This window comes from Balaenoptera musculus, chromosome 12 (assembly GCF_009873245.2).
Source record: "Balaenoptera musculus isolate JJ_BM4_2016_0621 chromosome 12, mBalMus1.pri.v3, whole genome shotgun sequence".
NCBI lineage: Eukaryota > Metazoa > Chordata > Mammalia > Artiodactyla > Balaenopteridae > Balaenoptera > Balaenoptera musculus.
In genome coordinates this window covers 37451400-37739757 of record NC_045796.1, presented here as the reverse complement: position 1 = coordinate 37739757, position 288358 = coordinate 37451400, and the positions used below count along the sequence as shown (strand labels likewise).

The 288358-nt window shown below is 38.3% G+C and overlaps 3 protein-coding genes and 1 long non-coding RNA gene across 9 annotated transcripts in view; 3 read left to right on the top strand and 1 right to left on the bottom strand.

The window, feature by feature from the left end:
- The window catches only part of RNF217 (ring finger protein 217), a 124837-nt gene extending 24404 nt beyond the window's left edge, over positions 1-100433 (top strand). The window contains exons 2-6 of one of the 2 annotated variants that reach the window (XM_036871608.1): positions 56883-57116; positions 69021-69185; positions 87048-87249; positions 91902-91973; positions 93368-94223. In XM_036871608.1, the coding sequence (XP_036727503.1) occupies positions 56883-57116; positions 69021-69185; positions 87048-87249; positions 91902-91973; positions 93368-93441 (747 nt within the window). In that variant the 3' untranslated portion in view covers positions 93442-94223. Of the gene's footprint in view, positions 1-56882; positions 57117-69020; positions 69186-87047; positions 87250-91901; positions 91974-93367 lie in introns of both variants that reach the window. The other variant, XM_036871609.1, reaches the window with a different exon arrangement.
- A 26542-nt stretch (positions 100434-126975) lies between these two features.
- TPD52L1 (TPD52 like 1) lies at positions 126976-225175 on the top strand. 5 transcript variants are annotated; one of them, XM_036872016.1, is made up of 8 exons: positions 126976-127188; positions 187807-187922; positions 197754-197902; positions 211277-211378; positions 215081-215095; positions 216710-216748; positions 219816-219876; positions 224539-225175. In XM_036872016.1, exons 1-8 carry the CDS (start codon positions 127170-127172, stop codon positions 224665-224667), a joined length of 630 nt encoding a protein of 209 aa, XP_036727911.1. In that variant the 5' UTR covers positions 126976-127169; the 3' UTR covers positions 224668-225175. The 5 variants fall into 5 exon arrangements, with proteins under 5 accessions (XP_036727911.1, XP_036727912.1, XP_036727915.1 ...); XM_036872017.1 differs by lacking the exons at positions 215081-215095; positions 216710-216748; XM_036872020.1 differs by lacking the exons at positions 215081-215095; positions 216710-216748; positions 219816-219876.
- A 4842-nt stretch (positions 225176-230017) lies between these two features.
- HDDC2 (HD domain containing 2) lies at positions 230018-247651 on the bottom strand. The gene is made up of 6 exons (XM_036872200.1): positions 247523-247651; positions 246157-246278; positions 244198-244300; positions 237677-237745; positions 233581-233719; positions 230018-230365 (listed from the first exon to the last, which is right to left on the bottom strand). The coding sequence occupies exons 1-6, from the start codon at positions 247592-247594 to the stop codon at positions 230268-230270; spliced, it is 603 nt and encodes a 200-aa protein (XP_036728095.1). The 5' UTR covers positions 247595-247651; the 3' UTR covers positions 230018-230267.
- A 104-nt stretch (positions 247652-247755) lies between these two features.
- LOC118905351 lies at positions 247756-255659 on the top strand. The gene is made up of 4 exons (XR_005022207.1): positions 247756-247853; positions 250949-251001; positions 255109-255184; positions 255307-255659. It is a non-coding gene; the product is annotated as an uncharacterized LOC118905351 (long non-coding RNA).
- Positions 255660-288358: the final 32699 nt, after the last annotated feature.

Here is a 288358-nt window from a genome sequence, read left to right as displayed (position 1 = left end):
ACTTCTATAAATACCTCACCTTCTTTTGTGACCTTGTTTCTGGGTGTTGCCATGTTGGCATATTTTTTTCACATTTAGAAAGATACAGTTTTGTGGTTAGCAGAAAAGGGGGACAACCATCAGACCACAAACTTTCTTTGATATTATTTTCAACTACTGATCTCAAATATCCTTCGAATTTTACAAAGATATTGTATGCATGGCTTCCACCATTGATTTCTTCCCCCAGTTGTCTTTGACCTTTGCTGTAATCTGTTTTGATTATTGTAAGTCCTACCTTCATGCTAGGTCATTGTATCTAATCATTTCAAATAGATTTTTTTAAAGGCTGAATTAAATCTCTCCAGTGGTGCAAGAACTTCCCTTTTTTGCTTTCTTAAAACGATTTTCCAACATCTATATCTTCTTTCTTCTATATCATTAGTTGACAAATATTTTCAGTAAAGGGCTACATAGTAAATATTTTAGGTTTTGCAGGCCAAGAGACAAATTCAAGAATATTATGTAAGAACTTCTAAGAGAATAAAACAAATTTCCACATAGTTTTATTGACAAAAATAAAAATAATAGAGGATTTTTTATATGTAATACAGATCTACTAATAAGAATAGAATTTTTCTTTTGGGATAACATTTTGCTTAATTGGGGTTCAAAGTTAGTGTCCCCTATCATCAGTATTAATTGCAAATAAGTCTTCTGTCCATGTTGATCTGTCATGAGATTTTACATATTTCATCTTTAAAATGTCTTTTCACACAGATAGGCATTGTCAAACACTGGTATCAACCTACTGGCCTGTATGTATATTCATATTTATCTTTGGAAGTCCTTTATAGGATTTAGTAGATTTTTCTCTTTATTATTTGCATTTGGAATGTCATTATGTTGCAGATTGATGACTTCCAATTGAAAGTTATGTGGAAGCTCCTTGATGCACAATTAAATGGATTTTTAAAAACATTTTTATTGAAATGTACTTCACATATCATACAGTTCACCTATTTAAAGTGTATAATTAAACGTTATTTAGTATATTCACAGGGTTGTAAAACCATTACTACTATCTAATTTTAGAACATTTTAGTTCTCTCTTAAAGAGATCCCATACCCATTAGCAGTCACTCCCTGCCCCCTCAACATCCCTCCCAGTTCTAAGAAATCATTAATCTACTTTCTGCCTGTATAGATTTGCTTATTCGGGACATTTCATGTAAATAGAATCATACAATATGTGGTCCTTTGTGACTGACTGAATTTTGAAATATGAAATTTCTATTGCATTGCAATCAGGGTCCCAAAAAAATGCTGACTGAATTGTAGTTTGAGCTCAGAAAGAATATCAGCTGCAAATTTATGTGGGAATGGATATTTTACTTCTAGTTTTAATTTTTAACAGTACAAGAAATTTATAGAGCAGCTTGACATTACTTGTGATTCAAATGGTAGTTGTCAAAATGATTTTACTATAGTATAACTCTTGAATACAAGTGCTGTCTTGTCTGTGATTTTAGGTTGAATTCATTAATAAGCATAAGGTTTTCAGCAAAATCTAATTTCCAAAGGAGGTTGTCATTCAGAAAAATTTCAAACTGATCTGAGCTAAAAAAATTGCAATTAAATTTTACCACTACTAGCCCATCACACTACTGTGTACTGTGTGGTGAGGTAAGTCAGTATATTCAGCTTCTATTCCTGACAAAATGCACAGAGGTAATCATAATTCACTTCATGAAAGCAAATTAATTCCACTGTTAACACTATTTGTTCAATAACATGATAGATTTGAATATTTTTCGTAAAGTACCTGTTAATGAATAAAACAGTTAGTAATCCTAGCCTTTAAACACATTAAATTTTCACTAGCTTTGTTAATTTGACAAACTAAACCTTTTTCTATTCTACGTATATTTTTACCACAAATCCATTGTAATATATCTTAGCAGATTCCACTTCAGGTTATACTGAATTTATGTTTTCTCAACGTCTTTAAAAATATTCTTGCCTGTAGTTTATTTCATGCAGACTATTCATACGAGGCTAATTTTCCTATCACTTCAAAAAACATTGACTCCTCAAAAAAATAACAACAATTAATTAGTATCTGTACATCTATTGACACGTAAAGAGCTAAGGAAAATGACTTGAAATCATTTGCCTTGTTTTTAAATTAATTGACTGTTGATGTTGCTTCCAATTTCTTCAACTCTTTGGAGCAGTGTTCTTACCAAAAGGCTTAGTCTTAAATAAGTTTATTCCCTCTAGAAACATATCTTTGGCAACTGCAGTGTAATATAATTTAATTAATATGCAATTGGTAAACAGCTTTCTTTGCTTGTCTAACAAATATGCCATTTGCAAAATTAACTTTGTTGCAGCCTCATTTTACTTTTTACATTTGTGAAGAAATTCTGCTGGTAATGGGATATTCTGTTTTAAATCTTCTAATTTTCCTGCCTATTGCTTTCCTATGAGTTGGGAGTATTGTGATGAGTGCGTAGGCTGGTAATGTTGGCATATACTGTATTCTTTTAGCATGGCTATCATGTTACTACATAACAAAATGCTTTGCCATCTAATTCAATAACAAAATAATCCACACTGCACTGTGCCGTCAAAGCATGACATTCCAAGTCCATTTTATCTCCTTTTGCATTCGTAATAAGAAAATACAGTGCACGGTATGGCGATATATATGACACTTGAAATACTGTTAAGTTATAACAGTAACTATCATTGTGATTCATAGAGCTCTGTGCAACAGTGGGAATCAATGAAAATGTCACATATAATCCCTTATCACAACAACTCAACTCAGCCATAATGAGCAAAAGCACTCATACACAATGCGTAAAGGATGAGCATGGCTGTGTTCCAATAAAGCTTTATTTGTAGACAATGAAATTTGAATTTGAAGTGATTTTCTTATTTCATGAAATATTATTCTTCTTTTGATTTTTCTTTTCAAACATTTAGAAATGTAGAAATCACTCAGCTCATGGGCTGTAAAAATAGTCAATGGGCCAGATTTGGCCCATGTGTCAAATAGTTTGCTGAACTCTGTCCCACATCATTGATTTTTCCCTTTCCTGGGTCTTTCTCATCAGCATACAAACTCTCTGTTATTGCTCTTTTCTTTAAAAACAACAACAACAACAAAATAAAGACAAAAACCCTCATATGGCCCCATTTTCCATTGTAGCTAGCATTCCTTTCCTCCACTCTCCTTACAGTCCAGTTCTTTGCAAAAGTTGTCTTTATTCCCCATTTCTTATTTCCTTTCATTTCATTGTCTCTTGAACACACTTCAATCAAGCTTTCCCTCTACCTCTTCATTATAACTGCTCTTGTAAAGGTCACCATTGGCCTTGATATTGCTTAATCTAATGGTAATTTTTTCACTCTCACATTACTTAATTTCTTAACAGTATTTGACATAATCGATCACTCCCTTTTGAAACACTTTCTTCACTTTACTTAAAGGACACCATAGTCTCTTGATTTTTTTCCTTTCTACTCTGGATATTTCTTGTATGATTCTTTCTTAATTCCTCCTTTCTTGAGTTACTTCTTAACTTTTGTTTTAACTCTCAACGGCCTTGGTCCTCTTCTCTTCTCTGTTTATGTTCACTGCTCTTGTCATCTTATTCAATTTCTAGCAAATATTCTCCACATACCATGGATTCTCTAATTTATATCACCTGCTCTGGCTGTTCCATTGAAATCCAGACTGGTTTATCCTTCTGCGTAATACTTCTCTACTTGGATGTATAATAGCCATGTCAAATACTCCACCCTTTATATTTCCCTCTAAATGTGTTCCACCCATAGTTTTTCCCATCTCAGTTGATGGCCATTCCATTTTTCCAGTTGTTTAGACAAAAACTTTGGAAACAACTTTGACTCTTCTCTTTCTCTCATACTACATTCTTAATTTTCATGCACTATTGTTAGTTCTAACTTTAAAATATATCCAGAATCCAGCCATTTCTCACCATTTCTCCTGCTACCGCTGTGAACCAAGCCACTATCATTTCTGACCAGGAATCCAGCAATAGGAGTCTAACTATTCCTCCTGCTTCTGCCCTGGAGCCTTTGTGGAATGATCTCAAGAGTGGAGCCAGAGAGATCGTTTTAAAAATTGTGATCTGACACATTACTCTTTTATAGTGGCTCCTCAGAATAAAAGTTAAAAGACTTATAGTGGCCTGAAGCCCCTGCATGACCCATGACCCTCTCCTCCCTGCTGTTCCCTCTCTGATCCATCTCCCATTACTCCTGCCATGGCTCACTCAGGTCCAGCTTCCGGAGACTCTTTACTGTTTCTCATTCACATCAGCCCCTTACTCACATTGTGACCTTTGCAGTAGCTTTTTTTTTTTTTTTTTTTTAATTTATTTATTTTTGGCTGCGTTGGGTCTTCATTGCTGCGCGCGGGCTTTCTCTAGTTGTGGCGAGCGGGGGCTACTCTTCGTTGTGGTGCGCGGGCTTCTCCTTGCAGTAGCTTTTTACTCTCTCTGGGTGCATTCTTCCTCCTGATATTTACATGTTTAACTCCTATCTGCTTCCAGGCTGTGCTCCAATGTCAGCTTCTCCTGGTGGCCTCTTCTCTGCCAGCACCTCATATAAAATGCTACCAGCCCTCATCCCTGCACCACCATTCTTCATCCTTTCTTTTCTCCTCTATTTCCCATAGCCTTATTATCTTCTAATCATGTTACATTTTATTTATTGTATTTATTTTATTGTCTTTCTCTCCCTGCAAGGTTGTAAGCCATGAGGACAAGGATTTTGTTCCATTTGTTCATTAATGAAGCCTGAGTGCTTGACACATCGTAGGAACTCAACAGATATTTGTTTTAAATACAGTCCTGAATATGATTTTGTAAATCATTTTTCTGGATCTAGTTTGTAAGAAGTTAGAGCTGGATGGGATTTTATACTATCGGTACTTTCTAGATTTGTACTAATAGCCACATGGCACTATTTAAATATAAATTGAAAATTAAATAAAATTGAAGATTCAGTTTTTCAGTCTCAATAGCAACATTTCAAGTGCTCGTGTGACCAGTGCCTACTGTGTTTGACGGCCCAGGGATAGAACATTTCCATCATCACAGAAAGTTCACAGAAAGTTCTATTAGACAGCACTGCTCAGAGTCAGGTAAATTCCTCCAAGGTCACACAGGTTGTTAATCCAGAATTGAGATGGAACTCAGGGGACTCAAATGATTTATGAAAACTATAAAACAATGCTTCCAAGGCCCAGGGCATCTTGTTAACATTGCAGATTCTGATTCAGTAGGTCTGGGTTGGGGCTCAAGTTCTGCATTTCTACCAAACTCCAAGGGAACGGCAGTGCTGCTGGTCTGGGACATCACATATTGAGTAGTAAGGCTAGAGAGTACTCTCTACATGTGAAGAAATACTTCCTTTTAATATTATTTTAGTAGGACACTTATTCATTATTATCACAAAGGTGTACTTTTGTAATTAGGATGTTTCCTAAATAAAACGAGCTGGTATCTTAAATACTGGTCTCACAGACAGCTACATATATTAAAATGTATTCCCTATTCTCAGATGAAAGCTTCATAAATAATATAGTCAAGCAGGAACAAGCAAGAAACCTAGAAGCTGCAGAATATTCATTTTAAGAATGTACTTGACATAGGATGCTTTGTGACGCTTTATATTTCTAATGGTGTGTAGATGTAAAGTAATGGCCAGTTTGCTGATTCCTAGAGCAAAATAATGAAAGTTTAGAATAGTGGGAGGAGAGAAGAATTTTCTTGTTGAAATTGGCGTGTTTTTTTTGTTCAGAATTTGTATTTGGTTTTAGGAAGTTGGAAATTAACTTTTTTTTTTTTTATTTTATTTACTTATTTATTTATTTATGGCTGTGCTGGGTCTTCGTTTCTGTGCGAGGGCTTTCTCCGGTTGCGGCAAGCGGGGGCCACTCTCTTCATCGCGGTGCGCAGGCCTCTCACTGTCGCGGCCTCTCCTGTTGCGGAGCACAGGCTCCAGACGCGCAGGCTCAGTAGTTGTGGCTCACGGGCCCAGTTGCTCCGCGGCATGTGGGATCTTCCCAGACCAGGGCTCGAACCCGTGTCCCCTGCATTGGCAGGCAGATTCTCAACCACTGCGCCACCAGGGAAGCCCGGAAATTAACTTTTGAATGATAAAACACTGGGGATTTCTATTCCAAGTCTTTGTAAATTATTCAGCAGGATATTATTCTTTGTTATAATATAATTTGTTGTCAAATTCTAACTTTAAAGTAATTGGAAGTTTATTAATCTTATCCTTACTTGCTAAACGACCAGCCATCGCTTACCTAAAACAATTTGTTTCCTTGATGATGTCATAATTAGAGATCAGAAAAAGACATTGCTGTGAAGCCTCTTAAATTCTCCAATTTAACAGAATATTTGTCCATTTTACAGGCTGAGAAACTAATGTCATTGACTCTGCCTACACTAGGATTATTCACAAGTTTATAGAATATCATGGAATAATAAATATTATGTAACAGTGAACTTCAAAATGAAAAATGTGCATGCTATCATATGAACTTTCTTTGGCTCTGTACTGCTAGGCCAGTTATTCCTAAAGCTGACTTAACATCAGAAATGTATGAGGCACCTTTTCAAAATAGATTCCTGAGTCCAGCCCTAAGAAATTCTGATTCAGTAATTCTGGGATGGTCCCAGGAATCCGTATTTTTAACAAGAGGTTTGGGTTTTCTGGTTAAATGAATTAATATAAATAGAATGCTTGGAACAATAACTGGCAGGTAGTAAGCACTAATACATATTAGCTCTTCTTCTCTCCCACCTTTCTATTGTTATTATTAAAAGTATTATCCTTAGCCCATCCTGACCACCATTTGCTTAGCTCTCCTTTTTTTTTGATGAAAAGGCTAAGGAAATATGAGAGAATAAGATTATTCCCTAATTGCACAAATATTCACTGAGTGCTTTCTAGATACTACACGTACTATTCCAGGTCCTGGGGATGCAAAGCAAACATACCATGTTTTTAAGTCAAGGAATTACAGACTAGACAGATAGGCCTATAAGTAAAAGCCCTTGTCTTGCAGTGTAGTAGTTGCTACATTAGAGGTGGGTGCAGGTGCTGGGACAGCACACAGGAGGGATAGGTCGGCTATTTGTTAGGAACCCAGTCAGGCTTCAGGTGAGATCTGAGGGTAAGAAGGAATTAGCCAGATGTGGAAGGGGCTACTGAAGAGTTTCCAGGCCTGAGGGAACCACGACTGCAAAAACATAGCTCTTCCATTGAATGGAAGTGACTTTAGTAGAAGCAGGAGACACAGTTGATCAGTGAGGAGGACTCAGTCACAAAGAGCTGCATCTGTAATCAAGGGCAGGGAATTTGGGCCTTTATCCTGCAGGCAGTGAGGAGTCGTTAAAGCAACAATGTTTTACATTTTAGAAAATGAATTGCTCTCCTTGAGTGTAAAGGTTGGAAAAGGGGAGGGGCTCATGATGGGAGAAGGAGGAAAAAGTGAGGCTAGAAGAAATGGTAATTTTTAAGCGTTAGCCTAGAGAAAAAAGTATGTAAGCGTTATGTGTGTGTTATAAATATGTGTATGCATCTTTTTATTATGGAAAAATTCAAACATAAAAAAATGGACAGAGTAGTGTAATCCCCTCATGCCCATCACCGAGCTACAATAGTCAGTGACCCGTGACCAATTTTGTTCCATCTTTATTCTCACTAATTTCCCCTCTCTTTATTATTTTGAAGCAAATTCCTGACATAATTTCATCTTCAAATACCTCAGTATGTATCTCTATAAAGACTTTCTTTTAAATATAACCAGAATATATTATTGCACCTAAACAATTAACAATAATTTCTTAATATCATCATATATCTAGTCAGTGTTAAAATTTCCAGTTGCCTCATAAGTGCCATAGTTCACAAGCTTGTAAGTGAAATAACCAAGATTGCCCAGACTTCTGACTCCAAACCTCCCTCAGTTGCAATTGCTGCTTCAGATTTGGAGAAAGAAGATAGTTACTAGCATGACTTTAAGTAGGTAACAAAAATTTCTACAACCAACTTTTGAATGTATTTTGAAACTAATGTATCCTGAGCTGCCCTGTGTTTTCTTCAGTGCCCACAGTGCTACAGTAGGCAGTTTTGTGGCATTATATTTCTAACTATGCTTTCATCTTTTTAGGAGTAAGAATTATACTTGAAAATTTACACCTGCTACTTGACTCTGAATTTTATAGCTCTGTGGCTGACTGTTGACAGCCTCAGGGATTTGGAGCTCACTGTCTGAAAGAGAGAGCATTGAGATAGTCAAGGATATAGTACAAGAATTTCTGATGGTATAGGTGTATAAAATATCATTTGTAAATCCAGGCTGCTAGCATTATGCAAAACCATGATGCTAGGTACACAAATATTACCTGAGGAAAACTTATATATCCATTAAGAAAGAATTGAAACAAGATTACTGCTAATTCTTGATGGTATTTAGAACCCTGAATAGGGAGATGTTTGGGACTTGTTATTTATACCTTTATCTTCTTGACACAATGTTTTAAGTTAATATTGTCTTATTGCCTCGTGATACCCATCCAAAACATTCTGTGCTCTTTCCTTGAGAGATAATTAATATCCCAGATTTTATTGAATCATTTATTAATATATTTTCACCACAAATATATGTATCCCTAAACAGTATTGATTATTTTTGCCTAATTTCACCTTTATATAAATGAAAACATACGTTGTATATTCTTTTATGCCACGCTTTTTAAACTCAACGTTAAATTCCTGAGATTCATCCATATTGAAGTGCATGACAGCAATTTGCTCATTCTCATTGCTGTTTTGTAGTTCATTGTATGAATAAACCCCAGTTTACTCAGGCATTATACTATTGATAAACATTTGAATTGTTTCTGATGTTGTTGTTTACTGTTTCTATTACAACACACATGTCCTAGAATTTCTCCAGGGTTTATATCCAGGAAGGTATCGATGCTTCATAAGAATGTGCATCTTTAGCTTGGCTTGGTATTGCCAAATTGTTTTCCAAAGTCATTGTGCCAGTTTATACTTGCTCTCACAACTGATGAAAGTCCTTGTTGCTCCATAACCTCAACAGCACTTTGTAGTACTTTAAGTGTTTGACTAATCTGGTGGGTATGAAAAAAAATCTCGTAATTTAATGTGTGCATGAGGCTGAACATTTTTTTTTTTTTTTACATTATGCTTCCTTCGTGTTTTCTTTGAAGTGACTTTTCAGGTCTAGCACATTTTTTCTCTTTGTCTCTTGGGTTACTTGTCTCTTCCTTATTGATTCATGGGAGTTGTATTTTTATACTCACAGTACTAATCCTTTGTTAGTTATGAGCGTTGCCAATATCTTTCCCCAGTTTATGGTTTTCCTTTTGTTATTTTTATGATGTTCTTTTTATGAAGAGTTTTAAATCTCTTTAATCCATTGCAGTCTGAGTTCTGCCCCCACCATTCTACTGATACAGCTGTCTTGAGAGTAAGATCTGTAATCAGGAGTAGACCTAGGTTTTTGGACTCTGAAGCTTATGCCATGTGGGTGTAGTCTTTAAGACAAAGAACCGTAAATTGTGAATATAAAATTAGGTGCAAAAGAAAATGGTTAGAAAAATCAAAACAAATTACAAATTTAGAAAGCTGAAAAATACTACAAAGTCACACAATTTTAAAATATAATATGGTATTAACTGCTTCATACATCTGTAATATGTTTTTAGTATTGATAGTTGGGATGCGTGAAACATGTCTCTCCTCATACAAACTTGCCTGTAGTACTCCTACAAATTTGTGTCCTATAGACAAAGGCATGCTGATAAATTCTATGTCATATTTCTATAAAAAAGAAAAAGTATGATGTGTTTTTAATTGTTAAACTGATTGAAGAGAACTTCCGTTTTGACCTAAGCATAGCGAATAAAATCCCTGTTTAAATGCTTTCTGTTTGATGATGAGGAGTTTTCCACAGATAAATGTCTGCCTCCCTACGTTTCAAACCTCTTCTCTCTTGCACGGCATGTGTATCTCCCACCCTGAGCTCTGTAGGCCATGACGGTGTGTGATACAATCCTTGTACCTTACGTCATGATCCAGGTGAGTCATTACAGGAGGAAGTAAGACATTCCTGGAAGTTGTTCCTACCCTGGGGCCTACCAATTAGTTAACTATACTCAAAAGTGACAGCAGATCACATAGACATATCCCCCCAAACACACACTTCTTATATCACCAACTCAAATTCTCAGATCTGAAAAACGTTCACTCATAGCTGCAATAACAACAGCTGACCCAGTGATGGGGAGAGGTCAGAGTGGAAGGCGAAAGTGGTGTTAACCAGTTGCAGTTGAAATCTTATTTCTGCAAAAACGTGACCCTTTGAGTACATTCCTAGGACCTTGAAGGGAGCCAGTGCGCATGAGAAACGCTGACATTGGTTTCAGGGTAATGCTCTGCCTTCTATCTGTTCACCCTCTACAGCCCTGAACACTGCTGTCTCTGCTGTCTTTCCATTCTCTCTACCTTTAGCTTTATTGCTGTCTCGCCCTTGATGGCGTCTCTGGACCCTGTCTTCTCAGTTAGTGTATTTCTCCATGATCTGCCTACAGACTTTTGTTTTCCACCCTGTACGTACTCCTTTGACCTCATTGTTCCCATCCCTTCAGCTGCCCTTTTGCAGGAGTGACTCCAGAATTTCTGTGTTTAGCCCTGATCTCTGTTGCAGGCTCCAGAGTCCCTTTTCTGATTGTGAGCTGGGGGCATCTCCTAAGAGACATTGCTTCTGACATACCTCAAATTAAATATGTCCAAAAAGAACGTTTTTATGTTTTCTCCAGAACATTCACCACTTCATCCTCCTATGTTCCTTTCTCAGTTACTGTCATCTCTATCCTCCTAGTCGCTTAGCCTCAAATCTTAGTCATCTCTGACTATTACCTCATTTTTTCGCACGTCACTTTCCCCTTTGCACCTTTGTTATCCCACTCTGTGGATGACACCTTATGTGTCACTTACATCTGCCTTTTTTCCTCAGTCTGAAACAGGGGAAAGGAGCTGAGGAAAAAAACTGCCATGGGGTATAGACAAGGGGGAGTGAAGACTCATTTGACTGGAGGTTTCCTAAATGCTAATGTAAATCCATAAGCTTACCTAAATCTTCAGTTTGCCCAACATCTCAAAATTCTAAATTCTCTAAATACCATTTTCCATACATATTATGTTTATATTGGTCATAGCCCTTATCAAATTTATAGCAATTATTTGTCAACATAAGATTATAAGCGCCTATGAGATTATAAACTTGTAGTTGACAAGGAATCTATATTCTCATTTTGGTGAAGAACAATGCCTTGCATATAGTAGGCACTAAATAAGTACATGTTGAATTGAGTCCTTCAAAAGTGCTTTTTGCTGCCACTTTTGGTTTTCAAGTGTAAACATGTCTTCTTACACCTTTACCTATGGTCTAGAACCTGCAGTTGATGTATAGCAGAATTTGACATCAAACACACCTTCCTGTTTCAGGGTGACTTGGATCCTCTGATGAATGAACAAGGAAAAACACAGCGCATAGGACAATGAGGGCAAGCAGGGCCTGCTGGCTCCTCTTACCTCTGGTTCTGAGTCTCCTAGTCGAGTCCTGAGAGTGGTTGGTCTTGGGATATTTTATTTTAAATTTCCTCTTGTAGAAACGCCATTCCATTTTTAGCCTGCTCGTGATATCAGTGGCTAACCGCAGGTGCACAGGGAAGTCGGTGCTTGGAGCTGGCAGGGATTCATTGCTTCCTCAGCTGACAGGCCCAGCAGAGCTCTTCTTCGGTTTCACTGGATGCTTTCTGCCTTGTGAATACCTATAAGTGTATCTCTTCTTTCATCTCTCCCACTTCTCTTAGAAAAATAGCAAATACAAATGGAATCTTTTTTTTTCTCCCAAGGTTTAAAATTGTAGTTCAAACTCACTGATATGTTTGTGGTATTATGGAAAAAGCACTGTACTTAGCCAGAGCCGAAAGTATAACTGCAGGCAGGACAGGTAAGCCGACTGTGCCACATTTGCCTAATCTTGAAAATGTCGAGATAAGCCCTGCAGGGCTGCTCTGAGGATCAGATGAAGACTGCTTAGGAAAGTATGCAGCAGTATTTCTTAAAATTGAGAAATACTCAGACCACCTTTAACGGAGAAAATTGTCATGGACTCCCTGCTGTTGACTTAACATTATAATATACATAAACATGCAGTTATACTTTCCACATACTTTATACTTATTCCCCTCATGCAGTTCTACAGCTATAAAACAGAAACAAATTTTAACATAGGTCCCAACACAGTTATACAACCAGTAACTTAACTACAAATTTACAAGATCAGTTTAATGCAATGAATATTTTTTTTTCCTGAAACTAAATCAGTGTAGATGAATGTTATCCTTATTAGTCTGCCATTGGTCATGTGATGACTCAATTCTCTCAAGCCTTTCTCCATTCAGACTACTGAGAAACCCTGGTTATATAATGGGGTTTCATCATTTAATATTTACTTTCTGCATTAACATCTGGGTTCCTTTCCCTTTAGCCCTTGGCAATTGGTAGTACAAAACCTTGCCATGTTGTACCATTATCTTGATCTTAAAGCAGTGTTTTAATTTATTTAAGAATCTAGAAGCTAGACATATTCTATTAAATGGTGTAAGACATGGATAATCACTCAAAAAGGAGTTTTGTCTTTAAAACCGGTTTTTAAACAAACTCCGTGAGTATAGTGATGATCACTGTATATTGGATTCCAGTTTCAGAAACACTAACACATAATGTTATAATATATGAGGTGTTATATATAACACATAATGTATAAATGCAAGGGGTGGGTATTAGAGGTATCAGACAACAGTTACAATTCGTTCGCTGTCATTTTATATGAATGTAGTAAAGAAAACTTTTTCTTATTTTTTGAAAAACACAACTATTGATTCTTTTACCTTTAAATATTATTCTTTCTTGATTTCCTAAGGAAATTTTGGTCCTCATGTTAATCACATATTCTAGGAAAACCTGGTGCATTTCAGATTTGTATTCATTAGAGAAATAGACACTCTAGAATATATTTTATCTAAATATATTGACTGAAGTATGGGAGCATCTGCATGTTTTAAAGGGAATGGAAATAATTTTGTGACCCAGTACATTTTGAGGAAGTTTTTCATATTCTAGTTTGAATCAGGCTTTGTAGTCCGGCAGCATGCTCCACTAATGGGAAGAGAGAGTCCTGAACAGATTACTATGTAAAACGATTTTTTAAAAAGAGGGTAAACTTAAACGGTAACATGCTTTTACTAAGCATTTTTTGTTCTTCCTTTTACTTTTAATGTTATAAGGCGTTTCATATGTATAAAAGTATAATGTATGAGAACTATACTTCAGTTACACCTAATTTAAAAATTCCAAAAAGACCTTGGAATATAGAGTCTCAAATGTTCAATCATCAACTCAGAGATTACCTTTTACTTATTGATTTGGCATTTTACAGAATATTAATTTTTAAATTGTCCTTTGATTTCCTTATTAATTAATATGGACCTACTGCTTATTTATGAGATTTTTCTCATGAGGAAAATAAAAGAAGGCAAAAGTATTCTGAAGATTAGAGTTCTGTTGGGGAATGCTGAGTCTAGTATTGATGTGAAATTTTAAATAAATTTTCTAGTATTCTCACTGTGTTTTTTTTCTTGTTATTGGTCTTCCTGTGTGTTTATTCTTCTACTATACTCCATTCTTGCTACCATTTATTTTTAGAGGCTATGCCTTTGAGGTCAGCAATAAATAGAACTGTGCTTTTAAGCTTGTTGGACTTAATTTAAGAACTATAGAATGAAGGCTCTAGTGCCGGCTGAGGTACACAGAATCCCATATTAATGTTACCACCTGTTAGTATCTTATGATAAAGATGTACTAATACATTTTCAGCTAGTAATTAAATATGACAATAAAAGTAAATTGAAATAAGTTAGTTTCTTCGTAATTATAAATACGCTTTTTTAGTGTTAAAATGTGAAGTTAAAAATTGAATCACAAGTCGTTAAATTTAGGGATTATTTACTTACTAGTCCAGAATTCACACACTTGTCTTGGTTTTCTCCTTTAATTTTACAGTGTTGAAAGAAGTATAGGATTTCTTCCTCGTGTGATAGGAATACATTGTAACGGAATCCTCCGTGCATCGCTGCATGGATTCCTTATTATTTGTGCTGAGAGAGGGAAACGAAGTGATTATCTTTTAATCCTCAGTGGTGTGATTCAAAGCAACGATAAGTGAAAAAATGCACAGCAGCTGAAGAACAAATGTTACTGCCATCAATTATCTCTGACAGATGAGGGAGTATTCCGAAGCCGACCTCTAGAATTCCTGTGTTTCCAGCTAGGCAGGGCATACTAAAATAATTTGTGCAGGTATATTTTAAGTGCTTTTGTATTCTAAATATGAAATAGGATCTTTAATGACAGAAGTTTTTGTAAACTCCAATCTTCTAAGGGTTGGTATACATTGAATTATTTTGGTATTGTCAGAGAGTAAAATACTGAAAAGAATAACAATCCTTACGGTGGCCTGCTTTGATTATCCCAACTGGAACATCTTTGTCTAGCTGTTAGCTTCTAAATGAAGTGTCTTTCTATCTGGTCCGCCGCTCTTGAGTGTGAGGAAGCTTGCTTGGCTGCTGAGGAATTTAGCTGCCACTTTCCAGGCACAGCAACAATGTGCTCATTTGTGGATTATTAAGTCATCGATGACCTTAAGTCTTCTAATCCTCCTCATCACTGGAGGTGGTGAGGTTTCTAACTGGCCCAGGTCGCTTTGAATGACTGTCCTACGTTTGCCTCCATCTCAATATTTAAATGCTCTCCTGGCCACTTCTCACCTCCCTATGGGACTTAGAAGAATTGCTTGCTTCTCTGTGCTTTGTTTCGGTTGCATTTCCTCATTTACTTCCAATCTGGATCCCTTCCCTGACTTTTCATCTGGAAAGTTATTATTTCTTTTGACCCTATTATTGACGCCTACCTACCGCTGCCCCCTATTTTCCTTTGCTGCTTTCTGTTGGCCCTACCCTTTCCTGTTGGCAGTCTCCCTCCCCTTCTCTACTTTCTGCCAGTGTCCACGTGACTTTTGTGTTGGCTTATGAAGCTTCATATCCCTCATTATAGTAGACTCTTCCCTATTATGTTACTTTGTAACCAAGTACTTTGATGTATATTGTAGAATCTGTTTTGTTCTATTGTATGTAGAGGAGTTTTGAGGACTCTTGTTAGTCAGAGGAGGCTACTCGTTATATTGTTATAGTTCTGGAGTCATGGTATAAGGCAGATTTGTCAGATGAATAAGAGCAACCAGCACGCCATGGAGTCTGGGAACCTTACCGTAGGATAAGGAGAAAGTGAACAAATTTGGTCATATATTGGAAAGATTGATCTAGTAGTGAGCTTCCTGTCATTTTATACACACACACACGTGCACATGTGTTTAGACAGGTAAAGGTGGCTAAGAATCACATATTTGGGTATCGTAGGGGATGTTTAAAGTCTTGACTTGCAGTGTTGAGATCATATGATTTAGCGATTAGCATTGGCGTTTAGTCTAGAATGAATTGATTGGAATGAAACAGATTTTTCATTTTTCATCATTTCCTCTCATTTTAATATTTTTCTGTATTTGTTACCAAAATGTGGCATACATAGCTGTGATTGGCAATCCAGGATTTATTCTTTTAAAATCAAACTAAAATACATTGTTACATATGATAGGTTTATTCAAGGTGGGGTCAGTAAGAAGCAGAATGGAGAGGCCACATGTTTCTTCAACAACTGTTAAGAAGAGGGAGTAAGCATCGTAGTGGCAAACAGGACTGGCTCTGGGGTAAGGCAGATATGGAGTAAACGCCCAGCATTGCTGCTTGTGGACTTGTGACCTTGGAAAAGGTATTTAACTTCCCCAAGTCTCCGGGTCCTCATGTTATAATGGAGATACAGTAGATAGTACATGATGAACGCTCGAGGATTGGTAGACAGCAATGTCATCATCATCATGATGAAAGGTAATTGTAGTAAAGGAAAAGCTAAATGTTTACTGAGTGTTTGTGAGTAGCTGTTGTCAGATCTCACACTGTGCCCCTTCACTTATGCTGTCCTTTTTAGTCCTGAAATCTCCTTGTGAGGTAAATGGTTTGGGAGGAAGAAATTGAGGTTCAGAGAAGTTAGGGAAGGCCTGTGATGGGAACTTAGAACTAATTGATCCCAACATCTATGTTTAGTTTCATTGTCCAGCAGCCAAATGACATCAAGCTCTGCAAAACTCTGCACTTGAAATACATGTTTTAAAATTGCTTCTGATCTTTTTTCTTTAATGGTGAGCTAAAATTTTTTTCTTTAAAATTCAGCAATCAAATAAGGTTACCTTTCTCAGAGGTAGTTTTGGAAAAAATCCAGTAGGAAAGTTTTAGAGAAATGTATAAATAAGATCTAAAACCAATTATTAAAAGAAACAATATATACCACTGATAGTATTTCTCTTTTGACTTACGGTCTACATCCTATCTTAACCCTGTTACTAAGGTCCAGTTGTGTGCCTAAGAGTGGGAGGCGGCTGGTGTAGGAATGGCTGTCATCACACTGCAGTTCTAGCCTGCGTCCTAGCCTTTTCCTCTGCCTTCACCCTCAAACCACACCCACCAGCATCCAGATAGGATAGTTTTCCTGTGGCTGGTGAATCACAGGCAAGAGGTATGGGGGTGGAAGTTGAGGGGAGATAAGCAGTGCAGTCAAACCCTAGCCCTAGGGAGAATAAATGCCTGGCAGGTTCAAGATAATGAGAGTGATTTTCTTGCCTGGCTAGGAAATTGTCCCCAAAGGCAGGTACAGAAGTGTTCTGAGCCATGATAGCATCGGTAGAAGAAGAACAAAGCTCTTAGTGAGGTTCTGTGAGGGTCTGAATCTTTTTTAATGATCCTCTGTTGTGTTCATTACAAGCCTTTTGTGTAAAGGGAAAGGTAAAATTATAAATGCAAAATATATACACAAAGGACAAGAGCCACACTCATTTTGAAATGTTAATTCTGACTTGTTCCTTTGAAAGTTAGTCTCTTATTTTTTATTTTTTTAAATAAGCTTTTATTTTAGGACAGTTGTAGATTTACAGAATTATTACAAAGATAGTACAGTTTCTGTATAACCCATACCCAGTACCCCCTATTATTCACATCTTACATTAGTATGGTGCATTTGTCACATGAACCGATATTGATACATTGTTATTTACCAAAGTACATACCTTATTCAGATTTCCTCAGTTTTTCCCTAATGTCCTTTTTCTCTTCCAGGATCCCATCCAGGTTACCACCTTACATTTAGTCATCATGTCTCTCCGTAGGCTTCTCTTGGCTGTGACAGTTTTTCAGACTTTCCCTGTTTGTTTGTTTTTTTAAATAAAATTTTGTTATGATTATGTGTACAGTATTATATTTTGACTTCTGTATATACTACAGTGATCTCACTACTCTATAGTCACATGAATATTCAGGTTTTTTTCAGTAGTTGACAAAAGGAAGAAAAATAAAAGGTATTTTCTAAGGGCTTGTATGTAGGATTTATAGCCGCAATGGAAAGGATTGATTTTGTAAACTCAGCCTCAGACCTGGTGCCTCAGGTCATTCAGGGAAGTATCTGAAGCTTTTTGACATTGAAATATCAGCATATTGAGACATCAAAGGATAAAAAATTCCATGCAAGAATGTTGACTCTGCAATTTAAAGACAGATAGATCTTGCATAACATAAGGGTATAAGGTGAAACTTCTTAAAGATGATGAGAAAGCAGAAAGACTTTCTGTTTTGCAGGCAACAGAATGAGAAACTTGATCTTTGCAGGAAAATCTTTCTTGATAAAAGCAGATATCTGGATAGGATTTTCAGTCATCAAGCGGTCATTGCCTAAGCTTCCAATAACAGATCTTCAAAGCTTCCTTTGAAAATCTTTTGAAAGAATTTTTTTCTTAAATCCAAATCTTTGCAATCTTGAAGAGACATTTAATCTTTAAGAATTTTTAGGATGTAATGCTAGAAATTCATGTATCATGTTATATTCTAAAAATATGAATTTGTGCTATTCTCCTTGAACTGTATGCAGTAGAAAGCTTTCATGTATAGATTGCTAATTAATTAAATATGGTTTTCTCTAGAGCATAAGGCATTGGAGCATAATTAGGAATTATGGGAAGTTGTTATTTACGTAGCAAATTCAGGCTTGATTTATATCACACTTTCTAAGAGCAATATTTAAACTGCAGGTAAAGAAGATTTATACTCTGTCCTACAGCCTTGAAAAATCAGTAAGAAAATGTGTCCATTTCTAAGGACTCAATAATGGTCTATTGATTCAACAGATATTTTTTGAGGCACTCTGCCAGGCCCAGGAAAGAGCTGTCAAAGTCTGCATCATCTCTGGCAGTTCCTGCAAAGGACCAGAGGTCTGAGCACACTTCCCAGAGAGCTCCTGCTTCTTTATAGAGGGCTTTTTCCCATAACAGCATCATTTAAAGTGTGAATGAAGAATGGGGCATAGAAGTAAAGTACGCCTTTTGTTGGAGATGTTAAGTCGTATTTAATGAAGAGAAAAGAGGCCTGAACTTTTTTCCCTAGATTCCAAACTTTACATTATAACTGTGATGTTGGGAGTTGAGAAATTTTAGTTAGAGGACTTATCTAATACAGGTGATTAGTAATACTCAACTCCTAACTACAGGGCTATAGAAGAGATTAAAGTATATAACCTCACTTCCCTAGCACAGTCACTAGTACGATGTTGTTTTGCTATATATATTTCTATATATGTTATATACTCATAATTATTGCATAGAAATTACTATCCTTTCTTTCACTTAGATTTCTTTTATATGGATTTACCAATTTGCTCCACAGACTTTGTAATTAATTTTAAAGAAAGCATGCTATTCCACTAAATGGATTTATAACAACTTCACAGTCTTATCAGTGTATGTTACAATTATTTTGGGGTTTTGATTTTTATTATTGAAATTGAATTCAATGATGAACATCTTTGTATAATATATATAGCTTTATCAATATTTTGGATATGTTTGATAAATAATTATTGAATATATACATATATTTAATATATGTATATATTCAACATACATATAAAATTAAATTCTAGATAATTTTCTGAGATCTATCATCTAATTCTTTAATTTTGTCTTCAACTCTGTTGAGCCTAGAAATCAACTTGTTAGTTGAGTTATTTCAATGACTGTGCTTTTCATCTAGAATTTCTATGTACTTCATTTTGACCTCTTTTACTTTTTTTTTCCTGCGGCAACCTTATCCTTGCCTAATAGTTTCTACTCTTCCCTTACTCAATTTGAAGGTTTTAAACCTACTTACCTTAAAGTCTTTTTTCATTTATTCAGCTGTGTCCATTGCTTGGGCTGCAAAAATCCCATTTGTGGTGACTGTTGCTTCGTGCATGTGTGTTTCCTCGTTCTTAACCTTGCACTTTCTTATGGTTACATGCATCGTTACTGGGATTGTGTTCCACAAACATCCCTTGTGCTCCAGGTTAGAGAGCGATACTTACAAAGAAGTTAAGCATTACCTAATCCCAGACCAGTCATCATATCCAGTTTTTGCTCGGGGTCCACGAATCACAGAGTGCTATGAGTCTGGACATCCCAGTCCTGAGCACAGTTTAAGCCTTGGTTTCCAACTTTTTGGAATGATTCTCTTTCTACCATCCAGCAAGGCTGATGGCTTCCCCTCTTGCCTTTGGTGGGGTATTGCAAATGGAGCAGCCCTCTGTGGCCTTGTACATTTAGCTCAGATCAAGATCTCCTTGTGATTGGATCCTTTCCCCTCCCTTGATTGCCCTCAGCTATAGCCTGTATCTGGCCCCTTCCTTGGAGACCCCTCTTTCTTCTGGATCCTGGTGATTTCCCTCTCTTGGTTTCAAGCTTAATTAGATAGCAAAAATGTTTCATTTTATTCAGTATTTTTATGTGTTTGTGTATGATAAATTTTTCATATCAGCTGAGTTCATCATATTGAACTGAAGTCACTAAATTATTTGCAAAAAAGGTTTATAATTTACTATGCTACGAGCAATACATGAGACTATTAGTTTCTTCATGCTGATATTAACATTCACTGCTATCAATTAAAATGTTTTTACTTGATTTAATGGTTGAAAATGATACTTTATTAATATGTATTTTTATACCACATTGCATGTAATTTTATATAATTAGTTCACAAAGAACAAAAAAGTAGGTAGAGTGGGCTTCCCTGAGCAGAGGTGTCTGAAATGTACATATAAGAGTATATGTTCTTTGACCTGGAACCATTTTTTTTCTCTATTTGTATTCATGGGTCTGTTGCTAGAACTTGGATAAAGGCGTAGGATGAAAATCAAGGCTCTTGTATAACTAGTTTTTTTTCTCTTCTCATCCACCCTCACAAGCCAGTTCAAGAAAGGGATAAAGGTAGGTTATGTAGACAAAGGGCGCATTTAATTGTGCTGCAAGAGCCCTTGTGATTTCTTCAAAACACTTCCTGTCAAGCCCTCTCGCAGACATGGCACCTGGACAGTAAATTTTTTTCACTTTCTTAGAAGCAGAGGTGATTGTCTTTCAAATGATGCCATGTCTTTCTAGAAAGAATAAGAAGGAGGCAAGAGACAGAGAGAGAGAGAGAGAGGGAGGGAAGTAGAGAAAGAGAGAGAGAATGAATATGAATATATGCCATGGAGAGCTATATCCATGTAATAATGCATCATGATGCCACAGGACTTTGGTTCATGGCAGCTGACTCTTCTCCTGGCATTATAATTTGATATTGACTGCCTTTCTCTCTCTTTTCTTACTCTCTCTTTTATTTCTCCTCTCTCTCTCTTCCTCCTTCCTTACTTTCTACCATCCCTCCCTTCCTCCCTCCTTCCCTCCTTCCCTTTTTTTCTATCATTTCTATTGTGTTATTCCCCTGAAAGATATAGACAAATATAAAAACCTTTGTTTTCCTAACTAGTAGACATAAACTGCTACAAGCTGCAGTCTCTCCATGCATATTCATTGGGAGAAATTTCTGAAAAAACTGTTTATACCCTTGCAATTTTATTTCCAGTTGATCTTATCCTTGTTATAGAATCTTTAAAAATGGTCAGATTTCTCTATTGCTCCAGTTATTTTAGACTAGTTTCAGTAAATAGTTTTCTTGGTTCATGCTTGTCTTCCTCCACCTCTGTTTGCTGATGCAAAAACAGCTTAGCAATTTTTTTTTTTTTTTACGCAATCTAAGGGTCAGACAGGTTTTCAGACGCATAGGTGTGGCTTTCACAGAGAAAAGAAGAAAGGACAGCAGTTGCCCTCTGGGTGTACTGTCTTCTTTGCATCTCATACATTTCACATAATTGAAATGAACAGCATTTTCTTAAATTATTATTCTTGAGTGTTTGCTCTAAATGAATGAGGATGGTGTTTAAGTAACAGACACAAAGCTACTAGTATGACTAGAAATTATTTTCTCTTAAGATAGGAACTGCCAGAACATAATGATTTACCAAGTTTTGTTTATATTATTCTTGGTTTATTAGTAATCGTATATGTTTAACTTTAGTGTCAGTTGAGCTTCCTTGTTGGAGTGTGCTAATGAAGTCTAATGTATGAACCGATTTGATATTTAATATTTAATTAAATATCTACATTACTATTACTGCCTTCTAAATAAGCCGTTCACAAAGTAGCTCAAGAGAGAATTGCATTTTGCAGATTTGAATGCCTGTACCAATTTCTATTCTTCTGACACAAACTATTTCACATTGAATCTCTAGGAAATGTTCAAAAATGCTTCAACTGAGGGTTTTTTTTAACTCAATAAAAAGTTTGCTATGTAAAAAATAGTGTACCTTTTAGAATTTAAGGAAAAAAGCAACTGCTTTTGTTTAAATATATACTGGCTCTTAGACCCAACTATTTAATATCTTAGGCAAAATTTACAGAAAGAGTGCATTTTGCTTCTTTGCTCCTAGCCACCCCATGACATCCCAGTTCAGCCAGAGACTCTGGGGTCCAAGTGCCTTTAGTAGTCTCCCTAGCCTGCTATGTTTGGGTGCAGCAGAAAAGAGGTCTGAGAAATGATCTGAGATCTGCCAGCTCCCAAGTCTGCCCCTCCCTGGTCTGCCATGGAACCTAAAATTTTGCTGTTAGATTCATGATTTCAATTAAGATGTGTCTCCAAAAAGACAAGGGGTGATTCAGTAAAAACCTGGGAAGGTTAACACACTAAGCTACTGGCATCTCAGACACATTAGTACAGGCTCTTTAGACTTAAATCACTCTGGAAAGCAGTAACTTTGAAGGTATACTTATGGTGGTGATAAAAGGGAACCAAGAATTCAAGAAATGACAAGGGGAAGATAAAAGGGAAGGAGGCAGAACACATAAGACAAAGTTTTCTTCTTTTAAAGTTTGCCTAGGTTTTGCTCCACAAAAACTTTAATCTTCAGGGACAGTAGACAGCTAAAGACTAAAAGCAAATCCTGAGTGTTAAATGGGCTGTCACCTTCAATGATACAGGTAATAATAATAGCCACTGTTTATTGAGTATCTACTGTGTGTCAGTCAGATGCCATTGTCTATGCTTTTCCGTTTCTTGATCTGATTATCTTAGCCTTGTGAACAATTTTCTTCATGTAATTACTCAAAAATCACTTGGTTAGGTAATGTCTTAAAGCATCTGCCAACATTCATTAGTGTGGATGCGTCTTGCATTGAATTAGATCCAAAAGTTTTACATGAGAGAACAAGGAAATGTTAGGTTCTGAAAAAGTCACTTTTAATTTAAAAATGAGCGTTTAATCGGAACGAATATTATTTCTTTCATGGTATTTTCCACTTAGTTCTCTATCTGTCATTGCGTTTTGTTTTTTCTTTACTCCTCCTCCTCTGTATCTCCTTCCTCAACTCTGGTATTTAAAGAAATTCTTCCTGGTAGGGTATTAACTGCCAGCCCTAGTTTTTGCTACTGAGTTCTTGTCTTTTTCCTTTGTCTTCATATGCATTTTAGTGGGAGCTAAAAGGGTCACATCAGGAGGTGCTGGCCAGATGTCAATTTTAAATCAAGCCACTTTCTCCTTTTAAAAGGACACTTATTGAACAAATAGATATTGAATTTGATTAAAGGCCTTGATTAAACAAAAGAGATAATCAAAGGTAGTTTGGCATCCAGTTCTTTAAAGCATCCTTAAAAAGAAGCAATAAGAAATTTCCAAAGAATAGAGAGGAATTAGGCATTCTAGATGTTTCTAAGTATTTAAAATATATTTAAATATATATAATACTAAAATAGAAAGCATTATAAAGACCTATCCTGGTAAACAGAACAGATTGAGGACTTCTAAGTTTGAATAGCTCACCTGACAGAATTTGGGAAATTTTTGTAAATTAACATTCACTGATAAATATAAGGTATCTATAATGAATATAACATTTTAAATGTACTCCATCATCTCTGCAGTGTGTTTTCATATATTAATTGTATTAACACTGCATATATCCATTTTGCCTAGTGGTTCACAATTGTATATACTGCTTTTGGGCTTCTATTTAAAATATATTTTGATAATTACTGTAATTTAACATGAGCTTTATTGATAAAGGTAGATTTATAACTCAAGTATTTTATATTCTTAGAAAGCATTAGTTTTGTGTTTTACAGAAATTTTTTCTATTTGAAATTTTCCAAGAATTTGTCCCGTGTTTTCCTTTGGTGTTCCTTGGCAAAATTATGGTAGCAGACAGCCTGTGGGATTTCAAGTTATATTTTACTTCTGTAATGTGCTTGTGTCATTAATATTTGAATAAATTAGAAATAATGATTTAGTTTAATTTGATTTTTGGCTTTATTGACTAATCTCTGATCATTGAATTTCTTATTCAATGTTCATTATATTTTGATGACTGTATTCCATGTCCTTTTTAAATGCCTATTTCATACCTCAAGTTGAAAGTATCTTTTCAGAGCTTTGAGTAAAATATCTTTGAACAACACATTCATTTGTCATGGTGGTTTTTCAGATATAGAATATTAAATGTTTGTTTCCTGAAAGTTACCATTTCTTAAAAATTATTCTTAAAAGCCCATTGGGGAAAAAAAGATAGAAAAATATTTGAAATAACTGATATTTAATTTTGATGTTTTCACTGATTCAGCATTATATTACTGAGCACCTACTATATATAACATAGACTGGTCATGGTTCTAGGGATACAGCAGTTTTTGGAGCTTACATTCTCATAGGAAGAAACAGATAATAAATAAATATACATAGCAGGACAGTGGTGATAATGGTTATTGCCAGAAGAACAGAACCAAGGTAAGAGGAAAGGTAGATAGGTAGATGTAGGTAATGTAGGGGTGTGTGTGTGTGTGTGTATGTGTGTGTGTGTGTGTGTGTGTGTGTGCGCATGCACACGAGCTCATGTGCTGTTTTTGGAAGGCTTTGTGCATGATGGGATTGTTCAGAAGAGCCCTGAGTGAAGCAGGGGAATGAGGCATGTGAACACCCAGAGGAGGAGACTTCCAGGGAGAAGGGTGAGCAGGCACAAAAGTGCTGAGGCCAGAGTATATTTGTGCTAAAAAAAAAAAAGTCTAAAAGCTTTGGCTATGTTTAATGCCAATTTATTCATTGCAGACTTCTTATTCATCTACCATATCTAATTCATATTAAATAATATAGTAAAAGAGAAGTATGTGGATTCTGAAAGAAAGGACATAACAAGAATACTCCATGTATACTTATTGTATTTTAATAATTCAGTGTGTCATCTCACTGAGTGGCAACAGGAAAAGAGCACAATATTTTTCACCTAGCAGATCAAGGTTCAAATCACCACTTGGCTGTTATTTACCTACTGGATAATGTTTATAAGATAAATGACATAAAAGAGCACCAAGAAGTAAAAGCAGTTATTATTTGTTGCTGTAAGATAGAAAATTACTTTGTGAAATGTTAGTATAAATCCTAGAAATATAATGCCCTCCAAGCTACATATGCAAGTTATACTAAGTCAGCCAGCCCTTTTTACTCATCATCTTGTTATTTTCTAAATAGGAACTGTCTCTGGACCAAATTCAAGGCTAATATGTTACACAACTCCAGAGGGTGCTGTTTAGGTAGACAGCCCCAGGTAGTACATTTATAACATATTCCCTGGCTTTGGGCAAAATGGATGGCCCTCACTAAACTAGGTGATCCCAGAATACATTGGAATCTCTTCTGTGCTTTTAACAAAATACCACTGTAGAGTAGATAGGAAAATATTTTGAATAATGATGATAATCACTAACACTTAATTGAGTTTATACTGCATTCCAGGCTCTACTCTAAATGCCTTGCATGGATTAGCTCACAAAATCCTTGGAAAAACTCTGTGAGCTATGTACAGATGATGAAACTAAGGAACAGATAGAAAAATAAAATTATAATTGTTACAAAGCTCTGCTTTCCACTAGTTAATATTAGGATTAAATTATTTGATATAGCTATTAATTGAACAGTATCCTTTCTGATGATGGAACTAGGATATGAATTCTTCTCTACACAGATTCCATCATCCAACTATAGGTAGAATAATTAACCTTGAAAGGTAACTCAATCTTTCAGTCAATTATTGTCAGAAACAGTTCAAAAATCAAACACACCAAAACTAAGCTTTTCGTGTTGGTTAGATGCTTGGCATTCTGATGGACAGTAACAAAGGCTTCCTTCCTCCAATGAATCTTTCATTTACCTAGGGTACAGTTTTCTGAAGAATCCATTTTTGTAATGAAGGGAAATTACTTTTTACTTAAAAACTAATACTATTTCAGGTTAAGGTCATCTCTTGACATATGTTATAGTACGGTATTGATGGGAACTTAGTCATTTGCTTGATTGAACTTTTGAGCAAATCCAAAGCTGCTTCCTGATGAATCATATTGACCCTGCTCATGATATTGTTTAGGCCACCTGTGTCCTGAGATGAACTGGCCCTGCAACTATATACGTTCATTAGTAGTGTGTTTTTATTCTCACAGAAAGCCACCAAAATTACCATTTAAATCCTAGTGTCCGAATTTACACACTTTCACCTAACACTTAGCGGCCACATAGCAGTTTTCTTGATATCAATGTGTATGCTAGCTAGTTATTAGAAGGTCAACAAAATATGTTGATACTCCAGAAAAGGAAGCAAAGGGACACATTAAGTGTCCTGTCTGAAGTCACATCTTCAGAAAGCTACAAACCTGAACTGCATTACTTTATGTCCTTGTAAAAAAATCTCTTCATAGAATTAGTGTTGATTTTTTAAATAGCCATATATTAGATGTATGAGATGTTTTACAAAATTCATACTTTGTAAAAAAATTTTTAAATTTTATTTTATTTATTTTTTTATACAGCAGGTCCTTATTAGTCATCAATTTTATACACATCAGTGTATACATGTCAATCCCAATCTCCCAATTCATCACACCACCACCACCACCCCCGGCTGCTTTCCCCCCTTGGTGTCCATATGTTTGTTCTCTACATCTGTGTCTCAATTTCTGCCCTGCAAACCTGTTAATCTGTACTATTTTTCTAGTTTCCACATATATGCATTAATATATGATATTTGTTTTTCTCTTTCTGACTTACTTCACTCTGTATGACAGTCTCTAGGTTCATCCACATCTCTACAAATGACCCAATTTCGTTCCTTTTTTTATGGCTGAGTAATATTCCACTGTGTATATGTACCACATCTTCTTTATCCATTCATCTGTCGATGGTCTTTTAGGTTGCTTCCTGGCTATTGTAAATAGTGCTGCAGTGAACATTGGGGTGCATGTGTTTTTTTGAATTATGGTTTTCTCTGGGTATATGCCCAGTAGTGGGATTGCTGGGTCATATGGTAATTCTATTTTTAGATTTTTAAGGAACATCCATACTGTTCTCCATAGTGGCTGTATCAATTTACATTCCCACCAACATTGCAAGAGGGTTCCCTTTTCTCCACACCCTCTCCAGCATTTGTTGTTTGTAGATTTTCTGATGATACCTATTCTAACTGGTGTGAGGTGATACCTCATTGTAGTTTTGATTAGCATTTCTCTAATAATTAGTGATGTTGAGCAGCTTTTCATGTGCTTCTTGGCCAACTGTATGTCTTCTTGGGAGAAATGTCTATTTAGGTCTTCTGCCCATTTTTGGATTGGGTTGTTTGTTTTTTTAATATTGAGCTGCATGAGCTATTTATATATTTTGGAGATTAATCCTTTGTCCGTTGATTCATTTGCAAATATTTTCTCCCATTCTGAGGGTTGTCTTTTCATCTTGTTTGTGGTTTCCTTTGCTGTGCAAAAGCTTTGAAGTTTCATTAGGTCCCATTTGTTTATTTTTGTTTTTATTTCCATTACTCTAGGAGGTGGATCAAAAAAGGTCTTGCTGTGATTTATGTCAAAGAGTGTTCTTCCTATGTTTTCCTCTAAGAGTTTTATGGTGTCCGGTCTTACATTTAGGTCTCGAATCCATTTTGAGTTTATTTTTGTGTATGGTGTTAGGGAGTGTTCTAATTTCATTCTTTTACACGTCGCTGTCCAGTTTTCCCAGCACCACTTATTGAAGACACTGTCTTTTCTCCATTGTATATCCTTGCCTCCTTTGTCATAGATTAGTTGACCATAGGTGTGTGGGTTTATCTCTGGGCTTTCTATCTTGTTCCATTGATCTATGTTTCTGTTTTTGTTCCAGTACCATATTGTCCTGATTACTGTAGCTTTGTAGTATAGTCTGAAGTCAGGGAGTCTGATTCCTCCAGCTCCGTTTTTTTCCCTCAAGATTGCTTTGGCTATTCGGGGTCTTTTGTGTCTCCATACAGTTTTCAAGATTTTTTGTTCTAGTTCCGTAAAAAATGCCATTGGTAATTTGATAGGGATTGCATTGAATCTGTAGATTGCTTTGGGTAGTATAGTCATTTTCACAATATTGATTCTTCCAATCCAAGAACATAGTATATCTCTCCATCTGTTGGTATCATCTTTAATTTCTTTCATCAGTGTCTTATAGTTTTCTGCATACAGGTCTTTTGTCTCCCTAGGTAGGTTTATTCCTAGCTATTTTATTCTTTTTGTTACAGTGGTAACTGGGAGTGTTCCCTTAATTTCTCTTTCAGATTTTTCATCATTAGTGTATAGGAATGCAAGAGATTTCTGTGCATTAATTTTGTATCCTGCAACTTTACCAAATTCATTGATTAGCTCTAGTCGTTTTCTGGTGGCATCATTAGGATTCTCTATGTATAGTATCATGTCATCTGCAAACAGTGACAGTTTTATGTCTTCTTTTACAATTTGTATTCCTTTTATTTCTTTTTCTTCTCTGATTGCCATGGCTAGGACTTCCAAAACTATGTTGAATAATAGTGGTGAGAGTGGACATCCTTATCTTGTTCCTGATCTTAGAGGAAATGCTTTCAGTTTTTCACCATTGAGAATGATGTTTGCTGTGGGTTGGTCGTATATGGCCTTTATTATGTTGAGGTAGGTTCCCTCTATGCCCACTTTCTGGAGAGTTTTTATCATAAATGGGTGTTGAATTTTGTCAAAAGCTTTTTCTGCATCTATTGAGATGATCATATGGTTTTTATTCTTCAGTTTTAAATATGCTTTATCACATTGATTGATTTACGTATATTGAAGAATCCTTGCATCCCTGGGATAAATCCCACTTGATCATGGTGTATGATCCTTTTAATGTGTTGTTGGATTCTGTTTGCTAGCATTTTGTTGAGAATTTTTGCATCTATATTTATCAGTGATACTGGTCTGTAATTTTCTTTTTTTGTAATATATTTGTCTGGTTTTGGTATCAGGGTGATGGTGGCCTCATAGAATGAGTTTAGGAGTGTTCCTTCCTCTGCAATTTTTTGGAAGAGTTTGAGAAGGATGGGTGTTAGCTCTTCTCTAAATGTTTGATAGAATTCACCTGTGAAGCCATGTGGTCCTGGACTTTTGTTTGTTGGAAGATTTTTAATCACAGTTTCAATTTCATTCCTTGTGATTGATCTGTTCATATTTTCTATTTCTTCCTGGTTCAGTCTTGGAAAGTTATACCTTTCTAAGAATTTGTCCATTTCTTCCAGGTTGTCCATTTTATTGGTATAGAGTTGCTTGTAGTAGTCTCTTAGGATGCTTTGTATTTCTGCGGTGTCTGTTGTAACTTCTCCTTTTTCATTTCTAATTTTATTGATTTGAGTTCTCTCCCTCTTTTTCTTGATGAATCTGGCTAATGGTTTATCAATTTTGTTTATCTTCTCAAAGAAGCAGCTTTTAGTTTTATTGACCTTTGCTATTGTTTTGTTTCTATTTCATTTATTTCTGCTCTGACCTTTATGATTTCCTTCCTTCTGCTAACTTTGGGTTTTGTTTGTTCTTCTTTCTCTAGTTCCTTTAGGTGTAAGGTTAGATTATTTATGTGAGATTTCTCTTGTTTCTTGAGGTAGGCTTGTATAGGTATAAACTTCCCTCTTAGAACTGCTTTTGCTGCATCCCATAGGTTTTGGATCGTCGTGTTTTCATTGTCATTTGTCTCTAGGCATTTTTTGATTTCCTCTTTGATTTCTTCAATGATCTCTTGGTCATTTACTAATGTATTGTTAACCCTCATGTGTTTGTATTTTTTACTTTTTTTTCCCTGTAATTCATTTCTACTCTCATAGCGTTGTGGTCAAAAAAGATGCTTGATATGATTTCAATTTTCTTAAATTTACTGAGGCTTGATTTGTTACCCAAGATGTGATCTATCCTGGAGAATATTCCATGCGCACTTGAGAAGAAAGTGTAATCTGCTGTTTTGGGATGGAATGTCCTATAAATATCAATTAAATCTATCTGGTCTATTGTGTCATTTAAAGCTTCTGTTTCCTTATTTATTTTCATTTTGGATGATCTGTCCATTGGTGTAAGTGAGGTGTTAAAGTCCCCTACTATTATTGCGTTACTGTCGATTTCCTCTTTTATAGCTGTTAGCAGTTGCCTTATGTATTGAAGTGCTCCTATGTTGGGTGCATATATATTTATAATTGTTATATCTTCTTCTTGGATTGATCCCTTGATCATTAGTAGTGTCCTTCCTTGTCTCTTGTAACATTCTTTATTTTAAAGTCTATTTTATCTGATATGAGTATTGCTACTCCAGCTTTCTTTTGACTTCCATTTGCATGGAATATCTTTTTCCATCCCCTCACTTTCAGTCTGTATGTGTCCCTAGGTCTGAAGTGGGTCTCTTGTAGACAGCACGTATATGGGTCTTGTTTTTGTATCCATTCAGCAAGCCTGTGTCTTTTGGTTGGAGCATTTAATCCATTCACGTTTAAGGTAATTATCGATATGTATGTTCCTATGACCATTTTCTTAATTGTTTTGGGTTTGTTTTTGTAGGTCCTTTTCTTTTCTTGTGTTTCCCACTTAGAGAAGTTTCTTTAGCATTTGTTGTAGAGCTGGTTTGGTGGTGCTGAATTCTCTTAGCTTCTGCTTGTCTGTAAAGCTTTTGATTTCTCCATGAAATCTGAATGAGATCCTTGCTGGGTAGAGTAATCTTGGTTGTAGGTTCTTCCCTTTCATCACTTTAAGTATATCATGTCACTCCCTTCTGGCTTGTAAAGTTTCTGCTGAGAAATCAGCTGTTAACCTTATGGGAGTTCCCTTTTATGTTATTTGTCATTTTTCCCTTGCTGCTTTGAATAATTTTTCTTTGTCTTTAACTTTTGCCAGTTTGATTACTGTGTGTCCCGGCATGTTTCTTTATGGGTTTATCCTGTATGGGACTCTCTGTGCTTCCTGGACTTGGGTGGCTATTTCCTTTCCCATGTTAGGGAAGTTTTCGACTCTAATCTCTTCAAATATTTTCCCTGGTCCTTTCTCTCTCTCTTCTCCTTCTGGGGGCCTTATAATGTGAATGTTGTTGTGTTTAATGTTGTCCCAGAGGTCTCTTAGGCTGTCTTCATTTCTTTTCTTTCTTATTTCTTTATGCTGTTCCTCAGCAGTGAATTCCACCATTCTGTCTTCCAGGTCACTTATCCGTTCTTCTGCCTCAGTTATTCTGCTATTGATTCCTTCTAGTGTAGTTTTCACTTCAGTTATTGTGTTGTTCATCTCTGTTTGTTTGTTCTTTAATTCTTCTAGGTCTTTGTTAAACATTTCTTGCATTTTCTCGATCTTTGCCTCCATTCTTTTTCCGAGGTCCTGGATCATCTTCACTATCATTATTCTGAATTCTTTTTCTGGAAAGTTGCCTACCTCCACTTCATTTAGTTGTTTTTCCTGGGTTTTATCTTGTTCCTTCATCTGGTACATAGCCCTCTGCCTTTTCATCTTGTCTATCTTTCCGTGAATGTGGTTTTTGTTCCACAGGCTGCAGGATTGTAGTTCTTCTTGCTTCTGCTGTCTGCCCTCTTGTGGATGAGACTATCTAAGAGGCTTGTGCAAGTTTCCTGATGGGAGGGACTGGTGGTGGGTAGAGCTGACTGTTGCTCTGGTGGGCAGAGCTCAGTAAAACTTTAATCCACTTGACTGCTGATGGGTGGGGCTGGGTTCCCTCCCTGTTGGTTGTTTGGCCTGCGGCAACCCAACACTGGAATCTACCTGGGCTCTTTGGTGGGGCTAATGGCGGACTCTGGGTGGGCTCACGCCAAGGAATACTTCCCACAACTTCTGCTGCCAGTGTCCTTGTCCCTATGGTGAGCCACAGCCACCGCCAGCCTCTGCAGGAGACCCTCCAACACTAACAGGTAGGTCTGGTTCAGTCTCCCCTGGGGTCACTGCTCCTTCCTCTGGGTCCCGGTGCGCACACTACTTTGTGTGTGCCCTCCAAGAGTGGAGTCTCTGTTTCCCCCAGTCCTGTTGAAGTCCTGCAATCAAATCCCACTAGCCTTCAAAGTCTGATACTCTAGGAATTCCTCCTCCCGTTTCCAGACCCCCAGGTTGGGAACCTGACGTGGGGCTCAGAACCTTCACTCCAGTGGGTGGAGTTCTGTGGTATAAGTGTTCTCCAGTCTATGAGTCACCCACCCAGCAGTTATGGGATTTGATTTTGCTGTGATTGCACCCCTCGTACTGTCTCATTGTGGCTTCTCCTTTGTCTTTGGTTGTGGGGTGTCTTTTTTGGTGAGTTCCAGTGTCTTCCTGTTGATGATTGTCCAGCAGCTAGATGTGATTCTGGTGTTCTCGCAAGAGGGAGTGAGAGCACATCCTTCTACTCCGCCATCTTGGTTCCAGGACCTCAAAATTCATACTTTTAAAGTTAGGAATTTTATGATTTTTTGTAAGAAAATAATCAGAAATGCACACACACACAAATACTTATCACTAGGATATTCATCAATATATTATATAATAGAGAAAGCGAGGAAAACTCTAAATGCTGAATGGTAGATGTTGGTTAAATAAATAATGGGACTCCCATATATGCAGACACTTTAAAATATTTTAGGAAATATGATTATGATATAATAAGTATAAATGCAAGTCATAATAGTGTATATAGTATGATCTGTATTTTATTTAAAATATATATGCATATAATCATATAGAGTTATAAATATGGATACTATAAAATTATAGTTACTACTATATATCATTTTTTTGTATTTTCCATGTTTTCACATTATCTTAAAAAAAAATAATAATGTAAGAAGAGACGTAGTTCCCCTAAGACCCAAGAATTTTAATTCTGAAGATACTCATTCACACATATATTAACATGTACAGGCATTTTCATTGCTATACTATTTCTAAGAACTAACTTTGGAAACAACCTTGAGTCTGCTAAAAACATATTGGATTAATAAAATATGACATATCATATGATAAAACATTATATATAGCATTTCAGCCAAAAAATTAAATCTTCATCTACCAACATAAGTAGGTCTCAAAAAATGCTGAGTTAAAAAAGGCACAATATAGAACAATACATGTTGACTATACAGGCAAATAATACACTTTTACCTAAAAGTATAAAGAGAACTAGAAGGAGGCCTGCCAATCTAATGACTGTTGATGCTACTGGGAGAAGAAATAAGAAAATGGGGCTAGTTAAAGGCGACTTCAGTATATGTACTATTTTATTTCTTTAAATAAATAAATAGATAACTAAATAAATCATATACACACACATAAATGAAAGTCTAATGAAATATAACATCTTAATAGTTATTATTACTAGATGACAGGAATATGTTTCATTCATTATTCTTTTACTTTTCTAGATTTAAAAAATTTTACAGTGAAAGAAAGCAAAGAAAAAAATCGTAAGGTTTCGGGGAATGTGGTGTCAAGAAAGGGATTTTTTGTTTGTTTCTTTGTTTAAGATGGGAAATATTAAAACTGCATTTTCAAACTGGCATGACTCATTAATAGGTTGTAGGTCAGTTTCGTGGGTCATTAGTGCATCATTTTCATGGAATCTGTGCAGAAAGGAGTTAACATAGCAGGCTTGAGCCCACCATCCTTAGAAAGTCCGACTTGCAAGTTGGACCCTTGGCTGACATATGGGAACTTGAGTGGGAAACATTTTCCTACACTGAAGTAAAACCTTCCCCAAATGGTAAGGGTGGGTCACTGTCCCTAAACTGTGCACAGAATACAGTTTATCCTGAAAACCTGCCTATCTTCTGGGAGTCTGGAATTTGGGTTTGCGCTAGGCAGAGGGAGCTAACATGAGCAGTCCCCAGTAAAACCTTGGGCCCTGAATCTCTAACGGAGTATGAGGCTTCGCATGCATTGTCTGTTGCTGGCAGAATTACTTGCCCTCTGTGTGACTCCACTGCGAGAGCACTCTTGGAAACTTGCACCTGGTTTCCTCTGGACTTCACTCCATGTGCCTTTTCCCTTTGTTTATTTTCCCTTTTGCTGAAATAAGTCTTAGCTGTGAATACAACTAAAGAGAAAAAAAGACATGGCCACGTGAAAACATCTTTCAAAAAATATTTTTGGTGACTCTGCCTTTCATGGTATTCAGTGTTTTATATGAAGAGTCATACAGATTTTCTTAGAATTTCATGTAGAAAAAAATTTAGTGAGTTGGTATGCTTTTCTTTACTGAACACTAACAGACGTTCACCCCACTGCTTTTCACATTTGTCTTTGCACTGGGAAACACGGAGTTAAATTTGGGGATTAATTGGCGTCGTCCTGAGCAAGATTAGTCAGGGGTTCTTTTGCCTTTATTTTGCAGCTTAATTTTATTTGTATGTCTTACCATAAGCTGTAAGTTAGGTATAGAAAACATGTACATGGAGGCATAAAATGATAAAAATAACCTACATGGAGTAAAAAGATTTCTGGGTAAGTAATGTTGTTTTAGGGAGTGTACACATTTCTCTCCACTTGGTACTAGGATCATGTGTTTTGTAGGTCTTTAAGCTCAAGTGTATATAATCCTGTGATTAAAATAGGGATTAAATTCTTTCCTTAGTTATGTATATATAAATGTCATTGACTTTTTGGGAAGTTATTATTAAATTTTAACTGAGTGTATATTTTTACAGTGTGAGCACCAATCACATTAATCTTTCTATTCAAATTGTATTCAGTGGTTATTTTGGCACAAGCAAAGCATTATAAATAGATTAACACATTCAGTGGTTAAAGGTTAAGGTAAAACATATAGAATTACAAAGTCAGTGATACAGAGAAGCATTTATTCACTTTTCAAAAGAGGTTACCACATATTTCTTTTAATCAGATTTTCTGATGCATTTAAACATATGTTTACACTCAAACTTCTAATAGTACCCAGTAGAATTAGAGTTTTTATAAGTATAACCACTAGTCATTTCTAATGCTGACTATTCAAGAGTTTGTGATAGAGTAACTTGTAAGTATTAAAGAAAAGCTTTATATTCTTTTTTTTTTTTTTTAATGCTTCGGAACTTTTTATTATTTATTTATTTATTTATTTATTTATTTATTTGGCTGCGTTAGGTCTTTGTTTCTGTGCGAGGGCTTTCTCTAGTTGCGGTGAGCGGGGGCCACTCTTCATCGCGATGCGTGGGCCTCTCACTGTCGCGGCCTCTCTTGTTGCGGAGCACAAGCTCCAGACGTGCAGCAGGCTCAGTAGTTGTGGCTCACGGGCCCAGTTGCTCCACGGCATGTGGGATCTTCCCAGACTAGGGATCGAACCCGTGTCTCCTGCATTGGCAGGCAGATTCTCAACCACTGCGCCACCAGGAAAGCCCAAGCTTTATATTCTTTATAGAAGCATGGTAAATTGGCTCCTTTCTTTGGCATTAGCATCAGTTAATGAAGAACAGAACCAAAAAATGCTACTGCATTATATCTGTATTTTGTACAGCATTTTTAATAATTTCTTAGTCAAGCCTTCCATTTTACATTTGAGGAAAGTTACAATTATCTTTATTTTCATAAGATCAAGTGACTTGCTGGAAATGCAGGGGTCACTGGTATTGTGTTAAAAATTAGAATTATTTACCCTTTTTTTCCAAAACTTGGTCTAATTCATACCTCATTTTGATACAACAGAATGAGCTCATTGTATTATTTCAAGGACAAATCTCCTTGAGTAGAATAATTTTCATTGAAAACATAACATCTTGTTTGTTTTAGTTGAAGTCTTTCCAAACACATTAGCATTCACAAAACTTGGATTTCAACTCAGAAGGACAATGAGAACTAGGGAGAAGACCACAGTGGACCAGAAATCCAGACCCATTTTTAGAAGGAGAAAATGGATGGAGGGATAACGGACTTAGAGCTAGTTGAAACTTGGATGACTAAAAAAAGGAAAGAGGTTAGTCTGCACCAATGAATCGCAGAAAGTCTTTGGACCAGGAAGCCTCAGAATATTTTTAAGATGGTTGTGTATTGTAGGGCTGAAGGTAGCAGGATTAGTTGAAAATCTGAATAAACTGTAGGAACTCCACCCCCCTCACCTTTCTGAACCTTACACAGCAAGGTGATTGCCCCTCTCCCAGAGTAATCAGATTTCTAGCAGGGATGCTGCAGGCCCAGTATGATGAGATAGAGGCTCTGCACTGACAGTACAGATCTGTGGACAAGTCCACACAAAGGGCAACAAATCCGCCATACCCGGTTTGGCCACATGCTCTGGCACTGGCTGTTGGACATATGCTTCCAGGCATAAAGCCAGAGGATTCTTCCCTGGAGAATGTGTATAGCTCCAGGGAAAATACCTAAGGTTACTGGTACTTGGTGGTTTCCCAACAAAAAGGCCAGCTTGCCACCTGATTTTAACAGTGCAGTCAGCCAGTGAGGCTGGCTCACAGATGTCCCCATCAGCTCCTTACTCTCTCACTCTGAAATGTGGATTGCATGACTCCTCCATGGAGATGTTCTTCAGCAAAACAGGAGAAATGAAGCAAGATAGTGGTTAACATGAACTCCAGGAAGCTATGGACTCCAACAAAAGGCAAAAGTATTAGGCTTAGCAACAGTCCATATTGGAGCAGGACAGAGGGCTCCAGAAAGTGTGCTCTGAGAAAGAAGAAGTGGAATTTGATAAACTGGTTCATCTGATTATGTGCAAAATAATCTTCAAGAGAAGTTTGTAATGCAGTTGCAGAGTTTTAAGAAATATTAGTAATAGGGATATAAAAAGCTAAAAAATAAAAATAAATAAAAATTATAAGCCCTAGAAATGTAAGAGTTATGTGAGAAATGAAATGACATTGTACTATAATATTAGGCTCACTAGTAAATAGTAAATATCACTTACATCGTCACAATATTTTAAAATGAATTTTTAATTAACAAAAACGTGTGTTATAACTACAGAGAGGATGGAAATATGTAAAATGATGAGAAAAGTAGGGGTTCTAAATTCTAATCTTCGAATATTAGGAGCATAAGCATATCCTCTAGAAACAAAAAGGTAACAAAAGAAACAGTTACGTTAAAAACTGTTTCCCTCTCAGAATAGGGGTTAGAGTTGGATGTCTGTTTTTATTACCTACCTTGTAAGAATCATTTGAGTTTTTAAAATAACAGGCAAGTATGCTATTGATAAAAATAGAGTGAACAATCACATACAGGTGACTTACCTAACTCTAATTTTTCAGTTGCATAGACAGTATTGTATCGCTCTGTGACCCTGGGAAAGCTACTTAACTTTTGAGAAGCCTTAGTTTCCTCATTTGCAAAATGGAGATGATGACGATGATTATAACAATAAAAATAACCTCATATGAATGTTATAAAGAGAGAACAGAATGCTGCATACAAGGCATTTGGTATAGTGCTTGGTACCTATTGTCCATGTTGGGTATTATTAATACTACTTTAATACAGATGTATTTGCCTCTCTAATCCATTAAGTTTTTGATAAGCTATGGGAAAGCAGATTACATCTGAATAGCACTTAACTGAATAGTTACTTAATTAACCTTTAAAACCAGAAATGATCATGTCTGGATATTGAATCAATTTCTAGCCAAAGGTCATATCACTAATAAAGTTTTTACTTCTAAGGCCAGTTAGAGTTATTTATGAGAACTCTTTAAGTTTGCTGTTTTAAAGTGAAGAATTAGCTAGTGTATTCTATTTTGAAATAGAAAAAATAAAAAGCTTTTAGCGTATATCGACTTCTATCGCTAAATGTTTAAAAATTCTAAGGTGGACTTTCATGATTTCCACTGTCTTTTGTATAATGATAACTATTCCTTCTTGTCATGTACATGACAGATTGTGAATGCTCATTTGATGGTGAAGAATAAGTGCAAATAATGACTACAACTTGCTTTAGCTAATTTTGAAAATGTTATTCTTACTGTATTATGTGTTCGGCAATGCAAAGCTCTGGATGTTTATAGCTTTTTTAATCCTGTGCATGAATAAACAGATTATTAAAATCTGTCCCTGAATACCTCTTAGAGATGTACTAAAGAAAACCTCCAGAGCATTTAGTACTAGTGCATGTATTTTCTGGACTATTTTGTCACTAATATTCTGCCTTGTATTCTTTAGTTAACTTTTTACGTGGGAATGCTTCAACTAGACTGAAAACACTTTAGGGCAAAATACAAAAAAAATGTGAATATATGAATATATCTGCCTATTTTTGCAAAAAGAAGCATAGGAGGGATACACAAGACAGTGAAATGGTTACCTGTAGAGGCAGGTGGGAATGGGGTGGAAGGTAGAGGAGTAGGAGTAAAAATACTCTGCATATGCCTTTCCATGTAGTTTTGACTTTTGAACCATGTTAATGTTCTACTTATCAAAAATAAAATTCAATCAAAAAGAACTTTAGAAAAAATTTCTTAAAGAAGTAAACCTGAAGATAGAGTATGAACAGAAGCAAAGGGGATAACTATTTATCACATTGCATAGACACAAAAGAATGAGTTCAGGCAACTTTAAACACAGTACTCTGAGTGTATGCTCAGTAGAATATATTATGAGCAGAAAGAGAATTTCAGACAAATCTTTATCTTTCTGTAGTGGTTTGTTGTTGCTAATTTGTTGATAAGGTAATTAGGAAATTCTTATTTATGTACTGGAAGGTAAAGCAAATAAATAAATATGTTGATATCAGTTTTCTAAACATGGCAGAAGAGAGTTATAAGTACGGAATGAGGGAAAGTGAGAAAGAACCCTTGTAGCATTGGGTTATAAGTGGAAGCATCAGTATGAAATGCTGATTTAAAATAAAAAAAATTAATAATATATGTATTTAAAATATATTAAATTTATAATATATACATGTATAAAATTATATATATATTTAATAACTCTGATGACTGAAAGGGCCTAGAGACAATGATGCTTAGTGGTTTTTGATACCCAGTGGTAAAACTACTGAGTAAAGTGTTTTGGGGGAATAAAATATAGTCCCATAGTCAAGTATCAATCAGATTATTGATTAATTACAAGGGAAAAGTACTTTTAAAATAGAGAGAGCTGGCACAGGCATCACCATAACCAAGTGATCAAAACTGTCACCACCAACAATGGAGAAAACTGAAAGTACATGCTTCTTGATCTGACACCATGGGAAGTACACATCACCCAAAATGTTTAAGTCAGATTTGTTTATGGGGAAATAGCAAACAATTCCAGATTGTGAGACATTCCACAAAACAACTCGCCTGAATTTCTTAAAATGTTAGTAACAAATTATGTTATTTAAAAAACTGAAAGATTAAAACAGATGAAAGAGAAATGACAACAAAATGTACTATATGATCCTTGACTGGATCCTGAATGATTTTTAAAAATCAACTATGAAGAACATTTTGGGGACAATTAGGGAAATATGAATATAGAATGTGTATTGGGTAGGAATATTTTCTCTATGCTGTTTCCTGATGAGATGATTATATTATGATTAAGTAAAATAATACCCCTATTCTCTTAAGTGGTTAAGCAAAAAAGAAGAAAAAAGTAAGAGGCGTGTGTGTGTGTGTGTGTGTGTGTGTGTGTGTGTGTGTGAGAGAGAGAGACAGAGACAGAGACAGAGACTTGAAATGTTTCATTAATTGAAAGCTGGAAGGAAATAATTTGAGGGACAGATTATGCCATGCATTCTTTTTTTAAAAAGTGCTTTAGTAAATTCTTTGCCAGAACAGATTTAGTGAAGATTTTAATATTGCAAAAGAAACGATGTGGATTGGAGTCAATTAGCATGTTTCCTAAAATGTGGGATAGATGTTAGTTAAATGTTTTGAAAATATTCGATCAAATAATACTGAGAAATTTAAATGAAAATCTCTCTAAGTTGGTAATTCAGGTGGGCAATCCTCGCTTTCCCTTTGAGAATTGCCTGTCACCATCTGCTTTTCGGGAAAATGAATAATCCTTAGCTAAAATAATGTATATTAAAATAATAGTATATTGCCATTTTGCACATGAAATTGAAGTCACTGTTTGCCACCTAGCTCAGTCAGCTTTGTGAAGAACCACACAGCAAACCTGGGCAAGCACCATACGTGCTGTGAAGGCGCTCCACCTGCCTCAGAAGCCAAGGGCTGGTCTGTCTTTACATTGCTTTTCACTGCAGCACTGCTGTGCTTTCCTGTGCCGGACTTCCCACCATCAGCGGGGCTTTAGACAGAGCTGTTTATCGTAATGGTAAACAACTACCAGTGCAATTAAGAGACACCCTCTGGCTTGGGGTCAGACATCTGCCAAGGCTTTGATTATTCTATTTCAATTTATTTCAACAAACAAATACAAAGTGCTTACTGTATGCAGGGCAGGGTCCTGGTGCTCTGTAGGATACCAAGATTAATCAAATGTGGTATGTGCCTAAGAGAAGTATATAATCCAGGGAAAGAGGGCTTGAGACAGTTACGTCAATATCCGTTATTAAAAGGTAGGGAATGAGAAGTGATTTAAGAGGCAACAAACAATATCCTATGAGCATTTGGTATTCAGAGGTCCCTTGTCTTTAGGACTATCGTTCAGGTCTTTCTCAAAATGGAGGATTGGAGCCCAGTCATCCAGATGGTTTGGGACATTTACAGAACCATGATTCATAGATGTGAGATCTGGTTGTATTTTTTTTTAATTGCCCTGCTTTCTGATGTTAATTATTGCAGCTAGGCTGCCAAGCAAACATCTGTTCAGGGTTGGATTCTGGATACAGGCTTGTTGCTTTGGCTCATCTTGCTGGAAACTATTCTTACTTCACATGGAGTATTATATAATCTTCCTGAATACTGAATAGTATGTATAGGTCATCAAACTCTTTCAGGTCAGCACATAGCTAGAAGATTCACAGGAAAGGAGAAAACAACAAATAAATATACTGACGTATATATTAAAGCCTACAATTAGTAAAAATAAATGTTTAAACGACACATGTAAAAAGAAAAGTATTGCCATTTTTGCTTATCACATTAAAGGCAAAAGTATCGGAGGTTTTCTTTTGTTGTTTTACTTTGCATGCTTGTTTTTTTAATGATGGTACTAATCAGAGCAAGTTGTGGTGAAATGGTTAGTATCATGGACTGTAAATAAATACGGCTTTTGGAGAGCAGTTTGGCAATATGTGTCAGGAGTCTTATAATAATCATGTTCTTTGACCCAATAATTTCAATTCTGGGAATCTATCCTAAGGAAATAATCTGAAATACAGAAGAAGCTTCATGCATGAAGTTATTCATCACCACATTATTTATAATAGCATAAAATTGGAAGGAGTCTCCACAGGTTAACTGTGGGTCCTCTACTTTCTGAAATATTATACAACATTCTGAAACGATGATTATAAGTGGTAATAACATGGAAAATGCTCATTTTGTGTTATGTGGAAAGGCAGGATACCAAATTGAATTTAGTGTGCGTGTAGAATAAATACAGTATATTCTAGAAGGATATATATGAAGGTGTTAATATTGTTCACATTTGGATGATAAGACAAAACCTAATTTTTCCCCTTTTTCTGTTTTCCACATTTCCTTTATAAAATCATTTATGCACAAACACAAGAGACCCCAAGACTATTATCAAACACTTCCCTACACTCCAGGGGCCCAGTATGATTGATATCTGATTTCCAGTTAGTTCTAGCAAGTGAGAAATAGGTCTGCCAGACCTATTTCGTTTAGGGAGAAAAAATATGCTTCTATTCTTCCTCAAAATGATGAGATTATTCAACAGTTAACAAAACTTACATAGTTCCATTATATATAGTAAGGATCTAGTGAAATTTTGGTCAGCCAGTAACACTTTTGGCAGCTAGTGCATTAAAACACAAACAAAAGCAAAAAAAAAAAAATCAATGCCCCTTAATCGGAGCAGCCTAGGGACACTTTAGAGGAGTTGGACTAGGAAGGATGGGCTGACCAATAGAGAGGCCCAGAAGTGTTTCCTTTCCTACATCCCAGCCTTTTTTCTTTCCATTAACATGTTGGGTACAATAGCTGAGCCTGTGGCCAGTCAAGGATGTGTCTGTTCCCCTTAAGGAAGGCTGGGCTTCCAGCCCATGTGAGTTCTCTGCCCTGGTAGTTATAACTGATCTTTTTATCTTCTTAGAACTATTGATCAAGGCTAATTTGACTGTCACCCCCCTCCCTCCCAGAACCCCTTAGAATGATCCAGAACAGGACATTAATTATTCTTCCTACAAGGCTACATTATACACAAGACAAAACAAATAAAATCACATTTCCTCCCCTATAATTAATGCTGCACTTGGGCTAGTGGCCCCGTGCTCCCCTTTATCATCTCTATCTATGCTCCCTGCTTGACCCTTAGCCTTCTGTGGCTGGAGATCCATTACCTGAAAACTACGTGGAAAACCAACACTAGTTATATTAACCTCTTTTTGAATTTCAGCAAATATTCATTAAGCACCTACCCTGTGCCAGGTAGTGAGTGAGGTATATGAAATGCAAGAATAAACAAGGCAGAGTTCCTGCCCTCAAAAAAATTTATAGGATAATGGAAAATACAAGCAATCAGTCTGTAATGGGATAAATAAAATGACAGGAATGAGCACAGGCTGCTACAGATTTGACATCTAAGCTAAGACCTGCAGAATTTAGGCAAGACGCATGTGCATGAATCATGTCCGAGGTAGAAGGAACAGCAGGTCCTAGAGGCAAACTAGTGTATGACTGGGGCATAGCTTGCGATGGGGCAATGGCAATAGGGAATCCAGAAAAGCCATCAAATCATTAATTGGATCTTTATTTCATATACAAAGGGGTTTTCACTTAATCCTGAAGCACAAAGTTATCATCATTGAAATTTTAATTAGTGGAGTATCATGACCAGATCTGTGTTTTAGAAAGAGTACTCCAGAGCCTGGGCTAACTTAGTGGCAGTGGAAATCAAAAGATATAAGTGGTTCTTTGAAGTATGAATAAAATGGAATTTTGTTGATTGATTGGTTGAGGGAGGGATGAGGCAAAGAAAAGTCAGGAGAGAGAATACCTTGTTTTCTGGTTTCTGTGCCACTCACAGGAATAAGGAACATGAAGGACAGTGGGCTGTCAGGGAGAGATGGGGAGGTGATGAGTTTGGTTTTAGGCTGAGTTTGAGGTATGTGACTGAAGACATCAAGTAAGGAATTGCATGTAGATATCAGAAGCTCAGTAGAGAGATCTGGGCTGGAGGTTTACGTGGGGAAACCTTCAGCATATGTGTGGACTTGAAACCATAGGGGTGAAGGAATAACTCTCAGAGAACAATCTGTAATAAACAGAGCCTTGGAAACCCAGGAAGTTTTAAGAGATAGACATAGGAAGAATTCACAAAAGGGACAGTAAGAAGTACTGAGAACCAAGAGAATGTGATGTCCTAGGGGTCAAGAAAGAAGCAGAGGTCAGCAGGGTCAGTGCTGCAGAGGAGGCGAGTAAGATAAGGATTCATGAGGGCAGTTAGGAAGAAGGTCATTGGTAATTTTGTAGAGAGTGACTTAAAGTGGAGGGGTGAGACAGATTGTAGAGGGTTTTTAAATGTGGACACAGAGACAAGAACATCAGATAATCTTTCAGTTAGCTTGGCTGAAAAATGGAGGGAGACTAAGATGTAGAGACTAAGGCATATAGGGGTCCTAATGAGTTTTTATTTCATTTTGCTTCTATGATGGGAGAAACTTGAGCACATCATATGCTTGATCGTCTGAAGTTACCAGAGAGAATTGAGATTCCTGACAAGGCAGGTAGAAATATTCATCTTGGGAAGCTTGGAAGGTCTTGCTTTCTACCAAAGAGGAAGGAAGGGTGGAAGAGAACGTATGGGGAACAGAAGGTTGAAGGGGTTCTCCACTGAACACATTATATTTTACCGTGTCAAGTGGGAGTGAGGTTGTTGATTGCGTGTGTATCAGTCACCTGAAAGGAAAGGTTGGGGTGAGGACTTGAGGAGGAGGTGGAAATTGGAAATGTTTCATAGGTAAGGAAGGAGTGACCTAGAGGGACCCAGAGAAGGGCTGCTGCTCAATGATGACGGCCCGGATGCGCTTGGGACCATCTGCTTGTCTACAGACTGCTTATGTTCATCCAAGTATCATGTTCATAAAGGCATGTACTGCTTTTCATTAGGCATTTAAGAATCCTGGGTGGCCTCTGGCAACATGGCATTATTATTCCAAGTGACTAATTTTGCCAAGTCTGGAGAGGCATCTGCAGGGGCTTGACAATGTGTCCAGGCTCTGGCAGTGACTGGGTTTGGATTAAAGCTTCAATAAATATTAGCTGTTGCTGTCATCATCACCATCACTCAGTTCACTGTGACAATACCAGAAGTTTCAGGAAGGTTTACAATTTAAGCCTTCACTATAGAGCACAAACATGTCATCAGAGCTCCACTTTTCTGTGCTAGAAAGAATGACAAAAGGCACTGGGCATTCCTGTTTTGAGAGGACAAAACTAAAACAAATATTAAAGACCTTTCTCAAAAAAAAAAAAGAATCAAAGTTAGATGTTTATCAGTTGAGTCTTTTTAGTAGGCAGGTTTCCATATGCAATCCCTAAACTCTCTAAGAATCGCATTGCTTTCCTGGATGACCCTTGATTTCATGGAAGAGCAGGTGGGTATGTAAATGATTTAACTGCCCAAATCTGTCTCCCTTACTGGATGAAAAAAATTAAAACAAATACAAAGGAACCACAATGTACTCATAGTACAGTAGCATTTTTTTCACATTCAAAGAGTAATAGTAAAGTAATAGTAATAGTAAAAGATAATTTCAGGATCCCATGTTAGGATCCCCTGATATATATATATATATATATATATATATATATATATATATATACACACATACACATACACTCTGAGTAGTTCTAAGAGGATTTAATTTCTGGAATATAATGGCAAAATTTATTGTAATTCAATATAAAAATGAGGTAAGAACATATAATAAAACTGGAAATAGTACTAATACAAAACAGTATTAGTATATATATAAAGTATTTTTATATAGTATTCATAAGTGCTTTATAAAAAACTTTTAAATTATGTTGTTATTCTCCATTTACACTTTTTCCTATGTTTGGCTTAGAAGAGAAAAGTATAAGGGTTTTTAAAAACAACTTGAGTTTCATTTTTACTTATGATTATTTTCTCTGTTAGAATATGGTGATGTGTTCTACTCTTTCCATAGAGCTCACAGTCTTCTGTTGTGGTCTCTGTTTTACCATCTTCCTCTATACTTTATCTTAGCTAATTTTCTTAAGTGATTTGTTATTTCAATCAAAACAATCTCATTTGAGCTGTCTCAGTTCTAATGCAAGAGCAGTATTTACCTCGTTGGCCAGCAGCAAAGTCAAGAGGTTTTCATCGTTGTATTGTGGTCTCCTAAGGAAAGGAAGCTCAGTTGAAGCAGGATGGGATTTTCTCAAGTGCATGTGCAGTAAATCAAGACATTTAACACTGTGGGTATACCAGGCATTCCAACTCTTTTTCACTCTAACCACAAAACTTTTCATTCACCAGGCTAGCCTTTTGTGGATACCTCTCTAGCTTAATCATATTTTTAAAAGAGATTTCTATACTCCTAGGCAAAGATTTCTCCCTACTTTGGAGGTATTAAAATTCAAACATCAAAAGAGAAGACACTTAAAAAAAAACATATATTTTTCTCTTTTCATATTCATATACATTTTAACTTTATTCCTGGGAGATAGAAAGGAAAATTTGGTCACTCTACACTAAACAGTATTTTGTATCTGCAAATAATGAATAGAAGCCAGGAATGGAATTATATTTTTCTTTCTCGAATCTAAAAACTCCAGGTAATGAACAGACTATTCCTAGAACTGGGTGCATGGTGCACAAAGACACTTTGTTTTTGGCATGAAAAGGCTCTGTTGAAATTGCTCTTTTTAAGTTAAAAAACGATGTTAACTTGGTTTAAAGTCTAGGAAAGCACTGATGCTTGCCAGTATTGAAAGACCAAAACCTGTAGGGGAAAAAAAACCCCACCAAATATTGAAATGGCTGTGAATAAAAATACAGAACATGTATTTTTAAAGTTTGTCAAACTTGGACTACCTCCAGGTTTACAAGTAGTATCGTAAGGAGTGATTTTGTTGTTCTATTTGTTAAACAAGTTTCAAGAAGAAAGGTTTCTGGATATTATAAAAAAAAAAAAAAAACAAAACTATTTTGACATGAGCTCCGTGAAAGGAATGTTGCTTTCTGTGAAGTAGCTGTGATGATGGCAGGGCTGTGTGGGATGAGATTCCCACAGCGTTTAGTTGACTTACGAAATGTCTGCTTTCTCCACTGCACCCTGCAGAGGGTTAGGACAGAGCCCAGAATCCATCAGTGCAATGGTAGAGGCTATAAACTTAGACCACCAAGTGTGTTCAGAAACAAACTTAAATAATGTTCATAATTTAGTTTTGATAAGTAAAATCCTGGACCCATAATTCTCAGTATTCTCTCTTGTTTTCAAGACCAATGCAAAGTTTTGGTTTACTGGTGTCGCTATCCATTCTGTATCTGTCATCTATTAAAAGTCAGAAAACACTGATGCAAAAAATATTTACTGAATGATAAAAATTGTAACAAAAATACTAGAACATTAAATAAGAAAAAAACTAATTCCACAACCTGAAAAATAGTTTTAGTAATTCTTTCTTCTTCCCTCTCAGTTTATATGTTTTTTCACATATGCTTTTACATATTTATAATATACAAATACAATGTTTATTATGTTTTCTGACCTAACATTATCAGATATGTATTTCATATTATTTTTCTTTTTTTTTTTCTATTTAAGAAATAAGACATAGTCAAATCTACTCATTGTGATCCTTTTCATTCTTCATAGTTTAACTAAAATACCTTCTTTTCCATGAGCAGTCAAACCCAGTTCTCCTTTGTGCTTCTCTGCCTGAACCGTGGTTATTTATGCCCAAGTCTCTCTCCCCTAATAAACTGAAAATTGTTTGAAGGTAGTTTATTCATTTTTAAATTCTCCCCAGTAGCTAGTAGAGTGCCTTGTCCATGGTAGGCACTGAATAAATATTTGAGTATTTAATTAATCCATAGAATCATTTCCAGCAAAGTGATTTAAAATGAAGTTGAGGTGAGAAGAAATGAGCAGAGCCATAGGAGGAAAATGACAATAAAAAGAGGAAGTGGTAGTATTAACTTCTGATGAGGTTGAGGTAGAATTTAAATGTAAAAACACCAGATAGAGAGAAGACTGTTTATGAAGATATGTCACAAGCCTGTATGCACAAGAAACACTGCAGTCAAATATATAAACCAAAAATATAAAAACTAGAAGTGCAAAGATAATTTGAAAAAAATTATAGTAAGCAATTTCAATATTCCTCTTTCAGAATCAGATTGAGTAGATAAATAATTAATGAGCCCATAGAGAAGTTGACTTAAATCATCAAAGCTGTGATTTAATAGAAATCTATATAGAATCTTACTTCTCGTGATTAAATATTTTTAATATCCAAAAAACATTTTAAAAGATTATGTAATTGGCTAGAAAAGAACCTTAATACATCAAAATTAAGATTTTTTTACAGTCTACTTACTCTATTCATAATCAAGTAGAGTTGAAAATAAATTTTAGAAAAAAAGTTACCAAAAAAAGTTTTAACTGCATAGAAATTAAGAAACAGTTAAATAGGAAGTAAAAACAGACTATAGACTACCTAGAAAGTAATGAAGAGAGAACATTTCATACCAAAATTTTTGGAACGTAGCAAAAACTGTATTCAATTACTAAAGAGTAAAAGCAAAAAACAAAGTGATCATAAGAAACTAGAAAAAGAATAACAAAATGAGACAAATAAAAGCAGGGAGAGCATAATACTAAATGTAAAAATCAAAAGAAAGGAAAACTAAAAAAGAAAAAAGCAGTATAAAGGATAAGCAAGCCCAAAGCTAATTATTTTAAGAAACAAAAGATTAATTGTTTGGGGAGCCTGATTTAGGGACCAAAGTAAAAGTAATAAAAATGAGAAAGAGACAAGATGAGAAAAGAAATAAAAACCACAGAGAGAAAGAGAATATTATTTTTCATCAAGAATATTCTCAGTGAGAGAATATTCAATTGCAACAAAGGTGAAAATCTAGGAAATAGATGGCCTTCCTAGAAGAAGACATACCCTCATGTCTTCTATTATAATTGGCCTGTTCACGTTTTCTACTTCTTCTTGGGTTAATTTTGGTAACTTATAATTCCTGAGGACTTTTTTCTTTTCATTTTCCTTTCTTTCAGTTTACTGTGGTTGAGGATAATCCTGTTTCCCCAGTAGCCAGACCACACCTGCATGATGGCTTTGGTTTCTGGGTATCACACTTTTACAAACCAACAACGTAGGAAGAAGGAAAGTCTTCAAACAATAGGTGAGGAATAGTTAAAGAAGTGGGATGTTTTCCTGAGAAAAAAGACTGAAGGGACATGACAGCTATCTTCAAGTATTTAACAATCCCTTACCAAGAAGAGTGGGTAAACATGCTACAAGACCCAAGAGAGAATGAAAATTACCTTGGTGTGTACAGGGAAAAAAACTGGAGGAGCTACTACATTACCCATGTCTGGGCTGACATGTCTGTTTTGCAATAATTTTCCTTGAATCCAGTACCTTAAATATACCCACACTTGAGTCAATGGCTCTAACTGGGCACTAATACTCGTAAATCCTCAAAATCACCTGTATCTGCAAAATTTTGCTTTCTTATGTCACTTTTCAGACTTGTTAAATGAATTTAATATGATTTGTGGAAGGGCAAAATACTTTTCCATAACTAAACCACCAATGGCTTTTGCTTTTGTTTGCTTTTGGCATTTTTAGGATATTTAAGCATAGTTTGAAAGCCAAGGGAAAGACACCAATGAAGATGGGGAGAGAGAAGTTATAAAAGGTCTCTTGTGAGCTTCGTAATATTTTTTTTTAAAGCTTCCAAAGTTGTTTCTAGTCTCTGAAATTTTCACTTGCCCCCTTTAAATGAAATTAAACCTCTGAGTAAAACAAAATTTAAGGCTTCCCTCTCCCATTAGAGTAATACTGATTATTAATCTGTGGTACTGGATTGACTAAAATATTTCCAAAGCGATTTTATGTCTATTAATGTGAACTATATATGTACCTTTCCATAATTATGCATCTGTATTTCCATTCTTGGTTAAGTTTATTTTAAAAATGGGGACACTTTTGATGTAATGTATATGATTTGTTTTTCTTTTGTATCTCAGCATTTACTTCTACAGTATATTCATGTAATTTGTACTTTTAGTTATCTTCCTTTACATGTATGCTTTTGGAGGAAGAACACTGAATTATGAATGAGAGTACTGAATTATGAATTATGGATGATTACAGAATTTAAAATGTTCTCCTTGTATAAGAAATAAGCATAAAAGAGTTTCTCATTTCTGAAATTAATTTTGTGAAATACTGCTTTCTGAATATCAACAAAGGTAAATATTAACAAACTTTTATCGAGTATCCCTATCAGGTACTGTTCCAGGTATTTTATGTAAATCAACTCATACAGTCCTCTAAACAACCAAATTCGATTGGTAAATTCCGATTTTTACAGATACAGATGCTGGGCAAGAGAAAGATTTAGCAACTAGTAGTAAGGAGCAGAGCCAATTTGAGTCTGGAATCTACTCTTTTAACTATTAACCTCTACAGCTTTTTAAGCTAGAGCTAAAGCTTTAGAGCTTACATACACTTTTGGTCTTTTTGTAAGTTAGAGCATATATTATAATTATACCATTTTAGTGCCAGCAGGGAATCCTAAAGGTGAATCAGTCCATCTCTAAGAGATTTGGTTTTGTGTGTCCCTGGAACTCAAGGACATGCAGCCACATAAATATCAATAACACCAGAATCCTATATCTGATTTCCATTCCAGGGTTCTTTTCATAAATTACCTGTGTAGTGTCTTTATTTTCTGATTGTAATAAATTGGAATATCTGATTTAGATGAGTGTACTGATGAAAAAAAGAGTGGATAACATTTAAACAAAGTAAGCTCAAATTTTTTTCTTTTAGAAATATTTCCCTCTCTAAAGTGTATCCAAATATCTAGGCTGTTCTAAAATTTCTACCTTTCAAAAGGTAAAATTGATTATAGTTAATTGAATATATACTCGTTCTGTTTATCTGAGCACACTATGCATTTCTCTCTCAGTCTAAATACTTACTCAGTGATTTGCATTGAAAAAGCCCTCCATATTAATATTCTTTGAGGATGGATTCGAATTTGGGTGTTATCTTCTTAGAGAATCAAGATAAGCTATAGAATCCTAAAAAATTTTTGCTTACAACCTAATAATATATCTCAGTGTGCTTTTCAAGGAGAAAAATTGGATTAAGTTTATAATTCTTTCCACATATTAAGAAACATTTTTTACTGCTTGAGTTCCCAAATCTGAATGTGCAATTCACCTATTGGATCAAATTTTACTTAAGTGGATAAGGGAGCATGAAAGTTTGGGTAGTGAGGAAAGAAGAAAGAAGTTTAAGTAACATAAAGGAGGACTGTATATAGAAAAATACGTTTGGCATGATTGAATAGAAAATTAATACTGCACTAATTGTATAGTTATTGTTTTAACTATTTAAACATTATTTTGCTGAATCTTTGAGAGTTATGAGAGCTCAATTAATTAATTCCTTCAAAATTACATGTCATTTTGGTTTTAATGTTCATTTCCCTGACAACTCATGAAGTTAAACATATTTTCATATGTTTATTGGTCACTTGAACATCCTCTTGACCATTTATCTGTTGGGTTGGTTGTCTGCCTTTTTTTTACTGATTTGGAAGGGCTCTTTATGTATTCTGGATAAGCAAAACCTTATTCTTTACATATTGCAAATATCTTTTCCAATTCTCATTTGCATTTTCATTCTCTTAACAGTATCTATTGATGAACAGAAGTTTTAAATTTTACTTAGTCAAATTTATCACTTTTTTTAAATGGTGAGTTTTTTTAGTGTCATGTGTAAGCAATCTTTCCCTTCCCTAAGGACATGAAGATATTCTTCTTTATCATCTTTAGAAGTTTTATTGTTTCACCTTTTATAATTATAGCTACAGTCTACCTGGTTTGGGGTAGGAATCAAACAGATTTTTTTAATAGATATTTAAGTGACCCAGCACACTTTATTGAAGAATAACATTGTCCCCACTGCTCTATAATTTTGAAACTTCTAGTGTTCGTATGTAAGTGGTTCTGTTCTGTACTCTTTTTCTGTTCTATTTTTCTGATATCTATCCTTATCTATCCTTGTGCCAGTGTCACACTATTGTAATTACTATAGTTTTAGAATCATCTTCTAATTTTGAATTAGAAGATGATTCCCCTCAAAAAAGAGAGAGAGAGAGCAAGAGGGAGAGTGAGAAAGAGAGAGAGAAAATTGCTGGAAATTTTATTAAAATGGCCTGGAATCTGTAGGTCAATATGGACCATATTTACATCTTTAATGAGTCTTCCAGTTCAAGAACTTGATATATTTCTCCATTAATTTGCTTCTTTCCATTTTCCCAAAAATATTTCAGCTATTTCTATACAGGGGTATTGAACATTGTTTGTTGCAGTTATTCATATTTGATGGTTTTAATATGTTATAAGTGATACTATTTCTTAAATATTATTTTGAAATTGCTTGTTACTAGTGTATAGAAGTAAGTTTGATTTTTGTGTATTGACCTATTCAGCAAATTTTCTAAATTCACTTATTTATCCTAATAGTTTATCTGTAGATTATGTTGGATTTTCTGCATATACAATATGCAATCTGCAAAAAATGGGGGATTTTATATCTTCATTTCTAATTATTTTATTTTCATTTTTCTTTTTCTCTTCTTGCATTGGCTAGCTCTAGTCAATGTTTAGTAATGGTGGCAGTGCATACTTACCCAATTTCCAGTCTTAAGAAAAAAGCTTTCAATATTCCACCATTGAGTGTTAGGTTTACTGTAGATTTTCTTATATATACTCTTTATTAGATTAAGGAATTTTCATCCTAGTTTGCTAAGATTTTAACATGAATGAATGTTGAATTTATCAAATAACCTTTCCTCTTTCTATAGAGATAATCATATGAGGTTTCTCCTTTATTTTATTAATGTATGAGTTATAGCAATTGATTTTTGAATGTTAAACCAATCTTGCATTCTTAGAATAAGCCCACTTTGATTATGATGTATTATCTTTTTCATGTATTGTCTAGATTGGTTTGCCAATGTTTTGTTTAGGATTTTTGCATCTGTGTTTACAAAAAGATTAGTCAGTTGTTTTCCTTTCTTGAAATGTCCTTATCAGGTTTTGGTATCATGATTATGCTGACCTCATAAAACAACCTGAATAGTGATCCCCGCCTTTTTATCACTATTCGCTAAGAGTAGTTTTGTAATATCAGTGTTATTTCATCCTTAAATTCTCGGTAGAATTTACCAGCAAGGGACCTGGGGCTGAAGTGTTCTATGTGGGAATGTCTTTTTCCTCTGTTGCTTTTAAGATACTTTCTTTGTATTTGGTACTTGGCACTTTTACTTGATGTGCCTTAGTGGATTTTCTTTATATTTTTCTTGCTTGGGGTTGAGAGAACTTCTGGGATATTTGACTTGATGGTTTTCATTAGTTTTTTTAAAAAATCAAAGGCATCTAGCACAATGCTCTGTAATACCTGCTGAGTAAATAAAGAAGCATATTTATCAGTAAAGCAGCCTTATGGAGAAATGCAGAACCTAAAAATGACTCTGCTCTATGGTATTCCACAAAGTAATTAATGCACAGAAAGTGCTTCTAACAGTGCCTGGCACGGAGGAGGTGCTGCATACATTTCATGACTATTGTTAGTGCTTTTGTTGTGGTATTCTCTTCTCCTCTGCCGTATTAATATGTTTCTTTTTAATGATAGAGGAAATCTGAAATCCCTTGGTATTAAGTGAACAAAAGGCCAAGGCACACTGTAAACTATCATGATCAACACTTAAAACCAAGATCAAATTCATAAACCATGCATTTGATAAACTGAGCTTCGAATCCAAGGTGTATATTTTCTCTCTTTTTTTGTTTTTTGGAAGAGTTAATTAATCTGTCACTTTTCCAGTGGTTTCCTTCACCTGTGGCATTAAATTACTTTTGAGTTCTCCCAAGTGACAAATTAGCCATCTAGCTTGAGGTAGTGGATAATTATCTAGTGGATAATTGTGTCTCTTACTAACACCCTTGGAGATTGTTTTAGAATTAAGTAATTTTGTCTTACAAGAATGGACATGTTTTTGTTCAGAACTGGAGAGCATATTTTTCAGTGATGTAAATAGTAGTATTAACATTGAACACAACAGAAATTTAGACCTTTGTTTTAAGGATATTAAGTACATAAAATCCTATAAATAGAAGTTAGATGATGTTATTGAAACTGTTAAATTGATATTAAAGAATTATTGTCATTTTGGAAAATATTTAGTATCATGATTATGTTTTTTAAAGATTTCTTATTTTCTTTAGACCCATACTGAAATATTTATGAATTGATGAAATATGTACCTTGTTGAATAAGTAAATGAATGCACTTTGCTTAATCATGATTATTGGTTTTTAGTGATCTTTTGAGGAAATTATTCAGAAATTGAGGAAATTATTCGGAAAAGATAGACATGTAGAGGCCAAGAGATTGCATAGGTCATGAGTAGCATTTTATTATGAAAAAGGGGATATTGTTAGTATGAAGAAGTATGAGTAATTCAAAGGATTGTATGAGTAATTGTTCCAAACTGCCAAATATTAGCTTACCAGCAATAATTCAAATTGTATAAGCCATAGGTGGGCCAGGAAATTTGAATTCTCAACAAACACTTCAAGAGACTCATGCAGTTGTCCTGGAAGTAGATTCAGGCCTTATGCTGTAAAAGGAGGGAAGCCAGAAATAAACTAGGGGGTTGGGATTAACATATACACACTACTATATACAAAATAAATAATCAACAAGGACCTACTGTATAGCACAGGGAACTCCACTCAATACTCTGTAATAACCTATATGGGTAAAGATTCTGAAAAAGAATAGATATATGTAGATGTATAACTAAATCACTTTGCTGTACACCTGAAACTAACACAATATTGTAAATCAACTATACTCCAATATAAAATAAAAATTAAAAACAAACAATGAAAGAAAAACATAAAAGCTAAAAAAAAGGGAAGACTTGGGACTTCTCTGGTGGTCCAGTGGCTAAGACTCCACGCTCCTAATACAGGGGCCTGGGTTCGATCCCTGGTCAGGGAACTAAATTCCACATGCTGCAGCTAAGAGTTCACATGCTGCAACTAAAGATCCCTCAGGCCGCAACGAAGATCCCGAGTGCTGCCACCAAGACCTGAAGCAGCCAAATAAATAAATAAATATATTTTTTTAAATAACTGTAAAAAAATCTGATGAAGAGAATAGATCAAGCTGCATGATCCTTAAAAAAAATAACAGGGAAGAATACAAAAAAAGGAAGGAAGACAGAAAAGATGGAGACAGACATAGATTGGGAGAGTTTGTAGTGGGAAGATAAAGGAACGTGATCATATTGCTTCTGTCTGTTTAATAAAATATGAGATCATTTGGCTCAGTGTAGTGTAGGGATTTTGGAGCTTTCAGAGAGAAGAGCAGGTATGGAATACGCAAAATGCAGAGTGTGTGAAGCATAAGGAAATTGTGTGTGCTATGGAAATAGAATAGACTTACAGGCAGATTTGAGAGACACTGCAGGAGAAGATAAGGCGCTTGGTTGGACGTTGGATGGTAGGTGTCCCAGTGCGGTGTGGTAATGAACACCCACTGCGGGAAGAGTGACCAGATTACTCTCTCCCTTGAGCTGCCTTGGTTGGTTCTGGTCCCTATACCACATTCCATTTCTATACGACCTGACTCTCTGGGTGGTTGTGAAATTACTGCTTCCATTGTTATTATTTATATACTTAAAATAAATAAACTTAGAGGCAAGGGAGGCCAGGTTAAAACATTGACCTGGGAGTAAAACATTCCAGCTCTTACTCCCAAAAGTGTGCAGCTCTTCAATAAATGAGAGTCCCTTGAGATTATCCAAGTGGACTCCTTCTATGTGGGATGAAAGGAAATTGTCTTTCACATGCTGCAAACTGAAGTCTCTTTTCATAGGCGTCTGCCTCAGACTCCTAACATGGCTTCATGCTCTGCCCTCCTGCTCTGATCCCAGGTCATCTGGACAGCCTCTGCCTTCAGCTGTAACTGAAAATAATTCATTACAAAACATAATTTGGGTTATAATAACTCTGTAACATATAAAAATAAAATCTGATTGTAACTATAAGCAGACTCATCAAAAAAAGTAGAAAAAATTGCTTTGGGCTAATATTTGAAAGACCTCTCTGGACTATGTTTTGTACAATTGTAGCATAAGATGATAGAGCAACTTACATTTCAACAGGTCAGTACTAGTAAGATGGTTTACCCAAAGCCAGATTTTTTCATTTCATTATCAGCCGGGTTCATGTCCTTTACTAGCATTAAATATCTTGTTCCCAGGCATCCTTCAGCCTGTAGCTTCTTAACTGCCTTTCCTCAAGTCTGTGCCAGATAAACAGCAAAGTTAAAAGAAAAGTTACTATGAATTTAGGGGTTTTGTTAATTGCTCACTGCAGAGATTTTCTTTCCCTGGATCATGTGGCTTTTCCTCATTCCTTCCTCCATTTTCATAGTGTGCTTTTCTCATTCAGGTCAATGTGTTTTGCCTTCTCAGAATGTCAGGTTCACCCAAGTGAAAAAGAAATGGTTTAGTGTTGATTGCCTTTTGGAGCTTTTACTACCTCCCTCTGCTACCCTAAGATGAGCAAAAAGAGATTATGATGCCATGAATATAAAGAGTTCTTGCTCTACTTGTGGAAAACAATTCCAGGTCCTCCTTATTTCAAAGTAGCTTATTTTCTTCATCTTTTAAGATTTAATTGTGCCCACACTTTGTACTTGAACCTTACACTGTAATTTTTAATGCTAACCATTTCTAGAATCCCCTACCAAATAAATGTAACATTCCAGTATATTCCTTCTCCTCTCTCCTAATCTAACTCTGTAGTTCTTTGAAGAAATTCATTTTATAAATTACCTCAGTAGTAGCCAGATCTCATAGGGATTATTTTACAACATTATGATTGGTTTAATTTTCTTACTTGTTCCTATGATTCTGATGACATGGGAACAGTTATATGTTCTCTGCCTGGAAGAGTCAGGGAAAATAGAGGGTTTTTCTAGCAATGATTTTTAAACTACTAGATGTAGTATATATAAGTACTTTCAAAATCCTCTTTTTTTGTCTTTTTAACGTAGTTAAATGTGCCCTAAGTTTACTGCTGAGTAAGGTTGTAGTAAGGAAACTTTGTAGTAAGGTTGAAAAATCTGAAACACATTTTCATCCTAGCTATTCCTTTAGTTGGCTCTTGTCTGAATGCTGTCTCATCCTGCAGTTTCCAGAGGATGGAATGAGAATTTGCTTCCTAGGTGAGCCTGTGGCTTAGGCCCATTTAAGTTCTCATATTTGATTAGCATTATATTTAATGATAGAGAATGCTTAAAGATGCTATCAATCATTTTGGAAACATTATATAGTAATTAATTATTTGGTACTGCCTGATATAGGTACCAAAGTGATTATCATTTATTATGTTAGGAATCATGAAAAATGACAGATAATCCTTTACAGTAATCATGAAATAAGCAGTACTGTATGAAAAAAGAAAAAGAAAAAAGAAGAGAAGCTTAATAACTGGTGCCTTTTTTCTCTCCCATTTGCTCTTTCACACAGGTACAACTTGGCCAAGTGGAAATCAAATGCCCTATCACAGAATGTTTTGAATTCTTGGAAGAAACAACGGTTATCTATAACTTAACGCATGAAGACTCCATCAAATACAAGTACTTCTTGGAACTTGGCCGTATTGATTCCAGCACCAAGCCATGTCCTCAGTGCAAGCACTTTACAACCTTCAAGAAAAAAGGACATATTCCCACCCCTTCCAGATCAGAAAGCAAATACAAAGTAAGCATGTTCACCAGAGTTGTGGGTTAGATGGCACATGTTGGGAGCAGCCAAATTAGGCCAACTTGTGGTAGGCATTAAGTGGGCTTCCTTCCCTTATCGGAGTCCGAGGTGAGTATACAATGGCTATGATTCTGAAAATGTATGGTTTGGGGATGCTATGATTATCATCATTAGAGCACTATTGAGGATTTAATTAAACTTCTTTGGCTTTAACCTGTTTAAAATTCACTAATTTGAAGACTAATCTTTAAAGTAATTATCATTGCTATTACTAAATATTAAATAAATACTAAGATAAGACTTTTAAAAAATTTTAGTACAAACTTAAATTTTTCAGTGAACCCAACTTGAGTCTCCTCCAGTTCTGTCTATAATAAGTGAAAATAGTATAATATGCTATTTATTCATTTATTCAGCAAATACAAAATGCCTGTATATGCTAGGCAGTGTGCTAAGTTTTGGGTATACAGTGGCAAATGTGACACAGTCCTTGCTCATAAAAATGTCTAATGAAGGTGAGAGAGACATATGTTCTAAAATGACAGTTCAATATGAGTAGTCAAAAAACAAAAACATGAAACCCAATACACTTGTACTTTGAGAACACTGACCGAGGAGGGGGGCTAGCGTGTCAGGAAAGGCTTCATGGAGAAGATGCAGTTCTCCAGGCAGATAAACAGTGGAGAGCATTTCAGAGCAAGGGATGAGTAAGCGTCAGGCCTGGAGGCTGAGGCAGGCGTGTTGGAAATGAGTGCTTGATAGAGCTAGGGAGAGAGAGTAGCGGGGAGGCAGCTGGTCAGGTATTTAAGAGCAGATCATGTTGAGTCTTTTACACTGTGCTCAGGCTTGAATTTAATTCTGTGGGCATTGCAGTAAGATCATTCTGGCAGCACATAGAGGATGTCAGAGGAGGGCAAGACTGAAGGCATGGAAACCATGACAACAACTGTGGGAGCAAATCCTTGATTCACAGCCCTAACTGTACATTAGAATCACCTGGTGAGCTTTTAGACACACCAGTGCCTGGTCTCCAGCCCACAACCCTCTCGCCCCAGAACAACTGTCTTGCAAATATTTGGACCTCACCAGGTGACTCTAATATGTAGCAGAATTGGGAACCTTTGCAGTAAATGAAGCAGAAATCAATACAAACTAGATGTTGTTGATCATGAAGCAATTAAAATCGTTGGTAACAGGTGAGGGATGAAAAATCTCAAACTAAAGTGAAACTATTAAGCAGATCTCAAGAAAAATAAAGCTACTGCAGAATTTGGGGATGATTATTGTTGTTACTCTTATTTACTCTTACAGAAAAGATGATCTATAACAGAAGAGGTAAATTATCCATCCTCCTGTTCTATATTCTACATAGTTCTACACAATTCCTGAAGCAATGATTTTTACTATTTAGTACAATGTTTATATAGCATTTTCATCATTAAACTCCAAGTTCTCACATTGGTATTAACTACCTGATTCACATGCCCATACCTGTCTGGATATTATGAGTAAAGGGAGCACAGGCATGGATACTCCAGCAAAGCCACTGTGATATTCATGATTACAGTATAGCACCCTAAACTGAGACTAATATCATCATTCTTTGTGGCTAACCAATGGATATTTTTTAGGTTTGCTGTATTTTTTAAAAATTAGTTTTCCCAATAACAGAACCCACTTCCAAATTGGTATAGTTTGTCATAACTTTCAGAGCAGTGAATTCAAGTACTTGAATAAAATAAATTGAGTCAGAAGGCAACAGAAATAGAAAATAAGTTTACTACTAATGTCTAACATGTCTGAGCAATTTAAACTCTCTTCATAATATTGCTTAGAGCCTAAATTGTGTTTTGTATCTATTAATAAAACCCTTGTAATGTATATTTCAATATTATTCTTTGTGAGTCAAGTTATAATGTCCTGATCCAAGATGTCATTCTTTGAGCATTTATTATGGTTTCTGCTGTCAATTCAGAAGCACTTAACATACAAGGTTAAAATTGCTTGAAAATATTATAGCTATTTTATAGCAGGAGATACCTTTGAGTATATCAGATATGAAATTTGAGATATAAAATATCATGTTTGGGTACTTCATTTGAATAGGTTTTTGTAAATTTTTTGTACACTGCAGGTGGAAAAGGGATCAACAGAATATATCAACAAGCAGTAACAAGAACTTTTAGGTGCCAGTTTAACCTTCTAAGATAAACTCATCCCTCACTCAACATCTTCTGGCAAAAATTTAGTAAATAGAGCTTTTCATTATGTTCTGAACGCAATAAAACTCTTACTATATGAAAGAGTACAAGCATATTCCTGAATTGAGAAATTTACATTGAGACAACCTTGCCTTTGGTCAAATCCAGTCTTTCTCATTCATAACATTTGCCTTCTCATCCCTGCAACTCATGAAGCCAAAAAGTTTTACCACTCCATTTCTACAAGATTGATTTCAGTTTCCATTTAGAAATCTAATTTCTAACCTAAACAGTTCCTATAATTTATTACTGCAGCTCCAAATGAATGTTAATACAGAGAACAAGTTAGCATCGAGAAAATAAAAATGTTGAAGTTATGGCTATAATGGTTCTCAGGTGATGCCTGGAGACAGACACATCAGCAGCACCTGAAGGTTTTCTCCATAGCAATTATCAGCTAAGATTTTATGCTGCATTCGTGTGGTTATTTGCTTAAAGTCTCTCCCACTGGTCTCTAGGAGACCAGGTCCAGACTTGCTTACTGCTGACAACCTGTGTCAAGCACTTTGGTAGAGTATTCTCTCAAAATATATGTCTTGAGGGAACTAATAAATGGGCCAATGCATAATAAATGTGGGTGGAATATGCTGAGAGCACAGGAGAAGAAAAGACAGGAGAGATTGGGAAGGCTTCAGTAAAGGGCAAACACATGAAACTAAGCCTTGAAATGTTGAATTTGCTATGCTAGAAAAGGTGGGTCAGAGCACAACGCTGGGTTATTAGGGAAGGGACTAAGGAGTCAAAAAGAATAGAGGTGGAATAAAAGATTGGGTGACTGATGGATGGTCAGAGTAAAGAGGGAATGACATAGACTATGTCTTGAGGAAGAGGAGCAGGTTTGAGGAGTAGAAAACTAATTCATTTGAAATGTGGGATAAAGTTAAGTTTGAAGACCCTTTGGGGCATCAAAGAGATATCCAAGAAGCATGGATCTAACGCTAGGAGTGGATGGAAAGCATTAATATTTGAGGAGGGGAGGAGGTCCCTGAATTCACAGAAATTAAAAATATATGTTTTGGGACGTGGGAAAAGTTACAGTTTCTCATGGGAGAGAGGAGAGGATTGCAGATACTAAATGTACTTATTTTACTCCTAGGAGTTTTACTGAGGTAGGGGCAGTTCTGGGTTTCCTTCTTATTTCCAAGTGTAGACCAAGAAACGATCCCCCTTTTCATATTGATTTGGAGTAAGTTGAAGGGCATGCATAAATCAACACAGGGAACATGTTGGAGATAATCCTCTTTATGGTTTCCTTGAGGCAAAACTAATATAATCCCCACTCTTCTCCCACAAATATTGAGCAGAACCTTGATAATTCACAAAACAGGGCTTTGACTCATCATAAGGTGAAAAAAGCCAATAATATGTCCTGAGGAAACTCCCTCTATGTTCTTACCTTGTATCTTATGCATTACTTTTTCTCTCTTGTAATCATAAATTTTCTGGGTTGAAATCACAGTTTATATTATAAAACTGCACAAATACATTATTTCCTCATGTGGAAAAGAACTTTTCTAAGGTCTTTAAGAATATAATCAAGTCGATGGGTTTGTTGTTCCTAATTGGTATACTTTAAAATATGCTTAAGTGAAAGGCTGGAATTCTAGTAATACCCTGTTTACCCTCTTCCTTTGTCAGTTTTTCAAACCTCGATGACCTGTCCTAAACTCCAGAAAGATACCTCTTTGGACTGCTTCTCCCGACTCCCTTACCATCTCAATCTCTATTTGGGTTCAACCAAGGGTTAGCATTGGCAGGAAATGGGAGGATGGAAAGGAGAATAGTTGCTGCATTACTTCCTTACTCCCTTCCTAATTCAGTGCAAAGCTCTGGCAGTAGCTATGTCCCTCCATGACTGTGGCTTCCCCCTAGGTAGTCCCTCCCCCATGTTTCTAATTCTCACTAGGCTCCAGAAAATTCTTTCTTCCCTTGTCTCTTTGGCCCTAGGGGTGGCAATGATTTCCCATTATTTCTGCTTCTGGGGGCCTGCCTGTCCTTTGTTTATTCAAATCCCAGCTGTACCTCTTCAGTTGTACTTCCAATGAACAATTTTCATTTATATAGAAATAGATAAAAAATAAATGAATAAAATGTGCTTAAACTTCCTTCTTGTAAACATGATTTGAGAAATTTTTTCCATCTATAAAAACGTTTAAAGCTTTCACATGAAAGTGTAGTTAGCATGCTGCTCTGCTCTTCAGTTTTCCCTCGACACCATCACTTTAAGTTGACAGTGTTTACAAATCGGGAGTCAGATTGTGCATCAGCCTGGCAAGATCAGTTTAGCTTACGACACACACTGAATTCTCTTGGCAGTAATGCATCATTGATGTCAGGAGCTGATAGAAAACAAGTGTAGTTTCTTAAGTGATTGTTGCTAGCATAGATTTGTGAGGGAGATAAAGATAAAAGTCCTCTAGCCCAGTTTAAAGAAGCCATCTTGTGGGGGAGGGATAAATTAGGAGGTTGGGATTAACATACACACACTACTGTATATACAGTAGATAATCAACAAGGACCTACCATATAGCACAGGGAGCTCTACTCAATATTCTGTAATAACCTAAGTGGGAAAAGAATCTGAAAAAGAATAGATATATGTATATGTATAACTAAATCACTTTGCTGTACACCTGAAACTAACACAACATTGTAAATCAACTATACTCCAATATAAAATAAAAATTAAAAAAAAATAAAGAAACCATCTTAAACAAAGGGTGTATTATATATGTTTCCACTAAAAAAATGTATAGCACTCAGCTATGATGCAAGCCTACTAAATTTTATTAGGATGCATTTCTCCCTCTAGTTACTAATGAGATGCTTTGCTAAAGTTGTTCTTTGTTTCCTGTCTTGATGCATAAGTTAGCCGTAGTATTTTATAGAGTCTTTACTTGTACTTGGAACTTCTAACAACAAAAGCCAAATATTGGAATTCATTTGAAATTTTAGCCTTCATCTGACCTTAAAAAAGAAAAAACTACAATAATTGTAATAATAGAGGCTCATGGCTACCATAAATTGACCAGCCATGGGATGGAGAACTGTTTGTTTTTTTCACTTCATCACATCATCCCTTGTATCTTCAGCACAAGAGACAAGTGAAGAATCATTTCTCTTTGACGACCTGCTGAATAGTGGGTAAAAGTAAGCCAAGCCTTGTGCCCATTATAAAATGATCTGGAAGATGTTAGGACTGTGCATTTCTCACCTACTTTACTCTGTATTTCTACTTTTCCATATTTGCCATCTCAGAACTGTAAGGGAACCCCATGCATTAGTCTAAATGCCTACCAAGTGGCCATTCAGACACTGAACACTTCCATTGTTAGGGAACTTGCTACTTATAGAATCATTCCCTTCCATTTTGAAAGATTCATTGTTACCTTCAGGCTTAGATCTCTTTCTCCTGGTTCACCTATTGGCTACAGAGAATACTCCCATTTTCTCATGCACACTCTGTACTTAGCCCTCTTGCTTCTTTCCGTGGATATCTCTGTGAGATGTTAGCCTTTTGTGTTGTGTTCAGAATAGGGTGTCCTTTTGAAAACAGGATGATGCCGTCCTGCTCTGGCTAGTGAATTTGGGTTATACAAATCAGCAGAATCTTCCAGTACACTTTAGATTCATCTATGAAGAGGTGGAAGAAATAGACTCAGATATTCCTCTGGGCCTTGCTCTCTAGGTTTAGAGGAAGAGTCTATAAATGCTTAAAGATGATTCCTGGCAATACAAGCAAGATGGATTAGTATGGAACAGTGATTCTCAAATTAGGGAGAGAGGAAGGACTCTTTTCAAAGAACAAAACCCCCATTCCCAAGTTCAGATAGACTGCCCTAGAAAAGCATGCCTCTCCGTTGAAAATAAAAGCTAGTATTGAAGTGAATGTATTGTGCAATAAATAGTGTGTTGCACATGTAAAAGGAGCCTGGAAACCATAAGAGGGATGTCGGTAAGGTTATTTATATGAATAAACACTCTATCTCCATTTAGGTTATCTTGTCATGAGTTACTGTGCATTCTTGTCCTTATTTGGTCCCCAACCTTTAGGAAAGTTTCCCTTTCATTTTCCAGTTTAGTTTAAGCTATGCTGTGAGAAATTAAGGGAAGGCTCACTTGACCACGTTTGGAGTATGTTCAGGGAGCAGTGTCTCATGAAGCCCATGTGTTATTGGCACTACATTCAGGGAGAGGTTCCCAAGTCGGAGGTAAAATATTAGGGAATAAAATCAAGGCAAGAAGTCAAGTCATCTTTCCCACTGGGGGAACCTTCCCCCACTGCCACTCTTGCTCTAGGATTTGATCTTATAAGGGAGCAGATCGTGCTTCCTTGAAAGTATTTGAAGTCACGCATAAGAGACTTCTTTTCTCCTCTCTGTAATACCCAGCACTTCCTCACAATCTTCTTCTCTTCAAGGAAACCTCCTTAAGTTGTTACAAAACTTTTTATAACTACAAGATGTCGTGATTATTTACATGTATATTGATCAGTTTCTTTAGGACATACTAGTCAGACAGCCATAAGTTCTATATGGTTCATATAAGAAGTTTCTGGACCACAGTGTATTTTGAAAGACACATCAGAGTATAGGAACCTTAATGTAAGACTAATTGGACCCTGTTTTGGGGCACGTCTACAAGGCTCAGGGTTGACCCAGCTGAAGTGACACCTCTGTTCGGGCCCCACTGGAGCACTTACTATTTCCCCAATGCACCATGTGCTCTCAGGCCTCGATGGTGGCTCAGGCTGGACTCTGCCTGAAGTGTTATCCCGTCACTTGTCCCAGTGACATCCCACTTATCTTCCAAGGCCGTATTCTCTCTGACTTCTACTCTTTAGCCTTCCCTGAGGCACATTTCTCACGGCACCCCCTTGTCCAAGCGTCTACTCTAGCAGTTGTTACATGGTTTTATAGCTCTTGGGGTTTATTATATCTGTCTGCCTTCAGTAATTTTTTTGAGGACTGAAGTATTTTCATTCTTTTTGATCTGCCTAAAATCAGTACACTCAGTATCTGTTACTTGAAGGTGCTCAATAAATATCTGTTGAATGGGCAAATGAATTGATGAATGTTTCATTCTTGAGTATTTGTCTTAATCTGAATTTCTGATAAAGCAGATTCTTCTTGGAAAATCGAGTTAATTCATATTGGCAATGCTACATTTATACATGGATGTTGTCTAATATTTTGAGTTTGATAAGTAATGATTTTGTGATTTATTTGAAATAATTATGTATATAGGAGTGTATAGTATTTAGGCAAGAAAAGACATTTCGGGTGCTCTTTGGTTTTGAATTCTGTTTTTGTTTTGTGGGTTATTTCTTTATTGGCATGATGAACTGTCAAGAGAATATACCATTTGCTTCGGGCAAGTGGGTTGGTTTAATTTGTCATCTGAGTGTCACTGTAGCCCAGAATTCTAGAAAAACTAAGGGAATTCAAAAGTTAAAAAAATGTAATATAAGGTTCTTTTATCGTTCATGGATTATAGAACAAGTTAATCAAGATTCCTAACTCTGATAACTTTATTTTTGAAACACTTGTAGCCTTTTCTCTTGCAGAAGAGTTTGCACATTAATCATGATGTTCAGTAAAATGTTATGTGGATAAAATATTTAGTAAACATCATTTGGTAATCTAAGAAGCAATGATACCATTTCAGCCACCGGTCATAAATTAGACATGTTGGGTTTTCTTGGAATTCATGTAATGTTAGCCAATATGTAGTACTTGCTCTGTGCAAAATAATTCATTTTACAAAGAACTTACTGAGTGCCTACCATGTGCCACAAGTTCTGTGTTACTTGACTCAGGAAACACAGAGTGAATGAGAAGCAGCCTTTGCCCTCAGTGAACCTGTAGGCTGTTAGGGAGATCAGACAGCTACATGTAATGTAGCTGTAATGTAAGTTCTGCAAGATGCTGAATCTGGTTGGGAGAAATAGGGAAGACATCTTGGAGCAAGTAGCATTTCATCTGGTTAAGATTTCAGTAGACAGATTGTGTTCATTGGACCTTCTCCAATTACAAGAAGCAGAGCTTTGCTGTCTTTCAAGCCCCCTCACTTAACGCGTTTTACTCTAAGGTTGCACTGGAAGTAGTAGGAAGGGCAAGGAAGCAGTCTCAGCTGCCACCCAGGCGGGCCTCGTGGAGAACCAGACACTAGCTCTGAGGGCATGAGAGCCCCTCTGTTGTGTTACTAGAAGTGAAAATGACTGCTGTTCCCTTCTCCAGTGATCTGCACTGTGTTCACTTAGCTTTTCTCTGTCTTCGCCTCTGCAGCCAAGGTAGAATGCATGTGTGTCCCTTTTTCATTCCTCAAGAGAGAAAATCTGTCTTGGCTAATCACTGTTCAACAAGGAACATGCTCTGCCCAAAGCTCCTGCCAGCCACCTCGTAGGCTTCTTGCCCACAAGTAGATCCCTGCTTTTAGCCTGGGGACTCATCCCTGGTGTAATCAGTTGTGGCCAGTGCTATGGGGTCACATACTTTAACGTGGGGACGCAAATGCAGGCTCTGGCTCAGTAGGTCGGGGGTGTGACATGAATTCTTTGTCTCCAACGAGCTCCCAGGTGTGGGTGAAGCTGCCGCTCCCCCAGCTGCCCTTTGAGTAGCCAGGGTAGAGTGTGGTGACCTCCGTGTGAACATAATGACTCAGGAGGCAGGCACTCTGTGCGGGAGGGCTGTGGCTGTGAGATGGCATTTCGTGTGGCGGAAGATGCAGTGTTCGTGTCTACAGTTTTGAATATGGTTACGGTTGGAATGAATAAGGCATCTTCAAACCAAAAAGTCAGTATTTAAACAATTCAGGTGCAGTCTTTGAATAACAAGGTGGTTGGGATTGGTGATTAGCCCTTGTATTATTTTAATCCAAAGCAAGGCAGTAGTTATTTTAATGTTTTCAGTGAGACAGTAAGCAGGCCAGTCTGAATTTAACTTATTTATCTTCACTTGAGAGCTTGCCGCAAAACTCCTTTCATAGTTTGCAACCAAGTCAGTGTTGTCTGTGAGGACTGGCAGTGAAACTTAGTTGTTTATTATGTGAAGTTGGAAGCCAGAGTCCCTGGGAAGGACACCGAGTATTAGATTCCTTATCATTCTTAGGAGAACCTACATTTCTAATTGTCTTCATTAGAGATCCATAGATATGATAGTTCAGCACTTGGTCACAGAGATCCTTGAACCATTATAATGTCTGACATCCTTTGAGTTAATCCCAGTTTCAAAGCACCCATCACAGTCATTCTTCTACTATTCATTTCATAAGTATAATCTAAGACTGACTGATTAAAAACCAAAGAGGTTTGTTTTTTTTTAATTCAACAATGCTAGAGTTCAGTAATTTAGAATTATGTATAATGTCTGATAGAAGAGAGCTGAATTAAATATTCCAGCCCTTCTGATGCAGTGGCAGAAGCAGGAGGAAAAGTGAGTCTTTTCGACTTCCCCATTTCATTCATTACATTCAAAAATTACATTCACATAGGCCCCCATGTGATATTCACATGTATTCTTCATTGTTTTAAGTGATCTTTTTACATTGTTTTATTATCTGGAGTTTACCCACTTCGACTCATTCTTCTTATTCTTCTTACTCTAAAAATAACTTATTTTAACTTTAATGATCAGAAAAGGCAAAAATGGTTATTTTAAATGACTAAATAGTCATCCTTTTATTAGGGGTCTCCTAATTTATGAGAGTAAAATCTTGAAAGGTATTTTCAAAATTCACCTTATGTTGATAGTCATATAGAATTTTGATTTACTGAATAGATTAACCACATGACCTTCTTTGAGTTTTACACTTTGGTTTTCAGTCATCAAAGCAAGAATGCTGTTTAGTATGAGGAATTGTTTTGGCACAATGAAAAGAATGCTGGCCTTGAAGTCAGACAACTTTACTTGCTATGTTTCTTTGGGCAAGTTATTTAATCTCTGTGAGCATTAGTTTCCTCATCTGTAAACTTATGATGTTCATATCGACTTTACAGCATTATTTTGTTGATGAAAATAAATTATGCATGTAATGCAGCAGTATAAACATTACCATATAACAGCATTTTAATAAATAAACATGAAGATTTTTAGAATTTTATGACAAAATACTATTTTTTTTTTTTTTTTTTTTTAATAAATTTATTTATTTATTTATTTTTGGCTGCGTTGGGTCTTCGTTGCTGCGCATGGGCTTTCCTCTAGTTGCAGTGAGCTGGGGGCTACTCTTCGTTGCGGTGCGCGGTCTTATCGAGGTGGCTTCTCTTGTTGCAGAGCACCGGCTCTAGGCACGTGGGCTCAGTAGTTGTGGCGCAGGCTCTAGAGCACAGGCTCAGTAGTTGTGGCGCTCGGGCTTAGTTGTTCTGCAGCATGTGGGATCTTCCCGGACCAGGGCTTGAACCCGTGAACCCTGCATTGGCAGGCGGATACTTAACCACTGTGCCACTGGGGGAGCCCAACTATTTTGTTTTGATATAAAGTAAAAGAGAAAGTATTTTTGTTACTCATATTTGCATAGGAATAACATTATCTATTCTTGACATAGATGAATTCTGCCGTGCTTTGAGGTATAAACAGAAGAGCTGATTGTAATTGCCACTCAGTTAATCTATAGATTGGAACCACCATTGTCAAAAAAGTGGTTTTCCAAAAAAGAAAGTAGTGATATTGTATACAGTTTACCAAAAGAAATTCTAACTAATCTTCAAAGTGTAGTCAGTAAATTCAATCATGCTCAGTGAAGTAATTTGCAGGAGCACAGAGAATAGTCAGTTGTTTACAGTGAGACATTTTATTATTTCACTTTAATCAAACAGAACTGGGAAAGTCAAGTTATGCTCATATGTTTTTAGATAGTGAGGACCAGAAATATGGTGAGAGAATGGGATGCTGCACTGTTATTCAAAATACAGGAAGTCAGATAAAGTGTCTTTCATGTCAAGTGGAAGACAGATATTTTCAAAACATACACATGCATTTTCACATACACCTCCACATAGTGAACATACAAAGACATCTTCTGATGGTTTCCTAGGTACAGGCCACAGGACCACCAACATATATATTTCTAATAAGATCCTTTATATTATTTTTATAATTAACCTCCCTTAGATTAATAGCAAACCATGGATATCCATTATCATAGCAAATGCTGGTATAGTAGTTTATTTGCCAGTGCATTTTTCATTTGATGACGCATCTGTGGAGCTTTGATTTTATAAAAGTGAATGAAGCCATTGCTAAGAAGAGCAATGGAAATGCCTGGAAAATTGGTTCAAGGGACAGGCGAGTTCAAGGGCAGAAGCCTGAGTGTGGGTCTGGGGCATTGTGAGCCTTCAGATTTTACTCTGTGCTTCAATCTAGGGGGTTTTCTTAAGGCCAAATTGATTTCCAGAATATCCAAAGGGTTTAATTCTAGTGTGGTCTACAAACAGTCAAATCACCCATGCCAAAGCAATTCTTTCCTCCTTTAATAACAGAACAGTCATATCTTATTCTAGTTTCAGTTTTGTATAGGGGGAGGTATTTTAAATTTGGACCAATTATAGCGTTTTAGCTAATTACCCTAAGCATCACCATTCTTATCTTTTTAGACAATTTAATATATCTACTAGTACTTAATATTACTTTTCCTTATGCAGATCCAGTGCCCCACTTGCCAATTCGTCTGGTGTTTTAAGTGCCACTCTCCTTGGCATGAAGGTGTTAACTGCAAGGAGTACAAAAAAGGAGACAAATTATTGCGTCACTGGGCCAGCGAAATTGAGCATGGGCAGAGGAATGCCCAGAAGTGTCCAAAGTGCAAGGTGAGACAACCTTTAGGAGGAAAGGAAAGAAACATGTGCATCTGGGTATCACTGAACAATACTATTTACAATATTGAAGTGAATTCTATGTATAACTTTCTTAATGCAGACGTGGAGAAAAAGAATATTTGCTGTTTCATTTTAGAAGAGTAATTATATTACATAACTAAAATGAAGATTTTTATATATAAACAATGTATATTCTTATTCACATTACATTTCAAAATTTAAGGAGGCTACATATAAATATGGATCTTAAACTTCAGAATTCTAATTTTCCATTTAAAAATGGAGATGTGTGTACAGGAAAAAGCTCATATGAAAATGATATAAAGTATTATTTCTAGTTTGCCAACATGTACTATAATCACTTCTCAATTAGGTAGGCTCTGAATCCTTGTAATCCTTTGGTTTTTTTCCCCTCTGCCATTGCTTATCACTTTAGGATTACATTAAACTGGTCATTTCCCTTTTTGTAAATCTGGTGAGGTAGAAACTAAGAGCTAAAATCAGGACTTTATGAATCCCATTTTTCAATTTTCTCTTGATGATCATGCAAGTAATCAAGAGTTAGCAGGCATTTGAGCAGAGACCTAGATGTTGAAAGTCAACCATGCAGACAGCCAGGGAACGATCTCCTACAGACAAATCAGCACGTAAATCCAGCCAGAAAACTTTGGATTTGACTCTTACAGGATAGGGATCTGTTGAAGTTTGAAGTTTGTTTGTTTTTTTTTAAAGCTCACTTTAGAAAATTATGTGTATGTATATGCATATGTACACTCCACCATGTGTGGTTTCCATTTTTTGCCAAATTTATTTTTGATAATCATGTCTAAACTGGGCCTAATTTTCTTTCAAGAATAATTTTGCAATTCCTTCCAGGAGACTTAGCACCAAGACAAATGAAATTTGAATTATCAGGAAAATTTTTAAAATTAATCATGTGAATGCAGCTTGAAGTAGTAAAAGTATATTCTGAAGCCTATAAATGAGAATAAATATAATGCACAGATTCACTACACCAAATTCACATACTAGTTTATATGTATAGTAAGTAAAGCATTGCCTGAAATAACATGTTATGTTCTTAGCAATTGGAAGAAATTTTTGAAATAGTTTGGATGGCCTGGCTCTCTTAAAAGTGATGTCTACAAATGTTTGAGTTAAAGCTTTCTTTGTTTTCCCTGTAGAAGGCAAATTCATCTACAATTATCCCTTTGATTTTTTTTTTAACATCTTTATTGGAGTATAATTGCTTGACAATGGTGTGTTAGTAAGGCTGCTTCAGATCACTGCATCAATTGCTCAGTAGATTTTTATTTTTTACCCATTGAAGAACAACGGGAAGATGAGGCCTTTCCCCCTTTCTGTTGCCTTTCCAATTTATTCAGAGGTACTGCTCAGTTTCAAACTAAATAAAGGCCAGTAGGAATTCAGGAGCGCTGTTTAAGTCATTCTGCTTGACACTTTGTTCATACGTATACTTTATATCTGTCTGGAAAGCTGTGAAACAATTACCAGTTGGCCTGGCTCTAAGAATGAGCGCTAAATGAGGACTACTGCAGCATTATATGTTAGGGATTTTCTGAATGAGTTGAGGTAATACATAAAAACATACATTTGTTACTGTAATCCCTCAATCTAACATTAAATGGACTCTTAATGTATTGAAAGAAAAAGCACCCAGCTGTAAGGAATTTACTGAATGCACTAACAGCTCCCACAGTTTTTACAAATATAGATAAACAGCTAAGAGGACGCATACATGCTGGTTCTCTTTTGAAATAATAGCTAAAAGGTTGGGGTTTGAAAATGAACTACCTTTAAAATAGCTGAAGGGAAAGGAGCCAAAGAACCCTGGAATGAGTTTACATGACTACCTTGTAGTGGAGAATCTACTTGCTGGTGAGATCCAGGTTCCATAAAATTTATGTCAGTTTAAGTCGTATTTTATGACTCGTTTTGAATACAGATAGTTTCAGGGCTTTTATAAGCGTATGACTTTAAGGTTTTGCATTTTCTTAATTGTGATTTTTTGTCATTGTTGTTGGACCATAAAATTATATTTTTGCCCATGAAGCCTCTCTAATACTAGAAATCCACAAGGAGATATTATTCAGTGTATTAATATTTTATATTCCAAGGCTTTATTTTTATAAATAATCTTTTAAAATTTATAAATATGAAAAAGGAAGATGCTAGGAGTTTATGAAAAAAATTTCACACAGTGCTTCCAGGTGAACAAAACAATTATCATATATTTTCATATGAATATGTTTTCAATAATGATCAAATGTGTTTAAAATTTTGTTGTGACCAAAGTATATTTATGTACCCTGCACAGGTATATTTGCTTAGATTGATTCATAATTTTAATAATTATTTTGATTTTTAAATGATTGTTTTGTTCATAAAGGTCATATAACATATGATAGAAATTTGGAAAAGAGAAGGAAAGAATTCACCAGAGTCCTGCCACTCCAGTATACTCACTGTTAACATATTAGTGTCTCCTCGGTCTCTCCCCTATTTAAGTAACTTTAAAAAAAAAAAAGAATCGTAGTATGGGGATAATTTGACATGCTTTGTTTTTCCATTTAACATGTCAAACCTTTCTTATGTTACTAAATAGTTTTCGTAACATTTATTAACTAAGTAATATTTGCTTAAATATCCTTCTGCTATTAGTTACCAAACCTGGCTTTGTTTGGGTTCGGGGTTTTTTAAAAAATATCTATATATTATAAATAATGTATTGATATTCATCTTGAATATGTATTTTTCCATATTTTGGACCTTTAAAAGCATGTAGTCCTGAAGACAGAATTACTAGGTTAAAGGATATCAGTGTTTTCAGTATTTGGTACATAGTGCCAATTTGCTTTCGAAAAAGACTGAAACAATTTATAATTCCACCAGAAAAATCTGAGAACCTATTTCTGTATGATCATTTCTTATTAGCATTTCAAGTATTTTTAAATGCATATTTAATACTTTAAAAATATTTTTTTCTTGTATTTTGAATTGTCTTGTTTGCTTTTAGATTGAGTACAAATTCATGTATTTTTGAGTTTGAAATGCCCCTTTTTGAATTATCTGTTCATATCCTTTGCCCACTTGTTTGGGTCAATTTGGGGATATTTTTTATTATCAGATTATATGAGCTATCTATTTTCTATTTGAAAATATTAATTCCTCTTCTGACATATTTTCTCCTATCTTTTATTACTTTCTTTTATATCAGTGATAATTTTTTTTTAAACTTAATTGGTTTATGTGTGTGCATTATTTTAATTTTTAAAAATTTGTGTTTGACCAAATATATCATTCTTTTTATTTTTGGAAAGAAAGAACACACACACATAAACACACACATATATGATATGTGCATATATTTATATTTATATATCTTTTATAAATATTTTACTCCTAAGCCTAAAAAGTTATCTATCATCCAGAAGCTTGATAAATGGTCTATTTTCTTTCTTTCATTTTAGTATATAATTTATAAATATTTTAACTCTTTGATCTACCCATTACTTATTTTGATGTTTATTATGCATTGGATACATACACTAATTTTTTCCAAATTAATAGCGTCTAATCTAAATGTGTCCCCCTACCCATTGATTTGTAATTTTTCTCTAAACATATGTTAAATTAATATATATAAGAGCTCTTTTCTGAGCTCCCTAATCTTGTAGCTGCTAATTTTTTTAAAAAATTCTGTGCTTGTACTGGTGAGTGTTAAATGATTATGCTTTTGTAAAATTTTCCCATCCATACAAGGTTTGATAATCAATTCATTATTTCAATTAGTATTCTAAATAAACCAACTTTTCTTTCATTAGCTTATAATTATTATTTATCCTGTAATAAGTTTTTATCTTTATCTCAAGTGGAAAGATCAGTTTAATATATGGTATAGTATTATGAAGAGATTTGACTTATGATGAGAAATCAAAATTATTATTTACAATTGAATTTTGGCAGATAATCAGAATGAGTATTAAAACATTTTTTTCTCCCATATACAATCAAGATACTTATTCATAAGTGTGGGTTTTTTTAATACTAGGGTAAAAATATACAAGCATTTATAGAAGTCATTTATTTATAGGACATTTTTATGAAAAATTAATAGTAGCATAGTAAGATCAACTTTCCTTAGCCATTTTTTTTGAGTCTCATTGCTTCCTTAATTCATAGTATTTTTCAGTCACTTGTGAGACACCAATTTTTATCTTAAAAATGTGTCTTCTATTTTGTATAAATTCTTAACCTACCAGAAATATATGCTAATTTAAAAATGTCTGTCTGGAAAATAGTTACCACAAGACTAAATCTAGTTCATGATAACTTTAAATTTAAATTAAATTTAAAGCAAATAGCAGATTTAAATTTTGTTGTAGGTATTAGAATATTTGTTCAGTTTTATGCAAAAATTCATTTGAGACTTGTGTCTTATAGCACAGATTAGATACTAAACTTTGAGTTAATAAGAAAAAAAACTGTTAAGTCAAAGAAAATGAAAAGTGAGATGCACACCTAAAAATTAACAAACATGAGATTATACAATACAAAACAAATAAGTAAGCAGTTGTAAGCAACTTCACTTGTATACTTTAGATTTAAATTGTTCATGAAAATTTTTGGAAACAGTATTAGGTGCAAATTTTTTTTTAATATATATTATCATTTGAAAGCCTGAAATACTTAAACTATTCCGAAGTATACACTGATAGTTCTTTAAATGGTAGAGTAATACCCCACTAACTAAATTAAAAGCAAAAAACAAAGAAATTATTTTATCATTTCCTTTTTTCCAGAAAATGGCAACCACCTATAATTTTATTGTTCAACACATACTTTATAAAAAGTCTTTTTTCTTTTTGGCAGCACCGTGCAGCTTGCAGGATCTCATTTCCCCAATCAGGGATTGAACCTTGGCCACAGCAGTGAAAGCCCAGAATCCTAACCACTAGGCCACCAGGGAACTCCCCGAAAGTCTTTTTATTATTTATTTTAGTTTATTAATAAATGTGTGTTAGGTCATAGCAAACCCCAGCTGGATGATTCTAAAGGCCTGAACAATTTTAGATTTTAGAAGAATTAGAAATCTCTAATATTATTGTTTAATATTATAATAAGCATCATTAAAGATAAAAACAATCATGAACCTTCAAGAATGTGAATGAGAACTCTGTAAGAATGGTTAATGATCCAATCTTCTGATTGTTCCTCAAAAGTTTTAATACTAGTCAATTAGTGTTAATTAACCAGGTTTTATCTTTTAGCTATATCATGTTTTTCTATTTAAAATGTTTTTTAAAATGGGGTTTTAACATTCAAAACTCGACAAAGGCCAGATTTCTGCCCTCTGAGTATATTTTTTTAACATACGTACTTTCAAAAGAGAGCTGGACACACCTTCAGGCCCTTTTACCCAATAATTTGAGGCAAGCCAGTTTAAAGCCAGCAGGAAGTTAAAGTTAAGAAACAATTTTATAAAAAAGGCAGTATATAAAGAAAGTTTTATCTCTTCAAAAATATTTCTGAAAGAAATATTGTAATATGTTAACATTATTAAAAATCGGTGGTAAATCCATGCATGTCTGTTACACTATCATCTTTAAATTTTAAATGTTGGAAATAGTTCATGAGTAAAAATAAATAAAACCTAACAAGAGAACAGAAGGACTCTAACATCACAGCTTTCTGGAGCTGCTTACACATCTCTATTTGCCTATGCAACCGCTAAGGATTTGGCTAGTACATTTTCTTTTTCCTTCCTCAGGTAAAAGTTAAATGTTTCTAAGAATACTGGGCTTACTAAAGCAAAGTTGGGGTTAATATTTCTCAAAATGGTTAGCTTTTTATAATTTGGAAAATTAAAGGGGAATTCCTCAAACATCCCTACCCCAAATTACCTTCTTCCTTAACGTCAGATAAGAGAAATACTTACGTAAACATTTATATAATGTGGTACAAATACAGTCATAGCCAACTGGATGACATGCAGCTGACCACTTTAATTTTTCTCTTATATAAATAATAACATATCTCTAGTTAGGACATTTTACAAAACATTGAATAGGGATAATTAATTAGGAAGTTATACATTTTCATAGGCTAATATATAAGTAATGTGATTTATGAATTAAGGGTAATTAAGTCATTTATTTTATTCCAAGGTCAACATATATCCTATTTTTAGGAGGCAGGACAGTCACTTTTTTTTTTTTTTTAAAGAAATGCCAAGATATCAACAGGGAGTGCTGAGTTCTAATATGCCAGCTTTATTTTATTCATAAAAATGCCTTTGTACAACGCTCTGTCTTTCTTTGTAGTGTTAGCACAGTAATAATAATGGCAATACTATCTACATGTATTGATATTTACTACATATTACTCTCCATTGCAGTTTTACACTCATATTATCTCATCAGATCCTCAGATGTGATACTAAGATGCTAAGTTCCAATGTGCCATCCAAATCTTAATTATTAAATGCCTTTTGATAAAACTTTAAGGTGTTTCACAGTAATAATAAAATGATAGGTTCAATAGTATGTGAGTTACATTTGTTGTCTCATTTAAATCTCAAAAAGTTGTAAGAAAGGGGTAATTACCACCACTTCAAGGTATAGAAACAGTTTCAGAGAGGTTAAGTAACTGAACCAAGAGGCAGGCAGGGGAAAGTACATTATATTCATCCATAATTTACTGAGAATTTGGAATTAAAGGAATTTGCTTGTCAAGATATTTCCTTTCAGATATTGTATTCTCTTAAATCCTGTAATAGGATGCTTTTGGCAAAAATGTATTGATTCAGAGAAAAGATTAATTTGCTTCTGTTCACATCAAATTAGCACAAACCCTGTCTGTGGGCTCTTATATCTGAGCTATAGCTACATAGCCTATGGTTGCTGAGGAAAGAACTTAGGGTATTAATGTTGGATTTTATAGATAATCCTGCAATTCTCTAGCACTTCACACATCGCTGTAAAAGTATGTTCAGCAGCTGGTGACTGCTTTTAAATAGTGCCCGTTGTAGAAAATAAAACAGCTTCTCCTTGACCACTAATTACCCACTTTAACTCTCCAGATTGCTTGAAATCACTAAATTTGAAGAAGTGGTTATCACTGCTACTGTTTTCTTGAAGTGCCAAAGCCTAGACCTTAGTTGTGAGAAGAGCCTGATTGTTTGGTGACAAATATTTTCTAGGATATAAACTGTATTTCATCCAATGCCCTATTTTTATGACTAATAACTTCAATATTTGTTTACTGTCTGAGATTAAATGCATAATGTGAGTACATGTAACATTTCATTAAAAATCAATATATTGTCCTCGTAATATAGAATAAAAATAAGTGAAAATATAATGAAATAATATGTATTTCAACATGTAAATGCTCAGGTACCATGACATTAAAAGACAAAAAATAGCAGTCAGAATTTTGAACCCATTTAAAATGCATAAATTTGGATTTAAGAAACCATGAAGTAAAGCTTAAATATTATCAATAGCTATCCTTTTTATCTGACATTTTAAAATGAGGACAAAATTAGTGTATATGTATATATATATGCATGCTTATATATGTATGCATATGTACATATGAATGTATACAATTATATTGCTAGAAAATTCAAGATACATTAAAATCATACATACCTCTTTGGGGCTTATATATAAAATGAAGTTAGATTCTAAACACAATCACTCTTTCTCAGTTTACACCATAGTTATACAGTAACTAAAAAATTATCTAGTAAAACCATACAAACATTATTTTGCGTTTATATATAAAATGAAGTTAGGTAACATGTTCAGATATTTATAAACAGATTTTCACCTATATGAATGTCTAGTGTGTCTGAAAATTGTATGGGTGGAACCTAATTCTCTTCTGTGTGGGATGTCCCAAACATTGAAGAACAGCCCGACATGCCAGCATCAGCCACCTTTGTGACAACCAGACATTCCCCTACCAAAGAAATTCTGAAGCATCTCCAGGGGCCTGAGAGCCCCTGTGGAGAGCCTCTGTTAGAGATGAGGGCTTCTGAGAGGAATGAAGTCCAATGAGCTGTGTATACAGGGAAGAATTGAGTAAAAATCTGCCCATTTTCCATTTGGATACCTATGGGGCCAGTTTTGCTAAAGGATCTAAAGCTTTCTAAGATGGTTCATTTATTTTTCTTTTCATTTGATTTCATGCTTTAAGAATTGCTTTTTCTTTCTGCAGCAAACTCAACTTAGAATTCCAAACAGGATACAAGTTTCGCTGGTAGCAGCGATCAGTAGGCAGATCAACAAAGTTTGGAGAACTATGAGAAAAGGTCTATATCCAAATTCCTAAGCAATGTCTTCACTTGCCTTAGTGAGCTTCTCCAGCACAGGGCACTCTCCCGTCCCCAGGATGGGCCTTCTCATAGCTTCTCCATCTCAGTAAATGGCAACTGCAACCTTCTAGCTGCTCAAGTCAAGAATCTGACCGCTTTCTCTCACACCCACACATACTGTCAGTCATTAACTTTTGTAGATTGTACCATCGAAATATATGTGGAATTTGACAACATCTCAGCACGCTTGCTGTCACTAATCTGGTACAGGACATCATCATCTTTCTCCCTCCAAGATTTTTGCAATAGCCTCCTGACTGGATTCTTACTCTTCACAATGTTCCTAACCCAGCAGCCCAGCAGCCAGAACGAGACTACTAAACATAAGGCAGATTACGTACCCCTCTGCTCAAAATCCTCCATGGCTCCCATCTCACACAAAGCAAAAGCTAGTCCTTACGGTGGCCATGTGCCCCATCACACTCTGCTCGCGCCCGCACCCCGTTATTCCTCTGACCTCATCTTCTACTTCCTTCACCCTCCTCCAGCCACACTGCCCTCCTGGCTGTGCTTCAAAAACATGAGCCATGTTTCCTTCTCAGGGTGTCCATGCCTGCTCTTCCCTTTGAAATATTCTTTCCCCAGATATCTACACACCCAGCTCTCTCCCTTCATGTCTTTGAGCAAAATTCAGCTTCTCAGTAATCACTTTCCCCTACCTCAATAGGTAATATGCTCCTTATAGGCTCTATTTTTTTCCATAGCACCATATTGCTTATCACTGTTTAAAATAGTGGATATATTTTGCATCATGAGAGCAGGGATTTTGATCTGTTTTGATCCTTGAGGTACCTTGTGCATTTAGAGCAGTTCTGGGCACTGTTTAGCACTAAATAGAAAATGGTTGAATGAATGAATGTCATTTTTCTTCCCTCCTTATATGTACTTTTCGTGAGAATCCATTATGTGCTCTGTACAACATGGTCCTTTTTCTCTTGAAACCCACAGAAGGGGAGACGCAGTGGTTACACGGAAGATGATAAAACACTGTTGCACTTCAGCAGGGCTTTGCGTAGAGTATTATAAGAGAGTTCATGGTAAAGGGGACATCTCCGTTCATCTCGGGGAAAGCAGGGAGAGCTAGGTTGTTGAGGATTATTGGGTGGATTTTGGCATGATGAAAGGTATCCAGGAGTGGGAGTATTACACTTAAAGGACAGGGCACAGAGGCAGGAAATGAGTGCTGTGTACCAGAGCCACAAGCGCTTTGTGGTTCCCTTAGAGTAGGGTTCACAGAAGGAAGTGGTGAAAGGTGGGGCTGTAGAAACAAACAGAAGCCTGGGCTTTCATGCAATGTTAAGAAACTTGGATTTCATCCTCCAGACTGAAAAGTTATAAACAAGGGAATGGTGGTAACCAATTTATATTTTAGGTTGGTTGCTGTTGATTATATGAAGGTAGTTTTAGACATCTAGAAGGAAATGATGATTGTATGAGCTAAGGTAATGGTCAAAGGCTGGAGAAGAGGAGAAGTATTCAATAAATATCTTGGGGCTAAAACTGTCTGATTTTGTTCAATAGCTGGATGTGAGTAGTGAGAAGAGGATAACAACAGGATATTTAGCTTGAGTATCTAAATGGATGGTGATACCATAAACTGTGATAAAATCATGGAGATGGACTTAGTTTTGTTGTTGTTGGGCTAGGGAGCCTTGGAATGGTTATGAGTTTGGTTTTGCTTATTTGACTTTGAAATGGCTGTAAGGCATACGGGTGCATATGACCCCCAAACAATTGCTACATGACTCTGCAGCTCAGGAGCCAGGTCTGCAGTGGAAATTAGGAAATGAGATCCAGTGGAGGGAAGTTGAAGCCATTTGAGTATGGAAGAGATCACCCAAAGAGTATGTGCAAAGTGGTGATTCATGGATGGAATTAAGAGATAAGTGAAGAAACGAAATTGAGTTATTTGTAGTGAGGTGGACGGACCTAGAGTCTGTCATACAGAGTGAAGTAAGTCAGAAAGAGAAAAACAAATACCGTATGCTAACACATATATATGGAATTTTTAAAAGAATGGTTCTGAAGAACCTAGGGGCAGGACAGGAATAAAGATGCAGATGTAGAGAATGGACTTGAGGACACGGGGAGGGGGAGGGTAAGCTGGGACGAAGTGAGAGAGTCGCATGGACATACATACACTACCAAATGTAAAATAGATAGCTAGTGGGAAGCAGCCGCATAGCACAGGGAGATCAGCTCGGTGCTTTGTGACCACCTAGAGGGCTGGGGTAGAGAGGGTGGGAGGGAGACGCAAGGGGGAGGAGATATGGGGATATATGCATATATATAGCAGATTCACTTTGTTATAAAGCAGAAACTAACACACCATTGTAAAGCAATTATATTCCAATAAAGATGTTAAAAAAAAGGGAGGTAAGTGAAGAAATAGGAACCTAAGAGAGGTAAGAGGAGCACCTGGAAAAAAGGTGTCACTGAAGCAAGAGTTTATCAAAGGTCAGAGGGAAGTAGTGATCAACTGATTAAATGACACTGAGAGATACAAGAAGATAAGAATTAAAAACATGTTCATTGGATTTGGCAATTAGAGGGTCATGGATAATACTCATTTGTTCTTTTAATATTTATTGAGAACATGCTATGTGACAGGATCAGTGCAACTCCCTTTAATAAAATAACAAACAAGATGTACATGATCTGGGCCCTTTCAGATCTTATTGACTGGGAGAGAGTTTGAGCAGAGACATATAATTAAAGAGTTTTAAAATAGAGAGTGAGAAATACTCACTCAAGCTAGTACAGCTTGCTTCTCATTTCATGGATACAGTGCCTTGAATACTGCTGTGCTGGGAATGGTCTCCCTACCTCCAAGTCTTCTTAACTGGTAAACTTAACTTGTTCGTCATTTCTCAGATCAACTGACACTTCCTTAGAGGAGCCTCTTCTGACCCTTAGACCAGATCAAATTTCTTAAGTATTCTCTTCATACCTTATCCTTTTCCTTCATAGCATTTTTCATAGCTTATGAGTGTCTATTTATTTGCAGAATTGATTATGTCTATCTACAGCTTAGACTAAAAGCTCCTTAATGGCAGAAGGCATGTCAGATTTTATCAATGAACAAATAAATATTTATTGTGTGAATGAATGAATGTTTCCTGGAGAAAGACAGTTGATCTGGATGTTTCAGTAACATGGGGTTGTCGGGATATAGCTCAGCGGTAGAACATTTGACTGTAGTAACATGGGGTTGCTGTCAACTGAGGAAGAATTGAGAGGTGAGTAAGAAAAGCAGTGAAAATATTCTTTTAAGAAGCTTGGTTAAAATGGAAGGGTGGGGGTAATCATTGGCTGAAGGTCATGTGGAATTAAAGGAAGGATTTATTAGGATGGGGGGGACACCTGAGCTATTAGCAGGCTAAGTGGTGCACAGTCACAGAGGGGAAGGGGTAAAGATGAACGGGAAGGAGGGGAAAACTGACATCTGGAGATTTCTGAGAACATGGGGTGTGGGGCTAAGGGAAGTACGGTAAAGAGGAAGGAAGAAAATTGGGGGCTAATTTGTAGTACACTCTACCTTGAGGAATGAGAATCGGACAGTATTCTACACTCTTCTTCAAAGAATTTGTCATCATAAATCAATTATAAGACTGAAATATGTACGAAATTTCCTATACCTAAGAAAACCAGGACATTGGAGGACAATTAAGAGTATTGGCTTTAAAAAGCTAACATAGCAGGAAACACCAAATGATTCTGAAATCATCTTATATATTTTTTGCAATATAGTTTACCATTACAGAGGCCACCATGTTTGACATGACAGACGAGGATTCATTCTGCTTATCTATCCCTTCCCTTTCTTCTCCTTCTAATTTTTGATAATTATTATTTTAGTTCTTCTTTTGATTATCTTTTACCTTTAAATAATATACTGTAACCTTGGTTCAACAGTCTAACAATTTTAGGTGATATATGAGGATCTAGCCCTCCTACAATTCTTTCCACCTCTCTATTTCCCATTTTCTGTAAGCTGTAACTTTGTTTTTATATCGTCAAATTTAATAACATTCACATTCTATTCTAATATAATATTTAATACTTCTGTTATTTCTAAAGGATAATTCTAACATGGGAAAACCAATCGGGTATTTACATAATCAAGAACATATAATTATGGAGCAAAGATTACATTTCCTTTTCCATGAGATCACAACTTCTAGGAAAAATGCCTTTTGCATCTTTGCTTACTGTCAATTACTTAATCATGCTGTAGTTTGTTACGCCTCATATTTGGAACTTACATGCCTTTCATTTTGTTTTGTTTTTCCTGAAAGTCCTTACTGTTTTTCTTTCTTCCTTATTGGGAATAGAAATACCACTTTATTTATCATGTTATTTAATATTTAGCTCCTCAGGAATTTTATTGCTTGGTGTATATTCCATTGTTATTTTTTGAAGATGTTCTTGAAACCAGCTGACTTCCTGTTCTAAATTGGACTGATTGCTTTGCAGCTCTTCCGCTGAGATTTCTTACACCTTTTTTGGTATGTGGTAACACTGTCTTTTCTTGACTTGTGCATTCACTTAATGAAGTGCTTCCTTAAGTCATGGCACCAGAAAAGGAACAGAGGAGTCTTAGCATCTCTGCAATTGTTTCATTTTTACCCCCATATATTATTTATTTTGTAATTGGACAAGAATTCTAGGTTCATATTTTTAATGAGGTCTTTGAAGACTGCGTAGATGTTTGCTTTTTAAAAATCCCTGTGTTGAAGAACCTAGGGGCAAGACAGGGATAAAGACGAAGACGTAGAGAATCCGACTTGAGGACACAGGGAGGGGGAAGGGTAAACTGGGATGAAGTGAGAGAGTAGCATGGACATATATACACTACCAAACGTAAAATAGATAGCTAGTGGGAAGCAGCCACATAGCACAGGGAGATCAGCTCGGTGCTTTGTGACCACCTAGAGGGGTGGGGTAGGGAGGGTGAGAGGGAGACGCAAGAGGGAGGAATAGGGGGATATATGTATACGTATAGCTGATTCACTTTGTTATACAGCAGAAAGTAACACACATTGTAAAGCAATTATACTGCAATAAAGATGTTAAAAAAAAAAATCCGTGTTATGGAGAATTGGTATAGTGAGATAAGTAAGGAACTGAGAGTTACTCGTGGGATTTTTTAAAACTTTCCTCATAATTATTGCTTCTAATTAATTCCTCCCATATCAAAGCCATTGAGGCAAATACATGTATTAAAATAATTTTATACATAGAGTAAATTATTTGTTGGGAACAATAATACATAACAGTTAATTTAGTTATAATTTCCTGCTTAAAGAATAAAATAAGCCTTCAATTCTTGGTGAAAGTGGAGATAAATACTTGTGGGCAGATGTGTACTGATTTAGTTATAAAATGGGTTGGATATTTAGCAGTTCATTTATTGCTATTCTCCTACCTTATAATTAAGTAGAATCTGTATGAAAATAAAAAGCTGAATTCTAGTTCTATTTTTCAAGATAATTTGTGGGCATTTTATTAAACTAAATGTAAACAACCTGAAGAGGGCAGGTACATATATTGATTACTCTTTTATTACAGGTGTTATGTACTATAATGAATGTCATAGACTCAAAAATGATCCGTGCTGTCATTTCTGTCTACTACTATGTGGACTTAATATCAAACTCATATTAAAGAAATATCTGGCATATCCTGAACATTTTATCTCATGGCTTGTAAATGTAGAGCTATATAAGCAACATTTAGTGCTTAAATATTCAACTCCTTACGTATCAGCCATCCTTATTTGGTATAGATGGAGAGAAGAAACCCTGTTAGTGATAACAAATCAAATGATGTTTGTGACTTATGGGTAGTCAGTTTAATCTAATGGGTTAGAAATATCTCATCTGTCTTACTCTGTCTCCATCCCTTAAGTAAGAACAGAATTTTGATGCTGAATTACAGCCACTTGGGTGATTGGTATGTTTTTTAGCAGAGCTAAACTGATGAATGTTTTGAAGCTATAATAAAACAAACTTTTAAAGTTTCACTGAAAAATAAAATGGACTTTACATAAATGTAATTTAAACCTACTTTTTAAGGCTCTATGTTTTAAAAACAAAAATGGCATTGTCAAAGTGTGACCTTTAAAGATATATTCAGGGAAGTCGTTTATCATATGAAATTTATTAGCCTCTGGGTGTTAGGAGTTCAAAATTACAACTTGCTTCTTAGCAAATGTGAAAAGTAATGTCTTCTGTTACAAGTTAACTTGCATTATGTCAGTTCATTTCTCTTAGCATGAAGTTATAAAATATTCATATATAATCAAGATATATTTGCAATAGTATTAAAGGAAGCACTGTGTACTTGACGGTTGGAAATTATGAAACCATTTTAATGATTAAATCATTGCCATTATATGAGTAAAATACGCAAATTAATCTATAGAACTATATAATCCTGCAACGTACAAGGTTCCTGTAGAGTATTGTCAGAACTTAGAATTTTATCACTTCCTGTGCAGAAATATTTTTGGACTAACAGTATTTTAGTTGCCTGCTGTGTTTCAAATATTATTTTAGAAATGAGGAAAGACTGTTAAAAGAGGCTAAAAATTGCAGTCTTCACTATTTAAATGAAATAATAAGTATACCACATAAAGATTTTAGAACACAATGAAACAATATTACAAGCAGATATAAAACGACAGTAAAAATTGTATGTGAAATTTTGAGGCAAATGAACTGTCAGTGACAAGTTTAACTTATTAGAGCAAGTTTCTTGTCAGAAAAATTTTTGACATTATTTTAAAGGAAGAACGTGAACTGGCCCAGAGAGCAGCTAAAACAAGCAGAAAGACTCGAACATGCCTTGTACAGGAGGGCAGACATGACTACTCTGTCAGCAAAGAACACAATTGACCCTCTGGTTTTATCTTTAAGTTTATAATAAGAGGCTGCTTAGCATAATAAAGAAACAGACAAGAATCAAAATACTTTCTCCATTCATTCAAGCAGATTACGTTTCTGAGCTCTGGTTATGAATAAGCATGCCAGTCTCATGGTGTGGTCATGAGGCTTAAAGGCGCTAATCTAGGTACAGTGCTTGGCATTTAGTAGGCTCTAAACAAATATTAGTCCTTTTCCCTTTACAGGTCACATACAACACTATGCTATGCGGCCAGGAAATCTGTTAAGCTTTAATTACCTCCATATTAAGAGCAATTACAATATACAGTCGAAAAGTTGAGCATATGATGAAGTAACCTTTATTTTGGGTGCTCAGCTGTTGTCTCTGAACACGTTTTCTCCTAGTGCTCAGGTAGTTTAAAGGATGAGAAATAGTTCAAAGGTTCAGTAGGGCCTTAGCCTACCTCATTCCTTAATGCCATCTGCTGTGCTAAATGGATGTGGTCATAGGAATTGTTCTTCAGAATCATTCATAGAAACAGGTGCAATGGGGAGACTAAGGGAGAAATTACCAGGAAGCTAAAGAGCTCAAGCTGCAGAGACCCTCACCTGCACAGGTCTCTTCTTAGGCCTTGTATCTAATTTGCATTTGTAATTTACATGCTTCTCCTTTAAGAGGACCCCCCAGTTAGATAACCTTCAGGCCCCACAAAACCTGGGTCCACGTCACTGGAGTGTCAGGTAAAAGAAAAAGAATTCAATGTAATTGAAAAAGATGAGGTGGCCAATAGCAGAAAAAGCAAATTTTGCTTCTATTCACCAAATATTGATTGGTAGTTACCCTTGACCACAGATGCTTATATGCCCTTAACCACAAGCTAGCCCTCACCTATCCAGGAAGGTACTCTAGGCTAGCATCAGCCTAAGAATCAGCCAATTGAAGAAGTGAGAAAGGAGATCACCTGGCCATCAGGGAGTGTCAGTTGCATTGCCCTGGTATTTGGTTTCTCACATTTTTAGGTGGGTGAAGGGGAAGGGATAGATGGAACCAATATTATACTGATCTGACTCAATATGTGCCCCCCAAATGTTTTAGTCACTGTATGTATATTATCACATTTTTATTCTCATGTAAGTAATATCATCTAAATTGTAGCTTGGGAGATAAGAAGTAACCTCCGTACTTTCCTGTAACTTGCCAGCAACAACAGAGGGAGGTGCTTAGTTGCACAGGTAGCATTGTATACACAGTCCTGTACAAGCATTTGCAAATGAAATTAGAGCTGGAAACTAAAATGGTACTGCAAATACACTTACACCTGCTCTCATTTCCTTCCACAACAGGATTTCTTTTCCTTGACATTTATTTACAAAAAGTTTTTCATAATCCTTTCTTTTAAGGAATCCTCTTCGTCTCTTCTTATTCCCCAAGCCACCTCGTTCTTGCTGATCATAGCATCAACAAAACATACCTTCACAGCATTTTTTTTTAATTTGAATTTTATTTATTTTTTATACAGCAGGTTCTTATTAGTTATCTATTTTATACATATTAGTGTATATATGTCCATCCCAATCTCCCAATTCATGCGACCACTACCACCAACCCCCCCCAACCCGGCTTTCCTCCCTTGGTGTCCATACGTTTGTTCTCTACATCTGTGTCTCTATTTCTGCCTTGCAAACCGGTTCACCTGTACCATTTTTCTAGATTCCACATATATGCATTAATATATGATATTTGTTTTCCTCTTTCTGACTTACTTCACTCTGTATGACAGTCTCTAGGTCCATCCACGTCTCTACAAATGACCCAATTTCGTTCCTTTTTTTATGGCTGAGTAATATTCCATTGTGTATATGCACCACATCTTCTTTATCCATTCATCTGTCGATGGTCTTTTAGGTTGCTTCCTGGCTATTGTAAATTGTGCTGCAGTGAACATTGGGGTGCATGTGTCTTTTTGAATTATGGTTTTCTCTGGGTATATGCCCAGTAGTGGGATTGCTGGGTCATACGGTAATTCTATTTTTAGTTTTTTAAGGAACCTCCATACTGTTCTCCATAGTGGCTGTATCAATTTACATTCCCACCAACAGTGCAAGAGGGTTCCCTTTTCTCCACACCCTCTCCAGAATTTGTTGTTTGTAGATTTTCTGATGATGCCCATTCTAACTGGTGTGAGGTGATACCTCATTGTAGTTTTGATTTGCATTTCTCACCTTCACAGCATTTTAAATTGCCTCCTAATCATTGAGTTCGATGCATGTCTGGAAAGATAAGTGAGTTTTCTTTGGGATGTGTTTGTTTATATCTGTATTATTCAAAAGAAGCCAACAGCTTGAGCACCTGAAATGTTATTGAGCTTTACACATGTTTAAAGTGCTTGATACAAAGGTGGCCTGGGAGAGCGTGATAATAAGCAAACTTATGGCCTCAGGAATGCTTTGTAAGGCTTTTATTTTGGTGAAACTAGTAACTGTTATTCCATACATTTGCCAGATTCTACTTTATAAAAAATTTAATAACCTTTTTTATCTTTCCCTCTTTCGCTGGTACAGATCCATATCCAGAGAACGGAAGGGTGTGACCATATGACCTGTTCACAATGTAACACTAATTTTTGTTATCGATGTGGGGAGAGATACCGCCAGCTCCGTTTCTTTGGAGACCACACATCAAACCTCAGTATATTTGGATGCAAATACCGCTACCTCCCAGAGAGACCTCATCTAAGGAGACTAGTGCGAGGGTCAGTCTGTGGTGAGTGTCTGACGTGACTTATACAGTCTTCCCCAGGAAGGAAGCAGTGATGATGACAGAACTTAGGAATGTAATAGAATAGCCGTGACAGATCTCAGCACCTGCCAGGTATTCTAGTAGAGCCTTTAGCTCAAAATAGGAGGAAGATGTTTTCTCTCCCTTTGAGTTTAAAATAAAAAACTTGTTTGTTAGCAGGGCACTGCTTACATGAGCAAGCAGATTTTGTTCGAAAAACAAATAATTTATTACACTGCAGAAATATGAAGTCATTAGTCTTCTGAAAGCCTTGTAAGCCACTTGATGAAAGGGGACGATGTCACATTTCTTTTGTAGTGAGAGTACCTAGCAGTGGGTCTTAGGCATATCCTCTATTCATCCATGGAAGACAAACAGTGCAATTTTAAAAATCCCTATGCTTCAGAGTCTTGTAATGGAGTTCCATTGTACCTATATAGTTGATAAGCCATTGTATATATTTGTATGTATTTTCTGTTGTATTAGTAGTTAATATTAATAGCTAACAGTTAATGAAATGAGCATCAATTGCCCTCATTGCATATAAACCCAAGTTTAAATATCCAAGTGCAATGCTTTTATGGATTGACTTTTTTACCCTTTTCTTCGTCCTCAACAACGCACAGTCTCATATACAAATATGCAAAGATAAACACAGATTCCTGCTCTGGCCTAATGTCACCACCTTTGAGTGATGCAGTGTTCTTCTGGCCTAATAGTTCTTCCAATGTCTCCCTGCTCCTCTGGAATATACCTACTGTGAGATTTCTTTCTTTTTCATCATGCAGAACTCCATTATTTCTTTCTCTGGCAGTCTTTCTCATGTATACACAATACTTTTTAACATTGTCTACGTTTCTTCCTTTCTACTTACTTGTGCCTAGTTACTTCGTGAGACTATCTCTATATCACTCTTTAGCCCTCCATCACTTCATTGCTGTTGTAAAGCTCTCCTCGCTAGAATCATGTGAGGCTAATCAGAACAAAGCTGATGGTAATAATTTACTTCTGTCAGGTAAACAATAGAACATATATTTTAAATTTCATTTTATCATGTGGAAACCAGTGCCATCATTTTCTAAAATCTTATATGATATCTATAAAAACACCCTTACTGAGCTTTAATTAAACATAATTTCCCACAACCAACAGCATTCAATATAGTCAAGATTGGTTTTAATGATTTTCAGTGCTTTTCTGTTTAGTTGCTTATAATGGTATATATAATAATTATATAACCAATATATACTTACTAGTTAAACAGACTTTAGAGGGATAGCTAGGGAATCTAACCACTATTTATAACAATATTACCATGAGAAAACTAACTGCAAAATTAAGTTTTGAGCTGTAACCTATTTGTAAGTCTGTACATACAGAAAACAACCTAAAAACCAAAATCCTTATATCTCCTGCACTGTTAGTCCTTTTCTTTCCTACTTCAATGCCATTTTGTGGCAAAGTGTTTCCTTCCATTTTTGTTTTAAATAATCTTTGATTTGACCATGCTTTTTTTTTTTTTCCTTTTCGTTTTTCTGTTTAGTCATTCTTAAATAAGGAAAGTCATTTCCTGCCCTATTTGTTCAATAATATTTTGGGTGCATTCTCTTTGAGTCCTTTCACCATTTGCCTAGATGCCACTAGAATTCTCTTTCCAGGTCATAAAATAGAGTCAAGATATTTAACAGCCTGTAGAATGGGCAGCACATAAACATTGTCAGCAGGGAAATATTTTCTTTGCACAGTCTTCTCTGTTTTTATTTTTAATTTTATGGTCAGCTTTCTATAAATGGTTTTCTTTTTGGCCCATTTTCTTTTCTGTGTATGTGTGTGTACTCGTGTGTGTCAGGATGAACCTGACAAAGGAGGGAGCAGCTGGCCTTATGATAAGCTCTCCCTCCTACACATATTTTTGCACCTCCAGCACAGCTGCCTCGAACTGCTGTTGGACCATCACTCCAAGTATAGCAGGGAAATGTGGACTTTTTTCCTGTGGACAAACAAGGAAAAAATACAATAATTCATGTTACCCATTACATTTTACAGAATCAGACAGAATGATTTTATAAGCAATGTTTTTAAATAAAAAGAGCAGTTTAATTTCAAACATCTCATCCCTACAAAAGGCAGGAAAAGGAGTTACTCTGTAAGTCCCAAGCTTACCTTCTCCCTGCCATGGAAGAGAGTAGATGGATGACAGCAAAGCCCTCCTGCCCTCCATCCTTGCATGATGGAACCCAGTTTGCTCCTCAGTTTGGGACCACAGCCTGCAGATGTCCTTGGACAGAGACAGAGAAAGGGCCTGCCCTCCTCTCACAGCTGGAGGTTGGAAAACAAGGATGGTCACGTGACCATCTGCCCAGCTACAGATCAGAGGTTCTGCCTCTAGAGAATAAGGGAGAACAGCGATTTGAGGATAATTAGCAGCCTCTGACATGCAGGTATCTCCCTGGTAGGGAGTAGGTAGGTTATTCAGTGAATGGTGTTGGGAATAAAAGTGACAGAAAGAATGCTTTGTTCTCATATAATTCCATACAAATATTGAAAATATTACATTAAAACATATAATAGTAAAGAACATACAGGTCCTTAACTGATTTCTAGTTGGCAAATAATTTATATGAACAAAAGCAATGGAGCACCCCTTCCGAAAATAAATATCACATTTTTCAAAAAGAAAAGAAGTCTGGAACCAGAATTGAAGAAATACAGATAGTCAATAAACATGTTTTAAAAGATTCAGTGTTATTAGTAGTCAGAAAAATGTAAAAAAACGAAATTTTTTTCTGGATATTGATTAGCAAATATTTTGTCAAGTTAATACTCTATGCTGGACATCTATACTCTACTGAATGAACTGGGAATTTTGTGCATTTCTTTTACAAAGAAATTTGATAGTAATGTGAAGGATATTTTAAAACATGATAAAAAATCTAGGTTGACAGTGGTTTATTTGCAAATATAATTTAAAATAGCAGAAAAGGGAACAAAAAATAAGTACTAAAATATTTAAATAAGCTAGAATATATGGATATAATAGAATACTATTTCAGCTATTGAGAATGGTATTTTAAAAGAATTATTATTGATCTAGGAATAAGAGAATCTGTGCTTAACTGTCCTCAAGACAGTTTCAAAGGTAGACTTAACATGTATTGAACATTGATTGCATATTGTAATAAGTTTATTACTTCCCAAAGAGAGAGAGCACATATCTGGTTCTTTGAGTTCTGTGATATTTGAGAAAAAAAAAAATAGTGCTGTTACTTTGCAGTCATGTTTCATCACTATTATGAAAATATATTGATAATTACTTAAAAAGGAAACATGAATGAGCACACTGAGCTACATGTGTAGGAAAAAAACCAGATTCTTTTACAATATGCAAATCAATGTACTATAAACTCAAGTGTAGCTTTAAGAATGTACAAAGTGTAATTGTTCAATGCGATTTAGTATTACTTGATTGATTCTGTCATTGGTGAAAAATGTAAGTAAACCCCATGGTTAGACATTGTGTCAGTTGAATGGCAGTTTTTTCAAAATTAGATATTAAAATCTGTATTTTTTATCTATGTTTTTTCTGTGGTTCCAAAGCGCCTTTCTTAAGAATAAAGAAGTTAATATTTTTCTGACAAATTTCCAACAAATGGCTGCATTATGTTTCTGTTTTTCAATGTAATTGGTTATTCCAAATTACTGTCCTTATTTATAGAATGGTGTTGCTGCTTTATTTTCAACAGCTAAGGGAGTCTACTGCAAAGTCCCTCCATTCCTTCCTCTTCTCTTGCTGTGTTTGGGGTGTACAGCTATTGCTGTGTCACGTGCCTTAAGATCAAGATTACTATGTAATGACAAGATATTAACTACTAGCCTCTATTTTTGTGCTAGTGCCTTTTAACGCTAGTAGGATTCCAGTTGTGAACTCTGTGATATAACTAGAGTTTATTGTAATCACTGCCTAGTTATTCATTTAGAAAAAAAGTGCTGGTTGATGCCATTTGGCATCCTTATAAGTGCTTCCTTTCTAAGTTTGTTAAAATGATTCATTTGAAAAACCTTCAATATATTGTATGTTTATTGGTAATTTTCTCTAACAATGGTATTGAAACATCCCATTTGTAATTCAGTGTATTAGGTGTTCATATAGTTAGTTTATTTTGGACCCAGGAAATAAATAAATCACATTTTCAGATGTGGACTTGGGCACAGCCCTCTGTAGCACCTACTAGCTCTCCATTTTGTGAGCTAATTAGATTTTCTCCTGCCAGCTCAGAATGTGTCACTCCTTTCTTAATCTCTCAGAATTTTAAAAATTTAAAATGGAAGAGATCTAAAGGAAAAACATAAAGATGAATGGTCCTGGTGGACTAAAGTGAACCAGTAGCTTTGGAATTTTCTTGGTTGTTAAGGATGATTTATGCGACGTATGACACGTGTGCCCAGGACTTGAGTGAAGTTACTGAACTTACATATGTGTATTTGTTCTACACCTGATACATTTCCTTAGAGAAATATTGCCTTAATTTTAATGACTCCTTAAAAAATAACATACATTGCGATATTAAAAAGCATTGCTGAAATTGTTTTTAGTTTTAGTTTAAGACTCTCTAAATGGTTTGCCTTTTGTTTTCCAGCTGGAAAATTATTCATTGCACCTCTAATTCTGGTCTTGGGATTAGCACTAGGGGCCATAGCAGTTGTAATCGGTAAGAAATACTTAATGTATCTGAGATGAGAATTCTCTGAGTGCCACAGAGAGAATATGAGTGTAAATGTAATAGTGAGTCAGTATTAAGTATAGATGGTACGTGTTCCATGCTTGCTCTAGATAAGCAATCAGCACATGATTTATAGATTCAGAGGAGCGTATTTCGTACAGGGTGTATTTGTGTGACACTTTTTCAGTCCATGAACACTTTGATTCATGTTTCTTATAAAGCATTATTAATCCCCTTTTAATACAAAAGTTAATGTAACTAGTATTTTAGCAAAAGATTCCAGTAGACGAGAACCCAGATTTTCCAATTCTGAGTTCAGGTTGGAACATCAAAGGAAAGAGGCTCTGGGAGCCTTTGAGTCTTCAGTGAGTTCTAGTAAAAGGGTCCCCTGGGTCAAAAAGATACTTTTGATGTGTATAGGAACACGTACCCAACATATACTTGAGCACTAACAAATAGAAAATGTATCAGTGATAAATATAGTTTTATTCATACAAGTATATTAAAATATGTATTTTCGAGCAATGGTTCTCAGACTCTAGAGTGCTTTATAAGAACCTTGAGGGCTGGTTAAAAAACAGCTTCCTGGTTCCTACTCACAGTTTCTGATTCAGTGTAGGGGCCTAGTTCTAAAAAGTTAGGTGATGCTGATGCGGACGGTCCAAGGATCACACTTTGAGAACCATTGCTGTAGAGGATTTAAAATTAAACACTATAGCTAAAGGCTGCTTTGATGATTGTTCCACATAGTAGATGGGATTTCTCTTTTTTCCTAAATAAATTGATTTTTATATGTAAAGTTCTGTTTAGCAAGTAATTTGCATGTGCAGGACAGATAGAATTATAAGGTAACTCACATTTAAGTTCTTACAATGAATGAGGCTTTATGAAGTAGATACTATTATTATCTGCATTTTACAGTTGAGGATATTAAGGCTTTACTAGGACCTCACACGTGGTAGAACTGGGAATCAAAGCTGACATTTGCTCCACCGCCCACGTTCTTAAGTAACATGCTATATGGCCTGAAACCGAAGCATGAATATAAGTGTGCAAGTGATATGACTAGGGATAATAAAGAAGACTTAAACCTAAGTTTTGATATTTTGATAAAAAACATTCATGTCCAAACTGGTGTCACAGACTTTGTTAAAAGGGGGAGAGGGAGCTGAAGAAAAATAATAAAGAATGAAATCTTGAAGAACTAAGTACATTTCATAGCATAGGTATCTTCCCTCTTTTCATTTTCATGTATTACTAAATAATGATTATTTATAAATAGCTTGCAAAATAAAAATTTGAAAATAGAAAATTTTCAGATCTATGATACTAAAAGCCTGTCCTCTTAATTAGCTTTAATCTTTTTTTTTTTTAATCCCCAGGTTTATTTGTATTTCCTATCTATTGCCTTTGTAAAAAACAGAGAAAACGATCACGGACAGGAATGCACTGGTAAATGCAGGTGATTTCATCTGACTACGCTGGTCCGGGTAGGAGCTACACAGAATTATACACCTGTCTGAGGGTCACTTCTTGAAAACTGCCAGGAGGACCCTTTTGCCATCTCTTCTCCCGTGTTCTCTGCAGGCCACAATGCCTCTAGCTCCGGTGCATTCCCAACATGGTATCCTGTCCTTTCCTTATACAGATTGCTGCTTTTACAAAATGGTCACTTTCATAGACTATAAACATCTATATCATAACTCTGATCTTCTTAATGGTTCTTGGAAGAAAGTATTTTAATTAGAACCAGTTATCCTCAGAACTGTCTGAGCATGCATCTCCTGAGCATTGCTTGGACTGTCTTTGTACCTGAATCTCCCTCCATGCCCTCTTCTGAGACTTGGTGTGAATAACTGAAGGTCCCACCTGTACCAACAAGCAAGGCCACTTTTCAGAAGATGAAGGCTCACCATATGCACCAATTTTCATCCGTGACCCAAGCAGTACAATTCCTTCATCCTTCAGATGCTATAATTGTTAAAAATCTCAACGCCCAAAAGGGAACTAATGAAACTAAACTAATGAGAAGAATCATAGTTACTGAAGTGTATACGTGTAGGGGTGTGAATGTGTGTGTATATACATATCTGTATTAAAACTAGGTCCAATACCTTGTACTTGTCAAGTTCTATGCCTACACTATTTTTCCACATTTTCATAGACATATTTAAAAATGATTGTTCCTTTGTGGGCATAATTTGGTAATGTACTGAATTAAAGTCAACGTACACAACAGGCTATTTTGATGTTGACCCTTTCTATTTCTTGCTCTCTTTCTCTCTCTCTCTCTGTCCCACACACACACACACACAGAAATTTGTGCAGTGTCACCTCAAGGATTATCAAACTTTATAAACTGATAAAACTAATAGGCTGCTTCTAGGAAATTCTCAAGACCTAAACGTTCTGTCTTCTTTTTCAGATTTCTTATATGTTGGCATACTTGCTTCACTCTATAATTAATTTAAATAAGTGTGCTGTAGAGAGAACTGCTGAGGCCTTTAAACATATCCCTATTCTGCTAATTTTTAACCAACTTGTGATTATAATAATTATGCTTTATGTTAAACATATGATATTGTTTAAAACCCCACCCTCTCACCTCTCCTTTCCCTCTCTCTCTTTTACTTCTCAAGTTTTTCATAAAAACAAATACTGCTTTTGAAAGATTTTTCTTATGTTTATTGCTCAAATGCATAATAATGTGTTGGTATCTTCTTATGGAGGGGTGATTTAAAACAAAACTTTTTGTGTTCATGGGTTTATCTAAAATATAAACTGCTTTTGGAGAAGGAAACAAAAAAAAATGAAAAAAATATTTTCAGGATGTTTTACCAAGCTGAGAAATCTTTAAAAATAAGAAAAGGACAAGTAACTAAACTGTGTTTTTTTTTTTGTTTTCATCACGAATGTTCATCAGCAGAAGGGAATTAAAGACCTCTAAGAAGCTTAAAGTTTCCACTTGTCTCCAGATCCTTAACATTAGCTATTGGCGTAGATGTAGCATTTATTTTTCAACAACCTTTTCTGAATTGAAATAGATTATGTGATAAAACATGCATTAACATGGATAGTTTGTCTTGTTGGGCTCCAGAGTATAAGAACATTTATCATTTTTATTTGATCTGGAAAGTCCGTAATAGTGAAGTTTGCTTTCATGGATAACAAGCCAGCACTTCCATTCTTTCTGAGTAACGCTCAGAAAAGCTATACTGCTGGACTAGTCTATTTCCAGTTAGAGGAGGGTGTGCCATTTATGGCCTGGAATAGCATATTTCTAAAGCATAACATGATACAAGAAGAATCTAGTTTCACAAATTCATCTTTCCATTCATCCAACCATCTGTCCATCCAACAAATATTTATTGAGTGCCTATTCTACTTGCTCTAGTATTAAAACTGAGAGAATGGGAATTTCTAGCCCTAAATCCTTGTAATTCTGTTATAAAAGTGCTTAATTTTTGTAAATTGGACTTTCCTAGACTTGGGTGTTAGTTTGACGATGTGTGAATATGATGAATTCTAAATCTAGTGGATCTGTTTATGTATGATATGTGTATGTATATATACTTAGACATATACATAGCTGTATATGAATACATATATACCATCTAGCTAAATAATATACTCTCTGGTCCTGGATAATCTATTTTCTTAGGTTATTGTATCTGTTGTCTTTGGCCTACTCAGGGATTTTTATTCCTTTCTTTGAATAATTTATCTTTTGGAGATATTTTTATATTATTTGGAAATGTTCCAATTTTCCACTTACAGAGCGGCGTTTGTTATCAGTGAAGGCTCTTTCATCAGCACTCGCAATAGTGTGCACAGTACTGCACAGGATTTTCATTTTTCTATTGCATAGATTTAAAAAAATTAACATATGCATTTTTTGCTTTCAAAGTTGGTATATATCAGGCCTTTCCCTGCTAGTGACTTAAAGTAGTTATTTGTGAATTTTTTTGCTAAGTATCATTAAGATCTTAAAAAGGGAGAAGAAAAATAAAAGATTATTTATATGTTAGTGCTAACTTGAAGGTAAAACAATCGCACCTTTTGGGGTAAATTCTAAAAACGACTTTAACAAAAGCAGCATGCATGTAAGATGAATATCTTTTTATCCAAGGCTTGTCATTTTTTAATATGTTTTCATTGTAAATTTAATATATGCTCCTTTTAAAAAAATCAAACTATATTGAATTATAAAATACAACTTCCTCTGCTTTTCCCCACCCCTTATTTTCTAGGGGTAACCACTGTTAATAGTTTGGTATGTGTCTTTCCAGATACTATCTATAAATATACAAATAAGTATGCGTGTGTGTGTGTGTATCTGTGTGTGTATTCATTTTGTATAAATAGAATAATATGCTTACTGTCCTGTGACTATTTTTCATTTTACTATGAATTGGTAGACATCTTTCCATAAGAGTTTAAATAGATTTACCTCATTCTTTTGTAAATTACTACATATTCCATTGTGGGGCTATACTTTATTTAATCAGTCTCCTATTGAGTGAACATCAAGATTGTTTTCACTTCCCTATTACAAAGCATTAGTGAAGATCCTTTACATATAGTTTTGTCACTGTGTGAACATTTTCATAAGTTTTTAAATTCGGTTTTTATATTAGTAATAAAATTTTAATGCATTTTCAATGAATGAGATCATAGAGATAATATATTTAAGGCCCTTTTCTTGGAGAAAGACTTGTGTAAAAGTGCATAATTTTTAAAGAAAAGCATCTTTTGCAGGATAATGTCCCCCCCCCATGCTTGATTAGCCAAATAAATATCTTGCCAACACTTACAAAAGAAAATTCATCTTATTCCAATAAAAATAAAATGCAATGAGATGTCTATAAGATAATGTGAGAAAGATGCATTGATGTTTGGATTGCCTAGTTTTAAAACTTGAGGGATTTAAATGAAATAGCCAAAGTGATCATGTTTGTCACGTTTTTTAAAACACTATGCATGTTCATGCATGTTGCTCCACAAGGAACTTAATTATGCCATTGTGAAAAGTAGGAAGCAACATGTTGGTAATTATGAATGACCACATTCTCCATAGAAAAATAATTTTGACTGTATGTGAGGTTTGGTGGTTTGTTGGGATGCTCATAAACTTGGAATAACGTGAAACCTTTATTTTACAATGAATCCCAGCATTTCCCTAAGAACTTCTGTATGTGAAGTTAAGAAAAGAGGGGTCAAACCTTTTGGCACAAACAACATTGTGTTGCCACCACCTTGATTTTCTGATAAGTGCTATTGTATCCTAAAGGTAGAACAGACTGGAAAACAATCAAAGATAAATTAAACACTGGTCGGGTTACAACCTGGTATCTTTAATTGTACTTTCCTTGCTGTGATATCAGGATTCAGTGGTGCCTGTCAGGAAATTCCCTGTCTTGTGTCACCCACCATCTCTTGAGTCCCAAGGCCACAGGTAGTCTTTATCTTTCAATCCTATCACCCAAATACATGGCCCATGGATCCCCTAAAGGACCTTCAAAATACTCTTCCAGTCCCAAAACAATCCAACCTCATTTTTCTACACTCCTTTGAGATTCTAACCAGCTCCTCTACACTAGAAAAGAGGAGGAGAGAAAGGAGTGGGTTAAAAACTCACTCAGGCACGTGCACAGCGCTAGCATTCCTTCCAGACCTTTGTCAAATTGAGTACACGTGCCACCAAATGGATCTGGTTTCTCTCTTGTTAAACATTGCAGTTGTTCTTAACACTAGACTTTTATGAGCTCTATTAAATTCAGAATCATAAAAAGTTAGTGGCCTAAATAATATCCATTGGTATACTTCATTAAGTACCAAAATAAAAATTCATGGCAAATGCCATTTTATATTTGAATTTTATATGCAGGCTGCATATATGCCTTAATGTGAGTCTTCCCATTGGATTGTATGCTTAACCTTTCATATTTGTGGCTGAAATCTATCCCAACTATTGAAAGTAATCTTTCCTGTGGTCAACTTTATTGCTTTGTGTTAATGCTTAGTATAAATATAGCCTTAAGATCCAATAATGCACTTTAAAATACTTGTGCCATTTAAGCAATTTGACAGAGTTGAAGAAACTAATTGCAATATTTTGATGGAGACAGTAGAATAACAGTATTAGCACATATATGTCACCTCTTTAAATTTGGCAGGGGGGCAGGGAGGGGGCGGGTGGAATCAGAAGCTGAAAATTTAAAACAAGTAAAACATACCTGGAAAAGATGTAGCCAAGTTTCTGAAATTATAGTAATCCTAGAAATTGGTATTAGGAGCTCAAACGTAGCAAGTAATTAATACATGTTACCTAATAACCTAGTTGGAATGTTTGTTTAAAATATTAAGTTAGTTTCTACTGAAAGTTTTAGCTGCATTATTATTTTTCATGAAATCTATAAAAGAAATTCCACTGATTAGTAACATAGTAAATCAAAACTACCATCAACAGCCAGTTTAAGCATATTTTGTTTTTCAAATCATTGTGTTTTAATTATGACATTTTCCTCCTCTGGAAAATAAGTTGCAAGTCCCATTTTAATATGAATATCTATAATTATTACTTTAATAAAACTGAAATAATTTTATAGAGGCATTAAACTATGGTCTGAACAAAATCAGAGTTCCAAATTTGGGGAGTATTCCAGATTGTGAAATGCTACCTTTTCAATGCAAACCTCTTTATAAGAGAAAGGCACTCCTTCGTAACTCTGGTTTAGAGGGTAGAACTAATACTCATTTCATAGCCAACTGTTGTGTGGGGCTTTTATTGTACATCACTGTTCTGAGGCTGGACTGTAGTCACTTTATCAAAATCCAAGAAGCAGAGAGTCACAGAAGTGTGAGACTTGTAATTGTCTATTTGGGGCATTAGCTGAAGTCTTCATATATCACATACCTTACATTTTCTCATACGTAGTGCCAATTGTAGCAGCATGTAATTATGCATATTATAAACTATATTCTTTTTTGACTAAAGAAGTGACTATTTTGAGAATAACAATATGGACTTAAAAGGCAATAAATTTAAAAGAAAACATAAAAAATTACTACTGCCTTTTATTTTGGCCACTGCCTTTTAGCTTATAAAAGAAATTTCATTAGGTGTATTTACTTACTGCATTACTTAGATTACACAGACTTATTAGCATAGAAAAATTTTTTTTGTTTTTCAGGTCTATCCCACATTTTTGTCACACTGTTCCATCGTATTAAATGACTTTCTTCCCTGTTATCAAGTGATACTCACATACTTCAACATCAAGTTTCTGTTTTCTTTTTAGATTTCCTAGTTATCTTGCTTTTTCCCTCTGCAGTCCCCTTCCCATCTTGACGAAGTATGGGATAAACTCTGTCACCATTAACTTTTTTGACTCTAATGAAATTCAAACTGAAAGGACTCCAGAATTTGGCCCTGGTAGTAAACATAATATACCTTGGCTTCTTTTATCTGTAAGTTAAAACATCTCAGGAATACTTGGAACATGTCCCTCTTCCTGATAGGAGTTGGAGAACCCTGCCCAGCCCTCTGACAAGAAGTAAAATGAATGAGACGTTATTTGAATCAGAGAGCCTCGAAATAGTCTGAAACCAAGCTTCAGAAATTGTTTCATGATTATTATAAGGTCAATATTGTTTGCCTATTAGTTGGACAGAAAGCACGTGTGGACATTCATCCAGTCTGACCCCAGATCATCCTTGATTCATCCAAAATGACCAAATGTGTGGTTTGGGGGTCTTTGTTTCAGCAAAAAGTACCACAGCTTGGACTTAGGGCTGGATTCATAATATTGTCGCATTTGTACTTGACTGTGGATTCTTAATTCTGGGAATGTTATTAGACTTCCTGATAATCTAAAGTGGATGGTATTGCATGTAACTAATATCAGCCCTATTCTAGAGAAACCACGCATCATTTGCAAACGTTCAACTTTTTCATTGATATGATTTAGATATAAGCCACACTCAAGATATATTTAGCATAGGTTTATTACATGATATGAAAAAATTCAAGGGATAGTCAAACTTGGGTGTTAAGAATCCCCTCAAATTGCTGAGATGATGTTACTTCGGATTTTTCCTTGTAGCTGGCAAACTACATCGGTCATCAGTTCCCTGTAAAGTTAGGTGTTCACCTCATGCCCCAGCTGGAGAAATCATGTCAATAATCCAGTCAAGTTCTTAAAAATAATATTTTTTCATTAATATATTACTTCCTCTATGTCCAAATATAACTTTATTGTTTCCCTTGAGTAAATACTGTCTAAATATTTGATACAAATATCTGAATTTTTTTCAGTTTAAACAAAATTAGCATGCTTTATGTTCCTTTATAAAGAAAATTCTAGATAAAGTATGACTTTATCAGCTGATTACAAACCCTTTCTCTAAGACCTATTTTTTTTTTAACATCTTTATTGGAGTATAATTGCTTTACAATGGTGTGTTAGTTTTTGCTTTATAACAAAGTGAATCAGCTATACATATACATATATCCCCATATCCCCTCCCTCTTGCATCTCCCTCCCACCCTCCCTATCCCACCCCTCTAGGTGGACACAAAGCACCGAGCTGATCTCCCTGTGCTATGTGGCTGCTTCCCACTAGCTATCTATTTTACATTTGGTAGTGTATGTATGTCCATGCCACTTTCTCACTCCGTCCTAGCTTACCCTTCCCCCTCCCCGTGTCCTCATGTCCATTCTCTACGTCTGCGTAAGACCTATTTTTTTAATTCCACGTGGCAACAGCTTTATTTTGTTATTTGATCATTTTCATCATAATTAAAATTCTGTAGATGGTCTTGAAAAAAGTAAACCAACCTTATATTTTGTATGAAACTTAGAACACTAATTGGTATATATATATATGATATATATATGTTGCTTATGAAAGAAATTATTAATTTAATAAGTAGTAAATTCCAAGAGAACATAGAAATAGTTCTGTGTAGGAGGAACACAAAAACAGTGGCATAAAAATGTTATGTTAACACATTTTAACATAACAACATTATTTATTAAGAAGCCACAACAGTTAGTTGTTTTGTTTCTATTGTAAACAAAATTGATTATAAGATATATTCATGAAACAAATTTATTTATATGTATATATATATTGCAAAATTGTGGGCCTGTTAAATTACTGTATTCACATTCTCCTTTTTCTCAAAGAATGTAAAATGCTAAAAAGAAAAACATTTGGGTGTTTACGCTGTCATTACTGTATATTTAGAAATTGCAGTTCTAAAGAATAATTGTTACCTCCTGTTTGAATTACCAGAATATATCCCATTTTATCAATAATTACATCCTCACAAACAATAGCAAATGAGAAGAATTTCTTAATTTTAAGATGAATGACTTTCACTAGGAGTTTGTACTAGATCTTGTCCATAGTTTCATTACATTACACGTTTTTCATTTTCTGTAAAACTTGTAGCCATTTTCCAAATAATGTCATAATATTTTTCATATTTATATATGAGCCTGGTTGAAAAGAGATTTTCTTTACCTTTTCAATGATACTGAAAGTATTTATATAATTTTACTTTTTAACTTTGTCTACATTTCATTAGTCATACTGTTAACTTTGGTATTCATAAAACTATGTGGAGGAAACCATTATGAATATATTTTAAGAAAGAGGCATGTAGAAATAAAATAAGAAAATAGAAAATATTAATACTCTTTTGTAGAAATTCCTAAAAGAAAACTGGAAAGGAAACAAATTCTTTTGCGATGAAAATGTTGAAAATTCAGGAGTATTTAAGACCTTAATTTCTTACATTTTTAGAGCAATCTGCTTCTTATCTCCAAATGATTATTTCATGCTGTTGTTTCCATGAATTGTGCTTTTAGCATAATATATAATTTCCCCCCACCATTTTAGTGTTTATACATTAATCACTTATAAGAAAAGAAGAAATTAGTGAATAAAAGTCAGGGAAACTGGGTTTATTACCATTTTCCAATAGCACTAATGTATAGTCCCTTTAACCCTCCATACGGTGCTTTGTGTGATGAGAATATAAAACATTTATATATGTTCTTAGTGCCTTATTTTTTTCACTTGACTTTATTTCCTATCTAAAGAGCCATATATTTTTTGTGAGTGTTCTTTTGTCCTTCTATTTAAAGTGCTGATGAGACAGTGTATCTCTAGGAATATATATATATAGGCTGCATTTGCTACTTTCATTCACTGTATTATCTCTAGAACAGCAGGTTAGCCAATATATTTTTCTTAAATTCATTGTTCATTTTTAAGCTAAAGTATTTTAAAAAGGATCTTAAACACCATAAATTGAAGCCATTATAATTGAAATGTATTTTTAAACCACCAAAAAGAATGCTGATTATTAAAGTTTAAAACAGGAGTTGGAATGGTTATCAGTCTTTATCTATAGCTCCAATTAGGGTAAAATTACTTTACAAAAAGCATTAAAAATAAAAGTAATTATATGGTACTTCAGGAATTCGACCAGTTCACTACCACTTGTCTTTGGTAATATTTCGTCTGTAATCTACTTCCACACAGATGCTGAAGAATGATGGTGTTTGCTATTTACATAGATTTATTAACTCACAGTGGGCTTTATCGACATCGAGACATTTTGTACAATATATTATCTTGCTCTTCTCGGTCTTTGCCTTTTGTGTGATACCAAAAGCTGGTTTTGTTGTATTCTTTATGTACTATAGTATGTAATTCAACTTTTCCTGATGAATGTATAGTGAATAATTAAAATAAATCATGTGCTTAGAAAAGACAAAGACACAGGTTGTATATGCAAATATGTGTAAATATTTGACAAAGAAAAAAAGAGGAAAAGAATCTTCCTGCCAACAGATATGTCCTGCTGGACAGGATGTGGAAATTAACAGTTTTGTTTTTTTTTTTTTTAAGCAATGAGATTTAAAAATCTATTACCTCAAGAATTTTCAGCGGATATATATCAGTGTAATGATCCTTCGTAAATACAATCTTACTTGCTGCTGGCGGTAAAAGCAACCCAAGTGTCAGATCACACAAATTTTAGGGGCTACCCTAAAATTTAGGGGCTAGTCTTTCAAAAGATTGATACTTTGTGAAATTTTGGAGTCCAATTTTGGACTTTCAGTAACATCCCTATGGCTTTTTGTTGTGGTTGGGCTTCTATTTTTTTTTTTATTGTTTTTGGTTGATTGTTTTAGAATGGAAGGGTAATCTAAATTGAGATCAGATCTCATGGACGGGTGTAACGACATTCACTCTACTTGGATGCAAACTATAATGGGAATCAACTACTTTGATTGTCACTGTATGAACTGTTGTATGGATTCCTGTGGAGTGCTGTTTACTCGCATGATGTGTGCAAGACATCATGCAGCGTCATCTAGCAATGCCTAATAAAAGTTTTTAAAAGAGAAGACTCTTGGGGTTTTTTTCCAATAGATTTGGAATTTAAAGAAATTAAAAGATAAAATTTGGCAGTGCCAAAATTACACGTACATAAGTAAATTTGGAAAGTTATCGAAGTCACTTCTGCACTAGATTCTAAGAATGGAGAAGCAGGAATGCATAGAAATTCATGAGTGTGTGTTTTGGGAGGTGGATTGTGTTGTGTCGCTGTGGCATGTTTTGAGGAAAGCGCACAGAACAGTGACGATCATTCTGCATGGGGTGTGATAAAGAAGCAAATAGTGTGAAATTAAGAATTTGGCTTAGGGTGGTGATTGCTCTTTAGACAAAAGAGGCTGGACTGGAGTGGGGAAAGTAGAAACCAGTAAACCATTAGAACTAAATATATATGCCTTCTCTTTAACCTAGCAAGTCTTTCCCTAGATCTATACTTAGGGAAACAAGGGCATTTGTTGACCAAAGGACACGTATAAGGATTCCCATCAACAGTAAAGTGGATAAGTATACTGGGGTAGATTTGTACCATGGAATACTACAGAGCAATAACAATGAAAAAATAATAATTTCTTAAAAATCTACAGAGCAATGCACAAAAATATGGTTGAATCTCACAGACCTGTTGAGCAAATGAAGCCAGACACAAAAGGGGATATATTTATATGATGGTAAAACTAATCGATGATGACAGAAGTCACAACACTAGTTACTTTAGGGGTGCAGGTTATTGACTTGGAAGGGATGATAAAAATATTGTATCACTTCATATGAGTGTTAGACAAGGTACTATTAGGAACTTAATATAAAATAACTAGATTATTAGAAATGAAACTTACAATAGGCCAGGTTTTAATCCTCAGATCGCAATTGAGGTAGGTTTGCAAAGAGGTTAAGAGCGCAGCTGGGTGGCTAGGCTGCTGTATTCAAACCCCAGCTCTGCCTCTTGCAGGGCGTGTAACCTTGGCCAAGTCACTTAACCTCTCTGTGGCTCAGTTTTCTCTTCTGTAATGGGGAGGGCAGCACATGCCTCCAAGTGAGCTGTGAGGGTTAACTGGGTTTTAAAAACACATAAAGCACTTAAAATAGTGCCTTGCTCTTAACAAGCTTTCAATAAACGTTAGCTCTTATTATTGTTAGTGACCGTTTCACTATGGACACATTGGCCCATGCAATATGATTCATTGATATCAGTCACAAGTACTGGAATATGCTAGCTTGGTATCATTCCTAGACATCGCGTTTTGCCAAAAGACAAATTATTTTAATGGATAATGCTTGACATGAACCTGCTATGTGTTCATACAGGATCTCTGTTCATCTAGTATGTTCACATGTATTCTTATATAATCCTTACAGCCACCCTGTGGTGTTATATTATCCCCATTTTATAAGTTTTACAAATGAAACAAAACTAAAAATACCAAAAGTTCAGTGATCTGTTTGAAGTCATGCAGCAAAGGCTTCATTCAAACTCCAGGCTGCTGCCTGCAAGTAGGTAGTTCCTTCCCCTGGGAAAATTCTGATATCTTTTGGGAAGAAAGAAGGAAAGGAAGAAAGGGAAGAAGGGAGGGATAGAGAAGAAAAGGAAAGAGAAAAGAAAAGAGAGGGCAGGAAGGAAGGGAAGGACGAAAGGGGAAGGGAAGGGAAGGGAGAGGGAAATACCATTTCACAGTTTCAACATCCTTCTCCCCAATCCCCAACAAAAACAAACTGGGGTTGCCTTTGTCCAAAGCAGAGAGGGCGTCTCCGGACAGGCGCTCACACTCAGAGACCCGCTCCGCGCATCCTCTCCCAGCGCAGGCCGGGACCAGGCACACCCGGTCCAGTGCGAGGCGCCCCGAGGACCACTACAGTCCTGGGATCCAGGGGTTGCAAAAGCCTTCCTTCGGGGGAGGCGGAGCCGGTGCCACGAGCATCTTGGTCCCCAGCAACCCCCGCACGAGGCCGCCGGCTGCCCTGAGCGAGGCAGTCGGACGGGCTGCGGGCGGTGACCGCCTTGCCTCCGGGCGTCTGCCGGGGACAGGGGTGGGGCGCTTGCGGCCCGGGTGCTGCTCGCCGCCTCCCTCCCCCCGCCCACCCCAGCTGTTGCCCGCTCCTCTGGACAGGGGTTCTGGGAGAAGCGGGTCCCCTCCGCGAGCACAAGGGGAGGGACAGCGAGGCTGCAACGTCTGTGAGCCAGCAACACATCCCATTCCTGCATGTTTAAAGGAAGAAGGTTGTTTTGTTTGTTTTTTAATTGAGGAGGTGAATTTTTAAATTAAATTAAGCTAATTTTATGGGGAGGCTAGAAGACAGTTGCCTGCAGTGTTCTGATCGCAGCTTCCATTTGCCAGATCACTTCTCATAAACCTGGCTGATAAAGCTTCTACATCTCATTAAAAACGTTACCCAAAAGAAAAGGAACAGAGGGAGAACGGGATGAAAGGGAGAAGGGAAAGGAAAGAGGAAAGAAAGAGACATTTAAGAAGCTAGAATAGGAAAAAGGAGCCAAAGAAGTGAAGTCAAGACAGTTGCAAACCCCATCTGATTTCAATCCCAAGGGCAATTTTCTTTCCTCTACATTAGCATGTCCTGGTTCCCCCCAAACATTAGAATTACCACTGTTACATTATTTGTTAGCATTGACTGAGTCTAAACAACTTGCCCCGTCATACAGCCTGTCAGGGACAGAGCTGAGATTTGAGCCACAGCAGTGGATTGCTTCTCCATCTCCTCTTATTAACCAGGGAATCCGAGGCAAGTTACCCAAGCAGTCTTTTAACATCTGCAATTCTTTACAAAGGAACATTGGGAAATAGGGAATAATCACACATAGAGAGTTGAGGCTCCCATCAAATGAGACAACATATCTGCGAGCACACAGAATACTGCCAATTATTTTCTCTTTGATTTAATCATTTGTTGAAAATCTATTCGATATTTTTTATTCAGTTAATTATTTTTTTGGTAAACATGTATTGAGCTCCTCCTATGTTATAAGAAATACAGCGTATATGCATTTAGGAGAAGGCCAGGCCCCAACACTGGTCTAGTGGAGACAGTGCTAGGCAAAGGTTCAAGGTGTACAGCATAATGTTTTGATTTACATATCAGTACATCAGGAAATGATTATCACAATAAGTTTAGTGAACACCCATCATGTCATATAGATACAAAATTTTTAAAAATAGAAAAAACTATTTTTCTTTGTGATGAGAACTTTAAGATTTAGTTTCTTAACAACTTTAATATATAACATGCAGCAGTGTTAATTATATTGATCATATTGTACATGACATCCCTAGTGCTTATTTATCTTATAACTGGAAGTTTGTACCTTTTGACTGTTTTCATCCAATCCCCCCTCCCCCCCCACCCCCTGCCTCTGGTTGACCACAAATCTGATCTCTTTTTCTATGAGTTTGTTTGTTTGTTTTTGAAGTATAATTGGCCTAGAACACTATGTTTGTTCCTGTTACTCAACATAGTAATTCCATACTTCTATACATTTGAAAATGATCACCATAGTAAGTCTAGTTACCATATGTTAACAAAGATATTCCATAGTTATTGACTATATACGCCACACTGTGCATTTCGTACCTGTGACTCATTTATTTTGCAACTAGAAGTTTGCAAAGAGGTATAAACTTCCAGTTGACTTGCGTTCTTAACCAAGAAACTTAAATCACATGAATAAGCTGGTCTGGGGTAGTGAAAAGAGCATGACTTGCGTCCGGAGGCCTGGCTTCTACTGCCTGCTCATGGGTGCTTGGCCTTGGAAGAGATGTTCCATCTTCCTGTAGCCAAGTTCCCTTCCTTGAACGTGGGGGGACCAGATCGCTAACACACATATTATATGAACAGTAATATGTAATAAAGTTAAACTACAGCAGTTAAAAACCTCTTTCACAATTGTATAAAGTTAAATTTTGCTTTAACAACTGCACAATGGGAATAAACATACCGTGGATGCTGTTTATGCAGGAGGTTCAAAGTAGTGTTCAATGAATGGAATCTCCCTTCTCCCTTCTCTCAAGCAAATCACACTTGACCCAGAGAATGTCCTTAACAATCGCTGGGTTGTAATAGTGACCCCAAATTAATAAGCTTCTTACCCTGGTCATTAATTCAACCTTCAATTAACATATTGGCTTGCCAAGTTAGACATCATTGCATACTGTAAGATGTTTTAACACTTGTTTCTCTTAGCCGATCAACTATTTAAATTGGGTACAGGAAGTGCCTGCATGAGGACAGCCCGAGAAATCATCCAGGCATTCCATGAGGGAGGTTGGATGATTCCCCCCCCCACACACACACACCCCTGCAACCAGCAGCACAGAGGCCCTTTCAACATCCAGAAATAGATCTCCTATTGAGCCTCTGTTTATCTCCTCTGACCATAAAAAGCAGCTGGCCCTGCAGGAAAGATTGGCAGCTGCAATTAACTCCAGGAGGCCATAAGCCCAGTCCCAAGCAGCATGAATAAATGCTGCTCAAAGAACTTTTGGAGTCATGTTGCTAGCTCATTGCTAGAACCATTTGGTCCTCTGAGGAGGAAATCTGTGAGCTAAACACCACACACATCACTGCAACATTTCCTGTAACCACCAGAGGCACTCAGAATCATTCCATTATTCTTGGAGTTGCTTCAGAATGACGAGCAAATATCTACAATATGACTAAATGCTGATGGTGTTTTGTTAAATGAAAAGCATAAAAAAAAGGATTGCATGATCCCACAGTTTTCATCTTCAATGACTTTGTATTCAAACTTTGCTCAGTATTAGACTAAGAGTAATTGTGAACAGAAAGCTGAATCATTTTTTAAAGCCTGGAGGCAGTAAGAAGTTTGTATTGGAACACTTTACACATCATTGCTAAACAATTACCAGGTCATTAGGAAACAGCGTCAAACATCTCTCATATCTTTGCTAAGAGCCCTTAAGACCACTATTCTTGTTGCTTCTTTTCTATACAAATGAATTAATAAAGGCCTGGAAAATTGCAATAATGTAATTCATTAGGCATGTGTCCAGGAGCAGAATCGGGAGGTATCAAGTACAACACAGTAACCATCTGAAACTTATTTCAACTATGTTAACTTGGTATTATTACTATTAAATAAGCCAAGAAAGGCTCCAAGTCTTTACCCACAAAACATCTTTGGGGCTGAACAAATGTGTTTAAAACTACAGGTAGCCATTTTTTATTATAAAAGTCTAGCTCTTTGATTTTATTTCATCTAAAATTTGTTTTATAAAACAAAAATAAATGTTTCTGGGGAGCATTTGTTCTGCTATGGTGGTGTAAAGCCCCTATAGCTGATCCTTTCCTGTGAGTACAACAAAAACAAAAAACATGTACCAGAAAATGTTAAAATAAACAAGAACAGGCAGGTTGTGGTGGAAAATCAAACGTGGAGAAGCAACCCCCATGGTGGGAGGGTCTCTGTTGTTTACCTCTAATGTTTTGCTCCAAAGGCATGATTGTAGAGGACACAGCTGCTAAAATTCCAGTAGAACCCTCTGCTACCTTTACCTGCCTTCAGAACCACAGAAAGAAGACAGGGCAGGAGGGGAGTTGTGGAGGGGAGAGAGTGGAGAAGGAGAAATGAATGAAAAGAGGAAAGCTCAGCAGAGAAATAGAAACTATTTTAAAAGGAATCAAATGAAATTTTTTAAACTTGAAAAATGCAATATCTGGAAAAATTCCCTGATGAGTTCAAAACTATAATGGAGATAGCAGAGTAAAGAGTCAGTAAACTTGAAGCTAGATCAGTAAAAATTATTCTATCTGAAGAACAGAAAGAAAAAGATTGAAGAAAAATGAATAAAATCTTAAGAATCTGTGGGACAATATCAGAAGTTCTCATGCATGTGCACTTGGACTCCCAGACAGAGAGAAGAAAGAGATTGGAGGATAGATTACAATTGGACACAAGAAAACTTTTTGGAAAATGTTCATTAACTTGATTGTGGTAATGATTTATACACATGTGGAAACTCATTCAATTGTACACTTTAAATTTAAATATAAAAGTTTAATGTCAATTGTACATCAATGAAATGGTTTTTAAAAATTTTAATTACATACACACACCAAAAAAAAAAAAAAAGAAGAAAAGAAAATGAAATGTTCTTACACTCAAATAAGATTTTGTTTTCTTTTAATAGTCTTTTTTGTATTTTTCTAAATTCTCATTATATACACGTCTTTCTTTTGTGTTCAAGTTCTAAGTTTTAAAATTGGGAAAAATTAAAATTATTTGTTTCTAAATAAGTAACTTAGGTAAAGTATAGTATTACTCATCTGGTTATGTATTTGGGTACTTTCTATTAAAGATTTAAAGAAAATTTAAGTTTTATATTTGTCTTATCTTTTGGATATGTTGTGTGTTTAGAGTGTTTCTTCTTTCATTTTATTTGAATGAGAATGCCTCCTATTAAGTTTTGATTTGTGGTTATTTGAAAGAGAAGGAAAACACAGAAATGTATAAATCAAAAATAGCTATCTTACCATACTTAAATGTTTTAAACCTAAGCCAAAAATAGTATAACCCAATTTATAACACAGAATGTGTAGGAGTTAAAATTACCTTCTGAGTTCATTATTAATTTTTTTACTTACTGATGTGAAAATCAGCATAATCACCATGTTTTGCTATTATATTATGACAATGGTTTCCATAACCATTTTAAACCCTGCATAAGAATTTTGTGTGTTCTTAAACATATTACTTCTAGTATATGACTATAAGAACTCATATTTTGTGAATGTGGGCAGGAGAAATAGATAGTTTACTGAGTAAATGTATATTTCTTTGTCTTTGATAGTGTGCTGACATATAAACCTTAAATAGAAGAAGCCCAAGGCAATTTTGTAAACCATTGTATTGCAAGTATTTTCTCCTTTTTATAAGGCCATTTGGGTTTTATCACATAACTATGTTTTTTTTTATTAGAAGTTACAGTCTAAGCCAAATGATCTTAATTCGAAGTTAAACTAAAGAGGAAGCAAATTAAGTGTTTTGTAGAAAAAATTTAATTAATAACCTGGTGCTGGTGGTGCTGGTGGTGATTACATTTCATCAGTTCACTCTCATCATATAGCCTTAGCAATAAGCCTAGAGTCTCAGGCTGTGCCCTCCAAAAAAGCAGAGCCCAAGATTAGATCTTGCTTGAAGGTAATAGTTTAATTTGGGATGTGAACCCAAGAAACCGAAGTGAACAGCTGGGAGAATGAAACAGGAAAGGACTGTAGGCTTATCTAAGGATGCATTATCAAGGCACAGTTGTCTCTGTGGGCACTGTGTCTCAATCAATCCTCGAGGTCCCTCAGAATAGCCATGTAGTATGTTTCTCAGAATTGCCCACCCCAAAGACGGAAGAGGACATGTTTATCCACCTGCTCTGATGCCCATTAGTTGAGGGTTGCTCCGTGGAACAATTACTCCCTCATACTTCCATGTACATGAATCTCAAGGGCTCAGAAGTCTCCACAGGGCATCCAGTGAAGTAGAGGCAGAGAGCTCCCAAGATGGAAATCTGAGGAAGGTGCTGCCAGGTTACCTTTACCAGCAACTGATTGCCTCCATGCGGCCAAAGTAAAAGCCCGGGCTGAGGAGACGTGAGAGCATAAGCAGTAGCAATGCAGCGTTGTAGGGATAAATATACCAACAAAGAAGAGAAATAAGACAATTTGTTAGGCTAATCACATTAGCCTCTGATACACACACACACGTGTGCGCGCACGCATGTCCTGACACTGGCTTCCATCAGATTTCAAGAATCAATTATGTCCATCTCTTCCAGACTCTATGTTCAGTAATGTCAAGTTAGTAGTTTCAACTCAGCAAAGATGTGAGTGTTTACACTACAGAAATTGGCGGTCTCTACACACCAGAGCATTTTTGTTTGTTTGTTTGGTGGGAGTGGGGCAGAGAGCTGGTTTGCCAGCACATGACTACTACGTGTATGTATCCATATATATGTGTGGGTGCCTATACAGAGACACACATGACAAAGGTTTAACTTATTTGTAAATTGTATTTTGGTGAAATAATAAAAATAAATTAAATTTAAAAATAGTACTATCTTGATTCCAAAATAGAAACTATCATAGGAGCCTTTCTATGAAGGACTAAACTTGAAAGCATGAGCAAAATGTTAATGCCACCGCCTATCAACCCACAGATTAAATGCGGAAGAAAGAAAAGACCTCTAGCTGAGATAGTAGCCATATGACAATCTGTTATGACCTGACCAGCATATGCATGAAATTTATCAGACATTCAAGAACAGGGCCACGTAGCACGAGTAGCCCTCCAATCCTTTCAAAGTTCCTTAAAAAACAAGTGTGTTTTAAAATTCAAACACAGCCATTTGGGACCGAAATTCAAACTATTGAACTCATCATATTGCTTATAACTTCTTGTGGTTTGAAAGATCTTACTTATAACTTAGGATCCACAAGCTTCAACCAATTTAGAGGACAATCTGGTGACCAAAGGTAACAAAGCTTTCACAGAAAAGTATTTGTTCAAAGGGTCAGAACATACAAAAGGGGAAAACTTCTGCAAAAGCCAATGTTTCAATTCTGTGATTATCTTTGCTGTCAGGAACCAGGGCTATTCTATTTACGTTTATCCCAGGTGATTTATTACTAAAGTAAATATTCTAATGTAGGACTACTACTGCACTTTTTTAAAAAATTAATTAATTATTTTTTTAATGTATTTTTGGCTGCATTAGGTCTTCTTTGCTGCACGTGGGCTTTCTCTAGTTGCAGTGAGCGGGGTCTACCCTTCGTTGCAGTGTGCGGGCTTCTCATTGCAGTGGCTTCTCTTGTTGCAGAGCATGGGCTCTAGGGCGCACGGGCTTCAGTAGTTGTGGCGCACGGGCTCAGTAGTTGTGGCTCACGGGCTCAGTAGTTGTGGCCTGTGGGCTCTAGAATGCAGGCTCAGTAGTCGTGGCACATGGGCTTAGTTGCTCCACGGCATGTGGGATCTTCGCGGACCAGGGCTCGAACCCGTGTCCCCTGCATTGGCAGGTGGATTCTTAACCAGGCAAGTCCCCACTATTGCATTTGAAATTTCACAATTTAAATTTCTTTCATGATGCTTCCACTTCAGTATAAACATAAAATAGAAGCTTCTTGTGGGGAACACTCTGGTGAGTGTTCAGCATTTCAGCTGCTGGTGAAATGCTGTCAGCAGCATAAATATTTGTTGAACCAAGACATGGTTATTAAAGCCATAATCATTATAGTGATTACCCTGGAATCTCTCTTTGGGTCTCTATCTCTTTTTTAATAGATAACTCTCTTGGTACTGGTACAAAGGTGTATAACCCTTGTATTTCTAAAATGACCCAGAGTCACATAGCCAACAATGGCTTTAGGTTGGGATTTAGTCTTACCTTGTTAAGTGTCACTTTATTAAATCATGAAATGCATTTAGTATACAATGGTGAATTTACTTAAGTTGCTCGTTCCCTTTCCTCTTTATTTTTTCTGATAAATATACATAAGAATATTGTAATAAACATCCAACACTTGTATCAACATTGTTATACCTTGTGTGATGATTGCTTTTAACACTTTAACCTAATACCACACTGTTACAGGAGTGATGTAATGAATATGCTAAACGTTATGTATTTATTCACATGAAGAGAAAGATGTGTTGTGAAATGCTTGAGAAGCTGTTTGACTTCATGAAATCAGAAGCTTTAGTTTCAGACAGACGTGTCTCACCAAAAACTGCCTTACCGTGTAATTTTGGGCAAATTAATTAATCACTCTAAGCCTCAGTTTCTTCATCTATAAGCAAGGAATGCAATATAACCTAACTCACAGGGTTCTTGAAAATTATAACTAAGATGACCTATATCAAAACCTCTGTACAGTGCATGGAACGATGTTAAATTCAAAAGATCAAATCGAAACAAAACATTGTTACTAAAAGAAATAACCTCACCTAGAAAACGGAGATAATAATAGCTCATTTCAAGGGATATTGTGAGGAATAAATCAGTTTATGTATGTAAATTGCCTAGCAAAATGCTTAAAACAAAATAGATAATCAAGAAATGATAGCTATTATCATCATTGGATTTGTTGCCACTGAAATAAGGTCTTTTACATGCTTATGTTTTAAAGTGCTTATGATTTGGAGCCCTCTGGTGTTCCTATTGGGCACTGCAATTTTGAATCAGTCGGTAGTGTTAAGCTAACTTAGATCAGTATTTCCTCAAACTATCATTTACATACTATTTTGTCAATCCAAAAGAGCTGTTACTTACTTAATATTTTTATTTAATTTGACTTATTTCTTAAGGGAATATCAATATATTTCCAAAACCAGTTTTCTATCATTATGATAAATGTTAAACCAGTATGTTTTTAACGTTTGCTAAATACATAACTGTTAATATAGAAAACCGTACATTGGGTACCAAACAGAATTATACCGCATACAACACTTGAGAAACCTTATTTTATATCAATAGATTTCATTATATGAAGGGTTAGGAGAGTTTTCAAAAGAAGAAGCAATTTTTAAAAATTGAATCGAAGAATTATGAGACATTAGTTTGATGGACAAAAGGACAAAGGGTTTTCCCAACAGAGATTAAAGTACATGTAAATGCAGAGGGCTGTGGAAGCACTTGCCTCATGGTGGAAACTGCAAGCGGTTACAAATAGCCGGACCCTGGAGTACAAGTGAGGAATTGGTTGGTACAGGGAGAGAGGTGGCCACGTGGCCACGTCAGGGAAGGCCTCCTGGGTCGTGGGGAAGACTGTGGACTCCTTTGCTGTAGAGTCGCCATTTTCCCCAGAATTGAGTTCCAAGAGATTTTAGTAAATATTTCTCCTCACCACCCCTCAAAAGTGTTTATGTGTGTGTGTATGTGGTGTCGAGTTTGCGAAAAGCTGAGTTAAATCAAATTACACAGTATTTTGTTATTGCAGAGGTTGTCAAGCACTGTAAAACTCTAAGAGGACATTATAATATGCAGATTTCCTAACACGTTTGATCTTGGAGTAGTTTATTTTTTTAAATGTTGTCTTACTTGTGAGACAACGCAAGTAAGAAATGCCCTTGGGTTATGGAGAGTTCTTTTTTTTATAAAGACAGTAATAGCATGATTAGATTTGTGTTTTAGAAGAATCATTAGTAACGGTATGGTGGCTGACTTGAAAGAAAAAAAAGAACTAGAGGCTGCCAAATGAGTTAGATTATGGCTGAGTCACCCATAGTACATGTAGAAAATGTAACATAATCACTACATACGTCATGAATTTTAAACTATAATAGCTAAATATAATTTTAGGGCAGTACAAATTTGAAAGCAGTAATTTATGCCTTAAAAAAAAGAGACATTAAATAAAGTAATGGAGCTTATTGGAAGGAATGACAAAACCTAAGAGACATAAAGAACTGACAGGAGAGACTTCTTAGAAAAATAGAGAAATATCCCATGCCAAGAAATTAGTAGAATGGCATGCAAATCTGAGTAACAGAAAATAATCATGATGATAGAATAAAAGGTATGATAAATGCTCAACAGTAACAAATTACAGAAAAAATGACTTCCTTTTTATTTGAATAATTATATTGTGTACCTCAAAAGTTTCTTGCTGCTTTTATTGAAAATGACAGATGTCGGTGGAACACTTTAGCTTATGAAATAGAAATCAATTGTGACTCTTATCATTATGAGTTATCAAAACCAGACTGTTTGAGCGTATGTATGTTAGTACAGGGTAGTGCTTTGGCAAAAGTGAGTTGGAGATAAAGAGAGGTGGAATTTTTTAAAAAAATCTCATAAGTAGAAAACAAAACTTCTTGAATATTTAAGAGTAGTAAAAAGGGGGGGAAATCTTTTTTCCAGAGGATATTGTATTATTCAAGCAGTTTGGTGGATCCTGTTTGCTCTCAAATTGATTTTATTAGCTAGCATTTAGAGCAGCTGTTCTACTCATTTGACAGTTATGGGGAATATTTACACATTTTCCTTACTGAACTGGTTTGAAATGTCACATTGCTTGAGAGTTCCTTCAGCTTGTCAGATTGTGTCAATTTTCTTCATTTTTCTAGTGAATGTTTTAAACTGTTGACCCAGCTCATAAATAGAGCAGCCCTTTTCTTCCTCTTCTGAAAAAGACAGGTGACTGGGTAACAGATATCGTTGGATATGCAGAAAGTGAAGCATCCTGGTATAGAGGTAAGTCAATATTTTTAAGAGAAAGTCAACATAATATTTTTCTTTTTTTCAAATTCTTCCATTGATATTATGCAACATTTATTTCAGGAGAATTTAATCGATTAAATTTTTTTAAATTTATATTTTCACTGAATATTCCCTAATCTTATTACAGAATGAATTGTGGTTGTAATTTTTTTAACTGTTCCCAGGAATGGAGGGAAAGAAAATTAGAAACTGGAGGCAGTCTGGCATCTGTGTTAAGAACACAGGTTGAGGAATTTAATTTGGGTTCATAGTCCAGCTCCACAGTTGTTAGCTGTCTGATCTAAGCCAGTTAAACAATCCAAGACTCAGCTTCTTTGTCTGTAAGGTGGATGAAAATACCTCTCTCCAAAGAGACTTTATGTGTGTGCGTGAGATTATTTTATCACTGTGGCACAGTCTAAAATTAAATTGTTAATATTAACTTAAATCAATATTATTACTTTGGGTTTCATTTTTCAAAATGAAAATTAGAACATGACCTCTAATAGTATGAACCATTTGGCATTCCAGATTCTCCTTGGGTTCCACTGATTTATCCAACCTTATCTACAACTTATCCCCAGAATTAACCCACCATTTCAGCGTGGCTGGTCTTATTGACCAGCCTTCCTAACTTCTATTTTCTAGAGATTCCAACTGGATGGTCACTTAGAGGTGGCACTCTAACTTCACTTTTCCCAATCAACACTTATCAAGCACAGGTCCCTAATTCTCTTTTAAGGTAACCATATATATGATCATAAATTAGTATATTAACCATTTGTCAGAACACGTTTGCTTTTTAACAACTGCCTTTAAGTTATCTAGAAAACTGCCTAGTGGGAGAATGTCAATCATCAAGAGTCAGGAGTAATTTTTGGCAAAGAGCTGTATTGACAGCTCCAAGTGGTTGCCTGTCCACTCTGCCCACACATAAGCTCATCCTAGATCAATAGGATAATACTTACATGTGAAGTCTATTGCTTCTGCAAAGATTAGAAAGTAAGGAAGACTAGGAATGAGAAAACCTTGCATTAGTAAATTTACATTTGGCAAATGAAAACCTCAAATCTCTAATTCTCATAATATGATAGACCAGAGATCCTGATACCATCCCACTAGATAAAAACGTAAATATTCTTAAATTATTGAAAACTTTAAATACACTTTTTAAATGAAGAGAAGAAGCTAAAAAATAGTAAGGGGGATATGAGGACAGGGGTGAATTATGAGCAGATATCTGGGGAAGTAAGATACCTTGGAGGCATATGCAGATTCTTATTTCCATTCAGAGAGAAATAAGAAAAAAAGTCTTGTAACTACAAAAAAATGGGGAGCCAAATGCAAGAATAGTCTTCATAAAGTTTAGACTCAAAAAATACAAGGAACCTAGGAATGAATGTAACAAAAGAAGTTCAAGGTGTTTATCATATTAAGAATATGATAAAACTTAATTGAAAGATATTAAAGGAGACATAAATGAATGGAGTTAGTTACTCTGATCATGGATGGGAGATTCAAATTTTTAAAAATTTATCTATAGGTTCTATGATATTTTGATCAAAATTCTAGTAGCAGTTTTTGTGGAATTTGTCTTGCTAATTCTGAAATGTCTGTGAAAGAATACAGAGCTATGTGTAACCAAGACACATTTGAAGAAGTACAAGCTAGAAGACGTTCCTGAGCAGATTTACAATTTAGTATCAAATATCATTAATTAAGATTCTGTAGTATTGGCCTAGGGATAGATAAATTGATCAGTGGAATGGAATAGATATTCCAGAAATTAAACCACATATGTATGGGAATGTCATATATGACAGAGTTGGCACTGCAAATTTGTTGGGAAAAAAAAAAAAAAAGACGTACTAATAATTGACCTGGAATGGTATGGAGGAAAATGCACTTGGATTCTTTCTTCACACTATAAGCAAAATTTAATTCACTTAAATTGAAAGAATATTTTATTTAAATGTGAAAGACAAAATATTAAAACCTTTAGAAGAAAATATAGGGAGAATATATTTATGATTCCAGGGCAATAAATGTTCTCTCTTACTAAACAGAAAAGCAGAAAAAGTAAGTGAAAATAGAACAGTTCACCATATTAAAATTAGAATGCCAATCAATTAAAAAATATAGAAAACAAGTGAGAAGAGAAGCTACAAAGTGGGAGAAAATATTTGCAACATGTGTAACTGACAAAATACTAGTATGTAGAATGTGTATAGAGTTCCCAAATGTTAACCATATAATGCAAAACAACCCAATAGAGAAGTGGGCAAAAGAAAAGAACATGTATATTACAAAAGAGGAAACAGAATGGTAAATAATCATATGAAAATATACTTAATCTCGTCATTCTAGGAAATGCATTTGAAGACTGCAATGAAATACAATTTTACACACACTAGATTGGCAACACTTAAGAAACATTCTATTTAAGTTAAAAAGTTCATAATGAAAAACATATATGGATGAAGTTTGTGCAGATAGTTATAAAGATTAATATTGATCACATTAGCCCATTTCATTGTATAACCTAAAAACTTACAAAGGATTTTTACATGTTGGCAAGGGTATGGAGCAAGAAGAATTCTTATATACTAAGACAGTATGAGAAGAAATGGAAACAATTTTAAAAATAATTTATAATTATATCATAAAATTGAATATTTGATACCATTCCAGCAATTCCACTCCTAGATATACACTTTAACAAAAATGTTGCACAATTACACCTGAATATATTTACAGCAATGTGCATAATAGCCCTGGTTTATGATAGCAAAAAAAGGAAACGACTCAAATGAAATTTGAGGGGAAAATGGATACATAAATTATATTATGTATTTAGTCCGACAAAAATGTGTTCCTTTCCTTAAAATAATTTTTAAAATTTAAATGTTTATGTTATTCAATGGAAAAGTAATATGTGCTCATTAAAGCACAACTGGAAAAACTCAGAAATCAAATCATTCTTAGTCCCATAACTCAAACAACTATTATTAACATGTATTTCCTTCAGTCTTTTAAAAGCATAGGTCCCCTGCCTTTAAACATGGTTGAAATGTATTTTCCTACATAATTTATACCTTGATTTTTTAGTGAACCTTATATCATATTCTTTTTCATGGTACCATATATTTTTTGTTTTATCATCCACTCTTTGGAATCATAACTTTAAAGGACGTTTAATGTTTTCTAAGTAAAGAAATCAACTTATTTAATAATTCACTCAGATCTTTTGGGTTTTTGCAAATTTATGATAATCATTTTCCACAAATACATTTTTGTGAATATTTTTTCTCTGTATATATATATATATATATATAACACGTATATATACACAATTGTGCAATATCTTTAAATTCCATATTATTCTAAACTTGAGAATTTTTTTTTATTGTATTTATGCTTTACACCTTATAGTCACCATTTGTTTTCCATTCCATTCTGCATTTCTGACCTTACATCTAGATTCATTTTCTTTTTTCCTGAATAAATCTTTTCCTATTTCCTGAAGATTCGACAATCTCACAAGTCAGTACAAGCCAGCTACAGTACTCCACTGGTTTCATTACTGTATTTTCTAAAGTCAAACCATCCTGGATTGCTCGGTTTAACCTTGATTGTTAAAGTGATAAGCATACACACACACACACACACACACACACACACACACTTAATATACTGTTGTATTTTATTTGCCTTCATTTTATTTAGAACTTTTGCATTGATAGTAATAATTTTTCATAATTTTCTTTCCTAGGACTGCCTTTGTTGGGTTTGGGTATCAAGGTTACAGCTATACAAGGTCTTTTAGAGTCTAGAGATTTCATCCCTTTTCCTATTGTTGGTGTTTTAAGTTATTTTCCATATTACTAATTTTGATTATTTTTGATGGATAGAAGTTTTAGTTTTTGAAGCCAAATATGTTCGTTTTTTCCCCTTTCTATCATACCTAAACTTTGAAAGCACTCCTCAAACTGCAAAACCTAATAAATACTCAGTTATATTTTCTTTTAGCTTTTCTATGGCTTAGAAATATTTGATATTTTAATTTCTGTGGAACTACTTTTGATGTATCAGGTGAAAAGAATGTATAAATTGAAAATTTTCAGGGTTCCTAATCAGAACCTTAAAAGAACTATTAAAAACTCTTGGATTTTTTTCCATTTAAAAAATAAACTTCAAAAAATGTTTGGTTTAGTCTTGGTAAAACCATTTCACAGATTTTCACAATAGATTTTTTTTTAAGTTTTGAAATTAACTTAGAACAACTCTGTATATATGAACAAAAAAAGAGAATTTAGTTTTTTTTACATAAACTATGTGTTTGATTGAAATTAGTGAATGTAAAATGCAGTTAATTCCCAAGTTAATTATGAGTTAATACTATATGAGATATATTTGACTTGCTAATTTTTCCTGCACAATTTGCTTCATCAGCTTATCATAGGAAAGTTCCCTGGAGAAACAGATTTCTCCTCACTCATGAGGAAGTCTTACTACCAAAAATCAAAAACATCTGAGAGAGAGCTCATGAAAATGTTTTCCTCTGAACAATTCATATATGTTCATTTTTATTCAAAAGTTTAAATATTATCATTAGAATATTTGATCAATTGAAGTTTACAGTGCTTTAAGAATTTTTCAATTCCAAAATGATTCTTTTTAATAATTACTAATTTGGGGTTTATTTTTTCTTCTTCCACAAATATGTTGGCACTATACAGTGTATATTATATATACACTGGGCAATATACAGTATTTCAAATCAAATTTAAATTGCTTTATTCCATTTTATAGTTTGCAAAATCAAAAGTTAATACTATTCACTCATTCACATCCCTAGCAGAGCTGATTTTCTGATTGAGTCTTAACTGAGACAAGCCTACCTACCAGCCCAGGTCCTTGAATTTGACATAAGCCGGTGTAACAGAGGTTACGTTGACATGTTCTTATTGACCTACTGCAGTTTTAATGATCAATTTGTATTGTCCATCACATTTATTTAAGACCCAGTTTAGATTAGTGTCAAAGTCACTTTGAAGTTTTAGAAAATAGTTATTGTGGTCACTAAACAATCCTTTGCCATTTGCGGCATTGTCTGCGTTCTATCCTGTGGCCGTGGATGATAGACGTGGGCTGTCATTAAGATATCATCCAGATTTCTGTTAACAAAATGAACGACCCTCCTGGCTCCTGTAAAACTATCCCTAAGGACCTTATCAATAATCTCTGTGCCGTTCTACTTAACCTTTCTCTAATTTTTCAATGTCACTTGTAAACAACAAAGCCAGAAGTGTACATTGTGTTTGAAAAAGCAGGGCCGACACCTGCTTTTCTGCTTTTGTTTTACGAGAATGGTGTGGTCATATCCATTTATCTAGAGGTCAAACCCTGGCTAAGGCGGCCACTGGGCACACAGACACTAACCACAAGAGCTATCTAATCAGCAACAAGCCATCCTGGAGCCTTTTGTAAAGAAATTCCACCTTTGAACCAACCTGAAGGCCCATATAAGTAATGTCTTCCCCATCCTCTTTGTTACCCGTCTCCCAGGAAAAGAGATTGGGCTAAGAACACTGTCACTGTAAGGTCAAGTGTGTACTTGGGCAGAACTTATATGAACCCGTTCAACCTCAAAAAAGAGAACGAACTTCTAGCACTTTCCTCATACAGAGTTACAGAGAAAAACCACAGGGATCATTCTGTCTTCTCCTTCTCTTCCCCTCTATCTTTAGGAAGGAGGTAAAGCCCCTCTTAGTCCTTTTTTGGATAATGGCATCTGTTGGGGCAGCAGATGAGGAGTGATGATGATAAGGGAAGAAGACGACAGGAAGGTTCCAGAGCAGCTGTGTGTGGACATGATGGGTAAGAATCCCTCCCTGGCTAGGCGCAGAGGGATCCCGATACTGTGGGCCTCCCGATATTACACAGGGTAAGCATTTCTATTCACATGCTTCTACTCATAATGACCTTCAGGAAAGAGTGAAAGTCATGGTTCTCGCCAGGGGGCAACTTGGCCCTCCAGGGGACATTTGGCAACGTCTGGAGACATTTTTGATGCCACAACTGAGGAGTTGCTACTGGCATGTAGTGAACAAAGGCCAGGGGTGCTCCTATCCATCCTACAGGACAAGAAAACATTAGCAAGTGAAAACTGGCAGCAGTGCTGAGGTTAAGAAACTCTGTATTAAGACCTTAGAAAATTACTACATTTTAAATGTATTTTAGAGATTGCTATTTTAAAATGGTTCTATATTTTAAAGCTTTAAAGTCTAAAAGAGTAGGCTTTAGTATTTGTGCATACTAAACCTCAGGGTACAATTAAATAATATGTCTCTTTATAATGAAAAAAAGCAGCTTTATCCTCTAAATCCTCTGAACATTCATGCATAATTTATGATCCAGAGAATATGTCTAGAAATTTTGGAGGAACTTAGAAAAAACAAAATCTGTACACTAAGTTTTTTTTGGGAAAGATTTTACACAGTATAACCAATTTATTGAGGAGTTTTTGAGGGATAAACATGAAATATTTGAATTTTTCCAATAACTGTTTCCTCAACTGGCTGGAAAATGGTTTTCTTACAGGCAGCTGGTCCAGATTCATTAATTTTGGTGTTTTTGGTTAGTAGAACAGTCTTACGTTGGTATATGATCTAGTCTTCTCCTCAATCTCGAAGTAAACCTCTTCTCCCCTCTCTTAACACTGCTTGGAAAATCTCTCTCTCTCTCTCCATGTGTTTGCGTGTGTGTGTGTTGGAGACATACAGAGAAAAACCTAGTCTGATGTTTTTCCCCCTCTCTCTTCTAGGTACCAGCTCCTTTTGTCAGAGTGTGCGGTGGGGAGAAAACCAAATGACTCCATACTTAACTCCATCTTCCTGGCTGTGGTTGAGAGACGTCAGGCTCCCCTGGGCCCTGGTGGACCCCAGCTGACGGCCTCATGCTGCGCTCCTCTGATGCTCATCTCTTGGCTTTCTACGTCAGCGGTCCTGGCAGGACGGTATTTCACTAATCTCCTCCCAGCCTCCGCGGCCAACTCTCTGGCTGGTGGGCTTGAACAGGAGACATGCTCCAGTCCCCCTGAGGCCTGAGAATTTTGTGAAGATGGAGAGAAGACAGTCCTGGTTCCTTCCCAGAGTGCTTCCTCACCAAGCTCTCCCCATTTCCTTTTGCCCTGCTCAGTGGCATAATGTGGGCGTTGCCAGCAAGCCCCTGGCTTCACAGATGTCCCACACAGACACTAACTGCCTCTCCCTTTGGGCAGCCCCTCCTGTCTTCATGAGTGATTCTGCCGTACCCATTTCTGCCCTCACGGAGCCTCCGTTTCTCCAGCCTCCTGGGAATGTGGGCTCACTAGCTGGTTCTCTCTCCCCTAACTTCCACACCCCATAGGGGTCTCAAGGGAACTCCTAGATATTTTCCTATACTGCTTGGAAGGGTGGGAAATTCAAAGTCACACTCATTCTGTCCTAACATTTCTCAAAACTATCTGGCCATCAGAGCTCCCCACGGAATTGTCAAAGCCAAGTCTTCTTTGCTCTGCTGGGAGGAGGGAAGGGCAGGGTTAGATACACAGACAGACCCATGCCTAAGCTCTCCTTCAAACTTCTCTTCCTTTCCCCCAACTCCTCTGGAAGTAGGGGCAGAAAATCCTCTCTTCGTCTGTTCACATTTCTTTTTCATTATATTTTGTTTACCTCAGGGGTGACTTTTTAATTTAAAAGCTCAAATTTTAATATCTTTTATCTTTAGATACTGTGGACAGTTTCTAGAACAGTCCTTCTCAATTTTGGAAGCACAATCAATATTACCTAGAGAGCTTTCAAAAATTAATCAAATCAAAATGTCTGGAGAGTGGGATCCAGGTAGCAGAAATGTTTGAAAGCCCCTCGGTGTTGTGCAGGTGCACCAGTGGGCTGGGAAACTGCTCTAGTCCCTGGGATAGGAGGGAAAGAACACACTAATTAACACCCCATAGAGCATGCTGTCACAAAATGTAGAAACTCAGGCACAAAAAGGGGAAGAAACTTGCCTCGGTTTACACACAGCTAGTAATTTTCAGAGTGGGAATCAAATGAAGTCCCAAAGGCCACGTTCTCTTTCAGTGTATTAGTAAGGATCATGGTCAGAGCAGCATGCTTTATGTCCTTTCCCCTTCCTTCCTCAAATTTCTGTTTTCTGCCCATCTCCCAAGGGCGCCCTCAGCAGCTTACAAGTAACCAGGACTCGTTTAGGCAAGACTGCTGAGTACACCTTCCCTTTGGACACTTAAGATATCCACTGCATCCCCACCTCTGTAGAAAGATCAACTCTGGAGGAGTGAACCAGGTTTTCATTGACTTAACCAAACACCCTCCCGTTGTTTTCCATGTGGTGTATCTACAGGGACAAAGAACAAGAGGGTGAAGATGGTTGTTTTCCTAAGCTTTAAAGATGTGAAGGAAATTCATCATCCTAAGTGGCAAGGAAAAAGAAGGACATAGCACAGTCTTCCTTGCCTAAACCATTATGTGGGGAATAACACAGCAAACCTGGTTAATTCCTTCATCCTGCAAGACTCAGGTGAGGCAAGCATCCTCAAAGAAACCTTCCTTTATCTCCTCCCCCGTCTGAGTTAGGACACTTCCCTCATTTCTCACATGCATACTCGACTTAACTCTGGTACAGACTTATTATATTGCACTGCTTTATAAAGCATCTCTTTACCCCTCCTTCTCACGAGACCATAAACTCCCCAGGTAAAAAGGATCACGGCTCTACCTGTATCCTCAGCATCTAGCACAGTCCTTGCCGCATTGAAGATATTCAGTAGCTGTTTCTGAATCAATATCAATATTTCATTATTATGAACAATGATAGAAGAGTTTAAGAGGGCAGACCTTAAAATTTTATAAATCAGAAAAATGAGTCAGAGTTTAGAAGAAGTTTAGATGACTCAAGCTAGAACATTGTTAACTATTTTTAGCTCCTTTTAACAGCTAGGAGTCAGCTGTAACCTGGTGTTTAATCTCCAGCGTAGAGAGGACCAGAACAGCGGAATAGACTCTAAAAAGTGATTTAATCACCGATTCTGATTCATCACTTGGCGCATCCGTGGTCACTATCACCAAAAACCATTTAAAAGCCCTATGCCTGGTGCGCTATAGAGGAATTTTTTAATGTAACTTTATTTATTTTATTTATTTACTTTTGGCTGCATTGGATCTCCGTTGCTGCTCTCAGGCTTTCTCTAGCTGTGGAGAGCAGGGGTTACTCTTCGTTTCAGTGCACGGGCTCTAGGGAGCACGGGCTTCAGTAGTTGCAGCACGCGGACTCAGTAGTCGTGGCACATGGGCTTAGTTGCTCCGCGGCATGTGGGATCTTCCCAGACTAGGGCTCGAACCTGTGTCCCCCGCATTGGCAGGTGGATTCTTAACCACTGCGCCACCAGGGAAGCCCTATAGAGGAATTTTAATGGCACTGAGTACAAATCAGGGACATCTTCAACATAACAAAAAACACTAATGTGTTTTTACATGTGCCAGGCAATCATGAGTATTCCTTCTTTCAAGCAAAAATGTAAGATTCTATTAATGTTTATTAGACTATATTCTGAGAGTAACTATAGAACCTACTAGTTAGTTAATTGTTTATTCAATAAATCTTTTTTTAGCTATGAATTTGTATAAGGCTCTTTGGCAGGAAATATGAGAGGCTCAATATAAGACTCACATTGGACCCTGACAGACTTTACCATCTAAGAGAGAAAAAAGACTGAGTAATACAGAAAATTATTCAAGACCAAATGTAAGTAAATACTACACTGTATTTTGCAGATGAGGATGGTATAGATGGGAAGAAAAGGGGAAGATCTGTGACAGCTAAAGACCTGAGGAGGTGAGACAGGAGGTGATATTTCTTAGTCCCTGCCATGCTTTCTAGTCACATTGCCAGGCCAGGCCAGGAACAGAACTGTAAGTTTCTAGTCTTTTCTCTGAAAATATGACTGCTTCATCAACTTACAGGTACAGCCCATGGGTTTCAGATTAGAAAATATATCCACAGTTGATGCTTTTTATTTGCAGATTCCATATCTGTGAATTTGCCTCCCCACAAAAATTTATTTGTGACACCAGAATCAATAAAGTGCTTTCACGGTCCCTCCCAGACAAGGGTAGAGGCCTGAAAAATTTGGGTAAACAGGTGCACACCTCCCAGCAAAGGTCTAAAAAGGCTAAGCTCCACCTTCTTGTTTCAGCACTCAGATTATAAACAAGTGCCCTTCTCACAGACTACAAACAGACTATTTTTGTGTGTTATAGAGGGTGATTTTGCTATTTAAAATGACCCCCAAGCCTAGTGCTGAAGTGCTGTCAGGTATCCTAAGTGCCAGAAGGCAGTCTGTGCCTTAGGGAGAAATGCAAACATTAAATAAGCTTAAGAAGTTTCATTCACATTTCTTAAGTTAAATAAGCTTAATAGTGCTGTTGGCCGGGGAGTTCAATGTTAATGAGTTAACAGCATGTATTAAATGAGGTATCTTTAAACAAAAACACACATAAAACAGTTATATACTGATCAGTTGACAAAAATTTGGGGTCCAGAATGTCAGAGGAACCTAGCACTGTATTTCTACCAGGAGCAATGATTCCTTATTGTAAATCCACCCTCCTTCCTCTCCCCAGGGTATTGGCCCACTGTGCTGCAGCCCATGGATCTTGCCATTGGCCTAGCAACATCATTCACAATAAACTGTCCCATAAAAACAAAAACAAAAACAAAACACACACACACACAAAAGTTCATCTCCAGCATTCTGACACCAAGTGTCAACTGTGGAACTTTCTTCACCTAGGATATTAATTCATAATTTTTCTTTTTGTTGATGATTGATACCCTTTCCCTTGATTTAAACGTATGCATTATTTTTATCCCACATGCCCAGTAGTCATAGATTCCAAAGCCACTGGATCACTTGAGTACATAAGTGCCACTGTTTAATGAAATACGTATATTCAGGTTTGCAAACTTAAACATGTGACTTGGAGTGCTACTTGCAGACGATTCTGACGTTTAAGTATTTACATGGACCATGGTGATATCCAAAAGAAAAATGTTTTTAAATTTGTGGATTATTTCATTGAACTACATAAAATGGGTATCAATAAATGTACTCACTAAAAAAAAAACCAAATACACAAAAAAGTGAAGGCACAGCCGACCTCAAGCCTTCATAGGGCGGAGCACGCGCCCCGAGCCCGGAGCGGGCGCCGTCCGCCCGATGCGCGGAGCGGCCGGCAGGTGGCGCCCAGCGGTGGGCTGCCTCCCCGCGAGGCCTGGGCCCAGGTGCACTGGAAGGGGCGGAGGTAACCAGAGGCGGGCAGACGGAGGTAGCTGCGCGGTCTCCACCCCTTCAGCGCTGCGCTCGCTACGAGCGTGCCGGGAGAGGACGCGAGCGGCTGTGCCAGCTGCGTTCCGAGCTCGGGCCCCGCTGCTGCTTCTCCTCCAAGCGCCGGGCGTCCCCGCCGTGCTCAGCCCGAAGTCGGCCACCATGGAGGCGCAGGCACGAGGTGAGTGGTCGCCGACCGCCCTGAGGGTCAGGCCCTGGGGAGCGTAAAGGCCTTTTCCTTACATCACCTAACTTTGCTCCCGGACCGAGCGGATGGGTGACCGCTCCACGCGTCCGCAACTCTGCTCCTACCCGCGCCTGCGGGGCAATTCCTGCTCCCCAAACTCAGGATTTGCTGTGGGGCTGGGGACCAGTGAAGGACGCATGAAGTGCAGGGGACCCTCCGCAGGGAATGCGCCAGCGGAAGGCTCTACTTCTTTCCCAGCCCGTCGCCCACACGCTTCCCGAACCTCGTGGGCGCCCAAAGGACCTGTTGGGCAGGGACCGGAGTCCGCGTTTCGTTCCCTTTTCCCGGCGGGGAGTTGGGGGGAGCGCGACCCTCCTGCCCTGAGCGGTGGGCTCGCGTCCCGCGGCTCCCAACTCCCGGGCTGAGCGCGGCGCGCGCCGCGGCGGTGGTTCCGCGGGGACCCGGCTCTCCCGGCTACGCGAGGGGTTTGCAGGGCCGGGACCTGCCTTCCGAGGCCGGGAGAGCGTTACCGCCCGCTGATCTTCAGCAGCTCGACACGCGTGTCCTTGTTTCCCACGGTCGGGAGCGACCTCTGCCTCCCCAGGCGCGCAGGGCCGCCGGCCACGGTCTGGCCGCCACGCTCCCAGCTCCTGGGGTCGCCCGCTCGAGGAGCCCGAGACCGCTTCACCAAGGGCAGCCTGGTGTCTTGGGGTCACACACGGACGAGGGTTAGGGAATCCCGAAGGAACCGTACAAGAGTGGAAGTAAATGGTTGGTGGAAAGAAACAGAGGTGGGCGGGGGTGAAGCAGGAGACTGGTAGGAAAGACACGGACTCTGGAGTCTGTCTTGGGAGCAACGCCAAGAAGGGATGGGGGGCAGAGTTCAGCCTTTAAAACAATCACCACCACCTTTCTAACACACTGCGGGAAATCCTGTGAAGGCTTTTTAAAATAAATAAAAAACCCGGTTTAAAAAAAAAAAAAAAGGAAGCAGAGGTTCATGACCGTGTATGCTCGGCCTGTAGAGGCCTAAGCGTCCTGCGTGTGAGCGACTTGGCAGATACTTGGGCCTGGAGCCACCCAACAGGTTTGCTGCCAGGATTACGATGGTCTGAACAGTACAAACCATCCTCTTTCTTACCATCAGCCAAGATCCTGTGCATAAAGCTGCCACTTCCAGTATTTTTTTCCCCACTCTCTAAATAGGAAAGGAGAATTCAACCAAGGGTTGTTGGTCAAATTCAAAAGCAGAAGTCAGGTTGGAGGCCTTCACTCCTAAACTGAAGCAGGTGGAAACAAGGCTGGAGCTTTCCAACCTGCTTTGCAGATTAGAATCATTTGCAGTCTTAAATACAGGCCCTGGCAGATTCCAGACCAATCAAATTGGAATCTCTGGGGCCTGGGCATGGGTATATTTGAAGTCTTCCCAGGTGAATCTGTTACTCAGTGAGGTTGGAGAAAAACTACAGCAGATAGGAATAGGAAACATTCATCAGGTTTCTGAAACTACAGATTGGACCCACTAGTGTTATTTGTTTGCTTTACTTGAGAAATATACTTAACAAATATTCCAGTGCTTTCCTTGGCCAAGCACGCGTGCTAGGAGGAACAAACACGGCCTTGATCTCTGCTTCATGAAATTTACAGTAGAGGAAGAGATGGACATTAATTTGATAGTTATTTGATAAGTAAAATGTAAAATTGCAGGCATCTTAATGATAAGAAGAGGGCCACAGTGTAGCAAGAGCCTGAAAAATCTCCCGGCCTAGTAGGTGACAATCAAACCAGCAGAGTTTGTTTACTGTGTCCCTGTTTCTACTCTTTGTGCTTTACATGTGTTGACTCATTTCTTCTTCACAACAGTCTCATGAACTAAGTAGTGTTGTCCTTCCCCTTCTCCAGAAAGGAAACAGGTCAAAGATGTAAATTTCTTGTAACATCAAGTTCGAGATCTTCTTGCCCCTTGGCACATTTCTCTGGCTAAATGGATTGCCTCTTAGATTCTAAGAGAGTCCTGTGATTTCCTAAATGCAAGTTTCTATCCTCAACACCGTTTATTTTAGAATTATCTAGAGTGGGGATGGCTTCTCTTTCTGCCTCTTGATCTAGAGAAAAGCAAAACTGAGTGAGGTTAAGTGGTCAGCTGCTGATAAGATATCCCCACGTACTTTGCAGGGGACCACCCCCCACACAAATGCTATGGACATGATTTGTACACATCGCTCCATAAATGCAGCAGCGGGTCCTAGAAACGTTTCCCTAAGTGAAATGCTGCAGATATGTTCTTTGACTTTGGTAGAAGGTGAAACACAGAAGTGGGGTTAGGAGCAGAACCATTCCCCGAAGAGGGCCTGGAGAACAGTATGCAGTGAGAGGCCCACAGGAGGCCAGCGTTGCCAGTTGTTTTCCTGGTAGTAGAGAATTTGCTTTCATAAAAATGATATATTAGAGAGAGAATTTATTTAGGAATGTAGCATTTTCCTGAAACATATGGCAGTCCTTTAAAGTAAAAAGTTCCTGATCTTTCTGAACTACCTTTCAATATTTCGTTTCTCTAGGAAATAACTTTTTGTCTTTCCCATTGTCTTCAATGTTAAAAGGCAAAATTTCACTTAACACTTGTATATATTCAGATTAATAGTTGTATTAGTGTCCTATAATTGCTGTAACAAATTACTGCAAATTTAGTGGCTTAAAACAACAGAAATGTTTTCTCTCACAGTTTGGAGGCTAGAAGTCCAAAGTCACTATCACTGGATCAAAATTAAGATGTCAGCAAGGCTTCGATCCCTCTGGATGCTCTAAGGAATAATTTTTCCTTACCTCTTCCAGCTACTGGTGGCTGTTGGTATTCTTTGGCTGCATCTTTCCAGTCTCTGCCTTTGTGGTCATATTGCCTTCTCTTCTGTCTGCCAGATCTCCCTCTGTCTCTCTTTTAAGAATGCTTGTGATTTCATTTAGAGCTCCCCTGGATAATCCAAGGTAATCTCCCCATCCCAAGATACTTAACTTCATCACATCTGCAGAGACCCTTTTCCCATATAAGGTAACATTTAGAGGTTCCAGGGATTGGGACCTGATATCTTTGGGTGCCATTATTCAGCCAAATTACAGTAACTATTTTTTATATTCAGACATTCTGCTCAGAAGGATTCTCAGAAGTCCATGAATGACATAAAGTAATAAACATCAGATTAATCCTGTTTGCAGATTCCATTAAAGTGAAAATGTCATATTTACCTTACTTTCTACTTTGCTCACAGGACATTTATTTGCACTCATCTTGTTCCAGGAAGAACTCAGGGCAGTTTATGCAGATATATGAAACACAGCAAGGTAATGTAAATTAGAAATAGATGAAAGAAAACAAACCAGGATAAGAACAGAAAATGAAGCAAGGAATGAGCTCTAGAAAAATGAATACAGTTATATCCTTTTTATTAATATTCCATGAAAACAAATTCTTGCTTTGTAAACAAGGCATGTTATTTTTTTTACAAAACAGTAAAATAATCCCTTCTCTCCTAAATAGCAACAGGTCAAGTCTCTTATATTGTAGGGATCAGATTACCCAAGGAAAAAAATCTGTTTTCCACATTTCAGGGCATATAATCATAAACCTCAAACTGTGGAAGCTAGGTATTACACATTTTGATTAATGACTTTTGAAAATATTATGAAGAGCATTCTTAGTGTCTTCAAAGCTACCTTCTATTGTTTTATTTTCCCTCTAAATAAAAGTTTTAAAGTAATCAGTGATGTTTATATAAGATAAAAATCCATCATTTGCAACAAATCATGTACTATTGTTGCAATTAACATTCTTATAAAATGGAGTCATAACAAATCATAGATATTATAGTATATTGGAACCACAAATCATAGATATTATAGTATATTGGAACCTATTTTGAATTGCATTCCCTAATATACACCTTGTTTTCTTGATACCCTTGGTAGGCAGAATCTGAGAAGTTGCTTCAAAAAACTTATAAGCAAAAGAGTCCATTTTTCTGGCCAGTCATAAGATTTGGTACTTAGGGAGCTAAGTAAATAATAAATAAGTATTGATACTTTGACAAATAATGATTTGTCAAATAAATATTTCAACAAATATTTATTGATTACTATAGTAATAACAAATATTCAACAAGCACTTACTGTTGAGAGGTAGCAGGGAATAGTGGTTAAGATTTCAGAATCAAGTCAAACTGCTTGTATTTTGATTCTACCATTGTCACTTATCATTAACATGACCCTGAAAAATGTATTTGATCTCTCTGGGCCTTGGTTTCCCCATACATAAAGTGAGGAAAACAATAATAGCTATCTCATAGGATTGTAATGAGGATTTAACGAGTTAATATATGCAAAGTGCTTAAAACGGTACCTGACACTTCGTAAGTACTCTATAAACATTTGCTGATGTTTTTAGTAGCATGTGCCAAGAACTTTACATGCATTATCTTATTGAATCCTTTAATGACACCATGAGATAGATACTATTACTTTTTAAAAATAATTTATTTATTTATTTATTTATTTATTTATTTATTTATGGCTGTGTTGGGTCTTCGTTTCTGTGCAAGGGCTTTCTCTAGTTGCGGCAAGTGGGGGCCACTCTTCATCGCGGTGCGTGGGTCTCTCACTATCGCGGCCTCTCTGGTTGCGGAGCACAGGCTCTAGACGCGCAGGCTCAGTAATTGTGGCTCACGGGCTTAGTTGCTCCGCGGCATGTGGGATCTTCCCAGACCAGGGCTCGAACCCGTGTCCCCTGCATTGGCAGGCAGATTCTCAACCACTGCGCCACCAGGGAAGTCCGATACTATTACTTTTAACTCATTTTATAGACAGGGAAAACTGAAGGTCAGAAAAATTCAGTGAGGAAGGCAGAATTCAGTTGCAAGTCCATCTGAGTCCAGAGTGTAAGCTCCACCACTATACTACACCATTTCTCAGGATGTGATGGGCAGTATATGCCAACGGGAAGCAAAGATGTGTTTGATTGACATGGGTCATCTTTCCAGGGAGGGCAACCAAGAAGAGTCATTCCTATGGGTAATGGCACATAGAACTAACTAGATGATATATTTCCATCTCATTGGGACTTTTTGAGTATTACAGTACTCATTAGAACTAATTCACATTGAGGGTGATAAAAACAATGATACTGTATTGTTTTTTTAAGTGCCAGATACCATGCTATTATGCACTTAAAAAAAATCATGTTATTACTAAATACAACAAAGTCAAGAGAAAGGTAATGTTATTTTCGTTTTACAGATGAAGAAACTAAATGACAGAGTAGTTACACAACTTCCTTTAATTCATAGGTCTTGGATGTGTTGGAGCCCAGATTTGGAATCAGAGAGTTTGACTCCACACTTTGGGATTTTACTAATATTCTATACCATCTCCTAAGTTGGTGTGTATAAGTGGTCAGTGTGCAAAGTTAAAAATAATAGATTTTTCTTGACGTTCTGTATGGTCAAGGGGGTTTTAAAAGGGCAGAATTTAACCATACTATCCATTGCATATATGGGCAGCGTCTAGGTCTGGGAATATGACCCAGGATAGCTGAGGTCTGCAAGAATTAGCCCCATATTATGGCAAGTTGGGGTAGGGGTGCTTATGTAGCAACAGCTTGCTGTTCTAGTTCTGTTTTCAAGATGGGAAATTCTGTAAAATCACAGGCCATGTGATTCTTAGAACCAGTACGGAATTTTATCAGCAGCTGCAAGGAAAAGCCAGTTCAAAGGTGGAATGGTTCAAATATGTTATTCCACTTCGTGTTCATCTATATCTCGTAATCTCAAGACTTTAAAATAAATAAAAGACATAGGATCTACATGCTTGTCTCCAGAAAGTAAGGTCTGTACACTCTAGATGCCCGCTAAAAGGACTCATCTCAATGAATACCCAAAAAAGAAAGATTTTTATAGTCTCATGAGTATTATAATTACTTGTTTACCCCGATATGTTTTAATTTAACCGTCTCCCAGCATGTTAGCAGAATACCTACTTTAAGAAGGTACCTAGTGGAAAAAATGGAATCGTCAGAGGGTTTGTCCTTAAGCTACTGTAGCAATCTCTGTGTTAAATTTTTGTGGTCTAAAATGGCAATTGAAACAAACTTATGGTTACCAAGGGGGAAAGAGGGGGAAGGGATAAACTGGGAGATTGACATTGACATATACACACTGCTATATATAAGATAGATAACTAATAAGGACCTATTGTATAGCACAGGGAACTCCTCTTAATACTCTGTAATGACCTATATAGGAAAAGAATCTAAAAAAGAGTGGATATATGTATATGTATAACTGATTCACTTTGCTGTACAGCAGAAACTAACACAACATTGTAAATCAACTCTACTCCAGTAAAAATTAATTTTTAAAAATGGCAATTGAAGAAAAGAGGGTGGCAGTCCCAGGCATCAGCCTGGTTTGCTCTCCGTGTATGTGGGCGTTCATCATTACTGCAGTTTTGGAAGGTCCCCAGCAACACTTTGAAGCCACCTTTTAAACTTATGGAGTTAGGATGCATAAGAACACGTAAAGGATGACCCCAATCTGTGGATTTTCCAGCCTGTCATTCTACTTTTCATTGACTATTTTAGAAATGAAGTGTAACTTATTTAAAATCTATGCATTAAATTAAGAATCATTATTCATGCACCAGGGAAGGCAGTAGGACATTTTAATGAATTTGAGTTGGCTAAATGAAAGCTTCGGGTCTTCAAGGAAAGATGAATTTTAAATAGTTTCTCACAGTGTGAGTCGTTTATAAGTGTTACATTTTGATGCAGAGGGTGTGAAATTCCCAGAATAAAACCACAAATCTCCAAGAGTACCCCTTCATCACCACCATATTGCTTCTTTCTCAAAAGACAAAAATCTGACACTTGACTATTTGTGCTATAGCCAAATGATGTACCACACACTGAAAACCTGTGTATATGTTACACCTTATCTCCAGACTTATCCATGGTTATTTGCACCTTACACAAATTACATTTTCCCTGCTGTGTATCTGAAACATAGAATCCTCCAAGCCCTTGGAAATTGCAAAATGCAATTTTCTTATAATAAGACACCTCTTTTGTCAATCAATAGCAAGAGCACCTTGTCAAGAATCCTGGAAGCAGAACTGATTCATTCAAAAGAAAAAGATAACTAGGGATTGGGGACGGTGAGAAGGGATCTCTTCAAATTTCTCAGTTTCAGAGTCTTTGGCTGTTGGATATTTGTTTGTTTTTCACTGATTTTCCCCCCTGCACATGAATGAGCTGAGAGTAGCAATAATGAGAGCAGAAAAGAAAATTGTTTATAAGTATTTACAACATTCAGGGTTTCAAAATGGATTCATTTCTACATGAAGACATCATGGAAAGATGGTTCCCTTACTTAAGAGTTAGGACAGGCCAGGAGGAAGTTGAAGTCTTTGGCCTCATTATTCCTCTTTTGATACCCCACGTCTCCATCTGGAAATTTCAAGATATTCATTCTTCCTGCAAAGTTTATTTCAAGTGTTTGGAAGGTTCTTATAAGCACTCACCTATTTCTATTTTCCTCATTCCATGAAGGACATTACTGACAAGGAAAATATCTATTTATTGTGGGCCTACTGTGTGCCAGGCATGGTTGCAGTCGTTTATGAGATGTCCCATCAGGTTCCCATAGTCCACTCTCAATGACACTGTCCCTGAAAGAAGGAAGCTTATTCTGAGCATTAGGACTTGGGTTTTTTTCCCTGTGACAGAGAATGTGTACAGATAAGAGAGATAAGATGCATAGATACAATGTATAGAGACCAGAACACACATGCAGAAATTTTTTGAAATATGATCTTGCTATTTTGATAAAATCTGCATGTGAAGACGTAAGGGGAGTGTGTCCACCAGCCAGAAGGCGGGTGGTTACTTCATGGCAGTGCTCAACGCATATGCTTTACAGATTCTCTTGCATGCAGGAGAAGGGCTGAGACCCAGGCCCCTCCTTTCGAGCAAGGGTTTTGTCCTCCACAAGGGAGAAAGGCCCTTGTACTTACAAATAAAAAATCCAATACATTTGAAAAGCAAATCTCGTATTGGAAAAGAAAGGGAGGTCGGTTGAGTAACAGTAAAAAACAGCGGTAAAACACACATCTGAAAAGAGATTCAGATATACATTTGAAAAGAATTGGAATCACAATATTGCCCACACCACATTGACTTAAGTTCTGTGATTATGTATGTTATGGGGTTGCTGACTTCCCTCATTAAGAGAACTGGACAAACAATAGTGGTATTAGCACTAACATTTTATAATCTACTATCCCAAATCTTACAATTAGATACAAACATAACTTTTTTTGACCTTTGCTACTGTAGAGAAAAAACCCATTTATATTTAGTGTTATCCCACATGTTGTGTACTTACAGTTAAATATGCTTGTTTGCAATGACCCAGGAATTCACAACATGTAAAAGTACAAAAACTACCTCCTGTAGAGATCTGACGTCAGGAAAAAAAGAACTTGATGCCAGTGTTTTGCTTGGCCCTCTCTTCCCCATGACACCCTGTGCCTGCCTCTGCAGAGTTGCCTTCCTCAGATTTTTGTCTGTTCTTCTTAGTTCTTCCTCAAGGCTGAGGGAAAATAAATATTTTGGATTAATGTAATGGGACCTGTTATATAGAGTGGAGTTATAATGGTCCCATGTAATTGCTTTGAATTTGGGTTCTCTTTGAGGAAAGAGAAAATTAGCTCTTTCTCTTTAAAAAAAAAATCCAGTGGTCAGTCCTCCGACCGTCCCCATCTTAGTTGACCTACCAGCATCTCTTGGCGCAGTTGTTCATTCCCTCCTCCCTGGAGCACTTTGTTCTCTTGGTTTCCAGGATGCCAAGCACTTTTCCCCCCTCCTTCTTCGCAAGCCCCTCCTCAGTTTCCTTTGCCTTCTATCTGCACTCGCTCTCTTGGTGAGCTCCTCGTGACTTGTGCTTTTAAATTCCATCCATACACCAACAGACCAACAACTCCCAAATTTATTTTCCCAGCCTGGACCTGGCCCCTCACCTTCAGCCTACTCACTTACTATGTCTGCATGAATGTCTAATAAAATCTTGAACTTAACATGTCTAACATTGAATTTCTGATCTTCTTCCTCTGAAATAACCCTAGTATCCCAATAGCTCCCAAAGTTATTGCCATCTCAGCTAATGGCAACTCCATTTCAAACATGGAAGCCCAAAACCTATCCCAGGAAAGGTTTTTGTTTTGGGGTCCACCCCCATCATATCCATATCCCATTTCCAGTCTGTCATGCCAGCTCTACTTTCACAATATATTGAGAGCGGAACAGCTTCCCACCCTCTCTGCTGACCGTGCCTTGGTCCAGGCCGCCATTGTTTCTCACCTGAGTTTCTGCAGGAGTTTCCTAGCTGGTCTCCCTGCTTGGGCCCTGGCCTGTCTTCAGTCTATTCCCAACATAGTAACGAGAGTGATCATCTCAAAACAGGTAGTATCATGCCATTCCTCCCTTCAGAACTCTGCAGTAACTCCTCCTTTCACTAAGAATAAAGAGTAGGGTCCTTACTATGGGCACAAGGGTGCCACGTGATTCCCCTTCCTCCTCGTTATTTCCCCGACCTTACCTCCTAATGCTCTCCTTCGGAATTCCCTTTGCTGCTTCTTCAGAGCCTTTCAACTTACTAATCCTTCTGCCTCAGAAACTCTCCCTCAGCTACCTTCCTGGCTTGAGTCCTCATCCTCGTTTCCAGCCAGTGTTACCCTTAGTCCTGGCAACTGGGCCCCTGTTGTCAGGAGACAGTTCTCTGTCGGTCTCTCAAGTTTCTGCACAACTGGTCTTGTGAGCAAAGGCATTCACAGCTAATTTTCCCTTGACTCTCTTTTCAAGGAGGTTTTGCATAGCAGGCAGCCTTGGAAGACAGAGACTGTCTCCCTTAGGGGCAGGTAGATTTACCGTCCAAAATCATAGAGATCAGGACTCCCTCTGGACCCCATGTCGTGCAGATTTCCTAGCAGCCCCTGTATAAAATCAGAGCATCCTAATCTCGGTGTTACTCTCGGAAACACGTCCCACTGTGTAATCAGGCAACACCTGGCCCTCAGCACATCACCTTGTGGAATTAGGGCTCAGGGAACTGGTGCAATGATGTTACTATGGCTACTGCTATTGTTGTGAGTAATACATTTTCTTTTTTCTGTGACCCAGGAGTCTTGTATCTTCTGCCAACATCTATGAAACTGGCAGGCTAATTTGTTTGCTTGCAAGTGGGGTGAAATCCAGCACTTCACAATTCTTGACACCTTTTCTGAGCCATTAACTTTAGAGGACCCCATTTTAGCCTTCTGTGTGAGCCTTGTCTGGAATGAGTAGTCTATAGACCCACCTAGAACCTATGCCTCCTCTTCTAGACCGAGCTCTAGGTACCCGGGACTCCAGAATTCTCTGCCCAAACAGCCCTCAGTGTGTTACCAGGCTTGCCTGTGCCTTCCATGAGTAGACCATGCTGCCAGCGTGAACATTCTTCATCCTGAGAGATGACGGAGCTGGCTGCGCTTGGAGTTGGCAGTGGGAGTCGCTTGGACATACAGGCTAGGGTACTGGTTGTCAAAGTGTGATCCCTTGACCAGCATCATGGGCTTCACTTGGGAACTTGTTAGAAATGCAAATTCTTAAGCCCCACTCTCGACCTACTGAATCAGAGACTTTGGAGGCGAGCCACCTGTGTTTTAAAATGCCCTCCCAATGATTCTGATGCACACTCTGTTTGAGAGTTCCGATATAAACTCACTGGGCTAGGTTTCCCCATGCACGTGCGCAGGAGCCCCTGTTTGTGCTTGTGATGGACAGACCTCTAGGTGACCCCCAGTGATGAATGATTTCCAGTTTTCATACCCGTGTATGATCCTTCCACCGAGATTTCAGGCAGGACCTGTGACTCGCTTCTAATAGCATGTGACAGACATGATGGGATGTTATCCTTTGATTATGTTACTTTAATAATACTCTGTCTTAGCAGACTGGAGTTGAGACTGTCCTGGTGGGTTGATGAAGGAAGCAGCTGTGTTAGACAAGCTCACGTGACCAGGAACTTTGGGCAGCTTCTAGAAACTGGGTGTTTTCTAGGACCTGAGGAAGGCAGCAAAACCCTAAGGCCTTCTGCTCTGTAGACGCCAGGAAGTCATTCTGCCAACAACCTGAGTGAGGCTTGAAGTGGATTCTCCCCAGTCAAACTTCTAGATGAGAGCGCTGGGCTTCCCCGGTGGCGCAGTGGTTAAGAATCCACCTGCCAGTGCAGGGGACACGGGTTCGAGCCCTGGTCCGGGAAGATCCCACATGCCGCAGAGCAACTAGGCCCGTGCGCCACAACTACTGAGCCTGTGCTCTAGAGCCTGAGAGCCACAACTACTGAAGCCTGCGCTCTAGAGCCCGTGCTCCACAACAAGAGAGGCCACCGCAATGAGAAGCCCGTGCACCGCAACGAAGAGTAGCCCCTGCTCGCCGCAACTAGAGAAAGCCCGCGCGCAGCAACGAAGACCCAACGCAGCCAAAAATAAATAAATAAATTAATTAATTTTAAAAAAAAAGAAGGAGAGTGCAGTGTGGCTGGCATCTGGGTTACAGCTTACTGCCCTGTGAGACCCTGAAAGAGGACCCAGCCAAGCTGTGCCCAGGTTTCTGACCCACAGAAGCTCAGAGATAATAGAAGCGTGTCATTTGAAGCAGCTGACTTCATGGTAACATGCATGTGGCAGTTGGTAGCTAACATGGTGCAGGGTGTCTGTGGGAAGAAAGGACAGGCTGTGTGCCTCCTTTGCGCTCTTGCCGTGGGCCCTGCAAAGGTTAGTGATGATCGTGTCGTGGCCTCTCTACATAACACTTCACCCTACACCCTCACCACTCACGCACACAGAGACACTTACTATTGATATTTCCCTAACCTGCTTTCCGTTTCTCTTTTTAGCCGCTATTCCCCTTTCACATACTATATATTTTACCTAATGTATTTTTTTCCTTGGCTTTTCCTACCCCTCCTAAAAGTAAGTTCCCTGAGGCCAAAATATTTTACTGTGTTCGTCACTGCTCAATCTCCAATACCTAGAGCTTACACATAATAGGGATTCAATCAATATTTATTAAATGAATGAAGCAAGCTACAATCTTTTTGAGAGTCTACTGGTTCCATGTTAATGCTCCACTGAAATCAACTGGCTCTTTCTATTGACTTAGCTCAGTATTGGATAATTGCATGAATTGTAAAAAATGAGTGTGAAGAAAATAGTTTGAAGCATAGTAGTTAAATAAATGAAAAAATGTGTTCCATTCCCTGCGACTTCCCCCATAAAAACAAACTGACCCAGGGTTTGCCATTCTTGCAAGACCAGAGTCCATCTACCAGTATCACCACGAAATGTAACCCTTACTTTCTATCAGCAGGCATCTTCTTTTTCTGTGGCAGACTGGCGGCTGTGCGGTCGGTTTGTAGATGTGATCATGTGCTCACAGAAGGAATCCAGGAGGAAGAGAGGGTCCAGCTTCCCCACTGGTCTGTGCCCCATTTTCTTCTCTCCCTTCCCTTAATTACCAGGCTGTGCCAGCTCAGTCATTTGCCCCAAAGGACTCTCTACTTTGAGTCAGGCACATGGTCCAAAGTATATCTATAGAGAGCCCTGGCTGTTTTCCCCAATATAAATCTACATTTTTCCCTGGGTAGATGCCTTCTGTTGTTTCTGTCATCTGTCTCTTGATCAAACCCTTTTGGGAGGCAATCTGATGTAGAGAGAGGGCACTGGCCTGGGAGCCCGGAGACTTGTGTCTGGTCTCGGCTTTGTCATCATTATGACTCACCTCTCAGGTCTGTTTGCTCACCTCTTACCTGAGGAGTTGGATCAGATGTCCTTTGAGGTCCTGACTAGCTCGTTCTTGAAAGGCTCATTCAAGTTCTTTTATCCATGTTGCTTTCTAAAAATAAAAAAGATGTGTATGTATCTGTGTATGTATATATGTACACATACAAATGTGTGTGTATGTTTATATATATAAAGCTGCTGTTCCAATATATATAAAACAACCATAATGGAACTATGCTTGCTTCCATTTCTATATGGAAAGTTTGCGGTCAAGTTAGGTATTTTCATTTCCTAACGTAATTCCTAAGATTTTAGTCTGGATGCTGGTACTTCTCATTTAGAGATTGACTGTACACCCACATAAGCTGTTTCTCCAGGCTGAGAAGATGAGTGCGGTCATGTGGGGAGAAGTCAGGAGGAAGAAATAGAAGAAAGATAAAGCTTCTGTCAGATAAAGGGACTCTAGCCTAGTGGTGGAGAGCACAGATGTTGTCACAGAGATTTGGATTCGTGTCCCAGTTCAGTCATTTTTTGGTTGTGTGACCTTTAACTTAACCAAGTCTCAGTTTGGTCATCTGCAGAACGGTGAGAGTTGTGGCCACCCAGGGGGTTTGGTGGTGACTGAGGGAGATGATGCCCGGGTGGCACTGGGGATGGCGCTTGGGTACTATTACGGTAATTACAAGGAAAGGTGAGATTTATTTATTAAACAAATGTCATTTCTTTGTGAGCTTACCACCCTATTTTTATTGAAGCAGTTAGGTGTCAAGTTACTATGTTTAGTGCATTCTTTTATCAGAAAATTCTTTGGATGTGGTACACCACCTACCACACGATTAAATATAGCTCTCTGGAGCTAAGGAAAGATGAGTAGGTTGAAGATAGAAATAAGTATATAAGTTGATGGAATTTGGACATCTGGCCAGCATGCAAAGTTCTTTTCTGAAGTATAAATTTTACCTACTAAAGCACACTGCAATTTTGCTAACAAGAGGATATTTTATTTAATTTTTATTTTTATAAATTCATTTATTTATTCATTTTTGGCTGCGTTGGGTCTTCGTTGCTGGTGCGGGCTTTCTCTAGTTGCAGTGAGCGGGGGCTGCTCTTCGTTGTGGTGCGCAGGCTTCTCGTGGTGGCTTCTCTTGTTGTGGAGCACGGGCTCTAGGTGCGCGGGCTTCAGTAGTTGTGGCACACGGGCTCAGTAGTTGTGGCTCGCGGGCTCAGTAGTTGTGGCTCATGGGCTCTAGAGCGCAGGCTCAGTAGTTGTGGCGCACGGGCTTAGTTGCTTCGCAGCATGTGGGATCTTCCTGGACCAGGGCTCGAACCCATGTCCCCTGTATTGGCAGGCGGATTCTTAACCACTGTGCCCCCAGGGAAGTCCCAAGAGGATATTTTAAATGATTGCTCTTTGGGTCCTTCTTTATTTATTTGGGTAAAAGCTTAGAGATACGCAGGCATAACAAAGCAATGTTCATCGTTTGGACACGTTTTGAGGACGAGCAGGTTAAACTTTTTGCTTTCATTTGCATTGCTTCTCTCATAATAATTTAATAAATCATCGGGGTGGTGGGGAGCACCGGCAGTGCTTATCTTTTCAGTTAGCTGATCTATTTCTGATCTTCCGTGGCTTGGGTGTTGATTATTACAGTGCAGCCTTGCTGAAGGAATGCAGAGCCCGTGGAGCAAGGCGTGTATTCCGGATGGCGGGCCTTTGAAGATCCCGGTTTCTGTTGCTTAGCAGCATGCTTGAGATTTCTGAGTATTCTGTAAAGCTCCTGATGAGAAATGCAGATTTCTGCTCTTGCTATTTCAGATGTTTCAAAAAATAAGTAATGCACAAATGAAAGCTATTTATGTATAAATATAAATATAAATATATAAAACCCCATCACAATCTATTCCCTTTACTTTACCTTCTTTTTCTTCATAGCACTACGGCATGTTATATTATGCATAACTATTTGTTTTCATTTTCTCCCAACTATCATTTAAACTCCTTGAGGGCAGGGGCTTTGTCTCCTTTATTACCATATCCCCAGTGTCCAGAACAATGACTGGTCCATGGAAAGCACTCTGTAAATATTTGTGGAGGAAACGATGAATGAATGAATGAATAGTACCGAGTGGATAACGTCTTATATAACCCCGGCAGGGTGTAATAGGGGATGAACATTTCAACTTTTATAAGAAATGAATAGTTTTTAAATTTTTTTATTATAACTTCTCATAAAAGCTCTCCAAATTAAAGAAGTGCTAGAGTGATAGTAAGAATTCTCAGTATTCTTTCATTGTCACAGAATGTTTCCAAGATTGAAATGCTGAAGAAGATATTAAGCTTAGGTGTTGGGGAATGTCGACATAAAAATAGAAGCTGGGGTAGAACTAAGTTGCTCCTCTTAAGAAAACGAGAGGGAGAGGGCTGTGGAGAGGGTAAGGGAGAAATATGGAAAGCAAGGAGGGAAGGACCCACAAAGAGTGAGCCTTAGCAGGAGAAAAAGAAATACAGCAGGAGAGAAGAAGAAATGCCTGGAGGCTGAGGAGAGAAACTTAGGACGAGAGATGCTTCTAATGGTGCTTTCCCAGGAAATGCTATCATCACCTCTTAGTTTCCCCTGTGATATCTTTATTCAGTATAGAATTTCACATTTTTTTTCGTAGAGTTTTGTTCGTGAGACAGCTCAAAAGAGAAGAGGTCATTGGACACCTGATGTATATTTTCCAAACAAAGAAATAGATATTCAGTTTCTCCCAATCTCCATTAAGCAAATATTGAGCAAATACTTAATAGTCTTCAGTATGAGATGTGCAAATGAACCGTGTGCTTTGGGTGCCCAGGTTTTTCTGACTGCCCTGGGGCGGAGGGTCCAACAGGGCGGAGGAGGGACGAGAAGGAGAGACTGCCGCCCAGTCCCGTGGGGGTGCTTTACCCGAGCAGCTGATTTTCAGTGCAGTCGAAAACCTCGGATCAGCAAACCTGTTCAAACTATTTTAACTGGACAAATGAAAATCTCATTTATAGAAATAAAAGCTACAATAATTTGGTAGCATTTTCTTCTGTAATGTGCATGTGACCTGCTCTGCTTTCTATTTTGTAGAGATTTATGAGAAAATATGTCCATATTCTTAGGTCCACTATTCTGCATGTTGCAAGAAGTTACTGAACTTGAAAAACACTTATTTCCTTCCCTGAATGTGCCACCTCCCCCAAGTCTTTGCTGATAACCTGTGAGGGTTTGAAATATTGATGAATATGAGTCCATTTTTCTCCCATTTTCACTGACCTTTCACTGGAGAGTATTTTTAGCTTTGCTAAATTTGAGAATTTAGGGAAGAGGAAATCTCTTACAGAAATATCAGGTTATGTGGGTATTCTTTCTGTTTCATAGAACTCAAGATGAATTCTGTAAAATGAATACTTGAATCATGATTAGCCTTTATACTAATAAAGTAGTACAGTATAAGGTCATTTTAAAATAAGCTCCCAAGAAATAACTGTGTAATGTAAAAGCATATCCTTCTTCCAAAATCTAATCTTAATACAAATAGATGTATTAATTTTGATAATCAAGTGTTTGTTTAGGTCCTGTGTAAATACTACCATTGTGCTATTAAAATATCTCTGGCATCCTAGCAGATACAGTAAAGGCTGCTACTAACACGTTAGCTTTTTGAGCTATGAGATGTATTCATCAACACACTGGTGAAGTGCTCTCTTGACCGCACTGGCTGGCTTGCTCATCATTGGACATTTTCCTGTCCCTTCGTTTTCCAAGCCCACTTTCTACTTTCCCACGTTAGACCCTTCGCTCAGGTGGTTTTGTCCACCTGGAAGGCTGGTTCCTCTCATTTCGACTTGTCAGATCCCATCCAGCTACTAATGAACTTCTGATCTTCTCCCTGGAGATAATCCCCCTCTTCTGTCAACTTCCATGGCATTTGGAATCTGTTTTATGTCCTTAAGGGGCAGCATCATAATTTAGAGTTGGGAGGGACTAATAAATGATGTCATACGGTCTCCTCATTTTGTGGATGAAAACACTCCAAGAGATCTGGGGTGGGGATGGGGGTGTTGACCCAGGCTAGTTTCTTATAAGTGGAGACACTAGAACAGAACACGGGTTTCCTTCCTGCCTCGCAGCCCTGTGATCCTGTCACGTGCAGCCTTCCACCTTCTGCAGCACATTGTGGTGATTTGTTCCTATGTCTTGTTGGAAAGACTATTTAGAGGTTTATTTTTTCATTTAAACGTTAACATGTTATTCGTTACAGTCAGATTCAGAAAACTTACACTCTTAAGTTCAGCTTGCAAATCTTATTCTATTTATAAAATTAGCAAATGCTAATAATCACTCTTAAAGGAACTTTGAATAGTATGACAGTCAAATAGTGTGATGTACAAATGTAGCTGATATAGTCAATTTCATATTTGAGTACTTCAGTTTTCTAGTTGACATCCTTCCCAATTACTTAAATCTTATAAATCTAAAAATTAAATATGTAAATATAGTAAATCTAAAATTCTCTTGAATGTTCTAATATTACTTACAAATTTAGTAAGATTTCCACTTAAACATCACATTTAAATCAATTTCCTAATTAAACACTTAAAATTGTAATTCTAAACCTGATCGTCTCTCAATAGACGAAATTCTCTCAAACATAATATAAAATACCAAATACTCAGATGTCTTCCCACAAGTACCCCAGTTCTGTGGCTTTGGTTTTATTCATTTTTTCATTCATTCATTTCTTTGTGCAATAATTATCTAAAATATTTACACCTGAAACTAATATAATGTTATAAACCTATTTTACCTCAATAAAAAAAAGAAATCTAAAAAATAAGTGAATAAATAAATAAAATATCTATGTGCCAAGACATTGTTCTAGACTCCAGAAAAACACAAGCAAACAAAATGAAAATTTCTGCCCTCAGGAAGTTCATATTCTAAGGAAGAGGCAAATAGTAAACAACATAAATTAATTGAAGATGTAGTATACTAGTTGTTGGTCAGTGCTAAAGAAAACAGTAAAGTGATGAAGGTGGTGGGTGGAGTGATGGTTGTAGATGATTCTGCCTCTCTCTGGGATTGATAACGCTGCACAGAGCCTTTAACTGAGCTTACTTTCCAGAAGAGAGATGTGGCTTTCTGAGTACACTTGAAGTTGCACAAGGAGAAGAGATTTGGGTTGGGACACTGCCTGCATTCCCACTGGTGACCCTGGTGAATACTCTGAACTTATAATTGCTGTGTCCACAACTCCGTGAATTCTAAAGGGAAACCTGCAGCCCCACATCACTTGATTGGATTTCGTTATTTCTTTGCCTCTTACAAAATATAAACATTATTTTCACCCAACCTTAAAGACCTTTGATGTGCCTCTGAAATCCTTCATATTCTTCAGACCGCTCAATCTTAACAGACGTACCTGACTGCATTCCAGGCATCCTTCATGGTTCTCTCCTGCAATTTGGACACAGCTTCCCCAGTCGCTTGCCTGATCAACTTTAACTCTCCAGGCAACAGTGAACTTCAAGAGGAAAAACACTGTGCCTTAGCTCTGTTCCGTTTCTCGTTTATCACTGTGTTCTATAGAACACAGAGGATTACCCAAGTAGACCCTTAGAACACAGAGGATTACCCAAGTAGACCCTGTTGCTTAACGCAGTAAGTATAGTGCTGCTCAAAGAAACACAGGGTAGTCCCACTCCGCCTCCGGGGTGAAGGCAATTGCTCAGCGGCTGGACTCCCTGAAGTGTGAATAAGAATTATAATAATCCCCACAAGCCTCAAAGACCTTTGTTAACTAAGAACCACTATAGGAATGCTAATTTTCCATGGTATTCGTGGTTGAATGTTTGTTTTGTAAATCCCTCAAAGCACTTCACAAGCAGATCATCTTTTTCCCTTTCTGTTTAGGCTTTAGGATAATGCGAGTTGTACTATTGTTTTGTTTTTACAATGCTGATAATTTTATTATATCTGGTATATATTTAAGGCACAAGTTTTTTTTTCCACAGGATAGCTTCAATGTGGCAGAATGATCTTTCATTTCTTTCTTTTCGGTGGTACTAACTTCTTTTTTCTAGTCCTTCAATTTACTTACTCTGAATGCCAGCGATCTTTTTTTGGACAGAAATGCTGAGAAGGCAGCTCTTATTTGAAGTGAGTCTTTTCTGCTCTCCTGCATGATAGCATTGTTTGAGCATTCTAAGAAAAAATCGGAAATGGTTTTTAAGAGGGCTGTGTTGCTCTGGGGAGCAGCTTCTTAGAGGCAATCTGGTTAAGGGAGAGTGTTGAAAGCCATTTCAACAAGGAGAGTCACTTTCTACCTGGTGTCTGAGTGCACCTGAATCCACCACCAGGCAGAACTCTGATACCATCCCGATACTACCTTTTCATTACCTCTAATCCATAGCTCTGGTTATTGCTGTTCTTCTGTTGACGCTCTATCATGTGAATAATTGTTCTACTCAGAGTCTTGGTGAATCATCAGATGTCTCAGTTTCTTCTCTGTCTTTTCATAAGTGCTGCATAAGCCCTATTTTATTTTTGTGTAATTATTATTTCATCATATATGATGTCGTAAGCCAATTCGACTCTGTTATGGAGTGAAGGTGGAAGGGAGGGAAGGAAGGAAAAGAAAAGCAGGCTTGTATTATTAAGAGTTCAAAGATAGACATTTGAAAGTGAGTCTTTTCCCAGAGTTACCTACCATCTGCTATGGTTAATTGGGCAGTTAGTGCCAAGCATGGTTTATAACTTTTCTAAATTGAGCAAAATTTCACTTTAACTTTGAAGGTCGTGACATTACTGACAAATTAGAATTTGCAAATTAAATGTGATACATAATTTTTAAATAAATAAATAAATTCAGCATATGTGTGTGTTGTGTATTCAGCTTTTCTTTATCAGAGAATATAAAGGAGAGTGTGAATTACCCTGTTCTGTAGAATTCAACTTATAATTGAAAACATGAGTGGGACTGTTTAACATCTATATAAAACACTGTTTCCTGGTTTTTCTAATGATACATTCAGGTATCAAAATGTTTTCTATTTACTTGCTCAAAGTTCTTTTAAATAAACAGAATCCTACCAGTTTCCAGCTCTGGTGGCCCACAGAATGGCAGCCAAATGACTTGCTATTACCATAGCCCTTTATACTTGCTGAATGCTATTCAGTACATCTAATTGTGACTATTCACAGTACTTTCTGGTAGTGCGAAGGAGGCTGGCTGGCGTTGCTCTTGTGCAGGTTACAAAGCTAGAACCAGAAGAGGGGAAACAATGATGGCTTAAAGTAATCTTAGAAGTTGGGTTCAAGCCCACTGTTTGTTTTTCTCTTTAAGATTTAGAAAGGGTAAAGAATCTGATGGCAGTGAACCAAGTAGTGAATATGATGTCAAATTAATGGATTGATTTATATACTGTAGTGATTAATTTGTAGCAATGAGGTAGCAAACCTGATAATACGTGATCTAAATGATTAGCATAAGTAACAATGCCAAGACCAAAATTCAGGACGACTAAGAGGTTGTAATATAAGACCTTCAGGAGGATTTAGGAATAAACAAGAGAACTACATAACAGACCTATTAAGAGACTCAAGAAACATATCAGCCACAGTACAAAAAGAGCTAACCATTGGGGACTTCAGCGATAGTGTTGAGGCAGACCAGCTATTTTACCTGATTATGTACATGCTATTTTCTAGAGAAAAAAAAGAGAGAGGAAACCAAACTGAGATTTAACGAGCATCATGGGATTTAAATATCAGACTAAGAATAGTTATAGGATTTGGGTGTTTTCCACTAGCACTGAGGACAGAACTAGATAGAGGCATATGTTGTTTTATGATAACATTTGTTTACTGACAAGCATTTCCTGAACATCTTCTGGGCGCTGAGTAATGTATAGATTCTGGGATACAGTGATGAACTAGGAGGGATGCTAAAATGTGTCAGCACAGATAATGAGCATCCAGGCTTGATCTGTTTCCCTTGATGTGGTATGAGCCATAGATCTCTGGACAATTTCTCTCTTCTCTCAGTTTGTCAAAGGAGAGCTGGAGTGAGTTGTTATTAGACGGTGCACTGATTTCAGGGTCTGAGGAGTCTCTAGGACATTACAGAGATTCTGGGGCAGTTGGCTTTCATTCGGAAAGTTGAGTTTGGACTGCCCCTCTCCTGGTGGCTCCTACCTAGATCACCCCTTCGGGGCAGCTCTTATGGGCAAGGCTAACTCTAGGACGCTTCTGACTTTTGGGAGGCACTGCTATGCTCCTCTGCAGCTGTACTTTCTAGAAACCAGTTAAGCATGTAATGACCAAGAGTCCCTAGGAAGGCAGATAGGCATAGATGCTGAGTCAATGCTGGGAGGACTTTATTAAGCCAATAGTTGTAAATGTGTGTTACTTGGCTGGACATCGTACAAAGTGGTTTAAACAGCATCTAAGGCAGATGTACAAAGCACATAGAGGCACAGGGGAAGTACGTAAACCCTGAACAAACGCACAGCGCTGTGTCATTTTTTTTTTTCTAGTTTTATTTTTTTTAACATCTTTATTGGAGTATAATTGCTTTACAATGGTGTGTTAGTTTCTGCCTTATAGCAAAGTGAATCAGCTATACATATATCCCCATATCTCCTCCCTCTTGTGTCTCCCTCCCACCCTCCCTATCCCACCCCTCTAGGTGGTCACAAAGCACCGAGCTGATCTCCCTGTGCTATGTGGCTGCTTCCCACTAGCTATCTAAGCACAAGTTGTTTTTCAGGATTCATGAGCTGAAGTCGTGAGCAAAGTGTAGGCGTTACGCTTTTAGCTCCGTGAGGTGGAGAGCAGTGGCTGCCTCTGTATAGGCAGTCAGGAGAGGATTGCCTGCCGAGGGGGTGGTTCTGAGAGGTGGCTGAAGGTAGAAAGGGAGGGAACCTGCCATTTGGATGGATGATGACATTCCAGGCTCTGGGTGCAGCTTCTTAAAGGAGCCTTTGCTTTTGGAGTACAAGGAAAGAAGAAGACATTAAATTAATTTGGCTGAGAACAGCTGAGGGAGTCAGGATGTTATGAGCACTGGCTTGGCTGTCAGACGTCATCATCCCTACCATTTCCTCACCTCTGGACCCTGGACCACTGCTCAGAGCATTGCCATATAAGATCCCATTTCATGTTCACCAAAACATAGCTAAGCAGTAGGTGACAGCATCTTCATTTTGCAGATTAGTAAATGGAGGCCTGGAGAGTTTAAGTAATCTGCACACCAAGTACTAAAAAAATTACTGTGTGTGTGTGTGCGTGTATGTGTGTGTGTTTATATACCACGTTGGAATACACACACGCACACAAAAACACACACGCACACACACGGTGGGGATTAAGAATGCAAGGCATGTTATTTTGAGTACTTCATGCCAGTCACTGTGTTATAAACTCTGAGGACAGCCAAAGAGACAACTTCCCCTTCTTTGAGGAATTTCCAATAGAACCAATCCTTATACAATAAACAAAAATGAAAAGAAAATGGGAATGAAAAATGGGAATGAAAGCAGCATTGAAGGTGCATATACAACACTGAAGCATCCAGAAGGTTCAAGGTGGCCAGCCTGGGTCAGAACTATATAGGAGAACTTCTTGGAAGAGTGAGCTTGGAGCTAGGTTTTGTAGTTAGGAATGATAGGATGTAAGTATTTGAAAGAAGCACAGATGGATGAAGAGTGCCTACTGAAGGGCCTTGAGCAGAAGCACGGGTTGATGTTGTTGGTATTTCTTTGTATGATTCCACTGGAAGATCGTAAGGGAAGGACGTTTAATGAAAACAATGAACAAAGCATCACTGGATTGTATGAGAATGAAATTGGAAAATATTTATAAAACCTGTGAAATTTGTGAAGGTGATTATAGAACAATGAGCCAGGGATCAAGTTTTAGCAGTTGTTTTTCCTGCAGAGCCCAATCCCTGGCAACTTGGTTGACACTCAAATGTTGATTAAATGTAAATAAATAATGATAGTGATTGGCAATGTGTAATATGAGCTAAATAAGGAGTCTTGACACAGAAGAGACATACTGAAAGGGAAACTTTGTCTTAAACCAAATGTACTCAATTATTATCTCAGTAAAATCTGGGAGTCCTTTGGGGAGGAAGGGGGCATGTCATTTAGAGTCCAACAGCAGAGGACAGAATGCACCCATCCATTTTAAACAGGAAGGAATTTGTTACAGAGCCCTGTTAAAAGGCCGCAGAATCATAGTGGCCAAAGGAGTAGACTCCAGACTCAGCTTTCAGGAACAACTCTTAAAGCTACTCCCAGAACTGGGGCCCCATATTGCTGCTGCCATAGCTACTATTAAGAAGCATTTTGAATCAGGAAGCCACTGCTATTGGGACCTGCTGCCACCAAGCTGCCGTTCCTGCCATTGGCTCCAGAGCTACACCTGCTCCTGTCTGCATCAGCAAAATGAATGGCTCACGTCATGAAGCTGGTGGGGGGCAAACACTGGGACCTCAGCCACAGAAAGCCGATGCCTTCAAGACTGTGCTTGGCTGCAGGAACAGCAGAAATGGCTGAAGTGAGTCTTCTACCCCTCTGCTCTCACAGATCTCCTGGGAAAACCTCTGGCTGACCAAACCAAAGTCACATGAGGCCCTCCGGCGTCATCCAAGGAGGCCAGCTTCTGGGACTTTGCAGTAGAGGCGGGCATATCCACAGAGAGAAGAATGCAAGCTCTCGCCTTACAGGGACAAAGGAGGAAGTGATGTAGGATTAATGTATCTGGAAGGAAGCAATAGTTGGCTTTGTATAAGATAGCCAACATTTGATTTTGTCTGATTACTAGTATTAGGCACTTTGTTTTCAGAAGATTTTAATACAACTATTTGTGAAGGAAAGGCAACAACTTATAGAATTGAGAAGAGTAGTAGAAATTTCAAATTAACAAGAGAAAAAGGAATGAACAGAAAGTCTACCAAGCCAGCAAAATAACAAAGAAAAAAAGAGGAGAAAACATACTAAATCGTAACTATAAAATTAAAAAAGTCAAGTATACCATTGTTACATTACAGTGTAAAAGATCTAAATAAAGAGACTGTTGGGTTAAAAATAAAAATATGGAGAAAAGTTGCTACAAGAAATATACTTAAGCAATATATTTTTTTTTTTTAATTGTGGCACACGGGCTTAGTTGCTCCGTGACATGTGGGATCTTCCTGGACCAGGGCTCGAACCCGTGTCCCCTGCATTGGCAGTCGGATTCTCAACCACTGCGCCACCAGGGAAGCCCTAAGCAATATTTTTTAAGGTTGAGGGAAGAAGGGGATAGGCAAAAATATACGAGGCAAAGAGCAAACAAACTAAAAGCATGCGGAACAATATTTGTATTGGAAGGAAAGCACAAAACAATAAAAAGAGTCACACTTTGTGATGTCATAATCTTCTATGCCCAAATGACAGAGCAACTAGAAATGCATAATCAAAAGCTATCACAATTGCCTGGAGAACTGTTTAATAATTCAGTTTTATAGTGATGTATTTTAATGAGTAGATAGTAGATAATAGGTAAAGACAAAAGGGCCTTGGGTGATCCAATTAAATTGACTTAATAGGATATATTATGGAACTTTCTATAGAACTTCATGTTCTTTCCCTAACTCTCTTGGTGCCATGAAACATGGGGAAAGTTGGTGAAGTACTTGGCCCAAAAAAGAGCTTAAAAATTTCAGAACACCTTTTACAGACCACATACTTTTTTAATGTTGAAAATGAGGAATTTACTACATGCTCCGACAGTAACATTACCTTTTTAGCTTATGTGGAATGGGATTTTTTTTTTTTTTTTACTTTATTGGAGTTTAGTTAATTAACAACGTTGTGTTAGTTTAAGGTGTACAGCAAAGTGATTCAGTTATACATTTATATTCTTTTTCAGATTCTTTTCCATTATAGATTATTACAAAATATTGAATATAGTTCCGTGTGCTTGTTGTTTATCTATTTTATATATCATTGTGTGTATATGTTAATCCCAAACTCCTAATTTATCCCCCCCATCCTCCTTCATAACCATAAGTTTATTTTCTGTCTGTGAGTCTATTTCTGTTTTGTAAATAAGTTCATTTATGTCATTTTCTTAGATTCCACATAGAAGTGATATCATATGATATTTGTCTGACTTACTTCACTTACTATGATAATTTCTAGGTCCATCCATGTTGCTGCAAATGGCATTATTTCATTCTTTTTGATGGCTGAGTAATATTCCACTGTATATATACACACCACATCTTCTTTATCCATTCATCTGTTGATGGACATTTAGGTTGCTTCCATGTCTTGGCTATTGTAAATAATGCTGTGAACATTGGGGTGCATATATCTTTTTGAATTAGAGTTTTCTGTGGATACACACCCAGGAACTGGGATTGCAGGATCATATGGTAATTCTATTTTTAGTTTTTTAAGGAACCTCCATACTGTTCTCCATAGTAGCTGCACCAATTTACATTCCCACAACAGTGTAGGAAGGTTCCTTTTTCTCTACACCCTCTCCAGAATTTATTATTTGTAGACTTTTTAATGATGGCCATTCTGACAGGTGTGAGGTGATACCTCATTTTAGTTTTGATTTGCATTTCTCTAATAATTGGTGGTATTGAGCATCTTTTCATGTGCCTGTTGGTCATCTGTATGTCTTCTTTGGAGAAATGGCTATTTAGGTCTTCTGTCCATTTTTTATTGGGTTGTTTGTTTTTTTTTGATAGTAAGCCATATGAGCTGTTTGTATATTTTGGAACTTAATCCCTTGTCTGTAGCATCATTTGCAGATATTTTCTCCCTTTCCAAAGGTTGTCCTTTTGTTTATGGTTTCCTTTGCTGTGCAAAAGCTTTTAAGTTTAATTAGGTCCCATTTGTTTATTTATGTTTTTATTTTCATTACTCTAGGAAGCGAATCCAATAAAACACTGCTGCGACTTATGTCAAAGAGTGTTCTGCCTATGTTTTCCTCTAAGAGTTTTATAGTATATGGTCTTACATTTAGGTCTCTAATCCATTTTGAGTTTATTTTTGTATATGGTGTTAGAGAATGTTCTGATTTCATTCTTTTACATGTAGATGTTCAGTTTTCCCAGCACCACTTATTGAAGAGACTGTGTTTTCTGCACTGTATATTCTTGCCCCCTTTGTCATAGATTAATTGACCATAGGTTCATTGGTTTATTTGGGGCTTTCTATCCTGTTCCATTGATCTATATGTCTGTTTTTGTGCCAGTACCATACTGTTTTGATTACTGCAGCTTTGTAGTATAGTGTGAAGTCAGGGAGTATGATCCCTCCAGCTCCATTCTTCTTTCTCAAGATTGTTTTGGCTATTCAGGGTCTTTTGTGTTTCCATACAGATTTAAAGTGTTTTTCTAGTTCTGTGAAAAATGCCATTGGTAATTTGTTAGGGATTGCTTTGAATCTGTAGATTGCCTTGGGTAGTATGGTCATTTTACCAATATTGATTCTTCCAATCCAAGAACACGGTATATCTTTCCATCTATTTGTGTCATATTCAGTTTCTTTCATCAGCATCTTACAGTTTTCAGAGTACAGGTCTTTTGCCTCTTTAGGTAGGTTTATTCCTAGTTAGTTTATTCTTTTTGATGCGATGGTAAATGGGATTGTTTCCTTAATTTCTCTTTGTGACATTTTGTTGTTAGTGTATAACAGACCACATTTTTTATTGTCCACCAAAATTAGAAATACATATTAAAATATAACCCCAAATTTAAAAAAATTTCGAAATAAACATACTTGGGCCAAAGAAAAAATCAAAATGAATTCTGAACTGTCTAGAAAACAATGAAAAGGAAAACACTCCAAAATCTATGAGATACAAAGTAACCACAAATAATAGAAGTTAATACTTAAGAAACTAGAAAAAACACACTAAAAGAAGAGAGAATTTTAAAAGATAGAAACAGAAATGAATGAAAACAGCAACAACAAAAATAGTAGAAAGGGTAAATCAAAAGTTAATATTAATATTTGGAAAGATACACATCCCTTGAGAGCCTATTTCCAGAGAAAAAGAGAGCAAAGTTAGAAGTAAAAAAAAGAAACAAAACTAAAATATTGAAGAAATTTTAGAAGCTGAAGAATACCACATATAACTTTTTGGAAACTAAATTTTAAACCTAGAGCAGGGATCTGCAAACTTTTTCTTTTTCTTCCTTTTCTTTTATTGAGGTTACCTTGGTTTATAACATTATATAAGTTTCACATGAACAACATTGTATTTCTACTTCTGTATACACTACAGTGTGCTCACCACGAAAATTTAGTTTCTATCCATCACCATACAGTTGACCCCCTTTACCCATTTCACCATCTGCCTCCCTCTTCCCCTCTGGTAATCACTGCTCTGTATCTACATGTTTGTTTTGGTTTGTTCATTTATTTTGGTTTTTGCCTGTGAACTTTCTCTATAAAGGAACATATAGTAAATATTTTAGGTTTTGTAGGTCATACGGTCTCTGTCACAACTACTCTATTCTGTCACAGTAGCACAAAAGGAGCTACAAACATTATAAAAACAAATGGGCATGGCTATGATCCAGTACAACTTTATTTACAGAAATGGACAATGGGCCAGATTTGGTCTGCAAGCTGTAGTTTGCTGACCCCTGAACCAGAGGAAGTATAGCAAAATATAAACTACCAAAATTAATCCAAGGAGAATTGAAAACTTTAATAGATTAATTAATAACTGTATTTCATATAAGTCCATTTAAAGTTCCAGTATAGATAAGATATTTTGGAATTGGACAAATGCTCTTAAGAGTTGCTATAAAGAATAAATATGTGAGATTAGACAAGGCATTATGATAAAGACAGCTAAGTGGGGGAGGGAGTTGCATTATGGACTTTTTTTTTTAAAAATATTACTACTTTATTTTATTTATATTTATTTATTTATTTATTTTGGCTGCATTGGGTCTTTGCTGCGCACGGGCTTTCTCTCGTTGTGGCAAGCAGGGGCTACTCTTTGTTAACGGTGCACACTCTCATTGCGGTGGCTTCTCTTGTTGTGGAGCACGGGCTCTAGGCGTGAAGGTTTCAGTAGTTGTGGCATGTGGGCTCAGTAGTTGTGGCTCACGGGATCTAGAGTGCAGGTTCAGTAGTTGTGGCGCATGGGCTTAGATTCTCTGCGGCATGTGGGATCTTCCCCGACCAGGGATCGAACCCGTGTTCCCTGCATTGGCAGGTGGATTCTTAACCACTGCACCACCAGGCAAGTCCCACCTTATGTAGTATTAATATATACCCTAAAGTCACTCAAAACAGCATGGTATTGCCAACATAGATAAGTACCACAAAATGGAGTCCAGAATGGATCTTAGAATATTCTGGAATTTAATATATGCAATTTAGTGGAAAATATTTAATAACAAAGTCCTAGTACAATTGACTATTTGAAAAAAATAAAGTCAGACTCTTATTCTATGCCTTAAAAAATTAATTGTACATAGATTAAAATCTTTACTGTAAAAAAATGCAAATATTCAAAGAAAAGTGACATGGCTATGTACCATGTAATAACTGGGGAGACTGTTTTTACTAAGAAAGGAAACACAGAAAAGAAAAATAATAAACATTTTATCCTACATAAAATTTTAAAGTATTTACATCACAAAAAGTATTATCAAATTCAATCAACAAATAATAGGTGGGAGAAAAAATTTCATCATATATGGATTAATGGATTAATATCAATAAAGTATGAATAAATCTAATACTTTCATATATCAATAGAAAATAGGCAAATTATTTGAATGGACAGTTTACAGAAAAGCAAATGCAGTTGGCCAACAGCATATGAAAAGATGCTTAAATTAATTATACAAGTGCAGATTTGGGTAATGACACGATATTGTGTTATATACTTTGGATAGGTAAAAAGTTAAAAGTGTGATAACTCCAGTAACTGAGAAGGATGGAGGAAAGGAATACTTTCGCGTGCTGCTGGTTGAAGTGTGAATTGCTTCAGTCTTTTTGGAAAACAATCAGGCAACAGCTATTAAAATTTAAATTCTTCTCTTGAAATTTTTTGGAACTAAAACTACCTTGTGTAATAATACATGCACTGATACTCATTGCCGCACTGATTATAGTAGGCACTTCCCCATCCAGAAAAAAGTGAAGTAAGTAAGTGTCCATCAAAGGGGCAATGCTTGAATACATGTAGTATTTGCTTATCATGAAATAGTCACCAGTCCCTTAAAACAATTAGCTATAGCTATACCATTTAGCATGTATATTCATTGTGAATTGTTAAATAAGAATAGTGAGAGACAGAGGAGTATATAAATATGATACTATTTTTCTCAAACAGTGGCAAAAAAAGTGCATGTGTATGCGTAATTAGATGTTTGTACATGTACACACACACATACATACACGCATTGCCAGAGAATAAACAAAGTCTTGTGTTATCTCAAATCCAGAAACTGTCAGATGCACTTTTATTTTTATACCTCCTCATTTACCAAGGATTTTTATAGTGTTAAGGCATAAAGGGTTTTAGCTGGGATTCAGAAGGAGGAGTAAGGGAGCATTTCACCTTTAAGAATAACTAATAGAGATCTTGTTTGGGAAGTTTCTGTTGAGAAGGTGGCCAGGTTTTATGGCATCACCTGCTGAATAAGATATCCCATAGTTATCCAAGCGTATTGTACATTCTGCCAAAGCCTTCACAGCTGGGTAGGTTTCGGACAAGTTACCATAGCAGAGAACACTAGTCACTCCAGTGGAAACTTTACAGTGCCTCTTTCCTCTGTCAACTTGTTATCTAAGTGGAAGGGCACATCTTTATCCTTCAGTAGATCTTCTTCCTATAGTAAGTGTGATTCTTCTTCCCACAGCTGCATTCTAAGTATAGCTAAAAGCGGCCTCACTCGTCCTGGTTGACTCCCACCCTTACCTTGTTGGAAAGAGGTAATTATAGTGATAGTATGTGAAAATTTAGATACTGTATTAGACAAAGTTAAACATCCTTCTTAGATGTGTTTTTCAAACTTTTAAAATCTTGATACAGAGTAACAAATACATTTTATATTACATTCTGTTATATTGGTGTGTGTGTGCATATATATGTGTGTGTATATGTTTGTGTGTATATTTATATATATATACAATAATGGCTAAAACTGAAACAAAAGTTCCTGAAACATTACTTGCCCTTACTATGTGCATTCCTAATAATTTCTACTCTATTCTAGTCTACATTTTTTAAAGTATATATTTTTAGACATAATGCTATCGCACACTTAATAGACTATACTATAGTATAAACATAACTTTTATATGCCCTGGGAAACCAAAAAATTTTTATTACTCACTTTATTGTGACACTCACCTTACTTAGGTGGTCTGGAACTAAACCATAATTCTCTGAGGTATACCGCAGAGAACAATAAAGGTAAAACACACATCTTAAAAGTATCCATAAAGAGAACACAGATTAACTACAAAGAAAAAAAATTGATGGCGGGCATCTTTTTTTTTTTAATTTTTAAAAAATTATTTATTTATTTAGTTAGTTTTTGGGTCTGCATTGGGTCTTCATTGTTGTGCATGGGCTTTCTCTAGTTGTGGCGAGCGGGCTTTCTCTAGTTGTGGCGAGCGGGGGCTACTCTTCATTGCGGTGCGCAGGCTTCTGATTGTGGTGGTTTCTCTTGTTGCAGAGCATGGGCTCTAGGCGCGTGAGCTTCAGTAGTTGTGGCGCGTGGGCTTAGTTGCTCTGTGTCATGTGGGATCTTCCTGGACCAGGGCTCGAACCCATGTCCCCTGCATTGGCAGGCAGATTCTGAACCACTGGATGGCGGGCATCTTATAAGCAACGGAGGCCAGAATGCAGCAGAGAATATTGAAAACCCAGAAATGTACCCACAGCAAATATTTTAGTGGAAAAAAATGATTTTAGTGCCAATAAGCCATCATTAAAGTTACTTCTAAAGGAAGTATAAGAAGAAGAAGGAGAAGGAGAAGAAGAGGAAGAAGGAGGAGGAGAAGAAGATACAAGAAATAATTCTGAAAATTAAATCAGTATAGGTAAGGAAATCCAAATGAAAATTGACTGTTTAGAAAAATGAAACATTTAGGTTTAAAAAGACAGAACTAAAAATTTGAGTTTTTATAAATATGTAAAAGGAAGAGGGATTATGTTCAGCATTTTATAATTTTTAAGGAGAGTGTACAAATATTGTTAAACTTTGGACTTTTAAGTATATATTTTTAAGTATGAGTGTTAAAATCCTCTAGGAATCAATAATAGAACAAAACTAGAGGACAAAAAAAAAAAACAAAAACAAAAACTAGAGGACATAGCTCTCAATGTAATAGAGGAGAAACTGGAATTAAACACAGCAATTCATTCAAAAAGAAAGGAAATAATATGGGAAAATCATAAGGAAGAAAGTCCAAAATATTCTGCTCAAGGAAGGCCAATGGATGTTTGTCAGTAATTTCTAGGCCATCTCAGATGTCACAGGTCCTCACAGCAAGAGCCTGGAAACCAAGGCATTGTGAAGTGATTTCTTCTCACACTTTCACTACAGCAGCCAGAAAATATAAGGCAACTGAAATATTCCAACAAGAGCCTTGGGTATAGGGTGTCAACAGATTTCCTGGAAGGGGACAATGGGGGACTGACTATACGCTCCATGATGTCACAATCAGTAGCCCCAGGAAATGGCCTGGATCCACCCCTGCAAATGCTAGTATTACCTCTACTGTTCATGTTTAGTATTTGATCTTGGGGTGATTTGGTTAGGCATCCACTTGTGATGGTTTTCTTTATGAAATGCTCCTCTTTATCTCATGACTGGTTTTTACCTTGACTATAATCTTGCCTTGTATTATTATTATTTTCAGCTGTCTATTTTTATTTTGTTTTTGTTTGTTTTCACCATTTACCTCCATCTGGTATACCATTTCCCATACTTTTATCTTTGACCTCCTCCAACTCACATAGTTTTTAGATAGTTTTATGCAGGTGTAGTTGGGTTGCGCTTTATGATCTCTTTGGAGAAATTTTTCTCTTAAGGCAAATTTATCCCATTTTATTTACTAACATGACAGACAGGAGAAAATATTTGCAAACGAAGCAACTGACAAAGGATTAATCTCCAAAATATACAAACAGCTCATGCAGCTCAATATCAAAAAAACAAACCAATCAAAAAATGGGTGGAAGACCTAAATAGACTTTTCTCCAAAGAAGACAAACAGATGGCCAAGAGGCACATGAAAAGATGCTCAACATCCCTAATTATTAGAGAAATGTACATCAAAACTACAATGAGGTGTCACCTCACACTGGTTAGAATGGCCATCATCACAAAATCTACAAACAATAAATGCTGGAGAGGGTGTGGAGAAAAGGGAACCCTCTTGCACTGTTGGTGGGAATGTAAATTGATACAACCACTATGGAGAACAGTATGGAGGTTCCTCAAAAAAAATAAAAATAGAACTACCATATGACCCAGCAATCCCACTACTGGGCATATACGCAGAGAAAACCATAATTCAAAAAGACACATGCACCCCAATGTTCATTGCAGCACTATTTACAATAGCCAGGACATGGAAGCAACCTAAATGTCCATAACAGGGGAATGGATAAAGAAGATGTGGTACATATATACAATGGAATATTACCCAGCCATAAAAAGGAACAAAATTGGGTCATTTGTAGAGATGTGAATGAACCTAGAGACTGTCAAACAGAGTGAAGTAAGTGAGAAAGAGAAAAACAAATATCACATATTAATGCATATATGTGGAATCTAAAAAAAATGGTATAGATGATCTTATTTGCAAAGCTGAAATAGAGACAGATGTAGAGAAAACGTATGGATACCAAGGGGGGAAGGGTGGGATGAATTGGGAGATTGGGATTGACATATATACACTATTGATACTGTGTATAAAATAGATAGCTAATGGGAACCTACTGTATAGCACAGGGAACTCTACTCAGTGCTCTGTGCTGACCTAAATGGGAAGGAAATCCAAAAAAGAGGAGATATATGTATACGTATAGCTGATTCACTTTGCTGTACGGCAGAAACTAATACGACATTGTAAATCAACTATATTTCAGTAAAATAGATTTTTTTAAAAAGAATACATTATAAAAACAAAGACGAAAAATATAGAAATATGTAGAAAACAAATGAGGACTTTAAACAGAAATCATCAAACAGATAAAAGGAATAAAACTAATACATCTGTCATATTACTAGGCTACTTTGTTTTATTTCATTTAAAAAATGCTAGTCACAGCCCATTAAGTTGACTTAGTGATCCACTAAATGGGGTAGTGACCTACAGTTTGAAAAAAATACTGCATTAGAAGATTCCTATCAAGCTGCGTGCATGGCATTCCACGGTCAGAAGATTTCCACTGGGCTGGCAAGGCAGTAACTCAGTGAGGTCAAATCCAGACCTAGGTGTGCTTTGCTTTATTGAGTATATGCCAGTAAAGCCAGCTTATGTGGAAGACATTCAGGGAGCAGGTTCCTTAAGATAGTTTTCAGTCTTAGGCAAAGCATTGTGATACTTTTAGAGAATTAGCTTAAAGTGGGAGCAAATACTTTTTTTCCTGCTGTGGTAGATGCCTTAGGTAATGATTTTTCTCCAGCGGTTGGGTCTGTCATAAGAAGGCGGGTTGTCTTGGTGTAAATAGAAGGCATCTCAGTTGATTTCACCTCTGCCCTAAACATTCTTAGATTATCTTTTCCACTTAGGCTTTAAAATTACATGCTTAAATGGAAATAAGAGAATTTCCAAACCATACATAACAACAATTAAGTATATTCTCTTATAGTAATTATCCCAGTTGGGCAAACCACTCAATTAATTCTTCTCAGGACCAGTAGAGATCACTTGTGCACCTCGTTCCAAATACAGAATTTGTGTGGGTCATAATCACAGAGGTGACTGATGCAGGCACTGAAGGTGGAAGTGTTTAAAAACCTGACTCATACTTTGACCACAAAGGAAAATGACATGTGTTATATCTAACAGGATTTGGGAGCAGCAAAGTTCAAAAAGAAGGCGGACAATGGACTCTGCCTACGGCATCCTTTATAGTATACCTAATTTAAGATGTGTATAACAAACATTTTTAGATATTCATTAGGAAAAAAAGGCTTTATATCCTGCCATCAACTTTATTTTTTTCATCTAACATGTTTTTCTTAGTGATTAACATTAATGCCTTTGATTTTTCAGGTGTTGTCCAAAGATAGTTCATCACAGGGGGAAAGAACAGAGATGGGGATTGGCAACCTCTCTCTTCTTGGTACTTTTCCATAAGACTTCTTTCAACAACCTCATTGTTCTTCCCTTTTTACTCCTAAGTAGATCCAAACCTAATATTGTAGGGACTTGATTTTGTTTCCTTATAACATGAGTATTTGAGCCATTTTTGTTTTCACGTTATTTAATAAGCATCACAGAAAGAAGAATGTAGAATAAGAGCCATAGCAATACTTATAGTTGACAAAACACATAACAAAAAGGGTATGCTGAGACACTGAAAGTCAAATCATAGGTCCTCCTAAAATTTCTCTTTCCATTTGCCTTCCCATCCTAGAATTCTCTACCAACATTGAAATATTTTAGGTTAGGATGGAGAGGAAGTATAGATAGAGCTTTCTGCTCCTAAGTCCACATCTTTCTATAGATGAAGACAGCCTCAAGTACCAGGGTAGAAATAGGTTCTCTGAACTATATTGGTCATAATTTGAACTATTTCTATCAGCTGTGATTTTGTGGCTGGCAAGAATTAATATGTCTTTCTTGGTTTGTAGGACTGTCAAAAAATAAGGTACCAAATTTATGACCAGTCCCAAGTGAAATAAACTGTTGTCCCTGGTGCCTCATTTTCGGAATAAGTCCTAGGTCTTACTCTCTGAAAACAGTACTGAAGTAGGTGGCATGTGGGAGTCACTGCAAAACCCAGACTGATGGTAGGAAATCGATGAGGCTGAACGCCATCAACATTACATCAGCATGCTTCGGAGTTTTTATGATGTGCTCGATATATTCTCTTTTGCTATACTAAGGAAACAATACAGAGCCATCCATTACTGTTGTCTCCACTCTACTTATTGATTACAGTGGTTTGTATTGTATCATAGGATGTTATATGGACTCTTAACATGATTTTAAATTCACTTGTCTTCCAAACTATAACTAACGTTTTCTCTAAAATTGAATCATTCCTTGGTTCCCTTGGGATTTTGTTTTGTTCTTGGTGTCTGTGTTTGGTTATTTTGTTCAAATTATATTTTCTCCATTCTTTTATTGTCAGTAATATTCCTAGCCTTATTTCCTGGTGGATGCTTTTGCAGGAGAACAAACTGTCCTTTGACACTTGGATCTCACCCATCGTCCATTTGCTTGATGTGTTTCCATGAGCACAGGCATTCCTAAATGAAGAAGAGAGAGACTGAATGTCCCCTTCCAGGTTCCATCAAAATATGGACTTAATTATTTTTCTTTAATTTCAGAAGGAAATGGTGAAGGGATAATGATGCGTTCAAAACTGGGTGAATAATATTATTTCTTCTAACTGAAACAGTGTAGAGGAACCTACCCACTGGTATCACTGGTGCAGCATTGTAGATGCCCAAGAACAGCAGTACTTCCCATTTGGCTGGCTATTCTCACATGTAGTTTGTCAATATAGAGAAATAGGGTGCAGATATCCTAAGTATAAAGCCAAACATTCTCTGAGTGTGTCTCTCTCCCTAACATCTGAGGAGAGAGAGAGCTCAGAGCAAAGGAAGAAATGAACAACTGTGGGACATCGACGTCCTCACTGGCCTTCTGATACTTGATTTTTCTCTCTCCTTCTTCTGCTCACTGGACATCTACATACCTTGTCATTATGAACTATTACTATTTTTTACAAGGTAAGTTCAAGAAAAATAAAAAAGAACCAATATTCACACGGTATAACATATGGAACTTGCTATTCAAGGCACAAAGTAGAATCATAAAAGATGTGAACAGAATTATGAATGAAGGACCTGAAATAGCTACTACACAGCCACCAAGCTCTCCTGATCATGTTGTTGGAGCAACCTGTCCTCTCGTCATTATTCCCTCAGGGCCTCTGTTGCAGGAGACTAGTGGGGGGTAGGGGGGTTGAGGATGACTTTGACTCCAGGTGGAAATTGGTGTTCTCCTGATGAACCGGGCTAGCACTCAGGACACCAGACGTTTAGCTCTAGGCATGTGACTATCACCCGGCCATGTTGACACCTGCCCTTAATGCCGAGGGTTTCAGAACCAGCATCATGAAGTTCGTTTGGGTTAATCCATAGCAATACACATTTGGAGAAAAAAGGAAAATCCTTATTTTCCTTATCTGCAAGTGCCTCAGCAGGATCCCAAAATGTACATGCTAGTAACTTGAAACGTAACCTACTAAGGGGAGGAGAAATAGACATGCAGATGTGACTTATGCAGACTTTGTCCCCATAATGGAAAAACACCTGCTATGACATCACCTGGCCACCAGGGGATGTGCTACTAGCACCTCATGGGAAAGAAGAAGGGGTTGGGTTTGTTTTGTTTTGTTTTTTTAGTACAGCAGCACCTCATAAGGGAGTCTTCCTGCTGTCTGCCCATCTTCAGTTCTAAGGAAGTAAGCATTGATTTTTCTCCCCTTTGTTAACTTACCAGCTAGGTTAAGTCCACTTTTCAGAGAGTTAATAAGAGCTCCGAGAGAAAAGAGAATATTAGCCGTGGTTCCAAACACCAGCCAAGGGCTTTGCCACAGTGGTCTGCTTTGGTGGTGGGCCTGAGTCTGCACTGACCCCTGTGGGGCTCGCCTCCCCCGTGCTCTGCACTGGACCCTCACACATACCTTACTGATAAAGTCAGGCCCATGTGTGGCCACTCCAGTGAGAGCTGGTTCTGTCACAAGTGTCCTACCTGATTTCTTGAAAGATTTTATTAGCATCCATGTCTTCCCTGGCAAGCATTTAATTATAAGGGCACTGACGGAGCAGTTCAGCTCTGCCTGGCTGATTGTTTATAATAATCATTGCTAACATCTATTCATTATCCTTATGCGTTAAACATTGTACCCAAGAGTTTACATAATTTAATCTCATTTAATCCTCCAGGCAACTTTTTGAGGTAGTTACTATTATTTTCTCTATTTTACAGATGAGGAAAGTGAAGCTTAGAGAAGCTAAGTGAGATAGCCAGGATTGCTCAGCTAATAATTGTGTTGCCAGGACTAGATTCAGGCCCATCTTATTCCAAAAGAGACATTCTTAAGTGATATTGCGATTCTCAGCATAGAGGGTGGAGACTGGGGCTAGACCTGTCCCCAGTGGGGTAGGGCACAAGGACTTAGAGAATTTGTTTTCAAGCTGCTTGTGTTTATATTCTCCTTTCCCATGTCCCTCCTCCCTCCTCTCTGCTCCCCTCCTTTGTCCTATTCTGATGTACTTTCCTGGGTAGACAGAATAGGGGAGTGCCTGTCCTCACCATTGCCACTCACTGCCACACTGAGTACTGTTCTGAGGGCTGTGCTACAGCCCTTAGGGGCACCGTGACGGAAAGTAGCTGAGAACCAGTGGGCTGAAGGAAGGCTAACAAATCCGCAAGCAATTCTTCTGTGACTTTCTGTGTGAGGCGTTCTCTCTGTGATGGCATAGCTTCAGGGGGCGCACACAGCAGCAGAGTGCTAAGGCAGGCTGGAAAACAGCCTCTATGGATATGAGAAATGTATGTATATAAAACGGGAAACATGTATACAAAGTGCATATACACCTGGAAAACATACATATGCAAAACACATATACATGAAAAATACATATATGAGAAAATATACATATATGAACAACATACATATATGAGAAAATAAAAAATACATATATGAGAAAATATATATTCATTTTATATATGAATCTATATACCTAGGTATAGATATTGATGTGTATATGTTGGACTCTAGGTTTGTGTTTCCTCCTCTCCCAATTCCAGCATCAACCTTAGTAAAGGTGCAAAGCTGTGATATGTTCATTGCGGAGCAGTTCTCCTTTGAGACTTGCAAGACTGAGTGGGGAGTTGGTGGGGGTGAAGGCCACGCCCAGGCCTTCAAGGATCTCACAACCCAAAGCGCTTTTGTTTTTCTTGAGGATAATACTGACAGTTCTATTTATAGATCCATTCTTTTAGATCGTCGTGATTTAGACAGCCAGAGAATTCTGTGGAAAAGTCTTCTGAAAAGTAAAAGAATTAAAAAATTAAAAAATGAATACAGGGACTTCCCTGGTTGTCCAGTGGTTAAGACTTCACCTTCCAATGCAGGGGGTGCGGGTTTGATCCGTGGTCGGGGAGCTAATATCCCACATGCCTGCGGCCAAGGAACCAAAACATAAAACAGAAGCAATGTTGTAACAAATTCAATAAAGGCTTTAAAGATGGTCCACGTGAAAAAAAAAAAAAATCTAAAAAAAACCCCCCAAAAACCCAGAAAAACTAATACAAGGCTCCATGCCTTTTAGTCCCTAAGAGCTGACTAGGACCACCTTTGGAATTCAAGCTTATTTACTCAATTCATGATTAATATTGAGTGTGACTTTTTTGTTTCCCTTGGCAACGTCTAGTTTGCAATCAATTAGAAGTGGCAGTTCACAACAGGGAAAAATCTGGAAGAAACAGGGATAGATCTGGAAGCTCAGCATTTCTGGGCTTTCTGTTTAAGGACGAAAGGGCCATTCATAATTCAGCAGCCCCTGAGGTCATCCGTGAGCACATCATAGCATCAGGAAAGTCGTGTTTTCTTCCTTAAGCACATCCTGTCACTCCTCTGCTCAAAAACCTGTGCTTCTCTTTTCCTCTCCTGCCTCCAGTCTCCTTTCCATCTTTTTTTCCAATTCAGGATCCTCTGTGATCTAGACCAAACATCCTTTTTGGTACATTCCTTAACCCCTTCCCCTAAAAGCCTAACTTCAGATAGTTCAGCAACTCTTCATTCTTGTACTATACCTGAACTTTTTTGGTTCTTATACTTTGCCAGTGCTCTTCCTAAAAGACCTCCCTCCCCATCTCTCCCTGTCAAAATTCTCCTATTTTGTAAGACCAAAATCAAACAACATTATCTCTGTGAAGACCTTCAGGATTAGTTTTTGGATTAAACATTTCTTATTTATGCTAATAATACATTGTTTAGACCTTGGCTAAAGTGTTTAATACATTCTTAATTTATAGTTAGCTGAGTACACTAATGCTCTCTGTTCTTTGAGGGTAAGAAGCATGTCATGCATTTTTTGTATCACCCTTTAATGAGAGAAAGATTTTGTATAAAATGAGTAGTTTAAAATGCTTTAACATTAAGTAAACTTTAGATCTATGGAAAAGGAACTGATGTGACATTCCCTGATAATACTGGGCAAGTCAACATTGTCATCTCGAGTTGCTCTAATCATCACTTGCATATTTTGTTTCTTTGATGTTCCAAGCAGAAATTTTAACCTTAGGGCTTTTGAACTAGCTGTTACCTCTCCCTGGAGATCTCTTTCCTTTTGGGAGTTTTAAACTTCACCCCATTCTTGGGGCCAGCACACCTGACCCATCTTAGCGAGGCTTCCTTTGACTTCTCAAATCATTGTTGGTCATGTGTTGAGACAGAAACCCTGCTTCCAGTTGCTCTGTCACCGTGCCCTTTTGTACCATAGCACTGCCGCAGCCACGAGAGTTGCTGCTTATCTGCTCATCAAGCGTCTCTTAAGCTTCATGAGAGCAGAGGCTTTATCTAAGAACTAGACCAGGGCCGGTTTCACAGTGGCACCACTTACATCATATTATATTATTTAAAATCAGTGGTTCTCAACATTGGCTGCACACACCAGTGTCACCTGTGGGGCTTAAAAAAACACAGATGTGCCAGGTTGACTTCAAAGATTCCAATTCAGTTGACCTGGAGTGATGCCCTTAAATTTAGCTCTAAATGTATGAATCATCAAAGGTTCAGGAAAACAAGGAAAGATAAGCTTTCCACAGCTTCCAAAGTTGTGGTTGTTTATAAGACTTTCTATATTTTATTTTAAGACCTCATCTCATATCCTTAATCCTTGTGACTGTCACAGAGAGATAAGAAGAAGATCAAACATGAACTTACATTAGCCAAAGAAACATCTGGGGCAGTTCCAAAGTTTTAATTACCGTTTCAGTAATGTAAGAGCTTAATTACAGTTTGAATGTTGAAACAAGTTTGGGTATGTCGCCCTACAAATAAAGGAAATACAAATAATTATCATCCGGCCTTCTGTCTCAATGCAAGACCAACAATCACCAAATAATTTTTAAGAAATATACTACAGGTTAAATGGTTATTTTTCTGTTAGCTTATATAAGATACATGACACTGAGTAATGTACTTGAAATAAATGTTTATTTTATCCATAATATGTACTTTGGTATTTATCAGAGAGTCCATTAAAATTGTATCACAAGTTTCAGTGGAAATAGAACTTTTTCTTTTTCCTCATATTTGTGTATTTGATATCAGACTTTATTCTTAGACTCTCCACCTCCCTCATCACCATGGTATCTGAACAGATTTATGACTGTGACATGCTGTGCCCCTTATTATGGGGCACAGAGGTGAGAGTGAGGCTGATTCCTGCTCGGAGCCACTTACCCAGTGAGTGGCAGACCCACCATCCGGATTCCTCCCCCTTAGTAGCAAAAGTGTGGTCATATTCCTAAATCATTAGGCAGGGAAACAAAAGCAACAACCTTAAAACTGTGCCTCAGAGATAATCTGGACAAGTCTGTGCTTTTAATCAGAACACGCACGTGGTGAATCTCCCACTAAGGAGCTCCGGAAGGGATTTTCCCAACCTTTTCTAGATCATGAGGAACTACATTTAATTTATAATCTGAAAATATTCCAAACATAGACTCATAATCTTGCTTGCTGAAATTTTATTTCATCTTTCTTATTGCTTGCTGAAAAGAAGAGCCGCTGTCCTCTTCCTTTTAACACGCCTCCCTATATGAACAGTCTCTAGAGATGTCACTTTTCTAGACTAAAATCTCTGTTTATGTGTTATCACTTTGACCTTCTAAATCCTTGAACCATTTTACTTTTTCATCTTGGTAGGTCTGTTCTCTTCATAATCTCTAATTAAATAGTTCTAAACAGCACATATCTGCCCCTTGATCCAGTTCAGTACTGAGCGGTATGAATCAAGCTCACATGCTCAGAAATGCAGGAAACGTAACTTTTCTTATTTTTCTGCATTCTCATTTTCATGTCTCAAATTTTAAGTTCCTTTTCTACCGTGGAGTATTTTAGCGAAATGTTTGTCCCCCAAATTAGGAGGCATTTCTCTCTTTCGTCCTGCCAGACCCTAAAGTAAAGACTTTTTTGAGGGTCAAGTGTACGATTCAGGACTGTAAGAGGCAGAATAGTTGGACGAATTTTTTTAAGCAAAGGCTATTTTCTACCCAAAGTAAAATATAACGTTCTAATCAGGTGTGCAAACCAGTTATTTCTAAAATAACATATAATTTAATACTTTCTTAAGGTTAGACCACACTTCAGAGACAAGGTTGCATTTCCAGTGATTACTCTCAACTAAGCTGTACCCCAAAAGATTATTAAAAACTTGCCAAGTTACTTTTCCTTTCATCTTAGTGCTAAGGATTCAGATGGGTGGCAGGAACTAAGTAAACGAAAGTATACGTAATTGGTGACGTGGAAGAACCCAAAGGGAATTGAATGAAGCCCACTAAACCTCAGAGGTGAGGGGTTGCACCACCCAATTTTCAAAGAGGCATTTGGGTGTCCTTTACCTGAGACAGTAGAGTCACTAGTGTCTCCAGAATAAAAGAAAATAAAAGAGAGAGGTAGGGGATGTCACAACCAAGTGTGGTTAGTAACAGTCACTGCTGGTGTCCACATGGGTGAGGCTGGCCAGCGTCTCTGCAGCTCTGGGTCAGCGTGAGGCTGGCCAAGGGGTCAGGTAGCCCAGGGCCCTCTGAGTGAGCCCGTTGCCCCAGTTAAATAAGTAAGGGTCAGGATCTGGGAAGGTCAGCACTGTGAAAGCACTACCAGGAAGTAGGACTGTGCCCAGGGCTTCAAGCTGAGACCCTGGCTCTCAGCCCCATCTTCATTTGATCTTGAACTCTGCTTTGCTCCCTGAATGGAGGAGCTCAAGGTCTGTCCACCTTTAGGGACAGAATATCTGCGGTTAGTTTCCAGTGGATCCTGATTACAGCAGAGGCAAGCAACCACAAAAGCTCTCAGCCACTGGGAGGCTCTTACAGTACTTTAAACCCTTTAAGGCAATTTGAGTCTTCTGTGTCTGTTGTCTTTGAAGGCATCTTGTGTAGTATTTGAAACGTGTAGTGGCCAGGTTAAGTGATTTTTCAGTTATTCACTGGAGATGGAAAAAAAATCACAAAATTCTTCTTTATTTTACATTTCTACTCACTTGCACTGGCTGCCCCAATTCTACCCCTCTACACACGTTTGGATGCATGGAGTAAGGGAAATCTATTTGCAAACACATGAGCAGCTTCCAGAGCTGGGAGGCCTAGGGACACACTAAGATGATAAGTTGCCTGAATATAGAAAAAGCAGGGAAGCCTGGCTCGACCATTTTCTCTCTGTGAACATCAATTTTCTCATCTATAAATTAGGGGTAGTGATGCCTAACCGTATGAATTAATGAGCATCGAACCCCTTGACCTAGGGCCTGACACGTGAAGAACACAAGTGTCAGCTCCTTTCCAGCAGCCATGATTGTGGATGTGGGGCTGCCTCTGTGCCCCAGGAGAGCCTCCTTAATGGTTCTCAACTGGGTGTGGTTTTGCCCTGCAAACAAGGGGCAGTGTCTGGAGACAGTTTGATAGTCCCAGCTGTGGGAAAGGTACTACTGGTATCTATCTGGCAGAAGCCCTAAATTAAATTAAATAAATAAATAAATTAAATTAAATTAAATTAATTAATTAATTAAATAAATTACTGAACAGCCTACAATGCACAGGACTGTCTTCCACAACAAAAAATCCTCTGGCCCCAAATGTCAAATAGTGCTGGGGTTGAGAAACCCATCTGACTGAAAAGTCATAGCAAAAAAGGGCAAGTTTGGCTCATTTTCCTTCATCCTTAGGAAAAAGAACATACATTATGATAACATAACAATACTGACCTCTTCTGGTACTTAAGGAAACAAAGAGCCTATAAAATCTAGACAATGCTATGAAACTAAATCTGATTGTGGTGAAAGAAAACAAAAGTAAAGGTATTTTGTTTGTTTGTTTGTTTGAATTTAAATAAGCAATCCTATACTCAGCTGGTTTCTTGATTGTGGATTGAAGGATCTAAGGCTGGATTTTATTGATTTTAATTTTTACCAATCATACAGCCTAAAAAATGTTTTGCTAGATTTGTATGATTTACTAAATAATTACTGATGTTTGCATGACACACAAAACCAAGAAAAGGTCAAGTGTTAAATTCTGTGTTTAGACACTTATTTCAATTCAAATGAAACTCTAAATGAAAAAGGTATCAAGTTTAGCTTGCCTTAATATACAAGAAAATGTGCTAGAATTGAGCACTTGTATCACAAAATATCAGACGTTGATGAAAATGTTTAAATGACTTACTGCACAAGAATGCTTTAGAATCATAGGGCAGTTTTTAAAGCTCGGCTTGCCTTGTGTTTCCACGTTGTTGCATCATTAGATGAAGTCTCCTTAGTGGGTGATTACCACCTGCCTGCCTGGGTTGGGTTGCCTGGGATACACAGGTGAGCCTGGCGTCACTGCCATGTTTTATAGTCTGTGTTGAACTTCTGCGGTGGCACCTTTCTAAAAGAACATACATTTTAAAGCCATGATTATTATTTAAACCCTTCTTTCAGTCATCTTACTTGAAGACTGGTTTTTAAGTTTTGTTTGCCACCGACTGGGAAGGATTTTGAAAGAGGGCTAGGATGCTTCCTGCTTCTATGTTTAGCTTGCCATAAGTTCCATTCATAAATTCTGAAGATAGTTTGATCTTTTTTTAAAAAAATAGTTCTAGATTTAGTCATTTGTTAAAAATGTGTTGAAAATTGACTACATGTGTACAAAATTGTACTAGCCACAGATTTAAATACATATTTTCTTTGAAAAAATGTGCATTGAAAATATCAGAAATGTTTTCACAAAATAGAGACAAATGATATACACAGTTTCTCAATAATTCAGTGTGACCTAATTTTTAAATGTTCCTCAATAGTCATTTATCCCCAGAGTGAGCAAAGGCTTGTGTGTCTGCGAGTGTGGGACAGTCGACTGGCTTCTGAAGACTTCTGATTGTGGTGGGCATGTGAGCACTGTCTGAGAGGGAGGGCGGGAACTCTGGAACTGTATGCTCTCCCTGTACCTCCCGGCTGTCTCCAAAGGCACTGTCTCCTCAGCCACCTTCAAAAAGCCAGACCCCCTTTGCGTGGGTCCATTTCGCTCAGTTTGTGTAAGTTAGGATTTCTTCATGCATGTTCCTTCGCCCACTCTATATTTGAAATAAAAACCACCATTCATGATTTAGAAGTGTGCATTGTCTCCCACTGATACCAAAACTGTAAAGTGAATGAGTTATTTAATGGTTTATACATATACTGTATATATACTGTTCTTTGATGATAACATTGACACAATTGAAAAGACGCATCTATTCGTTCTACGTATTCGTTCTTAAATATGTAAAGAAATCTATCTTCCCACGTATGGCTTTTTAAAAATGGTCCTTGATTTTGATTTTAGATTGCAATTTGTAAGACTCTGTGACTCTCTTGCTCAGAAAGGTCTCCTTGATCCAGTGATCCTTCTTGTTTTTTCTATTTTCTTGGTGATTTTTGGCTGGAGGTTCCAATAATTCTCCTATTATATGCCACAACGGTGCTAAGTGCTGGAGATTCACACATGATTATGACAGTGTCTCTGTTCTTGAAGAGTTCATGGGTAAGGACTAATAAGCCCTAAATTCAACGTGATGAGTGCTGGAACAGAACCAGTGAGAACAGATAAGACACATACATGAGGAAGCAGTTAATTCAGAGAAAAGCTTCACAGTGTAGGCACTATTTGACCTGGGCTTAGAGGACGAAGCAGTGTTGGACACATGAAGATGGTAGGGAAGGGCATGACTTACCAAAGAGTAGCATGAGTAGAGGAATGGGAGCAGAGATTGCCCAGGGCTCTGAGAATGACTGGTGAGCTGGTACAGCTGGAGAGTAGGCTGCCTGATGGAGAAAGGCTGAAGGGCCCAGCATAGAGGGGCTCTACTCAGTCTCGATGCTCTGCTTTGAGGGTTATATTTTATTCTGAATCCAGTAAAGAGACATCAAAGCCTCTACTGTGATGTTACAGACGAGGATAGGAATGATGTAGGGGCCCTGAGGAACCCAACTAGAAAGATCTGTACTTTCTTCTTAATATCTATTTATTTTAGAAAATTTGAAGAATACAGAAAAGTGGAAGTAAATGAAAAAAAAATCACCTGTAAATCCACTTCCCAGAATATTCATTTTTAAGATTTTTGTGGATTTCCTTCATATAGTCTTTTTCTATGCATAGAAAATATATGCACTTTAATATTCGATATAAAATTTGAAACCATGGTTTTATATGTTTTAAAATTAACAATATTTTGAGCTTTTTTTTTTAATTTTGAGCTTTTAATGTTATTATTAATTGTTTTTCTGGAAAATGATTATTTTATGATGCAAAATGTTCCTTTTTATGGATTTACCATAGAGTGTATAAATAATCCTCCATTTTTTGGCATTTAACATATTTCACCCTTTTTGTTGTTGTTAGTCTTCAATATTTGTCTTTAAGATAGTTTGCTGAGCATATCAGTTAATATTGTTAAAAATACCACATCAGTGATATTGTGTATTTTTTCACTAATTCCACTGACAAAAGGTAATAAATAGTAAACAAATAAATGTTGGTTGACCTGAATGGAAATGAGGCATTTGCTTTGATGGTAGTGAGAATCATTTGAGTTAGACATTAGAAAGGACTTCCTTACTATAACAACTGTGAGACATATTTGCAACCATGGGACTCCTGAACCCATTTTCTGGATATTTTAAAAATTAATAGCCAAGATTTAAGTATTATCTTTCTTACCTGAATTGACTAGGATAGGTAGTATCTTATATCTATATTTATACTTTTGTAATCCTTTTAAGTTTTACTTATACATAAATTTGAAATTTTAAATTACAAATTTTGAAAAATTTTAACAATTACATGCTATGTTGGTCCATTCGGGATGCCATAACAAAAATACCATAGACTGGATGGCTTAAACAATAGAAATTTATTTATCACAGTTCTGGAGGCTAGGAAGCCCAAGATCAAGGTGCCAGTAGATTCTGTGTCTAGTGGGAGCCCACTTCCTGGTTCATAGATGGCCATCTTTTGCTATGTCCTCACATGGTGGAAGTGGGGAGAGATCTCTCTGGGCACTAATCCCATTCATGAGGGCTCAACCCTCATGACCTAATCACTTCTCAAAGACCCCCCCACCTCCTAATATCATAACATTGGGTATTATGATTTCAACATGTGAATTTGGGGGCCACAAACATTCAGTCCCTTGCACATGCTTACTGTAACCAGCCAGGTAATACAGAGGTATGTAAAACAGAGTTAATCTTTTCCCTATCCAGTCTCACCCTTTTGCGGTGAACAGCATTAATGATTTGGTGTGTATCTTTTCTCACCTTCCTCAGTGTTCTTACAAACACACAGACATTCATGTCCACATATAAAAGGTATTTTTGTTGGGCAGAGTACTGTGTGCTGGTTACTAATCCCACGGGAGCAGAACACTGTGCACCAGTGCTAGGAGAGGGCTCTAAACACTCCTGTCCATTGTATCTTGATATTGGAGTTGCCAAGGAAAATACAACAACGCGGTCAGGCTCTAGATGGAACAGTGCTTTACTTGTATAGAAAAGAGAGCAAGATCAGCTTCAGTATTGTGCCTAGGTCCTTCATGGCTAGCAGGTCCCCTCCGTCACCCGGCAGCTGACTGGGGCAATCGACCTTACTCACCCCTCTCCTTTCTACCACCGTCAGCAATAGAGAGGAATGATCCCAACTGCACCCCTGTGGAGTCTGAAATACTGAAAGCTGGGGTGCGCTTGAAGGCCATGGACACACATGCTTAAGCAGAGCACCCACTGAGCCTGAGATAGGGAAAGAGATTCCCTCACGAGGTGATAAGCCCAGCACAGGCTATGTGGGCTCTTTATCTCTTAGTAAGGAAGTGTTCCAGGCACATGGCCCATTCTCGTTCAGCCAAATGGGGGTCCAAAGACTGCATGCTTGAGACTGCCTTTCCCAACAATTTTTATTGCTGTCCCGAAATGGGTCATGGGTGAACATGATTTGGCAGCTTGCTTTACACGTTTAACAACATACAGTGAACATTCCTCCTGGTCCATGAATGTCAATCTAGTTCATTATTTTTAATAACTGAAAAATAGTACGCAGTATGGGTATCCTGTACTTGTTTCAGGTGTTCCCCTACTGATGGGTAGCCAGGTTTTTTTAGTTTTCTGCCGCTACCAACAATACTGCAGTAAATACTTTATACCTATTTTCTTACATCTTCTCCTTTATTTCTGTAAGATTGATTCTCAAGAGTGGGATGGCAGGGTCAGAGGCTCTCCCAGTCAGCTGTCAGAGTCCGGAAGCCAGTGATGTGGTGGAGGACCGGTTTCTCTACAACCTTGCCAACACAGGCTGTCCTCCAACATTCGAATTTTTGCTAATCTCTTAGATGAAAAATCATACCACTTTGCAATTTTAATTTGCATTTTCCTTCTACTGGTAAGGTTGTCTTTTCATATATTATTTAGCCATTGCATTTTCTTGTGTATGACTTACCTTAAACTTTCCTAATTCTTGCACTTTATTTCTGCTAAACATTTCATGATTCAGAAACACATCTTTCCATCTCTTTTAGCATTTATTTTCCTACTGAGATTTCAGGAGAAAAAGATTTTCTCCTGGACATTGTCAATAGCAGCTATCTGAAATGCTAAAGATTTGATAAGCAAAACTGGGGAAATGTGAATGCTACTGAACTGATTGTTTACAGTAAAGGGAAGACTGCCTATAACTCTGACCAGTGCTTTTTAAATGATCAGGCCTTCAAGTCTGGCTGTGGTACCAATAGGCTGCATCCTGGCATTATTCTTTAACTCTCACCATAGCCATAATGTTGTATAAGGACTAAAGAACTTTTAAAAGCTTATTAGAAAAAAAACCCCAAAAAACCTTGGGCCTGTGGACGTCTTTCTTACTATTTACCCCTTTCTGTAAATATGCGGGGAGCAGCGGGGGGGAAGTTATATTTTGTTCTGCTTGAGTCCCTAGAAGATGTCTTCTATTGTAAAGGGAATGGTTTTACTTTTTTTGCTTGAACTTGCCCTGAAGAATGACCCAGACCTTTACAAAGACCCACGAGCATTCAAGGAATGACTGAGGATGGGAGTGTAGCCTGTTCAGTGAAGCTGACCATATGCAAGCTTGTGTCTGTCTCATTCCCTCAGGGGTTGGAGGAAATGAGAAACTGGTCCCAGGTCCCTCTACTGTAGCTCAGGTATCTCAAGACGACTCACCAAATAAATGAATGGAAAATATATTTCTCGAGTCTATTTCTGATGGTGTAAGAAGAAAGAGGGGAGAAGTAGAGAGAAAAGGAGAAGGGATTCTTTCTTTTTTTAAAATGAGTGTTAGTTTTTGTTGATGAGTTTGAATCCAGGATAGTTTATTACCTTGGGCTTTTCTTGTAATGTAAGTGAGACTGTCTTCCTTCTTGTTCAACGCAAAAATCTAAGGCTGGGTGTTAAATTCCGAGGATTTATCTTTTGTCAGGTTTGGTTTCCTTTTCCAAGTTTCATGAGAGGTAAAGTTGAATATGTATATATAGGGCTGGGGGTTGTGAAATGAGGATGGGGACACAAAAAAAAGGATTATTTAAAGGTTAAATGATCTACCTATTTTTGGTTTGTCTATACACATTCTTGCAATAGTTTTATTTTTCCACATCAATGTAGGAGTTTATTCAGAGAAGGAAGTTCCTAGAGTCTGTCCATCAGGAAGATTAGCTATTTTTTGTTTTTCCATAACTATTTGTTTGGCTTTTTATTCACAGATTTGTGGCTGCTGCGTTTTTATCACTCTGCTTTTGGAGTGTTTTGGTCTGAGTTGCAGATTTATCCACTGTGCATCTATTTTGTGTGTGTCAAACTGTGCCTTTCTAGAATAGCAAATGCTGGTTTGAAATGGGAAGAATATTCCAAGTGCCTTAATCTTATACTTGAAACGTAGGCAATTGGAGAAGCCAAGAAGATTCATGATAAATGTGTCACATCTTTTAATTGAAAATTGACTTCGTGCTTTTTTCCCATGGCTTTGAGTGTGGTCACTTGAAATGCTCGTAACCAGCAGAAGCCATTGGTGTGGATAAGGCCATGTGACCTCAGGTGAGGAATAAAAACTCAGGTCTGAGTGGCTCACTCTTTGGTTGTGATTCATGTTGGCCTCACGCGAGTGAATTTCAGAAGCAGCCCCCGGAGGGACACATCCACCACATCAACCGTAAGGAACTTAAGCTTCTGTTTCTGGCTTTCATTAAAGAAAACCCAATGTTTTCTATACTTGTTCCCTTGACACACTTTTAAACATTTAAAGAAATTTTTTTCTACAGTATTCACAGTTAACTAAAGTTTTCTTTTATTGATATATTCTAAACAACCTAAATTAACACAGAGGTTGGACAGTGTAACACAACTATGTCCTGGGTGACATGAAGGGACACCTTTCTACCACAGATAGTCCCAGGTATATGTCAATTTTCAACTTGTCGGGATGTTGGGTAAGATCCTGCTGTAGGTGTTTTCTCTTACCAAATGGAGTTAATGTTCTAGGGACACCCATCATGTCTTGAGGATCCTAGTTCCTCTTAAACTTTCTCCCTTTACTTACTTGTATCAAGGAAGTAGAAACTTAGAATTGTTTTATTGGGGAATATAAAGGTATAAACTCAGGCAGAACATTGATAGAATGAAAGCTAGCCTCTGGCTTAATGTAGTTCTTGAAGGGACTAGATGCAGTAACAACAATGTAGTGATGGTGCCAGGACAGCTGATATATTGATGTGTGCTGATTGTTACTTCTCTGCTGCGTTATTTACTACTTCTGTCAATGGCCACTGCGTTGGTGGTAAGTCTTGATCATTTTGTCTTCAACACTGCAAAAAGACAGATGCTCCCCTGACTGAATATCAGATTTAATTTATAGGCATTTGAACAGTACATATGTAAGGTCATGAGAGCTAATTAAATTAGTCCACAAATATTGATATTTATGAAGAACCTCATATTAAGAGTGTATAAAGTACCTCATAATCTGAAGGAGGAGAAAGACAATGAATTGTGCGGTTAAAATATAGCCTAAGTGATAAATATCTTGAAGTCATCAAACTCTCTTTATTCTTCCCAATGCTTACGAAATAATCTTTTGCTGTTCATTTGGTTTCTCTAGTAGATTTTGTTCTGAGAAAGTAAAGAGCACAGAATTTCCCGAAAGAAATTTGGTCTTCTTGGCACATCAGTCTCCCAGAAGATTTGTTAGTGGAAACTATCATCTAAGAGGCTGTTTACCACAATGTGAAGTAGTGAAATAAAATATCTGGGCCTAACAGACCACAGAATATGACATCTCTCAAAGATGCAGCCAACCTAGGGATCCCAGCGTGAATGGCCAGCTGGTCTTTCACAATAATTGAAGCCATGTCTTAATGCAAGGACGTTTTCTGTAGTTAGCCCAGTAAAATGATGCCACAAAGCAAGCCACTCCCATGGGCCTGGGCAGTGCCACTGTAGCCATAGGGGAGCAGGGCTTCTCCATCCCTCAAATTTCCACAGCTCTCAGTGCCTTCAGGAGCACCCTAAAGGCGTGGGTTAGGCATGAGCCCAGGGAAGCCTTGGGTAAATGGGGCCAGTTGAGACTGTCTGGGATTCTTATCCCTGACGGTAGGTAAGAGTCCTGGTCAGACCTTAGTCACAGAAATGATAATTTAGGTTTATGTGCATCCCTGATTGATTTGAGCTCCTTGAAGATGGCCTGCCCTTCAGGGCTGTGCAGTACTTATTTAACTCTTGCGTGCCATATACTTTCTGCTAACTTTAGTATCCTATTGAATTTTGGTGACCTCATCAATACACAATGCACCTAAAAATTTTATATCGAAGGTGTGTTTCCTCTTACAGTCAGAAGACAGTTACCTTGTACATATGGGTAAATGAGAAATGGAAGGAAATATTTCCATATATTTGTTTATCTGTAATAGCATGTCACTTCCGTCTTTAGCCAACGTTAGGTTTTGGTCAGTCACAAATTTTTCTTTAGAGAGTAGAGTCTATTTTAACCAGCATCTAACTATGTGGATTATTACCTAAACAACATATTTTAAAAAAAAGGGGAAAGATGGAGTGTAAGAATTTAATTTAGTCGTCTACAACCTCAGAAGCATCTTTAGATAAAATACTTAGTAAAAAGCATAAAGTCTTTATTCAACTGATTAGTACACTCTCAGGCTGAGCATTACAGAGATGATCTTTTTTAGCTACATTATTAAATGACACCAAAGCTTTAGAAAATAATGCTATTAGTAGTGGTGACTCATGTGTTCTTTATATTTTAAGAAGGACAATAAAATTTTACAGGACAGTGTCTGAAATATTTTCTTCATAAACTTGTTTAACTATATAGTAATATATAGTATTATGTGTATTAGTGCAATTTATGAAATGCAAGTCGTAATGTAGCTTTTACTCTATATAATATTTAGTAGTAATATATAGAATAATGTATATCATAATATAGAGAGTAATGTACATTGTAGTACATAGAGAAAGCAAAAAAGCCATTTTAGATCAATTTAAGGCACACGACATGTTAACTTGTTATTCTAGTGTTGTTGGCAACTTGGTAGGATTCTTAGAAGAGAAACTGAGGAGGAAGGGGAGAGAGGCTTTCGAGAGAGATGGAGTGGCACAAAAACATAAGAATGAATAGAACATGAGTGAGGAACACTGCATATGACAGCCTAGTGGATTTTGAGGCCTTGGCGGGAGAATCACAGGCAGGCTAGTTGGAATCACCACTTGTAGCCAGCCGTGGAAGGTTTTGAATGCTAGTGTAAGAATTTTCAAATTTAGGCTAGAAGCAATTCCATTCCATCCATGTAATGTTTTTGCAACTGGGTTTTAACATGATGAAGGTCATGTGTTCAAAATATTCATTTGAGTGTTGTGTAGATTGGGTGATGGAGAAAGAGACTGCAAGCAAGGAGGTAAAATTTAGCTAAGATTTAAATAATTTTGAGTGTGTAGTGACAAAAGCCCTAAATCACAGCAAGCAGTATGCACAGCAAGCCGTACTGTGTCATAGCAATGAAAATTCAAAAGGATAGACAGATATGATAGATGATGAAAATATACGGAAAGGGCATCAAGAAGACTTGGTAAGACATAGAAAACAAGCCTATGGTTACCAAAGGGGAAAGGGATTGGGGGAGGGATAAAATAGGAGTTTGAGATTAGCAGATACAAACTACTATATATAAAATAGATAAACCACAAGATCCTACTGTATTGCACAGGGAACTATATTCAATATGCTATAATAAACCATAGTGGAAAAGAATATGAAAAAGAATATATAGACATATATATGTATAATCAAATCACTTTACACAACATTGTAAATCAACAATACTTCAATGTTTTTTAAAAAAGAAGAGTTGATAGCTTGATTTTCTATTCTAGGGATTAACTCAACGAATATTAGTTGAGCAACTCCTATACGAGAGGGTTTGGGAGATGAAAGCCCACCGTGGACTTTTCCCAGTGCTCAACAGTGGGATACCCTGCATATATTAAAGCTACAGACTGCCATAGGTGGCAGTTGGGGTTTATGTGTCACCTCCACTCACCAAGGCTGGGGATAGGTTATCCCACTGGCATGTCCTGCATTAGGGTTCCAGCCTTGCTTTTAGGATGTGGGAGTGTAAAGCTCTCATTATATTGTTCTTAGCATTTGAGCCCTCTGCCAAAACTACAGGGCAGCAAGGAAAAGCATTCAAAGCCCTATCTGCTCTACGTGTGATTCAACAATAGGCTAGATATGAGTTTCTGGTAAGTGAATGAAAAGCAGTTCAAGAAGGGAGGTGCGTAAGAAATAATATTTTGGTTTTTTGTGTGGAAGATTTAGTAGATGTGCAGAAGGGATTCTAATAAATAAATTTGTTTTATAGCTTTAATTTCTACCCTCCTCAAATTAACAGGTATTAGCTTTTTGTCTGTGTACTCAGAGATAATCATAAATCCAACAATAATCAGATTAGCTCAATAGCTTTTCCCTTAGGGAATAAATGGAGATATTTTGAAGTTTTATGTTAAAAGAATGCCTGAAGCTGTTTTTACCAAACATCATGAAGAAAATATAATTAAGTAATAAATATTACAGTTGTAAATTTATTATTTAAAACATGGTGAATTTTCATTTAAGCTATTTTATTGAATTTTTTTTAAATTAAGTCCTAGGATAACTTTGTATTCTTTTTGAAAATATGCACTTCCTTCGCTGGATTTATTTCTTAATTCCTGAATATGGTGCACATACATGCAAGATTCTTTTGTTATTTAAAAGAAATTCTGTAAGTTTTATATATTTGCCAACAATTCAGGGTATGGTCACTCATCTGAAATCACGGTTCATAATCATTTTACCTCATAGCTATCTGTACTGTTTCAGTCATGTGCATGAAGCCACAGCCTAACCCAGGGGAGTGCTTGACAGGATGCATTCAAGTATGTTGATGCCAATAGGTGATTTCATTTCAAGGTTGGAGGGCAGGCACTTTAATCCAAAGTTCACTCTTGATTTGTACTCAGCAGCATTTTGTTCACTATTCTGCAGATGGTTGTAAGCCAGGGAAAGGCATAGGCTTAGGACTCAGACTAACCTAAGTTAGAACACAGCGACTTGTAACTGAGCCAGACTCTGAACCCAGGTCCCATGAGTGAAGGTCCCCATTAGCAAAGCCTGAGACCGGCCCACAGTGACTTCTCAGTTGGATCTGGTTCAGTTTGTTGTATCATTTAGTCCCATATGTGGGACTTAAATGAGTCATCACTGGGTCATTGTAGGTATAGTGAAAGCAGGCGGATGGTAGCATTTGACGAGTATTTAAAGACCTACCTGCTTCCCCAGGATGTCACCCGGCCAATGCAGAAGCACAGTTCCTGCAGTAGAGTCATTCCTGTGAATATTTGTTACTTTTATTAAGACAAGTCTATATATTTTGTTGCATGTACTAATGAAAGTAAAATGGGCATCTTGAAGTACAAAATACTCCGCAGCAGGTTTGCAAGATTTATTCACACTACATCTTGGTGCACATGTGCTCCATGCCTGATCTATATCTATACCTCTACTACCCTTGGGCTTTGGATAGTGGGGAAGAAAAAATTGCTTTAGTCCATTCCAATACAATCATTTTTAAAGCCCCTTATGTAATAATCAATTCCTTAGTAAAATTACCCTCTAGCTCAGAATTCTCCTTTTTCAGCTCCCCTTTTCCTTGTCCCAGCTAAGGGGAGGTCTGGTATATGGAAGCAGGAAGGGCCCATGTAGTGCCTTGGCTTCTTCTCTGGCTCTTTGGGCCTCTGGGACCATGAAGTCTTGCGATGCTGACGTTTTCTGCAGACGTTACTTGTGATCTTGTCTTCCTTACCTGAGTCTGGGCCCAGTAACCTTTCCAAACTGATTCAGCTTCACTTTGGCTCTTGATGGTTGATTTCTCCACCCCCTGCACCCAGACCTCTGGCCAGTAACCTCCGCTCCTGCTGCAGGGGCACCAACCCTTTGCCAAGGCAGCAGGTTTCTCCCTAAGTGCTAAGGGGAGTTCTGGATCCCACACGTGGTTAACTGACTGCAGAAGAGTGAACTGGGGAACTAAACACCAAGGGCCAAGATGCCCAGCCTCCCAACACCTGTTGATAGGGAAGTGGCTGTGCTCCAGGTTGGTGCAGGACAGCCTGAAAGATATTTTTCTCTGGAGCGACCACTGCCCTCCAGATGAGAGTGGTGCAGGCTTCCTCTATCAGTCAGGGACTAGGAAAGAAGTAAATGGATGACATGCTCAGAAGGGGTGCCTGATTCACGAGTTTCATGAAGGGACTATTAGAAAGATAGGAAGAATTAAGGGAAACCAGCAGGGGTGTTGAAGCTCCTCAGAGCAATAGCAGGAAGTCAATACAATCCCTAGGCTGCAGGACAGGGCGGGGTTCTAGGAACTTGACAAGAGCTGAGCTGTAGAAGAAAACTACCCAACAGAAGCTGTGGTCTTTGGTGGTGGAAAAATAAAGCTGCACAGTGCAGCCTGGCAGGGAGAGAAGCAGTCCCTGCCCCTTTCTTCTGCCCCGCAGGGTCCCGCTGGGGCTCTGATGGCCAATGCAGAAAGGAGGCAGAAGGGTGAGGGAACCATGCTGATGTAATCCTTAGGCCAGTCTCCCGGGCACAGAGCAGAGTGGAAGAGGATAGAGGGTGGGTCTGGAGAAGCAAACAGAACCTCCAGCAGGTTCCTCTATAAATCTTTCTGGGCCGAAACCCAAAGTGAAAGATTGGACATCCACGCCTCGCAGCTCCTCTCCTTCTTCCTCCCTTCCCTCTTCCCGCCTGCTCCCGGGCACAGAGCAGGAGGCACATGCATCCTTGGTAAGTCCTCATGCACTGTGTACCTAAGGGGAACTTCCTGGCCTGGATGTCCTGGCCTTGGCTTCTGATGTACAAAGAGGGAAACAAAGATGTGGAGAACATTCCCTCCTAAGAATATTGCCCATTTTGCAAGACTGTTGTCTTCCTGGCCAATCCAATTTCAAATGCCAAAAATCTAAATATTAATCTTTGTGTTTCTTTTGCTCCTTTCTCTACCTCAGACAGATGGATGCCTTAGACCAGCTAGGAAAATACTAGATCTTGGGGAGGCTAAAACACAAAAGAGAATATAGCCCATTAATACTTTTAAAAACTGTCACCCCCAAATTTCACCAATATATTGCTGAGGTTTGTATGGAAATTTAAACATTTTCACATATCTGATTTAACATCATTTAATCTTAACAACAATCCTGTAAGGTATCCATTTTACAGATGAGATAATTGAGGTCAAGTGGCCTTTGCTGGTTAGTGGCAAGCCCACAGGTAGGCAGAATTCCAAGTGTCCCGACTCCTGTTGTAGTGCTCTTTCTTCTATGCCAGATAAAGGTGGCGTAGTCTGCACATTTGGAAAAGAGAACAAAATTCATAATGTATTAGTACCTGCTAAAAATTGTGCTTCTTGAACAGTTTTGCCCACTAATTATTGCTTTTATTAAAAATATGTTTTTAATCTTCTCTAATATCTTCTTCCATAGTAACTAGTTTATTTTATACTCATTTTACTGCCCTTCTCACATTATCATCTGTCACTTGGTATCTCTTCCTATTTGCTTTTTTTTTCTTTCTGATTTTGACTCTTTCACTGTTTAGTCACTTTTTAAAATCGAACTCCTTTTTTCCCCTACTCCTTGATTCTGGAATTATCCTTTGACCTCATGAGTGATTGCTACTTCCCTAACCCAGTGAGTCAAAACAATGATGGGGAACTGGCATTTATTTCAAAGATAAGAGTAAAGAAGGTAGCTGGTCTAATTAGACCTGACCTAACTAGCAGCTTCTGGGCTCCAGGCAGATTTCCTGAATGGCTGCTTTCTGGGGGAGAATCTTCGAGATTCTTGATGTCTCTGCGGCGTGGCATGTGTGACAGATCAGAGCTGAAGGCCAGCGCAGGAAATATCTCACTTTATAAGATTTATATCCCTTCCCCCTGAAAAGTAGGAGCTACCTGCTGGATAAGGGGAGGTCTGTCCTTCCCTAAATTTGCTAGAAGTTTCCCAATTCACATATTAGCAATTAAAATGGATTTCGAATCTTCCTAGAATATAGGAAGATACTAAAGATGTTTGATGTCTTGAAAAGTCCAAGTGCCTGGAACTATTGTCTGTTCCCTGGTACATGTCCTCTCATACTGTCAAGAAAGGAGAAGATGGAGAATTTAGGTTCTGGCTAAGTTTGAGCAGTATCTGCTAAGTTCCTGGGCCAGGCTGAGTTGGGGAGAAGACCAGAGTGTCTTACAGGTTCCTCCTATGGCTCTTCCCCAGCCCCCAGTGCAGGCGGGCAGCTTACCTTCTGGGCCCATCTCTTAAAACTGTGCTTGGAATTACTGCTGATTCCTGATTTAGACAGTTATCCTAGAACACTGACTAAAAATATATTGGCCACATGTAAACATAAATATTTACCAGCAGAAATAAATGACAGTGTTTAAAACCTTTTAAATGACCTACTTAACATTCTTGTACCGAGAATCTAGAGAGATTCTCCTAGGTTGCTGATGTTTGCATAAAACTGGCACCACCTTTCGGGGGGATAACTAGGCAGAAGGTTTCAAAATGTCCATGGCCTTTGCCTCTGTGACCCAGTGTGTAGGAAATCATCAAGATTTTGCCTAATGACTTGGCAAGGAGATGTTCACTGCAGCTCCCCAATAAACAGGATAAATTATCAGTCATACGTGAGACAAAATACTGTACAACCATAAAAATAAATAAAGGTAAATATGCGTTTTTAGACATAAAGGATATTCATGTTATCCTATTGAAAAAATAAATTCACAACAGTAAATGCATATAAGTATATACAAGAAAATGTAAACAAATGCATAGAAGAAATACCAGAAAGGATGGACAAAATGATCATTATTTCTGGGTAGTGTGATTAATAGTAATTTTAATGATGAATGGGTCATTTTATTTTATTATCTTTTACAACGAACAGGTATTACTCATGAAAAAGAAATACTTAGCATTGAAACTGGTCTCCCCCACTCCTCAGAGAAAACTATGGTCCTGAATTTTTTACCATAGCCTTGCTTGTCTTTTTACTTTTATTGCTAAACAGTATTTTATTTAGTTTGTGTGTTTGGGGACTTCATATAAGTGCAATTATACTTTATTATTCTTCTGCAACTTGTGTTTTTCACTCAGTGTCTTGTTTCTGTGTTTCATCCATGTGGCGTTCATGGCTGTAGCTCACTCATCTCACTAGGTCGAGTTGTCTTGATGTAAATGACCACAGTGTGCTTATATATCCTCCTGTTGATAGACTTTTGCTGATTTACAGTTTTTTGCTACCATGAAAGTTCTTATTAATGACCTCAGGTACTGATGTATGAGTGTCTTGGGTATATCCACAGGTGTGGAATGCTGGATTGTAGGGTGTGTGAATGTTCAACTTTACTAGATAATGATAAATTTTTTTCAAGTTATTTGTATCTATTTATGTTTTTGCAAGCAGTGTATCAGAGTTTCCATCCTCTACATAGTCATCAACTTTTATTAATATCATCAAACTTTTAACTTTTTGCTAATCCAGTGGGTATGAAATGTTTTAATTTGTATTTCCCGGAATATCAATGAGGTTGAGCATGTTATTCTGGATTTATTAACCACTTGTGATTTCTCCCTGTAATGAATCTGTTTGGGTTTTTTGGCCCATGTTTCTATTGGGTTATTTCCATTGTTTATGTGGGTTGGTAGGAATTCTGTTTATTCTGGGAACTAATCTTGCTAGTTATACATCTGGGAGATATCTTCTTCCATTAGTGGCTTGTCTTTTTATTTTCCATACAGTTAGTGTTTTTGATGAAGAAACATTCTTATTTTTTGATTGAGTTGATTTATAATATTATATTAGTTTCAGATGTACAATACAGTGATTCAGTATTTTGATAGATTATACTGCATTTAAAGTTATTCTAAAAATATTGCCTATATTCCCTGTGCTGTACAATATATCCTTGTATCTCATTTATTTTATATAGTAGTTTGTCTCTTTTAATCCTCTACCCCTATCTTTTCCCTCCTCCATCCTTCTTCCCACTGGTAATGACTAGTTTGTTCTCTATATCTGTGAGCTGTTTCTGTTTTATTTGTTTGTTTTATTTTTTTATGTTCCACATATAAGTTATAGCAAACAGTATTTGTCTTTCTCTGTCTGACTTATTTCACTAAGCATAATACCCTCTAGGTCCCTCCACATTTTTGCAAATAGCAGAATTTCATTCTTTTATATGATTACTGTTCCATTGCATGTGTGTGTGTGTGTGTATATGTGTATATATATATATATATATATATATATATATATGCCATGTCTTCTTTATCCATTCATCTGTTGATGGACGCTTAGGTTGCTTCCAGATCTTTGTTATTGTAAATTATGCTGCTATGAACATTGGGGTGCCTATATCTTTCAAGTCAGTGTTTTTGTTTTCTTTGGGTAAACACCCAGAAGTGAAATTGATGGATCATACAGTAGTTCTATTTTTGGTTTTTTGAGGAACCTCCGTACTATTTCCATAACGGCTGCACCAATTTGTATTCCCACCAACAGTGCACAAGTGTTCCCTTTTCGCCTCACCAGCATTTGTTACTTGTGGTCTTTTTGACAATAGCCATTCCGACAGGTGTGAAGTGATAACTCATTCTCAATCTTATCCATCCTTTCTTTCATGATTTGCCCTTTTTTTGTGTCTCAAGAAATCCCTTCCTACCCAGAGGTTCATAAATATAAAGTCCCATATTGTCTTCTAAAATATTTATAATTTAATCTCTGTGAATGGTGTTAAGGTGTCCAATTTTATTTTTACTATATGGATAACTATTTGTTCCAGGACAATTTATTAAAAGACCTCCCTTTTTCCAGAGATGTATAAATGCCAGCCCTGTCATAATTCATGCCATAAATAAAGCTTCCGTATATATGTGTGCCTGTTTACAGAGGACATGTGTGTTTGCATTGTCCAGGCACTTCCCACCTCCCTCTGACAGAATCAGTGTGGCCACAATACTTCCTCACGGCTGCAGCTGCTCCAGGTTCCATATCTGCATATTTCCACATCGAAGTGGAAAAAAGTTTTAATACTCTCTTATCTCGAGGTTCTTTTGGACCACCTGGGAGGTTGTGAATTCTCAGGGGAAGCCCTTTTGCCCTGTCCATTTCATGCTGGGTGTCAAGGCAGGCAATTTGCCTTGCAGATGCCTGTGGGGAGTGAGGGTATTTACTTCCAGGTCACCTTACTCTCAGGGTGTAGCCCTGTGGGCAGGAGGATTTATGGAGGGGTCTCACCATAACCTCCTCTCCCTCGGTGGCCCTGGGCTTTGTCCTCTGCCCCCTGCATCCCATGGGACAGTAAAAACCGAGGCTGGGATTCATCTGGGTGGTAAATGTAGAATTAATGAAGACTTGTTTTGTTTACATCTCAACTTCCCACTTTCACTTAGTTTTTGGGATTCTTAGTCTACTTTCTTGGCAGCTCATGACACATTTAGAAGGATTTCTTTCTTCTGGAATTTTTAGTTATTTTTCAGTGGGAGAGTCAGTCAGAGTATCTAGCTCTTCAGACCATGGAAGTAGAATTTGGCTAAATTCATTTTTTAAATTGCGTTATGTTTTGCCAATCTTGCCTAAAGGTTTGTTGGAGACTGAACCACTGCAAGGAAGAGATGAAGATACAGTAGCCAGTGCTGACTTCCCTAGCATGCTCTCTGAGGAGGAAAAAGAGGAGTTAAAGGCAGAACTAGTTCAGGTATGTTTAGTAATCTTCTTATTGTTGCTATGTCTATCTCCAAATCCTGAGAATTATTGTTAGTTGATATAAGTTGCATATTACAATTATGTTGTCTTTCATTTAATGAGATTTAATAAGTGATATATTGTAAGATGATTCATTTTTCTGAGGTATTTTTGTAATGCTAATTGTCCATTATCCATTGGTGGCCATAAGAAAACAAACGGTTATGCTGCTTAAGCAACAATAATTAGTTGTAAATATGCACCTCTTACTCTCCTTAGTATCACAATGCTATGGGGACAATAAATCACTTACAAACCTTATGGAATTCCTTCAAGACCTTGGTACAGGCGCAAGCTGCCTTTGAAGAGCAGTTGTTGATTTAGGTCAGCAGCTTAGCTCAACAAATACTTTGAAAGGATTTATGTTTATAATGAAAAATTCATTCATAGAAGCAACTGAATTTATTATGTTGATGTGCTCTTTTTCAGAAGAATAAAGCTCCGGCTTTATTGAGCATAGATTATTATTTATTGAGCATGTTATTCTGGATTTATTAACCACTTGTGATTTCTCCCTGTAATGAATCTGTTTGGGTTTTTTGGCCCATGTTTCTATTGGGTTATTTCCATTGTTTATGTGGGTTGGTAGGAATTCTGTTTATTCTGGGAACTAATCTTGCTAGTTATACATCTGGGAGATATCTTCTTCCATTAGTGGCTTGTCTTTTTATTTTCCATACAGTTAGTGTTTTTGATGAAGAAACATTCTTATTTTTTGATTGAGTTGATTTATAATATTATATTAGTTTCAGATGTACAATACAGTGATTCAGTATTTTGATAGATTATACTGCATTTAAAGTTATTCTAAAAATATTGCCTATATTCCCTGTGCTGTACAATATATCCTTGTATCTCATTTATTTTATATAGTAGTTTGTCTCTTTTAATCCTCTACCCCTATCTTTTCCCTCCTCCATCCTTCTTCCCACTGGTAATGACTAGTTTGTTCTCTATATCTGTGAGCTGTTTCTGTTTTATTTGTTTGTTTTATTTTTTTATGTTCCACATATTTGACACATATCTTCCCGTAGAGAGGGAAGCTATGATGACTTTAGGCTTCATTAGAGCTTGTGTAGTTGCCGTGGGCATCTGGACCTAGAGATGAGGAGGGTGCCTGGCTTGTCGTGAAGACAACTCTTTGTTCAAGCCATTTGTTTGTAGCACCCACTACAAACACTTTGCTACCTCTTAAATACTTTGCTAGGGAGCGTTTACATTGTAGGAGGAAAGGGCAGGAGAAGGGAGCTTCTCAAGTAGAAGCAGCAGTAGGGCAAGAGGGGAAGAGGCCAGCATTCCTCCCCATCTGAATCCCTGGCTCAGAGGGGAGGAAGCTCCTGGTCCAGCTGGAACAAGGCTTGTCTTCTTCCTCTGGCCTCTTCTACAGGCTGGAGACACAGCTTTAAATTAAGCTTCACCTTACCTTCACCCCGCTGTGTCCACCCCAGACTCTCCAAGTGCTAAGGTTCTGATAGTGTGTGTTTATGACAGCTCATAATAATACTAAAGACATTTCAGGTGCTTTCATAAGACACACCCTACAATAACCTCATGATAAAATGAAAGAGCAGCTTGTTCTTCTAGTACAGCAGAAATTATTTTAGTAAGGACAGTGCCTCAGATCAAATAGCCTGGTTCTTGAGCTGGATCTGTCTGTGGCCACTGATCCAGAACCACCTCGTTTATTTCAGATTGGCCATACTTGCCAGAGTGCACGGACCAAAGTCAACCTAAACAGAGAATATCTGAGCTCCACGTTTTCCTAAGGCCTGGAATCCTGGATTATGACTTGTTCCTGTCAATTGTGTTGACAAAAGTTATATTCTGCAGACTGGCATCAGCTGATTCTGAGCTGAAATTTAACTCCTTCACTGTTATCATCCAAGTTTAAGTTCATACACAACCTCTGTAACAGAACAACTTTTGTAAAATGACTTGATTTTTCTCAGTTCTGGGATTACTGGGATATATATATATACACACACACACACACACATACATACATCTATGTTTCTTGTGTGCCTGCATGCTATATTTTCTAAACTTTCAACAATGAGCAAGTATTATGTTTATAATCAAGAAACAGTAAGCCTTGGTTCTCAATGGATGCCCCCGTGAATATAAAAAACCAGTGTTTTCACACATTCTTGTCTCATTTGGCCACATTAATGACCCTCCAGTGTGTCTCATTCCTAAGAGTTTTTGAGGCTGACTTCTGAAAGTAACACCAGACTCCTTGTTACTTTTTCATGTTACCAGGATTGGTGTTTTCATCCTTTAGGATGCATTAGCCTCCATGCTTCCTGTCTCTTATTTCTGGATTCCTCAGGGATGGAGAAGCACCACGTCTTGCCAAAGGTAGCAGTGTAACCTCCAGGGGCACTGGGCACAGCTGTTTGCCTCAGGCCCAGCAAAAAGCAAAGGAGGGGATCTTTGCTGTTTTTCCTCTTCACATTTCCATTTCTTCTCCCTCCATCTCAGGCCACCTCTGCTTTCTGCTCATTCTTTTCTTAAATCCACTTTCTCTGCCCTTTCACAGCGTACGTGCGCGCGCACACACACACCACAAATTAGGTTCTTTCAGATCACACATGCATTCAGATTACCTTAAATGCTAGGGTTTAATTGCATCAAGGGCATCTCAGCAGTCCCACGGCTGGCCCTATGAAGAACTGAGACATCGTGCAGATAGCTCAGCTTCTCTGCCTCAATTCTCCACAGATACTCCTCTGGGGCCCCTGGTCATAAGCAACCCCTCTCTGTTTGAGGGAAGATCCTACTGGGTCTGTTAGCCACTTGGGTAACAGGACACCTCACAGGTCAGCCTATTAGACTACTTTTGAATCAGGCGGTAAGTTGTGGCCGTGATCCAAAGCAAGAGCTTTGTGTAGGGGGACTTCTTACGTCTGATTGCTTTGCTTAGAGGGGTCTTGGGGTGTGCCAGGCACTCGCTCTCCTCTTCTGTACACTCCTCTCCCTCGTTTCCTCAGTTTCTCCCACTGTTTGCTGGCTGTGCTGGATCCCCGCCCCACTGCTTTACCCTGCACTGTTCTGTGGTCTGTATTCCCATGAGGACGCCCTTAGACTTCAGGCGAGCCTGTAACCCCATTCAGCCACACAGCCGGCACATTGTTGTGCTTACCAAGTGCTGGCAGAAGGAAGACCTGTCCTTGTGGGGAGAGACGTAAAATGAGCCGGTATTGTCCAAGGGGATACATCTTAGCCGAGGTCTGCACCTTAAAAGAGGAATCTGTCATTAACACAGTTCAGTCTCGAGTTTGTTATCATGTTCATGCAATATGTGTGTTTTTAAAAGTTCCTTCAGTGCGGGGCCAATATCACTTCTGATCTGGTGCAGTGGTTTGTGCACAGAAGGTGCGCAATTAAGATTTATAATTAACTTGAATCATAGCGCCAACAAACATTTATATTTGTGAATACTGGAAGAAGAATTTTTTTTTTTTACACATCTTGTCAATATATAAAGAAATACTATTTTGTTTCAGATATTTGTTCTCATTAGTCTTATTACCAGCTGCTCCTAACATCTTTTCTGAGGTTTTTATGCATCTATTCTGTGGGTTAGTTTTTCCTTTCTCCCTTTTTAAATAAACTTGCTCAATACTTCTGTGCTACTAACATCCCACTCCCACTTTCGTTTCGCTAAGCTGCATTTGATGCTCAGTATTCTATAATGTGGCTTTCCTTTTGAAAAGGATGAAGTGTTGGCATTAGAACTGTAAATTTATGATTATATAACAATCAAGTACTGCCAATGTCCCCTAGATAAAATGACTCAAGAAAAATGAGCATTAATAGGAGTAGGAAAAATACCAGACAGCATTATCAAGTAGACAATGGCTGTTGCTCAGTGTGTCGTTCCCCAAGAAAAGCACACAGTGCCCTCAAGCCACCCGTCTCTTAGCTTTTACAAAGAAGTGCCCTAAGCTCTTCCTTCCTCTCTCAGTTTTTTTCCTTCAAGACTTTCATTTTTTCTGGACTGAGCTAGTGAACAACTAAAGTCTTCACAACCAATACTGTCTTATTGTAACACCCCTCTGTGTTAATCAGGGTTCTCCAGAGAAGCAGAACCAATAGGATATATATATATGTATATAGAAAGAGATTTATTATAAGGAATTACCTGTTGTGATTCTGGAGGCTGGCAAGTCTCAAGATCTACGGTCAGCAAGCTGGAGACTCAGGGGAGCTGACTGTGTAGCTCCAGTCTGAAGGCCTAGGAAGAGCCAATGTTACAGTTTGAATCTGAAAAAACAAAAAAACAAACAACAACAAGACAAAACAGTGGCCCAGCTCAAAAGCAGACAGGCAGATAGAGTTCCCTTTTACTCAAGTGAGGGTCAACCTTTTTGTTCTATATAGGTCTTCAACTGATTAGATGAGGCCCACCCACTTTGGGAGAGCAATCTGCTTTACTCAGTCTACCAATTCAAATGTTAATCTCATGCAGACTAACCCTCACAGACACACCCAGAATAATGTTTGACCAAATGTCTGGGCACCCCATGGCCTGTCACACCCTCCCAGATGTTATTTGCGTTTTAATTTTAATTCTCCCGTATTCTTAGCCAAGGCAGGAGTAACCAGGAGAAGTGACAGGACTTGAAGCAGTGTGTACAAGAGACCAAATGCTCTTACTCCTAAACATCATACTGATACTTAATAGTTTATGAAAGTATTTCTTTTTCTGGATTTAAATTAGATATTTTATGTAATATAGCAGATTAAATAGAAAAGTAAGTTTTCAATCTTCTAATATAAATTTCATATTGAAGCTAACTCATTACTTAATTTATAATTTTTTTCATTTTTTATTGCAATAAATTGGCATAACATAAAATTAACTATTTTAAATTGAACCATTCAATGGCATTTAGAAACTTACAGTGTTGTGTAACTACCACCTCTGTCCAGCCCCAAAACATTTTAATCGTCCCAAAAGGGAACCCCATACCCACTAAGGAGTTGCTTCCCATTTCTCTTTCTTCTCTGCAGCCATCAGCCTGCATTCTGTCTCTATGGATTTACCTAGGTATTTCATGTAAATGGAATCATACAATATGTGACCTTTTGTGGCTGGCTTTATTTCACTTAGCCTAGTGTTTTTGAGGTTCACCTGTGTTGTAGCTTATATCAGTACTTCATTCATTTTTACCAGTGAATAATATTCCATTTTATGTATATACTGCAATTTGTTTATCCATTCGTCCTTTGATGAATATTTGGGTTGTTTTCACCTTTTGGCTATTGTGAGTAGTGCTGTTTTGAGCATGCATATGCATGTATTTGTTTGAGTACCTGTTCTCAATTCTTTGGAGAATATGCCTAGGAGCAGGAGTGCTGTGTCATATGGTAATTCCATGTTTAACTTTTTGAGAAACTGAGAGACTGTTTTCCACAGTGGCTGAACCATTTTTCATTCCCACCAGCAATGAACAAGGGTTTCAATTTCTCCGCATCCTCACCAACACTTACATTCCTATTCATTCATATCTGAGTAATCAAGTTGAAATATCTAATCTTGTGCATAAATATTTATCCTATAAGAAGATCTTCTAAGGGGCCAAGAAACCAAAGAACCAGACTATCAGTTTCTAGTGAAGATATGATTCATTTAAAATTAAAGGGGAAAGGATATCTTAAATACTTTAATTGATGATTTACCTGCCCTCCAGCTCATTCCAAAACGAATTTGATATGGCTGCAGAGGTACTTACAATGTAGAATTTGCATACTACCTGCATCAGAATATCTGGGGGTGCTTGTTAAAAAATATATGTAGGCTGGCCTCACCAAATTTGAGACATCAGAATCTCAGGGCATTAAAAGGGGCCTACTTCTGGAATCTGCATTTTAAATGTGCTCTCTGAGTGACTTTTATATAAACTGAAATTGAGAACCGCTGGTGTAACTAGGCCAAAAATTCTCCTTAGTCAAATAAGTGAATGAATCTCACCAGGATTGTCATTTAAAGCATTTGTGATTAAAGGCCTTTCTGCTGTGTCAGGACTCTCTGCTCTGCAGAAAGAGACGAGATTGGCCATTTTCAGTCTTGCATGTTAATGTAATTTAAGATTATCTGTTTTTTCACCTTCTGGGTTTTGCTTAATAGATATTTTGGCATATATTTAGATCACTGATAAATAAATGAAAGCTTTAAGAAGTGTGAGCCTTACATTTTATTGAAATGGTGAGACTTTCATTATAGAACCTGACAATAGACCCAACTGAGTAACTGAGTTCATGTTTCCATCATTAGAAGTTTTTTCTCTACAAATGCCTTTTAAGGTATGCTTCGATTTTAAAATTATTGGGTGTGGAATTTTATCTTTCTTTAGGATGGTGTTTGGTAAATTGGTCACTTCAATGTTTCTATCACTTTTTGGGATCGTGGATTTCATTAGAAAATTGTGAATACTTTACCCACTCCTCCCACCCCCAAATAACTAATGAATATCTTACTGTCCCCCATAGTTTTGAATAAATTTCTGGGGTTCCATAGATATAAGATGGAGAATACCAAGATGTTTAAAGCTCTTTCTTCTTCTCTACATCTTTAATTTCTTTCTGCAAGTTAAAAAACTTCCCATTAATTTTGTTACAAGTTGGAAACTACAGTAACACCTGATACATGTACCAAACCAGATTCCCAGTCACTTCAGTCACTCAAACTGAAAGAAAGCCCAAAAGGTCTTTCTAGTACAGAATAAAAGGCTGGAATGAAGCCCACGTATTTTCTATGGTAAGAGAGCTAGAGATACAACCTTGAGAAATCTTAGGCAGCAAACTAAATGCGGAAGAACACACTGACAAAGATGAAAAAGTGGAATATAACATGAGAGCAAAAGGATAGAAGGGTTTGATTTTAAAATGACAGTGTGGGGCTTCCCTGGTGGCGCAGTGGTTGAGAATCTGCCTGCCAATGCAGGGGACACGGGTTCGAGCCCTGGCCTGGGAAGATCCCACATGCCGCGGAGCAACTGGGTCCGTGAGCCACAATTACTGAGCCTGCGCGTCTGGAGCCTGTGCTCCGCAACAAGAGAGGCCGCGACAGTGAGAGGCCCGCGCACCGCGATGAAGAGTGGGCCCCGCTCGCCGCAGCTAGAGAAAGCCCTCGCACAGAAACGAAGACCCAACACAGCCAAAAATAAATAAATAAATTTATAAATAAATAAATAAATAAATAAAATAAAATGACAGTGTGTTCTCATTTAATGGAGAGACTAAGAACATGATCCCCTTTGGTGGTCCCTGGGTGCACTCCTTTTGCAGTAATGAGTATATGTCTGCGTCCTGAAGACTCTTGCTCATCAAGAAAAGACAGGGTGCTATTGATTATAACGTTTATGGAAGGTGAAATTCATTTTAGAAAGACTTTAAAAAGATTTCTATGAGCATACGAGAAATGTTCCATAACCATAAAAAAAATGGATAATGTTAGATTACTAGGACATTTTGCTGATATTAAAAGCTCCAAGATATTGTTCTTTTCTGCTAGATGATTTAAGATGCTTGATTCAGTATTTCTGCCTGTTTTGCTTAAGTGATTTTTTGTGAATGCGAAGGTTTACAATGCTATTTTTGTCTGTTCACCATTGGGGTAAAATCTTCCTTGCTCTAATAAAAAGGACTAATTTTTGCAAAGGTAACTGTCATTGTTGAGATGTGCTTTTCAGCAGCTATGTCTCTGGTGACCCAAGGAACACATTTGCAAGATGACTGACAGGGTTAGTGATGCTCCTTGTGGTCAGAAGTAGAGAGACACTTAGAATGTAAATGAGACACAGATCTCCATTAAAAAAAGTAATAATCTCATCAAGTGTCAGGTACTTTTTTTTTTTACCTCTGTGCATGTGGGATACTAAGGGAGTACTACTGATTCTCTTCTGGCTTCACAAAGAAAGTCACAAATATTTATACTTTTTAGAAAACAAAGATGTAAATTTAAGCAATATTACTAGGGCAATATGTTACAAAGTGTGACGATGGAATAAAGTATGATAACTGGAATCAAAGACTTCGAGGAGGTTCAAAATTATTTTCACAAAATATAGCAATGCTCTCTAAAATCTGGGTATTTTACAGAACTCCTTTGTTAGAAATTAGATTTGCAAGAGCAATTTTTTCATGACTTATTTATTTTATAACTGGAAGTTTATACCTTTTGATCCCCTTCACCCATTTCACCCACCCCCCTCCCTTGCCTCTGGCAACCACCAATCTATTCTCTTTATCTATGGGGTTGGTGGTTTTTTTAAGATTCCACATATAAATGAGATCATACAGTCATATAGTATTTGTCTTTCTCTGTCTGACTTCTTTTACTTAGCATATTGCCCTCAAGGTCCATCCATGTTTTAAATGGCAAAATTTCCTTCATTTTAATGGCTGAGTAATATTTCTGTATGTGTGTGTGTGTGTGTGTATGTGTGTATGTAAAATATCTTCTTTATCCATTTATCTATCAATGGACACTTAGGTTATTTCCATATCTTAGCTATTGTTAATAATGCTGCAATGAACATGGAGGGGTGCATGTATCTTTTCTGAGCTAGTGTTTTAATTTTCTTTGGATAAATCCTCAGAAGTGGAATTGCTGGATCATATGAGAGTTCTATTTTTAATTTTTAAAAGAATCTCCATACTGTTTTCCATAGTGTACAAGAGCAATTTTATGGTGCTGAAGAGATTTGCTTTTCTGCTAGCACAGGGGAAACAGGAGCTACATCAGTACAAAGACTTGTACATGAATGTTTATAGTAGCTTTAGTTGCATTAGCCAAACCCAAATATCCTTCAGTAGTTGAATAGAAAGCAAACTGTGGTATATCCATACAATGGAGTACTACTCTGCAGAGAAAAGGAAAAGCCATTGATGATTTAGCAACATGGATGAATCAGATGATCTCAAATTATTATATTGAGTGAACAAAGTCAGGCAAGAATGAGTTTATACTGTGTAGTTCAATTTATATTAAATTCCAGAAAATACAAACTAAACTCCAGTGAAAGAAAGATCAGTGACTGCCTGGGTGAGGGAAGAGAAAAGGGAGGGAGGAATTACAAAGAAGAACTAGAAAAGTTTTGGAGGTGATGATTTCTTCACTATGTTGATTAAGGCGATGACTTCACAGGAGTATACATATATCAAAACTTACAGATTGGACACTTTACATGTGTACAGTTTATTGTATGTTAATTACATGTCAATTAAAATTGTTAACAAGAAAAATCAACACAAATCACTCCCTTGCATACATCCTCTCCTCCCTTGTTCATTCTCTCCTGAGGCACCACCTTGGCAAACCACAATGTATGCTAGGTGTGGTTGGCAAAAAATAAACAACACTGACTAATAACACTTTAAAAGAAGTTGTTAGGCATAGACTACAAAACCAGTCTTTTGTTCAAAAATTATATCTATGTATAATTTTAGGAAAACGTTTGGACGATTAGAAACCAAAAAAATTAAGCAGTGGCTATTTCCTAGTAGATTACACATGATTTTTATTTTCTTTATATTTTGCTGTATGAGTGAATTTTTTACAAGGAGTAGTGATTTCTTTTAGAATCATTAAAGCTAAAAAAAATCTACTTTCATTTTTAAATATTAGACTGTCTTCTCTACAGGATGTGTTTGCTAAGGCCATGCACCGGGCTATGTAAACAAGAGGGCGCAGAGGCTGCTTTGGAGCACCAAGGGCACCCGTGTGTGTTTCAGCTGGTCTGACCTCTTTCCCCACCATTTTCCCTCCTACCTGTAGCTAGAAGATGAAATTACAACATTACGACAAGTTTTATCAGCGAAAGAAAGGCGCCTGGTTGAGATAAAACAAAAACTCGGCATGAACTTGATGAATGAATTAAAACAGAACTTCAGCAGAAGCTGGCATGATGTGCAGACTACTACTGCGTAAGTATACGTTTTTCTTAAAAATAAATCACTCAGCCTGCTGTCTTGCCTCTTCAGTTTTTTTTCCCATGAGGCTGATTTCATACTGGTGGCTAGGGAAAAATATTTTCTCCAGAAGTAAAATAAGGAAATATGAATAATCATTAATATGTTGCATGATGCAGACTCTATAAAGTAGCTTCATGAAATAAAACTTTGTTCACCAACACTGTTTTCACTCAGACTACTTTTATGGAGTTGTACAGTTTAAAGTTCTTTCTCTTCATTATATATATATATTTTTTTAACATTTGTTAAATATATACTTTTTCCTTATGTTTTCTCATAAAATTCTAAATCCTCAGAATACTTGGCATTCACTGCATATTTTGAGTTACTATCAAAAATGGTTGACAGCTTTAAAAACTGTACAGACTTTTTGTCCATTTACGTGAAAAGAAAAGCTTGTACCTCTCATGTTTGGGGGTGTGCTTTTATCCCCACTACTCTAGGGAATGTTAGAACTGGGTTAAGGCCACATGAAATAATAGAATATATTGGTTTCTGCCCCCGGTTTCTGGCACAGAGCTCCCAAAACGCTTATAATTTCCTACGTGATAAGAGCACCAGGAGCATCTTTTGTTCTAACATTTGCATTTTTTTAAGCATTATTCATTTTTAATTAATTAATTTATTTATTTATTTTTGGCTGTGTTGGGTCTTCGTTTCTGTGCGAGGGCTTTCTCTAGTTGTGGCAAGCGGGGGCCACTCTTCATCGCGGTGCGCGGGCCTCTCACTGTCGCGGCCTCTCTCGTTGCGGAGCACAGGCTCCAGACGCGCAGGCTCAGTAGTTGTGGCTCACGGACCCAGTTGCTCCGCGGCATGTGGGATCTTCCCAGACCAGGGCTCGAACCCGTGTCTCCTGCATTGGCAGGCAGATTCTCAACCACTGCGCCACCAGGGAAGCCCCCTGACATTTGCATTTTGACCCTGGTTCCTGACACAGAGTTCCTAGATCCCTTGGAATTTCCTGGGTGATAGCAGTATCCTTGGTTCTAATGAGGCGACTCTTGGTGGACTCCTGGATGAGGGCTGGTCACCAGAAAGACCAAGCCATGATTAGAAGGTTGGAACCGTCAGTCCCCCAGCCCCGTTCTCTAGAGAGGGAAAAGGAGCTGGAAGTGATCTGTCATGCCTACATGATGAAGCCTCCATAGAAATCTCCAGACTAAGGGGTTTGGAGGGCTTCAGGGTTGCTGAACACATGGAGGTGCCGGGAGGGTGGCGTACCGGGAGAGAGAATGGAAGCTCGGTACCCATCCCCACGTGCCTCTTCCATCTGGTTGTACATCTGTATCTTTCATCATATCATTTTTACAATAAATCGGTAACCTAGTAAGAAACCTGTTTTCCTGAGTTCTGTGAGCCACTCTAGCAAATTAATTGAACTCAAGGAGGAGGTTGTGGGAACCTCTGACTTATAGCCCCCTGGTCAGGAGCACTGGTGATGATCTGGACTTGCGATTGGCATCTGGAGTGAGGTGAGTGGGGAGCAGTCTTGTGGGACTGAGCCCTTAACCTGTGGGGTCTGACTCGATCTCCAGGTAGATAGTGTCAGAACTGAGTTAAATTGTAGGATGCCCAGCTGGTGTCACAGAATTGCTTGGTGTGTGGAAACCCCCCCCATAGCGGATATCAGAAGTATTGTGAGTCTGATAGTAATGTGAGAGTAAAGGAGAAACACAGGAGAAGCAAGTTTTTCTTACTTAGACCAACAGAAATGTTTTCAGCTTTGCCATTATCTTCATGTCTGATATTAGGCAAGGTACAGAATAGGTTTGGGTATTCTACAATCATGCTTTCATGGGGTTACTTTTTAAATTACGTGAAATATTTAACTATTGTGGTACGTCTCTAATGATTTAAAATATTTTGCTTACCAGGGGGTCTTGTGCCAAAGCGAAGAAGGTGCCCGCATCATAATGTGATTGTTCTTCCTTTTGTGTGTTGGGAGCTGGGGGCCGATGGAGAAACCACAGAGGCTTCCTATCCCTTGACCCCAGATTCCACCATCAAGAAATTTTTGTCTTTGTGTTATGCATTTTCTTCCCTAGTATTACTCCTTGGAAGGTAAAGATATTACATTGCTAGTATCTAAGTGGGAAACAATTTTTCTCTTTGCTGGTACATTTCTCCCAGGCATAGAGGGGCCTGGTAGTAAGAAAAGGTACCCATGATGGACAGCAATTATTTCAGTTTGGCAGGGGGCTAACTTTGCCTGCTGGTTACTGAGAACTAAGATCTAAGACCTTAGTGAAGATGCCCTTTGCATGAGGAGTTAGATCTAAGAGGAGCCTGATGTCTCCACACTGTGGTTCCCTTAGTTTCCATGTAAAGGGGAATATTCTCTCCAGCTCTAAGCACCTAGCAATTCTATCTGCATCTGTGCGTGTGCACCCCATGGGCTCATCCAGAAAGGGTCAGGACACAGTCCAGAGCAGGGCAGGATGGAGCCAGGAAGCCCATCAGTGTCTCTCCAGAGGTTAACCAACCTTCCCCAACATGATGATTATGGAAGAAGATAAGAAACTACACACTGATGTTTATCAATTTAAAATATATATATCGCCAACACCGTATGAACAATCTCCTGAAAATTCAGGATAGCTAGATTTTAGGCACTAAATTAGATGAGCTTATCTGTCAGTAGTTTTGCTTTTTGTCTTTGCACTTTGGTGACCTATACCAATTAATGGCCCTGATAGGGTGAGGCCGAGCCATCTCTAATTCCCTGGGTCTGGTGACCTCTGTATTTAATCCAGGTCTGGGGTTTCTTGTCACTTCATCTGAACTTCCTTCTGGGGTGTCAGAACCAGGCAGGATCTTTCTGCTTGGGCTCCCTGACCACACCGCAAGGATAAGAGAACCCAATGGAGGGAGGGCAATTCTGGCTCTTCTGTTGCTGAGAGGAGGGAGGGAGTAGGGAATATCTGAGCAGAGGGTGTGGCCAGTTTGTTCTGGGTCTGCCAGGGCAGGCGGCGGGGGGAGTGAGGGGAATGGGTCATGGTTTCCTGAGACATGGACTTAGAGCAGGCAAGTTCAAGGAAGACTTGTAGCCTCTTTGCGCACTGGAGAATATATAGTTTCTGGTTTTCCCATGTTTGAAAAAACCAGTTGCTTTTATAGTCAGGCAGTACACTTAGTATCAAGCTTTTTGTTGAATGAGTAGAACAGATTTATTACCTGGGGTTATCGAGTTTTAAGTCGTGGTCAGGAAAATAGAGTTTTGTTTTTGTTTATTTTACAAGTTTTTACAAGTAACCGGTTAAAAGCTAAGTGTGACAGGGTTGTAACAGCGAATCCAGGGTATTGTAGGGGACGTAAAGCAGGGGATGGAACCTTGCCTGGTGTCTCAGGGAAGCTTTTTTGAGTAAGATGTTTAAGCAGAACTCTGAAGGACGATTTGGAGTTTAATCGGGCCACGGGGGGCAGGAGGAGCGTCCTGGGGGAGGCACAGCTGGTTAAGGCTGGCAGAGAAGGCTCCTTCTCCTAAGGAGAATCCGTCCAATTGCTTAGTCTTGTTGAGATGGTGGGGAGAAGGGGCCGGGGCTTGTGGCATCTGTTTATAACAGAGTTATTCTTTATCCACAGGCAATAGAAAGCTGTTAGGGGGGTCCTGACAGTTTGTTTACTCAACAAGTGTTAGTGAGTGTCTGCTATTAGGCATTATTACCCAGGGGCTAATCTAAGCCCTCAGGATACAGGATTCAACAAGATGGACAAAGTTTCTAATCTCTGTGAGTGTTGGAAGGGAAAAGGGCAGGAAACGAGCAGCAAACAAATGAGGATCTGTCGGGATGCTATGATGAAGACCGCATAGGTTGAGGTACTAGAGAGTGACTCGCGGGAGAGGGTGGAAGCTGCTTTGATGGGTCCCTGACAGGGGAAGCCTGTCCTGGGAGGTTTCTTTGAGCTGAGACCTGAATGACAGAAAGATATGATCTTGTGAGGATCTGGGGAAGAGCTTTCAGGCTGAGGAAAAAATTGCCACAAGGACACTGAGGCAAGACCTGGCTTTACACGTTTCAGGAAGCAGAGGAAAGGGCTGTGTCTGGAGTGTAGTGAGAGGAGCTTCAGGTCCGAGCCTCTGGGGCCTCCCAGGCCAAGGGGAGGAGTGAGGAGTTTATTCCAAGAGCTTTGGATGCCGTTGGAGAATTTGCAGCAGGAAGTGACTTGTTCTAATTCACCTTTTAAAAAGAACATTCTGGTTAGTTTGTGTAATATAGATTGTGAAGAGGCAGGAATGGAAACCAGAAAATCATTTATAAGACTGTTGCAGTGGCCCGGGTTGTCGTGATGGAGAGTCATGAGCAGAGAGGGGACAGGATCTGTAGGTCGACCCAATGGGACTTCGCACTGATTTGGAGGTGGGGTGGGCGGTGAGGGAAATAGAGGGATCAAGTGTGACCTGAGGTCTCTGACTTGGGCTCCTGGGTGAATACTGAGACTGGTTACAGCAGTGGGGGTTTAGCACTGTAGTTAAGCTGGTGGGCTGTGGACACCAACCAACTGCCTGGTTTGAAATCTGGGTCCCCTGCCTCCATGAAGTGAGATCATATTAGTACCGATCGTAGGTAGTGAGGATTCAATGAGCGCAGAACCGTGTCTGACACTCTGTAGGCCTGTTTGCTGTTCTAGGAAACAGGTCTGGTGGGGACACCCAAGAATTCTGTTCTGGCCATGCGCAGTCTGAGACATCCAGTAGATAAACAAGTTTATATATTGAGAGGGCAACTCGGAGGAAAAGTCAGGGATGGAAATGGACATTTGAGAGTCATCTACATATTGATGCATTGAAAGCTGCAGACCTAGATGAGATTTCCTCAGAGATGAGTTAATAAATACAGATGATCATGGACTCACTAACCTTTAGGAATGATGTGAACTTTGCTTTGTAAAGAAGAAAAAATCTCTTTCTTAAGAGGGAGGCATGAGTCTATCAGCAACATAATTTCTGGAGAGCATCTTTTTCCCACCATTTTTTCTTGGCTGCTGAGGGAAAGGGAAAAGTCTTAATCATATGTTGGGGGGAGGGGGGCAGACAGAAAAGCAGAATCTATTTTTCCCCTGAATATTTAAATCCCTGCTATTAGCGTCCATGATACCCATTCTAGAACAATATCTATACCTCATACAATGAAATTTTGATATGGGGGAATGATGAACTGGGGTAAGGTTCGATTGGAGAGAATTAGATTTCAAAGCACTAAAATGAATTTCAGCTGTCAGAGTATTGCAGGTATCCCAGAGGCAATACTTTGCATACTGATTAAGCAATCATGACCTATTTAGTTTGATTTATAATGAAAAGAAAATCTGTGACATGTTAATGAAAGATCTTGGCATATTTTAGTCTGTGGTAGGATTCAAATTGGAATAGGACCAGATGAGCAGGAATAACTACACCGCAGACTAAAATTATCTCCTTTATAGAAAGATAACCATACAGTAGTAGGTCAAGAGGTCATCTGTGTCCCTGGGTTTGTCGTTGCTGTTGTTTTTGTCATAGTTTTTTATTTGCCTTGATTTCAGAGAATCTAAGAACACTCACAAAAAATTCCCCCCAGCCTCATCCTGAAGCTTTTTAATGTTTTTAGGCTTCAAGGAAGCATGGGGGAGGTGGGCGGCTTTGGGGTGAAGAGGTGGGGAGACCACTGGAGGAGAAATTGAATCTCTTCTGGAAATAGAAGGAAAAGGAATTTGGAAACTTGATGTCGTGGTGGGCTATTACAACTGATATGCTTCATTTTAGTGAGTGTTCAGCCTTTGCTAACCAGTGAAATTGCCCACCAATAAACACTGAGTTGTATCGTAGAACAAATGGTAGGTCTACAAAGGGGAGAAGGTTGTGGAATGGAATTTAAACCATTCCATCTTTTCGGAAAGCTTCATAACTTCATCCTATATACAGAGGAGTAAAACTCTAACATTCAGCATTAAAAAAAAATGCACAGTGCTTGAAAATTGAAGCTCAGTTTATGATTTATTTACTCTTTGCTTTTGTGCTTCTAAGACTTCCAGCTTATTATGGTCAGTAAAGATTATGGACTCACTTTCACTCCTCTTTTTATGAGGAGCCAGTTGTGGCACCATTGGGTTCAGAAGTGCCAGTGAAGATTAAAGATCTAATTTAAAAAGACCACGTAGCACATCTCTCACATGGTCGTTCATTCTTCTTACCTTTCGGCTTTCATCTTATCACACAAGGCAGGAAGTAGGTTCTACTTTTCTAGATTCAAGTGGTAAATCTATGTTTTGATAGTGTGTTTAGGGAAGCTTTGGAAGAAAAGAAGCCTAAATAGTTTTTGTGTCTTTGGTGAAATGCTGCATATGCAACTGTTCAAGTAACGCTCTCTTTTAAATTCTATAATGGAAAACAGACTTGGGCTATAAGATATCTTCTTGTAAAAAGACTGTTGAATTTAAAACTTTTTCTTCTATCCGTATGTAGAAAAATGCTTTAAGTCAGAACATGTTAGAAGATGACACGCTTTCTCCTTTTGATTATTAACACTGACTTTCAAATCTGTTAAGACATGAAGAGGAATCTGCATGAAAAGTCAACAGAATGCCTTTTATTTGGCTTGCAGAGAACCTTACCCCACACTACTGAAGAGCCCCTTGTCGGTGTGCTGGCCAAACAGCTCACCTGTTCTAGCAGTTAAATGCTACCCATTCCTTAAAGATGTGCGCACACACACACACACACACACACACACACACACACACACACGAATGCAATGGAATATTATTCAGCCATGAGAAAGAAGGAAATCCTGCTGTTTGCGACAACATGGATGAACCTTGAGGGCATTATCCTAAGTGAAGTAAGTCAGAGAAGGACAGATACTGCATTGGTATCACTTATATGTGGAATCTAAAAAAAAATCAAACTCTTGGAAACAGAGTTCAAGGGTGGTTGCTAGAGGTGGGCGTATGGGTGAAATAGGGAGAGGTTGGTAAGAGTACATACTTTCAGTTATAAGATGAATAAGGTCTGAGGATCTAATGTATAATATCATGACTATAGTTGGTAACACTGTATTGTATAATTGAAATTTGCTAAGAGAGTAGAACTTAAATGTTCTCATCTACACACACACACACACACACACACACACACACATATATGTATGTGAGGTGATGGATATGTTAATTTACTAGATGGAAAAGAGTCCTTTCACAGTGTATATGTATATCAAATCCAATATCTCACAATTTTGTTTTGTCAGTTATACCTCAGTAAAGCTGGACGGGGGGAAGCTATCCATTCCAGCCAAACTGAATCTCTGAAAAGTAAAGCCTATTTTTCTGTTGACTTTCATTGGAAAAGAGGAAGATTACTTGTACTCAAAACAAGTAAACAAAATGCATCTTCAGTGAGTTAACGCATACAAAGTGCTTAAAAAATGTGAGCTGCCATTTGCTTATCACAGTTAAACTTTTGCCAAAGAAAGGTTCAACACTGGACCATATTCGAGCCTTGTTGGGAAGTGCAGTTCCTCCAAAGCTACTGTTTGCTGGATTGCTTTAGAGCACGCAAGGAAGAATTGCCCTCACTCACCTTAAGATCACTGTGGCTCTTCTCCAGAGTTAGAAACTTCGCACCGCCAAGTCCTGACTCTGCACCTGTAGCTGAAGCTGGGGCATCCCAGCCTCCAGAGTCCAGAGGAAACTCACGTGACTCTTGCTCTAGTTGATTCAGGCACTGGGGATACAGTGATGATGAACAAGACGTGGTTCTGCCCTCAGGAAGTTCAGGCGAGTCCCAGAGAGAGGTTTAAAAACCGTAATTGCAGCACATTGGGAGGACGTTTGCAAAGAGCTGTGCAGAGGGGATTATGGGAACCCTGAGGAGAGGCACCCAACACAGACTTCTTGAAGCAAATACTCCCAGTTTTCTTGCCTCCCAGTGCACAATTGACAGAAACCTGAGGATATCTTTTTTCTTTTTAATAAATTTATTTATTTATTTATTTATGGCTGCGTTGGGTCTTCGTTGCTGCACGCGGGCTTTCTATAGTTGCGGCGAGCGGGGGCTACTCTTCGTTGCGGTGCGCGGGCTTCTCATTGCGGTGGCTTCTCTTGCTGCGGAGCATGGGGTCTAGGAGCATGGGCTTCAGTACTTGTGGCACACAGGCTCAGTAGTTGTGGCTCGCGGGCTCTAGGACGCAGGCCCAGTAGTTGTGGTGCACGGGCTTAGTTGCTCCGCGGCATGTGGGATCTTCCCAGACCAGGGCTCGAGCCCGTGTCCCCTGCATTGTCAGGCGGATTCTTAACCGCTGCGCCACCAGGGAAGTCCCTGAGGATATCTTAACACTTGATTTTTATTTAAGAAAAATGTGTTAGTTGTCCGCTCTATCAATTATGGAACTCAGCAATGGTATAATTTATATTTAGCTTAAAATAAGAGATGCTAGTAATGTAAAATGCTAAATACCACTTCCATTTAAATTATAAGGTTGTCAAGTGAATCAGAATGCTAGTATTTAAATTGTTTTTCATTATTTGAATACTATTGAACATAATTTTATGTGATAGAGTTGAAAAAACAGTTTTCAGTATTAGTAGTACAAACTATGTACAGGATTTCATGGCACAATAAAGGGAGTAAAATGCAAATACACTGACTTCCTTGGGGGTTATCTGTGGCCTGACAGAAGAGCGTTTTTTCAAGACACAGGCTCCTAGCCTCTGGATGAGGATGTATATTACTTATTCAGTTTTAAGATCAAGCCCAATTAGGATGCACCATAAGGTACAGGGTCTGTGCAGTGCACAACTCCAGAGGGACCCTTCACTTAGGCTGTAATGTGTGTGGTACTCCTTGGAGCTTTTAAATGCTCTGAGCCTGCTGACCTATTTCTCATGGAGTCCCTAGTTATTTTGTTCGTGGAGCTCACTTCCCCATGTATAACCCTCTCTCATTGCCTAACCCCTAGAAATCTCTTGTCCTCAATTATTGGTCTCTAAGTAATGTATATAAGGACTACTAATTGTTTTCAAGGAATGTAGTGGTTTGCCTAGGGGAAGAGGTCTAAAAGTGTGCGTAGAAAATGTGCATCTTAAAATTTCTTGAAATATAGTATTATTATTTCTCTCCACAAACACTGGAGTTGATCTAATTCACCCTTGTCATCTCCTAGGCAACAAGACACTCTGATGGAAGGCAGGCACACTGCCTACTCTAACCCTACCTCTGTCATTAAAGGGTCACTCAGCTCTTCTGGGCCTCAGTTTCATCATCTGTAGTCTTAAGGGATCGGGCTCTAGTGCCTTTCAGATTTAACATTTTATAATTCCCAGAAATAAAGAGTTAACAGTCCCTAAAATCTTTAACACTCCATTGAGCTATCCATATGGTTGAATTTTAACTTTGAAATTTCACATAGATATAGAGATGCATTTTTCATGGTGAGGACTTAAATGTCCCTAATACCTCACTAAAGTAGTCAGATGCCTGTAAACACCTGTCTCACATTTTGATACAGAAGCGTGTTTAAAACATAATGTGCTAACACTTATTGCTTACTATATGTAGAGTCACCCCTAGGTATCTGCGGGCGGTTTGTCCCAGGACCCATGCAGATACCAAAATCCATGGATGCTCAAGTCCCTTATATAAAATGGTGTAGTATTTGCATATGACCTATACGCATCCTCCCATACGCGTGAAATCATCTCTAGATTACTTATAAAACCTAATGCAGTGTAAATAGATCTAAATACAGTGTAAATGCTATGGAAATAGTTACCCACAGATGGCAAATTCAAGTTTTGCTTTTTAGAACTTCCTGGAATTTTTTTCCTGAATATTTTCCATCTGTGGTTGGTTGAATGCGCAGATGCAGAACCCACAGATGCGGCGGGCTAACTGTACTTCTCCCTGACTAGCTATTTTTAAATGAAGCCATTAAATTTAGAATGTCTCACACACACACACACACACACACACACACAAAGTGTTCAAAAGTCACTTCTTACCTCAAAATTCAAAGCATTCTCAAATATATAAAAGTTCAACTATGTGGAAAGTTTACAAGTAAATTAAATATTTGCTTTAATTGCAAGAAATTCCTGAAAGAAATGCAGGACCAACACAAGAAGGAATTCTCTAACTGGTACCCAGTCCCAACCTCATGCAAAGACCACAGTGTGGCAGAGTAATTTTTTACTTTTCCCTTGAGTCACCTTTCAGGCCTTACAGAGGCAGTACTGGGTGGATACCCGATTGACTGTCTTCTCTTGGCCTTCCTCGATTCCCTCTTCTGTGCCCATTTCCCCCCAGAACCCAACTCTGTTCCTCTGACATTCACTTGGCCAAGACCCCAGGTGAGTGATGATGGTGAATTGAACTAAGGCAGAGACCAGTAGAGGTGGTGAGACAGTAGACAGATTCTAGATCTATTTGGAAGGTTGAACTAGCAGGGTCTCTTGATGGGTTGGCTATGGAGTGTGAAAGGAGTAGAAGGGAAAAGATACAAAGTCTTCTCTTTGGGTTATTTAATGGATTACTCTATTTCCTCACCAATATGCCTGAGAAACTTTTGCATAGGGAAAAGTTTTTCTTGCTAATTAGAATTGAGCCTAATTCTAAATTCCAGCCCATAGTGCAAGACCATGTTTCATCTGTGTATAATATAGTGTCTTCCTCACTTCCATCATGTATGGATTTCATGTTTTACAGGCCATTTTCCATAGATCTGATTTTTGGGGGTTTTTTGGGCCATGCTGTACAGCTTGTGGGATCTTAGTTCCCCAACCAGGGATCGAACCCGTGCCGTCGGCAGTGAAAGCACAGAATCGTAGCCACTGGACCGCCAGGGAGTTCCCTCTATAGATCTGATTTCATGGCCGGGTTACTACTTTGTGAAAACTTTGTCAGCATCCTAAAAATATAACTGGAATAGCATTCCACATTTTTCTTTGTTTACTTGTAAATAAATCCTTTTGTTTTTAAGGCTAAAACTACTACCTTTAAATCTTTGTTTTAAAGGCTATCTCTATGCCTAGTTAATCCAAGTGCCAGGACACTGCTTTGGGAACCTGTTTAGTAGCATGTTTCTTCTGAAGAATTCTCAGCATGTGCCATTTCAAGATCACACCTCCTGAATTCTTGTAATAATGATTGAGATTTTTATTTCTGGTCCACATTTAGTGCTATATTAACTGCCTTATCACTAATAAGAAGTTAGAGATTAATATTTTATTTTATGTGTAATCTGCCTGCAATTCCATGATTTCACATGATCAAAAATATTCTCCTGCCATAATTAAAACCTAACATCCTATAGTAAAATGTAAAAAGAAAGTTGTAATTTGAATAACTGATATTTTTGTAACTTGGCAGCGAACAAAATTAAGCAAACATTCTAAAAGCTGTTCCTTTCTTTCATCTTCCCACTTCTCATTTGCTGCTTGACCCAGAGCCGTCTGGGGTCCACCTCCCCTAATCACATACCTCTCCCCAGAGACACAAATTACCTCCCGTTCACCAAATTCTGCTTTGACCCTTATTCCTGTAGGTCTTTCCCTATTCCCTAGAAAATGTCTGTTTAGTAAATGAATATTTGGTTTGGTTTTATCATCTAGATAATACTTGATTTTTACACTTCCTGAAAAACAGGCATTGTGTAAATAAATAACATATGGTGCTGATAATATCAGACTCATTCCTTCCTGCTAACAAAAAAAGAATAATAGAATACCATGTTAATAAAGTGATTTCAGTCCCAAGGAAGACCAAGGAGCATGTTTTAAAGCATTTGTGTAGAGTCTGTTAGTATATTTAGGGCCGGATGATTTGTGGGAGGTGGAAGGGTGGGAGGGATGACGGAAGTTCCTATACAATGAATTTCACAGGACATAGTCTTCTTAGATGTACCATATGCATGCAAGTGTTCTAGGCTAAGCAAGGAGCTTTGGGGGAACTTACCTGGGAGCAGCATATATTGGAAGAAGATGGTATGTGCATTATAAGAATTAGTTTATAGTGGGAAGCAGCCACATAGCAGCCGCATAGCACAGGGAGATCAGCTCGGTGCTTTGTGACCACCTAGAGGGGTGGGATAGGGAGGGTGAGAGGGAGACACAAGAGGGAGGAGATATGGGGATATATGTATATGTAGAGCTGATTCACTTTGTTATACAGCAGAAACTAACACACCATTGTAAAGCAATTATACTCCAATAAAGATGTTAAAAAAAAAAGAATTAGTTTATTTTTTAAAAATCAGTTGAAAATTTTTTGGTTTGGTTTGTTTCAGTTTTATTGAGATATATTAAATTAAATATAATACATACAGCACTGTATAAGTTTAAGCTGTATAGCATAATGACTTGACTTACATATACTGTGAAATGATATACGAAATTTTCGGCTGATTTCTTTTTATTCCCTCAGGTTAGGTGCCTTTTGTTTTCTACTTTATTAATTAACGCTTAGAAATTTCCTAGCCCAGTGGATACACCACTGCCTTTCCTGTCACCATGCTCAAAACCTTAAGCCAATTTTTTCGTCTTGTTCCATTTGTCACTTATAACCTCCTGTCAAGTCCGTCCATTCTCTCTCTATAATCCATCACACTGCATTGTTCTTACTGCCATGACTCCCAGTTCACAGCCACAGAGGAGCTCTTTGATCATTGATTCATTCCCCTAGTATTTATTAAGTTTCCCCTGTATCCCTCTGCCACATACTGGGGACACAAAGATGAATGGCTTCCTTGCCCTCAGGGAGTCAGCCTTGTGGGGACATAGGCTTGTGAACAGATCATTGCAGTACTATATTCCTAAAACTGTTTTGAAAAAAGTAACTATATTATCTTAAGATTATGCACCCTTCTTATTCCCAGCTCTAAGTATTCGAAAATTAAGTAACTAGTTCTATTTTGCCATTTTATGGTTACTTTTACCCACATAAGCAGTAAAAGCTTAAATTTCCCTTTGAAATATACATTTTCTAATTTGTGTTACCGTCGATGGCTAGAGCTTTCGTCGTCACTTCTTAGAGTTAATACATCTCTTTAAGAATAACTCTCTACTCTCAGAGCAGTTCCACTCTTTGTGATTAAAGATCTGCGCATTCAGATCTGGACTTATATATGTATATTTTTCCTGAATTCAGATTTAATGGTCTGAGTTTCCCTCTGATGAGCGGCCACCAACCCATCCTCCCCGAACAATGAATAGAAACAATTACTTCTGTGGATCATCTTCCTAAATCTGTCTTGGAAAGGGAATTTTCAAAGTCAGGAGAGAGAAGTACGATGAATGTTTTATGGGAAATCATGATATCATTATCTTTCTCTGTTTTATTTTTTGTTTTATTTCTAGCTACAAGAAAACACATGAAACTCTGAGTCACGCAGGGCAGAAGGCAACTGCAGCTTTCAGCAACGTTGGGACGGCCATCAGCAAGAAGTTTGGAGACATGAGGTACTGTGGGAAAGAACCACGGGAATGGGGCTAAGCCTTTGGCTTTCCGAGAGAAGGGGAGCATTAGAGATATATATATCTATCTCAACTGGTCTTTCTAACACATTCTTTTTTTTTAAGTTGGATTAAAATTTTATGTGGCTGATAGTATTGGTGACTGAGATACATTTTTATATTGGGACATTTTCTGCCTGAAGGTCAGCTTAGTGGGCCTGGTCCCAGAGATGCGTTTTCCACTAGGACCCGACCTAGTAGAAATAGAAGATAGACGGTGCCTTTAATCACCAGTAATAAGGAGAGATTTCAAAAGAATGCAGCACACACTGAATTTTAATCACTGTAATTTAAACAATAAGTTAAAATATGCCTTCAGTGGAATATTCTCTGATAAACTATTCTTGGTTACATTTTTGTATATATTCCAACTAGTACATGTATTTTTTCTATGCTAAATGCATAGATATTTATTCTCTTATTCTAAAAAGGTACCATATAGTGTGTGCTCCTGGTAGTATTCTTTCTTTACTTTAGCAGTATATTGTGAATATGTTAATAAATGTCTATTACATCTTCATTTTTAAAAAAATTATTTATTTATTTATTTTTGTCTGCATTGGGTCTTCGTTACTGTGCGCAGGCTTTCTCTAGTTGCGGAGAGCAGGGGCCACTTCTCGTTGCGGTGCTCAGGTTTCTCATTGCGGTGGCCTCTCCTGCTGCAGAGCGTGGGCTCGAGGCTCAAAGGCTCAGTAGTTGTGGCTCATGGGCCCAGTTGCTCCGCAGCACGTGGGATCCTCCTGGAGCAGGGATCGAACCCATGTCCCCTGCATTGGCAGGCGGACTCCAAACCACAGCACCACCAGGGAAGTCCTTACATCTTCATTTTTAATGGCTGTATTATCTTCCAGTGCATAGCTGTAGCAAAATTTTTAAACCAGTCCCTTTGCTCATTTTGGTTATTTTCAGTATTTGGTATATAAAATTAGAGTGAATATCAAGATTTTGAACTGAGAACCAAATGACCTCACTACAGGCACCAGAAAAACAATGTAGTATTGACCATTTTTATTTTTCATATTATGTACTAGGAAGCTATCTTACACAGAGTTGTTACTCTCATTTTTTTGCTTGTTTACCTATCATAGTTTATTTTGAATTTGGCTGATATGCTTAGGAGATTTTTCTTTATAAATCAATGTCATTTTTCTCTCTAGAAATCAAATTCACTTTTTAAAAACTTCTCAAGTACATTTTATATTTCTTCGTTTTAAAAAATATGTATGTATTATTATTTTACTGGATTCTTAAACTATTGCTTTCTTTGTTACCCTGCAGCTTTGATACCTAGAGGCAAATATTTATATCTTTGTGTTTAAGTTATTTTTTGACGTCAAAAATTACTGGATTGTTCCCAATATTCATGCATCATCTTAACAACTTGGCATTCATGAGGCTAGAGTTAAGTAAGTACATGTGCATGAATCTGAGTACATTGCTTTATCTTCATTTTTGCTAATAAAGCAATAACAAAAAGCAGTTAAAATTCTTCAGAGGCAGTGTGTGATGAATGGTAAATATTCTGGATTATGAATTAACCCTAACTTTATTATATAAAAATTTGCAGTCATTTCAATGGCATTAAAACATTTATCTAAACTAATTAAATAATTCCTTAAAACAGGAAAGACCTTATCACCAGTTATATCCAAGAAAATATATTTTGTCATGTTTATAAAGTTTGTTCTCCACATACTTAGTTGAAACCTTTCACTTGAACACTGGGATTCAGTGGCATAATACTGCCAACTAGAATAGTGTTTCTCTAATGGTAGCAGACCTTACAGACACCTCTGAAGCTTGATAAATGCATATTCTCAGATTCCACCTCTCTCTCCAAGATTGCACCTCAGTAGGTCTTGGGTGGCGTCTAGGAATCTGTGGCTGTTCTCAGTTATAAATGGGGAAAAGAGTAACAACATCTTCAGTTTATATACAAGTAGCAAAAGAGAGCCTGCTATGTATTAAACACTCAATAAATGCCAGTTTTTACCTTTACTAAGTGACTGTCTCAGTTACAAGGTGACCCCACAGGACGGAAATTAGGGAGAGTCGGTGAACAGGAGTGCAGTGTGTTTCATAAGTTGTAAAGAACGAAGACCGTGTTTCACACGTGCAGCATGTTGACATACTCATGTTCCTACATGAACTGGGCATAATATCAAGGTTGTGTTGACTGCCTTTCCTCCTGTTTCAATGTGGCTTTGTTTTAGCATAATGGATAACCTGTTTCCCAGGAGTTCCAAACTTTTCATTAACTATTGCTCTGTGTAGAGGATACAAAACTTCCATTAAAAACTGTGGCTAAAAATATTGGGAAATGTAGTCCACATTCAAATATGGGCCTGTAATATTTTGTAGACCTATATTTTCAGGCCTATATTTTTCTCAAACTATGATATCTAACATTTGAAATAAATGAGGATAACTTCCTATGAAAGCAAAAAGTTTTACAAAGAATTGTTACTTTTATACTAGAACAAGTAATATATGTAAAAGTCATATTTGAAAAGTACTTAAGTTTAATATAATAACGATTCTCAAAAGAGAACAATTAGTATTAGTAAGTTTTAAATTTTTCGTTCACATTAATTTGCCAATTTATAAAATGATAGTGGGGAAATTTTAAAATTTTATCACAGGCATTTTACTTTGAACCCCTTTTCAGTTTGAAAGTATCATATTATTTTATATTTTGTTAGCTATACCATAAAATTCTTTTGTGAATTCTGGGAACAAATTTCTGAACTTCTTCAAAAAGATTGCCAGAAAAATTCAGATACCTGAGAAGAAAAACAGTACCTCTCTGTTTTGTGGGGTTTTTTTTTTTTTTGGTTTTTTTTGTTGTTGTTGGCTGTACCGCGAGGCTTATGGGATCCTAGTTCCCCGAACAGGGATCGAACTCGGGCCCTTGGCAGTGAGAGCTCAGAGTCCTAACCACTGGACCTCCAAGGAATCCCCTCTCAGTTTTTCTTTAAAATAATTAAAAGTTAATGCTTACAGGTTTTGAAAACCTAGAATTTGGGCCTTTTAATAACTGGATGAAAAGCGCTATGTTAGGATTTAATTTAGATGTTTTACAAAAATAAATAATATTTCCTGAGCTAAGGTTCTCGTTTTCTCCTGATTGCCACTAAGCGAAGGCCCCTTAGCCTGGTCACGGAATTGCTCTGCCTCCTTCTCCACCTGTCAGGTAACGTGGTTAATAGCTACCTAACTAGACTGTTTTCTCTGAAGGTAAAATAAGGTCACATTTATGAAAGCACTCTGAAGAAATGCAAGCTATTAGAATCACTTTTATATTAATAATGTTGCCATCTTCTTGGGACTTCTTGGTGAATCTGTTCAAACTGCGTGTGATCTAGTGGAGAGGATATCTTTGGAGGAGGCATGTAACTTTATTAGAGCATCCAGCCACCTCTATATATCCATGAGGAAAATAGTGAGAAGCACACGTACCATAGGTTGGTAAAGTAATTGTGAAGACATTAAAAAGTGAGTGTACTCAAGAAGAGTAACAAACGGGGCCCCCTCATCTTTTCCTTGGGGCTCTTGAAAGAGGGGACAGTGGGCAGTGAGGCCACTTCCTTGCGTCCTGATGTACTAACCCTGCTCCTGTTCTTCTCTCCTGTGCTGCTGCGGCTGCAGGTCTCACTCCATCGGGTAAGCGCTGCCCCCAGGGCCCTGCCGGCTGCCGAGCAGCTCCCTTCCTCCCCAGAGCCCCACTGTGGGTGCGCTTCAGCCAAAGACCACGTCTCTGTTCCTGAGTGTTCACCACCAGGGAGAGTTACAGAGTATAGGGCACCTAATGCATTTGAATCTATTTCAGCCCCTGCGTATCTCACTTCTGAATCATTTACACGACTTTCACTTGCTGAGCCATCCCTCAGGAATCTCTTTCTGCATCATGCCTTCTTACACTGGCAGAGGTCCTTAGAATGCAGAGAAGAAGAGGAAAGTGGCAATTGCGAGTTGCGTATGTTTACGAAACTTTCAGAGAGTGAAGTTGAGAAACAGGAGTTTTTTCCTCTAGATCGTCGTGTTTTTCTGAATTCCTAGCAACTGTTACTTAGGCAGAGGATTTACCTTCAACTTTCTGTACCTTCTGAAGTTGAAGAGGAGAAAGGCCACCGGAAGAGCTCAGATGTTAGCAAGTGTGCAACTGTCAGTCCCAGGTCTCTGAATTAAGCCTCCTTTTAGGTAGAATCTTATTACATACCTTAAAAAATTTTTTTTTCTTAAGAAAACTACCTGTATTTAAAGAGATGAATAATTTATAATGCTGACGAAGTTCTTTTAGTAATTCTTTTTTAAATGTAACTTATGAGGAAATATTTGCCTATGATTTCTAAATGGAGTGTCTAGAGTAAGACCGTAAGGTTCCCCTGCACTTCTTTGTCCTTTTCTTTCTGAGTTCTAGTAAAGTGCCGCCCCTACTGATGACCTCAGTGGATATTGTTGGGGAAGGTGATGAGTCTGATCCCCTACCTGTTAGCTTCCTGGGAGAAGAGAAGGCCGGGACTGTGGTGGAAATTGGATGAGGGCATGCTAGCCTAGGAACATGGACCCCATTTTGCTTCCTCCCTTCCTGCAGCCTGATTTCCGAGTGGAACTCACATAGAAATAACAGGCAGTCGATCAGAAGGAAGACGAGTTAGCCGCTGTAGGAGCAACAGGGTGAGAAGGCTGATCATCTTAAGAGTTCTCAGAAAAGTTGATCTTTGTACCAGATGTCCTGGGATGGATGCAGAAGCCCTGCCACCATGTTGGACTGTGTGAATTGCGTTTACCTGGCATGTGTTTCCTTGGTTGACTCATGTTAACTACATACAGTCCTCTGGAGTGCTTCTCTACAATGGAATGATTAGCTTTTAGCTTCCTGGCTCTGTGTGCTGAGCACGGCCCCTTGCCCCTTACTGTCCTCCTGAACAGGAGAAGGGAGCTGGGCCAGGAGAGCATGTCCACCAGCTGTTGGGCTGACCTGGGGCAAACCAGACAGTCTCCTCCTGTCCTCCCTGGCCTACAGGGAACCTACAGGAAGTGAAATAATATGCAGCCATGGGCCACCTGGTCTCCTTATCCCTTTGGAAGTGACTGTGGCCCATCCTACCCAACAAAAAACAAATCTCATCTTGGTGGGGTGTGCAGGGAGCACTTCAAATAGTTGAAATTGCTGTTTTGAAACCGTGAATAGGGAGTTTCTCATGTACTTATATTGTGCTATCTTCTTTTTTCTTTCTTTTTTTTTTTTCCCTTTAATCTGCTTTTGCCCTGAAGCTACTCCATTCGCCATTCCATAAGTATGCCTGCTATGAGGTAATCTGTGTAAATTATTTTACATAATATCAATGTAGAATGTGTATGAAGTGTTATTTTATTGATACTTTGTGGGTTTTTTCCTTCTTTGTATAAAGGGAAATGCCATGACCTATCTTATGCTCTTTTCTGAGGGCCCTCAGGAAAAAAGGCTGACAATCCTGTAGAAGTATTGTAGGTGTAATGGGCTTGGGCTATTGACCAGACCCACTGGTTTAAATCCAGCCACTCTTGATTTGTGTGACCTGAGACAAGTTATTTACCTATCTCTATCTCTATTCTCTTATCTGTGTACTGGAATAAATAAGACCTACCTCACATGGCTGTTGTGAGATGTGTAACCTGTGTAAAGCACGCAGTACAGGGCCTGGAACATTCCAAGCACACTTGCAAAGGTGGAAATCCTTTTATTCCCACAGAATTAAATGCAAGGCTCGGAGAAAGTTTAAATGAAAAGGTAGGAGACAAAGAGGGCTGCAGTTCTAGAACGGATATCATTAGGATTTTTTAAGGGATATATTCAGGCAAAGAGTCTGTTGAACAATAAAAATGTCATTAAAATTACTGGTGAGATGAAAACTCCTGAGAAAGATGTTCCTCTCGCTTCCAGTTGGCGTGACTTAGTGATACAATCAGATAAAATCAAAATAATAGTAATGAGTATAGAGGAGTGAATGTTAGACTGGGAATCAGAAGGTGCTGGCTGTAGTCCAGTTCTGCTAGGGGTGAACTTGGCAGCCTTGGGAAGGTCACCTCAGTGATAGCAGTTTCATCATGTTTAAAAATAAGAGGCTAGAACCAGATTTACTGCTCTTCCCTTGGTGCTTCCAGGAGCCCTAGTGCTTCCTTGGGCTGCCCTGGTTGGGCCTCAGTGGGAGGGGATCTAGTCTCTGGGACCCTCCGTCACTTCAGTCAGAACTGTGCCTCTTCTTCCTGCTTTATATTATATATTGTGGTGTGAATACATTCTAGAGGGAGTTCAGTTACTCTAAATAGTTTGAGCCCACTGAAGCCAAATTCTTTCCAGGGTTATTTGCAGTGCTACAAGTTTGTAGTTGTATATGACATGATTAAATCTGAATAAATAGTTTCTCCCTATTCCCCAGCATGCACTCTAGTGTAATTTGATTAGGGGAATGTCTGTTTTATTATATCTGATGATGTCTCTTCTACACTGGGGTTATGTGGTTACTTTGGAAGTTTAACCACAGCATTTGATTTCCCTAATTTGGTGGTAAGTAGAGAGCATAGATTCAAGATGGCTTAGTCCATATTTGAATGACTTGCTCCCCCTAGAATAAGAACACCAGAATTGAGCACTGCAGCTCTGAGCTTCTTTACTTGTTAAATTTTAAGTCTGGGTGTCCAAAAAAGCCTTGAAAAAAAATTAATATGATTTTCCTCTGTGAACCAGGAATCCATCTAGTGACTTATAGTGACTTATGGGTCAAATGTATTCCTCTTGAGCTTGCCTGAAATTAACTTAAAAAAAAAAAAAAAAGATTTTCCTCAACTAACATAAACCGTGAACCATTAGGCTGAACTGTCTGCCCACTGTGGTCCTGTGCAACTGATGGATGACAGGTAGTTAGTCATGTGACCAGCTTGGCCAAATAAAACATGCAGTGGAAGTAAAGTGCTAATAAGTGTACACTTTTGAATCATTCTTATGTAATTTCACTAATATTTCATCATGAGACGGGTACGGTGGAGGGTTACTCACAGGAATTCAACTCATGCTTGAGTCATATACAAGGTGTGACGCCATGCTTGGGCCCTCTGAACTCACCACTGTTACTTCATACAGCCTGGATGCAAATGCATTTGTGACCATCCGGAGCATCAGAGTCTTGGGAGACAATCCCTGATGAAGCCAAATTCATTCAAAAACATATCCTCTACATTAGTTTCCTCTTGATAGTATTAGAGCCATGCTACAGCCCACACCATACAATGAAGCCCGTATTTTATAACCATTCGCCCTTATGAAGTTTCTTTAGGCCATTCCTCTTATTTTATTTCTTCTGCACTCAAGAGAGAATAGCAAGTGGCTTATCAAGTATAGTAACATTCAGTTGAATTTTTTGACCTGAAAATGATGGCAGTTGTTGCTGAAAGCCAACATGAACACAAGATTTAAGACACATTTTTAATTCAGTTCCTGTTTCCTTAGTTGGACTTGGTGATATCATTTTTAATGGTAATGATGTCATTAAGTCATAATGTCATGTGGCCAAATCCAGTATAGGAAACCAAAAAGCACCAAATGAAAGATCTAAATCTTAAAGTTACAAGATGGTATGTAGATTATTTAACACAATGAATGAGTCACAAATAAATTGTGAATAGACAGCAAAGGTTCTGTCTGGTAAGAACAAGTAAGTGTATCTTCTTTGGGAGGAAATATAACACGTGCTAATAGCACCATTTTGATCAAGCATTAAACAAGTAGTGAGTATATTTCAACCTAAAATAATGAACGCACTGACTTTCAGAAACACTGCTTCCTGGATGTTGATAAAATGCTTAGTTTTAAAACTTTAAAGTTTGAAAACATCTGAACTTTTTTTTTCCTTTAGCTATTTCTGTCTTGTCTCACATTCACTAAGATAAATGGCTTTTAAAATTCCAAGTGGGAAAACTCGAATGTGACGTTCTTCAGATAGACTTTCTATTGGTTATAAAATAACTGAGCTGGGAAAAAGAGTGTTATGATAGAAACAATTAATTAGTAAATGAAAAATTAAGCTATCACTCCTTTGACTCGTTGGAAATGATTTACGGTGCACCATGGAATTATTACAGTTGTATCCTTGCCAAATGCTATATTATTTATTCTATAGTTATCTATTTTACTTAGAAAAATTCCATGTCGGGTTATGGTTTCTGGATCTAACCTAGCAGAAGTGAAATAAATTTTAAAACATGGTTGGTGTAGGTGGCAAGCCAGTAACTAGCTCTGGTGCAGAGGAGATGTTTGCAAGTAAGAGGAGAAACTAGGCAGCACAGCACGATTGCTAAGACAGCTAGGTCTTCAGAGCTGACCTCTCTTTTTTTGTTATTTTAGGAATTCTCCTACTTTCAAATCATTTGAGGAGAGGGTTGAGACAACTGTCACAAGCCTTAAGGTACAGATGAAGTGAATTTTGTGTCGCTGGGTTCATTGAATCAGGACAGCTTAGTCATTGCTGCCGTTGGCTCCAAAGGCGGGGCCACCAGCATTTGATGCAGCCAAGAAGGCAGCGGTGCCCAGAGTCACTTTTCTTCACATATAAATCTATAAAGAAAACCAATATTGAATAGTGTTACTGTAGCCATACCAAGTTGTTTATATAAATAAATCATTCAGAAGTGAACTGTTCATGAAAGCGAATTGGGATTTGTGTTGATCTGTTCACTGGTTAGAACTCTTAATGCTATCCCCCAAGAAGCAGATATGTGATAGATGACTGTGGATAGGACAAAGGATCTATGAACTCTGAAATTAGAGTGTAAGTGAAAGTTCAGTAACAGCTCAGAGCTCCTCTGGTTTGGACATGGACCAGTAGAAATGAACTTGGCTCCATGTGCTATCCTGCCATCCACCGCCCATCAACACCACTTGCCTACTCCACTCACGTACTGAGCACAGCACAGCATGGGTATCATGGAGGGAAAATAAAGCTGAATCACAAAATGCATTATTTTGTAATAGTGCATTTGTTCCCTGGGTATAAACTGAAAATATGCCTGTTCTATAGTAGGTGCTAACAAAAAAATTCATTGAATTTATTGTTTGAGCATAGATAAGTTAATGTACAGAGGATAAAAGAGCAAAAGTAAAATCAGTCTAGTCCTAAATGTATAGAACGTTTAAAACACGAAAAGTCATTGATACTACTAAGATTTTTTAAAGATACCACCTAAACTTAATTACATCTTGATATCATTATCACTATTTTACATACAATCCATTTCTGTATTTCCCTATTACTGGGAAAATTAAGAATATGTGTGATCTTTAATCAGATCAAAAGCACATATAGGCTCGTGCTGATTACCCAGCTGCTTCTGAATCATACGACCCTCACATGTGCTGCCAGATGAGAGTCTGTGAGGGTATAAGTTATTCCTTAGTCGAGGTCTTAGATGCTCTTATTGGTTTTGACCTGGAGGGTCTTTCCCCTTAGAAGAGGCTTTCACATAGTCTTCTCTTTTCCAGACCTGTGATAAGGTGTTTAAGGCTCAAGAATGGAATTATTACTCAACATTTACCATGCTTTCATTGATTTCATTTACCAGCAGTCTCTACTTGCGCAGTTTTACTGCTCTGCCTGTCAACGTTATCGTTTATTGAATGTTTAGGGACCCGGAGGAGCCATTAAATTGCCGCTGTTTGTAGGAAAAACTTTTTATGGGTAGAGACCTGCAGTGTCACAGACATTTCTCATGCCAGAATATCTAGTTTCAAAACAAAAGATTCCAAAAACCCCAGGAGTTAATTTCTCAACATTCGGTTCTCAGCCTTAGACAATCCAAGAAGGATGGATTCTGTTGTCAAGTTCTGACATAGGAGAAGTTGTACTTTTTAGGTTTCCTTTAGAAGAAGGAGGTATGAAGAAGCAAAAGAAGAATAAAGAACAACCTGTTTTCATTTGCTTTTAGGAAACTCTGGTTAGCTCACAGTTCATACATGATTTAAGTGTCTAATCCACACTGTCAGCCTCTCACTTTTCTCACCGCATCTGGATGGAAGGTACAGAGCCTGCTGCCTTCCTCAGACATGCACAAAACTAACTCAGCCATCTGGATACTAGCCTGTGTCAAGACCCCCTGAAAGCAGATTCTATGTCTGCATGATTGTCCATGGGTTTAACAAGACTCACAGCCCACCCACCGCCTGGGTCACACCCAATGCCTAGTTTCTCTTTCTCTGCCCACACAGGCAACGGGAGAATAGCTAATAATCATGCTGTGTGTCAAACCTCCCACTTCCTCAATAATTACAAAGTTCTCATTCCTTTTTTTCCCTCCAGACTAAACAATAGATGTTTAAACCTTCTGTGTATAGTTTATTTTCTGCATAGTTTTCTTTTGTGTTCTGAATCTTCTCCAAAACTTCTGTAACTTTTCAATCCTGAGGTCATTTCCTGCTGAGGGAATGACTCATGAATCAGTACAGATGAGTGAAATTCCTTGCAGGTCTATATGCTGTATTTCCACTCACACATCCTGCTTTAAGCTTGATTTTTCAAACACCACTTAAAGGGAATCGTGTTCATATTTGTGTTCTATTAGAAATAGTGTTCTGCTGTGAAGCGAGGTCCGTTCCTGCCATCTTCTCACACAGTCTGTCACACCATCTGGCATTTGCACCCAATGGATCGTTCTTATTTTATACCCAGTTGTGTAGATAGTTTGATTTTCCATGAAAAACTTGCCAATTCATCAAAATCATATAAAATTTAGTCCTTTCTGCCTACATCCTTGTAATACATCAATGTATTACTTGACATCTTGGCTGGTGTCACCTGTACACTCAATAAGCACAATTTCTATTTCATCTAAAACAAGCAAACAGAAAACAGACCCAGAATCAGCTCCTATGAAACCATATTTGGAATGTTCTAGCATGTTCCAGTGAATCATGAGCAACTACATCCCCTCCGACCGTTCTGCACCCATGTCAAGCAGAACATATTTTTAGTGCCCCTACTTTTTGGTGAGCACATTGTATGGCCTGAATTAAAACCATAAAAAGAGGTAAGATATACTTATTGTTTCTTTGTGTCCTTTCAACCGGATATTTTTATTATGAAAGATCAGGAAGCCCAGTTCAGTAATTCAAATAAAATTTTTTTGCAAAGAGCAATTATAATGTTGGGGACACAGTGACAACTTCTTAGATGAAAAACCATTTTGAAGGGAAGGGTGCGGGAGAAGCTTATTGTTCACATCTCTGCTTAAGCAGGTCCTTGGCTAAAGTATTGTAGTGTGTGGTTATTAAACCCACATGGTTAGGAAACCCCTTTAGTCCACTCTTTTCTTGGCCAAACTGCTTTATTTCCAAGTGGTTTCCTCCTTCTTTATTTTTCTCTTTTGATTTGAGAAATCAAGAACTAGAAGAGAAGAACAAAACAAAGCCCAGAAGAAAACATCAGTAATTGGTATTCACCTGATTTCAACACTGTGTGTGACTTCTATTGCTAAAGAGAATGCGACTATAGAGGAGGATGGGAACTATTAATAGAGTTAATTACTTTGAATTAATCTTGCCTCTCTCAGAAAAGAAATAACCATAGTGAACAATCAGATAGTTGAAACCAACCCCCTGCTTCTTCCCAGTGCTAAGATAACACAGAGTGGAGGAGGAATCAGTGCTCTGTCCCTGAGGTCTGCAAACTAAGGTTTATGGGCCAGATTCAGCTGGTTGCCTATTTTTGAGTGGTCTGTATGCTAAGAATGGTTTTCACTTTTTTTTTAATGGTTAAAAAAAAAAATCAAAGGAAGAACAATATTTTGTGATTTGAAAATTAAATTACACGAAATTCACATTTCAGTGTCCATTCATACAGCCTTTATGGAACACAGCCATGCTCATTCACTTATGTATTATCTTGGCTGCTTTCTACAATGGCTGATTTGAGTATTTGTGACAGAGACAATGTGGTTCCCAAGCCTAAAATATTTATAATCTGTCACTTTCCAGAATGAGTTTTCCAATCTCAAGCAGAGTGGAAAAATTCAACTTAGTAACTGAATTTACAGAGGCAGAGAGGGATTTTAGTGACAATGGGAGAAAAGTTTGTGTGTCATTTGTGATGACTGAACTGCTTTTAAATCCTGGTTAAGGTTTTAAAAGGGAAGGCCAGGCAATTGGCAGGTACATTTCCTAGTGTGGTTTATGTCCTTGTGAGTGATCATAAGTGACAGTGAGGTGTAGACAGCATTTTGGGAAGAGCAACATCTTCTATTCTATACCTTTCTTTTCTTCAAAGTATTTTTCCATATTGTTAATGGTTAAAGGAAGGCTGATGTGGCCATTAACAAGACTTGCATTAAGCATTTTGGACCATTAAATATTCTTTTGAGAGACCTTATAATAAGGAATTTTTCAAAATACTTAACCATATTTCTTAATTATAAATTGATTTCTTCCTGACTATATTCTTATTAGCCAATAACAAGTACACAAAAAGAGAGCCTCGTGAAGCATCATAACTTTGCATTTTAAGGTATATTCCTCCTATAGAGACAACTGCCTGGAAAGACGTGAGAGGAGCAGTGCTTAAGCCATGATTCATCTCCAACTCTCCAAGTATTAGAAACCAGAAATCATGTTCCATTGAGCCGCTCTGCTTTTCAAGAGACATTTTTCAGAAATCCAGATTGCCTTGCTAAATCCCAAATGGAAAACTCAAGCTGGAGTCACTAAAAGGCGTTCACACATTTGTGAAATTGGGGGAATTTATCTAATATCCAATTCCATTTGATTAAATCGGTTCTCTGGGTGAGTGAGTAGATGGTGCACATCCACAGATCTGCATATGCCCCTGCAGGGACTGAGAATTTTAGATGTAGAAGAGACAGAGAGTCGCTAAATCTGTACAAATTAAAGTTTCGAGTCCAGTCGCAGAACGCAAATATGAATGATATCCTAGCCCCCTGCTAAAGGAAACTAACTTCTCTACATCCTTTGCATCCCCTTTCAAGAAAACAAGTATATTTGTGAACTTGAAAGCAATCGATCTTATTTTTAAAATTACAGAAATAACGAAATAACTGCCTGTGTGCGTCTCAACCCGTTTCAGACGAAAGTAGGCGGGACGAACCACGGCGGAGGCAGCTTCGAGGAGGTGCTGAGCTCCACGGCCCAAGCCAGCGCGCAGAGCTCGGCAGGAGCTCCCCGGCGGGCCGAGGGGGAGGAGCTGCAGTGCTAGGGCCCCGCCCGCGCCCGCAGCCGCCTCCAGGGACCCTGCCCTGCCCGCGCGCATCCGGATTTGAAGACCAGAATCCCACTGGAAGACCCAGGCCTTGACCTTGTTCTTCAAATGGCTTCTCCTGAAAGTTTAATTAAATGATTTCCACTTGAATTTGTGTTGATGATGGACCATCACACTTTAGTATTCATAGATCGTCATCTTTTAAAATGTCGGCTTCAGCAGGTACACAGTTGGTCACAACCCTTGTTTTTTGTGTAATTCAACATATTTTCCAAACATGTAGCTATTAATTATTTGCTTTGATTTTTGCTTGGACTCCTGTACGAAGTGCATGTCTTTGAAGACTCAGTGCCCCCTTTCAGTTCTGTCCACAGGATGGAGCCCTTTCTGACCGTCTCTAGCAGTGAATGGGATGACACTGAGAATTTCATCAAACTGCTTCCTATCTCCCTCGCCTACTTTAATTCCTTATGTTTATTTAAGCAATTAAAATAATTGATTTTAATGACGACTTTGAATTCTTAATTTCTTTACGTTTCAGTTCTGCTGATGACCTTGAAAGGTGGTAGGTATAATTCTGCAGATGCTATTTTAAATCAACTTCTGCTAATTTGGAAAATATGAGAGAGGATATGTAAGTAAGTATAACCTCAGCTACCTTAGGATGCTGAAACAATCTACGATTCTAAAATTCTCTCTAATCTACCTAGAGTAGTAGTTAACTTGGTAATTACTGAGTTAAGTAGGCAAGAGATAGCTGAAAAGGGAATTGCTAGAAAATGGGAGAAGCAGAGCTCTGCAACTGTTTCCAGTTTGCAAATTGCTCACAAGAATGAAAAAAGCATCAATCAGTACAATCAGATTTCTGCAGTACTGTTTACCTTCCACATCATATGCTTCTTTTTTCTTCTAAATGGGAACATACATTTGTTATTAGGTAGAAGGTAGCATTTGTTGTTAGTAGTACCCTATAGCTACATTTTTTTAATATACACTGTAGAATGTAGAATAGACCTACTAACTAAAAATTCACAATTTAAATAAGCATATATATAACTATATATTATATATAAATAATATATAATATACATAATATAGATAGATAGTATGTTCATTGTTCATTTTTTAACTTATTATTAAATAGAAGTGGATATATGTAAATAGTGAAATAAGACCAACCTAAAAATTTCCATTGAACTTAATGGAGCAGGACAATCCGTACACCTAACTGAAAATCGAACTGGTTCAGGGCCACATAATCTCTGAGGCCTGAAACCTCAGGAGCAATAGGTGTGGGGCTATAAACTTGAACCAGAGTGGACAAAGGAGCCCTGCCAGTAGGAGCGCTGGCATTCTCCCTAATTTATCCTCCCAGCCTGCTGGTTGGAGCCAAACCCTGTCCAGCTGGCTTGTGACTGAGTTGCTCACCCCCTGCTGCAGCGTGTCCTCGGTCTCTCTGTGACCAATCTGCAGTTGCCTGGTCACCTTTTGTAAACTCACTGCCACCTTCTTTTTGATTGCATTCAGCACGCTGCATTGTATTAGAAAATGCAGTTATGTTGCTATAAACATATTTTCATTCACCAACCCATTTCTGCACACAATAGTCTCAACCCTACAGTCTGAAAACACAGTATTAAAATTAGGTAGAAAAATAATCAAGAAAATTAGTGTTAATGCCTCAAAGCTAAAATAAAATAAAATAAAATAAATTTTATCTATTTTATTTATTTATTTTAATTTTTTTTGGCTGCGCCGGATCTTAGTTGCAGCATGCAGAATCTAGTTCCCTGACCAGGGATCGAACCCGGGTCCCCTGCATTGGGAGCATGGAGTCTTAACCACTAGACCACCAGGAAAGTACCTAGCTGTTTATTTTAAACCATTCTTCAAAAATTCTAATTTCATCAATTTTGTAAAAACTATATTCACATCACCTCTATTAATTGAAAAGTTTGTTTTTAATTAAAATTATTCCCTCTGATCTGGGAGTGATATAATGGCCGTGACATATCTTTTTTCATTTTGTCATGAGATGTGTGAGTAGAATAATTAAATCAGTTGTTGGCTGGTAGGTCTCATCTTCTCACTGCTGACTCACTCAGGAGCTGCTCGTGTCTCCCTGACTTTGCATGGGCAAGTATGTCCCAATTTGACTGGCCGCTGAGTTGCCCTATTTTGTCCAGCTGGGCTTAGTTCACATGCAGTAGTTTAAAGTGTTCCACAAGTACTGAACAGTATTTGCACACAATGGACATAGCCTTTTGCTAACAAATCAAAACGACTTCAGGTCAGGTCAGCCAAGTATACGAAATGCCACAACATGTATGATACCAAAAATGCATCTCAATAATTGAAAATTCCAATGTGAATTGTGATTACAAAATAAACTGTTTTTTTTTTTTAAGTAAGCCATTCTGTAATTTAACCATTCATTACTTTTTAAATCCTGTTGCTTTGATGGAAAATATTCAGAAATTTACACTGCAAATTTATCTTAAACTCGTATCTCATAGACTATGACAATTGGTAGGTCATGTCAGCAAAGCAATCTGTATCTTTCCCTAAATTACACATTTTCTTATAAATCTGCTCTTGAACCGTAGACAACAGAACAAACTGTCCTGATAAGCCATGCCACTCACAGTGGTCAATGTGAAGGGAACTCTGGGAATCTAAGCGGCTCTTCTGCCACAGTGCATTGTTCCAAAATTACCCATCAGCTTGAAAGTTGTTGAACTTCACTGTAAAGTGGTGCATAAGGTTGTGAACTTTAACCCCAAGCCTCTCCTCTCACTTTTTATTAAATTGGAGTGTGGATGGGTACAATAAAGTAAGGTGGTGATAAGGTTAAAAAGTGATTTAAATATGACATGTAAAGCAACTTCTTCAAACCTGGCATTCAAATATAATTTCAAACTATATTTGGCAAAATCTTATGGTTATTTTTGATAATCTTTATTTAAGAATGGTAAAGTTCTTTATTTTATTTCTACTTGACTTTCAGTTTCTACCATAAAGAGTATATATATCAAGGCAAACCACAAATAACATAATCCTAAGCCTCCCACAGAAATCATCCCCAATCTCACTTTGTCTATAAAGACTGGCAAGTTACTTAAATAAAAATGCAGGGTACAGAGGATGCTCTTCCCAAGGCACTTCGTTAGTCATTTATCCCAGAGCATATGTTACAAGACTTTAAGATGAACAGGTTGGCCATTCTGTTAGAATTACTATTTGTCAAATATAAGGGCATTGAGAATTACCTAAGAGCTAGGGAAATGGTAGCCCACAAACAATGGGAAAACAAGGAATTGTTTTGGAGAAGGAACCACCCCCACCTCCACCCGACCCGGATCAGCCCCAGGGACCAGGCAGGGAGAACTAGCCTGAGGTGCCCCCTGCAGACCAACCCTTCCAGCTGCTCCTCTTTTTGAGTGCGGGGTAGTCTCTTCCTCATTCCTAAGAGGTAACAAGGAATTCTTTTTTTTGTTGAGTTCATGCTGGAGAAGGTCATCAGGAGGATGTGACCACCAGCTGACCAGAGAGCTGGACCCAGGCAATCGGAGGCTCCTCACCCCATCCCTGTGCGTGTAATGTGTGTTCCACCTACCATTCCCACACTAGGAGCTGTTTCAAGGATGCTGCCTTGAGACAGAAATGGTTGAGACTATCTGGATGGTACACATGACTGACTGAAGCCAGTTAAAGCTTCTATATAAACTCAAGATTCTGACAGGCGAGTGCAGAGATCTTGTCTTGAGGCTGCCCCAGACAAGATGCATATGTAAGTTGCCTTGCTTGTGAACTGGCCACCTACTAAGCTGGAGTGCCTGCCTCTTCTTCAGTCTCTCCTTGCCCTCCGTGTAGAGGAGCCAGTCTGCGAACCAACAGTTCAACCCAAGAATAATTATTTACTCGGCAACATAGTTCTAGGGTTTGTTATTCAGAAGACCAATTCCAGACAAGCAGCACAGGTATCTAAGAAGAAAAAAACATTAGATTGATAATGCTTAACTATTTGTAGACACTGGCTGGTGAATGCAATAGCTATCTTCTTTTATTGATCTTCGTTTTGTCCTTATTAAAGGATATTTTATTTATAACACCATTACATTTTGTTTTTAAATATATTAGCCCAATAAGGAAGCTTTAGGACTAAGTGTGAACCCTCATTTGGTAGGTAAATGGAAAACTGAGATAATGATTGTGACCAGTATTAAGTCTGACCCAGTAAAGACTTCGAAAGTCTCTGTGTGGATTTATGAAAATTACAGCAGGCAAACAACCCAAATAAAACTCCAGGGCCACAGAGAATCTTCTGGTTATAAATATTTGAACTTTATCAAGGGTTATTTTGTGTGCATGTTTTCATGCCAGGAGAAAAAACTCCAAAACACTGATAGATACAGTTGTTTTCTTCTTAACCATATCTCCAATTAATAACCAGACTTTGCTGACTTTCAACTATTTACTGCTTTTTACATACTGTTGCTGTGATGCAACAGCATTTCAGTGCAGAGAAGCACTGCTCTTTTCAATGCAGATCAGCTCTATGTACACGTTTGTGTTGCTCCTAAAGAGATCATGCACCTTGCTTCCGGCAGATTGGGTATCCATGGATACTGCAAAGAGTTTCCAAAGAAACGGTGCCCAGGATTCTCACCATGCCAGCTTTTTCAGGCCTTCTTCAAATGGAAACTGACATTTGAATTAAAGGGACAGGCATTATGCTCCCACCAAACTACTGAGCAGGTCTGCGTGGATAGCCTCCCTTTCCTCACCATTCAGTGGCTGTGCAACATGTAAAGGCAAGCGGGCAGATTACTTACCCTATGAAAGGGAAATGAGGGGAAGAAGTCGGGTCGGATGTGTTCTCTCCAAAAGGTCCCGTGACCCAGTATAACTCATATATTTCTTGTCTGGTGATAAATATTCTCATAATCAAGGTCTAAAGAATATAAATCAGCCAGGGAAAAACAGAGGAAGAGAAATGCCATTTGAGATCGCATGCCCAGATTTATTTCCCCAAATGACAGAAAGGATTGAGCAGGGGAGGCAGAACCAGTTACCAGGTTTACAAGTCTATGATCAGGGGCCTAAAGCAGATCATAGTGAATTAAAAATCTGGCTGCAGAATCTGAATAAAGCAACATTTCATCTGATGGCAGAATGCATTATGATACTTTTGTCTTTCCTGGATCCTTATCACTAAGCCAGCTGAAGAATCTTCTTAAAAGCAATCATAATTAAATTTTCTATTGTTCAATGAATCTGGCCTTCAGGGAGGTAGGTTATTAACTCAGAATAAGATGACTTAAAATCAGTAATAAATATTCCAAAGTTTAAGGTTTTCAAAATTTATTTATTCAGTTCATAAAAAGCCCCCCACCCTCCAAGTCTTCATCCAGGGCATTTTCAGGACCACACCCTGTTCTGTAGCTTCTTTTACTGTCCAAATTGTATCACGTTTCTTGCTGGAGTCCCAGCAATTGAAAATAAACAGACTCACATCTGGGGAATCAACAGACCAACAGTGGCAAAACACAATACCATGAAACAGAAAAATAAAATGTTTGTTACAGGAGTGCACCTCACGAGTGTGGCTCACTGGCGGCGGCAGCTATATTAGCATTTCTTTCTGCCTCAAGTTCAGAAACAAGCTGGGCTATCTCAGGGTGACTGAATTTTCCTGCAATGCAAGAAGATGGGGAAAAAGATAATGACAAGTGAATACATCAGTTTCTCCAGCTGGATCCTAGGGCTTGTCAGGAGCTCGAGTCTGTGATCTGACCCATACTTCACTCCAACGCAGAGTAAGATTCCAGGTCCTGGAGAGAGGCCAAAGGCAACCACTCGGAGCTTATGCTACGTCACCCCAGCTGCTATCAAGCATGAGGATGAGAATCAGGCAAAGAACTACAGCTCAGGCAGAGCTGGGGAAAACCTCACCAGGCAGCCTCTGAATACCCCTACCAGGAACTGCAGGGAAACTCAGGGAGGATGGAGTCCAGAGAACTGAGAACAATCGCTGTCCATTCTGAATCTGCAATTCGTTGTGGGGAACAATGCACCTACATATATAAAGACTGATAGGAAGACCAGGGGGTCTGGGCTGTCCCAGGACGCAAACATCTACAATGAAACCGGCTAGTCTGTGCTGCCTTCCTGGCTCCTTGGCACCCTCTGGGCTTCTGCCCTGGGCAGCGACCAAGCTCCGAGCTATCTTAGGTGGATGGTGGCTAGCACGTGGGGGGGTTAAACCCACCGTCTCTTCTTCCCTGACTGTCTTCTCTTGCCAGTGCCTTTTGTTGCTTGCTCTTCATTCCACAGTTAACTCTATTCCATTGATTCGCTAGGCTCCATCTCTTCTCTGAATGTCCCCTTCGCTTTCTTGCCCTAACTGACACCTACTCGTCCTGAGGATACAGCTATCTCTGCAGCCCCTCCAGCCGCGGCTGTCTTCTGTCTCATGCAGCTCCTACCACCAGGCCAGGGCCTGTCCTCCACGCTCCTCGTTGCTTCCAGGCCACCCTCTGCCCCACTGTGTAAAAGTCATGCTGTCAGACTTACCATCATTTCACCAAAACTGCTTTTACCAAGGACACCGATCAGCTCCATGTTGCTTAATCTGACGGCTACTCCTGCCCTCTTGAAACACTTTCTTCCCTCGGCTTCTGGGACCCCTAATTTTCTTCCTCCAAACCTATTCTTCCCCCATCTTTCCTGTCTAGTGGGAAGTCCAAAATCCTCAGACTCCTCTCATAAACACCCCATACACAAATCCTGTCGACTCTATACTCAAAATATATCCAGAATCTGACTTCTTACTTTTTCTACCATTACTACCCTGGTCCAAACCAGGGCAAGAAATGGTAAGAAACCATTTCTTACATCATTTACACTGTTTAAGTTTACTAATTTTTTACCAGAAATAGTGCACCAGAGTGGAAAGTGCAGTGAATTTTAATCTCAACTCAGCTGTGGGCACATCACCCTCTTTCCAGGCTCAAGTTTCTTCCTCAATAAAATGTGGAGTTTAAACCAGATGACCCTTCCAGCTCCCATAGTTTTTGATTGTACTAGTATTCTCATGTTTCATTTTCTATTTTTCATTGTGAATGTACCAAAATAGAAGATAACAGTATTAAAATGCAAAGAACAACATAAACATGACATATTTTTATTACCTTATTGGGGAAATATGCTATCTAGTAACCCAATCATTGGTCAAACCTTTTTTGGTAAAGAGTCAGATAGTAAATATTTTAGGTTTTGTGAACTGTTTGGTCTTTGCTGCCAACTACTCAGCTCTGCTGCTGTAGCGTGAAAGCAGTATAGACAACAGAGAAAGACAGAGCGTGGCTGTCTCAGTAAAGCTTTATTGATAGAAACAAGCAGCAGCCAGTGTGGCCCACGGGCTATAGCTGGCTGACCCCTGGTTTACAACATTATTCCACTGAACCAAAGTCAAACATTTTGAGCATCACCTATATCAAGGACAGATCAGACAAAGCTGGTTGGTCTCAGCCCTCAAACAGCTTACGATAGGGCGGGGTGGGCAAGTGGGGTTTTGGAAAGAAACCCAGCGAGGAACATCATTACGGAGAATGCAAGTCAGACTGTGACAACGCTAAGGCAAGCTGCAGACCAAGGGCAGACTGAGCAAAAAGAAGGGAACGCTCAGCTGTGACAGGGAGGATTAGGAGAGGAAACCAGACAGCGGAGTGGTCTTAGCCTGCAGAGCTGTTCAGACGACTTAAAAAGTGTCAGAAGAGGAAAGCCACAAACGTTTAAAAAACAAAGAGGTGACGATACCTATATCTACAAAGGAGGAAAGCACCGAGACATGCAGGATGAACTCATGAGCCTAGCGGGTTAAATGAGGTGGTTATAACAACAGTCCAATACAGAAATAATGAGGGCCTTGTCTAGGGCAGAGGTAGTGGGGCTGGAAAAGAGAGAAGGAAAATCAAATCAACTTCATTACAATGCAAATCATATTTTGAAGCTGGGACTTTCCTCTACTTGATGAGGTCACAAAAGGGTCCAGAGAGGTCCCCCCAAAATCATCGCTAACAGTATTCTCAGGGGAGATGGAGGCTGGGCTGAGCCTGAAGAACTCCCGGGGGCGAGAGATGGAGTTCTACTCCAGGGAGCAACATGAACACCAGCGGTCAGTGCACCTGGTGCCTCACTCCAGAAGCTGAATCACAGTGAAGATGGCTAAGGCTTGTTGCCAGCCATTATTCTAAGCACTTCACATATATCCTCAAATAACCCTATAAAGTAGATTTTGTAATTATCCTCAAGTTAAAAATAAGGAAACGAAGGCCCAGAGCTAGGTTAAGTATTAATTTACTGGAAGTTACATAAATTGTATGTGGCAGAACCAGGATTCAAACCCATGCGGTTTGACTTTAGGCCTGTGCTCTGAAGAGCTATAACGACGACGGTGACTTCAGCTGTTTGGGGTTTTCTCTTCTTAAATCTCTATTTCTACCTCCACCATAACATGGCCTGACATCTATAAAGCACTTACATATTATAATGCATTTGACATACACTATCTCTCTTGAATCTCAAAACCAGCCTATGTCTTAAGTAGGGTATTATGATTTCCATTCTTCAGAGAGGACACAGAGAGGTCAGGAGACTGCCTGGAAGCACACAGCTAGTATGTGTGACTTGAACCTGGTGCACAGACTCCAGGGCGGCAATGCTCTTGTGCACTAGGTCGCCTCATACCATAAATCCGACCATTTGCTTCTCAGATGCTCCATATGAAAGTGTCAGAGGAGGGTAACAACAGTGGGTATATAATATAATGTTATGACTAACATTATATACACTAGGAGTAAACTAAGACAAACTCAAATGATGCTTATTGAAAACAGCATTGCGTACCTGCTGTGGAATTGAAGAAGTCCTGCAGTCTCCCAGGTTTGTTCTCAAGGTCTTCATATTCAGATGCCTGAAGAATCATTTCACATTGGTCCAGCTGCTTCACAAATTTAGCTTCTGCACTAGATTGGGTCTCATATTCCTAAGTAAAGGGACAATTAAAGCCACACGATTAGGGCTGCATGATAGGTTATTCCAGGAAAATTCTCATTCTGGTACCTGAAATCAGAGTCACAGCTAAAAGCACATTCTGTACTGGCCACATTTCTCCACTGCATACAAACCCATCACAGAGACTAGTCACCTGCAATTCCACAGCTTAACAGCGGCGCTGTTATGTGGGAAGGCGGTGCTCACAGCTCGATCTATTCCACCCAATGCCTGCGAGGCCTCATGTGTTCACGTGGACACTTCCAAGCATTTTCCTTCCTGTTTAGTAACCTGTCTTCAGGATCATTATTCTTTAATCCACCTGAGTAGAGCAGGTCTTTTCAACTTCAAGCTAGTATTTCATCTTATGCTTCTCAAATTATTTCCCTCTCCATGTAATGTCGCGTTTCCTTTTCCTTTTGAAGTGAATTTCTAGCTTTCTCATTTAATTTCGGTTACCACTCTACAATGGAAATCTCTGTCCTTGCTTTCCAGATAGGGAGGAGTTAATCAAGTCCCTCCGGGTTATGACTGTTGAGGATACAGCCAGGGTCTGAGAACTCTTCATGCCATGGGTATGTGCATGTGTTGGTGGCAGGGAGGCGGTGAAGGTAGTGGGCGGGGAGTGGCTTTTTTACCTTTCCTCTTCCCTTTGTCCCCTCCCTCCTCAGTGCAGACCAGAAATAAGAGGCAGTCTGCTTCTTAGTGCATGACACATGTCACAAAACCACCAGTCCCAATTAATACTATATAGAACCATTCTTCTATTAAGACCAAAGTATTCCCAACTGATTTCCCTGCCAAGTTCTCATTTGTAATTCCACCCTAGATGTGTTCAGATAATGAACCTGTCATGCTTTCTCAGCAGGGTGATGTGATGTGAATCACTGAAGATTTCTTGGTTTTTATTAGATGCAGCTCCGATTGGGGTTTGCAGAACAACAGAAGGATGAGGATTTCAAGCAGGAAAGAGATACAAGTTCCAGGTTCTCAACATGGAGGACCGAAGGAAAGAGAAAGAGAGGAAAGGAGAGGAAGATCAAAGGTTACCTCCCTCTCCCTTGGGGAAAGATTGGCTCTACATGAAGTATTGACATATATAAAGTTTGTCTTTTATGTGTTCCACTTTCCCACCTCCTAGTGACTCTCCCTCTGGGACCCAGGACCCTCATGTTGCTGTATATCAAACTCCCCACCAAAATACTGCACTTGTACTTCAAAGGATAGAACAGAGAGAGGCTTTTTTAAGGAGTACTTGTTAACCCAACAGTATCTTCAGCTGCATGTTGGGAAACAATCCAAGGGCAGGTGAGTGTGCCAGGCATTCAGCATATGGCAGGGAGCAGCTCTTGCTTTGCCTTGGGATTCAAAGGGTTATTTCTTTAAAGCAAAATGCAGGTGGTAGGGTGGATATCTTTCTGTCATATTTCGAGGAAAAAAATGAAAATGTTTTCCCTTGACTTACTAAAATTTGACTTCACACTTCTATGGTAAAAGATAAATTATAATCAAGGATATTTAATTGCTTTAACTAGATGTGACCCTCTGGGCTGATAGCTATTTACAGTTGTGAATAGCAGTGATTAACATTTCAGAAATCAATCAACTGCCATTTTCTATGTAACCAGTACTAAGTTAAATCAAAATCAGAACATATGGACTGGAGACAGAAAAATAGAGTGTACTATGTGTCAGGCAATATTCTAACTGCTTTACATATATTCATTTGATTGCCATGCAACCCTATAAAATAGGTATACTACTATTAGTACCATTTTATAGATGAGGAAATAGAGACACAGAGAGGTTCAGTAAGTTGCCCAAGATCACATAGCTAGTAAACAGAGGAGCCAGTAATTTGAACCTTAGAAATCTGGTATTGAAGCCAATGTACATGAATCTAAAACATGCTAAGTTAATATGAGAATCTGTGTTCTCTGTTGAATAGTGTTCCCACAAAATATGTCTACCTGTAACGTACGAATGTAACCTTATTTGGAAATAGACTCTTTGCAGATGTAATCAAATTAAGATAAAGTCATAATGGATTAGGATGGACCTTAATCCAATGACCGACATCCTTACGAGAGGGAAATCTGGGCACAGATACAGACACAGGAAGAACATTACCTGACTAAGGAGGCAGAGACTCAAACAACATATTCAGAAGGCAAGGATGTCAAAGCTGGAAGACGCATTCACCAGAAGCTAGGGAGAGGCAAGGAAGGATCCTCCTCCAGAGCCTTCAGGGAGCATGGCCCTGCCTACACCTTGATTTGGACTTCTGGCCTCCAAAACTGTGAGACAATACATTGTTGTTTTAAGCCATCCAAGTTCGTGGTAATTTGTTACAGCAGCCCCTGGAAACCAAGGGTCTCTTACAATTAATAGTAAGTAACTGACACAGTATCATGAATACAAAAGAACTATAAATGCTTGTTCAGTTAATTGACATACAGCATAATGACATAAAGAAAATGCTGAGTTAGGAGGCAGGCTTGTGGCCTTGCTTTGTCACCAGCTAGCTAAGAGACCTTGGGCAAGGCAAAGCTCTTTAGTCTCCAGTCTTCTTATCCATAAAATAAGGGAGTTGGAAACAGGCTTTCTTTCAGCTATAACCGTACAAAACTCTTAACAGATACAGTAAAGAGCCAAAGAGAGAGAATATAGAGATAATTAAAAAATAATGAAGAATATAATAAAGTAGCCACTGCACAATATCAGGGAAAGAGGAAGAAAGAGAGAGAGAATTAGTTTTCTAAGGCTGCTGTAAAAAGTACCACAAACCAGGTGGCTTAAGCAACAGAAATTTATTATCTCCCAGTTCTGGAGGCTGGGAATTGGAAATCAAGGTATTTGCAGGGTTGGTTCCTTCTGAGGGCTGTGAGGGAAGGAACTGCTCCAGGCCTCTGTCCTTGGCTTACAGATGGCCTTCTTCATGCTCACATGGTATTCTTCCAATATGTGTGTCTCTACATCCAAACTCCCCTTTTTTATAAGGACACCAGTCATATTGGAAAAGCACCCCACCCAAATGACCTCATTTAACTTGATGACCTCTGTAAAAATCCTAGCTCCAAATAAGGTCTTATTTGGAGGTACATATGAGTTTTAGGGGGTGAAAGAACAGGTGGAAGGTCAGGTTCAGAAGACAGGAGGAGGGAGCAGGGCTTTGAAGGAAACGTGAAAAGTGAGAGTGAGAGGCAGGGCTACCCAAGCGTAAGGGGTGGGGCTAGAGGCTCAAGCAAGGGAGGGTCAGTGGGGTTGGAGGGAAGTGAGAAACTGCAGTAGGCAGGGGTTTGTTTGTCGTTTTCCCTTCATGGCTGGAAAACAGCACCAGGAGGGGGAGTAGTGGCAGCATAGAGTCTGCTGGGCTCTTTCCGCCCCTTCCCTCCGGCCCACCCGCCTTGGCGGTCCTTGCTCTCTGCAGCATCAGGGAGGGACTGAGCGCCCACAGGGCCCACGTTCCATGCTGGGCTCCCTGGCAGCACCTGGCCTTGACCTCACTCAGCCCTAACACCCCTTAATGGTTTCAGAGATGGACAGCTGACTCAGGGAGGGGAAGGAGCCCAAGGTCAGCAAGTGGTGAGTGAGGTGGGAACCCAGTTCTGAACTACCCCAAAGCCTACGTTCCTTTCAAGGACCAGAGACGGGGGTGGGGGGGTGTGAGGTTGACAGGCTGGAGGATGAGAGCAATGCATCAGGAGATTCAGGGGCTGTGAGTCAGTATCCGTGCCAGGCTTTACGGTGACAAGGGAAATGGAGAAATGGGAAGAAAAATTACTATTAGTCCTGAGAAGTTCCTGCAGCAGCTGGGAGGTGAGAAACTGACACGACCGAAAAAGCAACAAGTTGGAGACAGCTTATTGAGATAGTCTAAGTCAAACGAAACACTGATGAGCCATATAAATTCAGTTACAATAAAAAGCGACCCATCAGATATACTTACTTCCCAGAGTTCGTAGAGCTCTTTTCTGAGACCCTCTGGGAGGAGCTGGGTTAGCTGCTTCATAGCTTCCTGAAATACCAAATCATTATTTTAATCATATTCACATTTATTTAACAACTCATCTACAAATGCCAAATAATGGACTCAAACTCTTACAAATAACTCCCAAAGGGGCAGCAGGATATTGGACAATATTTAGGCTTACAAGGAGGGCAGTTGTGTACATTAAATCAATGTATTTGTTCATATGTATTTATTCACGAGCACTTATTTTGTGACCTACAGCACACCAGACACAAAAAAGGACAATGAGGAGGGTGTGAAATGATTACAGAAATATCAGAAGCGAGGCCAAGGATTTTACATCTTTTTTTTTTTTACATCTTTATTGGAGTACAATTGCTTTACAATGGTGTGTTAGTTTTTGCTTTATAACAAAGTGAACCAGCCATACATACACATATATCCCCATATCCCCTCCCTCTTGCATCTCCCTCCCACCCTCCCTATCCCACCCCTCTAGGCGGTCACAAAGCACTGAGCTGATCTCCCTGTGCTGTGCAGCTGCTTCCCACTAGCTATCTATTTTACATTTGGTAGTGTGTATATGTCCATGCTACTCTCTCACTTCGCCCCAGCTTCCCCTTCCCCCTCCCCGTGTCCTCAAGTCCATTCTCTACATCTGCATCTTTATTCCTGTCCTGCTCCTAGGTTCCTCAGAACCATTTTTTTTTTAGATTCCATGTATATGTGTTAGCATATGGTATTTGTTTTTCTCTTTCTTACTTCACTCTGTATGACAGACTCTAGGTCCATCCACCTCACTACAAATAACTCAAATTCGTTTCTTTTTATGGCTAAGTAATATTCCATTGTATATATATGCCACATCTTCTTTATCCATTCATCTGTTGATGGACACTTAGGTTGCTTCCATGTCCTGGTTATTGTAAACAGTGCTGCAATGAACACTGTGGTACATGACTCTTTTTGAATTATGGTTTTCTCAGGGTATATGCCCAGTAGTGGGATTGCTGGGTCATATGGTAGCTCTATTTTTAGTTTTTTAAGGAATCTCCATACTGTTCTCCATAGTGGCTGTATCAATTTACATTCCCACCAACAGTGCAAGAGGGTTCCCTTTTCTCCACACCCTCTCCAACATTTATTGTTTGTAGATTTTGTGATGATGGCCATTCTGACCGGTGTGAGGTGATACCTCATTGTGGTTTTGATTTGCATTTCTCTAATGATTAGTGATGTTGAGCATCCTTTCATGTGTCTGTTGGCAATCTGTATATCTTCTTTGGAGAAATGTCTATTTAGGTCTTCCACCCATTTTTGGATTGGGTTGTTTGTTTTTTTGATATTGAGCTGCATGAGCTGCTTGTATATTTTGGAGATTAATCCTTTGTCAGTTGCTTCATTTGCAAACATTTTCTCCCATTCTGAGGGTTGTCTTTTTGTCTTGTTTATGGTTTCCTTTGCTGTGCAAAAGCTTTGAAGTTTCATTAGGTCCCATTTGCTTATTTTTGTTTTTATTTCCATTACTCTAGGAGGTGGGTCAAAAAGGATCTTGCTGTGATTTATTTCATAGAAGGTTCTGCCTATGTTTTCCTCTAAGAGTTTTATGGATTTTACATCTTGTGGATGAATCGCAAGATGCCCACATGAATTTCAACTATAAGCATACTAGAGTTAAAACAAACCTGAGTGTGGGGAGAATAGGAAAGTATCAGTGAATTACAAATCTCAAAGAAATTTTTTGTATACCATTATGTTCATTTTTTATTGTTAAAATGTTTTTATTGCAAAATGTAAAGCACTACACAAATGGGCAGATATTGTTATTAACATAAAGGAAATTACAAGTAGCATTTCGTAGGCTCACAGACTCACAGGCTGAAAAGAGATGTTAAAGGGTAACGAGGCAAACCATCCAGCAGCATCCCTGGGCACTTCTTATCCTCCCTCCACAAACATGTCCAGTGGTGGGAACCCAGCACCTCAAGAGGTTACCCAAATGGGCTTTAGGCAGCATTGGTAGAAAGTACTTTCTTACATCAAGCTGAAAATTGTCCCTGTAGTCCTTCCACTATGCCTAGCCCCAGCTCTTCTGCCTTCCTCCCTCATAAAAACACAATGTCAAACAGGTGGGCAGTGGCCCAGCTGGGCCAGAATCTCTGCGACCAGTGATTGGTCCAAGGGATAGCCATGTAGCTCAAACCAGCCACTCAGGGACCATCTGCATGAGTTGTCCAGCAGAGGCTGGGAGACAGAAGCCCCGAGTAGAGCCTGGAGAGCCAAAACCCACAGAAAAGCAGAGATGAGAGAGTGGGAGCATGGAGGGTGTGTTCAGTACGTATTTCTAGTCTCCAAGTCCCAGGAGCCCCTCTCATTCCCATCTCTTCCTTCATTTCTATGTTGCTCCAAGATTCTAAAATATCACATTTTGGGGGCATGAGGTCTGCAATCTACTCTCAAATGGCTTCCAATTCCTTCACTATCTTCATCCTATGCCTCTTAATCTGGTCCAGTTCTTCTAACTAGAGCTTAGGCTCTTTGAAAAGAATATGGTTGTAAGAACCACTTTTGGCAAAGTGGGTATATATAAGTGGCAAAGGTCTCACATAAAATCAAATGGTGAGATGGGAAAAAGCAATAAAAATAAAAATGAATATTTGTATATATAATTATTTATTACCGGGAGAAAAAAATGTTATAGAATACAAACACTTCCACAGCAAACCATATTGGCCAGTGTCAACGATCTGCTCTTGTAACTAACATCACCATCTTGAATGGTTTGTAGCATTACAGCAGCCTTAGTGGTATGAAATTTAGGGTATTTTGCACCTGCATTCTCCCTTGTTTCTTTTTCATAAATCTCAGCAAAATACTTGAGAAAATACTTTGCACTTTCAAAAATTAATAGTGTCTTTATAAATAGATCGCTTTTCTCTACACTATTCTAGAAACATAAGTTTGCCCATTGCTTTTGTTTGAAAAGAATGAACTGAATAACATATAGGTACAGAGACATATCAAAATCTAAACTTTTAGAATATGAACATAAAAGTCCTGCTTTGACAAGGGATTACTTTATTTCCTTCAGAGCGATGCACCCAGCACTGAATATAGTGATTGATATGTGGTCTGACCCCAAAACACAGTGGAACCAAAGCTTCCATCATGCCAAATGCTCTATTTCTATAAATGCAGCCCAAGGCTGAGTTGGCTTTTTGGAAATCACATGTGATTACTGACTGATTAATAAACTTCCTGGTGACTAAAATCACCATGTCTTTTAAAAAACAAAACATAGCAAACGAATACGTTTTTGCTCTTTTCCTGAAATTGAGCAATGATTTTCTGGACCTAAACTCATTGATATCATTTGTTATTATACAATCAGAATTGCATTTTGAGACCTCTTAGTTGTTATTCCTTGTTTGGCCGCATATGCCACAGAATCATGCCTACCTTTTCAAATAAGGCACTGAAATCGACTTCATTAAAGTCCAGGACAAATGGCTGAAGATGTCAGACTTTCCCTTCCTGATGGTGAGCCCTGCCACTCCCACTTCTAAACTGAGTTTTGTCTTGTTCACACAGATTTAGAGTGATAATTTCCCTAGCTTCTTCCTGTTAGCAAAGCATGTCAAGAATCTGCCTACAGTTCTGAGCTGAGTGAAGCTTTCAGCAAATGCCTGTCAGTTTTGTGACAAGCACCCAGAAAGCAGTATTCATCACTCACACATCATTGGTGAGGCTGAAGAGTGCAACAGTTAATGACAAACTGTAGATTCTGATGGGCTTTGAAACCCTGCTTGCCATTTACTAGCTGTGGAACCCTGTGCAAGTTACTTCTTTGTCCTTCAGGTTTCTCATCTGTAAAATGGGGTTAATAGTGGTACCCACCTGAAAGGATTGCTGTGAGGATTAAATAGTTAATATATATAAAGTGCTCATTATCTGGCACAGGAAAAGCACTCTGTAAAATGTTCACTGTATTTTTCACTTTCTCCATCTTGCCATGTTTACTCCCATAATAAAGTTTGGTTCTTCCCCTTTTAACCTCTAGTTCTTCAGCAACTTTAACTCTCAGGTACATATATATCATAACTCTGCCTTCTGTTTTAATAAGTTTTCCCTTTGCAAAGGAATATAACCTGCTATTGCTATATTCCAGAGTCAAGCTTCATCCCACTACTTCTTAATGATCCCTACCAGGCATCATTTACCAACTAGGGTTATAATATGAAGTTTATTTTATCCTGTTTAGGAGGGGAGTCAGACTACAAGTATTACTTTTGGCCCCCCTGAATTTTCTCTTCTACACCTTCATTCTCCCTTTCATTTTAATACCTACTCTCCTCCAAGACAATCAGCCTTCCAACTTTATCAAGTATTTTTCCTCCCATTCCTACTTTGTTTTAAAGTCTTTCTGATGCCGTTGGCTAGCCTCTGGGCAAATGATGCTTCCAGGCTTTCAGTATGTGTATTCCACCTCCAGGAGCCAAGAAACCCTCATTTAATTATCTTAAGTTATGGCTCAGACATCCAAATCTTATTCATAAACACCACTTGCATAAAGAATTGTTCACCTCCCAGATCTTTTTCTGTCCCAAATCCTAACTAGCAGAGGAAGAGGCAATGAAGAATCAGCACTCACCAAGCCTTTGGTTTCCTGTCCAAGAACTTGGGGTTCTTTAAGATGCTTCCCCTGTCCCTTCTGATGATGATATTTATTTTCCTGTAAATCAGATGGAGTGGGCAGCAGCCAGGAGGTTTAATGAGGCTGGGCAGGTTTTTCATAGTTGCCTGGATACGGCGTCCAGGAAGAAGCAGCACTCTGAGTGTCAAGTCCCCTCTATGCCCCTCCGGGGGGTGTCACTAGCCAGGACTCAGCTTCTGTCAGGACAGAGGTAGGTTTTCTCTGTCTCCAGTGGTTGGAGATCCTTCCTACTGAATGTTTTTTCTTCAGAAGGTTCTGACTCGCTCCTCTGTGGAGTGAACCTCACATTCCTTGTGTGCCTATACGGGAACGCTATCTTCTTCCTTTGCGTCACTTTAAGGTCTCTGATCACCCTCTGGTACTTCAGTATGTGATTTCTCCTCCACAAGGTATACATTTACCCTTGAATGAAACTATCGTACATCCTGAAACGTGCTATATAATTGAGGAGTCTTTTCCTCCTCTTTTTTCTCTATGTCCTATGTCAATACCCAACATCCTCTGGTTTGGGGCTAACTCCTTTCCGCAACTCAGTATCTTGAGCTAATTGGTTTCTTTTTGTGTTAATCCTGCCAATCAACCTAGGAATTCTTTATTCAGGACAGTCTAGACTCCTGCAAAGAAACATTCCCTTAGCTCCTCCCTTTTTACAGACTGTCATGATGCTCATGTGTTCTGGACCTGTATTTACACTAAGAACACATTCCTTGCACTACTCCCCTTACTAACATAATTTAGGGTGTGCTGGAACTCCTAAACTGAGACTCCTTGTAGATCTTCTTGCCTCTAGAGGGGCAAAAATGCTGTTGGCTACTGAGCTCTAGCCTCTGCCAGCTCCGAGAACAGCTATTTAAGCCCACCTTCCCTGTTAAACCACCTTGATGAAGGATCTGCTGACTTAGACATTTAGGATCAATCTCTCTGGCCTACAGTAAAAGCAGCTTGCAATAATCCCTGAATTGGGAACCAGCCAATCAGCATTTTAAAAAAAAAACCTTCCTGGATTTTCCAGTCTCTGTTTCAAATATGTCTTCCTCTTTGTCCCTGGGCTCTAGTTTAGAGTCCAAATCAGCAGACAATGTTTTATTGATGTTATTCATTTTTCACTAATACAAAATTTTTTTCTTTACTTTTAACCACTAAATTAAAGGACTAATTTAAAATTTACTAAATACTAATTATAATAATGATTATTCTTGGGCTTTATAGAACTTCTCTCCAAAGAGCTTAAACTAGCATGGAGAATTCCTTCAAGTTCCAGCTATTTCCATTGTTCTAATGAAAGCCGTACCAGCTGTACTCTGTGTTCAGGTCCCCTCTATGCCCCTCCATGAGAACTGAAACCAACAAAATGTCCTGTCTCTGTGTTAAACAAGGCTTAGAATAAGCAAAACCAATTCACTGCTTATTCCAAGAAATCCTTACTTCTGGAAGGTAAGATTGTAAACCACCCAAAATAGAGTAAGCACTAACAGCTTGCCCTTCAAGACGCTTGTTAAGACCTTGGCTCACCAGCCCTACCGCCCCAAAGTTATTATGTCCTAAACTCTATGCAATCCCATCTTGTAAGATAGTAGCTCCTCTTGTAAGATGCATCCAAACATCCTCCAGCCCAGGCCCTAAAACTCTATAAATTCCCTCCCTTGAGCCTCCTTTCTGAGACACTACTAAAACTCTGTCAAGGAGGTACTCTCCCTTACTGCAATAGGTCTAATAAACTTAGCTTTGTTTCAGTAGTGGGTTTTTCTGGTGGTCTTTTGTGGAGTCAACAGTCAACACTGACCTCTTCTCGCCTATGTTTTTCTTCTTTGGGGATGTTATCTGCTGGTGCTATGTCCCCAACGATGCATTCTGCCATATCATGAACCAGGGCTAGGCGTACACATCTGACCAGGCAAGAAATGGTGAATAATTACACAGAATTATATTCACTACAGATTCCTTCTCTATACTACTTTGAAGTTACACAATATAGTTTTCTTTCTCCAGACTCATGGAGTATTTTATTTTAATGCAGTATCTTCTAAAGTAATTATATTCTGCCAGCCTGCAACAGTTCTGAATCAAAACTGCTAGTTAATATTCAGCACAGTACATGAGAATACAGGGGAAATTGTTAGCATGAATTTAAAAAAAAAATAGCTGGTTTCTCAAATGTCACTTTAAAAGGTTGATAACTTTAGATTAAAAAGCCAGGAGGTGATCTAGTTATAGCATTTACTTACTGATACAAAATTCAAAAACTATCATTTCCCCAATGTACTAGTCAGATGTCAAAATGAGGCCCTTTATAGAGAAATGGGTAGAGTTGAACAGATCTGAGTTTGCATCCAGCAATCAACAACTATTAGCTGTGTGACCTTTGCCAAGTTACTTAATTTCTTTAAATGATGAGTTTTGCAGCCTTCATTTTTATCATCTGTAAAAAAGGGGTAATAATACTTCATAACTTTGGTATGAAAATTAAATTTGATAATTTATGTTCCTGAAACATGTTGATTATTCAACAAATGATTATAATTATTAGTGATAATGATTAGTGATTAGGATAAACATCATCAAAATAATAAAGGCAGCTCATGAGATAAATGCCCCAGAGGGCCAGTCTGTTTTATGTTCCCACCACCACCAAGGCAGAAGAAGGCCTCACAGCCGTCTCACAGGTGTCCCTGCCTGCAGTTGCTCTCTCATCTAGTTCAAATCTCAGGCTGTTCTTACGTGCCTCTCCATTTGACACCGTGCTCATCTTGTACTATCTGCCAAAAATCTCCTAAATTCTACACCATCTACAGAGTAACAGGGCCCCTGAGACTCCCTAATGGACCTTTGTTTCAATCAATTTGATTCACTTATCAATTCCAAAATATACCTTTACTTTCCTACCATCAGAGATTTGGTTTCTCTGCCCTTCTCTTTATGTGCTGTCTTCTACTTCTCCACCTAATCAACACCTTAGAGGTCAACTCCGATTCTGTCTCCTCCATTAAGACCGCCCAAGAACAGGTGATCTCTCCGGTTAAATTTTCTAACTTAATTTATTTTGTGCTCTGTATGGAATCCACTCTGGGCCTGTGTAATTCATCTGGGTTTTATTTACTATCTTATACTGTATTGCTAGGAAAGTTTGTCCTGCGCTCAAAAAGCATTTTATTTTTTATTTTATTTATTTATTTTGGCTGAGCCAGGTCTTAGTCGCGGCATTCATGCCGGATCTAGTTCCCCACCCAGGGATCAAACTCAGGGCCCTTGCATTGGGCGTGGAGTCTTACCCACTGGACCACCAGGGAAGTCCCTCAAAAAGCATTTTAAACACTTGTTGGTTGACTGAAGGGAGAGAGGATATCTTTCTCAGCTCTTTCCTGCACATACGGTTTCAAAAAGGTCACTTCACAAATAAGTGCTACTATTCAGAAAAGGGGTGAAATAAAGGTATACAGTGTATGGATACAATTTTAGACAAAAGACACTTACCTTCAAGGCCCTGGAAACCCTCACGTCACACTTAAGTTTCCTTGAGACCAAAGCAGGCTCTTTCACTTGCCAGGAGAAAACCCAGAGTACAGTTTACAACAACTGAAGCGATCAGCATATAGTGCCCCTTCCACATCCTGAATCTGTATGGTTTGCCTCAAGTAATTTTTCTTGACATATACATTAAGCAACAAGAATTTGACACAGGCCTCAGTCATGAAGAGTCATGCATACCCACAGACCCTAACCGGCACCAAAGTTCACAGCTTACCGGTCTTTGTTAAGATGTTCATCTTTGGTCACCAGAGCCATAATTGCCATCCTATACATGTGATCTGATACGCTCTCTGGCTTCTGGACATTTCTGTAGACCCAGCCAGTACGTGGGACTCTCTGATAAAAATGAACAGAAAACAATTGATAAAAATAAGTATTTTAACTATCTACGGTGCTCTTCAAGAGAAGTCCAGGGAATAGGGCACAGAAGCTGGGTCATGGTTTCAGTACATATTAAAAAACGCTTAACTAACCTAAATGATCAACTTCTGGAATCAAATAAACCAGTGAGGGCAGAGAATGAGAAAGAGAGAGGGAGGGAGGAATAATTCACAAGTATACAATACATAAGTCCAAAAGTCAAGTTACTCCGTGTTATCGATGTACTGATGTACAGATCATATACAAGTCCTTAAAACATAAGAACAAAACTGTAAAGTATCTTATCTTTCCTAACTATAAGAAGTGGTAAGTTTTACTTCAAACAACTCATTAGACACAAGTAGAAACCGTGGTGAAAGCTCTGAATTTGAACAAGCGACAGACTTCCAAATTCTGAAGCAGAAAGGATAAGGCATTTCTAACTGCTTCATGCTACCCCAGTCATGACTCTTGCTTTTACTCAGATCATGATGTGATCCTGTGAGACTCGGGAGTTTACATTTCTAAAGAATTTTATAAACTGTAGAAACAATGGCATGAAACAGATAATCTGCTTTGAACTTGGAGAAATTCTGCAAAATCATTAACTGGGTGTGGCCAGGGGTGGGCCAGCAGGAGGAGGACCCCTGGGATGTAACTCCAGCGTGTGCTACATAAAATCCTCCGTTTAAAAAAAAAAAAAAAAAAAAGTCTTGTTATTTCTATAAGTAATTGTGAGACAGATTTTAAGCACTCCACTTAAACCCTGCAGGACCAATGGGTTCTGATCTTCCCACTTGGCCGGTTGTGGGGTCGTGAGCCCCAAAAGTACTCGGGGCAGACGCGGGCAGAGGGACCAGCACATCACCGCGCCGGATCCCCTCCAGAAACCTCTTGAAAGGCCGCCTGGGCCGGCCCCATCGGAGCGCCAGGCCGACACAGGGAACAGCGCGGCTCGGACTCCTCCCGGCCTGGGGTCGGTCCTAGCAACCCGGCCACGCAGTCTCCGCCACTTGCTTCCTCCGCCCACGGTCCGGACGCACGACCGCATCCATCCGGAAGGGCTTCCTCTGCCCACCCCACGAGGCCGGGAGAACGAGGAAGGGGGCAGGCCTCGGGCCAGGTGGGGAGCAGGAGCCTCGTCGCCCCGCGGCCGGCCCCGGCCTCTCTCCGCGCAGCCGCGACCCGGGCCCCATGCGGCCCTCCCGGCGCCCGCTCACCTTGAGCTGCCCCACCAGCCGCAGGAACTGCAGCAGGTTCCGGGCCCCGCGGCCCGAGATGGGCGCAGCCATGCGGCTACCGATCCCGACAGGTCTGGGCCGGCAGCGCGACCGCCGCTCGAAGCTCCTCCCCCGAAGCCCCGCCCACTGAAGCTCCTCCCATTCTTCCTCCCTACCCCTCCTTCCCTCTCCTCCTCTCCTTCCTCCTTCTCCATTTCCTCACCCTGGTTTTCTCCGGGCGTTCTTTCCACTCTTTCACCTTCCTGGCCCTAGTGGCTGCCGTTGGGCATCGCACCATCCAAGGCAGAGGCACTGTACTTGGAACATCTAGGTATGCATTACTTGTTTGCTAAACTCCGTTCAACTGAACTCCATCAAACTTTTAAAGGGATTGCGGTTCCTTGGGGAGGGGCAGAGGGGTTGGGGTGTGGAGGAGGTGGAGGAAGGTTATGCCATAATGCACCAAAATCTTGCCTTTTAGCAATTCAACCTCTGACTAGAGGGAGAGATAAGGAGCTCTACTTCAAGGCAAGCAATCTATAAACATTTTAACAGAGGCACAAGGAAAATGCTTTGGAAGGGAGACATTAGTTAGGAGTGACAAAAGTACTGGAAGGTTTGGAGGCTAGCCATAGCTAGAGGACTTTAGAGATTAGTGTAAATGGCTAGGGAGTGAATACAATTCCATGTTGAAATCACAACCCCCTGACACCTCAAGTGCTGAAGAATCCCCAAAAGTTGGTCAGGGCCTGTCTCAACTATCTGTCCTAATTCTATCAACAACCGATGGTACCAGTTTTTAAAGGCACTTACTGACATGCATACTGAAGGACTCAATGAGAGAGGGTAAATGGAAAATAGACTGTATAGGGAGGAAGGAAGTTGGGAGACCAGTTAGGAGTCTATTGAAGTAATTCTTTGGGGAGATGATTTTGGTTTAATCCAGGATTCTAGTAGTGGAGGTGGTGAGATGTTAAATTTGGGGTACAATTTAAAGGTGGGACTAACAGGATTTGTGACAGATTGGACATGGGGTACGAGAGAAAGAGAGGAGTCAAGGATGACTCCATGAATTTTGGCCTGACCAACTGAAAGAATGGAGTTGCTATGTATTGAGCCAGAGAAAACTGCAAGAAGAGTAGGTTGTGGGGAAGGGTAGGAATCAGAAATTTAGTTTAGGACATGTTGAGATACCTATTAGAGATCCTAGTAGAGAGATAAATCAGGAGGTCAGGGGAAAGGTGACAACTTTGTGTCATCAGCACATAAGATGGTTTGTAAAACCAAGCAACTGGATGAGACCACCTGGTGGAAAAGTGTGGATGAAGAAGAAAAGATGTGTGAAGCCTCAGCTCTCAGGCAAACCAACGTTTAGAGTTTGGGAGACCAGAAAGAAGTGGCCAGTGAACTAGGTAGAGGACTAAGACGTGGTTGTGTTCTGGAGGCCAAATGAAGAAAATACTTCAAGAAGGAAGGAATGTGATCGATTAAGTCAACATTGTATCAGATAAAGACAGATTTGACTACTGGATTTAGCAAATTCATTGTCACTACTGACCTTGACAAGAGCAGATTTGGTCTGTTGGGGCAAGCAGAACCCTACCTGGAGATGGTTCCAGAGAGAACAGGAGTGAGAAATGCAACTCATTTAAAATGAGTGGGGCTACTGGAGGAAAGATTTCTTTTTAAGACAGGAGATGTTACAGTATTTTTGTTTACTGATGGAGGTGATCTAATAGAGAGGGAAAATTAATGATGTATTGTAGGAGACAAAGGAGAGAAATACTGGAATGACGGCCTTGAGTAGATAGAAGAGGATACAATCTAGGGTACGAGATGAAAGATTGGTCTTAGGAATATGGAGCATTCATCCATAAAACATGAGGAAGGGAGAATATATGGTGACTAATTAACGACAGTTGTGGTCGTGGGAGATTGTGGAGTTCTCTTCTGATTGCCTCTATTTTCTCACTGAAATAGGAAGTGAAGTCTAGACTGGGTTATGTTGTAGTAATATGCAACCTCTGTATCTGAGGCGTTTAACACGTCAAAGGTTTACTTCTCTCTGATGCTAAATGTCTATTGCTGGGAGATTGGCAAGCCTGTTTGCACTCTACCAGACCGATGGCTTATTTCAAAGCCGTGTTGGCCAACCACTAACATCAGGGGACTTGGAACCCATTTGTTTCCCCAGAAGGGGGTGCCAGTTTAAAGCAATGGGCAAGGAAAACAATTTATATCACTTACTGAGTCAACTAGAAGAAAAGGTGAAATCAGAAGGCTCTCATTAGAGGGATTCATCCCTTGGGTTTAATATACACTTCTGGGGAATATGGAAATCTCCTGAAATTGTGTTGCATTTGAGGGTTTTTCTATTTATCAGATCCTTAAAGAGGTCTGTGACCAGAATGGGGGCAAAATCTGCTGCTATTGAGAAAGCTGCTTCAATATGCAGCTGTGGGGTAGTCCACAAAGCTCTGGTCTTGGTGTTCTAATAAAAAAAAGCTATCACTGCTTAAGCCTCCACTAAGTGAGATATATTGTCACACATCTTTCCTCATTTTAATTCACCCAACATTGCTCCAAGATAATAATCACACATTTCCAAGAGAAAACTGAGTGGCACAGAAGCTGAAGAACTGGCCTGACTTTTCTTTCTTTTTTTTTTTTAACTTTTTATTTTATATTGGAGTATAGTTGATTAACAATGTGATAGTTTCAGGTGTACAGCAAAGTGATTCAGTTATACATATTCATGTATCTATTCTAAGTTTTCATAGCCAGTGAACAGGGCTGCCAGAATTGAAGCTCTGGCCTGTCTTCCTCCAAATCTTCCTTTCCATGACACCCTGCTGCTTCCCAGCTAACTGGCTGTGAGTACCACATCTTATTACTGTGGAAATTAAATGAGATCCTGTGTATAAAATAGATTTCATGTACTGTCATTTAGGTAAAGCATTGGGCAAGAGAACAGATAGCAATGGATTGATCTGAGAAAATTTGCCCAGAAAACATTTATAAAAATACTTTTAGGGCTTCCCTGGTGGCGCAGTGGTTGAGAATCTGCCTGCCAATGCAGGGGACACGGGTTCGAGCCCTGATCTGGGAGGATCCCACATGCCGCAGAGCAACTAGGCCTGTGAGCCACAATTGCTGAGCCTACGCGTCTGGAGCCCGTGCTCTACAACAAGAGAGGCCACGATAGTGAGAGGCCCGCGCACCGCGATGAAGAGTGGCCCCCACTCGCCGCAACTGGAGAAAGCCCTTGCACAGAAACGAAGACCCAACACAGCCATAAATAAATAAATAAATAAATAAATAAACAAACAAACCAAAGTTTAAAAAAAAAAAATACTTTTAGGAACTGATGAAAGAAAAGAGACCATGTCTGACCAAAACCTACTTTCTTTTCTTTTTTTCCTTTAGACACCCAAGGAAGAAATGATGCTTCTGCCTGCTATATCTTCATTGATAAAAAGGTTAATAGTTGGTTTATATCAGCGACTCTCAATCTCGGGGTGACTTTGCCCCGATCATGTGGCAATGTTTGGAGACATGTCTGGTTGTCACGAAGCAGGGGAGTGTGCATCTAAAAGGCAGATGTCAGGGCTGCTAATAAAGTTCCCACAAAGCACACAACAACCTCCCACAACAAAGAATTATCTGGCGCAAATGTCACTAATGTTGCGGTTAAGAAGCTGCAGTCTATAGGTCCAAAATGAAAATGCTTAAAATTAAACTCTTCCTATTGTTGATGAATTATAATTGGCAGAAAATGGATGTTACATTTATATTAAAATGAGTGAGGAAATAAAGTAAACACACAATTTTCACATGTAACCCCTTTTTAAAGTAGTGTAGAAGGGCTCTGGAGGTTGGCCACAGAGACTCTGGAAAGATGAGGGGAATTCGAGGAAGGCTTTGATCAGTTAAGTTACTAGGTTAAGCAGAGCAATTCAGCTCCCCGAAGAAAAATGTAGGATAGTATGTCTGGGAGTGGAGGAATATTACAAAAGGAATATTTGCTCAAGGGAAAGAGATTGGGCTTTGTTCTCTTTTGCCACTTTTCTTGCCGGTGGTGCGGTATTACAGTGCAGCAAAAAAGTCAGAGTGGGCACCAGTCCCCCATAAAACCAGCCATTAACGACAGAGGTAAGGGAGGGCTTTCTGCTCAAATGAGCAGCTGTAGAGTGTACCCTGTCTGTGGTGGCTGAGGGTGGTGGCAGGACATTGCCAAGAAAGATGTGCCTTCTTAACAGTTAACCTTAAGCTGAGCAAGAACAGTTTGGCTCCAAGCTAATTGCCATTAATGGGTGTGTTAGAGTCACCCCTGGACACATCTGGATTACAGAGTGGAGGGGTTCTGCATGTATAAAGACAACATTACTGTTTTGTTTTGTTTTTTGTTTTAAATTATTATCTGAGTTAATAATCCCTTACACCAGTTTTCTGGCAAGCACCCAAATCTTCTCCACTGATGCCCACCTTCAGTGACTAAGGTGTTTCATAATTGTACAAGAATCTTCAGCTGCTCTATCACTCCATCCTTTTCAGATGGAACAGACTGGAACTATTATCCCTCTAGAGTGACTGAAGTTACAGTTTTCCCCTGTCCATCAGCATGCGTCATCAGGAATAGGGCAGGGTTCCAGGTGAATTTCACAGAGGTCCGTGATGCCAGCCACTGTTTTGGGAGCTGCTACACGGTGACCTATCAGGTGTCTTAGACCAGGTAGCAGAATCCTTCTCCGCACACAGAAAAAGAAATGATACTATCATACGTACTCAGCAGTAGCATTTTCCTGTTAAATAAAGAAAAATAGTTACTCCTATAAAACAGCAGCCAAGTTAAGTAATATATAGAATAAATTATATTAAAAGAAAGCCAGAAAACAATTCTGATAATATGCAGCTTTCAACAATTTGGAATTTTTTTTTTCAACTTCTAACTAAAAGAAATGCTATTGTGGGCTTCCCTGGTGGCGCAGTGGTTGAGAATCTGCCTGCTAATGCAGGGGACACGGGTTCGAGCCCTGGTCTGGGAAGATCCCACATGCCGCGGAGCAACTAGGCCCGTGAGCCACAACTACTGAGCCTGCGCGTCTGGAGCCTGTGCTCCGCAACAAGAGAGGCCGCGATAGTGAGAGGCCCGCGCACCGCGATGAAGAGTGGCCCCCGCTTGCCACAACTAAAGAAAGCCCTCGCACAGAAACGAAGACCCAACACAGACAAAAATAAATAAATTAATTAGTTTAATAAATAAATAAATACATTTATTTAAAAAAAAAAAAAAGAAATGCTATTGTTCTAGCACATTCCTAACTGTTAAAGAGTAAACCTATATGTTTTGTAGCAACACCTCAGTTATCCCAGAGGCCAAAATTCTAGTAATCTTATACATCTGGAGTGGCATGGAACCCAGAGGATTAAAGGGGGGGCGCGGGGAATTTTTAAAGTGTGTCTAACAGGAAAAAGAAGACAAACTGAACCAGAGCATCCAGCTTTAAGCCATTGAACCAAAACCTGATTGGATTGGGTCCAAGATGGCACTTAACGGTCTCTTGGTTTAATGTTCAGAAAGAATAGAGATACTTCAGTGCTTTTTAAGAGTCATAAAAGGCAAACCACAGCAACATTCAGGCCAGGAAGTATAGAGGAAGTTTGATGGAAGAGGGAAGAAAACAAGCGAGGGAACAGCAAACAACAAAAGCAGCAAGTGGTGAATATTACAAGTGGTGGCAACGAACATTGACTCTAGGAAAACAATTAGATATAAGGACAGATACTAAAACTGAAGGGTTTGGCCTCACTGAAAGCACAGGACAGGCAGGTGGTCTTGCATGGCGTTGTGAGAGGGTATCAGGAAGTGAGTACAAGGAGTATTTAGATGGCAGTGATGATACCTTTCTTTAAAGAACACCTCATTTGTGCCAGACACTTCACTAGGAGTTCTGCCATATTATTCAAATTTGTACCATCCTTCAGAGTATCATTATCTGCTTTCTGCAGGTGAGGAAACAGGCTCAGAAAGGTTAAATAATTTGCCCAAGATTGTACACCTATTAAGTTGCTGTGTCAGGACTGGAACTTTATAGCACCACAGCTCATGTATTTTCTAGTATCCATACCGCCTCCTAGGACTTTCTAGAATAGCAGTGTGGGAATCCTGGAAGTCATCAAGTTCTCCCGTGTGGGGAGATCATTTCACACAGAGAGAGAGAGGCTGTGTCAGAATATGCCATTATTATGTAAATACTGAAGTGGCTATATTGCCAAGGAATCATATTTCAGAGCTTGGAAGGGGATATGGAACAGAAAGTTTCTTCTAGGTAAAGTGCATCTCAAGCTTTCTCTAGGGACAAATCAGGTTCTGCATGTGTCTTTGGTTCAACTTAATTGAAATGGTAATTTTTGAGCTTACAAATTAGGTCAAGTTTCTTTTCTGGTGGTTGCCCCTGTCATTTCAAAGTGGGACTTGACCTCAGAAGGTGCGAAAATCAAATGACAAACCACGAAGCCACAGAAGAATTCTTTAACTTTTTCGAAGTACATTTCTGAGCTCAGGGAATATTTCTCAGGCAGTTTTGTCATGATGGTGATACTAGACAGAAAGGTTCCTGGGGGTAGACACTCTGTCTGATCCATCTTTTATCTTCAGAACCTAGAACCTAGCACGACATTCCCCTAGATGTGGTGACAAGAAGATGGTGATGGTGGTGGTGGAGGTGTAAAAAGGAGATGCCCTTCAGGGATGGAATCACCTTGCCCAAAGGCCTGAAAATCGTTGAGAGATTTGTAGAATAGCCCAAGTCAGGAGCTCAAAAATATTAATTTAATGAACAAAATCAGTCTATCTGGGAGATGTTTTCCAACTTCTACCAGAAGAGATGCCATTGGTCCAAAAGCCATGGCATTTCTATAAAGCAAGGGCATTCAGGATTGGGACACATGTGTTCCCCTCTCCTTCCATGCCCACGTGAGGCTGGGTGGCAGGGTGTTGGGGAGGAGGCATATCAGACTGCAGGGATGGTCCTTCCTGTCTCTGAGGCCAGGGCCCGTCTAGGGCCAGAGAGACAGCAGCAGCCTCTGTCCTGCTCTAACTTTCTGTTTCTGCCTATTCTCTCTTCATCTGAGCTTTTAAACTGCCTTTAAAACCGGAGCAGCGATAGGCTTGTAGATGCCTTCAGCTGTTTCTAATTCTCTCCCAGGCTCCCTCTCTCCAAATAAATGACACATTGTAGAAGGTGTTTTACAGCCTGACTTGTTAATAGAACCAGACTGCTCTGTAACAAATCCTAACACAGCAGTCAAGGGTAAAAGACAAAATCACAAAATATGTGAGTTAGATAAACAGAGTCATCTGTAAAAGAAGGAGCTGAACCTTCTAATTTTTAAAGTGCCTTCTAATTCTAAAATTCTAAACTTTAAAAAAAGATTTCCTTACAGGTGAAGGGTATGCTGCTTTATACTTGGGCTATTGGATTTTTCTTTCATTGGTGGAGTTAGTTTGTCTTCATAGATCCTACTATGAACAAGTGAATAAATAATATAAAGTTAATCGAATCTGCTTATTTTCTCTTTCCCAGGGACTCGGGACTGAATGTCTGTAGAGCACTGTAAAACTCCTCACTCATCATTGTGTTTAAAAGATTTTAATTTTGAGTAAGTAACTGCAGAATGCACTATCATGATAGATAAAACATTCTTCCTTAAACGTTCATAATTTTATGAACTTAATTTTGATAAACTTATAAAAAAATGAGTATTTTCTTCCTTCTTTGCAGATGGGGAAATGGTGATCAAGGCCACAGCTTAACTTGCAAATGTCAAGAATCTCATCATCCTTTGTTACTTTGTGATTGATTAATATGTTGGATTGCTGACTTGTTGCTAATGAGCTAATTTATAAGCCCAGAGAGGATCTGACTATTAATGTAGAAGTAACAAGCAAATAACAAAGTGCTGCTGAGCAGGTCTGTGAGCACAGCGCTGTCCACAGCCCCACTCAGGATGGGTGAGAGAGAGGAATGCACAAGCGGTACATCCCCACCTCAAAAGAGACAAGAGGAATAAACTGGAGGCTCCTTTGGCAATTATTAGTATTTCCCTACCGCGTACGAAGTCGCTGCATGTAATATTAAGAGACCACCACTAAGTGGCACTGTCTCACCAGTGTTCTCTTTTACGAGCATGATGAAGCCACTGTCACCTTTGGAGGGTGGAATACATTTACTGTCCTGTGTTTGCTGATTTGGTTTTAGCAAAATCTTTCTGCTCTCATCATGCTTCTCTGGCTTTTTCTATATCCTTTCTTCTGTTTTCCTTTCGTTCTTGGGAATCTGGGCCAATGATAGGCATAGAAATGGTGACCACCGTGGTGATAATAATCATATCAGACAACTTAAAGGAGAGAAACACTGATTGTGACCTTTTATTGAAGTCTTCTTATGTGTTAAGGGCTTTCCAGGTATTACTACCAAGATTCGTGAGAACTCTGCAAGGTTGCCTTCGTTTTATGAGCAAAGAAACCAAGGTTCAGAGAATTGAAGCAACCTTCCCAAGGATACCCAACAAGTAGGTGATAAAAGCACAACATGAGTCCAAGTGCATGTAATGTTAAGGCATTAATGATCTTTGGATCATTCATGGAACTTAAACATTGGGTACAGTGAGAAAAACAGGAAGAGGCTAGGCTTCACAAAGTTCATAATCTAAAAGAAGAAATAGGGTAAATGAACCAAGTTATTTATAACAATTTTTAAAACAATGACTTATTTATAAGTTCATAAGGTTTATAAAGGGTCTAAGATTACTGGGACGCTTACTAGGAACAGAGTCAAGAAGACATCCTGAAATCGACTCTTCTCTTGGAGTTGAAATTTTTTGTAAGGGACATGGTTCTGAAGACGAGAGTAGGGAGGGCAGAGTAAAAAGCAGATATTCTTGGATTTATCCCTCAAACTTATGAATCCTTCTGTTCATAATTTTGTTTCATGACACTTTCATTTGCTCTGTGTCCTTTGAGGCGATGTCTCAGCTAGAGCTCTAGTCATAGGGGAGGGAGACCTAAGTAAAATATTTTAAGGGCTAAAAGGCCCAACTCTCCCAGATTATTTATCCCACAGAACTGTATGAACAGAAAAAGCCAGGAATCTCATAGTGCTAAAACAAACTAATGTTTATTTGCTGTGGGCTGGACATCCCACTTGGTGCCTTGCATGCATCATTGTACTATATCTTTTATTTATTTTTTATTGAAGTGTAGTTGATTTACAATACAATGTTGTGTTAGTTACAGGTGTACAGCAAAGTGATTCAGTTATATATATATATATATTCTTTTTCATATTCTTTTCCATTATGGTTTATTACAGGATATTGAATGTAGTTCCCTGTGCTATACAGTAGGACCTTGTTGTTTATTTTATATATATATAGTGTGTGTATCTGCTAATCCCAAACTCCTAACTTATCCCTCCCCCACACCCTTTCCCCTTTGGTAACCATAAGTTTGTTTTCTATGTCTGAGTCTGTTTCTGTTTCGTAAATATGTTCCTTTGTGTCATATTTTAGATTTCACATATGAGTGATATCGTGTAGTATTTGTCTTTCTCTTTCTGACTTACTTCACTTAGTATGGTAATCTCTAGGTCCATCCATGTTGCTGCAAATGGCATTATTTTGTTCTTTTTTATGGCTGAGTAGTATCCCATTACATATATATATATATATATATATATATCTCGCATCTTCTTTATCCATTCCTCTGTCCATGGACATTTAGGTTGCTTCCATGTCTTGGCTGTTGTAAGTAGTGCTGCTATGAACATTATGATGCGTGTATCTTTTCAGGGATTGAACCTGGGCCCTCCGCAGTGAAAGTGCCTGGTCCTAACCACTGGACTGCGAGGGAATTCCCTACCTTTTCAAATTAAAATTTTCTCCAGATATATGCCTAGGAGTGGGATTGCAGGATCACATGGTAGCTCTATTTTTAGTTTTATAAGGAACCTCCATACTGTTCTCCATAGTGGCAGCACCAATTTACATTCCCTCAGGATGTCAGGCTTAGGCAGGTTTAGTAACTCACCAGAGGGCACACAGCTAGGAAGTAGTGAAGTTAGGATTCCATCCAAATGGGCAGATCAAAGAGCCCAGATTTTAACCTTTAAACATATGACTTCCGCTTCACATGCTACATGGCAGCAAGCAAATGCTCTGGCCATTATAATACTAACTTGACTTTGATTTATAAGTTTCAGAGAACTTTCAACTATATCATTGCCCTTGATGCTAACAACAATTCAATGAGAAAGGCAGCGTAGAGTTTCTTACCACTCCTTCCTCTCCACCCCCCGTCCCTGCGAGCAACACACATGCCTCCACCAGGAGAGTTTTTCTGGGGTTAATTCACAGAGCCGCTAAGTGTCAGACACTGGACTTGAACCCAAAGTTCTCATCCTTCGCTCCTTGCCTTTCTTCTGCAGTAGCAACACCCCTTTATAGTAAATCATATATTATAAGGTAAATTTCCCTCCATTGGCACTCAGAATACACTAGCTCCAAAAATCTCTGTTAAATGTCAAGCATGCTATTTAGGAAAAACTGTATTAACATCAAATAATACATGCAGGTATATATTTTAAATCACTTACAAGTCCTGACAAAGGAAGAAGAATCTAAAATGCTCTTTCAAAAATTTTACATGAATGATTTTAGAGGCATAGGCAGTGATTAATAGAATTCAATTTAGAATCAACATCTGTGGTTTTTTATGTGTTGTGAATAGAGAGATTTGTACTTTATTAGCACAAACAGAACATGATAAAGTTATAAAGATAAAATGCCTATGACCTAAGATATCACAATTAGTTTCAGTACAGTCACAGTCTTTCCAGTTACCCTCTAAACTGCAAAATTCTGGGAACCCAAGACAGGGGAATGTGGCCCAAAGGGGAGGGCCTGAGGGTAGTAGTCAACAGGTGTGGGGTCAACAGGGGAGGTATATGCCATCCCTGGTCTACTCCAGACCTCACCTTCTGCACCTGTAACAAGAGGAGCCTAGAAGACCTGTGAGATCCCTAAAATGCTAAGAAATAATTCTTAATCTGAATAAAGTCTGGAGACTTGTTTTATTCAGTAAAAAATCCAAGATTTTAAAGAATGGTGCAGACTGAGAAATAGATTAAGAATTACTGTCTTTTAAAAGTGAATTCATAGATAGTGAATAATAATTTTAAAGCCCAGAGATACTCTTGCTAAAACAGTCATGAGGTACAATCTCAGGTACTTTACCATTGTTGGTCCAAAAGGTAATTGAATGCCGTGCAAGGAGAAAATGCTAGCAATCCCTGATTCACTCTTCTGGCGGACGGTTCCTCCGACTCTGGCCCACAGAAAGGCCACCTTGGTTTGCTGTTGAGAGGTGGCGCTCTTCACCAGAAGATCATCACAGCAAATCTTATGGTTGGGCACGAGGCTTCCACTTATTAAGTTTTTTTAATGGACCACAGTTGTTCAGTGTAAATCAACGTGGGATGCATGGATATCAAAGAGATTATCAAGGTACCACATTTCCTGAGATGATAAACTTCATTCAGAATTAAAAGAAGAAGGAGGAGAAGAGAAAGAAGAGGAAGGAGGAGGAAAAGGAAGAACAGGAGAAGGGAAGGGAAAATCTTAAAAGACTTCCAATGTTTCAAGAAGCGTTGAAATTCTCTTGTGGGCCATTCTTAAGTTAATTTGGAAATTTGGGTTCCAAATTAGTGTAACAAAGAGATGGGTTTAGAAGCCTTTGGTTCTGTAGGAAGAAGGAACTGGGTTTTTAGGACCTATCAACCACAGCTCTAGACTAATACGTATCAGCATTCAAATGGTGCTCTAGTGAAGAAGACCATGTCCACGAAGAGTTTCAAAGGTACAAGTATTATTCTTAGTAAAAAAAAAAACCTTTAGTATTATGAATAGAAATTAAAAACCTAGGATTTAATAAACTGTGGCTCAAATTGAACAAAACTCCCAGAAAGCAGAGCATAAGGATTTGGTTCCTGGCTTAAACTGATGATATTACAGGATGCATCTTTTTATACCCTTCAAAAAATGAATCTGTTCATGGTCATGCAGCAGAAAGTGTTGGAGCTTTTCCTGGGCCAGGGGCTAATGGGCTGCCGCTATTTTCAGCTCATAAACCGGGTCACCCCCCCAGCTTACATAACAGTATCCACAGTTTATGTTTGAACTCCTCCAAAGATGGAGAGCTCACTGTCTGTCATAGGCCACCTTGGACAGTGCTTATCAGATCATTCCACTTATATTAAGGTGAAATTTGCTTCCCTGAAGTTTTGTTTTAATTCATCAACAAAATAATACTTCGAAAAGCATTTTTGAGCATCTGCCACATGTCAGGCCCTGTTGGGCTTTAGGAGTAAAATGATAAGAGAACTACATATAGTTCAACTGATTTGGCAAAATTTATAGTCCAGTTTGATCCATCTCAATTTTTTCCATCCTAACCCTCCTAAGAAATAGGTCAAACTCTCAGGATAACAATGGCATTCTACTGCAGACACATTAGCATCTCAGCAGAGATGTAAACTGAAGACGTCCCTAACTGTCTCTACTCACCACCACCACTCCCACTGAAGAATCACTGCTGTGATGGTTCTGTATTCCTATAGAAGTCCAATCCTATGTCAACAGGGTGGTAGGTCAAATACCTGAAGACAACTGTCATACATCCTTCTTTCTACCCCAATCAATTCTTCTTTCAGCTAAACATGCTACAGAATTCAAAATATGATTATTATCTTTCTGAAGCAAAGATTGTATCCAAAAAAAAATAAAAAGCTGCTGATCATATCTGTAAATGTATCCATAACTGTGGTAAGTGGAACTGAACCCATCAGGCCCAACCAATAGCTGAGCAGGAGCAGAGATGTTGAGCAGGGAGAACCCTGAGCTACATGCAGTGTCCTGTGGATGTGGCTTTTCTACTAGAACGTAGTCTACAATGAGCAACTCAAAAGTGTGGAGGACATGGAGTTGAAAACGGGGAGATGGATGTACTCACTGCCCCATCTTCTTGTCTTCCTTTGTTCTAAGGCACAACAAATTGTTCCTTGATGGGGGTTAGAAAGGAGGTAGAAGAAAGATTGGTGAAACCTAAAATTTAAAGAGAGAGGAAGAAGAAGAAGAAAAGACAGGCTAAGATAAAAATTGTTCCAGCTTGTATAGCCAGGATGTTTATAATGTAAAGAGACAGCTGCATTAAAGGGTTAGGCCTCACTGCCTGATTAACATCATTTGATCTTTTGCTATTGAAAAGACCCTGTGTATTTTCAAAGGCAGTGGACTTCTTAAACAAAACCAGGGGGTCTGGGTTAGCAGAAAGCTGTTAGAAAACAAGTCATCTTTTGTTTAATAATCTTTTTGTCCTACCTGCTTCATAATCTTCAGTTTCCTTCTCTCTGTTATTGGGGGCTGCATCTAAATCTGAAAACTGGGGCTCTGGGACATGTGATTTGTCAAAAACAAACATAAAAATCCTTATGACCTAAATTGGTCAGATCAGAGTTTTCCCATGAATATCATCATAGGGGAGCTTCTTTTTCTGTTTTCTTCTGAGTTTATTTTTTAATCCTTTACTCTCCATCTCCAAAAATCCCTGTGCAATTTCAGTGGGAGAGATTAGCACATCATTACACCATAGCAATTTCAGGATTTACTTTCTATCCCTTTTGCGTTCTTTTTGCAAGTTTCCAGTGAGCTTGGTACCCCTACTGAATTAGATTGATCATCAGGAAGTCAGCATTCTCCATTGGCCAACTTGGGGCAGCATATTGGTAGGAGGAATTGGGGCATCTCCACGTCCATGCTGTCATCCCAGGGTGGCTGGGCAATGAGGTGGGGAGGCCCTCTGGTCATTTGGGAGGACCCAGCAGTCGTCATAACTAGTTCAGTCTCTGTGGCCCATTCAGCTCTTGGCATCGCTGCCAAGCCAGCCAACAAAGGAGCATTGTAATCCTGACAGTTTCCCAGCATTGACTGGACAGGCGCAGACCACCAACCAGCTCCGTTCGCTTCTGCTGTTCACAAGTGAGACCATGAATAGAAAAAAGTCAGTGGCAAAAGTCCCACATCCTGCTGAAGTTAGTGTGTGGATGCTTTTCTAGCAAGTGAGTCTCCTTTCAAGCTGGTAATCCTCATACCTGTTTCCTTGTGCTTTTTTGTGTGCTTGTTTTTAAATACAGTTAGCTTGAATGGTAAGGCATAATCCTCATCGACGCCACCAAAAAATTATGTTTGAGTTTTGAAAAATAATCACATGGCATGCAATACTTTGGAGAATGGAAAGTATAATAAAAATGAAAGTTCATAATAAGCTTCAAAGATAAGAAGCAATAATTCCAGCTAGTGCTAGAGGCCACTATGATTCTTAAGAAGTTGAATTTGGGGGGAATAGACTAGAGTTTTCCGGAATAAAATGGAATCATTTTAACTCATTTAAGTTTTTAGACATGCACCCCGAAGTCTGCCCTTTCTGTAGACCAGGCCAAGGACATCTACAACTCTGATTTTAGGAATAGCAATAAATAAAATGTTTAAGAACAAAGTAAATTCAGAGATATTTTTCATGACTTTATCATTGATTGGAAGTCAGGAAATATTTTTGACAATCAGATAAAATGATCTTTTAATACATTTTAATGGTAAAAGTGGCAAAATTCCATTCATTTAAATTGTTTTCCTTATAAATACAGATTACAATAATGAGATGCCATGCTTACTTATCAGTCGTCAAATATTTAAACAAACTGTAGTGCTCCATGCTGATGGGAGAGGTGGAATAAGAATCTGGTGTTTAAACTGGATCCCTGGTTTTAGAAAGCAATTTAGCAGAACCTTAATAGTCTGCCCCTTTGACCCAGTTATCCTACTTCCTCAAATATATTTGATGTGTTTATATATTCTATAGATTCACACATAATATTATATTAAAGGCAAAATAAGGAAATAAATACAATATTATTCATCAAAACGAAAATAAAAGCAAAAACAAACAACAGGAAAAAACAAAGCCCGAAAACAACATGGGAACAATGAGTTAATTAAGTAATTTGTTAACCCTAAGTAAATCTACACAATGGGATACAATGTAGCTATTAAAATAATGTATCCAAAGACTGTTAGTAATATGGGAGAATGCTTATTTAAATGTTAGATGAAAAGAGAAACTGTAATTAAGTGACTGGTAATGATTTTAGAATGTGAAAGTGCAATAAAATACTAATGGTCATTGTCTTGGTCGGTGGGAATATGATTGACTTTTCATTGTACATTTCCACATTTTAAAAATTTTTCCCCAAGAGCATGTCATTTTTTTGTAATCATAAAAGAAAACATTATTTTTTTAAAAATCCTTTTTCAGTGTGGGGGAGGGATAAATTAGGAATTTGGGAGTAACATATACACACTACTATCTATAAAATAGGTAAACAACAAGGACCTACTGTATGGCACAGGGAACTGTCCTCAATATTTTGTAATAACCTGTATGGGAAAGGAATCTGAAAAAGAATACATATATATATCTGAATCACTTTGCTGTACACCTGAAACTAATACAACATTGTACATCAACTATACTTCAACAAAAAAAGAAAAAATCCGGGCTTCCCTGGTGGCGCAGTGGTTGAGAGTCTGCCTGCTAATGCAGGGGACACGGGTTCGAGCCCTGGTCTGGGAAGATCCCACATGCCACGGAGCAGCTGGGCCCGTGAGCCACAACTACTGAGCCTGCGCGTCTGGAGCCTGTGCCCCGCAACGGGAGGGGCCGCGATAGTGAAAGGCCCGCGCACCGCGATGAAGAGCGGTCCCCGCACCGCGATGAAGAGTGGCCCCCACTTGCCGCAACTAGAGAAAGCCCTCGCACGAACCAAAGACCCAGCACAGCCAAAAATAAATAAATAAAACCCTACTACCAATAAAAAAAAAAAAAAAAAGAAAAAATCCCTTTTCTTGTGTTGTAGAAAGGCTAATAAAGAATCTAAATTTCTACTTCCCTTACACTTAGGGGTTATTTTATTTGAACACAATACAAATGAACAACACTTTAACCTGTTACCAGGAGGCCCTGCTGAGATAGTTTTTGATGCTGGTTAGACAGACTTTCAGTTCCTTTATTTTCTTCTTGATCCACCCCGAAAAGTAGACAACAGGTTAAGCAGCATAACCCAGTACTGCCTCTGAGCTGTTTGAGATGGGTAGAACGCTGAGTCCTGAACTGTGGTGGCGAGGCCCCAGGCTGGAGCCCACGCTCTGGGAAACCAGTGACTTTCCTGACAGCTAAGCCATCGGGACACCTCAAGGCAAGTCTAACCAAATGTCACAGGTATGAAAACTGGTGATGATCAGAGCTCTTTTGCTCCTTTAGCCCGACATCTTTTCAATTTTGTTCCATAGATAAAATACAAGTATTTTTCTACTAAACTTCAAGAGGACAGGTCCCCAGTCTCATGCAATCACTCCTTCAGGCAGCAATTTTTGAACCCAGTTGTGTTCTATGAAACTGTTTGCCTAGTGGTTAAGAGCATAAGCTTTGAGTTAGACCCAGGTTGGTAGCACTAGCCTTAGACCAAGGCAGGAGGTGGAAAGGTACATGGGGATCTGCACCAGGTTCCACATTTTAGAAATCCCTGTTCTCGCCTCTGGGCATCACATTGAGGAGTGTGCAGTTCAAGGGGCACACTCCCCTGGAGCTTGTGTTCTATGCACCCATGCTGCCTATTAAGCCATCATCCGGGTGCCAGGGACCTTGGAATTTCCTGTCCACAGCCGCAGCCTATTTCCAATCTGCTCAGGCCTCTTTCTTTCCAGGTCTGTTTTTCTGAAAGAGCATTGCGCCACTGGGGATCACTTGTAGGCTGAAGAGGGGGCCAAGGGACAAGCATTTTTGGGGGTGTGGAGGGAGCTTGCCTGTGCAGACTGGCACAGAGGAATCGTGAAGACTAAGAACGTTTAGCACAGCGTCTAGCATGCGGTGGATCCCCTGCAAGTGTTATTTCTGATGTAGTCCTTTAGTACCTTATTACATATTTTCTACTTTGAGAGAGAGATAAGATAACCACGAGAATGCGAGCTTCTACAGGGGGACACCATTTTAATTTTTGGTGTCCGAAATGGGATATTTTTTTCAGTAACTTGGCTGTTGTCCTGGCCCAATTCCAATACTCTCTATTCAAGCTAATTACATTCCTCCCCCACTGGATAAATTATTCTTCACCTCCCCCATAAAAATCATCATGTTATACTTGTGAAACAAAATATCTTCTGTGTTCTACTGAACATGCAGAAAATGGTTGTATTTCAATACACAGTGTATTTCTCTGTGTGACTAATTTGAGGGCTGCATTGGAAGCTATTACAGTGAGATGTGAGCTTAAGTCCCTGATGCTTCTGAATAATGATAGATCCCCTATTAAATGGAGCAATATCACAAGATACATCCTCCTGGTGACTTAAGATGAGACAAAATTTTAAAGTATTATTTGGGTTGAGATTCAGCAGATGTGAGCTGTTGAGCTCACCTCTAAGTCATTGCATTCCCAAGCAAGGCCTTTACCTCATCACTTTAACTCTGTTTTCAATGCCAGAAGCCTGAGCATTCATGAAACGGCTTACCAAGGGTTCTACATTCATCCCCAATATCGAAAAGATGTGATTTTAAGATAAAACTGAAGAGAAAAATATTGAAGTTTGTTAAGAAGTCACTATCCGTTTTCTCTCCCTTTCTCTGAGTTTAGCATCACTTAGGTCTAAAATCCCTTTTGGTGATTGATTTAGGGAAGTGAGTTTCATTTCTTGAGATCATAGAGCATGACGTGGGTGGCAGCGACCAGATAAAAGTGACAAATTTTCATGAGGAAATAGCAGCTTTGGGCCCAAAGCGTGGCTGGGAGCATAACCGGCTCCCTTTGAGGAATATTCCAAGAAATGTCATCCCTAGATCTAAACTATACTTGGTTTTTAACGACTTTGAGCAAGAGACAACTCTCACCAAGAGGGTTACCTTTTCCTGCATTGTTCCTGTTTGGAAGGGACCTTGTTATTATGAATTGCTTGTGCAGCCGCTACATGCCAGGCACGGTGCTGCCTTGCCCCTCTCTGCTCGCGTCAGTGGACAAGGCGGTCAGCAACCTCTCCTGCACTTGAAGATTTACTGAATTAATGTTCCCGTGCAGGCTGAGCTAACTCAGGTCTGTGACTTTTTCCTTCTAACTTTACTTTCTAAAATTTCAGTCTGAAATATTTTTATCATTCTAGATCTTTGCTGCTAAAGCAAAGGAAATAATTAATTACTTGGGTTTTTCAGGCCCAAATCACTATTTGGGAAAGGAAGTACCTGAATGATGCAATGAAAAATAGCTATTTTGTCTGACTGATTCTGAAAAATTATTTCAGTTATTGTCTTTGGTTTGTATCAATTGAAGTTTAATTTTTTACATGTATTCTTTTATTCATCCTTTACAACGTTTATTTATTTTTTAATTGAAGTATTGTTGACTTACTATAGTTTTAATTTTTTTAAAAAGTTATTACTCATAGATACAAAGAACAGATTGGTGGTTGTCAAGAGGTTGGGGGGTGGAGGATGAGAGAAATGGATGAAGGGGTTCAAAAGGTAAAAAGAAACAAATTTTAAATATAGATGAGAAAAAAAGTTACTGCCTTAGTCTCTTTGCAAGAATTGGTGGTAGGGTTTACATTAGATTATCATCCCAATCATTGCCGTCATTTTGCATACTAGGTGTAGCCTTTCTCCAAACCGGACTCAAATTGGTGACTCCAGAATAGAATTCTGTACTATAATAAGGGTCTAATTGGTATGCTGTGTAGTGATATTCTGCATCGTTTGGAATGCTGTACCTTATTTCTCAAAGTGTGTCTCTCCATGGATGACAAACTGGGGACATGGAAGGAAAGTCTCTATTTTCAGTTTCTCCAGCAGATTGATAAGCTTGGCACATGGTCGATTTCATGCTTTAATAAATGAAGAATTAAGAGTATTGACTAAACTGATTGATTAATAATTTAGTTAAATAACCAGTGAGTTGCGATCTAGTTAAAAGAACACCTTTTAATTTTGTAGTGACCACCTGAGCAAAACTTGTAGGTTTGATAGATACTAGAAAAACAAAATCAGAGGCAATATGAACACCATTTCGTTAACTCTAGATAAGACATGTTGAAGTCAGATCTAGGTTTGCAGCATGAATTGGCCATTTACTAGCCATGTGTTTTGGGACGAATTTCTTAACATTTTTAACTTCTCAGTGCCTAAATTTCCTCATCAGCAAAATGAGAACAATAGCCTTTGCAGTGCTATTGTGAGCATTATTGCTGTAGTGTGTATAAAACACTTAGCATAATGCTTGGAACAAAATCAGTACTCAAGAAATAGAAACTATTATTTTTTATTAAGAAACCATTATCATTTTCTGTCCTACCTCATAATAAGAAGTATGAGTATCTTATATGTACACTCCCTTTAAAAAAAAACTCTCCAAATTAAAAAAGACATAAACCTGTAGAGAAACTTTCATATTGAATTACTAGCCTTTGTTGAAGCCTTCAAGATGGTGCAGCAGGAATTTGAAATTTCGTTTAAGTTTGGTGAGCTTTGCTATACTGTGATGCATTAAAAAAAAGGGAGGAATAATTGTCTACTCAGAGCAAGCATCTCTTTCTGGTCCCCATAGTGCTCTTGGCACATTATTTTGGCTCAAAACTGTTATTTTTGATGGTTCCATTCTTTCAGTCATTATGATCTCTTATCAAGTCCTTCTTTTCTGCTCCCATATCCACCACCATAATCAGCATTTAGATCACCTATGCTTTGACTATTGCAGGTACAGCTGGAAGCCCTTCTCTCCCCAACTTCTGTCCATGATGGGTAGCATGACCTGGTCGCCAGGGATGAAATTGTAGCAGGAGGGCATGTGTTAAGCCTGTTTCAAGAGATGCTCTGGGCCCTCTTGCACTTGCAGATGCTTGCTCTCACCTCTCTGAGCTGCCCCTCTTATACTCCTCTCACCACACTCACCATGAGAAGGGTAGGCTGAGGAGGCTTAAGAATTCTGAGACTTCTTGGCACCTTTTGGTCTAGGTTCTAGTCCTGCCTCCAGTTAGACAGAGTTCTCCACACAATCCGTCCATCTGGCTTCAAGCAAGAGATGTCATTCGTTAGGAGTCAAGACTCCGTAGTATTAAAGACATGCATTTGCTGGGCCTGGTCCTCTGTACACAGTTTCCCTCAGGAACTGCTCAGCATTGTGGTCAAAAATAGTATTTGAGGAATTTCCTTGGCGGTCGAGTGGTTAAGACTCTGCACTTCCAATACAGGGGCCGCGGGTTCGGTTCCTGGTTGGGGAATTAAGATCCCACATGCCTCAGGGCGTGGCCAAAAAGTAAAAAAAAAAAAAAAAAAGTATTTGAGGATTCTGGCTCCTGGTTCAAAGTCATCTCTTTTAAATTCAGGTATTCCTCCCTCCCCCAAAGTCTGCAAATAGATTTTCTGCCTTCATTTAGTTCTTTCATCAACTTTCCAGCCCAGTTTATTATTATCATTTTTTAAATATGACTTTCAGCTTATAGCTTGCTTGCTGAAAAATGATCAATACCTGCCACTGATTAAAGGATAAAGACCCCCACTTCTGCATAGCATTCAAGGCATTTCCAAATCTGGCCCCAAATTAGCAATAAAACTAATATCAAAAATTGTCTGCACTTCTCCCGACTGTCCTTGTGAATAGCTGGCATGACGCCAAACTTTCTAACACCAACACCACCGCTGCTTACACTACGACCACCTCCTCCACCACCTCCCTCTCCTCCACGTCCACCTCCACCACCTCCACCTCCACCTCTACCTCCACCTCCACCACCTCCACCTCCACCACCTCCACCACCTCCACCTCCACCTGCACCACCTCCACCTCCACCACCTCCACCTCCACCACCTCCACCACCTCCACCTCCACCTGCACCACCTCCACCTCCACCACCTCCACCTCCACCTCCACCACCTCCACCTCCACCCTCCACCTCCACCACCTCCACCTCCACCTCCACCACCTCCACCACCTCACCACCACCTCCACCTCCACCTCCACCACCTCCACCTCCACCACCTCCACCACCTCACCACACCACCTCCACCTCCACCTCCACCACCACCACCTCCACCTCCACCATCTCCACCACCTCCACCACCTCACCACCACCTCCACCTTCACCAACTCCACCACCACCTCCACCACCACCTCCTCCTCCACCTTCACCACCTCCACACCTCACCACCACCTCTACCTCCACCTCCACCACCTCCAGCACTACCACCACCTCCACCACCACCACCACCATCACCACCACCACCATCACCACCACCACCAGCTTCACCACCATCACCACTACCCAGAGAGTGGAGCATTGCAAATGAAGGGCATGAACTCTCATGCTAGGCTGCCTGGATTCAAATTCCCTCTTGGTTACCATCTCACTTTGTAAACATTAGATAAGTTACTTTGTACTTTACTATTCTTATCTGCCAAATGGGGAAAATAATAGTGTGCATCTCATAGGATTGTTCAGATGATCAAATTAATTAATGAATGTAAAGTACTTTAGATAACAGCATTGTATATAAGAGCTCAGCAATCATTAGATATTACTATACTATTCAACTTAAAAGCTCATACCCTCATTGTAGGATAACTCTCCCCTACTTTGTCTATGTTCTTTATTAGGCACTCATTAGATGCTGTCTTTTGGTAGTAGTCATTTTAATTGCTTTTAGTAAATAGTGAACATAATCAGAATAGAATACCTCCAGTGTATGTGAGAGGTATAAAGATGAACAATGATACAAACATCTGTATCTCCATGACCAAGCTTTGCATATAGAATATTACTAATTTCCAGGGAGGCCCTTGAGTATTCCTTCCAAATCTCATCCACTTTCATCCTCTTCATATCAGTAACCTCCATTCAAACATTTTTCTTTAAATCAATAGTAATTATCAGCACTGGTGATTCAATATATATTTTCAAATTTCTTTTTCTCAGGAAAGCTTTCTTGAATTATAGATTTTGTATATTAGGAGAGGTAGCAGTCCAACTTCATTTTTTTATAATGTAAATATCCAGTTGTCCCAGCATCATTTTTTGAAAAGCCTATTCTTTCCCCAATTGAATTGTCTTGGTACCTTATTGAAGATCAATTGACTGAGTGTTTTTATTTCTGGATTCTTTATTCTATTTTATTGACTGATATTATTATGATTCTATATCTATTCTTATGCCATTACCACACTGTCAGGATTAATGTAGCTTTCTATTAAGCTTTGAAAGCAGGAAGTCTTCCATATTTGTTCTTTTATGTTTTTTATATTCCAGCTGGTTTTTTTTTAATAAATTTATTTATTTTTGGCTGTGTTGGGTCTTCGTTGCTGCCTGTGGGCTTTCTCTAGTTGCGGTGAGCAGGGGCTACTCTTTGTTGCCGTGTGCGGGCTTCTCGTTGCAGTGGCTTCTCTTGTTGCGGAGCATGGGCTCTAGGTGCATGGACTTCAGTAGTTGTGGCATGCGGGCTCAGTAGTTGTGGCTCATGGGCTTAGTTGCTCCGCGGCATGTGGGATCTTCCCGGACCAGGGACCGAACCTATATCCCCTGCACTGGCAGGCGGATTCTTAACCACTGTGCCACCAGGGAAGCCCCCCATATTTGTTCTTTATTCAATATTTATTTATTTCGTCCATTTTGGGCTCATTGAATTTCCTTACGGATTTTTTTTTTTATTTTTGTTTTTTGTTTTGCTCCATGCAGCTTACAGGATCTTCCAGGGAGCTAATTTGTGCCCCCTGCTGTGGAAGCGCACTAACCATTGAACCTCCAGGAATTCCCCTTTAAGCATTTTTGAATCAGCTTGTCAACCTGCAAAGAAGCCAGCCGGGGTTTTGATTTACATGTTCTTTCATTTCTTTGATCAGTGTTTTGTAGTTCTCAGAGTATACAATTTGGACTTTTTTTGTTAAATTTATTCCCGAGAATATTATTCTTTTAATGCTATTGTAAATGGAGTTGTTTTCTTAATCTCATTTTCAAATTGTCCATTGCAAGTGTATAGAAATACAATTGATTTTTGTATATTGATTTGTATCATGCAAACTTGCTCTAATTGTTTACTAGTTCTAATGGTTTTTAAGTGGATTCCTTAAGGTTTTCTGTATCATGCTGCTGATCATGTCAGCAGCAATAAAGATAGTTTTATTTTATTTACAATCTGGATGCCTTTTAGTTCATTTTCTTGTCTGATTGTCCTGGCTAGCCCCTCTACTACAATGTTGAATGCAAGTGATGAGAGCAGATATCCTTGTCTTGTTTCTCATTTTAGAGGAAAACCATTCAGCCTTTCACCATTAAATATGGTATTAGCTGTGAGTTTTTCATAGATGCCCTAATCGGGCTGAGGAAATTCCCTTCTATTTCTAGTTTGTTGAGTCACCTAACTCCTGAAAGGTATCTGTTATGTTCACTTGCTCTTGCATCCCTTCTAGTTTAGTCTTTAAATCATATCATTTTTCTTTTACTTCTAATTCTTTCATAAGTTCTGACACCTTTCTTTTCAAATTTTCCTTTCGTCCAATCATTTCGTTTTTGAGTTTTTCCCAATTCTAATTTGTTATTCTTTATATCTTCTATCATTTTCTCCATTTAGGTTTTTTCTAAATATTAGGTTATACATCTTTTTGTGGTCATATCTTTTTGACACATATTTATTGTATGTAGAGATGTTGTTTTGCTCCCCTGTCTTTCTCTCTCTCTCTCATTTCATCACTTTGTATGGGATTCTCTAATGTTTTCCTGTTGCTAATTTTTGAGGGGAATGAGTTTTCTATTATTTTAGAGTGGTGGTTGTAGTTTTGGATATCTTTTCTAGTTTGATGACTCTTGCACTCACTCCTTCTGTTGTCATGGCATTTATCTGGACCTTCTCATTCCTTTGTTCCTGTCGCTCCTGACTGCCCAAATTGAATTCTATCCCAGCAATGTCTTCTCATTGCAGGGCTTTGTCTTGGGAGGGAGCTTTGATGAAACCCTCCAGCCTAACCACTCTCTCAGATGGCTGTGGGGCCCCAGTTTGAGCTTGCTGGGCCTCTTCTATTCTCAGGTCTGCCAGATGCCTGCTGGCTTCCCTCTGCTTCCTCCTGTGCTAAGGATGACCACACACAGATCTTGTAGCTGTGGGTGCTCTGGCTCCTTATATTTTGAGGTTTGTGGAGGATACTTTGTCACTTAGTTTGCTTCACATGTTGCCCATGGGTTTTTGGGTTCTGGTATCATAGTTGCTCTGTTCTTTATAAGTGGATTCAAGGATATTTAAATACCATGCCTTCACCACTGCCATCTTCCCAGAATCCTTGTAAGCCATTTACAATCCTTTCTGATGTGATGTAGGCTATAAAACAAGTGATTAAATAAAATGTAAAGTTCTCCTTCACATACTTTATAAGCCTTTATGTTACATGTAAATAATTCATATATACAGATATATTCTAGTCAAAAGAGAAATATAGCTGTTTTTGCAGTTCCTGAGAAGATACCTGCATATTAATTAGCTCTTTGAAGTCAGGGTTTTCGATTTTGCTCCTCCCTATTTCTAGGGAGGTCCACACCTGAAACATTTCAGAAAGATGAGAATCTGATATGATCCCAAGGCAGAGAGGCAGCTTTCATTTCTTGTCTGTTTCCTTCACCCGTGTGCTTTCCTCACCTGTGTGTCCCTTGTGTCCATCCTCAATGGAAGTGGGGAATGGTGGTTTGGGATCATGCTGTAAATATCCTCAGGGGCCACTTGACAGTCCTTCCCAAGAGATCTAATAATCTTAATATCACAAATAAGACTTATCTGTGAATTTTCTATAAGCATCAGTGTTTCTTTCAATAGGTGTATCCCAACTGAGTAGTATACTTTGGTAATTCTACACGTGCATGTTGGGCAAGAATTAACCTTTGGGCTCCTACAGGCTATTATGCTTGCTCTGAGAAATGATTATTCCAAATTGTTGCAACAGTCATATTGCAGTCACTCTGAGTCCAAGACTGGCAAATATTTTTCTATTGTTCTTCACATAAAAAGTCATTCTCAATAATTTTATTTGTGTAATGTATTTTCCTACTTTTAAATTAGCGTGCAATTTTTCTCATTGATTTTGATCAGTTTCCATCTGACCACATTTCCAATTTTCCATGATCACTCAGAACTTAGAACATATTTCCCAAGGCAGAGGAGAAAAGTTTTGGCCCCTAGGTATTGAAAACTAGCCTTGTATTCAATCATTCACCCTACTAATGAAGTTATGAAATGATACTGAATCAGAAGTGTTCAATTTTCTAAATGTAATCATGTATATTTGCAATCTAACACCACACTGCTCTGTGAAACACTTTAATAAAACAGTTTTGATGTAATTGTTAAGTCTACTTTTGGAATCTGTATAGATAGCACCATGATAAACATGTCATTGTTATTGCTCAAGACTGTTGAAGGAAGAGAGGAAGGCAGGAAGGAGGGAAGGAAGGAAGGGAGGGAGGGAGGGAGGGAGAGGGAGGGAGAAAGGAAGGAGGGAAGGAAGGAAGGGAGGGAGGGAGGGAGGGAGAGGGAGGGAGAAAGGAAGGAGGGAAGGAAGGAAGGGGCCATTTACTCACATGTAGATGAGTACTAAGTGAAGCTATCTTGAAGTCCTTGCAAAAGTACTTAAAAAATCATTGAGACCTTATTTTGTATTGCTTTGCAGGAAAACACTAAGGGAAGGTACACAATATTTCACTTACACAAACTACTTAAGAATATTTTATGTTATACAAACAAATGATACATCAGAAAATACCCCTCTGCTCTGGGGAGTCGGGGGGAACAGAGAAAACTGGAGTTTTTCAAAAGAAAAGCTCAAGGGTTAAAATTGTGCTTTTATGGATTATTGTGTTTAGATTAAAAGTAAACACTGATGGAAATTTTTTTATGAGTGCTTCTTTACACTCACATCATTTACTATTTCCATTTAAGTGGATTATGCAGGTGTTCTTAAAGCTAACACACCATCAATTTTTTAAAAATTTCTTTGGATTCTTTTATTTTATAGATTCTTTAGGATTTAAAAAAAAATTTTGTTTTATAGCTCATCTATGAAGCTGAATTAAGCTGTAATTGCTGTGTCACATGGAAGTCTATCCCTGTCAGTAAAAATTAAATAAAAAGATAAGATTTTTATTTGCAATGACTTTTGTTTAAGATTGTAGAAATACAGTCAAACCTCATGATACAGTAGTGTATTATTACGTGGATGTGGCCAAAGAAGAATTTTATTTGATAAATTGATTTCACAATTTAGAAAGTTTGTGTGTTCCTCTCCCCAACATGAGCATCTTGGTAGGGTTCCACCATAAATATATGTGAGTCTGTATTTAGGTTTTTCAAAATGAAGGGTTTAAGTGTAACCTTGCAGATTTTCGACTTGCTATTATATCATTTATTGCCCAATTCTCTTGCCACTTGACTCAATCACTGAGCTTTCAGTACTATTTAACAAACTAAACATTCAGCTCTATGGGCTTCTTTGCCAAATGTGGTGACTCTACAGTATTTTAGAGAATCTTTGGTACTGTAGGTGACCCATCTCTGGGTTTCCAGTGCAACGTGTACACATCTCCATCATAGCTCCTCTCAAACTGTGCTGGAAATGTGGCTACCAGTTTGTCTCTTGCCTCTTTGGAGCCAGTGACTAGTTTTTCCATTTCTATGTCCCTTATACCTTAGACTATTCCTGGCATAGAGGAGGCACTCAATAAGTATTTATCAAATGAAACATAATGTATACATTATGGGACATACTAGAACTTTTCTCCTGTTCTCTGTGACCTCAGTTCTCATTATTTTATAAAGTATGAAGAGTATTCCCTCTCTCCTGAACAGTTGAAGGCACTAAATTATAATTACAGATGGAAGAAAACATTTCATGGCTATTAGTGGACACATTATTTGATGGTCTATGTACCAGTTACTCTTTGCAAACTGGCATGCAACATTTTTCATCAGTGTGCATCTTATGTACCGACAAGTCACTGTGATGACATTAGGAAGGTGATAGGGCTAGAAGAATGACTCAGCGATGAAACACAGACATTGCTATGGTGAGTATTTATTGAGTAACTAGAGAAAGTCACAAATGGGTGAAATGGTTGCTTTTTTCAGGCAGAGTTTACAATGATTTAATAATATGTTAGACTTGGATTATTGTATACTTTGTGGTCATAAAACAGGATGACCAAATTCATATCTTATCTGGGTACTTTTTGTTAGGTTATATCTAATTGTATAGCTGGAGATTTTTTTCTTTTATGCCTGTATCACTGTCATTTTCATTTTGAAACTTGGCTTTAGACACTTGAAGAGTGAGACATAGTTGAAGTGACCGCCTTAACAAGCACAGTTGCCCATGACTGTGATGGATTTGTTGTGTCATATGAACAGGTGCTCACCAAACACTGAACAATAATCTAGATAGTTTTCTCTGTTCATGAGTATAGAGAAACACAGATTGGACTTTTAATTTTTCTACTAATTAAATGCAGTTATGCTTTACCAGTTCTATGTATTTTTTTCCTCTTCCTAGGAGTAACAAAAAAAGTGATATATGCATTTTGGCCCAGAAATTCCACCTTAGGGGATCTCTTCTGCCGATATAAAGGTGCCTATGCATAAAGGCTTATGATTAAGGAAGTCCCCTGGAACACTGCTTGTAGTGGAGGCAAACTGCAAATATCCTGAGTGTCCATCTATAGGGCAAAGTTTGAGTAAAATATGGTACATCCATGCTACAGATCTATACATTTATAGACAAAATTTAAAATAAAAATAAAGTCATATTATATACTGTATCCTTCTCTTTCTTTTTTATTTAAGATATATCTTTGGAATCCCTTCAGATTAATGCATATAGCTGTTTATTTTTCTTTAATATGGATGTACCATATCCTATTCATTCATGAGGGTGACATTAGTGGGAGAGAAGAGGATGGAGATTATTATTTTTCCTTATACATATCTTTGACTTATTATAATGAATGTATTGTTATTAAAAGTATCTAACAAAGTTAAAAATATCAAAGCAAATGTTCGTTCAAAGAGGCTGGGTTAAAGACAAGATGTTTGGTACTAACTCTGAATATGGTAAGTATTCAAGATAATTAAACAGTTTGAGGACATATTTCGGACGTGAACACAAAGTAATGAGTATGCTTTCTGTTTGTAGTTTTCAGAAACTAAATTCAAAGTTGTTTCTGAAAGAACAGTTTCACAGGCTTTTAGGTAAATACAGTTGCATTGGAATAACCACGTTTGCAGGATTAAGGAAAAGAATAATTTGGCTATTTAAGTTCTGACATTTTAAAAAAAGTCAGTCTCAAAACTTTATGGTCACATTTACTGTGTATTTGTATATAAGGATGGATGTAGAGACTGATCTTGGTATATGTGAATTGAGCATCAGAAAAAGGAGAATGAATCTAAACATGGAATATCGACCAGTAACACCCACCACTGAACAGCTCAAATTCATTCTAACTTATTCTCTTCCATTCTTTATTTATTTTGTTAATACATCTTTTCACAGTCATTGTTTTTATTACTTTGGCTGCGTAGATAGTCTTGTGATTTTTCACTATTCAGATGTCATTTTGAAAATCATATTTACGTATTTTCCCTTGTCAGGCTGCCCTTGGGAGACAAGCATTTTAAGTGTTACAAGGAGGTGCTGGTACTATTACAGAGGATAAAAGGACTTGGTGGGAACAGTAGCCCCATACATGAGAAAAAAATGTTACACGGTTCCAGAAGCACTGTAACAAGAGTAGAGGGTACGTAAATGATCTCAGGTCACCAGATTAGTGCAGATAATAGAAGGAAGCATGTGAACCCAAGTTCACTCTATGGATGTAAACTGGAAAATACTGAGGAATCTGCAGCATGGTGTGCTAGGAGCAGAACAGGGCACAAGCGTATCCTGTGACCTGGTTATCTACAGAACATTGGGACTGGGTCCAGCTACTTTGATCCTCTAGAGAAGCGAGGCCGCTTCCTCGTGTAAAGCTAATTTGGTAGAGTTCACGGGGAGTACAGAGTTGGGTCCTGAAGCAGACTGCCCGAGTGACCTCACTGCAGGGCACACAAGGGCTCGGGTGCCTGCCGTTCTCCTAATCAGACATCCTTGATATTGCTTGTCTGGTGTTGTTTCTTCCTGAGATGCAATTTTCTCACTCCCAGAACAATTCTAAGGCTGATAATACAAATAACACTAATAATACACTGTGTTCTGATAATTTAGGGGGTTCTCTTGCTGTCTCTGATTTCAGGATATAAGCAGGAATCCTCGTTCAAACAATAGTCCTCTGTCCCTCCCCACAGATGGTACTGTGGTTGGAAATCTTTACAGCATTCCAGAGGAACCACTGTGTCTTGGATGCGTCATTATACCAAGGCCCAGGAGCCATGGAACATATTACCTTAAAGGCCTGCCTTACGCTGCCTTGGCACTTGCAAAAATGGTCTTCAGGCTGAGAGTCCCAGAGTGTGCCTTACGAAGTAATAACTTACGTTACCAACAGCCGTTATGACCTCAGTGAGAGATTCATGCACCCAAGAGCAGCTACATGTTACTGTCAGTTAATTAGTGTGGGTATTCATTAAAAGTGGGAGTGAGAGCCCGGAAACGATCCATTACTCATTGAGAATGGAGTCCTGGGACAGCATAAAAGCTCTCCAAGTAACCACTGAAAGCAAGAACTAGGAATCAGAATAGAGATCAACGAACTGGTTACTTTGTTATAGTTCTTTACAACATGAATGCACACTCACACAAAAACACACACACTCTTACACTGAGCCCTCATTTGCACATTCACATGTGCATTTCCATTAGCTCTGATAGTTCATGCTGTGGGTTGAATTGTGTCCCCACCAAAAAAAGATATGTTGAAGTCTTAACTCTCAATGTTTGTGAATGGGCACTTATTTGGAAATACTGTAGGGTCTTTGCAGATGTAGAGTTAAGATGAGGTCATACTCGAATTGAGTGGGCCCTAATCCAATATGACTAGTGTCCTTATAAAAAAGAGAAAACAGAGACCTAGGGAGGAAAATATCATGAAGACACAGAGACATACAGACACAGAGGCAGAGAATGGAGTTAGGCTGCTACAAGGCAAGGAATGCCTGGGGCTACAAGAGGCAAGGAAGGATCCTGCCCTAGAGGATTTGGAGGAATCATGGCCCTGCCAACACCTTAATTTCAGACTTCCAGCGTCCAGAATTGTGAGACACATTTCTGTTGTTTTAAATCGCCAGTTTGTGGTATTTTGTTATGAAAACGCTAGGAAACTAGCATAGTTTACTTCTAGGAAATGGACACCCTCACACGGCACTTCATGTATGCATCTTCTGACACGTTTTCATACTCGTGTTATGTCTCCCTTAAAACAATTCAAACTTAAACACAATAAACTCAGCCACTCTACTCCAATCAATTCATGTCAGGCCGTCCTGTTTGGAATAAAATGAAAGATGAGTCAGAATTGCAAGGTGGGCAACTGCTACTTTGTGCTCTGCTTTGGAAGTAAGGAAAACATACCCTTTTATCATTCTTCAACTCAGAAAACAGTTATGATATAATTATGATAAAAATATTTCTTTAGGATATATTTTTCCCATGACTAATCTAGTTTTGGAATCCTAATAAACTTGCCCATAAAGGAAGTAGTCATTTGAGGAGTTTTTAATAGGGTAATTTTTAACCAGTTTGAAATTCTGGCAGAAAAGTGTTGTGAATGTTCACAGTAAATTTAAAATATACGATTTTCCTGTCTTTCCTGTTTTTTTTTTTTTTTACTAAGTCTTAAATAAAAAAGCTTTCCAAATGGACATTTATTTTGCTTCTTTAAAATAATCTGTACAATTTGCCTTCATACATACTTGCTACTTGCAATGGTCACGTTAGCTTATATTTGTGTGTTAGATTCTATGGCAAGTATAAATAATACAAGGTGGTTCTTGACATCAGAGTGTTCATAGGCTATAACCAGTGTTCCCCAATTTACACCTCCTGCTCACCATACTTCTTCTTTTAGCTCCTTACTCCTTTATTTTACTTTTTGGCCGCACCTCACAGCATGTCAGATCTTTTTTTTTTTTAAGTAAATGTATTTATTTAATTTATTTCTTTATTTTATTTTTGGCTGCATTGGGTCTTCGTTGCCGTGTGGGCTTTCTCTAGTTGTGAAGAGCGGGGGCTACTCTGCATTGTGGTGTGAGGGCTTCTCATTGTGGTGGCTTCCCTTGTTGCGGAGCATGGGCTCTAGCCGCGTGGGCTTCAGTAGTTGTGGCTTGCGGGCTCTAGAGCGCAGGCTCAGTAGTTATGGTGCACGGGCTTAGTTGCTCCGCGGCATGTGAGATCTTCCCGGACAAGGGCTCGAACCCATTCCCCTGCATTGGCAGGCGGATTGCCAACCACTGTGCCACCAGGGAAGTCCGGTATGTGGGAATCGTAGTTCCCCAACCTGGAATCTTAGTCCCAGACCTGGGATCGAACCCACGTCCCCTGTAGTGGAAGCGTCAAGTCTTAACTTCTGGACTGCCAGGGGAGTCCCTGAGCTCCCTACTCCTAATTCCAACTGTCTACTTCCACATCTCCACTTACATATCTTAAAGGCATTCAGACTCAACATACAGAAAACCAAACTTTTGATATTTTTTTGCCACTTTAATTCTCTTTCATACTCTCTTTCTCCATAAGCAGTGCCACCATCCATACAAGTATGCATGCAAGTCAAAACCCTGAGCTTCAGGCCTAATGTCACCATCTTTCCCCACCCTCCATCACTCTACCTTCACTGAATTGAACACCACCATTTATTTTACCTCCTTATTGTCTCTGGAATCGTCCCAATTTCTCATTCTCCTCCACCACTTGTTTAGACCATGCTCCCATGATCTTTCCTCTAGATTACTGCCGCAACATCCTAATGGCAGGAAGGATAACAGCCACAATGCCCACACCTCAGCCTCTTCTTTACACTGCAGGCAAAGGGATATTTTTAGAAGGCAAATCTTAAGATGGCATCTGCCTGCTTAAATGCACAGTGGTTTCCCAAAGCTTTCATAGTAAAGCTGGGAATCCTTAACTTGGTCTAGAAGCTCTGCATACCTCTCTCAGTCTGCGTTCACACTGCTCTCCTCTGTCTTTGCACGCTGAACAGGGTCCCTTCTTATGCTTTAACAAATGCTCCATGTTCCTGCCAACTCCAGGTCTCTACACCTGTTGTTTCTTCTGTCTCCTCCCCAAATTCTTCCTGTTAATTACCACCCATCCTTCAGGATTCTGCTCAGACAACACTCTTTCAGGAAAGTCTTTCCTGATATCATAGAACAGATCAGGGCCCCTGAGAGTATGTTTATTGATTCTCTCATTCATTCAACAGTTATTGAACATCAGGGCATGCCAGGCACTCTTCTTGGTACGTGAGCTATATCACTGGACATGAAGACAAGACCTCTGCTCACATGAGCTTATGATATAGTTGGAGGAAGAAGTAATGCACAAATAAATGAACAAGGAACCACCAGGAGGTGATAAGCTCAATGATAGAAATAGTGGGTGAGGCATTAGGCCTCTCTGAGAAGGTGACTTCTAAACTTAGATTTGAGTGTCAAGAAGGAGCCCATGGTATGAAATTCCAAGGGAAGAACATTTCCAGCAGAGGTTCTAGTGGTAGAACCTAGTGGTAGAAGGAAGGCTCTAGAGAGTAGAAAGATGGTAGAATGCAAAAGTGAAGGGGATTAGGCTCTGTAGAAGAGATCACCAGGGGCAGGATTCTGCAGGTCAGGGTAAGGTGTTTGAATTATATTCAAAGTACAATGAGAAGGTACTAAAGTGCTTTAAGCGGAGAAAGGATTTGCCCTTATTATATATCCAAAAGATCACTCTGGCTGCTGTGTGTGAAGGATTTTAGGTGTCCAAGTGTCTAAGTACAGCTATCAGACAGGGGCTACTGCAGTAGGCCAGGTGGCTTGGACTGGGAGAGCAGCCATGGGGTTGGAGGAAGACAGACAAACAGAGGATGTCAGCTGGAAGTAGAAATAAGAAAAATTGCTGTCAGATTGGATACAGGAGATAAAGGGAAAAGAAGACTCAGGGATGATTTCTTTATTGAGCAACTAGGTGAATGGTGGTAGCAATTATTGAGATAGCAGATGCTGAGTAAGAGCAGATTTGGAGATGGGGAAAGCAAGAGCTCTGTTTTAGGCATGTCAAATTTGAGATATATGTTAGATGGCCAACTGGATGTATCAGGTAGGCTGTGGCTTCTAAGACTCTGGAATCCCAGTGACAGGTGATGTCTGGAGTCACAAATTGGAAAACCATCAGCATATAGATACTATTAAAGCTATAAGCCTAGAAAGAACAGTGAAGAGGGTCCAAGATTGAGCCTTGGGACATTCAGGGTGGAGTTGAGGACAAGGGACTAGGAAAGAATGCTAAAAGGAGCAGCCAGTGAAAGAGGACAACCAAAGGGTGTACTGTCAAGACAGCCGAGAGTAAAAATGATCCCATTAATTTAATTCTGCATAGGGTGTTCTGTTACTGTTACAAGTTCAGCAAAAAAAAAAAAAAAAAAAAAAAAATTCTAAACAACCCTTCTTTAATATATTTGACAAAAATATGAATCCTGCTTCAGCTATCAAAATTAAGTTTATTTCTCCTACCAAGAGGAGAAATCTCTCCCTTTGAGTAACAAATCTCATTCTTATTAGTAAATGCACATAGTATTAGATTTTCCCCTGGCTCCCAACCTGAATTCTGGTTAATTCCTTCCTATTTTCTTTTTAGATTTCAAACACTGATCAGGTAAAAGGTGACTTTAAAACATCTGAACATAACAAATTTATGCCTGAGGATCACGGTCAAATATATTCACAACAACATGTGGACACATCAAACGTGGAAAGTAGAAGCTGGGATACCCAGTATGTAGTTGATAATTTTATACCTTTCCACTGAATATGTATGTGTCTATAGTTTAAAAAGCCCAGGAATCTTCAAAAGAAATGAAGTTTGGGAAAGCAGGGAGCAAGGGGAGATAGTTAAAAGATAAATAATTTGTGTTATCAAGGCGTTTTCAACCCCGGGGTATGTGTTTTGCACGAACCGGTGTGTGTGTGTCAAGCTCCAGCACGCTCATTTCGGGTAGCAGAGGTTTGCCTCAAAACATTCATCAAAACACAGGCTGCATTCCATTTCCACAGCCCGATATCAAGATTGCCCAGAATTACATCTTTAGGCCATTAGACATCTAATGCAAAGCCATCAAGGCTTTCAGCTTTCCCCGGGGACCCCTTGAGAGGAATTGCTGCCGAGAGCCGGCAACTCAGACCCGATGCCTGTCAGGAATGAACCGTGGTACAAGCTTCAGGGAGGGCTTCCGTTGTCAAAACAATAATAGCTGTAATTTTCTCTCCCTCTATTTACAGGAAACAAACTCTTCCTTCCTGTCCTCTGCCTGTAGCAGAAAATAGACAAGCCTAGCAGATGTCCAGGGATGGCGGAGGAGTTACGTTGGGCTGCAGCTTCCTTGGAGAGAAAACAAGCGCTCAACGGAGCCTTGCGGGTGGGGCGTGAGGGGTGAGGGGTGAAGGGAAGGTGGGGGCAGGAAGGTGGTGCAGTATTGCATCCTGATTCCTAATGCGGGCAGCACCCCTTGCCTTCTTTCTCTCCCTCCATCTGCCTTATGTCTCTTTCCAGTTCTTTCCTGCGAGACCTATGAACTAAATATGGCCACGGAAATCTCCAACAGTCACAGTATTTTTATTTTTATTTTATTTTATTTTTTTCAGTCCCAGTATTTTTAAACTCTTGTGGCCTCCTGTTTGCAGACTCATGTGACTCACATGAACCAGATCCCAAGAGTTTCTCATGGGAATCCAGGACGCTTCGCTGGCTGGAGTTGCTTGTGTTTTGGGCCCTTGTTAATGTAGCCCTTGGGGTTTCATTTCACATCTTCAAGACTTGGGAAGCAGCAGACCCTGTGGATGCACCAAGAATGTGCCAGGGAGACTATCTTCACGGTGCCTCGCAAGGACGGCCACCCTGGGCCTGTGAAGAATTGCTGGCCGCGTGGATCGGCCAGCTCAGGCCAAGGGCTGAACTGCAGGGCATCTTAATGCAAACTTGGGCACTAGCAAGAAAGATTTAGCTCTCACAAGTTTCTAAGGGCGCTTTCATGTCGAAGTCCTTGTTGTCGTCGTGTTTTGTTTGGCTGTCCTTGTGTATTATCCAGCTCTAGTCAAGATATTCTGTAAATATGTGCCCCCATCCCTTCCTTTCAGCATTGCTCTTCCCAGTAACTGGTTATTTCTCTTTCTGGTGCTCTTGCTGAGGTTCTTATCTCCACTGAGAAAAATATTTCAAAATGTCCTGGAATAGAAAATATTTTCTTTTATTTGAGAAATATCATTATTTTCAATTAATTTCTTCACAAGAATTAAAGCTCATTTGAGGTTAAAATGAAAATAGGGGGACCACTCACATATTTACTGAGAAAAATTACCTTTAAAACAATAATAGAAAAATGAAATTGTCACTGAGTGTAGTTTCTTGCAGGAATGCTGAGTGTAGTTAGTTGTCTAAGTTATGCATGATGTAACTCTAGGTGTCACCATTCACACTATAGATTTAATTTAATATCATGATTTCCTGGCAAGTGTCAGTGAAGTTTGTCAAAGGAGGGGTGTTTTTTGTTGGTTTGTTTGTTTTGTACAAAGGGACCATAATGGACCAGCAGTATCCTCTTTTTTTCATATTGCACTTTACCTATTATAATCATTACTATTTACCAAGGACTAGCAGACATTAGTATAAGTATATATCATGCTGGTAATCCAGCTCTGGAAAAAAAAAAGCCCTGAACTGCAGTGTTTGTCGATTTCCATAGTGTAAATATTCCCTCCACAGCATAGTTCAAGCTGCCAAAGTTCTTGAAAGTGAATATGGAATAGAGAAATGATCACAATTGGCTTTCCTGAGCCAGTACAAGTCAGCTCCAGGATACCGATGGCACTAAGTATTAACTGGTACTAACTGCTTTGAGTATTAACAAGTGTTAGTTACTCTATCTAGTGATACTATTATCACACACTCTCATACCGATAAGGAAACTGAGGCATGGGGACGTTATGTTCCTTTGCCGAAAGTGACAAAACCAGTAAGCAGTGGGGCCAGGCTTTGAGCCCAGGCAGCCTAACACCGGAGTCCACACACTTAACCCCGGTACCATACTGCAGGCAGTCGTGTGAGTGTTCAGTAAATGATTTCTGAATGATGAAATATTGATTTCAAGAAGTTTATACTCCTTTAGGTATTGTATCAGTCAGAGTTCCACCAGAGAAACAACCAGTACTATATATGTATATACATATGTTAAGAGGTTTATTGCAGTGAATTGGCTTACGTGATTGTGAGGGCTGGATAGGCAAGTCAGAAATCTGCAGGGCAGGTCATCAGGAAGGGCAGGCTAGAAACTCTGGGGCAGGAGCTGACACTGTAGTCCACAGGTAGACTGTCTTCCTCAGGGAAACATCAGTTCTTCTTTTAAGGCCTTGCAACTGGTTAGATCAGAACCACTCAGATTATCTAGGATAATCTTCCTTACGTAAAGCAAACTGATTATAGATTTTAATCACACCAAAAGAAAATCTTCACAGCAATGTCTATGTGTTTGATTGAATAACTGGGGACTATGGCCTAGCTAAACTGACACATAAGGTATTATGACTTGAACTGTGTTCCCCCCATAAGTAATGTTGGAGTCCTAACCCATGGTATCTGTGAATGTGACCTTACTTGGAAATAGCATCTTTGCAGATGTGATCAAGTTAAGATGAGGTCATACTGGAGTAGGGTGACCTTTAATTGGATATGACTGGTTTCCTCATAAGAAGGGGATGGAAGTTGGACACAGACACACAGGAACAATGCCATATGGCAATGGAGTCAGAGATTGGAGTGATGTATTTACAAGCCAAGGAACGTCAAGGATTACTGGAAACCAGAAGTTAGGACGAAGCAAAGAAGAATCCTTCATTGGCACCTTCAGCAAGAGCATGGCCCTGCCAACACCTTGATTTTGAACTTCTAACCTCCAGAACTGTGAGACAATGAATTTCTGTTGTTTTAAGCCAGTTTGTGGTATTTTTTTATGGCAGCCCAAGGAAACTAAGCAGAGAATCTTAAACATAACACTAAATCATAATAAATTTAAATAATGTCTACCTCACCAACTTTTAAAACTTCACTTCCATTAAAAAAGTAGTACATTTACCATGATTTTCTTGTGGTCTCCTCAGCAGGCATCCTTGTGGATGCTTTCAAGTTTGGCGTGTGTCTATAAACTAATTTGAATAGCTTTTATTTAATTAAATATAGGCAGGAATTTATACACATTCCTATCAAAGCAATCACTTAAAATATTTTACTAAAGCCAGTGTGATTGATATTGTAAAAGCATCTTTTGTAGTGCATTGAAGTAAATATTTATGGATGAAAGGGGAATTCATTCATTTATTGCTTTCAGGGCCAGTTATTCATTCTTTGGATTTCTATTAGTGTTAACAATTCTTTTTAAGACTAAATAGGATTTTGGAGAATAGTTACAATCAGTGTCAGATGTGATGGAAAACTAAAATAGGTTTGATTACTTTTTGCCTGTAGCCTATAAACCATCTTCCCAAACAGAAGAACCAAGAATATTTTCAGCAATCTCAGAGTAGCATTAGAATAAATTTTAGAAATGTCTCACAAGGTGACAGCTTTGAAAGTCAACAGTTCTTTTGATATGTAAATTTAGCATAGCAGTTTGTGCTTCTTTTTTTTTTTTTCAGTTCATCCTGCAATTTTATAATCACACCTGTAATGTCATTGCAGCAGATCAAATGAATTATCAGACTATTTGATGTGATCCAGTTAAAGACATTTTACCTAGAGAGTTCTATATGGTTGTGCACAACTGAAATAGAGTAATTCCAAATCTCCAGATTCATTCACACACAGACATTAATTGTAACATTGGAATTCTTTCCATGTATATAGCAACTGAATTTCCATCCTATATATTTGATGCCTTCCACTATATATAATCAGCTTTATTGAGTACTTGCTGCTATCATCCCCATTTATTACATTTGACAAATAAGCACAGCTAGGTGAAGTAAACTTCCCTGATCACACAGCTAGTAAGTGGCAGATCTAGGATTTGATCCTAGGCAGTCTGACTACAGAGCCTGTTCTTTTAACCTTCTTGGTATGTGAATAGCATGAAAATCACATTCAGCAAAATTTAAAGCACTGCATGTGTTCGTTTAAAAATAGTTTTCAGCCATTAGCCTTAAACCAATAATGGTTATGGAGACATTAGTTGGTGAGTAAAGTGTATATAAGTTGGAAAAAGTGAAAACAGCTTTTCACATACTCCTCAATATTTCATCTTAACTGAGTGCCTAGTAGGTGCTGCCTGCAGCTATAGTAACACGTTGGATCAAGGTCAAGTGCAGCAGCAAATTGCTAGGTCATATTCTGAGGAGGTGCTCCCTCCTACTGAGGCTCCTGGATGGGATAATTTCAGGGCACCAAGTACCCTTTATAGGCGGCAATGCAGGGCCCTGTAGGCTTAGTCTGTGTGGATGGCACCTGGGTACCCTTTCTCCAGCTAAGTCCTCTTGGACTCATGACTCATTCACTGTGTCCAGAAGGCAGTTAGTTTAGCTAACTGAAGAAATGGCTAATTTATATATTGAGATAGGTTGTGGTCACAGACATGATCTGGTAATCATTTCTGCTTGTATGTTTCTTGGATTCAGGAGATCAGGTTATCAAGCATTTTATTTCAGAAACGGAGGGATAAAAGAAAGCCATGGTCTACAATCTGTCTTATTTTTAGGATATTAGACATTTAGCTGACTCTCCATATTGGATTCCTTATTATCTTATTTGCTTCAGAAACATACCACAGCACAGGGAAGATACTAGAAACACTTGGACATATTTCAAATTGAATTATCATCATTCCTTTTATTTGAATACACCATGAGAAAATTGAGCTCCAAAATGCTCCTCCTGGGTATGCCTTGACAAAGGGCATTCTTGTTTCCTGCAGCCAAGAGGCCTGTGAGAAAGGGCAAGAAGTGTCTGCTCTATTTTCAGGAGGACTCCACTGCAAGAGTGGGTTTTCTCATGGCTGTCAGTTGACAAGGGAATTCCATGGGTCAAGCCTATAGTTAAATCAATTGCGTGCCTATATGGGAAAAACTCCGGCTTATCAAACTTTCCAGTGTAAATGCAGGAGTCTGGACTCTCTCACATACTTCAGGTATTCAAATTATTTGAAAATGTATTTTAAGATTATGTCCACTAAATCTTTTGAGCCCTGCTAAGAATAAATCAACTGCATGCCTTTCTAAGACACTAAAAAATTAGTTACCACCCAGCCTACATCTCTACCTGTTGTGGTCCATGCCTTTTAGATCCACAGTCCTTCTTCCAAATGTTACTTTTAGCTCCCATACTTAGAATGAAGGCACTTCCTGGACTGCTCCTGGGTGACATGATCCTGTGGTGTTGAAATGTCCTGTTTTGTGACCAAATTTCCATTTTGTCTTAGAATGATCAACTTGCAATTTTAAAGTTATTTAAAAGAAGATAACTGCTTGGGCTGAATTAACTGACTTATTTAATCCAATCACGCTTTTGAATAATCTAGTGTAGATTTAATCCAGTCACTTATCCCCTCAAAAACTGTCTACTGAATAATCACGTATCTTAGTCTGATAAACTCTCACTTTTTTCCCTACAGGAGCCCATTGCTCTAGATAAATCCATTAATCAATGAGCATCAAACATGATAGTGATCATCTGGTCTCTGTGCATTACCCAAATTTAAACTGCCGTCTGTCCCCCATTTCCCTGGGCAGTGAGTGAATTAAGGAACCAAAGGCTCCAACTCTCCATCACTGAGGTGTGCTAAACTTTGTTAAGAATTTTTATTGTAGGATGTGCGTAGGTTAGGATTAAGTTCTGCTGCTAATACCAGAGAGCCATCTAGAATGGACTGAACAGTTTAAGGGTCCATTAATTTACATTTAAAAAGTCCAGCGGTATTTGGTACAAAGCTGGTGGGGTTACCCTATAAAATACATCAGGGCACCAGGCTCCTTTTCCTCTGCTGCTTTGCCCTCCGTTCTCAGGGTCATAAGAGGGCTGATAAAGTTACAGCCATTCACTTCACATTAGAGGAAACAATAAGCAGAGAAGAGGTGCACCTCCCTTCTAAAGAGCCTTCTGTAAGTACTCTAGAGATTTCTACCTCCATCTCATTACCCTGAATATGGCCGCATGGTCACGCCAAGGAGGCTGGGAAATGCAGTTTTTCAGCTGAACACATTCAGGGTTCTGTTATAAATGAAAAGGGGGGAAACAGATATTAGAGGCAATGAACAGTTCCTGCCATAGTTAATATTAAAACTGATGTTATAGAAGAAAAATTTCTCACTCATTCAAGATTCAATAAGCAAATATTTATTGATTAAGACACTGACCTAGGCACTGAGGATTCAAAGACCAAAATGACACACTTCCTGCCTTCAGGATACCACAGTTTAATGGAGAAGATATTCCCGTTCATGTT

Bases quoted from the DNA above. Each gene is read 5' to 3' on its own strand.
- TPD52L1 (XM_036872016.1), top strand. The intron at 187,923-197,753 runs GTATGTTTAGTA...TCCTACCTGTAG, and splicing joins TAAAGGCAGAACTAGTTCAG to CTAGAAGATGAAATTACAAC. The intron at 219,877-224,538 runs GTACAGATGAAG...AACCCGTTTCAG, and splicing joins CAACTGTCACAAGCCTTAAG to ACGAAAGTAGGCGGGACGAA.
- HDDC2 (XM_036872200.1), bottom strand. From the start codon at position 247,594: ATGGCTGCGCCCATCTCGGGCCGCGGGGCCCGGAACCTGCTGCAGTTC. The intron at 246,279-247,522 runs GTGAGCGGGCGC...CATTTTTATCAG, and splicing joins GGCTGGTGGGGCAGCTCAAG to AGAGTCCCACGTACTGGCTG. The intron at 237,746-244,197 runs GTCAGTGTTGAC...TTGGTATTTCAG, and splicing joins AAAAACATAGGCGAGAAGAG to GAAGCTATGAAGCAGCTAAC.